Raw genomic sequence first — 270,415 nt, 5'->3', positions numbered from 1 at the left:
AATTGTGTGTATACACATGCGTTGTGCAGTTAAGAGCAATTAGTTTATAAATTTGATTTCATGGATACAAATTGTCCTCAGAAAACTGCCCGTTTAAAATATTGTTTCAGTAAGCAAACAATGTCATCACACATACATGAACTTCGTAACTTGCTTGCTGAATAAATATCGGCGACATCACAATAAGCGAGGGTGATTTTTAGTTTTTGACTCGGGATTTCAATTTTTGCTCGTACATTTACGCGTCGAATAAAGTGTCTTCTTACACATCGGTCGAGCACGACTGGAACACGTAATGTGACAGCATGGCAGAAAGAACATCCTCCTTGAAGTCCGATTATGCTGAAGCAGACGGGGATATGAGATATGTGTTTATTGATATTAAGCACTGCTTCGCCTGAGCTGACTGCGAACTCCAATCCTCGCGACCAAAACCACGGTCGCTTTTCCACGCATGCCTAATCTTCTCCACGTGCACATCACTGCGACGTCAAGTAAAAGGGGAGGCTGGGGTGGGGGGTGGCGCTGCGGTTAGCGCACTGCGCTATAAACGCAGCCACCTGAGTTTGATTCCAGGCCAAGGATTAAAGTGGCGAATGATCTGCTGCGAAGCGCTCCAAGCCCTCTCCCTCAACACCTCCGATTAGCACGGTTGGCTACGTCCTGTGCGAAATAAGTTCAACATACATACAACCCCAGAATGTCTCCTTAACCATCTAGAACTGACCAGCGTAGTGAAGTATGGTCAAGCAATCCTCTCCACGATTATTGACTCGGCTAGGAGGGGGGGGGGGTCTTTATTTATGTATGTTTATGTTCTTTAATCCAGCAGTAGCTTGACAAAAGGGCTGTGAATTAGAACCATGCTTACGTCAGGTGAACACAATTTATGGGAATTGACGCAAATACAACATAGCATTGACGTTGACAATGCTGCACAACCTGTGCAGTGTGATCGGTGGTTTGTGCAGGCGGCGTTAAGAATCGCAGAGACCCGCAGTTGTTGGGATACTGTGTTAATCACAGGGACTACAATCGTATTCAATTTTCAATCGTATTCAATTTGCAAAACAGGTGGGTTTTTTTTAACGTAACGTTATTGGATTAGAATAACTTACGTCTCTTTACCTATCGGTGATAGAATATTTTCAGAATTCTGTTTACATATGAAGGAAACTAAGAATCAAACTAAATCGTACGTGCAAATATCATAAAATTGCACTGCATATTATGCATTAGCCTACCCGATGCTCTATGTAAGCGACATTGAATGCTAATTTTTGATACCTTCATATGAAATTAAATTTTTACTTAAAACTTTCGTGACTGCAGGAATTAATATTCTTTGGTTCTTTCGGTAAAGTCACGTGGATGGAAAATAAAAAAATAAAAATAAAAAATAATCAGGCACCCGATGCCGACCGCTTGTGTTGCGATCGAATCGTCGTGAGTTTTTTTAGGTTGTATTCTTTCATTATTTGTATTTTATTATTATGAAATTGAATGTCACAATATGTTATAAAAATGGAATTCGGCAAGCTGGATGCGTATTGCTAACACAAAGAAAGAAAACGAGACGAGAATAGGGTGATTGCAATTGGAAATTGGGTTTAATATCTGTCAGGACTTGCAATTGGTAACTTGTGCAATTTGTACTCATATGTGCTTGAAGCATTGTGGTTCCTTTCTATGTTTTCACGTGCAAATTCAATACAGACGTCGTATAACGCTTATTGCGTGGAAAGGTTTCATAAAAGATGTCTCAAACGTTATAAATTTACCCAATAACAAATGTATTTAAAAAAAAAATTAAGTCCAAGCGTATATTAAACAAACAAAATCCCAATTCGTCTGCGTAGTGCCAATCATTTACACAGGAAATTATCACCGAGTCTCCAGCCTCATCTGCAGGAGGATCGTTCGATGCAGAAGTACGTCCCAGCTACACACGAAACGTCGCCCATTACGTATATTTATATGCCTTTCACGGCAGTGTTATTGGCCAAAGTGCCATGTTTTATTACGTGTGCTTGTGCACCACTGCCAACGCAGTATCGCAATTGTTTTTATTTCAACATATAAATGCTAACAATAGGGCAGTCACAACACTTGCCTGGGCGTTGCGGAGTGGAAGTGGGGGGGGGAGTATTAACTCGCGCAGGTGTTCAACTCAGCTTCAGCTCGGAGCTGTTACCTGCTCCTCGTAGCATGCGGGGGGGGGGGGGGCGTAACGAACGCGTAACTCACAACCATTCTCTGCAGAGCCACTGTTGTTACATCACTAGCAGCAGCCTTGGTCAATCCACTGCTCGATGAAGGCTTCCCCAAGCGGCAGCGATCTCTCACGACCCTGAGATGGAATAATCGGTCCAGCACCCGTTAAATGAGCTGATGTATTCGCTCCAACGCCTCCGAGGTGAACTTTTCTCTCTGCCGCATGTCCATACCTTGGCCGTTGCTCCGTCATTATTTTCGATAATCGGCCATCAGCATCATCACCAAGCCCACTTACTTTTCTTAACAGTTTGAATCATGCCGTGAACCTGTTCTCTAATACACCGTACACATGTTCCTCTTTTCTATCTGTCAGTCAATTCCAAGTATGAATTTATCCCAGACGTCTTTTTACCTTTAAATGTTTTGTTCCATTTTTTAGTTTTGTCGAAAAAAAAATATAGCCTGCACCTAAAAAATAAGCTGTCTTGTCTGAAATGTTCTCCTGCGCTCGCTTACCCGGAGACAATAGAGGGTTTGTGTCGGGAAAACCCAACAAAGCCAAGCTACACAAGCATGCAGTGCGCGTGGCTTGCTCGTCACTGCATGGGGCTGAACGCTGAACCGTTTAAACAGCTGTAAGGAAGCGAATATGCTCTATGCACGCTCTGGAACGCTCCACTGTAACTGTATAAGGCCCCAGGGAAAATGCTATGGGGAATAAGAAAATAATATATATTTTTTAAAAAAGTATTATTATTGCGGTAATATGCAACGATAAGGTGGGTGGCTTGGCTGTGTGAGAGTTCGGAAATGTATGGAATTATTTGAGGAAATTACACCCACCGGCGCGTGGCTGTTATACGATGCCTTGGTTTGGCTCTAGGAGCCACACAAATGATAATAGATAGAGGCGTGGAGCGTAAAATACGAGGCATCTGGGATCTCTGATGGCAATCGTAGCGGAATTTACGGCAGCTCTTACAGACGTCGATGTGTAAAAATATTAATGCAAATGTCGACGTTATTTAAACACACCGAGGGTGGAGCGGTAGCTCGTGCACTCACTGCACTCTGAAGCCGGAGACCCGAGTTCGATTACCAGCCATGGAAAACATCGGTTCCGTGTAATACCTGAACTGGTCCTTGGCCTTCTCTCCCTTCACTACCCATCGATGACCAGAGTGGTGAAGTATGGTCCAACAGTTCCCATCGTGGATTGACAAATGACTGTATAGTATATTATTTTCTGTTATAAAACACATCGTAAGGGTACTTTTTAACAGATTAAATTCACAAAGGCTGCTCCGAAGCATATGTCATTCAGTAGGAGCTTATAGTAAACTTTCGTTCATATTGTATCATCTTTACGAAAGATGTAGGCAGGCAGACAGACGGAGAAAGCGAACACATTAACGCGTTCGAGGTAAGTTTGAAATCGTTAAATAGCGGTTGCACGTCACCCTAACACTCACCATCTCCTATGCTGAGTTGGGTCAATATTGGTTCTACTGTGGGTTGACTTTGGTCAAATTGTAATGTGATTACTTTACACATTAAATTTTTCTAGATTTGAAGTTTTCGTGACTGCAAGGATCCATACTCTTTGGTTCTTTCGGTAAAGTCACGTAGGTGAAAAAATAAAAATTAAAAATAAGAATAAAACTAGAAATAATCAAATTAAATTACGACGTTTCGGAAGCAACACAAAATAGAAATAATCAAATTAAATCACGACGTTTCGGAAGCAACACAAGCTTCTGTCATCAGGTAGGACAACCGCCTTTTATTTTTCTTCTTTTTTCTCACCTACGTGACTTTACCGAAAGAACCAAAGAGTACATTTGATTTTGTATTGATTCCATATGACCCTCACTCATTCTGCTACTCTTTGTGTGGTTCGGGCAGTCACAGTTCAAGTGCTCAAAGCACCACTGGAAGGAATAATCGACTGATTTATCTTCTAAGCGGGTGGATTTGGGAGTCAGGTGCCAAATGATTAGAAGGTAGAAATTTTGAAGCTACGGTGATTACATTCATGCTTGCACCTCTGAATAGCACGGTTGACTATGTATCGTGCGAAAGAAGTTCAACATACATACATGCAATGCCAAACAAATAATTCCAATTATTGTGTAATAACAATTATTGCATAAAATGACGTCACGCACCTAGGGGGTGGGGGGGGGGGTCAGACCTTTGTGACGATGTGTGACGAAGGGGGGGGGGTTGAGAAATGTGACGTCACATCTAAATGCGCAACTTTAAATAAATATAGACAACACGTTCTACTTAATTAAATATACTTTTTAATAAATGTTTTCTCCTACAACATCAGAGTGCAGCGCCACATTAAATACGCACTACAATGACAATAGTTTAAAGCGATTTGAAGCATGTTTTATTTTGGGGGGGAGTGGGGGGGCAGAGCTTTGTGGCGTCATATTTGACGGGGGATCTGACTTTTTGTGACGCCGTGTGACGAGGGGGGGGGGGGGGGTCAAAAATCGTCCAAAATCGCGTGACGTCATTTATGAACGGCCCATAATGCCAATTATGTATTTATTTAAACGCCTACACTGGGTCTCGTGACTCGTTTGGAAGAAGGGTTTTTACATTGTGAATGGCAGCCCAAATTATGAGTGAGCGTTTTTGCACGTAAGGGGATTGCGGGATAACCCTGAGAAAATCTTACTCACACGAGGGGGGGGGGGGGGGGTGACACTCGGCCACTGCCATATTCAGGTCACACCTCGTAGCGCTACACCTGCAACGCCTGGCAAGCCCTGATGGTCACCCATCCACTTCCTAACCAGACTCAAGCCATCCTAGCATCTGACATCCGAGGAGAGCCGTGCTCTTTTTTTTATTGTCGTTGTAAGGCAGGCGTTTGTGACAAGAATTCATGGAAATTAATAACTCAACGCTGTTATTTTGTCTTTGGGTACTGGAACACGTAACAATGCACACCGTTTACATTCCCCAGTTGCTATAGAGCGTGAGTTATAATCACACAAACACACACACACGAACACACACGAACACACACACACTCTCACACACACGAACACACACACACGAACACACACAAACACACACAAACACTCTCACATACAAACACACACACAAACACACACGAACACACACACACTCTCACACACAAACACACACCAACACACTCTCACACACACACACTCACACAAACACACACACACTCTCTCACACACACACTCTCACACACACACACTCTCACACACACACAAATACACACACTCTCTCACACACACACACTCTGACATGCACGGACAAGAGCTATGCGCAATATGCCTCTTGCATTTCGTCCGACCCGTTGCCTTAATCCGGATCATTTAAGCAACGCAGAACGTCTGTTAGCAATTAATCCTTTCAATACAGTGCAATGGTGGGTTTCAATGCACCGTGCGGCGAAAAGAGAAAAAAAAACACCCCCACGTCTTGGACTCACGTCGCGTCCAATGTCAACAAATTGCGCACCGTTACAGAGCCACTCGCTCAAAGGAAACACCTGCAGCTGGGATGCATAGCGCATGTGAAAATCCAACCGATTATATTATAGCCTACAGCGCACACATACCGTGTGTGTGTGGTGTGGGGGGGGTATACAGAGAGAAGGGGGTGGATTTTTTTTGTAAACACAAAAATGTTGTGGATTCCGATCCAACGTAAGGTAATTGCGAGCCACAAAGCCAAGTTGGGTTTATATGAATGCTGGGCCCCAATGGATCAATGGCAATACTGTTTAAAAGGTTTAAATAAGGCAGTTTGGTGAATTGGTGTGTTCGTGCACGTTTTGCAAGCATGTGCATGGGTTGACAAAGTGGGCGACGGAATGTCACGAACTTTACCCATCCGAGACAAGCGGAGGTCAAAACAATAATTATCTAGACCCCCCCCCACCACACACAAAACTAAGTCACTATGTAAATGAGTCTTCTTGTTTTGGAAGCATTTAACCCTACGATGCAGCCCTGGGTTCAACAAACCCAGCATGATGTCTTTGTCATACATGTTCCCGGTTCTCGCCTGATCTTACACGAGACATTTGACGTCAAATTAACATAAAGGGTCATCTTTTGTGCACAAGTATTCATACCGAGCTGCATGCCACGGGTCTCCCAATAAGGCGTAGATTATCATCGGACTGCATCAAGGGGTTCTGAATAACGAACGCTGTTGCTTCCAAGGTTATATTACAATATAGTCATGTGGGTCGTTGTGGAGCGAGGAGATAACAAAATAATTTAACGGACAATATGCCATCTTCCCATATTTATCCCTCCACGTAAAATCATTCAAGTAGTTTGTACTAATCCCATCAGCCACACAACCTTCTGGTAAGATGGTGTTGTCCTTCCTTCGGACCTCCGATTAGCACGGTTGGCTATGTACGGTGCGAAAGAAGCTCAACATGTGTACATCATCTCAGTGGCATTGGTTCAACACAAGCAAAACTGTGGGCCGGTTTTGGCATGCGATGTCTCATCAGCAGAGCCGGGCTTTCTGGAACTAATGCTGGTGAGATGCCAGGCGTGTATAGGCAAGGACTCGTATGTTAGATATGGGGCATAGTTCGACAAAACATCATGCAATACACAACGCAAAATAATCACTTGCGTCATTGTGGACAGAATACATCGTAACATAAATAAGAAGACGACACGCCTCCTTCACATATCCGTCATTTTATTGATTTACGGACGCCCATATAATCATGGCAATTACTGTTTGCATGTGAGTCTGCATTATATTTTAAAATAATTTGGGAACGTGAATATTTGTTGAGTGTGTTCTCTTGGGATGTGGCACTGCATTGGATAGTCACTGGTGGTGCTCTTTTGATTGACAGAACAATATATTTTCACAGAAAACGTATATATTTTTTTTTATCAAAGCCATTGCTTTGATATACATATATGACAAGAGAACAATATTATAGCCTGAGAATAAAAGGTAAAGCATTTCAGATTATGCCTTTCAAATATTAATAATCACAGGTACAGTGCGCGTTTCGAATTGTAATGGAAATTAATATATGTTGAAATGTGTTGCAACAACGTGCTTAATACTATATTTAAGTGTCTTAATTGTACATCACGTGCACAATACATTTTAAAGCAGTACAGCAAAGAACACATCACAACACGAGTAACATTTCTCCCAGGACAAGAACAATAACTTCCAGTGAAAACAAATGTGCCACTCTCCTTTAATGCTATACGATCAAAAGCCAACCATTCATGTGTTATGATCATCTGAGGCACATCAAGGTATAAAATACAGAATGGGGGGGGGGGGACTAGTGAAAGTGATATCGCAGTTCTGCTTGAAATTAGGCGGTCAAAAGGCTGCAAAAAAAAGTAGAATAAATCATCATGTGTCAGTTCACTCAGGCATTTTCCGAGCCGTTTCTGCAAAAGAAGCAAAGAAATCACAATGGGATTCTACACCATCTAAACACATTGCAACACAGCGCAATGTGTTGCAATCCCACGGCGGTAATTTTGACACTCACGCGCTCACACACGTGCAATCGTTGAACAAAGGACACCATTGGATTGAATCGTGTTGTTTAGTCAAGGAGATGTCTGCAGCAGGTGTGGCTCTTGCCAGGTGCACGTGAGTCATACGAAGACAGAGGAATTGGTTATCGTCTCAAAGGAATGCATTCTGCTTTCTAAGCATGATTCACCAAGTTAAAGAATTCTTCTGTCATGGGAATTGTGGTGATGAATGTCCCAAATGGCGAGAGGGATTTTTTTTGACATGGATGGAGCTTGTTTTTTTAAGTTGTTGTTGCCTACAGTGAGAAGATCTAAAAACGTGTTCCTTGAATTGCTTCCACTTAATGCAATCAAATCAATCAAATTTGATTTCTATAAATATGCCTTTCTAGTATTCTCCATGAAAACTTTAATTTAAAAAAGTAACCACTCCAACCTGTTCTCGACCTCCTATTCGAGTAAACTAAATCATGATATTCAGCATAAAAGCGTGCCAAACTATGTTTGTCATACTCCATGGTTTCTTTAGTAAAGTCACGTAGATAGCAAATTAATGGATCACGACGTTTGATTACAACACAAGCAACCGTCATCAGGTGAAACAAACACGGCAGGAGAACTGTCAATCAGCGTCTATTACCTGCTATAATATGCGGATCAGAAACAGACATTGTCAAAGAAAATGTATTAACAACTGCAAAGTTCGCAATAAAGCATTCAGAGATGCATGCTTAGAATTCCAAACGACGATGAGGCTCTGTTCATTGTTATATTGCAGAATGATGAGAGGTTGTGGTGGCTTGGGAAGGCCTTCATGAAGCAGTGGTGCGACCTTGGCTGATGATGGTGATGATGTTCCTAGCTGCATATGCTCGTAAATGTTTCAGGTTACAAACACATGAGACTGGGATAGTCTCATTTGCAAGAGTGACCCGGGGCATTAATCTGACAGTGGGGCGATAATTGCTATGTAATGTCCCAAATGAGGAATTTGCAGTGTAAATTCCCGAATGTGGAAAATGTTGACCCTGCGAATGACGTCACGAGATCTCTAACGTCCACAGCAGACGGCGTGTAGTCTTATTAAGGCAATCACACTCGCAGTGATAACCAGGGCAGACGCTGGATTCGAACCGTAAACCTCTGCAACGATCGGCAGGTACTTGTTGCCTCTACCACCAGGCCAAGCCAGCAAGGCAGCTGCTATAAGCTACGTACAACCTTTTATTCCATTTGAACAAGTATTATTCAGCAGTGTGTTTAGTGCTGCTCCTACAGGATGGTCCAGATGTCTTGTGACTCCCAATTAATTCCACATAACTCAATATTTTCAGGTAAGGTTTATTGAAAATAAAAATGAATATGCAATGGAAAAACATTTTAGGAGTCAATTCATTTGGGGTCAGAAGAAATCTTGACCATCCCGTACAACATATTGTGATGTAGTTAACATTGCAATACAAAGCTGTCCACCTTTACCGTGTTACTGCAGTGTAATTATAGTCTTGTTTTCTTAAGGATGTTGTAACTCAATACTGCATAACAGTCCATGTCAACACGTTGACAGATGTGCTTCATGTTTGAGCTATGTATGGACTGCAATGCTTGAAAATCCTGCAGTTGCCGAGATATGAAGCAACTTTCACCTTTTGAATAATTTCACAAAAGTTTAGGAGCGACAAGTGTTCATTTAATGTTGAGTCCTTACATTTACTGTCGTCATTTAATTGTGAATATTTATTTTTTCAATAACCACTGTAAAATAATTATTATGAGAATGATTAACATAAAATAAGAATACACAATACCACGTATATACAGTCGTGCATGAAAGTGTTTTGTAAAAGTATACAAAGTAACAAATAAAAAAAAGTCTAGTATACGATTTAATATTACGATAATGGTAGAAAGTTAAACTCAAATTATTTTTGATTCTACTACTTTATTGTTCTATGTTTCATTAGCTATGGGGTTTTTTTTATAGTTTCAACAGTGATATTGTCAAATTTTAAAAAATATGTTTAACACTTGACTAGGCATCCAGGAGATTCAAACTGCAAGCATGGTTAGAACATATAGACCATTTATTCACATATAATTATTTGAGGTTGTGTGTTTAACAAAAGTAACCCTACATCCAGCGTAGAACCCTTCAAACTACAAACCTCTCAACAGTTTAAAGATAAATTGTATGTATGCATAGTCCAATAAACGGCACTCAAAAGGGTCACATTATGTCATTTTTGAAGCTCAGTATCTAAATTGAACATGTTTTTCTTAACCATTGTTTTAGTTTTATACAAATAAAAAGATTTCCTCTTTTGCAGTCATCATGTTGGTGCCTCTTCACAACACAAAGTAGACATCAAGAGTAGGATTTTGTTGGAAGTGCCAATGATTTGCAATTCCTCAATTTTAACAGAACATCTGCTCGCTCTGCAAATATGTCAACTCGTGACTCTGCTGGGAGGAGCTGAGTTGAGGAGCGAAGGCCCTGCTATTTTTATGCCTGTTTTGTGTAACGTCTTGCAGATGAAATCGGACTGGACTCGGGCCAAGGAAAACATTAGTACATGCATTGTTCACACAAGTGCTCTGCAATTGTGCCGTGCCCTTTCTATGAAAACAGCTATGTTTACAGGAACGCAAACACTTTGATGTGGTTTTTTTTGTCCACAGTACATGGAACATTGCAGCAGTCAAATGTCACGTGCGTTTACAACACTGCGGCCAACTGGCATTGTCAATAGCCCTAGCAGAGATTGGATTCTGTGCCTCTCAAAGCAAAATCAAATATTTTCCAAGTATTTGTGTCCGTGTAAACACAGACAGTTTCTGAGAATCCCATCCAGGGTAACGCCAAGGGTGGTAGGATTTAGGAATTTGAGCGGGAAATATTGCCATGAGGTGCACATTTAAAATTATAAATGAAAGCGCCATACTTGGCATACCAGAAGCTAAATAAATGGAAACCATTATTTTGTATGACCATCTGCCGCAGTTGTACACATATTGCTCACATACACGCGCACAAGAGCGACGACGAAACAATTGTAGCAACAGTAGCTAGAATAAATGTAAAACGCATGTAGAATATATTTTAAGACAATCTTCAGTAATTATAACATAGCATTTCCATTTTAAAGTACGTACATTATTTTAAAATGAAATAATATACTGTAGCACGGGAGGTCAGAGGTGGTTATCACACTGTGCTATTAACCCGGCTACCACCTGACTTCGATTACTGGCCTCGACCAACGTGAGTGGTGAGTGATATCTGATCATGGGCGGTTCATGAGTGCCCCCTGCACCTACCCACCCTGACCGGTGTGGTGAAGTATGGTCTACGTACCGTGCGAAAGAAGGTCAACATACAAACATGTTGCGGTGAACACAGTATGGGTGGGTTCACAAAGGGCTGTACATTATGTATTCTTTAATATAATCTAATACTGTATACATATTGTGTGTACATATACATGCAAACACACAACTAGCTATGTCAAACAACAACAACCCAGCTTATATATAAGCTCCAAGTTTGGCAGTGTCTCATTCTTCACCTGAAGACGGCTGCTTTCGTTGTAGCCGAAACGTCGTGAGAATTATTTTATTATTTTTTATTATTTTATTACTTCCCTTCTACGTGACTTTACCGAAAGAACCAAGAAGATGAATCCCTGCAGTCACGAAAGCTTTAAATCGAAACAATAATAGTATTTTCATGGGACTTTTTTTGCCAGTTTCAAAGTATGAAAAATAAGAATAGGCTTTACCCTTTCTGGCAATAAAACAGTTGTTAAGATTTTCAAACACAAAAAATAAACTTTTTGCAAGGAATCAAGTCTGCATTAACCACACATACTTGTCGTGAACATGCAAACATATAATGCTCTGATAATTGTATTGCCAGAAAGCATAAAATCTATTCTTATTTTTCATAATATTCATATACATACTGTGAGAAAATAAGTATGCATACAATATAAATGACAAGAGTATATATGAGCCAAGGAGTAGACAGGATACGGTGTGAAAAAATCACTTAAAGCATCAAACTTCCCGAGCCGCAGATCCTTAATGCCTCCCAGCCAACCCGGTGAGCGTAGCAGATTTCTGGTGCAAAAATGATAAATATATTTTACATTTTCCTCCTTCCCATGTTGGGGAGCCCTGTGGTATATCAAGCATTTTTCAGTTTCCCCCAGAGTAAATTAAAGAAACACATTCCCATAAATGCAGCCGGGCAGTTGTTTTCAAAGAAATTTTTAGGCAAATTACATAATTCAATTTGTCACTTGAATTGTCACATTTATAGCGTTTGACAGACAGTTTTCTCTAACACACACAAAGACAAGTGCTGTTAGCGAGCACCTATGAAGGCAGGAATGGGCACACGAGGGGGTGGGTCGCCAGCACCACTCCTGGCAATCTTCGTCACCCCAGTGGTGATGCTTACACATCGCATTTGAGGCTGAATCGACCTATACATGACAAATACCAAGACTCCCCGTATAGCCTTACTTAACAGAATGTTGGGGCAAGTGATGTTAAGCAGCACCTATTGGTTCCGCCACGATACACGAGGGGGTGGCCAGCACCACTCCGAGCCGCCTTTGTCTCCCCAGTGGCGATGTTTACACACCGCACCAGGTACTCATTTGAGGCTGAGTCGGCCTCGGAGAGGCTCAGTTCAAATAATCGCCACTGTTATTGGTCGTGAGCAGGAATCGAGCTCGGGTCGCCGGGTTTGTAGCGCAGCGCGCTAACCACTGCGCTACCGCTCGCCTGGTTCATTCAGGCACACAAAGATCCCCCGTATAGCCTTAACAGACTGTAGGGGCAAGTGCTGTTAGCGAGCACCTATGAAGGCCGGAACGGTACACGAGGCGGTGGGTGGCCAGCACCACGCCCGACCGCCTTTGTCTCCCTAGCGGCGATGTTTACACACCGAACCAGGTACTCATTTGAGGCTGAGTCAACCTAGGGGAGGGCCCGGGACCGGTTCAGATAATCGTCACTGGTGTTTGCCGTGAACGGGAATCGAACCCGGGTCGCCAGGTTCGTAGTGCAGCGCGCTAACCGCTACACTACCGCTCCCCACTAGACATACACACTCGCGTACACGTGTGCTCGATGCACATACACAAACATTAAACATGTGCTCTCATGGCCGTGTATAATATTTAAAATTAGGCTGCCTACGCTTTAACAAACCGCGGCCGTCATGACTCTCACCTGGAGCACAGAGACGCCCCGAGCAAAATGCGTAGAATCACGGGACTCTAGTCAGTGCTGCCAAAACACAAACCAGGTTTTTGTTGCCCTCACCATGAGATCAGGGCGATAATGCACGGCTAATAAAATTCACGTTGTTCCCAAAAAAAAGGGCCTCCCAATGGGACCGGTGTACTGAAGTTGCATTCCAGCTGAAAAAGACTTTCCAGTATTGCCCTGTAATAAGAGTTGTGCATGCATCCTTTGTGTTTGCGAAATTAAACTCGGGAGGCACAATGCTGGGTTATGTTTTACTTGGCAAAATGGTTCGAAAGATGTGGTCAGTGTAAAACTATCTTATTTTTAGCTAAAAAATTTTTGCTTATTCTGAACAAACTACACAATGGGAGGTATAGTGTATTTGGTTTAATACCAGTAGAATATTTATGCGATATGCATTGAGATTTAAATAAATAACAGCATATGTTTTTCGTGAGTTACTGTGTATTTTTGCTTATTTGGTAGACGGTGCGAGCCAAGTAAGGCCGTTAAAAAATGGAACGGTCTGGGGAAAACACAAGAGACAAAACAAGAAATAAATCAATGTAATTATTTATCACCATTTGCGGGGGTAAAGGAAAGAGACGTGATAAAGATGTTTTGTTCGTCTATTTGCAAGATGTGTAATTTGTCAATGTTATTGTTTATGCGTAGTAGACATTAGCTCAGCAACACACTCTAAGGAATAGAAAAATCTGTTCTCTTGTGTCTCCCTTGATGTAATCTAGGCTAGTCACGAGTATATAGAGGATAACATTTACCAGTAACAGCGTTTGCTGTTATAATTTGTGCATTTTTGGAAACGTACATGACTCATGTAATTTGGAAGTATAAGACGAACAATAATGCACAATTAAACTTTGTTGATGTAAACATTAAAAAACATCAATCACTGAGTAATTTTAATGAATCGAGTAACTTCTAAATATTTTTTAAAATAACTAAGGTGGCTAAAGAAAAAAAAACCCATTTAAGCCGAGATGTATTTTTCCGACAGTGTGCTACAGCGAAGGAAATGATGTCACCACATGCATATGTAAGCCATCCGTAGAGATGAAGCTGAGGCCAAAACAAACGGCGTTTGAAAAGGGTGAACGCAGCGTCTGTCCGTGCCTCTTAGTTACACCACTACAGAGTGTGGGCGGTGCAACCTTTTAAAAGCAAACATGCCAGTTTAGTGTCTCGTTATAGGACAAGAGAGGCGAGTCACACAATTAGCCTGTAGCTATAATTACAAACGTACCATCACTAAGGCAATGCCTTCATCAGTATTCTTGTTTTCCTCGTGGACCAATTGATTGCATAATTGGCTCCTTATATTTAAATAATTTTAGCTTTTGTATTGCAATAAGTAACTGCTGCCTACGCTGCACTGCATTTATAGTGGGCACCAGCAAACACAAGTTACTTCAAACGCTACAGTTTCAAATTCCTCTCTGGGTAAATGAAGTAGGAGAAGGCAGCCTGGCTGGATTAAGAAAGAGAATAATCGAGTGGGTCATGTCAAGGATATGTGCATAATACCCTGGCTCATGTAAATGCACCGTTCAGACTTTCCAGTGTTTTTGAAGGTAAGCTAACTGTGTTTATTGTATCTTAGCTCTCCACATATATGTTCCTCCAACCAAACCCCTTCTCCCAACACTCCCCGCAGCTCTAAAGGCTCTCCCTCAACGCTCACTGGCAAAATATTTATATAGCAACCCTCCCAATTACACAACTCCTTATATTCCTGAGTCTCTGTCCTTGTATTCCATCAATACTGGAAGAAACCCTGAGAACTCTGAGGTACGAAACACAATTTTACACGCTGCATGTGTTTAATTGTGCACAAACATCATTGCAACTGTTTTGGAATTGTGGCACCATCAATCGCCTTTTCTCTAAATAAGAATATAGCATTGGTGCCAATGAAAATCAAGTCGATATTGCATATTTCAGAATCAGAATCTTTATTTATAAGGAGGAATCCAACCAGCTATGAAGCTCTTCTTCACCAGATGCCCAGTATTTCATCTGGTGCAAGTGTCCGAACGTGTATTAAGTGACGTGAATTAAAATAAAATACATGATTGTCAATTGAAAAATAAATGGTGTCTGAAAAGCCAGCCCTGCATCCAGTGTGCCTTGCCTATAATATTGTTAAGCAGTTTGCGGGGGGGGGGGCACTGGGGGGCGGTGCCCCTCTGGACACCTTTAATAATTTATTTTCAGTAAATTACAATTAAAAACAAATTATGTGCAGCCGCGATTCCTCATGCGAGGGACAAAGCGAACCCCTGCTCACCCACGCCCAAAATGTAGATGTCAAACTCCGCCTGTGCTGGCAGGAGGCTCTCTGTCTCGAGGTAAATGTGTAGTCCACGATTACTCTGCTCACTTGTTCGCAGTAGTGACACTCTGCATGAGGACACTAAGACAATGCTGAGGCACCCCAGAGGCAGTGCCGTATTATCCTAGTAGCACAAGTAGCAACATATGCTACGGGCCCCGCACTTTCAAGGGCCCCGCGCTAAATGCTTTCAAGCTATAAATTCCGGTTCAGTGATTCTGCACTTGCTCTATTACTATAGTACTATACTGCCTTCAACTTTCATGAACGACTGAGTGTTTAAGGTTAGCGATGTGTCGTATTATCTGGCTGTATAACAGATGAAAAAATACAATAACTTTACGATACAAGTAAAAATTTTGCGTTTTAATATTTGTGTGTTTTTTTTAATTTAAGGCCCATTTATAACGTATGCTACAGACCCCGCAATAGCTTGATCCGGCACTGCTAAGAGGCTCACCAAAGGGGCCCTGGATTCATAAAAAAGTATATATATATAGCAGTGAACCAAATATCAGCAACAATTCAAATTTTATTAAACATAACACGCTAAGCAACAGAACAAAACATACTATTAATCTCTCGTTACCATTTTTGTTGTACTCTAGCTCTCTTCTCTAATCTCATAGCATCTCCGTCTTTTTGCTAAGTCTCTCGAATCTCACGACATGTCGAACTCATGTTTATCTCCTCTGTCACCTCGTGACTCACATCTCTCGTCTTGCCACGTCTGTATCCCTTTCAATTTTTTTTTAATTGAAAGGAGGAAGGGGGGGGGGCTATGATGGTGTCTGCCAAGGGCCCCCAGTGGGTCCACACCACCACCACAGCTCGTCACGCTTTCTTTATTTATACTGGAAGAATCCGATGAGCTATAAAGCTCCTCTTCACAGGCGTTCAATACAATACAAAACACGATAGGAGTGCAAAGTATAGGAAAGGTAAGCAAATCATGAAAACTATATAAAAAGACACTTTTTTTAAACTAAACTTTGTATTTTAGCAGATAAAGTCCACCGAGCTATTAGCTTATTTTCCAAATCGACCTGGCCGCAAATGATTAGCTCGACGAAGTCGCTTCTCACGTGGAAATTTTTTGCAGCCAAATAAACTAAAATAATCAAACATCGAGGCAGGCAGCCGCACATTATCGTTTTACGAGCAGCAATGAAGACCGAAGAGACGTCGCCACCGTTCAGATGACCGACAGTCAACAGGTTATGGAAACAAAACAGTCCGAGAGTTCCATGAACTGAATGTGAGCACCAGGTTTTGCCAAAACTCCATTACTCACAATCAGCACACGGCACAACTGTCCACATTTGCCAGTTGCATTCCATTCCACTACAAATTGAGTCGCTACTTTCTACACGTGCCTGACGACTGCCCAACTCACCCCACGCAATGTCGAGAATGCTGATTCATATCGATGGACATCTTGCGTGTGTGCGGACATGTGTATCCCACGTGACAAAGAGATAGTTAATAAAAGTACTTAGTTTTATTAAAAAGTACTTACTTTTATTAATTTTATTTTTTACCTACGTGACTTTACCGAAAAAAACCTAAGAATATGAATCATTGCAGTCACGAAAGCTTCAAATCTAAAGTGAGAGCTCTTCATTTGAATCGGCGCTCTCTACGGCAATTGGAGCTATTGTTTAACACGCAATAGGTGCATGCAGTGTATAATGACTGAAGGAAGCGACATTAATTTCGTTATTACTATTCTCTGCAACGTTGCTTAGCTATGATTTTGTGCTACGTATCAAATTATACATTTGCATACAGCTTAGGCTAATTAGTTTTTACAGAAAGGGTCCTCCCACATAAACATCACGCAGTTCTCCAGCATTGCTAAATAACAAGCCTGACACTGCTGATCAGCCACCGAATGTCACATCCAGTCCAGAGTGTGTTTGTGCTGAACCAATACTTCTGATCAGACGACCTCCTAGAAGGCTGTGCGATTGATAAGTTGTGCAAAACAGAAGTCGTGTATTTTTTGTATATGTAGAGAGACAAATATGGAACATTTAGCGTTATTTTGAGAGTCGTATCTGAAGATTGATAAACGTGGAAATGTGGATGCTCTTGAGAAGTAACGAGGCTTTTGGAAAGCCCTGCGTCGGTCTGATTTCAATCCCATTCTCTGTGGTGTCACAGTGTCTCCACGCTCACATGAATGGTGCTCATTTGTTTGATTGACTTTGGAGGGTCGACGGGTTTGAGTCGACCCCCGGCCACAGCACCTCCCCGTGAATACATCACTAAATACGAGTGCAGCGATGTCAGCCATTCCATAACTGATACAAAAAAAGTCACAAGCATGAGTAAGAATGGACTTGCTATATTTAATTATAATTTCAACCCATGCAAACCCATAATTTTAATGTAGTGCATGTGTACGTAATTATTCCTTCATTTAAAACTACCCAAGATAATCCACTAAATCGCAACTATGTTGCAAATACAGTGCAATGCTCAAACATATTCTAATGTGGATACTAAAATGTTATTTTGCATGTTAAATATATTACTATCATATATAGCACACAAACCGCTATATACATTTACATACAGTCGATTTTCAGACAATGACAAGACTTTGTTTATTATAAGTATACGTTTTGAATTGAACAATCTAAACCATATGGATGTGGAGAGAGCGTTTTTGTCTTTTTGAACAATGCAGCATTCTCTGTGCCAGCAAGACAGTCCATAAAAAAATATTAAAAATAAATTCCAAATCGTACCCCAAGGCAAGGGATCCCAAGCATTCCCGAACTTTCTAACAAACCTAAGCAGCTATGCACTCGCATAATACATTTATTGTGTCAGAGTGGAAAATATCGATAGACATACGTGTCATAATACAGGTGTCTGTCTGGATAATTTCCAGGCACACATAAAAAACAATTCTTTATAAAAATGTGGAAAAACTTAATTTGCTAATTTTAGCTGACAAATACTTAATATCACAATTATACAGGTTTGCTGACATGTCTTTCTTAAACAAAAAAAAGTGCTCAGCTGCTGTTTCCAGCACCGCCTCAAATAAATACTTAACTAATGTCACATTAGAGTTGCTGGTTAATATTTCGTTGAGGTAACTATTATTAAATACAATGTGCTATAACCATGCCAATGTGAAACACAATCATGCATCTACATTCCATAAAAAATACACGCAAAATCCCAGTGCTAGGAAATAGCTATAACGCAATACTGCAATCATTTTCTTTTCAAACCTTTGCACGGTTTTGTAAAATGATTTACAGCTGTGTTTTTCCAACATGTGTGGCAGCTTTCCAAACTGTTATTGCATTTCTACCGAAAGTCCTTCCTCGTGGCAATAAACAGGATAGGTGTCAACCAACATTATTTTACTTTTTGTGTTAAAGGTAAAAAAATCGCGCAAGGCGTCTAGAAAACAAATCGTCTTGATAAAAGTAACGGCACTGATATGACACCTAACTCCGAAGGTGTCATTGTCGCATACTCGTTAGAGTATCGCTTGGACGTTAAACCTAGCAGACACTTTTAGAAAGAAAAAAAAACATTTTAACAATCAATACATCAATTAAACAAACACGATTTGCGACACTCGTTGACAGTGGTGCATAAGCCTCTCCGAGGATCGCGACCTGATTGTGGTGGAGAGCTTTGCGTGTTCCAATGATCCCAATAGCAAATCCGTCGGGAGCCTCGTGCTCCTTGGTGGGGTCACCAGCCATGGCGGCAAGGTCAAAGAGGAGGTTCCAGACTAAAAGCGACCCAAGAAGTCGTCAATGACAGGACAGGCATAGACTGTGGGTCTCAACGGCTGTGAAGACGGACGAAGGCTGTAGCGGGAAAAGTGTCTCAGGTCATCGCCGCTCGCCATGCCACTGAACCCAGCCACGATCCCGTCAAGATCGTGTAGATCTCACCGACGCACTGGGGTCCCCACGTATATCAACTCCACGTGCAGGTTTTTGTCAGGTTCTGCCGACGACGGTGTATCACCACCAAATAACAAAAGATGCACACATTTGTCAATTACAATGCTCTGAAAGAAAAATATATGTTTGACATTTTGGGCAATGGTCAGTATTCATATATCAATAGAGTTCCATTATTCCAGAGCCCAATATGATGTAATATCCCTTTCGCAAATGAAGCAAGGATAATTACTCATGAAAAATAATGAAATTTAATGGTAAAAAAAAAAATTGTTGCAGGTGATTTTAATGTGTTTTAAAGTATATAAAACTAGCATATAAATGGCATGAAAATTATGCCACATGTAATTAATGTTTATGTAATAGCGAATTATGTTACTTAGGTGAGGTTCTCAAATTTTGCGGAAAGAATGATTCATTCTCCGACACCCTGCAATTCAATAAAAGTGTTACAATTCAGGGCCATTATCCAATAATATAAATAAACAATAGTTCAACGAATTGGGGTGGAGGGGTAGCACCTGAAGTGTTTCCAAGGGTTACAACACATACGAATTGAAAAACATCAGTTCTTATAGGCCTAACTCGATGCACATACCGTGAGCCGAAAAATCGATGTTAATCGATGAATTGATGCATCATCATTCCACTTGTACTCTCAAGTTCAAGTTCATTTATTAGGTATAGCCCTGTGAGCCATTCGGCTCTTGAATCGGGTGCAACCGCAACAAACAAAAAACAAAAACGTGAACAAAAAAACATCTTAAAGTGAATATGTGACTGAGTGCAAACAAAACATCCAAGAAAAGACAGCATCAGCATTTCCCCCGCACCTCCGATGAGCACGGTTGACGACGTACGGTGCAAAAGAAGTTCAACATACATACAAGTACACCTAGCACCTACTCGAGACTAATTAATTGCAATAGTGATGGCAGTGTTGTTAAAAATCCATATGATACAATTAAAGGTGCGGTCCTGCAATCGCTTGCTCATGTTACTGCTGAAGGAAAGGGCCGCCACAAAAAAGGAGCCCTCGAAAGCACATCGAGTGAATGATTTTGGCTTACTCCATGCTGCGGTCAGGCATCTTAGAAGAGGAGGGGTTACCCACACTTTACCCCACCACACAGGCGTCAGGCGACCTACATATCGGCAAGCCGCGGTGCACCCATTTGAACTGCTGGGTGGACAGACGCGGGGAGGGGGCGTTAATAAACGTGCATCATCGTGTCGACTGCCACTCATGCGGAATGAAATTAACGGGGCGACCTGTGGATTGCAAGTGCGGCGTGCTAGAGAGCGAATTTTGGACGAATTTTGAACCCTCCCCCACCCTTGTCACACGGCGTCACAAAAAGTCAGACCCCCCCTCAAATATGACGTCACAAAGCTCTGCCCACCCCCCCTTCCCCAAATAAAACATGCTTCAAATCGCTTTAAACTATTGTCATTGTAGTGCGTATTTAATGTGGCGCTGCACTCTGATGTTGTAGGAGAAAATATTTATTAAAAAGTCTATTTAATTAAGTGGAACGTGTTGTCTATATTTATTTAAAGTTGCGCATTTTGATGTGACGTCACATTTCTCACCCCCCCCCACTCGTCACACATCGTCACAAATGTCTGAACCCCCCCCCCCCTTGGTGCGTGACGTCATTTATGGACGGCCCCTAACCAAAACACCCGAGCAGCATCACTAATCCATATGGCTTAGTGCTAATGCACAGCTGCAACACGTTTAAACCCTGCGCCTAGATGCACAATGCAGCTCCATTAATGTCATAGCACATCGTGTGAAGAATGTTGTCAGCATTCGTTAAGAACGTGGTTGTGGAGTGGCGATCCACATGTGTGGAACCTGTTACGCACGTGACCACAAAATGGGGTGTGTAAGTGGCCTTCAAATTTGTTCAATGAAAACACGGTCAACTTATTTGAATACGTCAATTGCACACTGCAGTAATAATTACGAGTACATTCGATGTCTCGATGAATACTAATCGACACAAGTTTGTTTTATTTGATGTTGTTTAAATGTGCGAGACCTTACAAGATATACATTCTGTGGTCGTGACTGGAGGTTGTTGCGCAGCCTAATTGTGTTTTTTTTAGATTTAGCAACAACGTGTTGCACTCAATGAACCTAACTGCATAATCATAATTCATTTTCTATCTACTGCTGAATGAATGTCTCACCAGGTAATCGTCATCCCTCAAACGTCTTGTGATGCAACAATCCATCTAGCTCCTGCACACAGCCGATCTCATCACTTCAACTCTACAGTGGTCATCTCCATCATCAACATTGACAACTGGCTATCCAGCTTTCTAGCATTGTGTCATTGCTCTGTCCAGTTACTCTTTTTCTAAGTCAACATGATGTCTAATCTTCTTGGTTCTTTCAGTAAAGTCACGTAGAATGGAAATAATAAAATAATAAAAATAAAACATAATAAAATAATATAATATAATAAAATAATATAATAATATAATATAATACTTTATTATATTATTATTTCCATTCTACGTGACTTTACCGAAAGAACCAAGAAGATGAATCCCTGCAGTCACGAAAGCTTTAAATCAAAATGATGTCTAACTTGAAATTGTTCTCGGATCCATGTCTTCATTCGTTTGTCTCTCAATTTTTACTCCAACCATGCACCTTTACATGTATCATTGCATACCTTGCAGCTTTTCTATTTTATTTGTAAGTCTCCGTTTGTCGCGTCCATGTCATCGTAGACAATATGCATTTATTGAAAACGTACTTCTTTAGGCACATTGATATGTTTCTTTCATAATCAAGTTCAGTTTTACAAAAGCACTCCAAGCTTCTTTCGCTTACATATAAAAGTGCTATGAAGGGCCATTGCCCAACACGTCTATTACAAATATGTAATTTTAACGCTGTGTTATTGACGAACGTGTTGAGTGTTTTATAATTTGTACTTGTGCACCACTGCCAATGCAGCAGAAGCGTCATCAAACAATTAGTTTATTTAATTACTTAGAGCCAGGTCCACCTTCTACAATTGAAGCCGATATACAGACGTTTATCTTGAGCCAGACTTCATATGCCCTGAACTTATTTTACTTTTCTGTGTCATTAAATGAATTTTCACTGCTGTCGCTTTGCACGTTTAACGCTTGGCGATTCAATGCAGTAAATGACCAATTTCGAAAGGTATTTTTTTTGTGCAGTCATCAGTGACTGATCTGTAATCGCCAACCGTGTGGTACCTGAGAAGCCCTTTAGTGCCACAGGGAATTACCAGACATTTGAGACTGGGATCTTAAAGGTGCTTGGCTCAGTACTCTAACAAGATAATTAACTCAGAACCACACTGCGAAATCGAGTTAGTCTACGGCACCAGAGTCAACCATTTATTATCCACTATGTCATACGGCACATACATAAGTGTGCAACTTCATGCGGTCCAAAATGGTAATCACATTAAAAATTTATATTTTAAAATAGGAATTAATGTATATGTTTGAAAAAAAAAAGTGAAATGCTCAATGAGAGCATAATACATACCATATGACTGCAACAGTATACAGCAAATATCAGCGGGTAATTGATAAGATTTGACATCTCAGCTGAGCAATCAAAACTGTTTTGCATCAGTCTTTATTTCCCATGGAAAGAAAATGATATTTCATCCTGTAATGATTACAATAAGATATTCCCTTAGCAGATTTGGAATGTATCCAGAAACACAGACTCTGGAACAAGAAACATTTATCTCTTTCCTGCTGAGTTAATTTTCATGAAAATATAAATCTATATAGAGTATGACACAGAAAAAAATGATGCAATGTAGCAGCACATGCGGGTTTAATGCTGGGATTGTATATTTTGTAAAAAATGAGCAAAAAACAAACTCAAAATATAAGATTTTGCACAGAGGAGGGTTTTTAATGACAAGCAAGTCCTAAAGTAAACATGAGAATTACTCTAAAATATGTTCACGTACAATTGTACAACCATTGTATCGACCTACTATTGTATGAGGATCATCCCAAACCATTTAGGTCGAGGAGGTTAATCGACCACACTTCACCATGCTGGTCAGTGCTGGGTGGTGAGGTCGGGGTGTATAGACGATGGAGTCGAGTATAGTACAACAATGCGCTTCGCTGCACTGCACTCTGCTGGCAACTTAGCCCATGTGACCATAATTAACATTTCAACAATACGACGACTTCATAATAGAGGTTTGTTGGGTTAGATCGCGTAAATATATAAATGTGTCGTAAAAACCCGCCACCACCAGACACAGCCAACTAGTAAGGGTTGTCACGTAAACAGAACATGCCAATTCGTCACTAGTACAGCACTAGTGTGTAGTGTATAGTGTAGTGTGTAGTGTATAGTAGTGTAGTGTATAGTAGTGTATAGTGTAGTATACTAGTACAGAACACCGGTGTGTTGGAGAGCCAAGCCATAACATTTACAATCTGAGTACGACGTTTCGCCAGTAATTACAACTAGCTTCATCAGGCGACAGCCATATTTGTGGAGAAGTCTAACTGTTTCGTTCTTTACATAGAGGCGTAGATGTGGTGACCACGCTTCTGCGCTCTTGCGCAAAGTTGGAGGGGGGGGATTACTGAGTCAACGTACATTATTCTTATGCATTATGCAAGCCCTTTGATCTTGTTTTTCCTGTCTATTGTGTGTATTAAAATAGCCGTACCAACGGTAATCCCTATTGAAGTACACTGCCCTTTATAGGCACGAACTCTGCCCAATATTCAATTGCACGTGGAGGAATATGACCGTGATTTGTGGGAGGGCAATCTAATACACCGTATCAAGCTCTTCATTGTTTCCATGATCACATTTTATTCTTAGATTTGTGAAACATTCCAATGTACGTTAAAAAAAAACAGTTCTGATTACATACATTGACACTGACATTATACTGTAACTAGAATAAACAAAATGTGAATTGGTCAACGTTACTTGTCTGAGTCTGTAGGACGCATTGACATCTCGCCGTCTCAACTCGCCTCTACTCTGCCATCTGCTGTAGGTTTTGTGCAATTTAATTTTAAATCTTGACTTGAAGCTTTCGTGACTGCAGGAATTCATATTCTTGGGTCTTTCGGTAAAGTCACGTAGATAGGTTCAAAGAAAATAAAATGTGTTATTTTTTAAATTTTATTTGAACCTATCTACGTGACTTTACCGAAAGACCCAAGGATACAGAAAAAAATGTGTTCCTTCAACGTTTTCTCAACTTGTCATTGACATCTAACCCAGGATTTGCTGCCACCTTCTGATAATTTCAGGAGTCTGCTTATTTCTATCTAACGTTTGAAACATTTCATTAAAAAAAAATCCCCCCCCAATGTATATTCGGGTTGTTTTAACACATTACAAATACATTTGTGTATGTAGTAAAGCCCTGATGTAAAACAAGAATTGGGACTTCACTTTAAATAACACGTTTTTTTGTTGAATATGAGCAAAATTCAGAGATGAGCATCAACAACTTAAGATGTGTCTAACAATAGTCAAAAATATTAAGAAATTCTCGAACACTGAACCCACCAAAGCTCTTTTTAAGATGTTTTTCAGAACATAAACAGTCTGTACAGGATGACACACTGGCCTAGATTTCTGCATCAGTTGGAATAACGAGGTGGCCATTAAAGATAATGTGCACATCCTCATTGTCGCTGAAAATGGCGTTTTCCCGGTCCTTTTTGTACAGACGCACCCACACTTCATCCTTGGCGTGCAGCTCCAGCATGATGCTCTGGCTCTGCATGATGCTGCGGTCTGCCGACTGCGCGTAAAGGATGGCCTTCTCATCCTCGTTCTTCATGAGGTGCAGGTAGGTCTCCTTGAGGTTCCACGTGTGCACGTTGAGGTTGAAAGTGTAGATGCCGGGCACCGAGCAACGGAAGCGACCGCGGAACATGTCAAAGTCCCCCTTGCTGCTCTTGCTAGCTTTGTTGACGAACACGAGGTCGAAGATCAGATTCTGCCCTCCGTCATCGCTGTGCATTGCTTTGCGTCGCCCAACGGAGAATGCGGAGAAGGGGTTCTTGGCCGACTGGCCTGACGATCCCTTCAAGCCCTCGTCTCCCTTTCCACCAGCTGGACCTATCGGTCCTGCCTTGCCCTCCTTGCCGGCCATTCCTTGCCTGCCTCGCTCGCCCACTTCTCCTTTATCCCCTGCACGCAAAGTTGAATGATGCCAAGGAAGTGTTTTTTTTTACATTGGCACAGGAGTCAACATGTAAATGCAGTCGACAAACTTGGTATCACAGAATACACATTGCAAGGGAATGCTTTACCAGATGGCACGACTGGAGTTTCAATTATTATTATTATTGTTATACTTGGACAATTGGAGAATAAATGATTTTGATCTCTGCTTCTATCTCGGTTTATAGAATTGCTCATTGTGCTCAGTTTGTTGTCCTTCCCCCGCACCTCCGATTAGCACAGTTGGCTACGTATGGTTTGAAAAACGTTGAACATGTATACATATACCGTATACTCCTTTCCGTTAATCTTTTGCCTTTGTTAAAGGTTTGTTTACAAATGTAATAGTTTTTATGCCATTTAAAATTTATTTTCAATGCTGTGCACCTGATTTTTACTATAACCCAATTTTCCAATAAAAAAGATAATTGTAATCTGAATGGGCTCTTATCTGGGTAAAATAAAGAATGAAAAAAGACAAATTATTGTGTCATCTTCACAAAAATTACTGTCATTGTAGTTACACATTTTCTTACATTTGTGTTTATTAGACTCCATTGTACAGAAACTATAGAGTACTACGTAACATTAAGAATGATCACTCTACATATACACCTATGATCACCAAATCTTCAAAATATAAGTTTTGGAACTCGATGGTTGTCAGCAGAAGGCAGTGCAGCAAAATGTAATTGTTGTATTCTACTTTGATGCCCCCACATCTATGCTGCCTGCCTTCACCAACTCACACTGAAACATGTGATAAGGTTTGCTCAAATAACCTTCATGACCTGCACAACATAGGGAGGGCCCTCGTCCAATAGTGGAAAAATGGATGCACATGCACATATAGGCCTGCAATGCACAACCCCATTGCAGCCACTACACTCTCGCTTACCCTCTTTGTCGTCCAGGCCAGGAGTTCTCAACTGGGAGGTCTGTGGCTCTCATTATGGAACCAACAAAGGTCAATGGTTCATATGGGTCAGCGCTTGTGGACCCGTGAAAGGCAAAGTGGCTGGCATTAGGTGGTCCGTGACATTTTCAGACCACCTCCACAAGCTCTGCGGTCATGAAAAGGTTGAGCAGCCCTGATCTGAACTCTTACGTGCCCTAGAGAAGACCTTTCTCGTTGCAACGAATCGTTTATTTCAGCGTGGAAACATACATCGTTATGGTATTACACTATTGAATAATGGTAAGAACAGCTGCACTCACTTTGTCAAGTGAAACCTAAAACTCACAATAAATAATGCTGCTATTCGTAGGGCTATATTTTACAACACTCTGCACGTGCTCGTGACCTGCACTACTATATATTTTACACAAGGTTTAGTTTCCCACTCGATATTTTCAGGAACGCTGCTATAGGCTGGCTAGGAGCAGGGACGTCTATCTATAATAATCCGATATGATTGTATCATTATTGTACCCTATATTCCTAAGTATTGTCCTTAAGCACATCTGCTAACCCTGAGCACGTAATTTGCCCACCATTCCCCATGGCCACCGCAGTATCGTGAGAACAAAATAAGGCGAGATGGATGTGGTGAGCATTTGAAACTGTTCCAGCTGAAGCACCGCTGCTGCATAAGATGAGAGCCTAAAGGAGTAATGCCAGCAAGAAACGTTTACGTAAAATAGACCAAAACAGTAACAATTAAACACACACGGAGCAAGACAATGCCAGCAAGAATTAAAAGAGTGATTCATAATTTATTGGAAAATCAAATTGAACAGCGGTGTAATGATTCGATGAACCGTGGCAAATCTGAGTTGTGATTTTATATCAGAATTATTTGTTGAACATCGTGGTCAGGGCTCGGCAACATGTGGCTCCGTAGTCGCATGCGGCTCTTTAAGAGCCTGCTTCGTGACGTCATTTGTGAAGGACTCTTGAAATATAGTTGTTTATTCTTACCGAATATAAAAAAAAAAGTAGCTCTTCTTGTTATTTAGGTTGCTGAGCCCTGATCATGGTGAATGGTCTCCGCCTCTAGTGGCTCCAGGGTAATGTAAACTGATTGCATATAATATACAGGAAATTAATAGAAAATAATAACGCCTTCACATGTAATTCAATGCATGCACCATGAGCATAGCAATTACTATGCATAGGTGATTCAATGCTTTGTTCGGCCTCTTACTATATATGTACAGATCTTATGTCCATCCAATCCTGGATGAGGGTCTCCCCATGCTGTGCGGGTTGTGGTGGATTTACAATATTTCACCACACTGGTAAGAGCAGGTTGGTGAATTTGGAGATCAACAACTTTTCACCCTCGCCAATCTACATAAAAGATATAAATGTTCCCACTTTGAAGCGCACAACCTTTGCTTAATTACCACAATGTAATGTGCAGCCCTCGGGGAAAATAATGAGAAAAAGTAAGATGCAAAGACAGGCCCCACCTTGGAGCAGATCGCGGCTCTGTGGGCTGATAATCGGAGTGGGCGAGTGCCAGGGGATGCCATGGGCGTCGCGATGCTCTCCGGGACAGCATTGCGTGCAGCTCTCCCCGTCTGCCCCGGCGCTCTCCTCGGCTGCTCCCTCCTCCGATTCGTCTGGAGCCAGCCCAAACGAACGAGCGGGCAGTAACACGACGAGGGCAAGGACAAGTGCAGCCTCGTGGATCAGCATGTCCTACTGGGAACGCAGGAGGCAACGGACAACAACCGAAAGAGCCCCAACTGTGAGCAATCGACGTCCCATTTTAATGAGACACGTAACCAGGATGCATGGCGACCGGCTGCAAGGGATGCATGATAGAGGGAACACTCCAAACATGCTCGGGGAAGAAGACCATGATCTGACTGGATGCCAAACATGGTTGACTACGTATGGTGGAAAAGAAGTTCAACATACATGCATATAATAATGAATGAAAGCTGTATCAGATGAAAAACGAAGCAACGGACAGAGAGAAGTGGCGAAACCACGACAAGGAGCTATCGGTGAAGGTAACGGTCATACGCCAATAGGCAAAAAGATCAAAGGTCTAGAATAAAACTGATCATGATCAGGGATGAAGGATTCCCCAAGCCCTCACCATCTCTTACTGTCTTGCAATTCAACACTCCATCTAACTCTTTCACACAAGCTCACACCAACTCTGCGGTCAACATTTTCTCAAATGTGCTCCCTCATTTGGCTGCCACTTTGTCATAAGTATAGACCAGGGGTCGGCAACCTACGGCTCCGGAGCCGCATGCGGCTCTTTACGGGCTGCTTCTTGACGATATGTACGTATGTACATAGATGCATTGCGGCTCTTGAAATACTGAATTTTGTACCGAATTGGAAAGAAATGGCTCTTCTTGTTATTTTGGTTGCCGACCCCTGGTATAGACCAATGGTCATCATTCAATTTCGCGATGTGTTCTGCCCAAGCCCACTTACTTATCTTGACAATCAGTATGATGTCCCTGACTTGAATATGTTATATAATCTCTATGTAATTCCAAGCGTGTGCCTCTACATGTTACTAAACACCGATATAAAAATCGGTTAACGTCATTGTAATGTATTCAGATTGCAAAATCCCAAACAAATAATAGGATCTGTTTATGGGCAGAAACCACACGTATCCGTGAAGTGCATCTGAGGGAAATATGTTACAATTTACTTATTTAATATTTTACATTTGGTCACTATATATTACACATTGACATTGCACCCAGTCATGTTGACAAAAATGGACAATAAACAGTGTTTGACGTAGTGATGGGACTCATCTGCATTTGAGTGGCACATTCCCCACGCTAGTTTGGTATCATCACTAACCGCGCACTGGCTGATGTTTATGAAGTATGGTCACACATTTTTTTCCTCCCAAATGGATGTGCAGCCTGAACAAAGGCACTCAACTCAGTCACTTGCAAGTGTTGTTTAAAAAAGCTTAACATCGACAAGGTGCAGGTGCAGGAGCAGGGTGCAGTTAAGAATCACTGGTTTTCTTGCATTCGCCATAAGGATTTGCAACTTAAAGATCCAGATCCAAGTTAGAAAGGCACGCGATGGCTTCGGTGAGGCTGAGTGAATTGTTGGTGCTTCTGCCTCCATTTTCGAAGTTGGCAATGGTTTGCAATGTGCCCTATGGTTTAGTCACTGTCTCAACTCTCTTACTCCGAGTTTCATTTGTTCGTTTGATTGTTCCACTCGTGAAGGTGGTGACCTGATCTGGCGTGGGTGGTGCGAACTCGAGTTAGCGCATTTCGATGTTTTTCGGCGAAGGTCGGCACCAGGTGGAACGCGGTTCTTGATTTGAACCTTATGGCGGGACCCCGGGGTCCCGAATAAATGGAAGTCAAAATCGTTATTAATTTTATTTATGGTGACTCCGTCCCACCGCGCACATAAATGCCGCGACCCACCTGGCGCAGATAATTCTGTTGTGATGTCGTCCAAGCGCAGCAACGAGGACGAATGCGCAGAAGAGCTGAACACGCGAATGCACTCCATGCTCAGGTATGGGCAGGATCATAAGTCTTATCCAAAGCTGCTCAAACTGCCTACACGACTTAGGTCCTTTATTTGTCATAACGGTATGCATAATACAGTGAAACTGCTCTCTTATCTTCATTATTATTTGTGACCTACCAATGTCTGCAGCCAGGATCAATCAATGACAATCCTATTACCTGCAGATATTTAACAGATGAGATGCGTTGCACCGTTAATTCCTCCTGTTTGATAATACTTCTCTTGTCCGTATGCATCTGTGCAGATAGGTTTTTTTTGTGGTTAGGCCATAGTCCCCCACATACCACTCGTATCAATGCGGATAAGAGGAGCGGCGACCCACTCCTTTGTAGAGTAACATTAGTATAAACGCTTGTTACAATATGAACAGCGCATTGAAAACGCGGACTATTTTATGTACCGTTTACAAAGTGTGTTCACAAATCCACACTTGAGAAACACGATGATTGACAGAGGGGTGTAAAAAAATTTCGATAGTGTATTTAAATACAAGTACTGCAGGTAAGTAGTTTTCAGTTTTAAAGGCGTAGTTTAACAAGACAACACGTTCCACAATCCTTCAAACCCATTGGTGAAAAAGAGCAAAGTTTTTGTTTACATTATAATATCATGTTTATGCGAGAGCTTGGGGGCTTATATGACCCAGGGGTCCTGCCATAAGGTTCATTTGACAATTGCTCTCTATATACACAACAGGCAGGGCCCCTATCTGAAGAATCAAACTGGAGACACAATTGAGCACACCTGAGGGGCATGTAGAACATAGTTAACCTGTCGTAATTACATTTTAGTTAAAATTAAAAGATGACTAAATTACTTTTTTAACAAAAGTTCATTCGAAGGTATTGCTCCAATTGGAAACAGATGTGTCCTGTCGTGACAATTCCGATTTGCTTTGGAACACACAGCACGTTGTAACTTGCACATTGTACGAAAGACGTTGCAGATGTAAACTGAAGTTGGCAGGAGTTCATACTAAGACTTAACCATTCTGTACGGGTGGTCTTAGCAATTATCAATGGCTAAGTATCTTATTTTCTTGTTTAGTTAAACATTCGCGAGGACTGTTATCAGATGCATTTTGTAAACTCATTCTCGTAATCCCATCATTATCCAGCTTGTCGTGTGTATAGTTCCTGTACAAGCTCATGTACAACCTGTGGTCATCCACTGCTAGATGAATTCCTCCCCAAATGTCGTGTCACATGTGGAAGTTGTTTGACCATACTTCAGCACACCGGTCAGTGTGGGTTGGTGAAAGCAGGGAGAGTAAATGTGGGATCATAGAAATCTAGTAGAGCAAGGGACTTTGCTGCACTGTTTCTGCTGACCACCACGTAGTCCCATGATCCTTGTGAAAACTATGTTCTGATTGGCTTGTGAATCAGAGAGACCGTGTGAAACACAGCCATTCGTTGGTAGACAGATTGCACAATCAGTCGGTCGAGGATGGCACTTTTAGAATAGGTGAAAGGGTTGTGTATTATTCATGCAAATAATGATGTCTTTAATATAATCTACGCTTTGATGTAAATTGCACATTTCACTACGCCGATAACACAATCACCCAGAGTGCTCTCGATCTCATCAGATTACGGAAGCTAAGCAGTTTGGAGCCTGGAAAGTGCTTGGAAGGGTGTCCACCAGGCACTAAAGATGTGTAAATAGGTATTGTGGGCAGTAGAGAGCAGTACAGCAACATTCATTATTCAGCACCCTTACCACCCAGCTCACTAACCCAAAGTAACCAGCGGTGTTCAGCTTGGTTAAAATATCCCTCATTCAGCAGTGGAGTGACAAAAACGGCATGAATGTGTTACGTGCAGCTTTGTTCGTGGCAGCTATGAATGTAAGCATTTTGGAGACCGGTACAAAATTGTGTAAAATGGGCCACGGGTTCGCATTTTTTAAGTATTATGAAAACATTTTACTGTGCTTATATATAACGTTTAACGCAGCCGCAGTGCAATACAGTATGCTCAGCATTATGAATGGCATTTCCTTACCCCTCCCTGTGTCGCAAGCCTAACCGCTGGCTGCTAGCAGACAGTCCAGTGTTTTTTTTCGTTGGTTCTCTCAGAAAATCCTCCTGAAATATGCTTGATGTATGGGCATTGCAACGGTGGCGAAGTGGCTAGCACAAGGCCGTAATTATAATATATATTGGGGGACACACATCCCCCCATTATTCAAATATGCTAAAAATGTCCCCCCCAATATATTGCTATAAAAATAATTCATATGCTATGTAAATAAAACAACAATTTGCTAAACCTTGGCCACAATATCTGGACTTGTCTTCATATACATCAATGCATAGATTTATGTTTATATGATTGTGGTTATACTTTATTAATCCCTAATCTCTGCCATTACATACAATGAAACAAGAAATGGTAAAAAAATAAAAACAGAGCAATGTAATACAATACACTATTAGACATTATTGTAAAAAAAAAAATGAAAAGTCCATCCCATGTGTTAGTGAATTTTAAAATATTTTAGGCAGGAAATGAGTTTTAAAATTTAGATATTTTTCTGGGTTGGGACCCCCAGACACCCTGGAAGATTTGGTCCCCCCTAATGTTGACTCCATGGCTACGGCCTTGGGTTAGCACATTGCACGATGAACCCGGCGACTTGATTTTCACTGCCGGCCTCGGCCAGCCCAATATCATCACACAAACTGCGGTCCTCCTAACCATCGAACAAAGAGGGTCACCGCCATCGTGCACTTTCAGGTGCGCTTCTGCGGCCGTCTGGAACGCTCTTCCTTCCAATATTAGGAAGCCACTGGGAGCTATATGCACTTTTAGATTTAGTTTGGAAAAAAATTATTTCTTTAGAACTGCTCTTTGTGTGTTTGTTCGTTGTCCTTCCCCCGCACCTCCAATGTGCACGGTTGGCTTACGGTACGGTTGCAAAAAAAAGTTCAACACACGGTGTATAGCTATCAGAGGCGATCGATTTGTAAAACGGTGCTGGCTCCCACTTCACCAACGCGCACTGACCAGCGTGAAGAAGTTCTACGGGGCGGTCAAATCGGGTTATGAACCTAATTCGCTCCTGAGATATATACGTAAGTCGAGGACGTCTCGTATGGGAAGTCCTCGACTTACGGTAACCCCCACCCCCCCACCACCACCACCAAGAGTGAGCGGCATCGAGGAGGCCTTCATCCATCCAGCTGCGTGTTCACAAATGGGATGCACATTGATAATGGATGTGGACGAGGGCTGTTCATTTGCCATACATCGAAGTCCCACCACCGCGGTGCCGATGGAATGTTACAAAAAAGAAAGTGACATTGCAAGCAAATGTTTGGATATTGTAGCGACACAAATGTGTGTACTTACGGAAAATATAATATTACCAATAATAGTTATGTTTTCGCCGTTGGGTGGGTCTAATGATGCATGAGGCGTGAAATTAACTTATAAAGCAGTTTCTGTCTCCACTCGAGGTTGATGTGAGCACCTTCATGGTAAACAAAACCTGCAAATCTGTGGCGTCCACGAACCGTAGTGCCTAATAATGTTATCAAACAATAATAATAAAAAAAAACTTCGCATATAGGTTTAACATTTCACTGGCTGGGAAGCGATTCGAGTGAACAAGTCTCTTTTGCAAACGATGACCTGAATCAATCAGAGTTCACAATACAGTGCCATTACAGACTTATTAAACGCAATCTATTGAACAAAAGTTAGCTTAATTAGAGACGAACTTTAATGAACGTCATAGCTAAATAAAACGAAACACGTATATGCAAGAAGGATAAAGACACGTTCATATATATAACAAAAACACGAGAGAGTGTTTCTTGGCAGATGCCTAAACTTTACAAACTCTTGAAAAATAGCGAGAAACAGATGTATCCATTGCATAAGCCACTGTACAGCCTTGTGCCGGCTCCGCTTCTTTTCACAGTCCCCTTGTCACCTCTTCCGTCTGTTGAGACGCCAACAGACACGGAGCCTTGAGCAACTCACCTTTAATTCCGACGCTGTGCCCCAGTTTCTGAACAGATTCCTGTGTCCGGCAGGCGGAGAGAGGCCCTCTTTGGTGTCTATTGCTCTGCTCCCCAGAAGGAAGAGAGGGAGAGAAAAAAAAAGATTGGGGAGGAGAGAGAAAGAGAGAGAAAAAAAAGCCTCAGAGCTGCCCCTGAGCTTTTTTTGTGTGCTGGCAGCTTCCAAGAAAAGACACACACGCACGTGCGCACACACAAGTGGGAGGGCCGAGAGTTCTCTCAAAGCAGTGGTGGTGTGTGTGCCACAATGTCTCAGTCACAGCAAGTAGGTTCGCAGGCAACCAGCCCGCCGAAAGCCATCGAGACAACACGTGCATTATTTAAAGCGGAGACTTGCGCTGGAAAAGTACTTGAGCAAAGGAAGGAAAAATGCTCGCGCCGTATTAATGACCTGCATATTTCTCCTGCTCATTCATTCGACTAGGCAAATGTTCCACAAATATTCCACATTTTTCATTTACTAGAGGGCGAAGCTGAACAAACTTTTCTCTGAGAATTAAAATGAATAAATGGCCTATTGGTCGATTGGCCATCCACACAAACTAACTGGGAGCAAAGAGTATGGATTACTGCAGTCACGAAAACTTCAAATCAAGATTTAACTGGGAGGAATTGTTTAAAGCAAGCAAACGTTGGGTTTTACCTTCTGGGCCTCATCAGCAGTGTTGAGGGCCAATCGTGACTTCAGCGCGTTGATATTTCATCAAGTCCTTGTGTGCGTGTGGACGGTGTTGGGAGCGAGTCGTGTCGCAGTTAACGAAAAAGATCACGCAGTGGAACGAAGAAAAACAACACCGGAGTACGACGAAAACTTGTATTTAATAATTTTATTGATGACCACCCCTGTTGTTTCCTCGATAATGGTCACGGTCTGGAAAGACTGAGGCACGGTGGGCACGGGTTACACAAATATTGCCAGTTTACCAGATGTTATCGGTGTGATAATGTGATACAAATATCATTGCTAAGCCGAATGGTTACATTTGTTTGATCAACAGTTGCTCAATAAATATATGCTATTGCGATAATGTGATACATTGTCTCTCTGTGCAGTAAACACAGCGCCTTAATCTCCTGGAAGCCAGGGCATTTTAACCATCTCCAAAAAAGGTCTCCTTTGTATTTTTTTACTTATATGGTAATGTTGCGTAACAGCAGCCAGCAGATTGAGACGGTGATTTTTCAGCTCTGGTCACTCAGTTCGTAGGAATATTTTTTGTTCCAAAATAAGCATATTTTCTCCCTGTCGATATGAAACAGAGCACTCATTTGGGAATGTATTCACTGTTGATATTATTGCCTACACACACAGATTGTGCCGACACTATTATTTACAAGTGTGGCATTTCCTCTTTATTTTGTTTAGAAATAAAGACAATAAAATACGGAGTGAATCTGTCACAACACGAAACATCTGCTTCATATTTGATGCGGTTTTTGTCTGCAGAAAAGTTTTGTCTCAGCAGATGTTTGAATTTATCAAACTGCCTCGGCATAATTTTCTGTGACACGTAGACTATTTTTGTATACAGTGATGCAAGGCACATGCTAAGCATGGCTCGTCTGCTCTCTTTCCCTTGCAGGTTCGTGGCGCTGCAGTCTGTGGTACATCTCATTCCTGCATCGCTGATAATGCGCAACAGGATCACAATCCATGTGGAAGCAGTTCGTGCTTTCATGTGGAAGAGTTCGTGTTTTGTCATGTGTATCCATTACATCTATATTAACGGAAAAACGACTTTATATTATTAATCCACAATGTATTATAACAACATGGTCTATACCTCGACTAGACTATGCCCAATTGCCATGTGTAACAGTGCTGTGAAATTATTGCAGTTATTCAATTGTAGACAGTGTCGTGTAGTGTCTACTGAACTGTGATCGCATCCCCAGTAACCTCGATTCGATCCCTGGCAATTCTTATCTGAGCCTGCCATTAGGTCTCCTCTAAGCCAATTGAGTCAAACGTAATAAGGAGTATCTTGGGGTGCAAGCCAAAATAAAAAAAACTCATCATATTCATCATTAACCCTGTCTGACAACAGAAAAATAGTAAGTTGATATTTTCGGCAATGGAACTTCTGCATAATGGAGAGATTGGTTAATTATTGGTCTAGATTGTACTGAACACTGTGGAACCCTTAGAAAACTGGGATATGTTACGTTAATAAATAAACATATTCAACTAATAAAGATGTCCATCTACAGCCCTTTGTCATTCGACTTCTAGATGAGGGCATCTTAATGCTGTGCTGGTCTTGGGAGTTATTTGAGCACACTTTACTTTCATAATCAACGATTTTTGGGTTTAGATCGCGTTATTTATAAATGTGTCGTAACCCTCCACCACCCGACACGGCCAATCAGTAAAAAAAAAAGTGTCACGTTGACAAAAGACAAATAGTTCACTGCTTTAGCCCACCGGTGTGTTGAAGCGTGAAACCACAACATTTACAATTTGAGTACGACGTTTCGCTGGTAATTGCATCCAGCATCATCGGGCAATTCGCCAGAATGGTGAGGCTCTGCTGTGTCTCCCGTTCTTATATAGAGCAGCAGCAGGGTGACGTCATCATTAACTCATTAACTCATCAGGTGCAAAGATTTGAGGGGGGGGTTATTGTAATTATATACTTGATTAGTAATAAGGCTATTGTTACGATGCGAGTTGTAGATTAGTAATCCAACTCGCATCGTAACAATAGCCTTATTACTAATCAAGTATATAATTACAATAACCCCCCCCTCAAATCTTTGCACCTGATGAGTTAATGAGTTAATGATGACGTCACCCTGCTGCTGCTCTATATAAGAACGGGAGACACAGCAGAGCCTCACCATTCTGGCGAATTGCCCGATGATGCTGGATGCAATTACCAGCGAAACGTCGTACTCAAATTGTAAATGTTGTGGTTTCACGCTTCAACACACCGGTGGGCTAAAGCAGTGAACTATTTGTCTTTTGTCAACGTGACACTTTTTTTTTTACTGATTGGCCGTGTCGGGTGGTGGAGGGTTACGACACATTTATAAATAACGCGATCTAAACCCAAAAATCGTTGATTATGAACAATATTGGTCGCGAAAGCCTACGTGTTAAACACTTTACTTTGTTCACAAATCAAACCCAGACATATTTCTTCATCAGCCGAGATCAACACTGTGCAGTTCTACGCTCATGAAGTTCAACACAATTCCACCATATCGAAGTGTAATGAGAGAGTGCCACCTGGGGGGGGGGGGGGTTACAGGGGACATCTACATGGCCACCGCTGGGTAACCGGTATCCAATCTGGAGTAGGGATTCAATCTCGGCCAAAGGTAATGGGCGGAGCTACGGGGAATATTCGGGAACCATCCAGAGGGTTCCACGAGGGGGCGTGGCCGTAGGCGGAGCTTAGCTCTGCCGGGGGGTATATAAGTGGAGGCAGGAGAGGACTCGCTGTCGGTGTGGGATGCCTCGGGTCCGGACTGCATCGCCTCCCTACCTCTCCTCCCTACCTCTCCTCCCTACCTCTCCTCCCTACCTCGCCAACGACCACTTGGCGAACCTCCTCTGGCTGGCGGTGTGCCCGGAGGAGAGAGGGAGACATACCGCAGCAGCGGTCGAGGGAGCGAGAGAACTACCCAGAGAGAGAGAGAGAGCGCGGAGCTGTGCAGACATTCTGTTGAATTACAGACACCAGTCCAGAGTCGTCGTGGAAGTCGTCTATTACATAAGTACAAATAAAATCCTGCCACCTGACCACAGATTCCAATGGCCGGACTCCCCGGGTCTAACCTGGCCAGGTGGCAACCCTATTCTCACCAAGCTGGCTAGTGGGTGTTGATGATGATGGAGAACATAGACGTAGGAGCATAGTAGAGTACAATCGATGTTCTGCTCTGCCCTATACTACTCGTAACATAGCCCTGCTGCAGGCTACAAGACCTGTCTTATGCAAGGTGGTCACTCAACCAAGCACTATCCAGGCTCAACTCTGATTAGCTGATGAGATTATGCACATTCGGGGTGATCTAGTCATGGCGTGCAGGTTTTAATAGGTACAGTACTCACAGTAGATACAGTTACAGTATAAAATAGATTAAGAGCACAGAGTAAATAGTGTCTGGATATGAATATACAAAAATAACGTTAAATAGTTATATTGTTATTCGAGATACTGACATAAATTTGATATGAATACATGTAATAGATGTATACTTTTAGTTTATTTATATTCGCGAATTATTATATTTCTACATGTCCCTTCACTATAATCGATCTAATTTGGCAGCATCAACAATACGATGTTTAAGTTCTTCAAGGTCCCTTGGTTTGCTAGTATAAGACTTCCCAGAGATAAAAAAAAAAATATATAATGGTTTTAAGTCTAGTAACTGACGGACTTGTCATTATATCAGAAAATGGGGTTTCTCCTGAAACAAAAATAAATCACCAGTCGTTAATCACAACAAAATAAACTTCTAAGTCTAATGCAAAAATTTATTTGAAATTTATGTCAGTATCTCGAAAATTTATTTTTTAAAATATTCACTTCATGGTATATTCATTTTCGGACACCCGATATAATCGTGCATGGAAAGAATGAGACGCGCAACAAAGATTGCACTGTCCCCTTTAATCTAAGACAACTCGTTGAGTTAAAACGATCTCGTAGTTTTATTGTCAAGACGACGTGGAATTCCTTGAAGATGGTGAACCAATCGATGGGAGACATATTCTTAGGTTTTTTCGGTAAAGTCACGTAGGTAAAAAATGTAAATTTAAATTAATAAAAGTTAAATAAAAATCACGACGTTTCGGAGGCAACACAAGCTTCCGTCTTCAGGTGGAACCGTCACAGCACGCTTGCTGTATCAAGTAAATGAGAAATTCCAAGAGATACTACCCCGTATATATACTGGTTGAGGGGGGGGGATGAGCCAGGACAGGCCCCATTTTTATTATTATGGTAAGGTGCGGCTTGAGACTACGGCTAGTCTACATAACAAAGAACTGAGCCTTTGTTATGTAGACTGGCTGAGAAGGGGGTGCCAGAGTTGTTAAAGTGCAACTGCTGCTAATGAGACCGAGCCTCTGCCATGTAGATGGTAAAAGCACAAAAGCAGGTCAGACGATGGGAGACACCCGATTCACCGTCACCCACTTATGACCCTGCCAGCAGTCTGCACAATGGCAAGAGGAAATAAAGTTGGTACACATTCAATATAGATGTAGACTATTAGATGGTGTGATTAATATTTTCCGACATGTAGACCACCAAGAGATAGTTTTATATAAAGTACCGTACGCACGATACGTGGAAATAGTTATTGTGGATCATTTGGAACTGTTGCTATTACGACCTGTGACAACAATACGGAATTCGTAGGCAAAGTAAACTGCCCGGTAATAATGTAAGCCATATGTAGCCCAAATACACAGCTATATATGTGAAACAAGCTAACTATAGTTGGGGCTTCGTAAGTTGGAATAACATAGACTGAATTTTGTAATAAATAAAATTTTGGTGGGTGGTCTTAACAAGAGCAATCGACTTCAAAATATGTATACGAATAACCAATACATGGGACGAGTATGTTTATTCATGAATATATTTTAAAGGATATATATTTTTAAACATGACAACTTTTATCATTAAATGAAAACCCCAAACTAAATTATATGAACGTAAATTAAAATGGCATCTGCATCTTCCTGTGTGCTTGGCATGACAAACACCTGGACATGAGAATCGTAGGGTGGTATGAAAGCAAATTATTTACATCAAAATACATCCTCGAGTGGCTTTGACGCTGATAGAAGCAAACATTCAATAAGTACATGGACAGTCCCTTATTTTTGAGGCAGGTAAAACAACTTGCGTTACGTATCGGGACAACTCTCACAATGTATCAGCTTCGCTTCAAACACCCATCACGTTGGGGCTGGACAATAAAAGCCCACAAAACAGAAGCTGAGCAATAGCTGAACAGCCATATGAAGATGCTCTCCAGCAACGTTGGTGTCAGAGGTCAGTAGCACTGGTGGGACCTGAGGGCGAGAGATTTCCATGCAAAGTTTTGCTGAACATTCAACGGTGGCTTAGGCCCTACAGTGCACCGCGTGTGGGGCCCAGGGATCTAAATCTGCTCACAGGACTACAACACGCACTTCGCCAGCCTTGGACGTCCTTACTTAACTCACAATAAAATTCAGCTCTACATTTTTCACCCTCTGTTTTGGAATGTCTATGGGCTGCTGTTTCGAAACAATATTTGGTTGTTATTTGATTTTCTGAAACACAAAGAATACAGATTTTGGGATTGCTTTAATATTGTCAATAATGCCTTGCGAGCTCAGCAGATTCTCGTCTGGTTTAAAAACATAAATCTTTCTGTACAGACACTCAGGCATACATCTCGGTTCTGGAGTGATAATGGACTGCTGGTCTGCACGCCACAGACTCAATCCAAACAAGTCTGGTATTGAAATCAGCAGGGTGGCAAAGTTTGAGAGACCCTGTGTTAACAGCAACAACATAGCCACGGTGTTAAGTTGAGTGTGATGGATGAAGTGAAGATTATGTAATGTGTGCAGATGTACCGCATGAACTTAGAAAAAGTCATGGAGCAGGGTCACATCTGGATTGAATTAAAATATTTTCAGGACATTCGAGTTGTGCAGTGTAAAACAGCTGTCGGTACACACAAGCATGTCCCCTTTTCTCCATGTACCCTGCCCATCTGGGTAAGCCCAAATTTTCATCAACTTTATGGAACATGTCACCTTAAAATGGAGTGCAGTCATTCGATTAGCATTCGTAAATATTTATTTTATTCACTTGTATGCTTTCTGTAGAATGCCAGTGGCCTGAATTCAAATTGATCCATTACATTATTGCTCTTGAAAATGTAGTGTTCTGGCTATCATAAAAAAGCTATCTTGCTGAAACTGTAACACAGAATCTTAATCTTTATTTCAGCTGGAGGAATCCGATGAACTCTGACGCCCTTTTACGCAGATGATCAGTAGGGACGGGTCAGCAAGTTACAATAACAAACAATACAAAAAAAACTAAAGTTGTGAAAAACAGAGAAAAGGCAAGCAGGTCACTAAAAAAAAGAAACTATACAAGTACAAATTTCACATTCATACAAGATTGTTCCAAAACGTTGGTGCTGCAACGGCAAAGGCTTTTTCACCTATTCCAATTATTGTTCTCGAGATATTTTAAAGGCAATCAGATGGACGTCTTAGGTTTCTTCGGATTGACAATGGGATTAATGAATTAGCTCAGTATTGTGCAGATTTCCCAATAAGGATTTTATGGATGAGCAGAGACCAATACACGGTACTTTTACAAAAAAATATTTATAAAATATGCATCTGCATTCAGTCAATTACGTCACGTAAGTTATATTAATGTAAACAATTGATACGTATATTTTCAAATAATAACTTTCTGAACGCCCACTCAGTCTGGAGCCCCTTATGAGCAGCTACATTTGGAGGCTTGCCCCCCTCTTTTCTCTCCACCTGAAGAAGACCGCTTGTGTTGCGATCGAAACGTCGTGGGTTTTTTGCTTTTAATTTAGATTTTTGTTTTCTATCTACGTGACTTTACCGAAAGAACCAATAATATGAATTCCTGCAGTCACGAAAGTTTTAAGTCTACACATACTTTGTTTAATTTAGGTCAAATAGTATTTAAGTATAACTATTATTAATGATTTACAAGCCTTTGTCAATCCACTGCTGGATGAAAACCTCTCCACACTTTTGGTAACTTATGTTGCCGAGTTGATTTGGGCAGTAACCATAACCACTTCGCCTCAGCTCACCAAATGTGAACCACTATAAGATGAAGACTTGCGATAAACACTACTGTACCTATCTCACAACTTTGTGTGTGACATTATTAACCACAAGGTATACTTTATTTAAATGGGGAAAAAAACGAACACGTTAGCTTCCATTTTGGTCAATACAAAACTTTATGGCAACACGTATCCATAAGACAGGGACAAAGGTTCATTCTAGATTTGACGTTTTCCTGACTGCAAGGATCCATACTCTTTGGTTCTTTCAGTAAAGTCACGTAGGTAAAGAAAAGAAAATACATTAAATCACGACGTTTCGGACACAACACAAGCGTCCGTTATCAGGTGGGACAACCACAGCAAAAAGCAGTTGCTGAAATGTTACCATCAACTCTTTTGCCTATTTCAGCAACTGCTTTTTGCTGTGGTTGTCCCACCTGATGACGGACGCTTGTGTTGTGTCCGAAACGTCGTGATTTAATTTATTTTATTTTCTTTACCTACATAACTTACTTCATTTAAAAAACCAAAGAGTAGGGACAAAGGTTGTTGTGACGACGCCACGTGGCATTATTGAAGCGGCGAGTTATTAATTGTTGCTCTTTTATAAACAAACTCAACGTGGAGTCATCACGCAATTCCATTTTTATTATTACACGCTTAAGTGTATGTTGTTGTCGTTGTTGCATCCTCAAATCTTGTAACTAAATTTTAACCCACTTTCCAACGTGGTATCGACTGCAAACTTGGTATATTTGTGATTATATCATGAAAAATGTATATTTTTCAACATTCTTTTGTATATGTTATGTTTCGGCTTGGGTCTAATTGTCCACGCTCAACTGACGTTGGCTGTAATAGGCCACGGCCCCTTTCGTTAGGGCAAACTTCGGGGCCACATCCTGGAGTCGTGGAGTTCTGCCATTGCTAGCACATTTCATAAAAGCGTGTTTAAAAAAAAAATGTTTTCAATATCACTCATTTTTTTAAAAACACGGCCACATAAACCATTGGGGGTGTTAATAGAACGATCGTTGGCGTGAGCTTCAGTCGAAAGTGCGCTCCGCATTTCACGCCGCCGATCTCAAGCCAGCCAGCAGGTGGCAGTGTGACTTTTGCATCCCGTCAGCCGCAGTCACCTTTAACTCAGCTCAGCCGTGAGTCCCAGTCCTCTAACAATCCGTGCCCCACAGGGGCACAAGAGTCTCTCTCTCTCATGGGGCGCATGCTTCGGCACGGATAACGTGCAGGCGTGGGCATGTGATATCTCTTGTGTATTGTGGCCTTTGTCACTTTATAGTTGGCTTTTTTGGGGTGGACGCCGTACCCAATACGGTTGGAAACCACGGCTGTAACTTTTTGTACGGTTAATTTACAATTAATTTCAGTAGTTCACGTGAGCATCATCAGCTGCACTGCCTCTCCTCTTTCACGATGCAAAAACTATCCATGGATCTCCTTCACATTAACCCATCATCTCAATGCTCCATCTCTGTGGTGGGCGTATTCTCGATTATTATATTACGTTTCTTTCTTCAGAACTCACACAAACCCGTGGTGATATGGCGACAGGATGTAATGGGTCCTGTCATCTGCAATGTTGCTCATTTTTGCTCCAAAATATCGAGAAGAATTTGCTGAATTTTAGGTGTTTGTCTTTATCACAATTCCATGAATGTGCGAAACAGCAGATTGTAGAAGTAGGTGGCACGTAACTAATCACTCCAATAATGTGCGGGGGAAAAAAACAGATGATTAAGGTTTTGCAAAAATGTAAATCAAAAGTTTTGAACATATTTCACTGTGTATTTTTTTTACTTAGTATCCAAAGCAGATTAACTCTTCCAATCAGCACACCACGTTACCAGTCTGTAAGGGATTCATATTCTTGGTTCTTTCGGTAAAGTCATGTAGAAGGGAAATAAAAAAATAAAATTCTCATCACAGCAAGAAAATTTGCTTGTGTTGTAATTGAAACGTCGTGAGAATGTTTCATTTTTATTATTTTATTATTTCCCTTCTACGTGACTTTACCGAAAGAACCAAGAATATGAATCCCTGCAGTCACGAATGCTTTAGATCGAAAAGTCTGTAAGGGGTTAACCAAAAACGTTGCTGAACCTCTGCATGTTTGTCTCTTTGCAGCTCCATCTCCCTGTCTCCAAGTGAGACACGTGTTTAAAATGCTCTATATACAACCCAATGTCTCGAGGCAATGCGATAATACAGTGTATTATAATCCACACATTAGTTTTGATTTGCCCTAAAAAATGCTCAAGTCCACTCCAGTGGATGAAAAAGTTTCCAAAAACTTCGGGGGCACCGAAGATTTTAGGATTTTTGGAGGATGGATTAATGGAGTTTTACTGTAAACTAATTGAAGCAAAACTCTCAGTGTGGGAGTTGAGTACGATTGCTGTTCTGCTTTATTTCATTTCATCTATTTAGTTGATCGATTAATACAAAATATCATGCACTCTAAAGCAACCAAACCGTGTATTTCAAGTAGAGCCATCCAAGACTATCAATAATTAAGTGGCAGCCCTATGAATTGAACTGCATATACGTGTAGACTGAATCACTACCAACGATACTCCCCTGACGTGAACACCACGTGACGCGGATAATCAAGAATTAAAAACCAGCCCTCTGATTTATCCTCAGTGGGCCTGCAAAGAGGATTGGTTACAGTCAGATAAATTGAAGGGATTGGAGAAGTACAACATGGACAGAGCGGGCAACGGAGAATCATTGACGTTGTGGTCGGTTGCAATCAGTTAGGAAAAGTGGAAGGTGATTGGCTGGAGGGAAACGCAGGTCAAGGAACCTTCGGGAAAGGGGCTTGAGTGTAATATAAAAGGTAAGTGAGAGAGTTCGCGACGCTTGGAGAAAATAAAATATTTGGAGAGTGCGTCTCGTGCTGGAAGAAATAAAGACTCCTATTAATGATTGAAGACTACTGTGTTGGGTGTCACTTCACATGATTAGTAGCAAATTCAAAAATCTAGATTGTTTAACAGGAGTGAATATAAGTGGCCTCCTTACAGGCTGTAGAGGTCACCTAAACTCGTTGCATACCACATCACAAACAGCCATAATCTATTCAATTGTATGAAGACCTCCAAAGATGCCAAAATCAATCTACGTGCAAACTTGAGCCAATCTCGTCACTCCATCTCATGAATCACGTCCACCAGCGTGGGTGGCCAAGGTATTTTCACGTCATTACAAGGCCAGTGTCACGCCAACAACAGGTCTCTGCTGCAAACCTTTTTACCATCAACACAATCGACGGGGAATCTATGAGCAAGCCACTCAATCGACACATTCCATCTCAATGGCTCAACAATGAGCTATATACCAACAAAAGCACGTATCTCGACTCGAGACATTATTCAACGAGATGGTCCTCTAAGTTGTGCAATGTCACTTGAAAGTGAACTCTGATATTGACCTCCACATACGCTACATTGTGCATTGTGTTTCCGTTGAGGTTGCTCGGTCAGCTTTATTATTTTCTCGACAAGTGCGGTACTGAAGTATAGAATTGCAGTGCCGATTGATATTCGGGATTTATCAGTGAAATATTTTATTTGGAGGGATCTCTATCGTTTCTGGCATTGTGGCTAAGGTCCTTGTGTCATGGAACTCGATTTGGAGTGTTTCCTTCACCTAAATTTGAGAGTTATAAAGACCAACAACCTACACTCCAGCAGTAACATGTTTCAAAATGAAGTGTGTACAGCGTTTTATCAATCTTCTACTGGGCGAAGGTCTCCCCCTCAACGTGTCATGCTTGTCAGTGGCCTCAGTTCAGCTATCACTCACCACTGATGCTCTCCGGGGCACGCTGGGTTCTTTGCGCTGTAGGCAAACCACTGTGCCACTGCTCCACTTTGAACTTAATTTCACTTTCAGTTTGTATACATGCTGCAGAAGTATAAAGTAAATATTATCGTTGAAACTTTATAATTGCTATGAAGCAGTTTCTTGTTCGCCAATGGCGGTGCCAAATGCAGCTTTTAGCTGTAAAGTGAAACTACAAGATCCAATTCCAAGATTCTAATGTAAACGCAAAAGACGGTATGAAGATACAATTCGTGGTGCTCAATGTGGGCTAAATGCACATTCCTTTCAACAAAGGATGACAGAAAAACGTCTTTCATCATCATTCACCCCAAATGCTTTTAACATTCAGCAAAGTTACAAGGTGATGGTGTATAGTGGTTGTTGAGTAAAGATCCATTCCAGAATTGTGTTGTCAATTGATATAGGCAGTATGTGCGAGGTCCAAGACTATTATTAGTTTTCCATTGAGCAAGTGCATTTACAGTGCTATTTGAAAGCAACGTTTTTCCTGTTCATACTCGAGTGCAATACCTCAGCGGGAAGTAGTTTTAAAAAAATCTGTTTTCAAAAATCGACATGAAACATTCAAGGAAAATGCATTTATTGTAAAAAGAAAAGAAAAAATTCTAAACAATAGCAACATCCCCTCACTTTTGCATTCCCGTGTGTATTATAATAAATACAACATTATGGCGCCGACAAGTAATGATTGCTCCGTATTAAAAATATATATATCAATACCGCACACGTGTTCATTCTCAACGCTGCATGTGCAATTTGAAACACGTTTCATTTTCATCTTGTGAAGAGCGACGACGAGGAAATCACGAGAGCATCTTCAGAACCCGACGTACACGTTTCTTCTTTTTCTCATCAACAGGAATACCTGCGACAAGCACCAAAATCAGCAACATCATCATCATCATCAAAACATCAAGCGCACATTCACAGCGGAACAAAGAGCAGCTCTGACACAGATTTTCAATCACCCGTGAAGGTGCCGCGTATGTTTCACATTTCTTGTTGAAGTGGGGGAAATATGCCAAGAGAACATCCCTGAAGCCCAAGAGAAAACTCCCAAATGCGCAGCTCGTGCTGCATGCCCTCCCTGGAAAACGACTCAACTCCACTTCAATCCCAAAAAACGAGGATTTTTTTTGAGAATGGAAAATAACTCAATATTCTACTATATTAGGCTATAACCTGGGCATTCTTACCACCACCGACTTCTTAGAAATATAAATTCTAAGCAACATTAAATATCTTTTCGTTGCAACCCAAAACACATTCAAATGGTAACACTCTATAGTAGTGACCGTGACTTTTATAGAGGCGTTTTCGGTGATGAGAACTTTTCGAAAGGGAGTGTACGCACACACCAACCACATTGTATATCTTCTTCAGGGTCCCTGTTGGGAAAATGCACAGCCGCACGTTTTAATCATTGTGTTTACTTGCCTTTCTCCTCCTCTGCCTTCTCCGCTTCCTCCTCCTCCACATCCTCCTTCTCACTTTTCCTCATGATGGACTCTGCCTTCTCAATAGTTGTGTCCTTGGCTTGGCCCTTCAGGCCGGCCAAATACTTCAGCAGGATTTTGAAATAGCTGTCCGGCACCTGTGTCACAATAGCATCAACACGTGACCGTGGCTTGTCAGGAAATGTATTAACGCTTTCGGCCTTAGTTGAAAAATGCTGCAGGGCAGCAACAAATGCCAGAGGGAGAAAATCTGCTTTGATTAATTTTCGGGTGCTGACTTGTAATGTAGGAAAAAGAGAGCTACCTGGCACCTGCACAAATATAACATTTTACTTGTTCAAAGTGTTTGGCCAGAAGGTACAAAAGCACGCAGCCACATCCATTAAGTTGAGACTATGCATCTTGTGCGTATGCACACGTGCATACATTTGATCATACTGCACTTTGTTTGAAGGTTTCCCCCCTCCATTTTGTGCAAGTTGTTTTGAAGGCATCAGTTACAGTGCAGCGACCTGTTCCCTCAACAGAATACCCCCAAACACTGACTTGCACTGCACATTCATTTGGCTATGGTCAGAAACAGAATAAAACATTAATGAGTTTCTCTCAGTGTCTATTCAAAGAGTTTCCATTGCCTGGTGTTTGTAATGATGGTGCTAAATAGCCGTGGGTGAGACTAGATGGTTTTCTTTCTGGCTCTGATGTTAATTATATCCTCAAGGGTTGGGTACAGCTGAATCAAGTTACAAATACCAAATTAGGATTGAGTGTGTTGTGCGATAATTAGTGGCTTGGTTGAGCTCATCACAATCGTTGCAAATGCGAACGCTCGTTACCCAAGGTGACACACCAGTGATCTGGAAAGCTCGGATTTAAAGATGAGGGTTCAGTGGCTTGACATGAGACATTCCAGTAGTACAATAATCATCATCTCTCGTGGTTCTGAAAAGTAACCATCCACCAAACGTCTGTTCACTAGCTGATTTCATCACTCCATCTCCTTGGTGAATGGCCTCTCAGACGCGTTCCATTCCATGGCTGTCACTGTTACCATTCATCCTCTCCAGTGATGTGTCCTGCCCAAGAATTTCTTAAACATTATCTTTAACTTGCATATGTTCTCTAATACATGTGTTGCTTTTTTTCCTATAACTGTAATTCCACGTATGCATCTCTCCATGTTTCTTCAAGTACTTTTAGATTTTCTTTTCATTATTTGTTTGTCAACGATAATGTTTCTAAACGATGTAATGGCAGGTAAAAAACCACCATCACAGTCTAATTAAAATATGCAATTATTTGGCAAGCAAGTGGAGAGAAATTGGTTAAAACTGAGTGTTAATATAGGTGCTGTCGTGTGCCTCTCATTCCACATAACCAGCCAATTTAATTACTGGATTTATTATGCTCGTATACCCAAGAAAGCCTAACTTAATCTTTTTCTGTAGCCATGATAAGTTTTATAATAGAGGGTGATGTTGCTATGCATATTCCAATCCCGTAATTTGAAGGTAATATTTTAGCATTGGGATATTTGGCCAATAACAGTTAGTTATATTGCATGAGAGGTTTTTAGCTACAAGAGGCAACAGGAGAGTGGGGAGGAAACTCAAGAACAACAGGGGGAGAAACATACAAGCTCCACACACAAAGACACCTGAGCTAGGAATTGAATCCATGGCCTTCTTGCTGCGAGGCACAAGTGTCACCACTGCAACAAGCAGCAGAGGCAAGGCTCGCCGGAATGGGCTGGTTTGTGCTAATGGAGGTGTTTGTAACACTGAGCTGCGTGAAACGTAATCTCGGAAGACTGCCCTGGTCAGCCAAGTCAATGAGATGATGGATGAATCTTGTGACTTGAGGCGAAATAATCCATCAATAATGTATTAATAAAATTGTTCAAGACCAATGAGGCAAGTGATGTTTGAGAGAGCCTATTAAGGGTTGTACAGGACACGAGAGAGGTGTGACTGACCAGTACCATGCCTTTGTCTCCGAAGTGGTAATATTTATACACCAAGTACTAATTTAAGGCTCAGTCAGCCTAGGGGAGGTTGAGGAAACATTCCGGTACGACTTGCCACTGCTGATAACCAGCCTGCAGATAAAACTCATCACCGCATTCGTAGTGCAGTGGAAAAAAAAAAACTTACGTCATGACGCTGTCTTTCCGACAGACCTGTTCTTCACCTGAGGACAGCTGCTTGCGTTGTGGCCGAAACGTCGTGAGAATTGTATTATTTTATTATGTTTTATTTTTGTTATTTTATTATCTCCCTTCTACGTGACTTTACCGAAAGAACCAAGGTTACGTCATGACTCCCTCGTATACACACACATACAAACTTACAAGGAATAGCACATACATGGAATTAAGTTGTAATAAAATTAAAGCAAAATGGCTTGAGCTGAAAATTTACTTGAATAGAATCATTACAGACAAGTGTTTTTTTCGATATTTAAATCGATATTAATATGTACATACCTAGTGACATGGAAATTGTTAACTCATATCTTGTTTACGTTTGGCAAACAACCCTTTTCATTTCACCAAATTGAGGCTTTAAACGAACACCATTAGAAGCTTTAACGATTTATTTTGGTATTTAAAAATAAAACAATTAAACATTTTCAGGATGACATTCCAGAAATATCATTCAGACGTCGTGTAAGAGTACTAATGGTTTCACATTGAGCATCCACAAAAAAATCCTGCACATTTTTTACAACGTCCATACCTTTTCAGCGTCGTACATGTGTTGGAGAAGCCAAGTTTGCCGCAGCTTTTGAAACTTCCACTGATTTTTATCCGTGGCCCAACTGTAAAACAAAACGTACAAGAAAATCAACGTCGTATTAATTCTAGCAAAATGAGCTTACAATTTTGACAAACAATGGTAGACAACGTTTAAAATCATGAATATTAATGTACCGTATGTGAAGAAGATAGCATTACTGCTTCTCGCTGCAGGGTTTTGCAACAGACACTTGTGGGAGATTTAATCGCAGAGTGGCCACATAGGGTCGACATTCACGCAGAGGAAAATTTCCCAGCAGCCCCAGCCCCTCGTATTAAGTGACGGTGGCAGCAATTTGCCTCACCGAGTGCTCAATCTGAAAATGACTCAGCCAGGTTGAATTACATCCTTTCATATGATTTGGTAATTATAAATGAATTAGCAGAAAAAAATATTATTATTTTGAAAGTGGAGAATTCAAAGCGAAATTAAAATCTTGCTTAATATACAGCTTAATACTTCCATTTAAAATGAGAACTGCTGTACAATTATATTAAGTAACAGTGGAACCATTCGGTCCACTTTGTGATTTGATGAATTGTCATGATTTGGGGTCATGATTCTATTCAAGATTTGATTCATTGATTTTGTTTTATACCTTGTGGAGAATGTAAGTGCGCCTAAGTAACAGCTGTGGTCAAGTGAACCGATTCCATACAATACATACCAGTTAAATCTTGACTTCATATTTCTTTGGCTCTTACACCGCCCTATATCACCTTCGAGCACCCCTCGACATGCTGGGTTTTTAATCCCTTACATTAACATTAGCTACCCCGCCCATGCTGACCTTTATAAACAGTTTGCCTTTCGAAGCCAACCCCCTTTTCCTGATGACGACCGCTTGTGTTGCGATCGAAACGTCGTAGTTTTTTTTGTTATTTTCTTTGAACCTATCTACGTGACTTTACCGAAAGACCCAAAGAATATACATATAAGTTGACGACTTGTTTTCTTCCGTTAACTTGTTGTGCATGACTTGGTTTGCGTATATTTATCCTATGCCAACTTTGCAGGCTTCAGTGTTACTTTATTCAATGATTTCCTGGACTTAACTTTTCATCGGTTGTTATGATTGTTGCTATAAAACCTTAGGTTGTTTAACTTTTATACTTTCATGATTTTCTTAATTGTAGGTCTCCAGTCCATTTATCATGAAATATCTTTTCACGTTATAAATGACCAAGGTGAAGAAATCAATCTTTGTCCAGACTATTTTTCTGAATTGAAATTTTCAAATGTCATGAAATCTCAGATCTAGCTGTTCCATCTTTGCAAGGCCGTGCTTTGTGAGCGTGGATTTGTCATTGCAAGACAGTGAGGGAAGCCAATGATGTGGGGGAGACCTTCATCCAGCCGTGGATAGAACACTGCTGATGATACAAAACTTAAACAACAATATTCTTAAATGCAGCTTTTAAGAACTTTATTAAAACGTTATAATTATTGGACATTTGTATTGTCTAATTTAAAAAATGTGCATCATAAAAGCTCACATGTTATTTTGTGAGTGAGAAAGGCTCTACACAAAGCTGTATGTTGTCTTTAAAGACATGTTGCTTTCTTTACAGATCTAAAACTTTAAGAAGTGGAAAAGTAAACAAAGCCTACAGAAAGAACAAACTAAATGCCGTCTGCCCTGGATAACGCCCAGCTAAGGTCGCACTTGCAATGACACACAAAACACTGCACCGCAGCATTCCCTGAGCATCCCCTTGCCGGTAAGACTGGTTCCTGACGATGCTAATAATGACATAGATCATATTTCATGACCTTCTCAAAAATAGGTTGAAAACATCCTCGCCAATTTATGTTACCTCAACGTAGAAAAAAAACAATAATTTCTAAACAACGAAAACCATAGCAACTATAAGGTGTGTTCAGCTTGTGAAATCAGATGTAAGATAAAATATGCCAAGCTGGAGCACTGGGATAGTGAAAATAACAGCAGTCAATAGCAAATTCTATTTTGAATAGCACCAGACCCATCCCTTGCATGAAGACACAAATGTTGAAAGGATTTTAATAGTTTCCTCCGTTCAATTTCCACATTTTGTTCTTAATAACATGAAGGTATTTCCCGACATTAAATGCACACTGCAAACAAACTCAAAGCACTTGCTAATGAAAGAAAATTTGAGAAGCTGCACAACACATAGATTAAACTTGGATGCGCTCATCACCCGGCCACAGATATTAGTTTGGAATGTTTGCATGTGTCTGGGCAAACAAAGAATTCCACTGCATCATCAGAAAGCCTACACGACGCCAGCGGAATAAAATGGTGACCACATCACCCCACTGGAAAATCTCCAACCAGTTCCGAGCAGAGAGATCCAAAGCAATCCCACCTGCGGACCCTGTGATGTGAATGGTTCGTCATTGCGTTTTTCAGCATATTGCCTTTGCCTGCATGTTTACACAAAATTATAATGATAACATTTCTGTTATGTTGCAAAGGACATTTGATCATGGCACAGCAAGTTTGAAAAAGTGCATTGACTTCATTGTGAATGTGCATCCAAGAACAGATATGTACTGATGCAATTTGTAAAAAAAGAAAAGTTTGCTTCAGGCATTTAGACACTCGGGGTACACTCTACATTAACAAGTGCAAGCAAGATTGTTTTCTTAAACACGACATACGAAGTAACTTTAAGTAAATGCCTTTTTATGTGAACTTGCTGAGCACAGGCCCCAAAGCCCAAAACGTAAAAAAATTGGCAATCAGAATTGTAATAGATGAGAGTGAAAAGGTTTGTTGAACTGAACGAGGAGGTTATATAAGAGCTTGGAAAAACAAACGATGCGAATTCATCCGTACCGAGGGAAGGTTGCAGATAGAAGTGTTTTTATTTGCAGTATGTACGATGGACGGTTGAATCAAGTCATAGTAGTAGCGATAAAAGAGTGATAATAGGCATTCACGCCTGACTGGCCCGCTCCCAAATTTCACTTTCTACCACAAGCACATGAAAAGTTACGTGAACGACAAAACTATTGACCTACAAAACACTGAAGAACTTTACAATGGGACAAAAAATAAACAGACGGAGTTAATTTTGTTCGACCTGTGTGCTGGCCGCTGCCGCTCATCAAAGACTTGTTAAGATTCCACCAAGGAGTAGGGTACGCAGTGTTCCATATGGTAAACTCCGCACAGAGATTGCAATGTACAGCTGTACATCTTATACACACAATAACACAGGGAGAAAGGAATCTGTTTTTTTTATCTGCTGTGTTTTGTGGAGCGCACATGTGCAGTTTATTTAGTTATCCCATCTGCACACAACACGAACACAATCTCAACAATGCATGTGTTTTAGTGTATAAGCAGTGTAATATCTATAACGTTTAAAATGTGATTTGAAAAAGAAATGGTTTATAGGACAAAAAAATCCGAAACAACATTTCCACAAACTTGGCTTCCTTTGGGACATCCTGAAGTTTTGGCAAAAATGTTTTTGGCCGCAATGCTCATACAAAACAACACCCTTTATCCAGGAAAGCTTCACCTAGCCTCAAGAAACTTTTTTGGAGGTTTCTGCATCATGTGTGTTTGACCGGTTTCTTACATGATAATAAAATTATAACAATTTTGACTTTGATAGCATCCTTCATCCAGGGATCACAGAGCATTGTACACACTTATCACAAAAGAAGAGGAACATAATAACGTTACATTATACATAAAATATATTTTTAAATGTTGTTCTTTGTAAAAATTGGTTTCTGCTAAAAGACTGGCAGAATAAGGCTGCCCCTATGAAAACTGGGCCTCAGATTAAACATATACTGTAAATAACACCGACTTTTAAGATGGGCACCACCCCCATCTTAATCCATCACCTTTTTGTGAATTATTGCTTATTTCCTGCACCTCTGCTGTACATTTAGCCAAAATTTACAGTGACAAAAACCCATCCTTCATCACAGGTGAAGATTATGCGCAGTTTTAATACCTTGTAAGATATTCCAAGGAGAGCTCTGCTGCAGAGGGAGTGACCGCTTCTTCTCCACTCTCGACCGCAGTGGCAGTCACTCGCTTGGTTTTCTCCTTCTCGGCTTTCTTCAGCAACTTCTTCACTTTCCTCTCCAGCATCCTTTCTTCCTGTGCGGACATCTCACCCTCCTCCTCCTCCTGCCCATCGGTCTTCTTGCCTTTATCTTCCACAGCCTCAGCGCAATCCTGTGTCAAGCGCCGGGATTGAGAACAAATTGTGTTGTTATCTTCTCAGTTTTGCCGTGGTAGTTCAGCGGCGTGCTTTTTGGATTGTGCCGCGTATCTTTTGGCACGATGTCGAGCCGTTTCGCTCCACGGGCTGGGAGTCTCTTCGCGATCTGAAGAAACTCCCAGCACATCGAACAACGTGCGGAACAACCCGAAAAACACACGAAGGGAAATTAGTTTAATTTCATTCATGTTCATTGAAATAATGCTCCACTGTATGTATGCCAGCGTAAAGCAACCACAGGGAATAACATGGCAGGGTTTAACACTTTGAAGAAACTGCCAGGTGAAAATAAAATAATAGGCACTCACACACATACAAGGAACGAGCAAGGGGATACACATTTGTTTGCAAAGCGGGTTCTAGTGGTGTTAGTGTCTCGTTATGGTTTTGCTGCGATTCCGCAGTATCAGACGCTTACCAAGATGATATTATGAAAGAATTGAAATGCACACATGACCTGAGAGCACCCTGCCTCCTAACGCAATAAGGGTTTATATCACTGCATGTCCTACGCCACATGTCTAATCGTCCTTAGAGAGTTATGCAGCATTAAAAGCGTTCATCAAGGCAACACGATTGCTTGTTTTTTTCTATTGCCATTTAACCTTTTTAGGCATCATCAAACATGAAAGTGAACAGTGCTTATTACAATAAACGAGGCAAGGCAAAAACGTAATTTGAGACTTGGAATGTGCAAACCTCTTAATAAGAAACATCCAAGTCAACCACGATGAAATGCCCAAAGGACCGTTGCACAATATTACAAAACCTAGCCTCAGCAGAGTGCCTTATACATAAGCAAGTAAACATCCACCACTGATAAGATATTTATTCTTGCATGAAAGAGAGACTGACCAAAAGCAAAATTCACTTTGAAAGACTCTGCTCCAAAGAGAGCTTTAATGATAAAAACGCCAGGGCAGCTGACCAACTGAAGGATGTGAAACTCATCGGTTTTGTTGGGTTGTTCATGAAGATAGCAATTTTACAACAATGTCTATGTTTAAGTTGATGGTGATGATGTGCAATGATGATAATAAGTGGACTGTGTATTTATGTTTTTTTGGAGAATTTCTCATACTGTTTCACAAATGTTTACTAACTTTGATCTTCACCTCTTCCACCTCCGATTAGCACGATTTGCTACGCACGCTGCGAAAGCAGTTCAACATACGTAACTAACAATGCAGTGACTCGAGGCGTGAACATGTGATCAATGTATGTGGCCTGAGTAACCCGAGTTGCATTTTCTGGGATGGGTGGCAGGAGGGGCCAGGTGGGGGGGGACAGCAGGACCAGTGGTCTTAATTTGGGGGGCCGCAATATTAAATTATATTGCGGGCCACTGTGTAAATCTTGACATACTGTGCACTCGCAAAAGCACGAGTATCTGTGCAGAACTGAGCAGCACCCGAAGACGACACTGACGAATTGTGTAATGGAAGATTGTAATGCATACGATCAGATTTTAATGACTGGGCTAAAGCAGAAAGTGGATTTGCTAGAATTCGCTTCAAATCATGACATGCTCATATGTAAAACTAAGTAAAAAAAAAGACTGCAGATAATGGGCATGAAGGGCACTGGGTGGAAAACATACGAATATGATAGATGTGGTAATGATCGAGAGATGCTTGGAAAATATCAGTTCGACATTGCAGAACATTCCAAAGAGGAGATATGTCATCGGACCACAGCTTGGTACTATGCAATCTACGACTAAAACTAAAACGTATATCCAAAACGCAATATGAGAAGATGAGGAACACAGAGTCACTCGAGAACTATGAGATGAGGAAATATGAAGAGGAAATATCGAGTAGAATCAGGGGGCAAAAATAGAACACCTTAGCATAGACAGCAAGGCGTTGAAGAAGATAGTGGAACTAGCAGCAAAAGCAAAACTACCCTTAGGAGTAAAACCCAAAAGAAAATGGGAAAACCTTGGAAGTAGCACAGGAAAAAATAAAAATAACACTAAAGATAAGGGAAGCGGATGAGATGGCGCCTTAGTACAAAAAGCTATGCAATGCGGAAGGGTATTTGCAAGAAAGGATACGCAGGAATGGCTGGAAAAGCAATGTAGCAACATTGAATACTATGCTGGAGAATATAAGAACAGGGAGGGGGTGTACAAACTAGTCAAGAGCACCGATAGGAAGTGGAAACCAAGGCCAACAGCGATAAGAAGGCAAGGACGCGAAGATCTTTATAGACAAATAAAAGGCAAAAAAGAGATGGACTGAGCATTGCGTCGATTTGTAAAGGAACACGGATCAAGATAATAAAGGGCTGCTGGATGAACTAAAAAAGATAGCTGACAACGATGATGATGAAAATGATAACATCTTGTGCGAAGAAGTAGAAAAGGCAATAAAAAATCTGAAGAAAACAAAAGTCCAGGAGTGGATGACATAAGTGGACAAATGACAAAAGCTGGAGGGAAATCATTTATGAAAGAAATCCATGAGCCATGCAGGCAAGTATGGAGAGAAGGGAAAATACTGGAGGAGTGGACAAAATCCACACTTGTGATGATACCCAAGAAAAGAGATCTCACCGATTGTAAAAATTACACAACTATCGCACTCATGAGTCACATGGGGTAGGTATTAATGGTAGTACAGTACTATTAAATGAATTACAAGCGCAGACTCAGGATTATTTGGTGGATGAATAGGCAGGGTTTAGGAAAGATAGGAACACAGCACAATAAATGTTGATGGTAAGGCTTCTAGTAGAGAAAGCAAAGAGAAAGAAAGAATAGGCTGGTTTACAACTGTTTCATAGATCTCCAGAAAGCATGCGATTTGACTAAGATATAACGTGGGCAAAATTAAGATCATATGGAGTAGGGGAAAAGGCTGAGACAGATTATGCAGGGTATAGGTGAAAGGTGAAAGTCAGCAGTACAGTTTGGACAGGAAATAGAAGAATGGTTCCCAACAACAAGCGGTATGAGACACGATCACGAAACAACTTCGTCACATTTGAAAAAAGTGATGGATGCCATTCAGGACACGGCACAGGGATACCTGTGCAAGGAGAAATAATACATAACCTGAGATTTGCGGACGACATAGATCTGATGGAAGAAAGCTACGTAGTACTGCGAGTAAGTGTTCATACGCTGAATATGTCAGGAAGGGATGCAGGACTGAGGATTAACGAAGACAAAGACGATGGTGTTCGGAAGGGAGGACATTGAGAAAGAAGTAATAATACAAAGCAGCAACATTGTGAATATAAAGGAATTTGTCTACTTGCCAAGTCCACTGACATATGTAGGGTGGACAACGGGAACATTAAAAGTGTGTTGTTTGGAAAAAAAGAAGGGAACCAGAAAGAGAGGAAGACCTAACAGAGGATGGCTTGACGACGAAATAAGAGATTTGTGCCAGGAATATTGCACTATCTGAGCATATTGGCATAAGATAGAAGTGGAAACAAATGAACACGTAGGGGCTATCTGCTCATAGACCGTAATGATGATGAGGAATAAAAATAAAAGAGAAACGGGATTACATTTTTCACGAACAACACACCAGTGGAAACTAACGCGTAATTTCTACAAATACATCCACGGAGTAAATAGACTTTGATATCACCTAGTGGATATAAAAGAAGAGCACGACAGACTTTAATGCTCATAAACTGAACACGAAAATCAAGTGTGCGGTCGTGTAGATCATTTGCGGCTGATATTGGATCTCATCACCAGAAAGTGCTGGCATCAATGAGTTCCAGAAACTTTGGTATACGACGTACAGAACTCATGCAAATTAATTAGAAATGAAGCAATGATCCATAGGCACAAGCTGTTCCAGGGTGGAGACTGAATGACAACCACAGGACCAACACGAGCAATAAACATGTCTCAAGACTGTCTCATCCTGCCACCACTGGCAGTTGTGCTCTCTGCTGGCCCGCATTTCACCTTCGCACAACTCATTATTTTTATGCTCACGCCAATGGGCGAGGCTGGCCATAGAACGCAATCTCTTTCTGCCCGATTCCTTTTCCACATCAATGCTCGCGCATCCCCGGAAATTTTTCACTGCTCTGGAGAACATTGCATCATCACGCCATGGTCACATTCAAAGTGAAATGTGGCCGATGCATTCAAAAGGACATTGACGGATTCGGTAAATCTCTGCTATTTTTTCGCACAATATTTAAGTGAAACCCCACATCCAGTATGTAAGCAAGTAAATTCCCAACGAGATACAAAACATTTTCTGTAAAGATAACCAGAAACATCTCACAAATATGCATTAAATACGGTAGCGGTTTATTTAGCAAATTATTGACCGAACAATGTCAACGTTTACATTCGTGCATGACATCAGCAGATAACAGCCCACTCTTGCAAAAGGTTGCCAAGGTCTCGCTGTGCTTTGGTAATGTCCCACGTTACCGTTGCCTAAGGGAATGGAATTTACAACCATGTGCAAACTCGTAGAGTGGCGACAAACATGATTACATACAGCAATCCAGCCGCATACGTGAACGACATTTCTATACTTTACATAAAACACTTGCACAAAACAAGAACATTTAAAAAAACATTTTAACGAACAAACCATAACATAAGGATTCTTCACTCACTCCTGTGAGAATGATAAACCACCACCAGCTGATGTTTCTTCGCAGCAATTATACAAGACGACCAGTCTTGAAAAACCAAATCAAATAAAACAAATGACTGCTGCTTTGCGGGAAGCAAGTGGGCGAGTTCAAGGATGGGGAGCTTTACAAATACATTTGTTGACAGCGTAGCCTAATCACCAAGAGTCACTAGAAACACTGCAGACAAACGATCCCAGCCAATATCTACATTCCTACCGGGGGGGCCCAGATGATCACTGTTGACTTCCCCGCAAACTGGTGCTCGTTTTACCAAATCGGAAGGAATGATGGGGCAGAATTTACCGCTACCGAGATTTAAACTCAAAACCTCCCGGCTACGAGTCGACGCACTTGAGCACCGGTGCTGCTACCCGGCCGGTAATCATCCTGAAGAGAAGCTTAATTGTGCCTTATTTTTGCCCAACAATGTGTTTTAAATTCGTGTTGGCATCCGACAAAGCCAAGGAAGGATTGCAAAAATACTAAATAAACAAGGGTGGAAGTAAAGTCGCAAAAAAACTGTTGCACACTGACGCATGAACCGATTGGAATGATGGAAATGTCATTTACGAGAAGTCGCACAACACTTTGCAGTTTCTGGAAACTACTTGGGAGTGAACAATAAGCTTGTGCACAGTACACGACATCACCCCCCCCCCCCGACCAAGCATGCGCTGGCCGTGCCATGCCATTTTGTTCCAGTAAATTACTCCGTGTCCTTCAAAAAGGGCTAGTGCAGCTGTTCGGGCCGTGTTTGGAGATATACTGCAGTCAAGCCAGACAGATGGAAATAAAGATGAGACCCTCAGAGCGTAGGTCTAAACGGCATCCTTGTGCTATTTCACAATCTGTTTTCACATCAGCTCCGGTCCCATGGAGGGTTGCACACTTTATCTTAACTTTGATTTTAAAAGGAGGTGGGGAGGGGGGCATGCTCCTTTGAAGTTGTGATGGAAAAACAATGCACATTAAGCCGCACCATTCGGTTTGTTTTCACATTTAAATCATTTTTAAACCGTTTCTCTTTTCATACACGCGGAGTGCGGGGGGGGGTCACTATTTTACAGCCGGGTTAGGTTACTGCCCGTGTAGTGGTGCCTGCACAACAAGCGCCAAAGCCTGAAACCTTCACCCTGCCAAATCCCATACCCACCGCTGGCAGTCAATGTCTTCCGTCTCTCCTTACAGACTCGCTGCAAAAAATGTCCCTTCACTTTAACATTTTGAAAGTAGGTTTTTTTTGTCAATCTGTCAAGATGCTTCAGACTTGAACCTCTCAAAAGTAAACAATTCTCTAAAGAAAAATGTCTCACATTCTTGACATTGCTGGCACTCACTCCATTCATTATCTCTCCCACACAGCACGCCCACGTGGAGAAATGCAAAAAAAGCTAAACAAAGGCCACCTTTAATACATTTCCGAATAAATTCATGTAAATGCTTCACAGATGTAAGTACTCTTAATATGAGGTACACATTTGATGTTTAAAAGAACGATCCAGGGTAAACGAACTGGAGTAAGTTATTATTCAGAATTCAGAATTGTCAGTTAAATCGTTTCATTTTAAAGTCAAAGGTGTATAGTTGTATACACAAACCTATACAAGAGCTTTCTCAGCCCGATTCTCAGCGATGGGTACAATTATTCAGATAAATGAAGGCTGTGGAAAGGATGTTTCACTGTATATTTGTACAGTGAAACCTTCTGGGAATGGACTCGTCTCGTCGTTGCTGTCGTCTCGTCGCCATCACCGCTAAAGGTCTTGAAAGCCGACGTGTTAAACCGAATGTTGGTAGATCAGCGCAGTCACGTTAAAATCACGCCGGTTCAAAGGGCTCTCTTCAGAGCCACCTTGTGGCTGCGTAGACTGATCCGCAAGGAGCAAGGTCACGAATAGATGTCAAGCAGGAATATGCAGGCTCCACTAAAGACTTGGCATGACGTTCAGTTTCACGCATGTCTCTTAGTGAAAGTGTCCACAACCTTCATTCATAGTTGCGCCTCCATTCAGGTTTGTGCTTGGCTAAGTCTTCCAAGTAATCATTATGCATTTACTGAATTCCTTCAGCCGAGTGCCAGGTGGAATACTACGCCACAGGATTGCGAGAGATGGTGGCGGCTTGGAGAGTTCTTCATCCAGCAGCGGATTGACCATGGCTTGTGATGATGTAGACTGCAAATAATCCACATTTGGCCAGTGTATAAATACTTTAAGTTGGGCCGAAATGTGCATACCACAGTTTCAGATTGCAGCTGATAAGTGTGTGCTCTAGAGTGCAGTAATTTGGTAATTTTGAAAGTTTTGAACGGGCACCTTGTGTAAGGTAGACACAAGTATAACTTATTCACATATCGCCACCAAGGGGAATGCATGTAAAGGGACCATTTTACCGTCCGCTGGTGGAGAAAAGGAACATGTGAATATCTATTTGACATTTTTATTTTACCAGGTAAGGCACACTGAGCTATACACTGTAGCTCCTTTTCAGAAGTGACCTGGCCATAAATGATAGCCCAACGAAGTGGCTTAACATGTGGAAATGAATTGCCACCAAATACTCAAAGTACAGAGTTCGAAATGTGGACAGAAAAAGCAGAGAAAAATCCATACGACCATGGGGAGAACATAAAAACTCCAAATATACAGGCGGCAAGGTCGGGATCGAACCCACAACCTGCTGTATACCAGGCGAGGTAGATAACATCGCGCCACTGTGGCGCCCCTATTTAAACGGCTTGACCTGACCGACTGATGAGACCCTTAAGACGAGACTGGTCTAAATGTGTGCAAAAACAGGTGCTGTTGGATGGGTATTGGTCTGTATTTAAGGGCTGGTCTCTTGGAATTTTGCCTCACTTGATGCAGTAATTTTAGCTGTGACGGTCCCACCTGATGACGGAGACTTGTGTTGCCTCCGAAATTTCGTGACTTATTATTTTATTTAATTTCTATTATTACTTTTAGTCATTTTATTTTTTACCTACGTGACTTTACCGAAAAAACCTAAGAGTATGAATCCTTGCAGTCACGAAAGCTTCAAATCTAGAATTGGTCTGGAAAGCCAATAGACGAAAAATATTTTCGTCACTATGTGGGACAATAGTGCTAATATAATGCTTTTACACAAAGCAGTAGTAATGCATACGTTTGCACAGCACTGGCCAGTTCTCGTGCTTTGCACGAGGTAGGGCAATAACATGGGAAGAACTATAAAAGAGATATATTCGGACAATGTGCGTGTGAGTCGCAAGACCTGCGTTTACTCAATTATAATTTATCAACTATAATGATCAATTACTGGATGATGCAATGCAACCAAGCAAGGGGGAGTTGGCACAGCACACACCCTTCACTGGTATGGGTCCATTGAAAATCCAGCTTTACCAAAGCCTTAAAATGCCCCTCATTCATTACTGGAGGTATTTAAATAACCACAATCGGTCCAGGGCTGCCCAGCTTCTTCAAAACGATGGCGCTTAATCAAAGTGGCGAGATGCATTCCAAAGTTACATTTCCCCAGTTTGGAGTCCATTGGGAGCTCGTTACAAGACAGACCAATTGCAAAGCAGCAAATGCAAAATGACACAATATTGTGAGCTAATAGAACACATAAGACACTAAACCACACGACTGTCAGTGGATTTTCAAACGGTAACCTCAACGGGTGAATCATTTGTGATCATTTCCAAAGTGATTTTTGCAGGAGTTTCATTAAATAACTTTACTACACTGTGATACTATAGGGGAGTGGTGACAGTAATTGGCACACTTTGCTAGAAAACCGGCCACCCGAGTTCGATTCTTAGCCACGGCAAACACAATTGCAAGTGGTATCTGAACCCGTCTTGGGCCACCCCACCCCAATCTTAACCCTTCGCCAACCACACTGAGCAGCATGGTGAAGTTTGGTCAAACAACCACAATAACCACCACCACCACAATACGTGGAGGCTTTCATACAGCAATGGATTGACACAATGGGCTGAAACATTTACATTTGAACTGTGATATTAAAACTCACCCCAAGACCAAAGCTCACTGCATCACAGAAACCTCGTCACCAACAACAAATCAGGCCTGTTCTGTATTTCCACCTCGTTAATTGAATGTGTCTTTGGTTGCCTCTGTAAAGTTGCCGTTTCAATGAAATACCTACTATAATCACCCCCTCATTAATATTCATGAGCAGGTGACATCCTCCAAATGGACACCCCCCCCCCCATTATAATTACCTACTATAATGAGCCAAAAATGTCTGTGTGCAACGCTCGTGACGTCACTCCACATCGACCAGCCCCCCTCATTAATAATCATGAACAGGTCACATCCTATTCTTTGGGTCTTTCGATAAAGTCACGTAAATAGGTTAAAAGAAAATAACATAAAACTACGACGATTCGATCGCAACACAAGCGGTCGTCATCAGGTTACGTCCTCCAAATGGACACCCCCCCCCCCCCATTCATAATAATTATCAGCTGACGTCACTCCACATTGGGGGCTGAGGCGCCTCCTTCCCCCTCCTTGGCATCAATTTAATACCTCGCGACAAAGGCAGAACCCTCACGTCACGCGATCTCCGTAACGCTATTGAGACATCAAAGTAAAAAGGGCGTCATGATGAACAAGGGATTATAACCTTAAAATTAAAAGAAGTCTGTGTCACCGCGCCCTTACAAATTGCACACGCATTAATGTAATGAATATCACGTCGTGGTCTTATTTTCACTTGTAAGTTTCAGATTTACTGCAATACACCCGTCCTAGGACAGGCAAAAGGCTAGTTAATAATGCTTTCCCCTTAAATATATGAGCAGGCTTTTTTTTATACCATCAATGACAGAAAAGGCAGATCTTAATATGCCAGGGAAATGGCCTTTTTCCAGTAAAAAACATAGTTGGTGGACCTCATCTCAGGTGTGCTCCCTCCTTTGGCTGCGACTCCATTGTTAAGTCTCGACGACCGACCATCATCAACTAATTACGACACGACGTGACCCACAGCCAAAGGTGGGACGTGCACAATAAGATAACCACCACCACCGGAGGAATACGCAAAGAGACCAGTTCACGTAAAGGAGTGGGATGCAACGTGGCATGGAGAGACCGTGAGATTAAACAGTGGTGTAGGAAGGCCTTCTGTCCAGTACTGGATAGGCCCATGGCTGGTGACAATGATGTTGATGATGAAATTCACTCATACTAGAGTGAACGCACGATTCAAATGGGATGGAAAAAAACCCAAACACTTTTCATAGCTTTTCATGAAATGCAACGGACACACTCCATCAGCTGATTGACAAAAAAGAGAATAACAGGACAAGTACTAATGAGGGTCTTTCAAATTACAATGGGAATGCTGCGAGCAGGCTACAGATGCCAAGTGGTTGTTTTTTTTTTACAGGAGGGATACACGACACTATTGACAGCGGCGAGACAGTGCCCCATGGCTCTCTTGTCCATCGACATCGCATATTAACCGTTGGAAGCACAAACTGAAAGGACTCTTCATAATTGCTTTGTTCATGCCTAAGGCATGATTTATTTAAAATGACAGCAAAGAGGAGGGGGAACTCAAAGCGTAAAAAGCCAAGTAATTTCATCGTAGCAGAGAGTGTTTCATTTTACCGCGACATTTATTTCTTCATTTACTACAATGATCTGCATTTGACTCAAAAGTGGCATTTGCGTTCCAGACTTTTGTTTTTTGACAAATTATCTGCGATGCCACTGGACATTTCCAAAAGCACATTCATACACACACTCACACGGACAGAGAGTTTTGGTCGTGGGATAAAGCTTTTAATCACTGTTTTCTGGCAACTGACCATACATTCCAGATCGAGTTTGGCCTTTTTTTACACATCTGATCTCAACTGTGGCTAATTTAGGCACATGATAGTGGGTGTTTAACATTTTCAGGCACAGGACTTTTCCATTAACATGTGATGACATCAAGAGCTGGCACGACATTTTTACAAGGCCTGTCTCCCATCATCGTGGATGATTTTCATGCAGTTTGACAAATATCACTTCCAGATTGGCAAACACGCTAATGTGTACACTGCTTTCCAAGAAGACCATCTTACATTGTGTATAACGCAGTATATTCGCACTCCTCTCCTTGAAAATAATTACTGTTGACTTCAGGGGCATTTCCCACACCCCAGTTCAGGCTGACAAGAAAGAAAACAAGAGGCAGAATAATTACCAAACAAATCTCAGCAAACCGCTTCGAGAAGCAACTGGGATGGGATGTGCTCGCTGCACAAACCACTTTCCTTTTACAGCGCGATCCTCCTCCTCTTCTCTGAATGCGAGGCTTCACATGGGACATGACTGGCTATGTCATGCAGGGAGGGTATATTTATGATCCAGTTGAGTTGTCCAGAAATATTACAAATCTATTAGTGCCCACAGCACGTCGGGTGAGTGCTGTGGCATACGTTTGAAATGTGCTTGTACGATAAAGAGGCTCAATTTGTACCCACATGCCCCTCAGCTAGTTACATGGTTGGGTTTGTTTTCTTGGTGGCGGGGTTATTTTTGAGAAAGGAAATGTGCTTTGTTTGTGAAAGCCATGTACCGAAGAAAAAGTAGTTCTGTTCCACGCAACGCATGGGCAGGAATGCTAGATGTTATTCAAAGAGGCAGGAAATGAAGGGATTTAGTGTTTTTGTGTACAAATGCAAGAAGCTTGAAAAAATAAGGATTTTTACTTAAAGTAATCCTGGTTTTTATAGCTGGATAGCTACTGTGGTGGTAATTATTTCAGACAGTCTGCCTCAGCTGGAGTCCAGGCTAAGTGGGGGGTACAAAATTGGCATTTACCATTCTGGTAAACTTGACCCGTATGTCTGTACATGCACATGAACAGCCCTTTTTACAATCTCCTGCTGGATTAGGGCCTCCCCACACCATGCAAATCATAGGGGTTGTTTGACCATACTTCAGGTTGGTAAAGGTGGGAAGTATGACACAGGAACATATAAATACAACTCAACAATGGATTTTGCTGCAATGCCATTGGCTGTCCACCACATAGCATGTATCAAGGGGGAAACAATGATACCTGTAGCTAGCAGATGAGGAATGGCCTGGGCCGTCGCTGTCATTGTCAATAGGTGATATGCATGTCATGTGTTTGGTTATAAGCCACATCTAATTGTGGTCCGGATGGATGGTCCTCGTACACTGGAAGTGATGGAAATTTAAGTCAAGTATAGAAAAAAAGCAGGGATGATAAATGTTATGTACGTTGAACTTCTTTTGGACCGTACGTAACCAACCATGCTAATCGGAGGAGCGGGGGAAGGACAAACTAAACACAAAAATAAGTTATAAAAAGTGCATAGCTCCAGTGGCGTCCTAATATCGGATGGCCACAGAAGCACAACTGAAAGCGCGTGATGCATGATCTTTGTTCGATGGCTATCAAAACGCCGCTGTGGGCATGACCGGACTTTGCATGATTGTTTGTGCGCCTTGACCAGATCAGCAAGGTGTTGTGGTTGATTTGGGGCAATCGCTTTGTGTGTAATGAGTGTGACCTTATAATATATTCGATCACCAACTGGAAAGTTCTACGGTTTCTGAGATGAATTAAGGTGATCAAAATCTTTGCAAATAGACTTTCAGGTCCGAGGGCATTATAAGGAAAATGATAAAGTCAATAAAGAATTCTTTCTTGCATAAATAACCCTTTGCAGAACACATTAAGGCACCTCAATGAATGTGCTTTTTTAGTATACAAGACTGAGCGATGATATTAATCTAATTTAATAACATGCTCACTTTAAGTCTTTCATAAAATAAAACAAGGTACAGAGTAGAAACAGTGGGAGCAGTAACACAATGGTTAGCACACTGTGCTATGAACTTAGCGACCTTAGTTTAATTCCTGGCCACAGCTAACATCAGTAGCAAGTGATGTCTGACCAGAGTCCTGGACTGCCCACTAACTAGTGTCATGGGGAATGGTCAAACAAACCCTCATGCCGGTCACAGCATGGGGAGGCTTTCATCGGGCAGTGAATTGACAAAAAACTGGAGAAATATCACTTGTTTTTCTTTTTACAGGATAATTTGTATTATACTGGTAGGAACCACCTGGTTTCACCAGCCGACAGGGGATTATTGTGTCCGTCCGTCGTGCATCCAAAAATGAGAGGGGTCGGGCTGGGTGGAGAGGGGAGGGTGGGGAGGGGCTGGGTGGGGAGGGGAGGGTGGGGCTGGGTGGGGGGTGGAAGGGGTGGAAGGGGTGGGGAGGGGCTGGTCACCCCGTGGTGCTCTTATAAAACTCAACGTTTAACCTACTCACGCCGGCGTGTGCCCGCCCTCACAGTCGGCCATATTTGTGGAATACACCACGCCGCCGTTGACCCTGGCCATTGACCGAGCAACCCAACGTTCCTACCAGCTCCCTCCGCAGGAATGTGTTTACACAAATTAAACGCACAGGATATTTTACAAAATGTTATAATTCTCGGACATATAGGTAATGAAAAGCAGGCATTGTCTAGATACTGCTGGATGAAGGCCTCCCACACAGTTGGGAAACCATAAACGTATACAGTATAGATCGTATTTATGAACAGATGAAATGGGATAAGTCATATACTTTCTCAGCGGTATCGTGTCATATGAAAACTAGCCAGGCAAATGGATTAATACATAGGCATCAGAGTCTACTTGTAAAAATTTAATTCATACTAAATCTTCTCTGCTGAAATATTCAAGTGTTCATGTTTTTTTTTCTTTCAAATATCTTTAAAAATACTGCTTTTAAAATAAACATCCAGTTTCTATTCTAACCCCCCAATCACATTATAATTCACGTGGCAATGGTCTTTATATATATAGAAAATGTCAGGAGATTTTTTTTTCCGTAAATAAGTCTAAAACAACGCGTAAAACTTTCCAGGTGGAAAGTTTAAGATCTGTCCTGCATCGATCCAAATGATCAGTGACGAAAAGTTAAGATTCATGAGTGACAAACCAAGACACTTAATGGCAAATCATTATTTAGCCATTTTTTTCTATCACACAGTGTTAATACAGCCTGCGCACAGACACTTATAACATATTTTCCCATTATTATTCTACACACTCGGCTGCACGAGCAATTTACTGGCAAGGTGCTATGTGTCGTGCATGCCAAGATCCCCTGGAGTTGATTCAACCCGCATATATTTCTCACCAACACCTGAAGAAACACGTTTGTATGTATTGTAGTCTATTAATAATGGACATGGCATGAGGAGAGGGAGGGGGAAGTCAGCGTTTGCAAATCCAAGACATGTAACAAGTGAAGGTGGGAGCAAAATAAACACAATAAAATCTGCGTGTCCAATTCTCTCTCTCTGCCTTTGGCAGAAACATTGACCACACCCAAAGCAGACGTCACTTGGGAATTTATTCTGGTTTTTTTAAACTTGGCTCACACACGTGGGCTCTCCCTTCCCCCACCAGCAAATACATTCACGTCGCGAAACAACGTTGGCGGTGTCCCACATCGGAGGACACCGCCTCGCCATTCTTTTTTTTGCGATATGACAAAATTGGGAGATTTGTTTTGTTTTACAGGCGGCAGGAGGGTGCCAACAATGGCAGTGGCGCATGCTAGCGTGGTCTCCGCGGACTTTCACCCGAGCAAACTTTACAAGAGAAAATAAAACACGAAAAGAACCCCCTCCCCACCCCACACAAGCTCATGTTTTTAGCTCTCCATCAAAATGTCCCAAAGGCTCTCTCCTCTCTCTCCACCAACAACTTCCCAAACTCCCCATGCCTGCCACTACCCCCCTCCCCTCCTCCCTCCCTCCCACTGCACACGGCTGCAGCCCCCTCCATTCCAAGTGCCTGGAGATATCAGCAGCTATGTGGCCCTGGTACCCTGTCAAGCATTAACTGATGCACAGCCACTTTAAAGAGGCAACTGAGCAAAACAAGCCCTCTTCATCCCACCCGCCCGCCCTCTTCTCCTCCCTTCCCCACCATCTCTCAGGGGAGCTCAGCCAGCCAACTAATCTAATTGGTTCCATCAAGGTAGGGAACTTTTTTCTTTGCTTAAGGTTCCACTCCCCCCACCTTCCCTGCCACCCACCAACCCCCACTACCCTCTCCCCTCCCCTTCCACCAAAGACGAAGAACCCCCGTGTAGCCTGAACAGACTGTTGGGACAAGTGCTGTTAGTGCGCACCTATGAAGGCCGGCACGTGGCACACGAGGGGGTGGTGGCCAAAACCACGCCCGGCCGCCTTTGTCTCCCCAGCGGTGGTGTTTACACACCACACCAACTACTCATTTGAGGCCGAGTCGACCTAGCGGAGCCCCATAACCGGTTCAGATAATCGTCACCGGTGTTGACCGCGAGCGGGAATCGAACTCGGGTCGCCGGGGGTTCGCAGCGCCGCTAACCGCTCCCCCATTGTGTCCCCTTTCACCACCACCAGCAGCCCCCCAAAACACCCCCCCCCCCGCCAGCCTCAACCCGTGTCCTCTCCTCCTTAGCGTCGAACCGCCCCCCCCACCACCACCACCACTCCCGTCCTCAACTCAGCCTTCATTCAACGACTCCTCTCCGCAGAGGGCGAGGCGGAGCCAGGGCTAATGAGATGTAGGGGGGGGGCTGCTGCTCTGGAGGGAAGGGTGAGGTGGGTTTTAAAAGCGCGTGCGCTCCTGAGTGGCACAGCAGAGCTGTCACGCTGCTGCTGGAGGCACGCCACGTGAAAGTCCACGCAGCAGCAGCAGCAGTAGCTGCAGCTGCTGCCACTGGGAGGACCGCACGGACATCCCCTGGCCCCTCCGGCCGTCGTCTTCGTCGTCGTCGTCGTGACGAGCGGCAGCTTGGGCAGCCTTGACAAGGCTTGGTGTGGTGTGCTGCGAAAGAAGACGTCGTTCAACATGCGCAACTTGTTCGGTGTTTAACGCCACCTGTGTGGTTTGTTTTTGCGCGCAAAGGGGACCGAGCATCGAGGATTCGTGACTGGCGAGAGAGGCTTCGCGCAGCTGTTTCGAGAAGAAAAAGTGTTCTTGTTGTTGGAGTAAAGAGGGGGTGGTTGGTGGGGGGGGAAACAATGGATTAAAATAATTAATGACCGGCCCAAGCCCGTAATGAAACAAACAGAAGGATAGGGAATATCAATCTGCGGCAGGATGCTTTGGGGAAAAGCAAGTTCGAGGTAAGTTATGATCTTCTGCAATACTGTGATCTTGTCCGTGTTTGTATTGGTCGCACGCATGCATGGTGTACACATCAACAGCAGCTGTAAATGTTACACGAGACTATATTGTGTTTAACAACAATGTGCATAGCCCTTAGTTGGTCATCACGCGATCAAGTGAAATGTAAACTTGAAGGGATCGATGGAGTTGAACGATATATACTATTTGAAAATGCATCTCATTGGATTCAAGATACTCGTGAGCGCATTGGGGGTAAAACGGCATTAATGACCATGTTTCTTAACTCCAGGTCATTAGCAAGCAGTACACACACATACAAAATATATTCTTTCATGGACGTTTGTGTTTCATAATCAAGTTCAGCTTTCCAAAACCACTCTGACCTGCTCTCATCCGCTTATTCATGTATAATCAGTTTAACTTCGGCCTGCATTCGCAAGGTCTCCAAGGTGCATGCATTCTGCTGCGTTTTCGCGTTTCGTCCTGGATTGAAATTAACGCTCATCGACTTGTAACATGAGATTTCCAAAGTCTGAACGCTGGTTTTTTTAAAGGCATAAGTGATTTCATGAGCTTTTGGATAAACAGAACTCTGTCTCGACTAATGAAGGCCAGTGTCTAATCATAGTACACATTTATAGTGCGAATTAGAGTTTATTCTTCATATGGCTTCATGTTAAATCGAATACAAGAACCGTATTCTTTCACGAATCAAGCACACAATTGAAAGTTCTGACCTCTAAGCTACACGCATGAAGATACATCCATTACGATGATTTGCAATGCACGAAACACTGCAAATGAATGCGTGAACACCTCTGTGCAACGATTTCTTTAATATTAAGATGAAAACTCAATAACTTTATTCGTCATCATCAGCCACGGTCAACTTCACCATTGAGTGAAGTCCTCCCCAAGCCGTCACCAAGCTCCCACAACATAGCGATGTTAACAATCCAGACAGTACCTGCACAAGAGCCGATTTCATTGCTTCCTCTCGTCCACGTTTTTAAATCCTCTCTCTACGATGCGTTCCATTGCTTTGCTGCCTCTCTTGTCACTATTCTTGACCATCAGCCTTCATCCCCTTCTTCAAGCGACCTGTTGTGCCCAAGCCCACTTGCTGTTTGCTTTCAATAGTTTTCTGTCTTCTTAAAACATAATAAAATAATATTATTATATTATTTTATTATGTTTTATTTTTATTATTTTATTATTTCCATTCTACGTGACTTTACCGAAAGAACCAAGAAGATGAATCCCTACAGTCACGAAAGCTTCAAATCGAAGTTTTCTGTCTCTCAATGTTAATTCCAAGCACGCACGTGTCCATGCTGAATTGCGAATGTTTACGTTTGTTCCCTTTCTTTGTGAAGGACCATGTTTATGAACCAAACATCATAGTGGGAAGTACACAATTATTAACAAAAAATCACCAATGTGACAGCAAGCAGCGTGACATGTTAAAATTTCTTTCCATGCCCACATTCCTAATTTTGCCCTCCGAGCACAAAAGGTCAGCATGTATAGTTGATGTTTTGAAGTGAACATATACATGAGAATGTTTATGTTAAAACATCACCACACACAAAAACAAGGTCTGTTTGGAGGCACAGCAAATAAACAGAAACTCAATATCTCCTTTGCTTTAAGCACTGCAGCTGACACAATGCACAACTGAGAAAAAAACGAACCATGAGTGTTTTATCAACATGGCATTGTTGATGTATTTTCACGGTTAAGCAGGGATACTTTTTGTAGCAGAGTATAAAGTTTTAAAATGCGCTTTCCATAAAAGCACGTCACTCTTACATTGTAAATAAATTTATTTACAGCCAATTGTCATTACATTTCAAGGTTTTTTTTACCATATATCTGCCACGGTGGCGAGACGTTAACTACCTCGCCTAGTATGCAGGAGAATGTGGGTTCGATCCCGACCCTGACACCTGTATATATGGAGTTTGCATGTTCTCTCCGTGATCGCGTGAATTTTTCTCTGGGTCATCCGGTTTTTCTCTCCACATTTAGAATCATGCGTTTAGAATATTTGGCTGCTATACATTTCCAAATGATAAGCAACTTGGTTGGGCTATAATTTAAATGAGATAAGTAAAATACTTAAAGCTGGCCAGTGGGGGTTGCTGCGCGAGAGAAAACACGACTTGTCCAGATATCACTCGCCGCTGACGTTAGCCGTGGTCGGGAATGGAACTCAGGTGGCCGGGTTCATAACGCAGCACGATGACTACTGTGCCAGTTATTAAACTATGCCACTGCAATTGGAAGCAGTTACAACCGTTAAGGCTGATGGACTGCTTTTAACGTTCATAATGCTTTCAGAGAGATTTGTAAACAGAGCAATGGAATAAAAGTTAAACCCATAAAATAAATATTTTCTAAATTCTCTTCAGATTTCAGTCTAAATTTCTGTGAAGTCAACGGCCATGATTGAACAAATACTTAATTTTGCACAGCCAAGAGGCCATTACAACAATTAATGTAAACCCTAGCACAAAAAAAAACATTTACTGACACCGCAAGATGAGAGGCAGCATGATTGTGAGCGGTGATGCACAGGGTTTCTCTACATATCGTCTTCCGTGAACCCCAAAAACACCTTTGCCAGGTGCAGCACAACCCAGTTCAATGCATTGTGAAGGCAGGACAAGTCATGAGAACTGTCGAGAGATGAGAGACAACATGAACTCCGGATTGGAGGCCATGACTGGACAGGAACAACTAAGAAAAAGAATACATGGAAAAGCAGGGGAAGACCTTTGCCTAGGAGTGGGAAGTGAGAGGCTGACAACAAGAAGGTAAAAGTGCAATAGAATAGACGAAACGGATCAATCTCTGGCATGTTTGGCAGCTCACAATTATTTTGTTTCTGTAGCTCAAGGCAGTATTATTCTGTAAATATCTAAAAACATATATTTCTGTTGACTTCAGGGCACTTCCCATGCCAGATTACGGGAACGCAATGTTTTCTGTTTTTTTATGCATTCAAAAAGATACATTTGCATAACACTTCAACTTATAACCTGGCTTTTCTATAAGCAGTTGGCTGGCACCTCGTTGTGTAACTATTGATTTACGGCTCGTGTAACTGAACACTCAACGAAACGATTTACGCAGCGAACCAAAAACTCTCTGGTTACAAATAAAGTTGTAACGCTGAACGTAAATTCATCAATCGGTATACAAAAATATCAAGATACATGCATCTAATCGCACATGTAAAAATGTATGTTTAATTCATGTATGCAGTAAGGTGTTTTATGTGACCCCTCCAACCACTGGAAGCCAAGACATTTTCCATAATGTACAAAAAATGGATTTATGACCCTGAATAGAAACAAGCTATTGAATTGTGATGGCAGCAATTTGTTATCCAACCCCAAGTATCAAAGCAATGCATTACATGAGTGAATAACATAAAGTTATATTCTTTGGTTCTTTCGGTAAAGTCACGTAGATAAAAAAAAATAAACATAATAAAAATTAACAAAAACTCACGACGTTTTGATAGCAACACAAGCGGTCGTCATCAGGCGGAGAGAAAAGTCGTGAGTTTTAGTTTTTTTGTTAATGTTTATTATTATTTTTATTTTATTATTTTCTATCTACGTGACTTTACCGAAAGAACCAAAGAATATGAATTCCTGCAGTCATAAAAGTGAAGTCAAAATTTTACATTAAGTTCTTGAAGAAACGCGACATTTCACTAATCACATTGTTTTTATATTGAGAGACCGGAAGAAGAAAATGTGGATGGATTAGAGAACAAGTTAATGATATCAAATTCACCATTAAGGAAAGTGAACGTACTTGACTAGGAAATCACTACTTAAAGGGAAGATGACCAATGGTTGCAGGTCAGGCTAGAAAGAATATGATGGACGTTGGTCAAGACAAATGGCAGCATGGTTGCCTGAGAGCGTGTCCACCGTGGAGATGGAGTGATCAAATCAGCTCGTGTGAAAAAGATAGACGGATTGTTGCATCGCAAGACCTCGAGGGATGGTGATGGCTTTTGAAGGCCTGCATCCGGCAGTAGATATAAACATGGATGTTGATGAGGATCTTGGTGATGTCACCCTTTAATACTTTGACGGAAATATTAAGTAAATTAGTGTATTGCAAGCAGAGCCCGAAAATGTTGTTTTAATAAAGCGCACCCAGACGTGTGTCGCAAGCAAGGTCAACAATGAATGAACATCTGCAGCACGAGATTTTATCAGTGCACTTGACAGGAAGTGACCTCCTCTAACTGCAAAAAAAGCTGCAATCTGATGAAAGCCTGGCATCCAAAACCGTTTGAACCGGGCGGAGATCTCACTGCACGCCACTGTGCGTCACAGATAAAGCCTTCAGGGGAACAGCCAGAAATATGCAACCAGGCCATGAAAACAGTGCGTGCTACCGCAAAAACCGCACATCTAAACCGTACGGCCACCAGCGTCAGATGATGCCACCTTTACGTGGCTCGAGAGCGAACGATGTTTATTCATGGGTGTGTGCAACTAAACGGTGTACTGTATATCTATATCCACAGCACGGTACCCATCCCAATATCATCAGCAGCAGAAGCATCAGTAGGAACCATGGTCAGTCAATCAAGCCCGCTGCCAACGTGCAATATTTGAAATAGAAATCGTCAAAAAGTCTAAATATCGTCCTGCCCAAACCCAGGGATGCTAAATGTATCCTATCCGTCGGTGGCTCTGGGAAAATAATGTAAATTCCACATTCCTATGGCATGACAAAACCCCTTTTGACTAAATAGAAATTCCATCAGTGTACGTACACAAGTCAAATTTGGCTTGAGTGTTCTAAGTTTACAGCCATGTCGCAGATGGCTGTATTATGCAATTATTTAAAAATGGCTTTCTTCCCTCCTAAGCAACACTGGCAACAAACCAATGAGCCCTTTTGGTCTCACATGAAAGCCCCCGCTCTAGGACATCAGATCAAAGAGGCAAGAACTTCAGCATTGAGACTTTTCCTTTCAGACTCTTCAGAGAAGCCCCAATTACTCCAGCAGGGAAAACACAACGGTTTTTGCAAAAAGCTCGCCCAAGGCAATGCACCCGACCACTCTGATTGCATAAATACTCCCCCCCCCACCCTCCAACTCTCCCCAAACAACCTCCCTTATCCTCCCCGCAAAAACGCAGGCTCTCCCAAGTTTTAATTTCCTCAAATGTAAATGGCCGGCGCCACTTCCTGAGCGTTTAATTTTTCAAGAGAACTTGGGGGCCATGGCGGTGGTGGTGGCGGCGGCAGCAGTAGCGGAGGAGGAGGAAGCGTGCAGCTGTGTTACACATCAACGGGCAGCGGACTTGGCCCACATGTCCTTCCAGAATTTTCCATGCATTCAAATTTCCGTCACAGGCCCCTCTCCCGAGATCGCCGGTCCAGCCCGTGCCTCTTTTATTGAGCCACGGTTTCAAGGCCTTGGCACAAATGTTTTGCATTAGACGCGCGGTGCTCCGCAGGTCCAGATGGGCAAAAACACGGCCCCTTTCGTTCCCAACCCGTCAAACCGGCGGAGACCAGGGCATCATTGCGGTATGCTGAGAGACAGAGCGAAACACGTGTCCACAGTAATGAGTGGACAAGTACTCACGAGGGTAGGGGTCAAGAACAAATCAAAAAATTCAAGGGAAGTTACGGGACTTAAAATGCTTCCTCGCCAGTTGGTTCAAATGTGGGAATCAATTCTGCATACATCTCACCCCCTCGTCTGTAAACAAGGAGGCGAACGCACACAAGGAGGCGAACGCACACAAGCATGCGCTGAGAACACGTGACCACTCAGGATCCATATTAATGGTACAAATATAACCTGCTCTATTGTGTAGCTGCCGTTTACCCAATTTCCCAGGTGCCCCCCTTGTATGTATGTATGCATGCATGCTGAACTTCTTTCGCACAGTACGTAGCCAACCGTGCTCAAGATAAGGAGACAGATTCATATCCTGGGAGTATTTTGTTATCTACCACGAGAACTGGTGCCATAAAATGCAGGTTAGGAATGTATACAGATTTTATGCGAGATGCCATTTGGTATCCACCATGGGGGTCCACTATTGCTTTATCAGATCTATAAAGCATCACCAAGCAGGCAGTTGCTTTGACAGATTTCTCCCAAAGGAATAAAGTAATCATGCACTCTTATAAATACTCTTTTAAAAACATGATTCCTAATGCACACTGGTAGTGAGGATCAAAGTTTATTATGGCACCAATACAGTATTCACCTGTTAAAATGTGTAACTATTAATACGATGGATTTTAAATTAGGATAAACAATAGGGCAGCATTATTAGAAAGACTTTCACCATCATCCACGATCGATCCACTGCTAGATGAAGGCCTCCCCATTGTTACCATACCATTATGGTCTTGAATGTCAGAATCCATCTCCCTCCTGTACATGAGCTGACCACATCGCCTCCATCTCCTACAGTGGTCATCCTGTTGGGTGGCTTCTCACCCCTGGCTACCATTCTGTCACCAGTCTCGACCATCCGCCATCATCCCTTAAAGATATGTCCTGCCCAATACTGACTTTCCTTTGAAGTCACGATGTCCCCGATTTGCTTTCTCTGATCCATGTACAATCTGTTTGTGAGTGTAATTCCAGGCATGGATATCCATGTTCTTTTTTAACACTTTTGAGCTTTAGTTCCATTTTCACCAGCAGTGTCCGTGTCTCTGATCCATATATCATAGCGGGTAGTATGCAATGATTGAAAACGTTATTTTCCAGGTGCATTGGGGTGTTACTTTTCATTATCCAAGCAATGCAACCTTGACAGAGACCATGATAATGTTCATACATTCAACCACCAAAGGTGGAATACACAGTAATATGCAGCTCACAGTGAACATAAGCCCGTGAACACATCACCCAGAATGTGCCCCATCTCGCCACATCTCAGAAGCTAAGCAGGATGAGCTTTGTTATTGCTTGGATGTGTGAACACCATGCACAACAGGTGGTTCGTTATAAGCTGTGGTGATGTGTAGTGGGCAGCAGATAACAGTGCAGAAATATCTATTGGGATACTTCACACTTCTATGCTCGCACATCTATTCTCCCCTCTTTAACCAACCGGCAATGACCGGTGCGGTGAAGTACGGTCGAATAATCCCCAGAACCCTCATGGTATGAGGAGGCCCTCATTTCTGCTGTAGAGTGACAGAAAGGTCTGCACATGACCAAACTATCTACGTGACTTTACCGAAAGAACCAAGAATATGAATATGTTCTTATTCATGTTTTAAATGTAGTTTCTGTGAGCAAGAAAACAAAAAGGCAAAACAAACTTTTCCAAGTCGACTCTGCGGCAGCCGGGTCTCATTGAAAGGTCCACCGTTGCTTTCACGGCTGAAAGGGGGGGGGGGGGGCGAAAAGCTCTTTTCAGCTGCAACTGCCCGAATCGAACTTAACGAGCTCTCGTTGGCATTAGGCATGAAAAGATTTTGCAATAACATCTCCTTGCAGGTGATCCAATAAATTTAATCCACTGAAAGCTCTAAATGCAAAAAAAAACACAAGCTAAGGAGCACATGGCAATCTTCAGCACAAGTTTCGGTGGCTTTGTTTAACAGCTTTAGTGTAAACAGCTCTTTCTTCCAAAGCCTTCTTGGCCGCATCTTTGTGACGATCCCTCTGACCCCTCCGCGATCCACTTCTTTTATCCCAAGCAAGCAAACTATCCCATTGGGCAGCGACTTTTTATCGCGGTCTTCCTCGGTTCAGGAGCACTGTTTGGCGTGAGCGTTACTCTTCAACGGGGTCTCTCGTCACGCCTCGACAAAGCATTACGCACGGTGCCAAATCTATTCTTACACAAAAAAACGTGCTGCCTTCTTACCTCCACCAACCCCCGCTGTGCAGCACACTTTTATGAGCATGCAAAAAAAAATAAACGTTACGGGCGGATTTATAAACAGCCGTACACAATGCATAGCATGGATGTATGCTGTATTGTACACAGAAAATGTGCAAAGTGGCAAGTGCATTATGTAATATTGTTATAATAGTAATGCAGCTCTCATGATGCTCACACTTGTGCTTTTCAAATAACGTCAAGTCAACTTACGGCTGAGAGACCCAAGTGAAAACTCTCCATCCACTTTTGTGCTGCGAGTTGCTTCGGACAAGATTGGTATACAACTGGGAATCCGAGAAGACTTGAGACCATTACGGCTTTTGTACAGACGTTCTACTTGATGGCGCAGCTTTGCCGTGGCACAGCCAGCCAGCCAACCAATCAGGATAGAGCAAGATGCAGCATCTGCTGCCCCCTCCTTGTTTGGGATCGCCAGGGAAACGGCTATGTTGATGCCGTGTCAAAAAACTGTCAATCACTATTCCAGGACACATACGCGCGCAAGCAATTTCTGTGTCCGTAAGCTTTACCCTGTGAAGCTAAGCAGGTTTTTCGAGCCTGGTCCCTACTTTCAGGTGTTGCAGGTGTGGGGACGCAAGGTGCTCAGGAGGTTGAGTGCAACCCCCTTGTATACACAGCACGGTGCTGGGTTCTCATCTCTGGATTCTCCGCTTTCCTCTTACACGAAGCCAAACACTCATCCATGACAATGTGCCAAATATTACAGTATAGCGGTACCCCCTCCTGAAAAAAAAAGAAAGAGCATCGAGACTTGGAGGCTTTTATAGATAAATAACATGTTATTGTCACCGATATTATTACACTAATCGCTACGTGCGTACACGTTTCAATCTTCATTTGGAATCGGTGCCAGCGTTAGCAAAACAATGCTCTTGTCCTCCTGCTCACTGGGAGGTAGACACGGCCACTTAATGGGCCACACATGGTCGACCTCCACCCCTCCAATCCAAAACAGTATGTTTGCCCTCAACATCTGCTGCCTTAAAAAAAACAATTAATGCTGCAATCAGCCGTAATATTGTTTAAGTGCGGCACTGCAGCGGGTGGCTCTTTACATTTATCAACGCTGGCGCTTAAAACAACGTTGTGGTGATGGAGAAAGGGGGGAGGGAAGATCGAAAAATTTGCCCGATCGCCTTAACAAAATATGCTATTCATCTAAAACGACTGTTATCTTTTCACCTATGAAAATAACCCTTCTGAGTTTTTCTATCAATAAACCACGTACGTCAGCGAATCACATGACCTGCGACACGGCACGAGCATGCGATTATTTCTATAGGATAACTATTCTGCCAAAACACTGCACGCCGCACACAGTGTGCTGAGAGAGTTTGTGCCGTGATTTCTGTTTTGCGGCCTTTTAACCAACGAAAATAGCGCAGCGTTGAATCATGACAATTTGGCGTTTCCTGCAAAGAAATATACACGTCATGAAAAACTGCCAAATGAAATACATCGTTGACCATTTTTTTTGCTGCCCTTCATTTCCTTTTTTTGTAATTGTGCTTCCCCGGCTCCGTGCTCATTAGGCCGGGAGACCAAATCTCGGGAGACCGGCAGATTTAGTCAAGTGCAATTTGCCTGCACCGAACTCCTGCTCATTGCCATGCCTGGAAGCTATTTAGCAAGCGCCCGTTTATGCCCATTCGCCAATTCAAGAGGTAGTGACTACCAATGTCGTTATTCAGTTAGGGGGCAGACGTTTAAGGCAAACCCCGATATGGTTCGATCCTTGTGGCGAGAGAGCGTAATAGGTTTCTGCTTGGGCCACCGGCTTTGAAAGTGGAACACACCACCTACCTTGCTACCCAGCTTGGGCAACACAGCGTGCATCCGAAACCAAAACAGTGAGCGGTGCTCGGGAGGAGGAAACCTGACGACGGTTTCCGCATGCCCTCCCCCCGCTGCAAATAAAGGTGGTCCCTGTTTAACGTGCGGCACCGGCCGCCTGCACAATCACCGGTGTGGCTTTTAAATGGAACCCGACTCAGTTTCCCTTACCGGGTGCCAACACAAATACAGTGAGAGAGCTGGGCTGACAATGCATATGCAAAACTTGCTCAGAGAAAGAAGGCAGTCCATTGAAAACAAAGTAAACCACTCTACCGGGGAAACACGTGGCCCATCAAGGAAACATTTGGTTATGCATGGGACATTGGTGAGAAAGCACGACATCAGCTAGAAAGGTGTAATGTCATTCTTAAAAGGTCACGTTGCCTATTATAGGTTTGAGCTGTGTATAAAGGCTAGAGGCATAGGTAGCTACTCTGTCTCGTCTTGATTTATGGTTGAGGAATGTGGAAAACCAGTTAAATTTTCTAAAATAAAAATCAAATCAATAGTCTTACCAGCAGGTGCATCAGAACAATTATAAAGCCAAGTTATATTTCGTATAAAATTATTAATTATTATTAAGAGCGGAGGAAATAGCAGCTGCGAGCACAAAAGCCATGATTGAGGAACGTGGATCACGTATGGCGCACGACAAATGAGAGAGTTGCACAACAGGCTTGGTGCTGAAATCCAAGTGGCTTGCATAGGGAGGGAGGGAGGTTAGGTTCAAGGGATGCTTCATCATTACATAATACTAGCCATCATCAAAGCACTCAATATCAACATACGAGACCTAGGAACACCTTGTATAGGATAGATTAAAGTAAAAACATCTCGGCCCTGCGTCATGTTCCTGATAGCACTTGAAAAGCTTTATAACACTTTTTTGGCCAAAATGTGTCTCATACATACGACCATAAACGATAGCACAACTCTTAACATTACCATGCACAGGCATTCAAGCATTGTCACCAAGCAGTGTGCTCAGGCGAGACAAAAAGGGCACTGACATTTTACATTATTTTATTCAAACCAGTTAATCATGTTCATCCTGTTTTATTGCTGTTAGAATGTGGCAGCTGTTTTCAAATAAAGCAGTCAATTACCTAATGAATCAAAGGTCAGTTTTGATATGCAGGAGTGAGCTCACAAAAATCCTTAACATATTTGGCTCTCAGTTCCTCTCCAGCAAGAGAGCTCTTAAAACAAATCAAATCCCATACAGCCAGGCACTTCTCAGTGCCCTTATTAGTGGCATTTCCACTTTCCATATGCCACTGTTTGCAGCCACTCCTGGTCAATTCCGGTTATATTCAAAAGCTTGAATGAATTTTACACTGGAACGTGACACATTCCAGATTGCATTTCTTTTGGATCGGTGCTGTTCAAAGACAGAGTTGAAAAACCAGTCCTCCGGCCTCTCCTGTGGACCAATCACAAGTCACGTTTTATATACGTAATGTGGTACAACGTTTCAGTATCTGGAATGGACTCGGGTGAAAGGATGTGGATTAATCCCGAAGAGCATGTATTTGGGAAAAAAGTATGACAATTAAATCATATTTTAATTTCTTTGTACCTTAAAGGTTTAACAATTTGTCATACTGGCGATTCGATACATTTTCACGATACAGATCTGTGATTCATTTTAATAACTCGATTTTTTTTTACAATTTGCTGCATTTGTTGGCCTTTAGTGGCTGGAGGAGCCATGTGAACCTATTACAACATATGCGAATAAAAAATCGACTCATACACGCGTTTCTATGAGTGTATCTTGTGCTTAAGACTATCTCGCTCAATGAATCAGTGGATCGTAAACTCCCAAACGCTTGTAAGGACAAACAATGCACTTGAGTTCATTCAAAATGTACAAGCGCTGTAATTCGACCGGATTCAAACCCCGACGGAGCTGCAATCGTCGCGATCGACACTTTATAACAATATACATGCGAAATGATCATTCTCCTCGGTACAGTCCTGAACAACAACAAAAACTAAAGCAGCACGGATGCTGTCATTTGGATTGGCTCAAAATGGTCGGGTAACAATTGCCACTGACGTTTGCTGGTCGAGGCTTACAGTGGCAGGGCAGCTCTGGCAAACCAGCCCAACAGGTTTCCTCACCTCCAATTAAGGCTGCCCTCCCACGGCGGCTGACGGCTCCTGCCTAAAGCCGGCGCCAACCCTAGCCGGTGTTGTTAATCGTGAAAGCTGCTTCCAAGTCAATGGCCTGCAAAGAAGCAGGGTTACTTGCCCCCAGAGGTTCTCAAACACGTGGGGGGTGGGGGGGCATGGATACCGTGCAGGAGAAAACGTCGAATGGAGCTCGGGAAACGTAACGGATTACACAACACGACACGAATGCCTTGCTGACCGCTGTGTAGACTGGAGACATGGATATATGATCCCTCTGTATTGTGGCCTTGGTGACATTCGTTGTGTTTCTGGGGGCTGGAGTGGGTTCCAGTGGTTTTGACTGGGCGGCCAATCTCCCAAAAAAAGAACACAGTGTACTTAGCACATCATGGTTACAAAATGCTTCCCAAACACAGCAAAGAGTAACCACAATGATATACCCACCTGGCTACTCAATGGATTTTCAGGAATCAGGGAGGAGATTCGATTTTAGAACCAACATTATTATTCACCCTTGGTCTGTTTCCATTTGACGAACGGTCGTTAATATCTGCACATATAGGAAAACACTTTTATCAATCCACCGCTAAATGAAGGCCTGCCCATGCCGAGCAGGTCGTGGGTGGTATATGACCATACTTCACCACGCTGGTCAGTTTGGGTTGAAGGCAGGGAGAACAGATGGGGAAGCGTAGAAGTACAATCCAACACATTTTTTTCCTGCACTGCCCTCTGCTGCCCACAAAGTTACTCCTCAGCAGCCTATAAAGTCTGCTATGCATGACAGTTCCTGTACACGCATGCACATACCGTGTGTAAAGAATTGCTTTTAATAAAAAACGTTCTTTTTTTATGAATGACCGGGTCAAGAGATGTTATGTAAGCTGTTCATGCAATGCAACACTGTATGCAAAATCAACACTACAGAATATTATTGGAATTCAATGGCGAACAAAAGATTACATAAATGTTCAGCTATGTTCATAACATGTCAAAAACTGGCACTGGAATGACAACTGGCATTAAATTTGGGTCAGGAGTTCCAAAAATGTTAAAGTTGTCGGGCTGAAATACTGGAAATGTACAGAACTTCTATTACCTGCGGTCATGTTACCCATATCACTGTTCCTATTATCCACGGGGTTATCCACAATCTAACTCCGCTTATCCATTGGGGGGATGCAGATTATAGGAGCTACGGTGTAAGACAGACGGGAAATTACGTTATTTAATATATTTGCATCTCCGATGTGGAAAATGTGGCAACTGTTTTCACCAGCTAAGCAGTACTTGTGTTACAAGACAGTAGTTGTGTTTGCTGGAAGTAAACTATTCTCCAAACTGGCTTTGACATGTGTTCACGAGAGGTTTTGAAATGTGTTTGCAAAGCTTAAAATCTCACATCAGCTTAAGGCCCTGTGCAAACTACATTGCACAGAGGTTTTGTAATGCTTTCATACAGACTGTAAAGGTGCAGCCGTGCAATTTCCTGCTCACGCCACTGCTGGCAAGACAAGTATTAGCTAGGCAGGGCTCTAGAGAGACCCTCAAGAGGGAATTTGGCCAACCTTTCTTGGACGAGGTGGAAGAACCCACACTTTACCCTGCTACACACGCGTGACCTGCCCGTGCGACCACCTGTGTTGTACCCATGTATATTATACTGCTGGATGGATATTGGAGTTGGGGAATGGTGGAACAAGGGAAGTTAGGAAACTTGCCCACATTTCAACTGCCATAATTTGCTAACAGAGGTATTAAGCGACGTGTAGTATTGTATTGTCCATTATTTATTTGTTGGGCGAGATGTTAACTCTCTCTCCTGGTATGCACAAGGTCGTGGGTTCAATCCCGACCGTGACGCCTGTAATTTTGGAGCTTGCATGTTCTCTCTGTGGTCGCGTGGATTTTTCTCCGGGTCCTCCGGTTTTTCCCTCCACATTTATAAACATGCGTGAGAGTATTTGGCTGCTATAAATGTCCACATGACAAACCACTTCGTTGAGCTATCATTTGTGGTAAAATCGCTTCTGAAAAAAAGCTATATAGCCATAAAAAAAATTCACTGGCCTCATTGAAACAACAGAAAACGCTAATAATGAATCCCTTTGAGTTAAAAGTCAGTATTATACTGAATGGCAAACAGCAAAGAAAAGTGTTGGTATCATGAACAACAAAGAACATTCAGTTCCAAAATGGAATAACATTTCCTCCCTTGAATGCGGCACACTTATCAGGCAGTGAAACATCAATAACATGGAATGTTACCAACGTGTAAAGCTTCATCCACTAATTCCTTCTAAACCAAGGTCATGTTTGTCAGCAGATGGCCACGGACAAGTTTCAGAAACTTGAAATACGCGTTTACCACTATTCGTTTTGTTGGAGAGACTTTAAAGTGAACATTGTACAAGTTTCTAGCGACTTAAAAAAAAAGGTTTTGTTTACAAGTTTATTGCATCCACACCTTTATTTTAAACATTGTAGAGAATTTTAGCAAAAAAGCAATGTGGCAATCAATACTTTAGGTATTTATTAACCAACCCGGGTTTTGAGATTGGCAAAAATGTGCCTTTAAGAGCTGGCAAACTTTACTTTCCCCGTGGATGGATTCTGGGTGTTTTCACAATTGGAAAGTTTAGTCAACAGTCAAGTCTCCATGAGAAAAAAATAAAACGATAGTGCTAACTTTTGGGTCTAGCCTGAATAGTGTTCTTTTTAAATACGTATGTTTTCTCTGTGATCTATAGTGCAAATTATCTACAGTATTGTACTATATTGCTGGACCGGAATGGTGGCATGGTGGATAGCGCAATCACTGCACTGCGATAAGAACCCAGCGGCTTTCGGTTCGATTAAATTGTAAGGTGATGTCCGAGTTGGTCCTGGGCCCACCGCTTCGCCAAACCCACACGGATTAGTGTGGTGAAATTTGGTCAAACAACCCCCGGGACTGATAGATACCGCGTGGTGAGGCCTTCTGTATCGGGCTTATTAATGGCGGCAAATTGCAATTATAAATGCACTCTATTACAATGCATCAAACACAACGCATTAAATAGAATGCATAAATTCCGAGCTCTCGCGTAATTATAAATCGTGGACCATTACACGTTGGTAACATTCAGGGACTCTGCACTGTGGTTACTGGGTAAGAACACTTAACTCAATAGGAAAAGGAGCAATGTCAAATCTCGGTCAGGAGTCAACTCAGCCCATCTCATAAAATAAGTACCATTTTGTGAAAGTTAAACAGCAGTTTTCTAATGGAAAGAATAGCCCCTGCCATAGTAATGTAGAATTTCCAGCATCAACCGAGGACTGCTGAAAAAGATGAGCACCACCCCTACATTTGTTTCAGCATGAAGAACGCTTTGTCTCGACTTTTCTACGTAAACGTTTCAAAATATACACCTGTATGCATCTGTGCATATCACTACTGTAATTATTAAACATTTATAAACATGCTTTGAATGGAACCCAAGTGATCTTCAGAGGATTTAAAAGACAATGAAAAACTGTAGGTTGACTGAACCCCGACGTCCAGAGAATAAAGACCTATATATGGGAAGTCGTGGCGTTGACAGAATACATCAATGAATACAAAGCCCTTAGGTGCTCAACATGAAAACATTTCAACATTACACCACACTGACATTTATGATTCATTAACTAATGGATATGGTTCACATGACAGTGGACTTGTGCTAGCTTGGAGAAAGACCTTTTGCAAGTACACGCACACACGCACTGTCCAGTATGTATGCATGCATAGGTAATACAAAGGATTTCTGGAATACAAACTAACCAGAAGGACTTAAAATACAATTTCACTAATTCGCACAACTCTCTCTAAAATCTATTACCACTGCAATTTTACATTCCCATCCTGTCGATGCATTTAATCATAAACCAGGCATTGTTTTCATGTACTTTGATGGCTGGTAAAAAGGAATACGAACAAACATCTCTCGAATCGGATAGGACCGATGCCACGGTCCTTGTTGTCACACTCAACGCACATTGGAACATGGCTCCAGAGTCCAACGTGAATGTGTGTTCTGAACTTCAGTCGACACTATTTTTCTGATTTATTTTCGTAATTGTTTTACGAGCGCTACTCTTACCAGGGTGGTTACTACCATGTTTCAAGCACTGACAGCTCAGCATGAAGGGACAGTATGGAGCTTGGGAGCAGGCGCCTAATATTAAGAAGGTTGCACGACAAAGCCATAAGATAATTCTACTTTGGAGAAGTAGGTAAAGGCAGAGCCTTTGCAATCGGTCGCTAACACTCGTGTTGGTAGAATGACCTCCACTATCTAGTTACAGAGAGCCACTTGTGGGTATTGTGGACTACACTTCCACGCTGGCCAGAAATCTTTGAATAGATGGGAGTACCCATACTCCACCCACCAATTGACAAGCTATGGTATACCCATTTACAGATAGTCCCCGAATTACGATGGTCCGACTTACAATATTTCGATCTTACGATAGCGATACGACAAAATTGTAAAATATTTTAAATTTCGCGTGGCAGGCAAACGCAGCAGCGTACGAGAGAATTATCTTATGGCTTTTTCATCAGGTGATGACGATTGCTTGTGTTGCGATCGAAACGTCGTGATATTGTTATTATTTTTCTTATTTTTTCTATCTACGTGGCTTTACAAAAAGACCCAAAGAATATGAATTCCTCCAGTCACGAAACCTTTAATTCAAGATATAATATTAATCTATTCCAGAATAGAATCAATATTTCCCTGTGCATTGCTAATGCTGAAAATTAACACCTACACATCTCCAAGTTATAACCCACTTGGGAAGGGGTAATACCAGCATGATTAGGGGTCAAAGAATGCATCAATTGATCGATTCCTATTAATTCGGGAGTATTAAAGTTGCATGTGTAGGAAGCAATGTTTTGTTTGCATGCGATTTAAATATTCAAAACAATCTTTAGTCTTTGAATTTTAACAATGTTCAACCCATTATTATGTTGTAAGTGGCTTTTACAAGGCATTTAAACAAAACCACAATCAGGTGTTGCATGCCAGTTATATGGCTTTGTGGTCACTATTCACAGGTTTTAAATAATTTGACTCCACAGCAGCCAATGTCCCTTATTAAGCAGGAGATATTTTATAAGCCGACTACTGGTTTTGAATGCCTAAAAATAAACTCTGATAAGTTCCAGATTTTTGACCTCTTTTTTTTCACCTCTGTGCTGGAACAAAGAACCAGATTACACAAATAACGCCACTCCTGTGTGTTTCTTGAACAGGGCGAGAGTCTCAAACCAGCAACATGTGAGGGCCGCTTGGGCTCAGCGGTAATCCTGCACGCACGCTCCGAGCCACCCCTGACCTCGCGGCGTGGAATGTTAAGCCGAGCAGGCCGGTGCGAAGCGCCATGTGGAGCTGCTCCCGGGAGCCTGTCTTCCAGCCCCTCAACGCATGCTCAGGCTCTGAGTTCGGCCTGCAGCTGCAGCCCCAACAGTCCCACGCCACCCCGGAGGGCCTGTGCCAGGCCTACAACTACTCCCTTCCTGTGTTCACCATCACCTTTCTCGTGGCATTCCTTCCCCTGGGCCTCTTCTACAACCTCAGCCTGGTCTTCGTGAACCTCCACCACCGCGCCTCCATGGCAGCGCTCGACATTTACTTCGTGAGCCTGGCACTGGCCAACCTGCTGCAGCTGCTGGTCGCCGTTGGGCAGATGCTTGGCACGGAGCTGCTCTGGCACCGACAGGGCTTGGGCGAAGGCTCGGAGCTTCCGTCGGTCCAAACACAGCTGCCCACCTGCCTGACCCTCTTCGTGATCTTCAGCATAAGCGCGCTGGCCGGCGCCTACTCCCTGGCACTGCTCAGCCTGGACGCGAGCCTGGCGGCGGCGCTGCCCCGGAACCCCATGGTGAGCGCGCACAACGCGCGCCACCTCTGCAGCTTCGTGTGGGGTGGCGCACTCCTCGCCGTCTTTCCGGCCTTCCTGCTCTTCGCCTGCCGGGCTGAACCCACCGACTCGGAGGACGGTGGCGGCGGCAGTGCCTACGACAACGCCAACAACGGTGACCAGATGCTCGACTGCCAGCGGCTGCAGATTCGCCGGCTGGTGGACGCCGTTGACTTTTTCGCCGGCTTCCTCGTGCCGCTGCTTGGAGTGGCCGTGAGCTTCATGCTCGCGTGCCGCATCCACCGCCGGCCCCTGCGTCCCGAGCGGCCGCCTGGCCCGCACAACCGCTCGCTGGAGGAGGACGAGGAGGAGGCGGCCGAGGCAGCGACGTTCCGCCTCGTGCGTCTAACCGTGGTGGCTCACTTCTCACTCTGGACACTCTACTATGTGCTGCTGCTCTTCTACCTCATCACCGCGCACGACGACAAAGAGGTGGCGGAGTGGCTGTCGACGCGGCCCGGCCTGCACAGGACGCTCAGAGGACTGGCCCTGCTCATGGCCTACTCATCCAGCTGTGTCACCCCAATTATATATCGCTGCCTTCGAATTAATTTCAGCTCAAAATTAGACAATACGCTGAGCGCACTGCACTGCTGTCCGTGGAGGCGGTGGAGCGGACACGCGTTGGAGAGGAATAGAGCCGAAGTTCTTTAGCCCGGTCAACAGAATGGTGAGGGCTCCTGGCAGCAGATTTATTGATGTAATATTGTATGTTAATTTAAAATAGTAAGAGTAAATATTTTGCCAGAAGCCTGTTGTCATTTTACTTTACAAATACTTGGTTCATGGAAAAAAAATGCTACTTTTTAACAATTTCCATAAATGATTTTCAACAACTATACAAAATTACGTATACACAGACACATACATGCTGGTAATACAGTACATGTACTCTATAATGCATGTTGCATTTAGCATTTAAAGGTAAGGGGGGTTGAGAACGGATCTAATCGCAACTTCAGGAGTTTGTTGATTTTGCAACCCTCTGGGGTAAAACTGGGTAAATGTTCCTTACAAAGCCCTAATGGGGCTTTTTTCCCTCTGACAAGGTTCGGTCAGTAAATGCGTCCCACAACTTCTGCTGCTGAAAAATCATGATACTGACGAAAAGCGTTCTGATGTGAAAAATCTAACAAAAAACTGATAAAAGTATACGCATTCTATTTCATTACTTTATCCTTTGATTATACACGCTGGGGAAAAAATAAGGCATTGACGATGGCTAGTTATAGATATGAAAGTGTATTTGCTGCCTAAATGATATACTGGAGTGCGTATGGAATAAAGAATGTGTTTCTTGGAAGTGATACATTTAATCCTTAGGCTTAACAAATGAAAAAAACCCTAATCACCTCCATACCATGTAAGTATATATCATGTCCTGTGATTTTGTTTTCAGAAAATGAATGATTTTACATACGTATTTGTGAAGTTGAAAGCACTTGTATCGTCTATATACCTTTGTAACCTCAAAACATTCGTCACATTACACAATGTAACACAATTTTTGTTCCTGGGTAGTACGTGTTATTTTGTAATTGCTCATGCCTATAAAGTATAGAAAATGGCTTTTATTCCCAACAAACTTTGCTTTTGTGACCAGGACAGTGATATTTAGAAAATTACCTATTTTCTATGATAAAAAGGGCGAATTTGTGTCTTTTCGTTCACATAAAGTCAGAAAAAAACATGTTAATCAAAATGAACATGCATTTATACTAAAGTAATACAAAAATGACTACAAAAGATTTAGAAGGAAGTAGTTTTTCGAGATTTACTATTTCCTGTAAACAACTTTCACAAATCAGCCCCCAAATGAAGTCTCCCATCATGTTCTCGTTATACTGTCCTTGGTAGCGGCATTCAAAGTCCAGTATATCCTGGTGGAAGCACTCGCGCCTTGCTCCTCCGAGTACGCTCCCATGTTCTCCATGAATTTATCAAGATGAGCATCAAGGATATGGACTTTGAAGGACATCCTACAGCCCATTGTGCTTTAGTTCTTCACCAGTCTCAACCAGCTCCACATAGTTTTCGACCTTGTGAATGTCCAGGAAGCCACAAACCACTGGGATAAAGCTGTTCCAAGCCGCTTTCTCCTTACTAGTGAGCTTCTTGGGTAATTCATTGCACTCCAGGATCTTTTTTATCTGTGGTCCGACGAAGACACCGGCTTTGACCTTTGCCTCATACAGCTTAGGGAAGAAGTCTTGAAGGTACTTGAAGGCTGCAGACTTCTTATCTTACAGCTCTGAAAAATTGTTTCATAAGGTCCAATTTGATGTGCAGTGGTGGCATCAACACCTTCCGGGGGTCCACCAGTGGCTCCCAATTGACGTTGTTCCTCCCCACAAAGAACTCGGTCCGCTAATGCCAGTCCCGCCTGTGGTAGTGTACCTTGGTGTTCCTGCCGTTACAAATGCAAAGATAGCAGGGAAACTTGGTAAAAACGCCTTGGAGACCCATCAGGAATGCCACCATTTTGAAGTCTCCGATTACATCGCAGCCATACTCATCATACTTCAAGGCGTCCGGCAAGGTCATGATGCTATTGTAATCCTCTGAGGTGCACTGAGTGAGCCAGGGGAAGAGACAGGTACTTGTTACCATTATGGAGCAGCACGGCTTTGAGGCTCCTGGATGAGCTGTCAATGCAGAGGCGCCACTCATTCTGGTTACAGGCAATTCCGATTGCCTCAAACAGACTGGTTACATTGTGGCAGAAGCAGAGCCAATCTTGACGAGTGAAGAAGCTGAAAAAAGGTTGGTGACGCTTCCTCTGATCTGCGACTTGCACACTTTCATCCAACAAGTTCCACTGCTTGAGCCTAGATGTCAAAAGCTCGGCAATGGACTTGGTGAGACCAAGATCTCTGATCAAGTCGTTGAGGTCTTTTTGGTTGGGGTAGTATGGGTTTCTCTCCTCAACTCCACCTCTGAAATTGTCACCTGGATCTACGTCTTCCTCGCTCTCTGACTTGCTGCTCTCTTCAAAAGACGGCTGCTCTCTCTCCGGAGGAGTGGGTAAGGGGGAGCTCATGGCAGTGTAGCACTGGGGCGATGGATGAAGGAAGGTCCGGATACGTGATAGCAGGTAAATTCTTGCCAGTCCGACGTTTGGAAGGGTCCACCATGCAGAAGTAGCAGTTGCTTGAGTGGTCAGTGGGTTCCTGCCAAATTCTTGGGATAGCAAACTTCATGGTTCACTTTTCCCCTCTGTACCATCCTACAAAAATAAATTTATTTCACCCATGACTAATGTGTAAGAGATTCTCGCAGCATTTTTCATATATATATTTTCAATAACATTGAAAATTGTAAAACATTTAGAAATTCCAAACTTTTTCAATTTTAAATAAATAAAAAATGTATAACATAAAATTCCGAGCAACAATTGTCCATCTTAACTTCCAGAGTTTTTTTTGCATTGCTCGCATGTGAAATGAGGTGCCCAGGGTTTGTCTTGATCCCCGACAGGCATGCCGAAATATGCCTTTTAGGCCTCGCACATCTTAGCAGATGCTTCCACGGAGTGCTTTTTCGCTCTTTTCTTGATAAATTGGCCGCAGACATAGCAAAATGCGTCTGCCGGATGCTTGCAGCCTCTTGATGCCATCTCAGAAAAATGCAGATATGTATCCACTTGGGCAGCTAGAACTAAACTGAACTGGTGGGCTTATGGCCCCTGTATTTATACTACTATTTATATTACTGGAAAGTTATAGAATGTTCTAGAAGTTACTCCAAGTTCACTCAACACTGAATCTATCTGGAATGTTCTGGAAAATAGGTAAATTTCTAAATATCACTGTCCTGGTCACAAAAGCAAAGTTTGTGGGGAATAATAGCCATTTTATCTACATTTGAGGCATAAGCAATTACAAAATAACACTTACTACCCAGGTACAAAACTTTAAAAAATTGTTACAGTGTTATCATAATTACGAGGCATAGCATATATTGCACTGAAAGATTTGACTAACGTACAATTTACATTATTTGCCAATAATGTAGCTACTGAAATACAATAATAATGATTATACAATGTTTGTTTCGCATTTTATTTCATTAACGACGATTCAGCAAGCGATTCAAACCTATATTTGCGTCTGTCTTAGTCCGATCGATGTCATTGTGAAGGATGGTGCTGCCAATGTCTCCTCGTGCGTTATTGAAATACAACTTGCATGGCTGAGTGACATTTTTTGGAGTTTGTCGAGTTCTTCTATTATCTGCAAACAATAAGCGCCTTGTGTCTTTTTACAATAATCTACAGCAAGCATAGTGCCGCAATAATAAAGAAATAACATTCATCACAATGTAGAACTCCAAATATATTAACTGACAGATGAAAGGATTTTTCCTCATGTTGATCATGTGGGTTGTTTGACCAACCATATACTTCACCGTGCTGGTCAACATGGGTTGGTGAACGCAGAGCTCAGAAATCGTTCACCGCCACCTGTGTTGTTTGTAGCCCTCACATGTCGTTGCCGTTGGTACCAACCATAAACTGACACTCGTACTCCCATTCACAAATAAAAGCTGTTTTTTTTTATCTATCACCCATGCACCCGCAAACACCACAGTACAGTATTACCTTTCACAACTAGTGGCATCCAACCGTGACTAAAAGCAAGACTGCTGTGGGCATTTACTAACTGCCGTGAATCACATTGTGGCAGTGGAATAAAGGGGAAGTGTCAGTTCTTAAAACGCAGCTTCCCAGTGTGTACTTGTGGCCCGTGCCTGGGTAAGTCTCTCAATAGAACTCGAACAAAAGCAAGCCTGTAATTACAGCAACATAGTTCCCCCCCCCTCTCACCCATATTTTGGAAATTATTTATTAACGTGTCATTCCAATCGTGGTGGTGGCATCATGTCATGAGATCGACACATTTCAATTCGGATTGCTGCAACAAAGCAATTGCTACAACAAGCATTGAATCATTGTCAGACGTCTTCATAAGACAACAAACAGGAATACCTCCGGGCTCACATTAAAATCCACAAAAGGGACACACCTTTTAATTGCCTCAACGACTTTGTGTTTGTCACATGCCAATCCAGCTAAAAATGTTGCAACTCAACGATGGAATTGAGCCAAATACAAAAAAGTGCAGCAAGAACATCACCTGACTACACTTGGGAACCAAGTTTAATCACAGGTGTCTGGGCCTGGCTTCATACCCATGATCTCAGTGGTGCAGGCTCAGTGCTCTGACCCCAGAGTCACATGTGCAGCCACCAATGCACGGAAGAGCGCTTGCACAAAACAATGCCTCTTTATGCGGGTCCCCCCTTAGGCAGTAAGCACCGTTTGTTTGGTATGTGTCATCTGCGGTGACACGCATTAAGCAAAGGTGGGACATTGCGTGCAGTGAACAGAACAAAGTCTCTCGTGAAAATTGCCACTCAAATCCTGGCATGTGCCTGCACAGATACAGGTTTCCCTCGTGTTATGCAAGGGAAACAAACGGGCCCACAAAGCAACACGCACGACACAGCTCCCTGCCAAGTAGAGCATAGAGTACACACACTGTTGTACCACGTCTGACCGCATAGCCGCATGAGTGAATTAAAGCCGCATATATAGAATTTTGGGTAGAAATAGGTTAGCCGCACATACACGAAATCACGCAAACTGTACACGCATTGAGCGAGGTAACCCTGTATTTATTTCACAGCCCTTGTGTACAAAAAGCTGTCATCTGCTGGACGACGACCTCTCCATTCCGTATCGGTTACATGGGTTTTGACAGCACATCATCGCGCCCATCAGCTCGACTTGGCGAAGGGAGAAGGAGGGGTCCTCGACCGGTTCCGATATGACTCAGCACCAATGCTTAGCCACGGCTAGGAATTGAACTAAGGTTTTTTTTAACGCAGTGCAAATATTACTGCACCAACACTACCCCATAAATACCACTGTGATGCAGTAGAAAGCCTTTTATCCACAATGCCTTCTTCACAATATCTAAGATCCACAAAAATGACTATTATTCACAACCTATATTCCTATTTTTTCTGGAGGGAGCTCTTCCCCACTGGCCAGAGATTTTGAAAGAGGAAAACCCACATTTTACTCCACCACATGTGACCTGCCGATGGACAAACTATGGTCTACTCATTTATCTCTTTAGGTGGTAAAGGCGAGTAAGGGAAGAGGGATGGATGTAAGGAACTTGCCCATTGTATCAACTGCCATGTCTGGAGATCGACTAATGGATTGGAAGCCATGGTGCTAACTGTTACACCACAACAGCATCTGGAACATTTTAAATTACAGGCTGACAATGGGTAAACACAAGTGTAAAAATAAAAAAGATACTACTTACAGTTTCTTGAAATATGGTGTCTCTGAGGGTACCCTTCTCAATACCTGGGTTTACAACTGAAGCTGATTTACAGGGAAATTTGTTCAGTCCTTGCGAATACTACTTCCAAAAAATACGAGCAAGCCAAAATAATAATGTAAAGAATTTACCCAGAAGAGCCTCACTGGGGGTCAACTCTTTTCCAGAGGGGACTTGCATTTGAACGTTTAGCCATTATGAATAGTACCTGAAGAAATCCCACCACATATAAAAGGGAGTAACACCTAAAGCTTCTCAAGTTAATGCATTTTCACCACCATCTCCTAGGCACGTCATATGAACAAAGGGAGAAAAAACCCACATTAATTAAAGTTATGTATCATGCCTGTCGGCCTCATACTGTTAAAAATTATTAGATTGTGCTGCTTGAAGTTTGCGTAAAAAAGTAACCTGCTGTGTGATGGTGTGTGACAATGTGATTAGTTTTTCTGAAAAATATTTCACACAGACGAGTTTTTTTTATTTGCCATCTTCGTATGTGTCAACTCATGTATCCATAAGAGGTTTTTTGGGTTAGATCGCGTAAATATATAAAAGTGTCGTTAAAACACGCCACCACCCGACACAGCCAACTAGTAAGGGTTGTCACGTAAACAGAACATGGCAATTCGTCACTAGTACAGCACACCAGTGTTGGAGAGCCAAGCCACAAAACATTTAAAATCGGAGTACGACGTTTCGCCAGTAATTACAACTAGCTTCATCAGGCGACAGCCAGATTTGTGGCTGTGTCGGGTAGTGGCGGGTTTTAATGACACATTTATATATTTACACGATCTAACCCAAAAACCTCTGTTATGGATATTGGTCGCAAAAGCCTACTTGTTAAACCAACTCATGCATGTTAGACAGAGTAGCGTTCAAACTGTCAGCGTCAGGCCAACACCACTTCTCGATCATGATAGCGAGGTCAGTGAAAGCAAATTCACTTTACAAATATGGGGAGGCGCAAATCCGTAATGTTATATTTGTTAATGTTTCTCTCCCAATGGAAAACGGCACCTATGCTCCCGGCTTGCCGCTGGTTTTGATGCTGCATAGCCTTTAGTCAACACGATACGGCTTCCCTCAACACGATACGGCTTCACTCAACACGATACGGCTTCACTCAACACTATACGGCTTCACTCAACACCTGTGACGTCATGCAATCTCTTTGGCTGGTTGGGTATTCAGTACATGAGCGACACCTTCCTTTTTTAACATTTCTGTGAATGCGCTCCAGGTGGCTGTTGGACGGCCACACTTTATGTAATCGTATTCCAAAACTAGCAGCAGCTGGGTGGAAGAGATGGCTCAGCGGTTACTGCACTGCACAAAGAAACCAGCAACCGGAGTTTGATTTCTAGCCACGACTGCCATCAGTGGTGAGTGATATCTGAATCAGTCCATGGGCCCCACTGCACTGAGCAGCAGTAAATAATTGAAATATTTTGTTATTTACCAGCATCAGTGATACATTCTGGCTGGGGGTAGCTAGCCCTGTAATGAGGCCACACGAGACAATAAATGCGGACCCAACGTCATACCCAGTACATTTTTCTTATCTGCCCTAGAGGAATGAGAGCGAGTGCCCTTTTAGCTGCAGAGTCAAGTGTTTGTTCCACTCTGGAGCCCATAATGAGATCATCGAACTTTTTACTGAAGGGGGGCAAACCCAGGTCTCGAGTGGTTTTGCATCAGTACCCTGACATGACATGGGCGTTTGCTCTGCGAAAAACTCGGCCACACTCACAAATGCTTGATATATTTTTAGCACAGGACCTGCTGTGTATTTTGCCTTGGGCGCACGTTCAACGCAAAGACATGCCATTCACAGCCTTTTGTCAATCCACTGCTGGATGAAGGCCGCCCAATGACGTGTTGGTCACTCAGGTTGTTTGACCGTACTTCATAACCAAGTTGACCAGCGCAGGCTGGTGAAGGAGGTGCCCCAATGTAGGTCGACAAAGCATTCACTTCCTTCTAAAACAGCACTTTTGAGTAACACGTGTGTGTATGGAATGCAATTGTTTTACGTTGAAGAGCGTTAACGTAATATAGCACGACATTTCATCAACGGTCAATTGTTATGCACATAAAAGGAAGTATTAGTTACATTAAACATGATATGCACCTTTTTATGGGGGGGGACACAGGTGAGCATACTCAGATGTTAATTTGAAGTGGCACTGGGTTGCAGAATGACAAATATAAGCATATTTCTGGCATAGTAAGAGTACCGTGCGCGAGCTATTACGTTACCATTCCCCAACACGCGCAAACCAAACACTCATTTAACTCGGCTAGAGATCGACCCGCTCACGAGCTCATTTTGGGCTGAACAATCGGAAGGATGCGAGTTCAAATCCTGGTCAGGGGTTAACGCGGCACAATAAATCCTCAGGGGGTTTATAAATGAGAAGCGATTTGTAAGGAAGTGAATAGTGTTTGTCCTATGGATATACTTGCCACCGCTACAGGAATGTGGAATTACCATCACTGGCTCAGTGTTGTATGAAAGAAGATAAGCGCTACCACGTGCTCAACTGGTGGAGGAAATGACTTTGAGCAAAAATAACAAGACTTTATAAATGTACACAAAGCCCTTTGTATCAGGGCCTCCACACATCTTTCAAGTCATAGTGGTCATCTGACCATACTTCAGTGAAGAATTGAGGATGCGAAGATAAAGTTTGGTGTATAGAAGTACAGTACAACAATGTAATTTGTTGCATTGCCCCTCCGCTGCCCGCCATGTAGCTCCAGGTTGCGAATGGTGGGAACACCCATCCAAGCACTGCACAGGCTCAATACTCCTTAGCTTCTAAGATATGATGCGATGGGATGCATTCTGTGTGATTTGGTCACAGTCTTTTAAACGTAACCCGGCACAAATACAGAATGCATCAGTGGAATGGCAAATGCACCACAGAATGCATCATTGTGAAACTAAAGCCAAACGGCATTCACTGAATGCAAGAAGAACTAAAACATGTTGAGCAAAATTTGATATACTATATTTTGTGTACGAAAAAAAGAACTAGCTGCATGTTGAGCGCTGGGTGTTATTAATCTGAAAAATGACATGACACGTTGTATTGTGATAGTAATCAACTATAAGCAACTGAAAGCGCAGCTAAAGGAATACTAATAAATAACTTAACCATTCTCAAATTACCACTAAATGACACACAATTTGTTAAACATTATGGTTTGTGGCTGAACAAAGAGAGCACTGCATGTTGCTCTACTTTATACCATGCAAAAAACATGCTTATTAGCTTTGTTTGAATAAAGCAATTAATCATTTTCTACCCTAAATCACCAAAGGCATGAGCATCTACCACAGAGTCTAGGCGACTTCATCATGAACAACATGAAACTAAAAATGTTGTACAATTATCCAAAACCACACAGCACTCTCTAATGTCCGAGAAGGCTCTTGGAACTCAACCACAAATGTTCTTGTTTTCCACGTTTTGACAGAGTTTTGTATCCTTATCGTTGTATTATGCGTACGTTAGACCAAGTACAAGAAGTGATTGAAATGTTCATGGCCTGACATGGAGACAGTGCCAAAATAAAAGTTAATGTGGCAGAACATACTATAAACTACTTCTACGAACTGGCAATGTTTCATAGTAGTATTAGAAGACAATTATTTTAAGGATGTTTATTAAAATAAAATGTCTGAAAGATCCATATATCTTAAATATCCAGAGAAATCTGGACAAATTTCAGGGAAAAGCTAAAGAAATAGAGGAAACCCATGCTCGCAATGAAAACTAATTTATTTTAGAACCACTTTTTGTGTTTAGGTTGTTGTCCTTCCCCTGCACCTCCGATTAGTACGGTTGGCTATGTACGATGCGCGAAAGAAGTTCAACATACATACATCCATACGTGCCACCGAGTGCCTTAAAAATGCCTCTGTAACTAAGTAAAAACAAAGTGTCAACGTGATGTGTGCTGTGAACGAGTGGCTTCATCGGTGAGACAGTGTTTCCAGCTGAGAATTAAAGTCTTGGCGGGTTGACGGACGAAGTGCATTGTAGAAAAATAACACACGTTTCTAATTTAAGGAATATATTAAGGTAATGTATATGTTCGGACGCACTGTGAATTTAATGTTCCATCAGGGAAAAGGCTGGCTGTCGATGACAGCACCATATTTTTGCTTCCACAACATTCAATTGAAAAATGACCAGAACACTAAAGCCTTGCTTCTAGTACCCCCTAGTGGATGAATGCATCTCATTAAAGAAAGCAGCGTGCCAACAGCAGCATGTGAGCAAGCAGGATTATTTACGAGAAAGAAACACACAAAACGAAGCACATTACAGCAGTACACAGTACTGCACATGAAGAAGCGAAAACAGTAAAGCGCAACGTGTCCGTCTTAATTACATTTAATAATTATTATGCCAAATCATAAGCCAGGTGATATTAAATGGGCGAGGGCCCTGACATTGGGAAGTTTGGTCATTCCTATTAACGAGCAGTTGCCTTTCGGGGCCATCCATTTAGTAGGACTTTTTACACCCTCCCCCCACCCCGAATCCTATAGAACGGCCGATATTTATTAATTTGCGTACCTTGGCCACTTATTTTGCCGAGCTGCGTGATAGCTGCCAGTCAGGGGCACGGTGGCATACAAGTGACATCTCTCCCACAGTCCCACTTCTCCCGGCAGGACTTGTTGTCTGACAGCTGAAGAAACTCAACTGTGGCTCATTTGAAGGCCAATGTAGACAAATTATCGAGGCTTCACCAACCCCCCCCCCCCCGGGTCCTATGCGTACGTACATTGTCAGTAGAGCCCCCCATATGCAAGCGTACGCATTTGGGTTAACCCCCCCTCCATGCGCACCAACTAAATGGATGGCCCCTTATGTGGGAAGAAATTCGAGTACACGGAGAACATCCACTAAATCTACGAGGGGGCGACACTCACACTGCCATCTCCTGGACACACATCGTATCTTCAGGCCCACAACATCTGACTATCCCTGGTGGTCACCCATCGTGATTGGGCCAGGCAATGTAGCAATATCTTCATAATTTCTCCCCCATTAATGTCACTATTCCTCTTGACATGCTCTGAGCTCCAGCAACAAGGCCTTATGTCAAATCCCCAAGTCAACCTTTGCTTTGTTTAAGGTCACTGCTTCTCCTCTGTTGCTCCTATCATCTCAAACGTTCTCCCACAAGCCATTTGTGCTGTCAACTCTTTCCATTAACTTTCATACACTGTCCATACCTATGGAGTCAGCACAAATCTGAGCATCACAACTCGCATAAGACAAGCCAAGGTGTAAATACACGGAGAAACAAGTTTGCTGAAAAATGTAATGTTTTTTGGAGAGACTAAATTGGAAAACACCACAAAACATGCTTACCTTCAACAATTATTGAAGGCAAACAGAGAACAAAATGACTAAATAAATAAGCTTGTAAGTACAAGCTAGAGTGATTTTGAACAACTGAATTTCACTTTAAAGAGAAACAAACATTTATCTAATGTTTTTCAGCGAGTACATATTACCTGCTTTGACATTAATTGGAAATTTAGGACATTCAAAACGAAAATGGTACAGAAACTGAACATATGCAACAAAGCATGGAGAGATGTTTGCGATGAATTACACTAACAGGCAGGAGTGCATGATGAGTCACCACAAATAAGGCACATCGTATAGACTTTAACAAGTAAACATTCTGGACACAAGAATGAACATGGATGATGGCCGATGGGTGTCTGGTAATGGAGTAGTAACCAAAGGAGGGAATGGGAAATATAACTGCTAAGATGGAGCAATCAGATTAGCTCATGTCATTAACCAGATCGATTTTAAGGCAATACGAGATGGAGAGGCCTTCATCTAGCAGTGGATAGATCATTGCTGCTGGAGAAATATCACAAATGAAATTGATGTTAAATATTCGGAATGCATAGAGATTTCAATTGGATACACTCATCCAAAGAATCTTGACCATTTAGACACTCAAAACCATGAAAAGGTTATAAACTTCTCAGGTTCATTTAGCCACAGATCAATAAACTGGATCAATTTCAGCATTGATCTCATAGCAGCAGAATTAACCCTCCTGTTTACATGGCACACTCAAACACTTACACAAGGTCACGACTAAGCCAGTTCTGCCCAAGACCAGTGGTATCTGTTAAAGTATAATACAAACATTGAAATTATTATTTATAATTCTTCATTAACCACTAACTCAGGGCTTGCGTTCTTAGTCAATTTCTTCCAGCTCACTAGTAGTCTGGAGGTTGCACAGGACGAGGATAGTCATAGCCACAGCAAGCAGTAAATGGATGTGGGGTGTGCCGTGGGCAGAAACATTCTGGATTGCCAACTCGGACACACCCAGCTGAAACTAAGTCCTGCTCATTATTTTACTGCATCACTATTATGTTCACAACAAAGGCAGTCGTGAATACAATAGTGTACGTCAGAGTGACTTGGAAGTGAAGATCGTCTTCCTTTAATTCCTATTATATGGGGTCACATTTCTTTTTCAGTGTCTTCCCCTTTCATGGCCTTCTTTGTTAAACTTACCCCAGTTACTTCTCTGAAACACTTCAATTTACTTTTATTCCATCTCCCACCGGTTATTTTCCCTTCCTCTTTTTCAAAAACTTTCTTCACAACATCACCTGAGCCCATTCTCAGTGCATAGTCATCCCATCTCAGTCTGGATTTATCTTGCACTTAAAAGACCCCTGTAACTAAATAGCATGTGTTCTATTTCAAGAGACGTACGCAAAACACAAGTCATTCTATTCCACATTTGCCTGGCGTACATGTGATTCAATATATGCCTGGCTTGCACGTGAATGACTGGCTGGCTTAAAAAACTCCGTCATGAAGGGGTTACAACATGTGAAATGTATTACACCAGTCAGCTATTGTATGCTGGTTAATTTGTGGATATGAATGTACTGTTACAATGTAAAAAATGGTTTCTCGATTGCAACCCCGTGACTGGAGCATGTTGACAAGCCATCATTTATGGAGCTTGTTGAGGTTCACTGAACACATCCGATGCTATTGAAAAACGACATTACGTGCTTAGCCAGGCAATGCAAAGGGGCAGTGAATGACCCGAATATTTGTTCAAGAACATGCTGTGGGCACGATGTTACCTTTAACGCAGCAGTTCTAAACTGCTAGTCGCAGCCCCCCTGCAAGCCTTCCCAGGGGGCACAGGCTGCAGTATCGGGTACGTTCCAGTGACAAAACATACAAACACACAACATGAAGAAAAACCGTTACTAACATCGCGTTAACTAGAGGTGTGGACGTGTGACCACTCTAATGTGGCCTTAGAAACCTCGGTTGCATTTGATGCGTGGGGGGAGCACAGGAACCAGTGATTTTGATTGGAGGGACTGACATACAAAAACAAATATAAAGTGAGCTAAGATCAAACATTGGCTCTGTTGTACTTGAATGTACTCTTGGTGAATTAAAGCCAAGTCAACAGAAAATGTTCAATAAGAAATGGAGGTTAAGACACATCGTTTAGCAGGCCAAGACCATGGAAAGCTGTGTTAATGTCTACATGGAATAAAATTACGTAATTTTAATAGATTCAAATAGCTATTTTGGTATAATTTCTTCACTGTACCTCAACTCATTTTAATGTCTTCTTGGTTCTTTCGGTAAAGTCACGTAGAAGGGAAGTAATAAAATAATAAAAATAAAACATAATAAAATCATTCTCACGACGTTTCGGCCACAACGCAAGCAGCCGTCCTCAGGTGAAGACCAGGTCTGTCGGGGAGACAGCGTCTAAATAAAACAGGTCTGTCTCCCCCAACAGACCTGGTCTTCACCTGAGGACGGCTGCTTGCGTTGTGGCCGAAACGTCGTGAGAATTAATTTTTTTATTTTTATTATTTTATTACTTCCCTTCTACGTGACTTTACCGAAAGAACCAAGAAGATAAATCCCTGCAGTCACGAAAGCTTTAAATCGAAATCATTTTAACGTGTTTATGTATTTAATAGTTTCCCCACTTTTACTCCAATTGTGCTGGAGGCCTTATACCATTAAACCTCTTGCACGACACTAACCGTGTGTGCTGAAGAGAGGACAGTGGAAGAAGATGACAATGTAAAACTGCCTCCAAAATTTAAACAGGTGACCTCTGTTATGTACACCGTCGGGAACGCACTTTTCTACAAGTTCTGCTACAGAGAAATGCCTGTTGCAAGGCAGTAAATGTGATATTTTTCAATCTCAGAGCTGTAATTTTACCAAATTTAATATAAAAAACACAATTTATCTCAATATTGTTTTTATGTGTTGTAGTTGTTGTGAACAGGCTGAGAACATCAACTCGCTACACTTGAGAACCTGATTAAATAATCACAAGTGGCTGGCTGGATTCAAATCCACGATCTCAGTGGTGCCAACTCAATGCTCAAACCCTTGCAACACTGCTTGTTTTTTTATGCTAGAGTAGGGCTTAAATCTGGAAATAATCACCAAAGTGTGTTGCCTTTTCTAGACTCCAGGGCATCACTGGATAACCAGTGTATAAGGTTTAAAATCCACTTTCCTGTAAGCATTAGTCATAAAATGTACAATGTGTTTGCCGGTTAAATAAAAATACATGTATTGTATGTACGCACGAGTCACTATACACCAAATGTAAATTGTATACTGACACCTAAACAGCAAATCAAGATATTTATTTGGCTAAAACAATCCACCCACTAACATGCCACTTCCAATTGCAGCTAACATCAGCTAAATTCTGCAAAGCAGCTTATTTCTTGGCATGACAGATTTCCAGTGCTATTCCTGCATATTTTTATTGAATAAAATACTATACTGTATGTGTACAATATTTTCTTACTACAATACACATGGGTAATGACAGGGTGACACCTGCCGGCCTGTAGGGGTAATTACGGTTATGGCTGCATTACATAATGCCTTATTATAAGGGGGGCGTATCTGAGTAAAGGTGAAGGGCGGAGTCAGTCGAGAAGCTCCGGGAACCAGCCCAAAGCTTCTAGAAAGAGGGCGTGGCCAGAGGTGGAGCTTGGCAGGGCCGGGCAGATATAAGGGGGACCCCGAACGAAGGGTTCGGGGCTGTTCTGCGGGTCCTGGCTACATCGCTGCTCGTCGTCATCTCTTCGTCTTCGACCACGTGGCTGTTCTTCTGCAAGACTATCTCCGTCGCCGCCGCTATGCTAGTCGAACAGCTAGCATAGTGTATGACGGAGATGGGCTGCGTGTTAGGATCGCCTATGCGTAGCTGCGTTACGAAGTGTATCGCCCAGTGTGCTCTTAATAAATAAGAAGCCTTCTACTGGACGTGTCTCGGAAGTCGCGCACTACACATGTATAGATGTATACTTTAAAAATTCGAGCTCGGTATTATGTACTGGACAGCATTAAACACACGTTAAATCATGGAGTTCAGTGATAAAATGTGAACACTTTCTATGAAAGTGTTCACATTTTAGTTGTGCCATGAGGATAAAATATGCATTTATAAGGTGCTTAAAATGCTACGATATTTCAAATGCTCATATTTAACACCAAACCATGAAAAAATAAAACATCACCGGGAATAAAAGGGGGTAATCTATTTAAGCAATATCCATATCAATGTGTAGAATTTTCATTGACATTAAAATTCTCCAGTACTTAATTTAGTTTTTTGCTATCAGTACAAAATAATAACTAAATGGAAATCTCTCATTTATATCCGTGAAATATAGAATTACATTATTATAAGAGTGATTGGGCATTCCTTAAATGGATCATGATGATTATGTTTTCATCCGAGTTGGATTCCCCACTTGATGTACAATGAATTTTAGTGATAAAAACAAAAATGTGGGCGTGACAATAATCTTTTTAATACGAGAGACTGAACGTGATCTTTCTTTGTCGAGGTGGGTGGTGGTGGATGTGCAAAACACAGCGGGATTAAATCGAACACACGGACTCGCAATCAGCTACAAGGTCTCGTCTGGTCACGTTCACTAGGTTTGACTTGGCTGCCATTTCCAAGTGGAAGCCAATTGATCTCTTTACGGAGTGTCCAGGCAGTGCAACTGCAAAGGGGGTCCATAAGTTTGCGGGACCCAGGTGCCTCACTACAAATGGGACATTGAACAAGGCCCCCATTTCATTCGTTGCACAATGACCCGTTTAAAATAACGGTAGAATACTGGTTTCACAGGCTGGCTGAATTCCCAACATCAGAATTTTGGGCAAGTAGAACTACGGTAGATCACTAAATACGTGAATATAAAATGTTGTAGATGGCTGGGAAGATGTGATTCTACTAATCATCAATAACAATATTTATGTCGTGAACCTTTTACTCGTAAATATTTCTGAAAATTTAGTAACTCAGAAAATTATAGAAACTCGACTGGAGTTGTCCATGTACTCGAGTTCTGGGAGAAATCAGGTCAACTCGAGTCAACTGAAGTTGAATGTTCCCGATTAACTTGATATTAGCGGAGCAAGAGCTGGAAGTTAAATCAATAGAATGAAATCGAACGCTTCAGACAGGACACTGACTTTTGAAAGCAGGATCCATAAGCAAGTGATTCATTTAAACAGATATAGCTATAACTTCATTTTTCCCAGATGAGTCCTCTGAGAATAAAAATCAGATTACTAATTTATCACCATCAATAACATGTTGAATCTTTATTTGAAGCTTTTGTGACTGCAGGAATCCATACGCTTTGGTTCTTTCGGTAAAGTCACGTCGGTAGAAATAAAAAAACATGTTGAAACCAAAAATATACGTTATAGTACTTTCCCACAATTAATTGTTAAGGTCTTATTTTTTCGTTGTATATATCCCAAACAGCATCCACCTGCGTCATCACATGATATTCACTATCCGTTAGTTCAGGAAAATGAATGTCAGTGTCACTAACAAAACATTTTAATATTCAATGTACAAAACTAATTACACTATTGGACTGAGCAAATAATATGGGACAATTAGAGTAAGGAGAGGGGCTGGGTGGATGAGATATTAATATGGGGGGGTGTAAGGACGTGCGCTGTGTGGTAAGGTAAAGCAAGCAACGTGTGGGGTGCGGGAAGGGAAAACTGGGGGAGAGGCTGCGGCTCTATCCAGTCAAATCAGGATACTGCCTACACCAAGAAGAGATATTAAGGGCCATTGGCCGAAACGTCCACAATGAGGATTTACTCTTTTGGGCAGTGCTACTGATGAATGTCTTTATAGGTGTTTGTGCACCACGATTAACGAAACCGATCTAAGCGTACGTTTTGTTGTATCTCTGCATCACTGCTGCCTATCAGTCCGGTCACATTTGCTGAAATGTGTTTTGATGGAGATTTTTGACAAGAGGGGCACAATGCACTGCCTCAGGAACTGCTGAAGGGGTTTTGCATAATATGTATCCTCAAAGTCAGAGTGCTTTAGACACGCTTTGTGCGTTGTTGGAAGCCATTGCCAACGCTGCATCCCGAATATTTGCATAAAGGATCCCATTTCATGGTAGAACGGAGGAATAAGCATGGCTTAAAAGAACACAATGTCGTGTATAATGAAGTACGTACAACAAACACCAGAAACACGTGCATTTTAAAAACCACAAAGCTGCAATATTGATGCACAATCGCTTACAGGAGCAGCGACATTCCTGTACAGTAACTGCAGTTGCATTTGCCAAGCGCACGTGTGAACGCGTTACCGCCACCCTCCTCCACGTGCAACGCATGCGAGTCTGGCGGAGGGGCGTGTCCACGGTACCTCGGCGGGAAGCTCCTTCCCCCTCGTCTTCCTCCTCGCTCGCTTCTCGTCGGCTTTCCGTTCGGCGTCGGGGTCAAGCGTCCTCTTCTTCTTCTTCCTCGTCACCTCGCCGACGTCCGTCGCTTTCTCGCGCTTCCCCTTGGCCATGGTGGCCGCGCGGCTCGAGTGATGCGGGAGGTGGTGGTGGGGGGAGTAGTTTTAGGTTTGCGAGTCTTTACGCGGCGCCTGTTGCTGTTGGTTGCACAGCGAGAGGCGGATAGGCGAAGCTGCTCGCTTTACGGCTGCGCTTGCGGCTCGCTCTGGCAATGGAAAAGCAGCCACGTGCGGGCAAACCACGTGTGGCACGCGACCCGGAAGTAGCGAGCTGGGTGTCCCCGCGCACGCGCACTGGCGACTGCGTGTAGAGGGGGGGGGGGGCGACGTCACGTGGTTTGCGTGGCACGGAGGGTGGAATCCGAGGAGCGGTGAAGCTCTTTGTCGCGAGTGCACACTCAGTGTCTACATCTAGATTTGAAGCTTTCGTGACTGCAAGGATTCATACTGTTAGGTTTTTCGGTAAAGTCACGTAGGTAAAATAAAATAATAGAAATAATAATAGAAATAAAATAATAAATCGCGACGTTTCGGAGGCAACACAAGTCTCCGAAACGTCGTGATTTATTCTTTTATTTCTATTATTATTTCTATGATTTTTATTTATTTTTATTATTTATTTTTACCTACGTGACTTTACCGAAAAAACCTAAGAGTAGTGTCTACATCCTTTGCAGCCAGAGAGTGGCGTTCAGGAAACAACTACAGTACTACTGTACAGTATATGAACATTATACACAAAAACGCACGTACCATCACTGAGGATTATGTTTAACAGAACTGACTGCCAAGCCTCAGAAAATTTAAACCAGTTTAGTTTGGCTGCTTAAATCAGTCTACCTGCTTGGATTGAAATTCGCATGCTTAAATCATAGTCTGCCTGCTGAAATCAAAGTTTCCCCGGTTGTCACAATTAGCCTGCGTAAATCAAAGTCTGGCTGATTTAATTTACCTACTGAAATCAAAGTTTGCCTCCTATAGTCAAAGTTTTGCATGATGAAATCAAATCTGAATGTTTGAACTGGAGTTTTGCTGCTTACATAATTTTAGTGGAATACATTGATGAACTAAAATGTTACAATTTTATACGTATAGCACACTCTTTGGTTTCTACCTACGTGACTTTACCGAAAGAACCAGAGTATGGATTCCTGCAGTCACGAAAGCTTCAAATCACGTTTATTATTCTCTTGTAGTTTTCAAATTTAGCGTGCATACTAGTTAGCATTGACTTTTATGTTAAAATCAATATTTCTAATTTCCTGCCTTGTATTTTGTACACAAGATGGCTGGGAAATGAACCTACACAAGTTACGTTATGGTGCAGGCATTGAATTTCACATTTATCCTGTGACATCACAGCCGATTCCACATACAACCCGGCTTTAAGCGCGGTTCAGTTTGAGAAGGGAGTCCAAATGCCCAATTCTGCAACTCCATGGCATCGATTCGACAAGGCTGGACTTTCATGGGAACATATTGTTGGGCCTGGCACATAGTCACATGGATTCCACTGGACATGGAAATACATGTTAAACATGGAAATACTTTTTTTTCTAACGTAGATCAATATGCAGAAACTAATGTGTTTTTAAATTAAATTGTAAAAACAGATCACTTCGTAAAGTATCATTCACGTCACAACAGTGTGTGACCGTGAGAACCTGGTCTAATCTAAATATAGGACCAGTCAGATTAAAAACACATCTGGCCATATTAGTTCTCATGCATTGGAATGTTGTATAGCTTTCCAGAGGCCCTCAACACCCCCTTAAGGGTTCTGTAAACAAATAATTCAATTTTGCAACAAAAAATCCGAGCATGTAAACCCAACATCATGCAAAAAAAATTTCAATTTGGGTTTGCAGATAATTTAGATTTATATTACTCTTCAATCAGAATGGAGTAAGTTCATCCCCAATTGGTGAGCGAAGCAGGCCATCGTTCTTTTTGTTGTTGATAAAATGAGTGGCATTTTGTGGAAAATCTTACGAAGACTAGCCACTGTCATATGTAGGTGGAATTTCCATCTATGGCTTAGGATCACCAACAGATGTTGACCACAAAAGCTAATTAGAGTATGGAGAGAATTTGACCTAAATACTCCCAGGATCATAAGTTGACAAAATTACTTTACTGCAGTGAATCCGATGTTACAATTCTAATAACAATAGTTGACCGACCACAACATTACATAGTTTAACTGGACTGAATTGCAATGCAAAGTAATAGTGTTTCAAATCAGATTGTTAGTATTCATTTAACTCTCATGCTAGTCAGAATTCTCTCAAGCATTTGAATACAGCTTAACACACCTTAACAAGTTTTATTTAGAGAAATGCGTAAATCCTATTCTTATCTTGGTTTGAAGCTTTTGTGACTGCAGGAATCCATACTCTTTGATTCTTTCGGTAAAGTCACGTAGGTAGAAATAATATAAAATATTTAAAAAAATATTATGTTTCATACTTTCAAACTGTAAAAAAAGGTCCCCATATATCATCAACGCCCGAGATTTTACACTCCGCCCTCGACCCCGCCCACCCATGGGCGGCCCCGCCCACCACGATCATCTCCGCTCCCTCTCACCATCAGCCCCGCCCCCCGATATTTAGCTCCGCCCCTCACCCCCCACAACGTCGCCTCAACGTCACGTGGTGCCTCCACGACGACGCGCGATTGGCTGCACTCCGTACCCCACGTGGTGGTGGTGGTGCTTGTTGCGGCGGCGGCGGCAATGGCAGTGGTGGCAGTGGCGGCGCATGCGAGGTGCGAAATGTAAACACGGCGCCTCGGCGGACAAAAGACAGCAGCAGCAGCGGTGGTTGGTGGCCCCTCGGTGAAGACGACGACGACTGCGGCGGCGGGCAGGCGGCAGCGGAAACAGCGAACGCGGCAGAATCTCGGCGACGTCCCCCGCGGTAAGCGAACTGCGCCGTCGCCGCGGATTTGGATGTGTTACGTGAAGTGGGGGGTGGAGGTGGGTTGTGTGAGGGGTTGTGATGGGGGGTGGTTGTGATGGGGGGTTATGATGAGGGGTTGTTATGGGGGGGGGGGGTTGTGAGGTGATTATGAGGGGGGGTTGGGGGGGCCGTGAGGGCCTAGGGCGTCTAGGCCTCGCGGTGACGTCATCGTCGATTCCCCGGGCGGGCGGTGCATGGAGTGTCCAGTGAGAGGTCGCGCTCTCTATATAAACACTCACACACGGGGTTGTTTTATCGCATAGAGGCAAAACAAGCGAGTGATTATAAACCCAACATGAACTCAACACGTAAGAGTGGCCTGAGCAACAAGAAAAATGCAACGATTTATCGAAAGAATCGATCCCCGGGTTGATGCGCTCGACTTGTAGATTCTAACCACGAGCGATCTTCGCTTTTTAATCGACGGTGCAGTGTATGGCAGGGGTGGGGGAGAGGTCAAACGCCACGCCACTGAAGCAGGTTACGCGGATCGTAAGGAGATGTTCGTATAATGTTCGTGGGCGCTAAGGTTTGTGTGGAGACGTGCGGAATCGGGGCGTTGGTGTCGATACCTGTGCCGACACGGGAGAGACGCGGAGCGCGGCGTTACGCAAGTTTGAGGTTTACATCGATTCTTTAGTTTTTTGTAAGTTGTACAATACTGTGTTTCATAGGTTGGGAACGATTCACCATTCCAAGAGTTGATATTCACTGTTCAGTGTTAAGTTATATTTAGAAATCTATTTTTAATTATGTTTTGTCAGGAATCGTTGTGAACAATAAACTACATCATTCTCATACGTCAGATTTGGATACATTACCTTGCCTTTAGTGTAGAACATATTTAATCGACGAATCGTGTCGCGCCCAACGCAGAAGCCCAAACTTCGCCGCAGCACTTTGACTAAAGTCACCCACAGTGCTCACGGTTGTGTGGATTCTTCTCCACGCAAACCAACGTGGGTGGACGACGTAAGGAAGGCATCGTACTCGTGATCCCGAGTCGTGAATCCAACCAAGAGTTGCGTGCATGGGGGAGTGGGGCGGTGAGTCGTCACATTCTCCCGCATCGCTGTTAATTTCACCGAAGCGGCCCTTGGAGGTGTGGCGACCCCGGCCCGTGGACATTGGCCCCGGCTTGGGCTGTGAAGAGGCAGTGGGGGGGGGAGGAACACGTGGGGCCCGAACGACCGAACACCTCGTGGGACGGGTGGCAGCGACACAGGCCGCGTGTATTCGAAAGTGCACTGTTACGTGCAGTGCGAGGCGGAGTGAAGAGAGAGCAGTTGCAGTAAGTAAATGGTGTCCCGGTGAGCAGAGAGAGAGTGGGTTGAGGTGTGAAGGGGGTAGTGAGAGCAGTTGTGGAGGGGAGAGGTAGGAAGCGGAGTAAAATGGTGTAGGAGCAACGAGATATAAGGTGGATATTAATTTAATATGATAATAGGTTTTTACCCTTTTTTCTGGCAACATAACAGGTGTTAAGATCTTAAAACACCAACCTGAAACTTTTTACAAGGAATCATGTCTGCATTAACCACAATGCTTGTGGTCAGAATGCAAACAAAAAATATACTCTGATAATATATTCATTGACCTTGAAACTGATTGGTCCACACCAGAGACAGCTTTCTTTTGAGCCTCGTCTCAAACGGTGTTATTAATTTAATAGCTAACGTAAGTTGAAAATCCAGCTTATGGCTTCAGAGACATTGAATACCACGTGCCCCCTGGAGAAGGCTCGCAGTAGACACGAGGTCACGATGTGTTCCACTTTTGCCTCACATTTGCCTTTTGGGCGATTCGCTTATTTTACACGCGTGGAAAAGGTGTTTGCACCTGCCGTGGCTATGTTCGGATATTGCTGTGTTCGGACAAAGCTATGTTCTCGGATACGTTTTCTCATTGCTCAAGATGTGGAGTTTGGAGAGTGGCAATGAGGAGGGGAGGATAGAAGACATGATGATTGAATGTAGAGAACCAGGGCAAATTAAAATAGAGAGAATCGGGGGAAAGATGAGTTGTGTGTGGGAGTGAGGAGAGAGGGAGTGACGAGATGAGTTTGGGGAGAAACGATAAGAGTGGGAAAAGGGGTTGAGAAGAGAGGGCATAAAAAGTAATGACAGGGGGATTGAATAACGAGTATAAATATATTCACGTTGTGTGGGAGCGATGGGAGTGAGGGCAGAGGGAATAAGTTTAACAGTTACAGTCATGTGTTAATGCGATGTTGGAGGCAGTGGGAGTCGGTTGAGATCTATGAGGAGAGTGAGTGTTGAGGGGAATAAGTAAAGGGGGTAAGGGGAGGATAAATTAGGAGAGTAATAAGAGGAGAGGGGTAAGGAGAGGAGGGGAATGAGGGCTGTGTGTGTTCTGCCCCCATGAATGCTTTTCCGCAGCCGTGGCAACTCTGTACACGCGGCACACCCGCCCTAAAAAGACGTGTTTGAGCAAAACACCCACCCAGGTGCCGGTTGTAACTTAATGCCTGCCGGTTGTGTACACTACTCTGTGCTTGTCTAACTATTCAAAAGTTTTATGTTGACTTTGCTTACATTGTGATGCGACTTAAGTGTTTAACAATTTCCTTGTTGGTGCTCTGTGTTTTTTTTTGCAGTAAGCCACCTCGCCGAGTGACCATTTAAAAAGCAAATAAAAATGTCACTGTACAGCTTTCTTCTGGAGCCCATAACTTGTCACGCGTGGAACAGCGACCGCACACGTAAGCACAAGCTTAATATTCTGGCCTCAAATTCGCTTGGGAGAGTTAGCAACTTTTGCATTCTGAAAGTTCTCATCACTTTTAAGCTAAGTAGAAGGCTGCCCGAGGTCAACACGAGTAGCTATTGTGTTGTTTTTTCACTTCAGGATTTATGTTGAAGGTCATGCAAAGGAAAACATAAACTATCCCGATGCCAAATACTATACATAGACTCTGGCGTTGTGACATTTGCATCCAGCTCGGCACGGGAATGACAACTGTTTTCTTTCATGCTTAGCAATGAATGTGACATTGAGGAAGCACACGTCTGCTATGCCATAAACCAACCAAAGTGTTTTTTTACTTTTGTATAATACTGTCAAGTGGGTGTATATGAATCATTATTCTACATTATATTTAATATAAAAGTTACAACACGTTTGATTACTTACATTTATAATCACAATCAAACCGTTTTTTATATATAGCTTTAATATCAATCTGACAATTACTCGCTTTGAGATTTAAACTCTCCACTTAATTGATTGCTTAAAATAATTAGAAAAGCACATACATTGCTATTCATATGATGACAGTGTGTCTTAATTGTATTGCAATGATTATCTTAAATGTCGTGTGTTTTGAAGATAATGATACCAATTCTGTGATTTACCCTGTAGAGATCGCCATCAGCCCAAATAATCACGAGGTTCACATTTATCAGAGGAATGGGAGCCAGTGGAGTAAAGTGCATGAATTGAAGGAGCATAATGGTCACATCACTGGTAAGTATATTGCTTGACCTGTCAGCCTTAATTTTTTCTCTTCCTGCCCCCTGTATCTTGTAATATGCTGCACTGTGTCCTTGTGAACCAAACCACCTCTACTTCAAGGTGTTGTCCAGATACTTTGTTGTCTCGCTTTCTCGATCTCTTTCCCTAGATCTCACTAGTGATGCACAGCATTTTCCGAAAGATGTTGCCTTATCACTAACTTCTATAAGATCAATACTCTACATTGCTCTTTGTAATAATTTGTCATTCTTTCAACCGAGCTTCTTTTGACCATTCTTAGTTGACCTACATCTCTTGTTCGATTCCTACACTAATTAGGTTTCATAGCGCACAGTTTTTCAACAGTAACCTTTTAAAATTCTGTCCTTATTTGGTTGAGGGTAAAAATATGATGAATGGAGATTTACTTGTATTGTGGTTCATAATTTGTTTAATACATTTAATTTAAATAAGAGGCCTTCTTCAGAGGATGCCTACAATAGATAGTTTTCTCTTGCACTTTTAGAAATTTAAACTATTTAGTTGAGACTTTGTGCTGGGAATATGTTACTATATTAATTTTCAATAAAAGAAACGAAACAAAATGTACTTTGACTATGTAAAAAGTGAGTCAGACATGTAAGGTAAGTTATTTGCATACTTAGTCATCAAAATGATTCATTCAAACATGATTTAATCGAACAAATTCCAAAACATGTTTTGTCTTATCCCGATGTTGTGCGTATGTGTGCTAGTATGCATGTTCTATTATGTGGTGGGAAAGTACATTTTCAGTACCCTTGACTGTTCTTAATACCATAGCAGTCCAAGTAAAACACATTTATATTTGGAGTTGCATGGCATCTTAGCATGTCTGGGGAGACTATAAGCAGTATATTCTTTTTAATCTCAGAAAATAAACAAACCTTGGTTTAGAAAATTGTCATGTTCTTTTAGCAATAATAATTCACAGCTCTCTCAATCCACTGTTGGATCAAGGCCTTGCCGCACCATGTCAGTCATGGGGGTCATTCTGTTGTAAAATGTTGTTTAATTTATCGTTTAAAAGGCATTGACTGGGCATCACGGAGCAATCGCATTGTAACTTGTGGTTCCGACCGCAATGCGTACGTGTGGACGCTCAAAGAGGGCATTTGGAAACCAACACTGGTCATCCTCCGTATTAACCGAGCAGCCACTTGCGTGAAGTGGTCACCACGGGAAAACAAATTTGCTGTTGGCAGTGGCGCGAGACTCATCTCTGTGTGTTACTTCGAGCAGGAGAATGACTGGTGAGGAATTGGTGCATCTTCAGTTGCATTTGCTTCAGGTTTTTCCATAAGGCAAAGTGTTGTACTTTTAAGAACACTTATCACACACTAGTGTCCAGGTCTTCAGGTTGTTTTTTGTGTAGTTTATGACGTTAATGGTACCTTTGTTTACAGCCCATTGTCAATCCACATATGGTGAGGGTCTCTCTATACCGTGTCAGTCAGGTGGTTGTTTGACCATACTTCACTAAACTTGACAGTGCTGGATGGTAAAGTGGGAGGGAGAAGGCCCAGGACTGCTTCAGCCATCACATGCCGTTTGATGTTAGCCATGGCCAGATATTGAACTTCTGTTTCTTTTGTCCATCGCACAGTGCACTAACCATTGGTCAAACAAGTTTGAATTCCAGCAGTGGGTAACATCAGTGGCAAGTCATGTGAACCGGGTTTTTCTTGTTCCCTTCAAATTGTAATAACTTTTGCGGTGTAATATGGTCAAACAAACCGTTGACATACGGTATGAGGAGGCCTTCATACAGCAGGTGGTTTGGCAAAATGCAGAACATTTACTATAATAGTTTATGATATATGGAATGTGTTGGCTCTAGAAAACATGTAAATCAGGACCTTAATCATTGCGATTTCACTTTTAAATACAATGTATTATATTAAATGACATATAAATACTGTAATATCAGTGTTCTTTACATCCAGACAGTATCTACTGAGTGGCCCAAACGTGGACAAAAGGTTTATACATTTTAATAAATCACGGTTTTTTCATTTATTTTAACAAATGTTTAAACTTATTGCGTGCATGAATTCTCTTTTGAATTAATTTAGGACTTTTAAATGATTTACAGCTGCCCTAAGCATACACCAATACTCATTCACCTTCAGTACTCGTTCATCTTCAGTTAATGTTCTTTATATTTTTAAATATCGGAAAAAGTAGAAAAATATATATTGATAGACGACATATTAACTCCAAGAATAAACAAGAAAAATGTTTTAATGCCAGTGTTAAAATAAATGAAATAACCTTGTGTCCTGACTTTTGGGCCACCCTGTATATCCAAATTACACATTGAATGTAAAATGTACAAACGTTACTATTTCTGCTTTTCAGTTAGTATTTATTTAGAAGTTTTTCGTTGCCATGTCTTGCACACAGTAGTCAACAACATACAGCAATTGAGCACAAGATCCCTATTACTTTAATATGACACTACATTGTCTTCTCCCCAGGAGACATCAGTACATGCTACATGCCTAATTCAATGTTGTATATTTTTAAGGTGGGTGAGCAAACACATAAAGAAGCCGATTCGATCGACAGTGCTGAGCCTTGACTGGCATCCCAATAATGTTTTGCTAGTGGCAGGCTCTTGTGACTTCAAATGCCGGTGAGTACTGAGTGGCATTTTCAGAAAGTGATAATTTTAATGTGATCCTGTCCTCAGTTGCTCATTAATCCCTTTCATGTTGAATGTGCTAATGTAATTTAAAAAAGGTGTTTCTGCTTTTTGATGCCTGGATATCGCTTCAACAGGGGCGACATGCTCGAACATTTTGTCAAAAGGATATGGTGCTACGTATTGGGCAGTAGAGGGCAGTGCAGCAAGAGACATTATTTTATTGTCTGCTTCCATGTCTATGATCCTCTACTTCACAAACCGTTACTGACCAGCATGGGGAAGTATGGTCAAATAACCCTTATGGCATGCATGGCATAGGGAGACCATCATCCATCAGTGCACTGACAAAAGGGCTGGACATGTTAAAGGTGGAACTAAACGCATTTCATTTTGGCTACACAAACAGCTGGAAATGTGTTTTCATTGTGAATTCTGATATAGTTAAATGTTCAATGGGTTTATTCCCCTGACTGAAATAGGTTTATTTCATTTCACAGCAAAATAAATGTGTGTACCTACTAAAATTAAATATAGATGTTTAGAAATATTATTACTGGGCCATCTTGTCCATTAATGTAATTAGTTTGTCAAAAAACAAAAACATATTTTGTGTGAACAAAGCTACATTTAAATTTAGATTTAAAGCTTTCGTGACTGCAGGGATTCATATTCTTGGTTTTTTCGGTAAAGTCACGTAGAAGGGAAATAATAAAATAATAAAAATATTAATAAAAACATTATCACGACGTTTCAACTGCAACACAAGCAATCATCAGGTGTGAAATCCACAGCATGATGATTATTGCTTGTGTTGCAGGCGAAACGTCGTGAGAATTGTTTATTGTTTTATATTTTTATTATTTCTCTTCTACGTAACTTTACTGAAAGAACCAAGAATATAAAGCTACATTTCTCCGATATCGTGTTGTATCATTCATCACCAATAGCTTTGCTGTATAATGCCCTGTAGACTGGCCGTTGCCACTCAATATAATTATGCTGGACTAAACCGCTTACTGCACACAATTATTTCAAGTTACTTGTAGCCTGGCCCTTTTAAATTTAAGCATGCAACCCCCAGTGAATATATACCGGTAGACGTTATAACAGTGAAAAGTATGCCTTTCAGACCACAGGGTTATTGATCTCAGATTGCAGCTATCGCTTTATAGTGCATATATCACTACTTCTGCTTATAATTTAACCCTTGCAGCAATTGTGTTGCCTATAAAAGAGCAAAATGTATCCAGTGTAATATTCTCAATGGAGGGAGCACTTGACCAATGGATTGCACCCTGCATGACAAACCTGGTTACCCCAGTTAAATTCTTGGCCAAGACTAAGACAAATGATATAGAATGAACCAGTCTTGCCTGCCAGTCTTCACAGTCACACTCACCGGCATAGTAAATTATAGTTAAACAACCACATAGTGGATTGACAAAGGGCTGCAAATTATTATAATATATTAATGTTTTTTTCAGCAGCTTCACATCGACACTTTAAAGTTTGGATTTAAAACATATCTAGTCTTAGAGATACATTTTAGGCATTGGCATCAGATGTAATGCCATTCCGATTAAATATTAAACATTTTAATAACTCCATTGTTTGCCCATGATACACTATACATTAAAACAGAATTACTGTAACTACAAACGAATACAAGACAATTTAGTGGTACATGCAATGCATAAACAAAGATAATGTTACATCTGCTATAAATGTGTCCATAATTGTTATAATTTTATGATAATGATCTATGTATAACCTTTCGTCATAAACTCTTAAAGCAGCATAATTAAATAAATACAGTGTGCATTGCTGTGTGCAGAGTCTACTCTTCATACATCAAGGAGGTTGAGGAGAAGCCTTCGCCTACACCTTGGGGGATCAAGATGCCTTTTGGGTCCATGATGGCGGAGTTTGGGGGAGGTGGAGGCTGGGTTCATGGCGTGTGCTTCTCAGGCTCTGGAAACAAAGTGGCCTGGGTTAGCCATGACAGCACCATCTCAATAGCCGACGCCACACGAAACATGGAGTAAGCATGTACACCCTTCTTCCTGCTCAGCAGCTGGACATCAAGTCCTTATGAAATGTGCCAAGGGTTTAACGTCGCCTAATCTTTGCAAAACGGTACACGAGATAATATTTTGCAGCTTGCAGAACAAATGTTCTTGGTAATCTTCCCCCCCAAAAAGTTATCCTTTATCCAGAAAAGCTTCACTTAATCTGAAGATTATCTTTCAGGAGGGTTTTCCAATGAGATGCTTGGTCAATTCAGTTTGAGTTATTGCCAGCTGAGAGGAAACTGAAGTACCCAGAGAAAACCCAAGCATATGAGGGGGTTTTACACTCAAAGCTGCACACAGTCAATCCATTGCTGTGTTGCGATCTCCCGTCCCCTTCACAATCCATACCTACAACACTTGGCATTCCCAAGGAATCAAACTGTACCAACGAAGCACAATCCTCGTTTAACTGCAGAGATTCCAACACATTGTGCATTGTCAAGTCCTCAACTTTAAGAAATTATTCAATTTATATCTGTGAAAATACATCCGTTACCATTTTGTAGAGGTGTTTTAAAGAAATGTTTCTAGATGTGGCGGTGGTGGCTGTATTAACAATCCACTTTTTTAGAGTATGCGGTTTATCAAGTTCACTATTGTAAGTGAAAAATCACTGAAATGTGGTGAATTTTCTTTTCATAAATGTTAAAATTCCCTTCTGTATACGTAAATTAATTAGTTCCTTTTCATTTATACAAGCTTAGTGGCAACAAATATAAGTTACAAATGTTCTTGTCTTTTAACACTTATTTAATTGTTCATCAAAGTACTGCCATTGTTGCTGATCGGATTGGCACATCGCTCAAAGTTGCCATGTGGATTCTTGCCATGTAGACCTTCTAGTGTTCTTGATATACAGCAGCGGGGCTGTTCACTTCAGTGGCCATAGTTGGAATGACAATTTTTATTAGAGCTATAACTTATTTTGCTGACGCTTTATCAGCGTGTACAGCCAAGGCATGTGGACATATTTTAAAATAATGTTTTAAAGCAAATTCTGCATGTAGATTTATAGTTAATGGGTCTGTGTTCTATGAAATAAATTACATATATAAATTAAATGCACACCTGTCTTTTGCCAGCTTATTTATACGTTCTAAAAAATACCGCATTAAAGTGCTATTAAAAAAGACCCATTGGCGTCGTGAGGACATATTTCCACCTTTATAATTTCAACTGGACGCATTCTGCTTTTCAACAAAGATGGTTGCCGGCATTCATTTTCAAACTACCACAACTGCTTTGTACTTGTTCAGACTGTCAAATGTGCTGCTGGATGAGGGCCTTCCCCACACTGGGTGTTGGGGGTGGTATGACCATACGTGATCATGCTAGTCAGTGCAGTTTGGTGAAGTCGGGGTTACAAGGATTTGTTCAGAATTCACTTGCCTCTTATGTTAGCCAGAAAATGAACTTACTTAGCCTGAATTGGATTATTGTATAATTGAATTCTTAATACAGTAGTACTTGTGCAAAATATATTCAATGACACATTTCTGTGAAGGATTCACCAAAGTGGACACTGGATTTCTGTTTAGGCATAGTAGACATCCAGTGGCATAACTGTTCCCAATATAAACAGTCACACTTCCTCCCTTGTCAATAAACATCATAACATTTTGAAATGTATGTTTTTGCAATGATGTATTTTTTCATAACATGTTATATCCATTTGTTTCTAATGTAATCATGAATACTGTCAATGCATAGATGCCCATTGACCTAAGAATGGGAGCCTTATAAAAGTAATTAATATATGCTGCAGTCTTGTTGCCTTGTTTATTATTTGAACATTGTTATAAACAGTCATGATGGCATTCATGGAAAATGTATTATCAGAAGAAACTATAAATGCACATGCCATGTTCGACAAAAATGTAGCTGCACGAGTGAATCGATTATATACTTTCTGAGTGTTTAAACTGATACTTAATTATGTTTGAACTGGTTATTAGAATAACCTCGAGAGGTAAAACTGACACTAAAAGCAATGTTATTTCTTTAGGTGTAATTCGATTGGACGATTTTGCTCACTGAAAATAAATGGGTACAAATTTGGGGATTTGGAATACTTTTCTAATATCCGATTTATTCTATTTGCCAATTTCTAATAGCAAGTGTAGCAATGACAGCCATTTTTTGTGTTTGTATTTATATATAATATGAATTTCAATTCCAAGTTATTTAGCTCCGAATATGCCTGTGCTTGTTTCCACATGTATGCCGAGTGTTTGTTTAAATGTGTAATGTTTTTGTTAAAATCTTCCTAAACCTGCAGGTCTTCCCATCTGAAAACAGAATTTCTTCCACTGTTGAGCATCATTTTTGTCACAGAAAACAGCATTGTATCTGCGGTAGGTTTTTAAAATCCTTTACACCTTTGAATTTACCATAGGATTTATAATACATTTTTCTATGTAGCTTTGGACTTATCATTACTATATGCATATGTTTCTGATTACTGATTTGTTCTAGATTAAATTTGCTTTTCTGGAACAATTTCTAGGATTGTTCTGAAAAAGTATGCACTTTCGATCCCATAATGCAATATTACGGTTTATAACATCTCTGCTATGTGTGGGATCCCGTTCCACGGTTAACTTGGCTTAAAAAGAGATTGAAATTGAATGGTTCATTACAATTGTCCATTTGTGCCTATTACCAAAAATACTAGCATACACTTTAAACTGTAGCCAGCTGGTTAGTAGTAAGCACCACTACTAAAGCTCACTAGGTAAAGTATGTGACATGGGCAGTAATGTTTGATATTGGGAAACAACGGGCATCTGTCCCATTGCAGGGTCACGACTGCTGCCCTCTGCTGTTTGTGCATGACGACTGGGGAGTGCTGTCCTTCTCAAGCAAGCTGGACATCCCCAAGCAGAGTCTGCAACGCAATCTCTCAGCCATGGAGCGCTTCCGCAACATGGACAAGAGGGCGTCGGCGGAGCATCAGGACACCACGCTCCACACACTACACCAAAACAGCATCACGTGAGGCTCCGCCCCTCCCTTGCCACACCATTGTGGGAGCGTACACATGCTGAGATTCCCACCCTTCGGCATGCAGAGTTGGTGCCTCATGGGGGGCAGTATATCAAGTAGGTTGCTGGCCTACTTGTGGAGTTTTGAGTGTCATACCCTCGTGTTTTGGTTTTCTCCAGTCTTGCTCATTATGACGTGTAGTAGTCACTTCAGAGCCACTAATAGTAGGAAGCACACATGTTTATTCTACACTTCCACAGTAGAGGGGATAACTACACACGGGTCAGGAGGGCTGGCACACTGCCTGAATCACAATGCCGAGACGGGGATGAAGACTTGCGTAGATGATGGGTTCTATTCCAAACGACAGCCCCAACCCAGCATCGTGACCTCCCTTTTATCCTCCCCAGCGTGGCCTGGCTCCACCCTCGGCCACGCCTCCTTCTGGAACCTACCAGAAGGGTCTGGGATTCTCCCCACGTGTCCTCTCTGCCACCTTTACCCTACATCCCTTACCCCGGCCTATCACGTGCCCTGCTGGCAGACCAGCTGCGGTGTCCTCAAATCCCCTCTGCCAGCAACCCGCGCTATGCGCTCCAGTGGCACACTTCACCTGCCCTGCTGGTAGACCGGGCTACTACACCCACAATCCCGCTCTCTACCAGTAACCAGCGCTATGCGCTCCAGTGGCACACTTCACCTGCCCTGCTGGTAGACCGGGCTACTACACCCACAATCCCGCTCTCTACCAGTAACCAGCGCGCTACGCGCCCTAGTGACCCATTCTATGTCACTACACATGTAAAAAATACGGTAAGGTCTCGACATTTGCGAGGGTTAGGTTTTTTTTAATCTGTGCGAAAGTTCAATTCGCGAATTTATATCCTATGTTTATCTATTATAAAAACCTGGTGTTCCGTTTGTCCGTCAACTAAATTATGAAAGCCTTTCAGAAGGCCTGAATCAAAAAGTTATAGAAAGTGGACCCCTCCACCAGATGTGGGGGTAAAATGTTCACCCAACAGGTATCCAAAAATTGTCAACCCCTCACAAATAAAATTTTACCACAGGAGCTAGAATAAGGTGGCCACAGGCCCGCTGAAATTCTAGTATTAGAAAAAGGGGATGAGGTTCCTGTGTTAGTCTGAACACATGGGAGAAAATTAATGTTTCACAGCATTCATCCTGTAATGCACGCATAAATGACATCCATGGACTTGGTTCAATTGTACAATAATACAAATTGATAAATAATACAAAACACATCAATATATTGTCCTATACATTTGGAAGGTTTATTTACCTTGGATGGGAGTGCGATGCTGATACTACTGTATTAAATTCTCCAAAATACAACTGTCAGCAGTAGCAGAATGCGCGTGCCAACAGGGACACTCAATTGATTTTTATAATGTTGAAGTTCTATGCAAAACCAGCTACTACTGGCCAAAACTAATTAGAGAATCTATCGAAATTGAAAGAAAAAAAAATAACTTTAACCGTTCCGATAGCTACCGCCTTAGTGCTGGGTGGAAGCGAATCCTCAAATAATACATTATTTAAATACATGCCAACAAAGGGCAGCGTACTTCAATCGGGATTACCGTTGGTACGGCTATTTTAATAAACACAATAGACAGGAAGGAGAAGGTCAAAGGGCTCGCATAACGCATAATGTACGTTGCCTCAGTAATTTACCCCCCACGTGGCGCAATAGCGCAGAAGCATGGTCACCACATCTACGCCTCTATATAAGGAACAAAACAGTAAGACTTCTCCACAAATCTGGCTGTCGCCTGATGAAGCTAGTTGTAATTACTGGCGACACGTCGTACTTGGATTGTAAATGTTGTGGCTTTGCTCTCCAACACACCGGTGTGCTGTACTAGTGACGAATTGGTATGTTCTGTTTACGTGACAACCCTTACTAGTTGGCTGTGTCGGGTGGTGGCGGGTTTTAACGACACATTTATATCTTTATCCGATCTAACCCAAAAAAAACCCTCTAATTTCGTCCTGTCATTTTTATTTTATCCTTCCCTCCATTGGTCTACATTCCATTATTAATTTGCCCATCTATCTTCTTATGTTATTGCGAGATTTCCTGCCCAACTAAATGTAATTTATTTTCGCTTAGTAAATTATATGTTAACCTAGTTGTAACTTTTAAATCTTAACTGCTGTCTTTTTTATTTCACAGGCCACTTTAAACCCATATTCTTATTTCAGTGCTTAAACTTCCATATTTTATGTACAAGCAGACCTCGTCCAACATGGGAGTTATGTTCCTGGAAATGCCATGTTGGGCAAAATAGGATTCAACAAATAATAGACCCTTTTATGGGAAAGACAGGGTTGCATTCCTGGGTCTGAAATGATCACTCCCTTTTTGTTAAACTAATTCTACATGATTCCCACCTTTGTTATTTTACTAAAAGATGCCGAGTCGCTTCCCATGTCTTGTGTGTGTGCACTCTTTGTTTTACAATACCACCTCAACACAAAACCCCCATCTCCATTACTCTTACCGTGGCACTCGCACTCAACGCTCACCCCGACACTAAATTCCCAGACCGACACTCATCCCTAACACTGTCACTTGAACATTAGTGATTCGCCATCTAGGCATCCAATGATTGGATGGCTAGATTCATGCGGCAATGTGAACATTTGCCTTGTGCTGTTGTGCGTGTTGAGTGTTAAATTATTACACAAAAAACATACACATACAAAAAATACGTGGTAAATAAATTGCGCAATGGATGCAACACTCTCAAGACACCACTTTCCGACAACGAGATGAGAATATTAGCGTCAACCCACGTGTAGCCAAAACATCGCCCCCGTGTTCCGGAAAACAGACCTCATTACGTAAACCGTGAATATCCGAAACACGCGTTTGATAAAGCCACATTGGGCAAGGTTTTCCTGTACATTTGTGTTTTAAACAATTCTGACGGGAGTCATTGCATCATAAATGTATATGAACACTGTACATGCATATTTTAAATGAACTACACGATATTATAATCAAGGCATTGGGTATACCTGTCTTTTAGTTTTACTCATGCCAGATTCATCAGTTATTTATCAGTTGTCATGTATGCTTGCATCACACCTTAAAAACTCTTTGCATTTGAATTCCTCATATATCACATTGATAGTACTGATAGTGCACGTTGGAATCGTCTGTTATATGCCAATGGTGTTGTGTAGAGAGGATTTATAAGAGTTGTATCATACAGAGACCCTTTATCAATGGACATTTTACCATGACCGTCAAGCCTGGAAAAGGATCCCATCCTCGTTATTTTAAGGATAACGCATTTTCGTCTGTGCAGATTTTAAAGCAAAAATTCCTGGAAAAATACACCTCCAAGCACTGCACTTCAATATATTATCTTTACGTGCTAGAATTCAGCATTTGTTTTCACAAATCAATGCCGGTGTGCAGTTTGCATTCAGCAGCTACTTGTGCTGACGCGTTGTCTATTTCAAATGTGTTGTAGCTATTCACGTTGCTCTTAATTAGTAAGCCAATTAGTTTATAAATAGTCATCCTCTCCAACAAAATTGTGCCTCACTTTTGATATCTTTTCTGGCATTACAGTCTATTATAACATTTTTTGCATACAAAATGACATTATTATCCAATGTATACTGAAGTTGCTCGTGTGTACAATTGTCAATGTTTCTGTTTTGCAGACAGCTGTCTTTATACGAGGGAGACAAAAGTATCTGTACAAAGTTCTGCACCACTGGCATGGATGGAGCCTTAGCAATATGGGATTTAAAGGTACATTATTAAGCTGGTACTCGATGAGTATTTCTTCAACTAGTTAACCTGCTACAAGATGACTATAGTGAACAACACTCCAGAACTTTAAAAGACTATAGTGTAAGCAGGAGTTGTGGTGAACATGTAGGGGGGGGATGGAAGGCGTTTTTATTATTCCATAAATGTTCCTGTTCCAGCACAAGTAATTTAACTTAAAGTTTTTTTTCGTATGTACCGTCATGCACAGCTCATAGTTTGTTATACCGTAGAATAAATAAGATTGCATGCACTCCGCTCAATATGCAGATTTTTGTTGCGTTATTCATTAGGTTGTAAATGGTACATGCTGCTCACACGGTTACTTAAGGTGAAGGAAAAATACATATAGGTGTTATTTGGCAAATGTAATCAGTTTGAAATTATGTTTTTTTAATTGCGTTTTTATCTCTCTTTTTTTTAGTCACTGGAAGCAAGTATTCAAGGCCTCCACATCTACTGATTTCTCCTACTGTTTTGGGGTTTTATTTTTTAACCATCTTTGCAACAAGTTCCAATATATTGCTTGTGTTTTTACTTCAGCACAGAAAAACTGAAGATGAACACTAAATAAAAAGTAATAAATACATAATTTGCAAAACTAAAGAAGCTACGTGAACATTGAAAGGATTCTGCATACTTAATGGACTGGGACTCACTGTGCTGCGACTAGCTGAAACACTAGACCTAAAGAACGGACATCACGCCATTTTTGCCTTGCATCCTCTCCAGCCATGGCACATGAAGCAAGCACTTGTGTCCACCCTGTCCTTTGACCCTTCACCGCCCTATATTGAGGTGTATTACTGCAATTGGAATACCCATGTATGTATTACAAAACAATAAAATATGAAACTCAGTACCTGTTTATATTTTTTTCAACATTTCAACCCACTGTTCCTTGGTAAAAGTGCAAGGTGGTATTTCATTTTATTAGCTGGTTTTTTAACTTGCCTAGGCTCGTGTTCTAAAGGTGGTGCAGTACCCCTTTAATTGTTTCCAGTGAAAATCTGCCTAAATAGAACACAATTAAATGCTAATCGTCGTCCTAGAGTGTTGTGATAAGTAGAGTGCATACGTCTCTAATGGCGACAAGATTAGCAAAACAGTAATTTTCTGTCAATGACAGCAGGCGTTTCCAAGTAGTGGGTTGTTTGTACCTTCGGGATAACAAAATCGAAAACTATTTGTATGCATACATTGGAAATCAACTTTTTGGAAAACATGCCACATTTGAGCTTATTTGTTGAAATATACATTTTAATAAAATATACTTTTAAAAATGCTTTGAAAGAGTATGAGCCATATAAGAAGAACGCATATAACATGACACAAAACTGCAGTTTAACCTGCGAAAAAACATGGCTTAATGTTTCAATCGAAGCAGATTTAACTTGCTAGGTATGAACAATCTCCAAGTACTCATCTGATGAGAATAGTTTTGGCCAAAAAAGGATGCACGTCAGTACTGTCACTTGCATTGGCTGTATTAATACTGTATACACATCCGTTTATACAGTGACATGCGATTGTTATTTTTCCAACTTGCTTTTATGTGCAAAAAGACAATGTAATATCTGCTTTTCTTGGATTCGGAACATTTTGGCAAGCATTGGCTGGTGGTATCGCAAGCACCCATGCATTTTGGTGCCATTCAGACCATTCGGCGTAAATGAAGCGTGAATGATAGCGGTACCTCACATGCAGCTCTCATGACCGCCTGATTGGGGTTGCCAGTGGAGGCTGCCGAGGGGATGAGCGCAGGGTCCCTTTTCTTCATTATGGTCTTCTCTCGCTGCCTCCCTCCGCCTCCACAGCTGCACGGTCATGCAGTGCAGCACCGCATCTCCACCTGCTCTGCCCACATGATTCATTATCATTGTAAAATATCTAAACAGTTATGTTGCAAGCCCTGTAATTGCTCATGCCTCTACTGGTGAAATGGCCTCCACTCGAGTGAGCGCAGGAGATCCTCACAGGATATTTTGTCTTCATTCACACTGATTTTACGATAAAAAGTTGTTTTATTTTACCAGGTAAGACCCACTGAGATATATATCTCTTTTTCAGAAGCGACATGGCCACAAATGATAGCTCATTGAAGTGGCTTATGTGGAAATTTATAGCAGCCAAATACTCTAATTGCATGTTTCTAAATGTGGAGGGAAAACCGGAGGGCCCGGAGAAAAATCCACGTGACCACGCGAAGAGAAATGCAAACTCAAATCTCCAGGCGTCGGTATCGAACCTAGGACCTGTCTCCCACGCAAGGTAGTTCACATCTCGCCACCGTGGTACCCCGACGTCTTTTGGAAGAGGTGAGAGTGCCCACACGGAATGTGAAATCTGGTCGTGAAAAAATATGTATGCTATTTTTATTCTATTAGATCTGGATATGTAAACGCAAAGTTGGTGATGCTGTTAATTGTTAAAATAATTTGTAGCACTTGGGCAATTAAAGCAACAGTCGAGGTGCTGACAATGAATGGTATTTATCTCGGGGGCCGTCCATAAATGACGTCACGCACCTAGGGGGGAGGGTCAGACATTTGTGACGAGGGGGGGGGGGTTTGAGAAATGTGACGTCACATCAAAATGCGCAACTTTAAATAAATATAGAATTGTTATAACAACACTCCTACAACATCAGTGCAGCGCCACATTAAATACGCACTACAATGACAATAGTTTAAAGCGATTTGAAGCATGTTTTATTTGCAAAATGGAAATATGGTTGGGGGGGGGCAGAGCTTTGTGACGTCATAATTGAGGGGAGGTCTGACTTTTTGTGACGAGGGGGGGGGGTCAAAAATCGTCAAAAATCGCGTGACGTCATTTATGGACTGCCCCTAAAGCAATGACATAAATATGCAAATAAGTTTTAAGCAAAGGGCTTGTGCAAACTTACATTCTCATTCTAACCCAGTAACGAGACATACATATTTGTATGTCTCGTTACCTGCAAAGTACAGCATACAATAGCTGAACATTGTATGTGAAATTATACACAAACGGATTATGCACATGAGACAATGGTGCCTATGTTAAAACGTGTACAACCCGTTTCGAAAAACATCACTAAAATTAGTATTTTCAGGTATGGATTAATGTTGAAATATTAGATGAATGCCAAATCCATGAAGCATGAAAGAGAACATGCTGGTAAAATGTCAAATCAGAGTGATGTGCTGCTAAACTGAGCATTGAGGTGGTGCTCCTCTGTTCATAGTCAGCGGTGGAGATTCCACGTTCCTGTGGCAGGGGTGAGTAAAAATGATGGGTATTTTTCAAGAATCACGCTGATTTTTTTTATATCCAAAATAGTGCAAACCGTGCTGTTGAATTGCCATTAGCACTCCCACAAGAAAACATTTCATGTGATATGCTTTCCACAACTTCACACTTGCAAGCCTTGGCTGCCTCAGAATTTCCAAGATACCATGCTTCAATTATATTAAAACAAATCATGCCTCATTACATTTACCAACTGCTGAGCTGAAAAATAAATAAACACTCATGCGTGAAAGGTGCCATTTAATCATTGTAAATGTGCTCACTGACTATTATATTCAGAAACGGAGTGAAATTGCTCTCAAAAAAGCAATTCCGGCAAAGATGTGTTTCACTCAACACTTCTGTTAACTGGTAGTTGTCTTCACACTTGGCAGTCCACTTTGAAGGCCTCTATCCATTCCATGGTAAAGTACAACATAACGTATATCATGGTGGTGAGATGTTAACTACCTCGCCTGGTATACAGGTGGTCGTCGGTTCAATCCCGACCCTGACGCATGTTAATTTGGAGTTTGCATGTTTTCCCCGTGGTCGCGTGAATTTTTATCCGGGTCCTCCAGTTTTTCCATCCACATTTAGAAACATGTGTTTAGAGTATTTGACTGCTATATAGTTCCGCATAATAAGCCACTTCGTTGAGCTATCATATGTGGCCAGGTCGCTTCTGAATTTTTTTTATATAGCTCAATGGGCCTTACCTGGTAAAATAAATAAATATATATATAATTTACCAACAATTTGTATATAAACCGCATGACTATATACAGTGCATCAATTCATCTGCTTTACGCTTTTGCTGTCTTATTTTGCTAGGTAACCAGTTGGGTGTCATGCTTCGCTTGCTTTATCAGCTCGGAAAAAGCCTCATTAATGAGCTCCATTAGCTGGTTTCCAAATAAAACGGAGATTAAAGAAACGTCCCACGCCATACTTATATGGTTTGTATATATGTCGTATTCCCAGGAATGTTTTGAAGACGAAGGCAAGGGCATTCAAAGCGAATTGACAATGTCGCTCCTGTGCAGAAAATCTGTCAGACAGCTCATAGCTGCTTGACAAATGAGGATCATAGGTTCGGTTATGTTGCTATATTTGAAATGAAACCCACATGCACTTGTGCCCCCCCCCCTTCTACCCCCAAAACCCGAACTGTATTTTCAGAAGATGTAACTAGTTGCATTTGTGTAGAATCCAGAAAACTCTGAAACATCACATTATTGTGGTGCATATCATTTTGTTAGTTGAACTCCAATGTATATTCTTATAGTAGATACATTTTTGTTTACTTAATACTGAAAGTAAATCACGATTAAACCAAACTAGTTTCTGAGATATAGTCTTTATATCAAATAAACAATACATCACCCTGTAGTCTTCATAAATTACTGGTCAAATACTGTGAACTATATTAACATTGATATATACATTAAAAAAAATTAAGCTCCAATACATTATGGTTTGTTGATTTGTCAACAACAAACCATAATGTTTTATCAACAAATTAGATATAACTACAAACTGTAGTTGGAAGAAGTTCCTTCAAAAAGTGCCTCATAAGCTCTGCATCCAAAGTTAATTTTCAACAGGTGGCCCTAAATTCAACAATGGTCACGAGAATTCTCGTTTCCATTTCGAGGTCCAGATGTCTGGCCATGAAATAAGAAAAGTTTTGCCTCCTCGCCTGTCCACTAATCTATCATTGATGACCCGGAGGAAGAGGGGGAGGCTGGGCTGAGCCCCTCCTCCTTCTGAGCACCCTTTCCCCAATAATCTCGTCGTCATAATCATGGACTTCTACCCGAAATAATCAAGGTATGGAAAGTTAGTGTACTGTTTATTTATTTATGTTGTTATGTACTGTATTTTATGAGTTTTTAGTGAAGTCTGGCCGCAGCTGTGGTTCCCCTAACCCCCTATTTCCCAAAGGCCCTGTACTTTACCAATCGCGAATTTGCCGACCATGGCTTTTTCCAGGAACCTTACCCCCGCGGTTGGTGAGGGATTGCTGTCCGGATGTAGTGACATAGAATGGGTCACTAGGGCGCGTAGCGCTGGTTACTGGTAGAGAGCGGGATTGTGCGTGTAGTAGCCCGGTCTACCAGCAGGGCAGGTGAAGTGTGCCACTGGAGCGCGAAGTGCCGGTTGCTGGCAGAGAGGGGGGATTTGAGGACACAGCAGCCGGTCTGCCAGCAGGGCATGTGATAGGCTGGGGTAAGGGTTGTAGGGTAAAGGTGGCAGAGGGGACACGTTTGACAAAGCCCAGACCCTTCTGGTAGGTTCCAGAAGGAGGCGTGGCCGAGGGCGGAGCCAGGCCACGCTAGGGAGGATAAAAGGGAGGTCACGACGCTGGGTCGGGGCTGTCGTTTGGAATGGAACCCGTCGTCTACGCAAGTCTTCTTCCCCGTCTTCACCTCCTCGGCGTCGTGGGTCAGGCAGAGTGCCGGCTGTCCTGACCCGTGTGTAGTTACCCCCTGTACTGTGGAAGTGTAGATTAAACGTGTGTGCCTCCTACTATTAGTGTCTCTGAAGTGACTACTACACAGATAATAAACCGGGTGTACATGAGTGCCGCGGTTGGCGATGGATTGCTGTGTCCATAAAATACATGACAGCCCTTCTTTTCAACACGCTGCTGAATGAAGCCCTCTCTATGCCATGTCGGTCATGCGGATTCTTAGACCATACTAAGCATGCTGGTGAAGATGAGTTCATGAATGTGGGGGGGGGGCAGGCCCAGTGTGGGGGGGGGAGGACCAGTGTGGGGGGGGGGGCAGGACCAGTGTAGGGGGGGGCAGGACCAGTGTGTGTGGGGGGGGCAGGCCCAGTGTGGGGGGGGGGGCAGGACCAGTGTGGGGGGGGGGCAGGACCAGTGTGGGGGGGCAGGACCAGTGTGGGGGGGGGGCAGGCCCAGTGTAGGGGGGGGGCAGGACCAGTGTGTGTGGGGGGGGCAGGCCCAGTGTGGGGGGGGGGGGGCAGGACCAGTGGGGGGGGGCAGGACCAGTGTGGGGGGGGGGGTTCGGCCCAATTTGGGGGGGGGGCAGGACCAGTGTGGGGGGGGCAGGCCCAGTGTGGGGGGGGGAGGACCAGTGTGGGGGGGGAGGACCAGTGTGTGTGGGGGGGGGGTAGGACCAGTGTGGGGGGGGCAGGACCAGTGTGGGGGGGGGCAGGCCCAGTGTGGGGGGGGAGGACCAGTGTGGGGGGGGGCAGGACCAGTGGGGGGGGGGGCAGGACCAGTGTGGGGGGGGGCAGGCCCAGTGTGGGGGGGGGACCAGTGTGGGGGGGCAGGACCAGTGGGGGGGGGGGCAGGACCAGTGTGGGGGGGGCAGGACCAGTGGGGGGGGGCAGGACCAGTGTGGGGGGGCAGGACCAGTGGGGGGGGGGCAGAACCAGTGGGGGGGGCAGGACCAGTGTGGGGGGGGGGGAGGACCAGTGGGGGGGGGCAGGACCAGTGGGGGGGGGGGCAGGACCAGTGTGGGGGGGGGGGTTAGGCCCAATGTGGGGGGGGGCAGGACCAGTGTGGGGGGGCAGGCCCAGTGTGGGGGGGGGAGGACCAGTGTGGGGGGGGAGGACCAGTGTGTGTGGGGGGGGGCAGGACCAGTGTGGGGGGGGCAGGACCAGTGTGGGGGGGGCAGGACCAGTGTGGGGGGGGGAGGACCAGTGGGGGGGGGGGCAGGACCAGTGTGGGGGGGGGCAGGACCAGTGTGGGGGGGCAGGACCAGTGGGGGGGGGGGCAGGACCAGTGTGGGGGGGGCAGGACCAGTGGGGGGGGGGCAGGACCAGTGTGGGGGGGCAGGACCAGTGGAGGGGGGGCAGAACCAGTGGGGGGGGCAGGACCAGTGTGGGGGGGGGGGAGGACCAGTGGGGGGGGGCAGGACCAGTGGGGGGGGGGCAGGACCAGTGTGGGGGGGGGGGTTAGGCCCAATGTGGGGGGGGGGCAGGACCAGTGTGGGGGGGCAGGCCCAGTGTGGGGGGGGGAGGACCAGTGTGGGGGGGGAGGACCAGTGTGTGTGGGGGGGGGCAGGACCAGTGTGGGGGGGGCAGGACCAGTGTGGGGGGGGCAGGACCAGTGTGGGGGGGGGAGGACCAGTGGGGGGGGGGGGCAGGACCAGTGTGGGGGGGGGCAGGACCAGTGGGGGGGGCAGGACCAGTGTGGGGGGGGCAGGACCAGTGTGGGGGGGGGGAGGACCAGTGGGGGGGGGGGGGGGCAGGACCAGTGTGCTCTCCCTCACCACTGACGCTGACGTTAGCTTAAGCAGGGTTATCGAACTCGGGCCACCAGGTTAAAAGTGCAGCACGAAAACCACTGCACCACCCAACCCAAATGAGCACATGTTCATTCACTGTGCACGTGCATTAACCCTGGTGCATATACAAGTGGATATGCATGTTTATGCAAATACAGTTCCACACGTTATCGTTTCTATTATGGTGATGGTAGTAAATCACATTTAAGCTCTGTGGACCTGTAAAAGCACAGATCCCCTCTGTATGCGCACGTAAGATCGGCAGGCTATTAAAGCATGCCCTCGGCTAACACTAGGCACCTCGTCGCTAATTACGAAAGCAACTGGCCGATCCCCCCACACACAATTGCAATTTAAGCAAGCATTTTGCCAAAAAGGTCATGTGTGCTACATAAATTAGCCGTGGCATTCAAACAGCACCCATTAGTGAAGGGGGGGAAAACGGGTCATTAGATTAAACAAACGTGAGAAAACATGCACGCGTGTGTCACACGGAATGCGTGACGCATGCCGACAAAATAGCGGGTAGTCGTGCATGGAGGAATGTTTTCGATTCACTGCTTTGTATGGACACAGGATGCGGATAGATCGGAGTTCAAGGCAGACGTCGCTCTGCTCGTGTTCGCTTCGAGGTCACTACAAAGAGGAGCGCGTACACTTCTACGACTACGGCAAGCTATTACGCGTGGCTCACGTCCACCTATGTCTCGCTCGGGCCACAGTGATCGCGTTGTTGCACAGCTTTGCCTCGGAACGCAAATTCAAGCCGGTTCGGAGCGGTGCAATGAACAGCCGAGCGCGCCACGTGTTCAGTTTCATGCGTCTCCGCTGAATAAAAACAACATATATTTTACCGCTGCTTTAAAACGTTATCTTTGTGTTGTGGCATATAGTAAGTTTGGCTGGTAAAATAAAGCTTTTTATTGATTTGTCTTCTCAGAACATTAAAGAGGCCCCAGTCTTTCATTTGCATCATAATAATAATACACCGCTCAAGACATGCAGTCTTAACACGTTCTCCCTTCTGTCGGTATTGTGAGATGTTCTTCCCATCATATCGCCAGTTGTTTGTTCCTCGGAGGTGGAAATCCTATGAACAATGTGAGAATGTGTAAAACACTGAAGCACATAGTCAACTACCTGATCATATTCTTGGGTTTTTTCGGTAAAGTCACGTAGGTAAAAAATTAAAATTAATAAAAGTAAAATAAAAATAAAATAAAAATCACGACGTTTCGGAGGCAACACAAGCTTCCGTATTCAGGTGGAACCGTCACAGCACGCTTGCTGTATCAAGTAAATGAGGTCATCTCCACACATTTATCTGGTCATCTCCACACATTTATCAACAACCCTACCTTACAAAGGAAAAAAAAATATATAGCACTACCAGAAAAGGGCAAAAATATATATAATAGAAAATGTATAGAAGTACCACTGAAAGGTGGCACCAAAACAATTAATCAACGAACGCTTGTTTGTGTTGCGAGTTATATGTATTAGTGGGGAGAAGTAAACATGCTGCGACCCGAGTTCGATTCCCGCTCACGGCCAACACTAGTGACGATTATCTGAACCGATCCTGGGCCTCCCCTAGGTCGACTCAGCCTCAATTAAAGTATCTGGTGCGGTGGTGTGTAAACATCGCCCCTGGGAGGAGACAAAGGCGGTCGGGCGTGTACCGTACCAACCTTCATAGATACTCGCTAACGGCACTTGCCCCAACAATCTTGTTAAGCCTACACGGGGGGGGGGGGGTGGTCTTTGTCTTAGTATTTCTTTGTGTTATTTGTGAAAGAAGATCACCGGACGGCGAGGCGCGTCTTGGCCTCCGGCCGTGGCACAGGTGGAGAGCAGGAAGAGGCTCCCAGCGAGGGCCTCGAGGGCACAAGAGAGCCACGCCAGGTGGAAGGACCAGCCGAATGCGATGGTGATGCCGTGCAGCACCTCGGGGCTGATGAGCTGCGCTGTGTGAGCGACGAGCTGCGAGTATGCGCAGTAAACGCTCACTCCCACCAGCGTGACGGAGGCTGCGGGTGACACACAGCGTGGCGACTAGTGCCGGACGAAGCTTGTGCGGGGGGCCCGTAGCGTACGTTATAAAGGGGCCCTAAATTAAACACCCAAAAAAATCATGTAAATATTAAAACACATTTTTAACTTGCATAGTGAAGTAATTGTAATTTTTTTCTTATTGCTGTACGGCCAGATAACACGGCAAATCGATAACATTAAACACCCAGTCGTTCATAAAAGTTGAAGGCGGTATAGTACTATAGTAATAGAGCAAGTGCAGAATCACTGAACCGGAATTGATAGCTTGAACGCGTTTATCACGGGGCCCTTGTACGTGCGGGGTCCGTAGCATATGTAGCTACTTTTTCTACTAGGATAATCGGCACTGGTCGCAACAATCTATCCAACCATCAAATGTCCACCGTGATCGATTAACCGCCCGCGCGCACATCTGAGTGCAGCATCCGTACAATGTGCCGTTATTCCATGAAAGGGTTAATGGTGTGTTTAGCAGTTTGGTTCGAGACGAGCTTAGAAAGTGCAACATTAAACGGGGGTGATCTTGTGGAGCTCGCTGTCGTCTGCCTTTGTAATGTAAAGACGCGGTTGAAATAATTACGTTGAATGTGATAGGATTAGGGAGGGGGGGGCTCATTAACAATCATCTTCTGCATACAAGCTCTGGCTTTAGTAGAATATAGAATGACATTCATCGTGTCTTAGGAAACGTGCAACTTGACACGTGGTTGCTTTTATATGCAATACAAATTGCATTGACATTCGTTGGGATTAATGCTGTAGCCCAGGGGCTCTGATTGTGAGCCCCCCCCCCCCCCCCAAATACACACACACACCTATACATTGTACCTTATACAACACAATACTGTAGCGCTTGATTAAAGCCATAGCATCAACTCTGTGCGTTATTATCAATTGCGTGCTGAAAATGTTAAAAGTGTGTTGACACTGTTCTGCAGATGTAAAATGTGTATATATCACAATTTGAACACCAAACTTGAAATGACCGTGGTGAATAACAATGGAGTGCTTGTCTTGGAACACATGGGTGGATGTAATACGGTAGAGGAAGGAATTAAATCCATATGTAGTGACATCGTGCGATGTCACTGTGTAGTGCCGGCCCTAGAGGGGCCTGGTGAGCACTGATGGATAGCGCGAGATGGCACCACGCTTGGGGTGCAGTACCAACCCTACAGAACAGGGTGTGGGAGTGCCGGCCGTAGGAATGAGGTTACTAGAGGCCATGGCACTCTGGTTGACCCGAGAGGACACGTGACCAGTTAAGTCTACAAAGGGGCCCCAAGTGGGGGCTAGGGGTGGTCACGTGTCGGGGTCGAGATCCTGCTCGAGGATTCTGGAAGGTGGTCGTGGCCAAGGGCGGAGCCAGACACACCGCAGAGGATATAAGCCGGGTCCCGAGAGGGACCGGCGTTGTTGTTAAATCTGAAGAAACCTTCGTCTACGTTCTACGTTCTCCGAGTCTCCAACACGTGGACCTGGACCCGAGCTGTGGTCCCTGTCCGTCATAGCTCGTTACGTTGTAATTAGTGTAGTAAGCCTGGTGGTCCACCACCAGGCTTACTACACTAGTCACGTGGTATCTAGTGTAGCTAGCCTGGTGGTCACCACCTGGCTAACTACACCAGTCACGTGGTAACTAGTGTAGCTAGCCTGGTGGTCACCACCTGGCTAACTACACCAGTCACGTGGTATCTAGTGTAGCTAGCCTGGTGGTCACCACCTGGCTAACTACACTAGTCACGTGGTAACTAGTGTAGCTAGCCTGGTGGTCACCACCTGGTTAACTACACCAGTCACGTGGTAACTAGTGTAGCTAGCCTGGTGGTCACCACCATAGGTTGTTATTCTGTTAAGGGGAGTTACCTCGTGTGTTGGAGCTAAATAAATGTGTTGCCTCCAAGTATACGTCTGCGACTCAGTTGAACTCACTACACATATACAACGAGGTGCCCCAAAGCTATGACGGCACCAGGCTCACAATAAACTTAATCCAGCCCTGGCGTGGAACACATACAGGGGAGCATAGATGTATTTTGCTGCATGACGCTCTGCCAGCCTTCACGTGGTTCCACGGGCCTCGTGACGACTACAACCTGTGTGTGCAAGGTGATGGACCCATCCTGCTGCAGGGCTTCTGAGATATCTGGCAGAAGGAACTGTACTATAGTGTTTGTTCAATGTGTGGGTGGCACAATGCGGTGGACGGAATGAACTCCCGAAGGTGTGTTCCGTCATGGCGTTTACCTCCGAAGATAAAGTAAATCCCAGCAAAGCAGATCATGTAGTAGTGATTGAGGAGGGCGCTGATGAGAACGAAAATCCCTCCAAACACCATGAGGACCAGGCTGACTGGCAGCACAATCACCACCACCTTCTCCAGCACTGCGCAGTTCAAACATGGCCACAGCAATGAACAACAACCGCGATTGGCTGTAAACCATCTAATTATACCATTACAACCGTGTATTAATTCGATCAATTAAGTTCATTCTTGTACATTTCAGCAAAATTTTTTTCGTGTTAATGAGTATCTTTTCATGAACACGATTAATTTCGTAAAACTGTTGTTCACAAGGGGGAATGCATGTTGGCGTCTCAGATGCTATTATAGATTAGTTGCAACAACACAAAGTGTGTTAAATCTCGGACATAATTCTAAATTCAGTGAACCCGCAAGGATGATGATGATGATGATTATATGGTTAAAGAAATAGCGTCCTTTTAAAACAGATAAAGCCCTTCTTCTTGGTTCTTTCGGTAAAGTATTATATAAATAATATATTATTTTATTTTATTATGTTTTCTTTTTATTATTTTATTACTTCCCTTCTACGTGACTTTACCGAAAGAACCAAGAAGATTAATCCCTGCAATCACGAAAGCTTTAAATCGAAAGATAAAGCCCTCTTCACTCTCGTGAGTTTACTAATCTAATTCACTCATGCGTCTTGAATACCTATGCATAGGAGCGTGCTGTTTTAATGTTTAATATTGTTGAAAATGTATTCATTGTTATAATCAAATTATATTTTAAAACCATGCTCACAACAGATTGCTAATATCAATGGATAATTATGTTTGAGTTAATGAATTTGAATAACATTTCAGGCAAAACTATGTAATTATTTTTATGTGGATATACTAAATGGAATTTTTAATCAGCTATATAGATGATTCGATTATCAATATTAAAAATGAAAATTACTTACGTAGATCATTCTCAAATAGGGTTTGTAACCTATGTTATGTGTAATTTTAAAGGCGATTCCTGTCATATTGTGTCACAAATTGAAAGCATATCAGCATTCTTCAACCTAAACTTGACCAATATATTTCACATGATTTGACAAAAAATATTAAACAATAGAAATACATTCTAGCAATTCTCAATTCATCAATGGACAAATGCCTCCCCATGCCATATCGGTTATGTTTTTTTTACCATACTTCACTTTGCAGGTCAGTGCCAGTTGGTGAAGGGGCCGGGGAGGGGAGAGAGCAGGACTGACTCCCATATCACTTGCCACTGATTTTAGCCATAGCCAGGAATCAAACTCGGGTCACCTGATTCATAGCGCAGAGCAGGACTGGTTCCCATATCACTTGCCACTGATTTTAGCCATAGCCAGGAATCAAACTCGGGTCACCTGATTCATAGCGCAGCACGTTGACCACTCTACTTCCGCCCTATCTGACAAAAAATATATAAATTCTACAACTAATAAACCTCAAGAGAAATATGGCTTCAGAGGAGCATTCAGAACATTGTGTTATAGGAGGTTAACTATTTATTATGTGTGCAGGCTACGATCAGTGTCCCACGTGCCTCTATCCACCCAGCAGTATTAATGTATATTCCCACCTCTTCCAAAACGTCTGATCAGCATAGAAGAATAGGACAAAATATATTCTCGAGCTCCCTCGAGCGAAGGCACTTCTGCCAGCAGTGGCATGAGCAAATAATGTTCTCTTGAGCCAACAGACATATTTTGATAAGGAACAAGCCATAAGAAAGTATATACATGATTACACACACAACTGTACATCTGAATCCTTCTGACACTAACCTGAACATTTTTTTACGAACAATTATTTTTCATGTGGTATGGGGTGATAATGATGTATCCATGGGGGTGATAATGATGTACTGCCATTATTATCGGCAACGAGCACACATTATGTTAATTGCATTGTAGATCAATGGATTTCATCATCGCTGCCTGTCAGATGGATAACATTGGCTAGTAGCGGCATGTAGGACTAGTAAATAAAGATGCATGATGATGACAACAATTATAATGGTGATGAAGGGCAATACTGCACTTCAGCGTCAATGCACATCATGCATGGCCATTCTAGACTCCATTAGGATCCTGTCTTGGGGTTATATATATTCGTTTTATAGTCTTATCTATTCATTACGTACGAGTGATATTGCTCAAAATAGTTGTAGAAAGTTTCCTCCACCAAGGAAATGCGGCTACTACTTCTTAAAATCACGGTTGCCGAGCACAGGCCCAAAAGTCCATAGCGACAAGTGGCCAACAAACAGACGACATTAAAGTATAACACATTCGTCCTCAATTTGACCTGCCCCTACTGAACATCTGTGAAAAAAAGCTATATAGCTCATCGGATTCCTCCAGTATAAATACAAATTCTGATAGCGATTCTGGGTGGAGGAAATAAGGAGTGAAGTTCTTGGGAAGATAATCCACGGTGGAAGCTCTGGAAGAGGCGACTGACCGCCGGTGAGTGACTGCAGTGAATCAGTGATTGCTGGATCATACGTTAGGCTGTTGGACTCCTAAACCTACCTTTCGTGTTCTTAAATACTGCCAAGCTTGAGGGAAGCTGTCATAATTGTCCGCCTTATACATCATGGTAGCCCCTGCTGGGATATTAGGGCCTTACTCCACAGCATGAATTAAAAAAAAACATGCAACATATGACCCAATACTTCTGGATGTGAAAATGCAGATAAACTGTAACACTCATCATTGAACATCTGTCATTTGTGTCACTATCGCACACATGCACCTTGTGCTTCACTTGTATGTTTCTGCCTAAGCCTCCCCCGTGAGTGTATGGCCTCTGCCTGGTCAATGAGGGCTTTGCAAAAAAAAAACACACACAAATTTGGTTCAGCGCACAAAATAATTTTCCTAAATTACAGCTCCGAGAGGGAGTCAGAAGTGCTGCCTTGTACTCTGTGTGGACCAGAAGTCATTTGAAGAGTAACTGGAGGTGGGCCATTCCGCATTACAAAGGGTTGTGCTGCTCTACGAGTAATGTCAATGGGTACTTCGTCTCATTACATGATGCCAGTCACATAATTGGGATAGAATTGGCGGAAAATAATATATACACGTAAAAAAATAGAGCATGTCATGTCAGCAAGCCTTCACCGTGTTTTTGTCTCTATGTCTTATTGTTTTATAAAAATCAAATAAGAGATGCCATCTTTTGAATCAGGTCACGATAACCCTTATTCCATGAGGCATTAGGGCTGTAACTGAATAAGACTTAAAAAGTTTTCTACACACGCAAAAACACAGATCGAGAATTTGGTAAATTAGTCACTTTCTAACCTTATCAAAACGAATACTTGTAGGTCTTAAATTAATATATGTGCTTGTTTTAAGAAGTGAATCACTTTTATTTTTAGTTATGAATTTTGTTGTGTACGCTACATTTACATGAATCTATTTGTATCCCAGCTCTTCATTGCAAAATGTGTATTTATCTTGTCCTAGCGATTGCAAAATAAATGAAATATTTGAAATACATAAAATAACCTTGCCTGCAATTGAGATTATTTTCAAGAAAAGCAATAAGCATTAGTAATAGAATATTGGCTCAATCCGCTGTAAACAGAAAATCATCAAGATATGACTGCAACTCAATTAGAAGGATTATCTTGCATCATGCAACGATGTCTTGCATTTTTTATTTTGCAAAGACTATTGGACAGTCACGTACTTTGGTCTCACGGGCACTTTCATTGTTATTCAGCTCAGATAATTGTGGGTGCTCGAGTGTATGAGAGCATATATCTCAACAAATGAGATCAATGCAATTTCACATTTTTATGAAAGTTCCACAGCAGCATACACTTAAAACAGACACACTTCCTGTGTAGGATTCAGTTCGAAAACATTCTGACGTTCATCTGCAAAAGAAATATGCAAATACACAAAATAAACATAAATAAATGTATAAATGTCGGCTGATAATGTTGTTCATGTTACGTGTCACATACATAGTTTGTATGATGTATAGACGTGCAGCAAGTGATGTGAATGGGCTGAGGCGAAGGCGAATGTAAATAGTATTGGTCTGAGAAGAATGACAGGGCTTGAGCACAACGTATGCGCACACCCAACAAAGCAAGTGAAATTGCGACATTTACAGTGATTGTTGACAAGACATTTGGAATGCAACCCAAAGCGACCATCATCGCCTATGAGTCACAAATGCTTTTTCTAAATGGAAACCTTTTGAGATCGTAAATGCCATTGGCTACCCATACAAAAACATGTATTTGTTTAAGTGGTACTATATATTTATCATTTCCATAAGAGGGAGCTTTCCCATGTGTGTTCTTCAAACAAATTCATAAAGCTGGAATTCTATCTAAGAAAATGCAAAACCAAGTTTGATTTGAAGGTGTTTTTGTGCAGTCATCGGGAACCAGGCTGAGACTAAGCTCGTGACACATGACCTCTGGCCTCTGGGAAACCTGAACAGCACCTTTATTTTTCTGCTGAAAACAGTGTCATGGCCATATTTGTAAGTGGATTGAAGTCGCAAAAGAAATAATATACTCAATAAAAAAAAATTCCATAGGTGTTTCTCAAGGGCAATAAATGAATGGAAGGACTGCACCTTTTATACACGTTCGAACATTTCTCAGCAAATTGTGAAAATGTGATATTTTGTGTCCTCATCGTGCACCGTGTTTCAGTGTAACTAAAGGGTAACAATAATATAATGAGCACTTAATAGAAGCTAATTACAGCAAAATACAATGACGAAAAATGTCCTTTAGTGAAATAATACATGAACTGAACTTTGGGTCTTGAATTTGTTTGGACAGAATAATAATATTTTTGTGCAACATTTTGTCATTAATTCCGTGCTGCATTACATTTGTGATAAAGCGACACCACTATGTAATTGTTAAATGGCAGGACATATTAAAAATAACAAGAAAAATAATTTCACACACAGTCGCTCTGTAGACAAGAACATGGCCAATGTTCGCTCAGCATTGTAAATGCACTTTGCATTGTCTGTGTTAGTTTTCTCTTTTTTGTTTGAGAAATTGTTTTCATATTATTATTATTATACAACGTATTCATTTGATTAGCTGTAATTAGCTCCATCATAACTGTAGTTACTTATTTAACTCAACATGACTGATACCATTAATATATCAATTTACAGATGACTCTTTTACATCATATTTATAGATGTGACCATTATAATATACAAATAACAAAGTGCATGGTGGGTGCTCCTTGACATAGAGACCATCACGCTATAATGATTCGCTTAAGTCACAAGGCATGCTACTTCCTTTTGTATGGAACAGCGCTTCTGCACAATCAATTGGAAATCCCAGCACGGTCATAATGACTGCATAATGACCGTATAATTTAAGACTTCCCTTCATTCTAGGAAGGGCCAATGCGCCATGAATTCAATCCTAAAAGTAGCGATGACCATTGACTTTTTTACTAGGATTTCTATTTAGACTGAGACTACATGTACCTCATGAATAATCTGACAGCTGTGGGGTGAAATAACGCCAATCCACTCTCTGTGCACAATACGTGCCAGATGAGGCCTCATTTAAAGATCAATTAGAAACATCCTGTCGTAGTTTGATTCGGAGAAGGGTTTTAAATGTAATTCATAGATGCAAAATGTATCATCTTTTTGTACAATATGTACACTTTTTGTACAAGCCATCTAGCCAGCATGGAAGCGTATTCCAAAATACTGAGCAGTTATATCTATGGGACCTTTTTTGCCAGTATCAAAATGATGAACATCTTAAGACCTGTCTTATTGCCAGCAAAGGTCAATCCTGTTCTTAGTTATTCCAGAATACTGTTACCCTATTGAGTGGCTCTTTAGAGCTCCCTCTTATGGACCCTTCCACCAATAGTGGCACGGATCACCAATTGTTGGGTTAGTTACTCAAATGGATGCTACAATGCATCAATTCACAGACTATTCATTATTGATATTTTTTTCATAATCTATGGAATTGCGGTATTAATTTTTTAATCCCTGAAATTCTACTACGTGATAATGCTTAACATCATACTGCAAAATGTTGATATTCCTCCACACGTGATAATCATCATTGGAGTACAAGAATATAAATTATTCAATGAATGCAAACAAATGCTACCGTGACATTTAGGCTCACGTGACAAGAAAAACTATTTGTAGAAACGAGACGGAAAATACAATGCATAAATATGATTATACAAATGACACACAAAGAGTGAATTGTTGACAAAAAAATACGTGGTGCTGAATCGTGACAATTCATTGTATTTCGAGAGCAGGTCTCTACTGCCCGTGGGGGATGTGAGTGATGAACACTGAGGACCCTATTATTATCACCCGCGATGTTATCAACGAATGTAATCTACCTATCCCTGAGAAGAAGAAGAAAATAATAATAATAATAACAAAAATAATAATAGAAAATCACAAATGACAGAAGGAATTTGCTTATGAACTCTTTATCCAAGAAAAAAATATATACGACAATAGGAGGCGTGGATAATACGCTCACAGATAAGAGGAATCCTTATTTTCTTGTAACTTAATGTATCTATAGACCGCTTACGTAGCACATGCACTGCATCCAGCATAATTGTAGACTATTACTACTGCTGGGTATTTTTGCTGTTGAGGTTAAACATTTTTACAAACACTTCTGAATATGTGGACAGTCTATTCCTTTGCCCTTATGGCTCACTATCCGATGTCTCGTAGTTTCTTTCCAATGAAATTGCAGCGTTGTTCCTGTGGGTATTATTTCGGATAATCGCTGTCACAATTGAAGAAAAACGCAACTACAACGTTGCGTTAAATGTCTGTTTAATGCACTACAGATGCCAAAGTGATATTCAAGTCCACGCATGGGGTACGGATGGAGCATGTGGGCCCGAAGCTGGAGTGGATTATTTTGGCACCATTCGTGCTATCATGGCTGTACACTAATCCAGAGGTCGCCGGTTCGATTTGAACTCCCGAGACAGCAATTGAAGCAATGGGTAGGTTTCCTAAATCCCTACCTGTTCAGCGAGCGACAAATGAATACATCACAGTTAGCCGATTAGCGGGTTGATCGCGGTGGGGTAAAATCTGGTTACTCAAACCTTTACCGAGACGTCTTAACATCATGGCAGAATTAACATCGACAGCCTCTAGAGCGGCTCTATGTCTACTTTTAAGTGGAGGCCCTTCCACCAACAGGGCCGTGATCAAGCAAATGCAGGGCTGCACCTTTACCTTTTACCTCTGGTGACCATCGTATACGAGGGGTAAATAATAATTTGAGCTTCACCGACTGCTCAATTAGGCGTGGGGTTTTATTTCTTAGACAGGTGAAATTGTCGTTCTCAGCTGAGTGGCCACGTGTATCAGTGCACTCACGCACGCACCGTACCACGGTTGGCTACGTACGGTGCGAAGGAAGTTCTACACACATACCTACAAACGAATTTTTCTAAATGTAGAGGGGGAAACCCGGAGGACCCGGAGAAAAATCCACGCGACCTTGGGGAGAACACGCATACTTCAAATATACAGGCATCATCAGCGTCGGGATAGAACCTACGACCTCTTGCATACCAGGCTAGGTAGATAACATCTTGCCACCGCGACTCATAGCTGCAGCATCCTCTATTCACTCAGGTATACGGGCCAGGTATTTAATGTGCACGTACAACAAACAGGTTTTAATAAGTCAAAGTGATTTCCTGCTCAAATGAGAAGCAAGGCGGTACTCATCCCCAGCTTACTGCCATGAGTCAGTGTTGGAAATTCCACATCGCGTTGGCAGAAACGAGTGGAGAATAGAGGACAATCACTGTCTCCGTCTCTATAACGGTGTCCGATATTTTATCGACCCTGGAGTTGGGTATGATGATCGGAGGAAATAAATGAAAGACCAGGACATAAAAGAGCTTTTTACAAATAAAAACATACACTGTACATGAAATACAGCGACTGTTTTACAATGCATGAAGATTGTGAGTGAATTATCTTCAATCTCAATTGGTATTACTGTGTCTTAGATTGCTGTATTGGGGCCAATACGCAAACAGAGTGCCTTAAGCATTAATATTGACAACATGAATACACACACAGAACTGTACCTGGGATCTGCCGCTGGAAGTCCGAGTACAATTCCACCTCCTTGCTAAATGGATTGACGAGCGACTGGCAACCCCTGTGGACTGAGAGAGAAGGGTGACATTTCGATCGCTTGCAAATGGCCTCTTCTTCATTCGCCACATTGCCACGCGAGCAAGTGAGTGAGCGGGCACGCCGCAATCCTCGCGAGCCCGAGAGGGAGGCACACGCGCCCCGTGGCAAGTTCGTCCCCATGTCGAGCATTAGTCAGGTCACACTTGTGGCCCAAGCACTTCTCATTTGCTGTTTCTGAGCTGGTAATCGTAATTGACATTGTCGGGGTTCACATGAAGTACAACTTAGCCCACTGTTATCACGACTGTGTGGAAGAGAATGAGCTTGGGATTTGTGCCCAACAAAGGTCTATCTGTTGGCAAAGAGTCGAATGAATGTTGCTCAAATATCATGTGTACCTCTACAATTTTTTTACGAGCGATAACCACTGCGCTCTGGAGAGCTACAGACGTGGATATAATTGCGTGTTATTTCTCGATCTTAGGTTTTTTCGGTAAAGTCACCATGTAGGTAAAAACATTATAAAGTAAAATAAAATAAAAAATAAAAATCACGACGTTTCGGAGGCAACACAAGCTTCCGTCTTCAGGTGGTACCGTCACAGCCACGACAGCTGTATCAAGTAAATGAGAGATTGCAGGATACAGCTGTCGTGGCTGTGACGGTACCACCTGAAGACGGAAGCTTGTGTTGCCTCCGAAACGTCGTAATTTTTATTTTTTATTTTATTTTACTTTTTAATGTTTTTACCTACGTGACTTTACCGAAAAGAACCTAAGAATATGAATCATTGCAGTCACGAAAGCTTCAAATCTAGAATTAATTTCTCGATCTTATGTGTATTGGCTCTTTTTTTTAATGGAAGTGCAGTCCATTGACTGAAAAGAAAAAACCCAATATGGATTAGATCTCTAGCATATCACACGCATCGCATGCCCTTCAAGGATTACCCAAGGTGCACGCACGCGGCTTGTTGTGGATTTATATTTACGAGAATTATAAGTCCCCGGGACGTGCGTGCAAATACAATGCAGAGGATTATCTGGCATCGAACATTCAAAAGCCTCCAACCACAACCCTTTCTATTTGGAATAAAGCCCTCTCTGCCGTGTCGTATACATATTTGAACGGGTCAGTGATTAAACACACGTTCAACTACTTGCATCACCTTTGTATTTACATCTTCGTAACCGCAACAGACACATGCTGATATATCAGGTTACTTAATAATGACAGTAATATTTAGAATATTATACTTTGCAAGGTATGTATGTCATATCTGTTACTAGAAATTGCTAGCAGGAGTTTGGCGGTCTCTGTAGCGTTGACATGCCACAAAGAAGCTCATTACTCGGTTTACTGATCATGGGGATTGTACATGTGTGAGTGTTACAACCACATGGAAGTTTAGACTGACTCTGCCCCAATAAGCATTTATTATTCAGATTGTTCAAGTTATAAGCATAGACTCCACTATATTTGCGTCACACTTCCATGTTCTAGCCCTTCCGGAGCATTGCTAGAAGTATACATCAGTCACTCAGTCACAATTGTCTATGTAGATTGGATTTAATCTTGATTTGAAGCTTGGATTTGTCTTTTATTAGCTTAGTGGCAATGCCAGATTTATGTCACGAGCCTAATCAGGTCAATACATACAAAAGCACCGAATAAAAACATAACAATTCCCATTGTAATACATGTGTTTTGGACCATTTCAATGTTGTATTCAAATTTAATAAAACCATGATTCCCTAATATATGTTGTAGGTCCTAATTATTTTAATGTATTCAATACATACAATCATACATCATAAAGTAGAACAGTTCCCCCAAAAATTCCACACATTGGCATGGAAGTACAGAACATTATATGCATAATCACTCACTTTCCACTGTCAGTGTGCCATTTGAAATTGTGCAACACAATGAACCACCATGACTATACAATTTAGTTTAATACAGCTTCAAGAGGTAACTCAACCTTGATAGGAAACTCAAGCAGACAAACAGAGCCGTGGAAAAATTACAATAACAAGATTAATTCTGAATGAGAACAAATTGCAAGTGAAAATGCAGTACTGCACGAAATTCAGTACAATGTAGTATATTCAAAACATTCATGCAATGGAACATATGATAATACACATGTGGGTGTATATACCATGAACGTGTTTGGACGCTATGATCAAATGAAAGTATTTAGACAGCTTGGAAAATTAGCAAGAGGCAAGCGGAGGATTGTGGTTGCAGGGCATACTGTGAAACACAATTATCTTATCGCTCCATCACGTCGTTACCACCACGCGCTTCTGACAGCTGCAGCCAAATCTGAAATGGAGTACAACTTTAATTTGATCTATTCCCCCATATTATCCCTCGTGAGTTCAGCATCCTGTGAAGCGAATATCAAAGGGCTACCACCTTTGAGATACTATCAAGTGGCATCAGCTCCGCAGTAAACGGCAGTGCTTTTCCACCTACTCTGACACCAGGAGTCATGTTCATTACCTGAAAGTTAAACCAATAATTTTAATTCTCAGAGCTGACATTTAGCGAGCCTAGGCGCAGAACCACATTGTATGCCTGGTATCACTGTTTCATTGAAAACCAGCCAGTCTCATGAAATGTTTACACAAAGACAAATGCACATGCACACAAACCGTGACTCAACTGAAAGGAGTATTAATGGATTTACAACTAATTTGCAAGATTTAACACACTCAATATGGGTCATTGAACCACATTTACAATAGGTTACCCATACTCGACATTCCAAATTGGTCAAAATGTAACAGAGTGGACAGCACTGCGTGACTCACTGCAATTAAATCGTTCACACTAAACAACACGGATGTCGTTGTGATGAAAGGCCATTATCATAATCAGACATAATCTATCCAATGCTGGATGAAGGCATCGCCGTCTCCATCTCTCACACTCCTAGCTGCTGCACACAAGCTGACTCCATTGCACTATCTCCCCAGGAGACATCCTTTGACGTTGATCCATCCGTTGGCTGCTGCTCCACGGCCATCGTCTCTCGTAGCGACACGTCCTGCCCAAGCCCAACGACTTTTATCAACAGCCCCATGTGTTCGTCTTCCTGTCTCTCGGTGTCATTCCAAGCATGCACCTCTCCATGCTCTTTTGCACACCCCTTCGCTCATGTTTAACTTGATTTGTCAATGTCTCTGTTTCGGATCCACACGCCATCGCTAATAATACACCCTGTATGTTGTCGGCCATTATTAATATTTTAAAAAATATATTCCATTCCGTTCTCATCCACCTCTTTATTTCACGTATTATGATTCCGGTCTGCCTTTATTGACTATCATCGGTATAGTGAACTTGTTTTGTTCATGTTTGTATAAATTAGAGGGCACGACACAAAAACAATGAAAGAAATAGGAGCACGAATGATAATAACACTGATTGGGAAAAATTATGTTCTCTCCACACAAAATAGTTTCAGATGCATCAAGTGGATAAATGGTAATCTGTTTATGATTGCTTTGAAGTGGAACTTGCTTTTATCATTTAATGGCTGTTCGAAAGCCAACACTTTCTCGACTCATCAGGACTAATGCTGCTAGCACAATACTTATTCTGTACGACATCACATATATTCTATACACAGTGATGACATTTTGTTCGTGAAACATTTGCCTCTAGGTACGATATTGTACTCGAATACAGAATGTAATTAATGTGATTCATGTCAAGACACCTCATATGAGACCCATCGCATTTTCTGACTGACATTCCGCTAAGATACCGGCGTAACCACGAACCACATCAAAAGGCCACTTCCCACATCTCATTCGCAAATGAAAAATTAAGAACAAGCCAAAGTCTGTCTGTGGGCATGCAACCCAAACGATGGGACGCGAGTAAACCACTGTAGTTTGCGCTGCTTCACGGATGACGTGGGAAACTACATGCACTCTCTCTCTCCTAAAGCCCTCTCGTGACTAGCAGACCTCGACACTGGCATTGAGCTCCTGGACATATTACCAGCGCAAGAATATAATGGAATGTCAAGACGTTAATTGCATGATGAGTTTGTAGCTGTTGGTGCTTTTGTACCAAATAATTGAATGTCAAAGCTAGTTGGCTGATACACATATTCTTCTCATTGTGCAAAGCATACCAGAAAACGCACCTGACCATTAAAACAAACTCAATGGCAGTTAAAATTTCGATTTAAAGCTTTCGTGACTGCAGGTATTCATCTTCTTGGTTCTTTCGGTAAAGTCACGTAGAAGGGAAATAATAATATAATAAAAATAAAACATAATAAAATAATTCTCACGACGTTTCGGCCACAACGCAAGCAGCCGTCCTCAGGTGAAGACCAGGTCTGTCACACCACCACGCTGTGGTGGTGTTTCATTCAGACGCTGTCTGCCCGACAGACCTGGTCTTCACCTGAGGATGGCTGCTTGCGTTGTGGCCGAAACGTCGTGAGAATTATTTTATTATGTTTTATTTTTATTATTTTATTATTTCCCTTCTACGTGACTTTACCAAAAGAACCAAGAAGATCAATGGCAGTTTTTTGTTATATATTTGTAGAGCAGAAAGTGTTAAACACAGTATAAAAATAAGATACAAAAGCTAAACACACAAGTACCACCAGAAGTTTAATGGTAAATGTAAACTAATGAAAGCTTAACAATGAACGAAACAACAGCACGGAAATGTAGATACAATATGAAAAAAACATCTGATTGCAATTAACCTTTCATGATGAAACGTGCCATTTCACGTGAATAATACACCTATATACTGTACTGGGTTGTAATTCCTACAGTTCTAAAGTGATGTATTTTTCCTTTAAAATCTAGTTGTACTTTATACTCTGGATACACATTTGACGTAGTGAGTTACAATATTACAGGCAGTTGCTTATAACGGGTGACACACATTTACGGGAGTATAAATTACAAGTAAAAAAAATTGTATTTTGCAACACAACTAATACCGATCTTCTTATGCTCATCCTAACCATCGCAGTAGGGAGAACAAATTATGGCATGCGGTAATGGATGGCAGTTAGCCTTTAAAATTACTCTTTCGCCTTGTGTTGTAGAATTGATGTAACATTGATGGCAGCCATTACCGACCATTCTTGCCCCTGGTGGTTCGAAGCCATGAATGTTGCTCCCAAAGAGAACAGCTTAATGATTTTCTATTCGTTCCTTTGTCACACTCTCGCTTTATGTGAGCACCGTATACCTCCTACTGGTGTCGATTTGGAGAGGAGAGAAACAGGTGGAAATAATCTGTCAGGCAAGGATAAGTCTACGCCTGACATTGTTCAGTGCATAATATAATATTAAAACACACACCAGGACAGAATGCCCCATTTCTACACTTTGGTGCACAAATGTTCTTGCTGTGCACATGTTTTATTCAGTGTGATTTATGGTCATTCCTGAAGGCTGAATCTGTATTGTGTATACCAGATTGTATTGTATACTCAGTTTAAAACACACCACACCTCCGATTAACACGGTGCGCTACGTACATTTAACACATAGGCTTTCGCGACCAATATTATTCATAATAAAGGTTTTTTGGTTAGATCTCGTTATTTATAAATGTGTCGTAACCCTCCACCACCCGACACGGCCAATCAGTAAAAAAGTGTCACGTTGACAAAAGACAAATAGTTCACAACTTTAGCCCACCGGTGTGTTGAAGAGTGAATCCACAACATTTACAATTTTTGAGTACGACGTTTCGCTGGTAATTACATCCAGCATCTTCGGGCAATTCGCCAGAATGGTCGCTACGTACGGTCCGAAAGCAGTTCAACATGCATACACACAACACATCTCTTTAGTGTTACATGTATCCTAACTAGCCTATCTCGCTAGTTATAAAAGGTACATTCCAGAAATGTCTTACGTCCGTGTGAATTCTGGATTGGTCCTTCGAGTGCGGTGTTTCTCAAACGTCTTTGGCCCGCGGACCGCTCAACCGATGCATCCCTGGTGACGGAATTCATTAACTTCCCACTAAACACCACTAATACATATTTATTCATACTAGGCGCCTTGAGAGATTGCTGGGAGACGCCTTACAAATAAATGTAAATTATTATATTGCCGGAACATTTTCAAAAAAACTTTTTTTACGCAGGTATAATGTTTTTTTTAAGGGGGGGGGGTTTAGATATTGGGGTTCGTGTAGTTTAATCAGGGTAAGAATAGGTTGTTTTCCTTTATGGCAATAAAAACAGTTGTTAAGATGTCCAAACACCAAATCGATTATCAATTTGCAAGGCATAAAGTCTACATAAGCCGCTTGCACTTGTGGTAAAACATGCCAACAAACATACTCTGATAATATATGCATTGCCTTTGTAACTGATTGGCCTACGCCAGAGACAACATTCTTTGATGAGACTTAATTCCTTCAGCGTTTGAACATCTTTAACACCTGTTGTATTGCCAGAAAGGACAAAACCCATTGCTATTTTTGATACTGGCAAAAAAAGGTCCCATAGATTTAATGAGAGTAGTTTACCTAACTTAACTTTTAAAAAAATATCACAAGTAAAAATATGAATTAACAAAAGGTTATTATTGTCCGGATCAACCCGCATTTGCATCACAGCCCCACAGACCACCTGGAGGACCGTCCCGGACCACTCACTGGTGGTCCAGGAAACCACACTTTGAGAACCGCTGCTCTAGAGCAGGGGTCCCCAACCCCCGGGCCGCGAACCGATACCGGTCCGTGGCCTGTTAGGAACCGGGTTGGTAAGCCCACAAGCTCTAACCCCTAGTAGCCAAAATGAGTAAAAAACAAACGTCGCTGGAGAGCTTCTTTGAAAAGGTGGGAAAGACCCAATGATGAACCCCCCCCCCCCCGGTCCGTGAAAAAATTGTCTTCCACGAAACCGGTCCCTGGTGCCAAAAAGGTTGGGGACCGCTGCTCTAGAAGGTGTCATTGGCCTGCTATTCACACTGGCTTAGACATCTTGGGAGAATTGGGAGTCACCTACATTTTACCCCCCAAATGCGAACCTGCCAAACGACTGTGTTGAACCAATTTTAAACTGCTGGGGGGACAAAGGCGGGTGGGCAATTAAGGAGCTCAGCCACTGTTGCACCTTATGTGCTGGAAGATTGGATTGAATTGCCCCCCTCGGGATTGCAAGTACATGCTGCTTGCCATTTCACCGTGGCAGGATCACCATCTAACAAGTTACGTTTCCAAATATTATTTTTTCAAAAGCATTCAAACTACAATCTTGTTTTTTTCTTCAGATTTAATCAACCCAAATTTGTGAGCCCTGGCCATATAATAATTTGAAGCATAATGGTCCTTGAAATGTTATATTATACAACACAGCCTTAGGACATTTTAGATGTTCCACAAAGATATGAAGAGTAGATGTCTGTAGTTGCAATTAAAGCGCTGCACTGTTCTTTTACCACTGCCTGCAAGCTGCAATCACATCTTTATTTATTTCAGACCTGGAGTAAATTTCATGGAAGCATAATGTTTCTATTATTCCATTACGCAGCTTGGGAAAATCAGGAATTGCACTGTGCATTGTGTGATGCAAAAACTGAACTGTGCAGATAGTAACATCATAGGTGGCTTCAGGATCAAAGTATGAATTCAACAAATGAATTTCCGCTCTTAAACCCTGTTTTAAAATGACGTTTCATGCAAAAACACAAACCGCAAGGTACAAAAAAACATATGCAGTGTCTACATCTTAAAGGGAAAGAAATATATATATAGCCTGTGACCAAATCAATCGTAATTGCACCTAATCTCATTGGATTCTCGGAAGCATTGCGGGATTGGAGCTTGAATCGTGTAAGCATGAGCGAGGTAAAACATCCACGCACACAAGAGGTTGTGGCAAGCTGTTGAGGGGCTACGTGGTCAGTGCAGCAAAACCCATGGTGATGTATGGTCACGTAATCATCCTGGCGTGTGAAGGCGCTAATCCAGAGTGGATCGACTGACAAAGGGTTGTGTACAAGATGGCCTTGACCTATGAAGGCAGTGTCGCCTTTGTCTCCCTCATGTTTGATGTTTTCACAGCGCAATAGACACTCATTTTAGCCGGGGTCGACTTAGAGGATGCCCAGAACCGGTTCTGATCATCGTCCCTGGTGTTGATCGTGAACGGGAATCGAACTCGGGACGCAAGGTTGGTAGCACCGCGCGCTAACCGCTGCATCATCCCTGCCTGCCCCCTGTGCACATGTACATACGTACACGTTTTATTCTGAGTGTTGGAGCTGTTCGCTTACGAACAATCCAAATTAAAACCTTTTAAAATATATATCTGAATAGAGACGGTATAAATGCGAATATATAAAATTTGGCCCCAGCCTGAGAAATAGTATTACTAATAGAAGAGTAAAATACATAATTGCATAATTTGCCCAGAGTAAGCCGTTGTGTGCTGTGTCAATGTGCACATTAGCTTTCATTTAAAGGTAATTGTGAAGGCTAATTGAGGCATACAATTGTCCCTTGGTGTGAACAATACAGGTTTGCATGTGAGATGGAACGGTATTTAGCTCGTTTGATATAGTGATATTTAATTTAAAGCTTCAGGGTTAAACTATGCAATTTGTTCCCCATACCGAAATTAAAATAAATATCGTGACGAAAATGCACCTAATGTTCTGCTTTGAAAGTTGTACTGTATCCACCACAGTTCACTGGAGTCAATGAAATGCAAATATTGACACCGCGAGAAGTTTGTAAGTCATGCAATATGGTTACATTCAGCCATTAATTGTGTGCCTATTATTGCCTTGCAGCTATTTTTTTGCCAAGAGGAAACATTTCTAACGTAACTTAAAGCTTTCGTGACTGCAGGAATTCATATTATTTGAGTCTTACGGTAAATATAGTAGAACATTTATTTTAGTAAGCATACGACCTCTGGCAAGCGTACAATGCACCTGAAATATTTTATTATATTTGTAATTGTAAACACATTTCTGTATGTGTTAGACTGAATTTAAATTAACATTTTATTTCCCAGACTACTCTCTCTCAGAAAAAGAACATTGTTGACGAGTGTGTTTGGTTTAAGAAATACATTATTGGTTGTGCGTATACACCGCTGCTAACACAGCATCACCAAATATGTTGCCTCACAAATCCATGCAAGTTAAATTCATTCTGTTGAAATGGTAATGAGGCCCAACAAGGAGCATAAACCATCACGAAAACTCCGGTCACCCTCGCTGGATAACCATCGAACAAAGACGGTCACTGCATCGTGCGCTTTCAGATGCGCTTCTGCGGCCGTCTGGAACGCTCTTCCGATGTTAGGAAGTCACTGGACAGATGCACTTTTAAATGTACTGTAGATTGAAAACTCGCTGCTTTAGAACTGCTTTTTGTGTTTAGTTCATTGCCCTTACCCCCGCACCTCCAATTAGCACGGTTGGCTACGTACGGTGCGAAAGAAGTTCAAAATACGTACATCAATGCACTGCCTGGGGGGAGGGTGGGGTTCGCCCTGCTCGTCTTCACAAAAGCAAACCTTCCCATAATGCATTGGGTCAACAACATTGTATATTTCTACTTCTACAGGTAGGAACAACAGTTCCACACTGCCCACCAGGGATTATTTGTCTGTCTGTCGTGCATAGCCACACCCTCGATTTGATTTCAGAGCGCTTCGGGCGGGCTCAGCACCACGTGACGCGCCGCCCCACGCAGCTTGCGCCGCGTGACACGGATCGCACGAATGCGCTGTCCAACCAAGTTCCTACCTGCCCACTCCGAAGGAACGTGTTTAATACGAATGGGTTTATTTAGTAATCCTTTTGATGACTGGTGTGGTTATCTGGTACGCAATAGCTACTATTAGTTCACTTCATATGCCTATTTAAAACATGTGAATAAGATATCATTTTTGAAATGTAATTCATAAGGCCCAATGGTGTTAAGTGTAATCTCCAACCCTTATGAATGCAATTTCTCTAGCCACTCTGTGTGCTATAGAAGGGCCATTTCCTGAAACGTCACAGGTCATATACAGGTTGGCTCAAAAGTCAGGACACATCGCTTTATTACATACATTTTAACACCAGCATTAAACATTGTAATTATGTATTCTTGAAGTTCAAAGTTTATCTATTTTAATAAAAAATAATTTATTCCTGTCAGGTCTCCTCAAATCCGTCGTTTGCAAAACTCGACCAAGAACCCCGAATGAATTGAGACAAAACATAATTGCTGAATGTTCAAAGGTTACACGTGTAATCTTAGAAAAAATGTTCTAAAATAATTTCAAAAGAGACTTCATGCATGAATTAGTGTTTACGGAAGTCAGTTTGAACATATGTTACAATAAATTAAGTAACCAGAATGTGATTTGTTAAAATAAAGAAAATAACACTCTATGTGTCCTGCCTTTTGGGCCACCCGTATATGTTTCTTGTAAGGCAGTGTTGTTGAGCACATAAAGTGTTTGTGTTGCTAGTTCTTGTGCATCACGGCCAAAGCAGTATCATCAAATATTTTGAAACATTTTTTGATAATGGCCAATACACCCCCAAAAAGCTAAGACAAAAATCATATAATTTTTTTGTCTACATTTTTCTCCGTTTAACAAACTAAACACAAATGGTGATTATTCAAATTATGACACATTTAAAAACAAAGTAGCTAACAAACCAACTATTTTCATTTTACCAGGTAAGGCCCACTTCACTATATAGCTCTTTTTCAGAAATGATAGCCCAATGAAGTGGCTTATAGCGTAAAAATGTATCGAAAACAAGTAATCTTAATGCATGTTATTTATTAATTTTAACGTCTTTCGCACTATACATAGTCAACCGTGCTAAACGCACGTTGATTCTGTAGAGGGAAAACCGGAGGACCCAGAGAAAAATCCACGAGACCATGGGAAGAACGTGAAAACTCCAAATATGCAGGCGTCAGAGTTGGGATCGAACCCAAGACCTCCCAAGTACGAGGCAAGGCAGTAAACGTCTCGTCACGGCGGCACCCCACACGAGCAGCCAGCTTGGTGCTGTGTCGGTTTAATACAATTATAGAACAGCAATGTAGTATTGTTTAGCATATGTTAAATAGGCTTAATCTGTACATCGCATATGGCCATGGTAAATACTGATAGCATTAGCAAATACTGGGAACGGGTCACTGTGCATCTATCGATAACCGCCTTTCGCTAGCAAGGCAACTTACAAAGTGTGGCTGCATCCCTGCCGTCCTTACAACGTTTTTTTTAAAGAATCGGCTCCTGTGCGGTAAGGCAGACCGTGAAATGCAAGCCAAGATAAATCGAACCGCAATGCCCCGTCTTAACAAATGCCTCGCGTGTCTTTGTGAATCTAAATTTTTATTACGCACTCCCCTTCAGTGGTGGTCGGGCTTCATTTCTCATGGCATAATTTTCCATGTCCACTGGTAGTAGACTGGGAGGTGGCACGTGAAGAGTAGCCACAGCCGGAGCGAGAGGTACGTATACTGGACATGATGTGCTGGGTCCTAGTCACCGACCCTAACAGACCCAGCTGAAATTAAGTCTTGGGTGTGAGTAAAATATGATGTGCTCATGCGTATTAATTTTTGTTACTGAAAATTTTATATATATATTTCAGCATGCGGAAATATATTTCAGCATGCAGAAATATATTCTCCGGACATGAATACATGCATTAAATTGAGGGGGGTTAGGCCCCCAGTGGATACTACTCGAATTGATGGAGCGTATATTATTGCCGTTGGGACACCACTGTTTGATTTCCTGATTGGTAATCCCAAGCACAGGAGCGAGGGCTTACAGCAGATTTTCTCGAGGCTGCAATCAGCATAGCCCGGCGACGCGGTAAGCAAACTCAATCAAAATGTGAACATTTATCTCCACCTTTGCTAATGAGAAAGGGTTGCAAATCCCCTTTGCTAACTTGCACCACGCAATATGTACAGCCCAATGTCGATCCACTCACTGCTGGAGGAAGTATTCCCCATGCCATGTAAGTCGCATTGGGGTTTTTCACCATACTTTACCTGCACGCTGGTCAGAAGGGTGGGTTCCGTACATAGATGCTGTCTATGTTTATATGTGTCAAGAAAATGGGACCCTGTGCCTGTCACGGTGAGGGATTGAGGAATCAAGTGACTGGTTCAGTTTAACACCCGTTTGAAGGAGCGACATCAAAACAATAACATTTCGGCTGCAATATTTGAACCTATCTACGTGACTTTACCGAAATACCGAAGAATATAATATTCATTAACTTCAAGGATGTACGCCATCAAATGCATTACACTCGAAGAGAAAATGTCATGAACGTAACAGAAGGTAGATTTGTCTTGTTTCTACACGGGAGATTCGCTGCTCATTGTTCTATATCCACATCTATGTGTAGTGCCTACCTCTCGACGCAGGAGCTATTAACAGAACACAATAGCAATACAATCAACGACCCAACTCGCACACCACCATTAATACAATGCAGAACGTACCCTTGAGACACACTGAATTATACTGGTGGGAACCCACTGGTTCCACCAGCCCACAAGGGATTATTGTGTCCGTCCGTCCGTCGTGCAGGGAGGGGCTGGGTGGGGAGGGGAGGGTGGGGAGGGGCTGGGTGGAGAGGGTGGGGTTGGGTGGGGGGTGGGAGGGGTGGGGCTGGGTGGGGAGGGGCTGGTCACCCCGTGGTGCCCTTATAAAACTCAACGTTTAACCTACTCACGCCGGCTTGTGCCCGCCCTCACAGTCGGGCAATACACCACGCCGCCGTTGACCCTGCATGCCATTGACCGAGCAACCCAACGTTCCTACCAGCTCCCTCCGCAGGAATGTGTTAACCACTTTTTACCAACAACATTGGCGTCTGGATACCGTATGGTATGAATACTTTCCCCTTATTGTCCCGTCGCGATGACCTCACGGCGTCGTCTCGTGCAGGATCAGAGTGTCACCGGTGGCGGTTTGATGAAGTCCCTCGAGATTGCCCCGGGTAGGACTCAGACGATGGAGCTCCGCCTTGTTCTGTCCCACTCCTTGCCTTTGTCCCGGTGCGTACTCAGTCTGTGCTAGTCCTGGCCCTGTGACTTAAGTCTTGGTCACTGGAATGATTTTAGGCTGCGTGCTCGTCGACTCAGCCCACGCACTTGCAGCGGAGTGACCTGATGTGGCCCTGCCACTTGTGACGGAGTGACTTGATTTGGCCTCATCAGCAACTTCTTCTTCTTTTTGGAGTGACTGACTCCTTGAATGTGAGTACAGCAAACCCTTCCCTCTTGCGGGTTTAGCTATCAAGGATTTTGCTGTATCGCGCTCGATTTATTTAGGTACAATTTGCCAATCGCGCGCACGCCCTAGTGGCTCGACCATTCGCGGTTAACCATGAGATTCCTGTCCTGTAGTGTAGCGGGCAGCGCTACGCTGCGCAACGAACCTGGCGACCCGAGTTCAATTTCTGCTCGTGGCCAACGCCAGTGACAATTATTTTAATCGGTTCTGGGCCTCCCCTATGTCGACTCAGCCTCAAATGTGTGTAAATATCACTACTGGGGAGACAAAGGCGGCCGGGCGTGATGTTGGCCACCCACAAATAAAATTGAATACAGAACTGAAAAGTTCCCAAAGAAGCATGGAGAGGTGCATGCTTGGAATTACACTCAGGGACAGAAAAAAATTAGCACGTGGATCAGGGAAAAAAACTCAAATTAGACATCACATTAACAATTAAGACAGGATGATGGCTGATGGGTGAGACTGGCAAAAGAATGGCAACCAATGGAGATAATGAATCCACAAGAGGATGACCTCCGTGGAGATGGAGCGATGAGGTTAGTTTACGTACGAGAGTTATACAGATGGTAGCAGCTCTGGGCAGTGAGGGATGGCGATGTTATTGGAGGCCTTCATCCAGCAGTAGATAGACAATGGCTGATGATGATGAATAATAATTTTGAGTGGACCGAAGATCTTAAGGAAACGCACACACGTCTTTGAATTGTGGCAGATGAGGGGATTATTTTATAATGGCATTGAAATAATTATGAAATAATGGCATTGAAATAATGGCACTATCGTATGTTATGTTCAATCTACCCCAGGTGTGACCCAATGAGTTCAGGTGAAACAGTTTATGTTCAACTGTCAATTACAGAAATTAATCACACCTGGTGATAAAAGAATGCTGCAGATAACACTGTCTCCATAAATCTAACATGCAGCATATCATATGAATAAAAACGTTGAGTGTCACAGGACAGGGTCGAGCTCAATTCCCGGTCATGGCTAACATGAGTGGTGAGTGATACGTGTATGTATGTTGAACTTCTTTCAAACCGTACGTAGGCAACCGTGCTAATAGGAGGTGCGGGAGAAGCACAACAAACTAAACAAAAGGAAGTTCTAAAGAAATTAGTTTTCAATCTAGATTTTAAAATGCATAGCTCCAGTAGCTTCCTAATATCGGGAGGAAGAGCATTCCAGACGGCCGCAGAAGCGCATCTGAAAGCGCGCGATGCAGCGACCATCTTTGTTCGATGGGCAGCCAAAGAGACACTGCTGCGAGGATTCATCTGTCCTTGTCTCCTCTCTCGCCCCCTTCACCAAATCTGCAGTGACCAGGATGGTGGATAGGAGTCAAAACCAACCTCAACGAGGGTCGGATTGTGAGGAGGCCTCCACCCAGCAGGGGAATGACAAAGGGGATGTTACTGTACATTACATTACAGTTCATACCACATGCATAGGAAAAAAAACCGAATCCATCCTTATCACATAATATGCAAAAATGAGTGCAATACCTCAACATATATCTAAATCTTCAACCCGCTCTTGAATTCGCAGCTCAATACAGAAGTCATTTCATGGTGCAAATGGGTTACTCTGACTGCATATGTGAGCGGTATTGTAAGGCTGGCTAACCCTCTCTGACACCGACTGTGCTGCGTTGATAACTGAAACGTTTATTCCATTCCATTATAAATACACACGTTCATGCATGCATGTATGTTGAACTTCTTTTGCACTGTACGTAAGGAACCGTACTAATCGGAGGTGCCGGGTGAAGGACAATAAACTCAACACAAAAAGTAGTGCAAATTCACGAGGCACACAGAGCAAGGGGTGAAATGCCCTCACGGTGAGAGGCAGCGGTTCCCAACCTGTGATTCGCAGACCACCTGGTGGTTTGCAAAGGCCGTGGGATGTAATTCGCGAAACTGTTTCCGCTACGATGTTTTCACAAAACGGCGTGCGTTTTACTGCAAGTTTGTCCACTCGGCATGACAGTGATCCGCGAATCCAGAAAATGTTGAGGGGCGGGGGGGGGAACGATCGTGCTAGGTTCAGTGACTTGTTGCATAATCATCTAAAGTGGTCCGTACTGATTTAAGTGGCAACATAACAGAAAAAAATAATTCAGATATTGTACGCAACTTGATGGGAGTCCTTGCCGGGGTTGGGGTGGTGGGGAATTCAGCTCGTGCGTTCACAATAAAGCAAGAACAATTAAGAGACTGTCTTTGCAGTGGTCAACAATCATACGTCACTTAAAAAAACTCACCAGAGCTGTATGACAACAAAAATTATGCATGTTCGGCAGACTTTTTGGGCACGTGGTGAGTTATTTTGGGCACGTGGTGAGTTCTTTTGGGCACGGAGTGAGTTTTTTGGGCACGTGGTGAGTTATTTTGGGCATGTGGTGAGTTCTTTTGGGCACGTGGTGAGTTCTTTTGGGCACGTGGTGAGCCTTTTGGGCATGTTGCGAGTTTTTTGGGCATGTGGTGAGTTATTTTGGGCATGTGGTGAGGTTTTTGTGCATGTTGTGAGTTTTTTGGGCACGTGCTGAGTTTTTTGGGTACGTGGTGAGTTATTTGGGCACGTGGTGAGTTTTCTGGGCATGTGGTGAGTTTTGTGGGCATGTTGTGAGTATTTTGGCCATGTGGTGAGTTTTTTTGGCATGTTGTGAGTATTTTGGCCATGTGGTGAGTTTTTTTCTCTCTTGGTGAGCACGTGTTCTGGGTCGTACTGGCTCGTTACTATATCTCTGCATAACTTTGAGCACGGCTCACAAAGCGCCCCGTCATTAGGCTCGTTAAGGGAGCCATCACACGCGTGTCGATAATGAAGACGGAGAGAGTGGTCAGTAGGTCTACGGTTGTTATCCGTATAATTTCCACGTGGATTGTGCATTAAATAAGATGCCTGAATTTAAGAACATCCTGCAATAGCAACGACTGTTCCTCCTTTTCACGGTATCTCTTTATACTGTATACATATGTAATCGTTCCACAGAGGCGCACACACTCGTATGGAGGCAACACTATTTATTTAACACAACTGCAATACAACTGTAACACACACACTATATTTAAGGTGGTGACCACCGTCCTAATCTCGCTAACACTCGAACACTCGGGTACTACTCAACGTGGCCAAGCCGGGAGGGCTTCTGCTTGGCCACGACGACTAGAGGCTTCTGTCTTCAGTCTTCATGAGGGGTCTTCATCCCGGACACGAACAGCCCCGCTCTGTGTGCGGAGCCTGCTTATATGCACCTTGGCGTGGCCGGCCACACCCAGGCCACGCCCACCTTCTCGAACCCTCGCGAAGGCTCTGCTCCCCGACCACGTGACCCCCAAGGTCCCCTGGCACCCACCTTGATCCAGTCACGTGTCCGGTCGGGTTCACTCAGAGTGCCACGGCCTGACACGACCCCCGTGGCACTCGTCAACAGCCTCCACACTGCCAGACCCGGCAGTGACGTCATTCGTACCGACCCGACATAGCAGTGACGTGATGCGAACAGACCCAACACGGTAGTGACGTCATATGTCACTACACATATATACAGGGTGACCCATTAATTTATGCAAATTATATGATGATGATGCTTTGACAATGGTGCACAAGCCCAGATGACAAACAACAACAACAACCGCCATTCGCCACTAAGTGGCGGTGACGTCACCACGACGCTTGTGCCAGGCCATGTGCACCTTGAGGCCACGTGAAGTGTCGAACGCCCGCTGGCAGGAGGTCACGGGGCAGACCCAGGTGCCACGGGTCGACTGACTGAGATGACCGAGATGACTGGCTGATGCACCACCTGTGCCCCCTACTGTGCCAACTTGCTGTGCTTTAGCCACCCGGCGCTCCGCTCGTTGTTGTGAGCGTCGCTCCTCCGCCCTCCGTTGTTGCTGGAGGGCGACTGCCTCCAACTGCCCAGTAGCATCCTTCACGAGCCTCCTCCACAGAGGCCGATCTTGACACTGCTGGTAACCAGTCATCGGCAAGTCCACTCAGCTCCACGTCCTCCTGTAACACATCACTCCATCTCTTCTCTAGCCCGTGCCGCGCCCATTTAGCCCCCTAGATCCGGCCGAACAAAAGCTGTTTCGGCATGCGGTGGCTGGGCATGCGGGCTACATGACCCAGCCAACGCAGCCTTGCCTGCCGGAGGAGCTCACCGATGGGACTTTGCCCAGATCTTTCAAGGATTTGTGAGCTCCTCACACAATCCAGCCTGGTTAAACCCAGGATGGATCGTAGGCAGGCCAGCCGAAATGTTTCCAACCGGCGAAGATGCTCCATTCGGGGGGTCCACGTTTCGCAAGTGTAGAGAAGGGAGGGAATGACTGTGGCCGAGAAGACTTGAAACTTCGTGCGGAGCGACAGACCAGGTAGGTTCCACACAGCGTTACGCAACCGATGAAAAGATATTGCCGCTCGACTGATTCGGAGTGAGACCTCTGCTGTTAAACTGGAGCCGGTCATAAGCACACTGCCCAGGTATGGGAAACTCTCCACTCTCTCCACTACTGCCCCATCACCAATTGGGAGTTGTGAGGGTGGAGTGTCCGATGGTACAAAATACTCAGGCAGGTCCTTAGTTTTGGTGGGGCTGATGGTAAGGCCCCACCTCTTAGTGGCACGCTCCAGTCTCAGCAGCAGCGTCTCCAACTCCTCCTCTGAATGAGCAGCTATTACCAAATCATCGGCATACATAATGTGGTTGACCAATAGGGAGCCATCCCTTGATCGCACCCAGGCATCGATCAGCCTCCCATTATATCTGTACCAAATGGAGATTCCCCCGGTACAGCTATTGAAGGCTTCACGAACTACGTGGTAAAAATAGATGTTAAATAATGTGGGAGCCAGAAGACATCCCTGTCGCACCCCAAGGTGTACAGAGAAAGGCTCTGACTCCCGGCCACATAGTTTAACCCGGGCCCGCTCACCATCATGAGGTCCTTAATGATCATGAGCAGAGGGTCAGGGACTCCGAAAGCACGAAGAACAACCCAGAGCCCAGGCCTACTGATGGTATCATAGGCTTTGACCAGGTCAATAAAGCAGATATGTAGGTCTTGTTGAAATTCCCTACACCTCTGCTGTAGCAGACGGACAGAAAATATGGCTTCTGTGCAGGACCGCCCTTTCCTGAAACCGCATTGGGGCTCCGCAAGCCTTTCCTCAGCGTGCCTAGCAAGGCGATGTTGAATAATCCTTGCCAGGACCTTTCCCGGCACACTGAGGAGTGAGACGCCCCTGTAGTTGTTATAGTCTGTGCGGTCCCCCTTCTTAAAGAGGGGGACCACCAGGGCATCCTTCCAATCCTGTGGAACCCGTCAAGCGGTTCAGACTGTTGTTATGTCATATAGGGCAGTCTGTGCATAAACGCCACCCTCCCTCAGCATTTCGCTTGGGAGATCATCTCTGCCCGGTGCCTTTCCTGGTCTCAAGACTCCGGATCGCCTTCAGTACTTCCTCAACAGATGGCACCTCAACTAGCCACTCACAGGGGGTGACCTCTTCCAATATTTTAGGCACCTCAGCCTCAGCAGGGTTATCCCCACTTTGTGCCATGATGTTTTCCTAGCTGAGGGATTTCCCCTCCCTCAGGACCTCACAGAAATGATCAGCAAATCTACAAACCTGTTCCTGGGGGTCGGAGATTGGATCACCGTTTTCCCCCCTAATGATGGTAATAGGTGTGGCGCTGCAGGTTACTTTTTTGATGGAGTTAAATAGTGATTTGTGCTCGCGGGCCATTGAGGCAGACTCCATCTCCTCAGCAACTCGCGACCACCACCCATCCTTGCAGCGCCTTACGGCTCTCCGAACCTCCTAGCGAAGGCTGCGGTAAGCCTCCTCATTCTCTGACGTGGGATGCTGTAGTCGATGAGAGTGAGCCTGTCGCTTTTTCTCAACTATCCTGAACACCTCCTCTGTCAGCCAGGGTATCTGGGGAGGTCTGGACCGCGTACCCAAAGCAACCATTGCAGCTGCATGAGTCACAGTCCTAAACCTCGCCCATTTACTCTCGACATCAGGAGGAGTGGGGGACGATGCCAACCCCGCTGCAAGCAATGATGAAATTCTCGCTTGCAACTTTCATCAGCTGAGACCAGGCCACTTTAGGTTGGAATGGGGTACTGGGTGTACACCCACCACCGGAGTGGAAGAATGGCAGGCGCAACTTACAGATGACTAGTCGATGGTTAGAGGGCAGATCAGCTCCACGGTAGGTCCTGGTGTCAAGGACATGGGCTCGCATCCGCTGGTCTGTCACTATGTAGTCCAGCAGATGTTCTTGCTTGGACCCGGCATGCATCCATGATGTTGTGTGGATGCGCCGATGCCGGAAGAGCGTGTTGGTAATTACAAGCCCATGGGCTGCACAAAAATCTAGCAGCCTCCTACCGTTGTTATTGAGCTGATCTGGCCCATGCCTTCCAATCACTCCAGACCAGGTGCCAGCATCATGACCAACTCGGGCATTGAAGTCACCCAACAAGATGACTCTGTCCCGAGTGGCCACTTTAGCCAGCACCTGTGACAGGAGGTCATAGAAAGCTTCTGACTCATCGGCTTTGCCTGCATCCTTCCACGGATGTTCGTCTTCGGTGGGGGCATAAGTAACCACGACCACCACTCCTCGCCTCTGATTGATGGGAAGGTGAGCCCAAAGTAGCCTGGGGCTTACAGCTTCCCACACCTCACCGCCACGCTTCCACGCCCCCTTCATTCTTTTGTTCAGAAGAAGAGCCACACCCTGTTGTTTGGCAGTCTCCTGCCCCGAGTGGAGGACTGTCCACCCCTCATGGTGGCAGGAGCCAGAACCGGTCCACTGGACCTCCTGAATGCCACAGAGATCCAGGCGGTACCGGTCCAGCTCCTGGCAAAGGAGTGGCAGCCTCTCCTCCGCAGTGAGCGTTCGAACATTCCACGTGGCCATCCGTAGTGGCTTTTCGTTGTTTCTAGAGAAGCCCTGTGGGTGAAGATTCATTCTCCTGGCTCTGCAAATTGGGGTTTGGCCAGGAGACGTCATAGACGCCTGTCCCCCCGGGGCCTCCGGCACAAGCTTATTAGCTACATATTTATGTTTAAGTCGTAGTTTCGTGGTAATGAATTGAAGGTGGAGGGGTTACCAGTCCCTCGCACCCATCCAGAGCTTCCGTTTAGCCACTGTGGTGGTCACAGACGCCATGAGGGGAGAGGCCAATGGGCATTGGCCCTCCTCCCACAGCACTGTCCACGACAGAGTTGCCCGTACGGCACCGCGAGGAGATAGGGGGTTGTTTTGCCAGATGACAAACAGCCCCTCACTCACACTCGTCAACATCACTGCCTAAAAATGAAATGAAATGTCATCAGTGACGCTTTGGCAATGGGCCTCCTTCATTGTTGATGTGCTTTGAAGTGGGGCCATTGCCAGAAATGACGCCGATTTTCAAAATATGTATTTATTTCAAAGAAGTGTTTTTGACGTGTGTGAGCAGGGTGTTTTTTTCCATTTATGGATACACATTATAAGGTGATACTGCATTGGCAGTGGTACAAAACACAATGCAGAAACTCAACACGCTCATCAAGAACACTGGTTTAAAAGGTAAACGTCACCATTATCATTTATAGATACCACATTTATTTATATGTATTATGACCCATTTCCTTCCCAACGGGTGACTGGATATTGTGAAAACGATGGCTTAAAATATCACGTAGCAGTATGTTAAAATATTGAATTAGTGTCGTATTGAGATTGGCGGGAGATGTTTATCAGCTTTCAAATAAAATTCTGATCTCCCTTTATAATTTCTCAATACGGAGCTATTTTAACGGGGTACCTATACATTTCGCAACCTGTAATTTCAGAAAAAAGGTGTAATTTCAGAAGAATAAAGGTATTTCTACTCGTATATATATATTTTACAGAATATGTACTCATTGGAACCTAGGTTATAGCGCAAGGAAAATATTTGGTTGACATTAGACCTTTGAGGAATGAATTCCAATTTTTCATGTGCATACGATATGATATGAGAGTGGAATTTACCAACTTCAAAATGAAAACAAACCCCGTACGCTTCATAGAAGGCAAATTAATTGTCAAATTATATTCAACCCCACTTATTTATCTTCTAGGTACACATCTAAGCAACTGTATCTGACAAGCCTAAAGCTCTATTAGGCCAATGTTGGAATGTTGCTAGAACCATTGACTCAACGTAGGTCCAACGTTGCGTGTTCACTGGATAATTTTCAGCACTTATTGAGCTATCATACATGAAGCTTCAGACTCGCACTGGACAGCCCAGTGCACACAGCCTGTGTGTATAGCTCAACTGCTTGATACAATTAAGTTGTATTAAATAGCCGACTGCCCATTGTTTCAACTACAGCGCCAGGAGATTGGTATAGATTCATGCACACACGCGGGTTAGGATTATCCTGCAGTAAAGTGGGCAATTCATTGCCCAGGTGTTGAAATAATGCTCGTGGAGTGAAGGTTATTTGCGGAAAGATGTTACTGAAATGCATTATTTATAGATATGTATGCAAGCGTGTAGACGCTGATGGGAAAACAAATTGTCGGGCTAAATTAATCTGACATTCGTGTATTCACCCGGCTGCTTAATTGCAATGCGAATGCAGTCTTCTATTAGCGATCTTGTGAGCGAGCGTGTGGATAATGGACATCGTAATATTACTCTCACGTTGCAGCCACTTTTTTAGGGAAAATACACATTATTCATTTAAATTACTATCATGCTCATATGTCGACCATACGTGCGCGTTATGAACTAACACTCACGTAATGGGCAATATACGGGTGATCCGTGTAGAGACATCCCACTAGCGAAGCTTGTTTGATATGCTGTGCCAGTCCATTACACATGCACGTGGCAGAAAACGTGAGTGAAGAATGGGTATTTCAAATGAATATTAGCGAGAATTTATAGAGATGGAAAATGTTTACTTGGAAAACCGATACATGTCTCCCACCAATATTAATGAACAAACATAATCTTACCCTCTCTCAGTCTCGCCTGGCGCCTAAGTGGCAATGGCTTTCACAGTACTTAACCACTTGTTGAGAACAGAGAGGTTCCCCGTTTAGGGATGAGTGGATATCTAAAAATGGATCACCCGATCTTCGTCAATCTTGATAGTCGTCATTAGTCTGTTTCTTGAGAAGACGTGCAATGAAAGTTTGTTTTTAAACGTGCTTTTAGCGCATTTGCAGACGAAATGTGTCGTTCGAATGACACAACGGCCCTATTGATGGATGCTTGTTTTAAAAAAACCGCTCATTCGCCACGCGTAGCGGTTACCTCTCAAGAGTCCCTCACTGCTTGCAACTCCTCGCGAACGCCATCATCAGGTGCGGGCAACGTGTGCAGCATCTTCAATTGGATACGGAATTGAAAATTACGTAGGTAAGTTGACCGCGGTTCTGTTTCTCGCCGCATAGACGTGCATTGTTTGTCGTAGACTATCGGCCTCGTGCCCTTCGAGTCTCGTGTTAACGAGCGATGGGGTATTTGTTTAAAAACGAAAAGTCTGTAACGCTTTCATCGATCTCTAGCATGGGTCTCATCAGCAGATCGTGGCTGGCGAAATAAATCCTGCTGGCTCATCGGATAGGAATGGTAACATAACTCCCTCTAAAATCACCGGCTCTATCGGCGCACGCAAAATAATGCAGTACTTTTTAAAATGTGTGTGTTTGGGTTGGGGGGTCCTTGAACTCACTGGAGTTTGAGAGACACGGAGGACTTCGCGTAACTGGACCACTCTGCTCGTGACATCGCGTCCCACGCACGCAGCTTCACTCACACGTGAAGATCACTCACACGTGCAGCCCCAATGACAAAGACCCCCCCCCCATGGTGGCTTCACAGATTGAAGGAGCAAGTGCTGTTAGCGAGCACCTATGAAGTCCGGCACGGCGCAACACCACGCACGGCCGCCTTTGTCTCCCTGGTGGTGATGTTTACCAAACCGCACCAGATACTCACTTGAGACTGAGTCGACCTAGAGGAGGCTCAGAACCGGTTCAGATAATCGTCACTGGTGTTGGCCGTGAGCGGGAATCGAACTTGGGTAACCGGGTTTACGTGCAGTGTGCTCGCCCGCTGCACTTCGCTCCCCATACCTTCAGCTCCACGCATGCGTGCAGCATCACCCACTGGCGCAGCATCAAGCACATGCAGCACCAATCCAAAGTGCAGCAACGATCGCATGCAGCACCACTCACGCGTGCAGCATCAATCACACGTGCAGGTCACTCAAATGGGCAGCATCACTCACCACGTGCATCGCCACTCACCACGTGCAGCGCCACTCACCACGTGTGGCATCACTCACCATGTGCATCATCACTCACCACGTATGGCATCACTCACCATGTGAAGCATCACTCACCACGTGCATCATCACTCACCACGTGCATCATCACTCACCACGTGCATCATCACTCACCACGTGCATCATCACTCACCCCGTGCGGCATCACTCACCACGTGCGGCATCACTCACCATGTGAAGCATCACTCACCACGTGCATCATCACTCACCACGTGCATCATCACTCACCACGTGCATCATCACTCACCACGTGCATCATCACTCACCACGTGCGGCATCACTCACCTACGTGCGGCATCACTCACCACGTGCGGCATCACTCACCACGTGCATCATCACTCACCACGTGCATCATCACTCACCACGTGCGGCATCACTCACCACGTGCGGCATCACTCACCCCGTGCGGCATCACTCACCACGTGCGGCATCACTCACCACGTGCGGCATCACTCACCACGTGCATCATCACTCACCACGTGCGGCATCACTCACCCCGTGCGGCATCACTCACCACGTGCGGCATCACTCACCACGTGCGGCATCACTCACCTACGTGCGGCGTTAGTCGCGTAACATCGCTCGCAATCTGCAGCATCACTCACCCGTGCAGGTCCTCCACAGCCCCATGTGCGTGAGTCCGAGTTCTTCTCGCTTATCGATTTCCAGCTGCTCCCCGAGGCCGGACGTGTCCATGATGTACCAGTAGTCCGTGCCCACGGACAGGGCGAGCAGCACGAAGCTGGCAATGCCGCACAGGGCGGCGAACTCCACCAGGAGCGTGGCGTTCTTACACGGCCTCATCCCCACCGAGAGGGCAGGTTGCTTCTCGAATGCGCAGCAGCTCAACCTCGTGCAGGAGGGCAACAGCAGCTGCTGCTGCTGATGTTGATGCAGCTGCTAATGCCCCCTCCACACACACACGCGCTGGGGTGGAGACTTAGCGAGGAGTGGGAGGGGAGAGGGAGGGAGGTGACGGAGAGAACCAAGGGACAGAAATAAATGTCTCGAAATGTAAAACAAAAAAAAGAGATCAAATTAATGGGTGCATGTCTAACTGGTGACATTGGTGAACTGACGCGGTTCCGTGAGTGAGGTCACAACAGGTCTCCTGATTACCGTGACTGTAGTTTTACGGATTCAATGTAGAATAGATAGAGCTCGTTAATAACGGGGAAAGAGATTAGGGACGTTGCGATCAGGTGGATATCATCGTGAACCAAAGATGAGAAATGAGGGAGTGATGGGAGCTAGGGGAGAGTGGAATAGAGAGAGAGATTGGAGGTGGTGGGACCTGGGGGGAGAGTGGAATAGAGAGAGAGAGATTGGAGGTGGTGGGAACACGGGGGGAGAGAGTGAAAGAGAACAACAACAATAACAACAACAATAACAACAACAAAAAACACTCCTCAAATACCGAACAGGAAAATAATTTCCGTGCAACATTCAAGCATGCGCACGTAGCTCATGGGGCACGCAGCGCCGGGTGAAGCGGAGTGAATTCCGGACGCGATGGCGAAATGGGTCCGGAGAGGCGCTTGGAATCGTCTCTGCGTCCCGCGGAGGAGCGCTCCGTCACCCAACGCTGCTCACATCCCTCTGCAGACAAAGGCAAAGATCCCCCGTGAAGCCTCACCAGACCGTAGGAGCAAGTTGCTGTGAGCGAGCGCCCACGAAAAAGGCCGGCACAGCGCACGTGGGGGCGGGTGGCCGGCATTGCACCCTGCCGCCTTTGTCTCCCCGGTGGCGATTTTTTTTTTACACACCGCACAGGGTGCTCATTTGAGGCTGAGTCGACCTAGGGATGAGGCCCAGGACCGGTTCAGATACTCGTGCGGGAGTAGAACCCCGGGTCGCGAGGATTCGTCGAGCGGGGACGCTGAACCGCCGCTCCCCCCCTCCAGGTTCCTCGCCGTTCCCGATCCCGCGCACACCCAGCACCACCCAGCCCAGCACCACCCAGCACCACCGAGCCCAGCACCACCCAGCCCAGCACCACCCAGCACAGCACCACCCAGCCCAGCACCACCCAGGCCAGCACCACCCAGCCCAGCACCACCCAGCACAGCACCACCTAGCACAGCACCACCCAGCCCATGCACCACCCAACACAGCACCTCCCCCCAGCACCACCCAGCCCAGCACCACCCAGCCCAGCACCACCCAGCACAGCACCACTCAGCACCACCCAGCCCAGCACCACCCAGCCCAGCACCACCCAGCACAGCACCACCCAGCCCAGCACCACTCAGCACAGCACCACCCAGCACCACCCAGCCCAGCACCACCCAACACAGCACCACCCAGCACCACCCAGCCCAGCACCACCCAGCACAGCACCACCCAGCCCAGCACCACCCAGTACCACCCAGCCCTACACCACCCAGCCCAGCACCACCCAGCACAGCACCACTCAGCACCACCCAGCCCAGCACCACCCAGCACAGCACCACCCAGCCCAGCACCCCCAGCACCACCCAGCCCAGCACCACCCAGCACAGCACCACTCAGCACCACCCAGCCCAGCACCACCCAGCCCAGCACCACCCAGCACAGCACCACACAGCCTAGAACCACCCAGCACCACCCAGCCCAACACCCCCCAGCACAGCACCACTCAGCACCACCCAGCCCAGCACCACCCAGCCCAGCACCACCCAGCCCAGCACCACCCAACACAGCACCGCCCAGCCCAGCACCACCCAGCCCAGCACCACCCAGCCCAGCACCACCTAGCCCAGCTGACATTCCTCCCTGCGTTGCCTTGAGATGCACGGAGAGAGGGGGCGCTGAGCACAAGTTTGTCATCATACTGCATGGCAAGCGCTTCCATGCAGAGCGAGTGTGCGTGTGCAATATCGTTCGGCTAATGTGGTGTTTGTTCATCTTTGCTGCAGCCTTTTGTCTCCTTTGGTTCTCGATTTTTTTGTTTAAAAGTATGATGTTGATAAATGCAAAGGGTTTGACGAATCAAAGTAGTTGTACCGACGTGCCCGTGCTGAATTTGTGTTTCGAGGATTTATCTTCAAAATGAAATCTGGAATGCCTTACACCCCCCCCCCCCCAACAGAAAGGGCATCTCGCACCCCCAAGCGGTTCGTTCACCCCGGGCAATGGTTCTTAAGAACCACTGGGTTCTTAACCTGAGGAGTGATTGTGCAGTGGTTTTCCCACCATGAACTCGGCGACCTGACTTCGATTCCTGTCTACCACTAACAGCGTTATTATAACACTTAAAATTGTTGTAACACTCATAATTATTGTACCACTTATAATAAGGCCACGATGGCGACATGTGAACTGCCTCGCCTGGTGTGAAGGAGACCGTGGGGTCGATCCAGATCCTGACGCCTCTTGTATATTTTGAGTTTTGCGTGTCTGCGTGTTCTTGCCGTGGTCGAGTGGATTTTTCTCCGGGTCCATCGGTTTTTTTCCGCTCCACATTTATATATATTTTTTAAATGCGTTTAGAACGGTTGGCTACGTACGGTGCGAAAGAAGTTAAACATACATATATTACTGGTCCTGCACCCCACCACCATCGCTCCCCACTAACTCACACTGACCAGCGTGGTGAAGTATGGTTAAATAGCCTCCACGACCGGCACAGCGTGGTGAGTTCTTCATTTGTCATTGGATTGAAAAAAAAGCCGTACATGTATTTTTCTAATTAAACTGGATATATATACTGCGATTTGACTACCTGGGTAAAAAAAATCCCCAGCTGTAAAGATACACATTTACATTTTTATTTGAAGCTTTCGTGACTGCATGAATCCATACTCTTTGGTTATTTCGGTAAAGTCACGTAGGTAGAAAAATAAAATAAATCACGACGTTAAGGGCGCAACACAAGCGTCCACTTTCCCACCTGATGACGGACGCTTGATTTATTTTATTTTATACCTACGTGACTTAACCGAAAGAACCAGAGTATATATATTTACATTTACTCAGCGCTAAAGTACCGAAACACCTGAGAAAACTTGACAAATAGTGCGAAGACACGAGTCGGCAAGGGCCAGCAAAGGAAACGAGTAAAGACCCCGAGACATGACACAACCAAGGGCGCAGGGCCGTTACACATCAGTGGAGAGCAGCGCGTCAACGCGTCTTGACACCCCCAGGAGCGCGACCTGGCCTTGAATGAATCACCGAATTCTCGTGACGCATGTGTCAACGTCAACGCAGGGAAGACAAAGGCAACCGGGTGTGGCTCTGACAATTATAACACCACCCACACCTTTGTGCGCCGTTCCCTTTCTTAATAGGTGCACGCTAATAACACGGTGGTATTGTGTCAACTACCTCGCCAGGTGTGCAGGAGGCCGTGAGTTCGTTCCCGACCCCAACCCTGACGCCTGCATTTTTGGAGTTTGCGTGTCTCTCTCCCCGTGGTCGCGTGGATGTTTCTCCGGGTCATGCGGAGTTTTCCCTCGACTGCTTAGAAACATCCGTTTGGAGTATTTTGCTGATATAAAATTCTACATGGTCAGTCACTTCGTTGAGCTATCAATTGTGGCCAGGTCTCTTCTGAAACAAAGGTATGTAGCTTAGTGGGCCTTACCTGGTCAAGTAAACATAGTTCAATTTTATTGTTTAATCTCTACAGCGATATGGAGATCTTTGTCGTTTTGTGTATGCGTCGTTGATACCTACAGCTCCTGATCGTGTGTTGTGCTGGCCCTTAATAGGTTCGTGCCAACATAGCCGAACGTCACTTGCCCCTATACTTTATGAGGTTAAATGGAGGCTGTTCTTCCGCCTGATGACAATTGCTTGCATTGCGATAGAAACGTCGAGATCTATTATTTTTTCTACCTACGTGACTTTACCGATATAAATTTCGATTTAAAGCTTTCGTGACTGCAGGGATTCATCTTCTTGGTTCTTTCGGTAAAGTCACGTAGAATGGAAATAATAAAATGATAATATAATAAAACATAATAAAATAATTCTCACGACGTTTCGGCCACAACGCAAGCAGCTGTCCTCAGGTGGAGAACAGGTCTGTCGAGAAGACAGAGTTTGAATGACACACCGAAATAACCAGAGTATGGATTCCTGCAGTCACGAAAGCTTCAAATCAAGATTGGAGGATGCTGTCCTTGATTAATAGGCACAATGGTACAGCAGGCCACGCATTAAAAAAATAGTCATGCAGAGGAGAAACAAAATGATTGACAAGTTAATAATAATGGCTTCAGCATTGGCCAGTGTAAGCATGTCGTGATTATGTTTCACTTAAACTCACAAAAGGCTAACGGCAGAAACTCATTACACCGGTAGTATGCAAGCTATAGGATTTCGCTTCACGTTGTGCTAATATTCTGATTCCGTGTTTGCCTAAGGTTTATTATGCTAACCTGACAATCCTACCAGTGTTCAAAATTACTTGTCCTGTTAATGGTTCAACGTTTCTGCTTCTCTAAATCTATTTTTTTTTTATTTAAATGAAAATAAATTGTTTTCTGCAAGGAGAGTATTTGATTGCATTGGAGTAAGATTCTTCTATGTATGTTTCCAAGGCAACTTGTCATGCCCATTGCCTGGTGGTACACCCTCAAAGGCATTAAGTGATACAATTACAATACCGTTGCAGGGTAAGTAATACATTTTTTAAGTGCAGCTAAGATATTTTGTAAAAATACATTTGATGAACTCTTCAGGAATAAAATGTAAATTTGTTCTGCGTCATTAACATATTAAATTAATAATTTTGCAAAGACATGGCTGTAGTTGTCTATGAGGACTTAAACCCACTATGGTCTTGGCACATACAGACATCAAATTGGTTATTTATATTTTATTTCTATATATATAAAATATAGTTCCCAGAAAAAAATCCATGTCAGATGCAACATTTATAATTCAATATATTTTATTCCATAGATGTGTGCAAATAAATGTGCAAAGAAAACATCAGCGTTAAATCACACAATTACACTCTCATAATATTCACACAATAAGAAAAACGATGCATTAGATTACTGAAATACAAAAAAATTACATTGTCCACAGATGTTCCCTCATAATTATATATGAATTACATCAAAATCAGTCGATAATGTGGAGCCCAATACAATTATATGTGATACTAAATGACTTTAAGAAAATCCGAGATCTGCACTGTGAGTTTGAGTGTGACACAGCAATGTGGCCTGGGATTAAAATGAACAATGGATTTACATGTCGTGTTATAAAGTGTCTAATGTACTATATTGTTGTTGTTTATGAAAATATGATTGATGATTTTTTTGTTGTTGCATATAGGTGCTTTAAAGACACTTATAAATGAAATATAAATATTTAAGGAAATATCTAAACATGTATTACTCTGTAGTGTTTGGAGTCCATGGGTTTAAGATAAGCTGTTTAGAGAGACAACATGGTAGCATGTATTTTGTTAATAACACTTGATTGTGATTTTATAATCAAATTGATGTTTATTCAGTTGAATCCTTTCTGTGGAACTGCGTAAGGAATTATAATTTTCGTTCAAATTATACACCTATGCTCTGGTGATTAGAGACAAATTCATGCATCTAACTGAAGACATTTTAGATATAGTTAGAGTCTATTGGTCAGCACATTCGACTTTTATTTGAACACGTAGGCTTTCGCGACCAATATCATCCATAATAGGGTTTTTTTGGGTTAGATCGTGTAAATATATAAATGTGTCGTTAAAACCCGCCACCACCCGCCACAGCCAACTAGTAAGAGTTGTCACGGAAACAGAACATGCCAATTCGTCGCTAGCACAGCACACCGGTGTGTTGGAGAGCCCAGCCACGTGAAGCTAGTTGTAATTACCGGCGAAACGTCGTACTCAGATTGTAAATGTTGTGGCTGGGCTCTCCAACACACCGGTGTGCTGTACTAGTGACGAATTGGCATGTTATGTTTACGTGACAACCCTTACTAGTTGGTTATGTCGGGTGGTGGCGGGTTTTAACGACACATTTATATATTTACGCGATCTAACCCCCAAAAGAAACCCTCTATTGTGAGCAATTTTATTGAATCCTCTCCCTCGCCGGCCTCTGTCCACCCGGCAGTACAGAAGGGTCCCCAATGTTGCCGATCGGCAGATTGCATGTGGTGGGCTAAAGTGTTTGTATTGTCACCTCTTCCAAAATGTCTAGCCAGTGCAGAAGAGTAGGCCCAAAAATAGCCTTTAGAGCGCACGGAAGACCTTCTGGCAGGAGTTGTCGTGAGCAAGAAATTGTAGGGTTTGCATATTTACCTGTCAACAAAAGTCAAAGGGTTTCTTGTTGAATGAGCATTGAGGTGGTGTTCATCTCTTGTTTATGACAATCCTGAGCCAGTGGTTTAAATTTCACAATGTTATGGTAGGTGACATTCTATATCACGGACTACAACTGCATCAATACGTGGTAAAGTGAGTCCCACGTCGTAGGGTGTTTTTACCTGAAGACAGTTCCAAAATGTGTACATTAAGCCATAATGAAAGCACGCTTAAAACGCTGTTTTGTTTTGTTTAAATCACACACAAAATAAAATCCCTTGTAACCTATTACACATTTTTTCTTCACGAGAAGGAGGAGCATGGCGATTTAATGTGAATCATGAAATGTTCACCGATCTCTATGTCACGGCTATTTTAAAGAGGGCCCACAGAGAACAAAATAATGAGCCCAATATAAAACTATGTATTGGACTCTTTCCACCTCCTGGGCACCTTGAACACACTTTTGAGCTCATACAGCAGCTCAATAAATCTGACCTCAACACAATTCATGCTATTTCCCACATGTGTCATATATACTACTCCGGAATTATTATACAGTGTATTAATAAAATACTATGTCGGAAGGCAATAAAAGACCAGATTTATATGGTCTGTTTTTGTGGCAGTCATTTCAAGACTATAAATACTAGGCCTGGTTTCCCAGTGTTATCAAGGCACCACGTTCTAAAAATCTGTTTCCAACTACAAGTCAAAAAGTTCTCACTGCTTTTTCTGCTCTGAAAAAGGGCTATTACTCAAAATGCTATTCCTATAGTTTTTTTGTTATAACTGAGGCAGTGCTAACAGTCAAAGTTATGAGGGTTTTTATGCTTGAGTATGGGTATGCGTCGTCCTTTTTTAGTTATGTGTACACGGTCGAAGCAGCTTTGCATCTTCATCATCATTAGCCATTGTCAATCCGCTGCTGGATGAAAGCCTCTCCAAACCACCACCACCACCACCACCTCTAATGGTCCAGCGATGTAACAATCCATCTAGCGTCTGATTTCATCTCTTCGCATATGTCCTCCCAAATGCGTTCCGTTTCTTAGCTGGCACTCCCGTTTCCTTCGCTACAACTTTAGAAAACCTCAATTCACTTTCTTTTTCACGTTTTGTTTTTATATAGGAGTATGCTCGAGTAGGAAAACATCTCACGAATGCATTATTTTAAGCAAGTGACTGGATCTACAAGCAATTACAACAGAAGTGATTGCAACGGAGGTTTGCAAAGTATTGTAAATACTTGTGTGTCACTGCATCCACCAATAGAATTAAAACTGCATTATTATTTTAATGGCCTCGCTAATCAGGAAATGTAAATATTTGTAACATGCTTTTTGATGTTTTTTTCTTCTCCTAAAAATATGCTAAATGTGCTATCGGCGCCGTGCCATGAAATGAAGAATCCATTCGGAAATCTCACTAACCTATGCACCCTCTTGTCAGAGGCCTGTCTGCTGAGGCATTTTTGTTTTGTTTTTGGCGACATGGGCCAAGCAGGAGCAGGTTTTTTCCCTTGTTACAGAGGTGTGAGGTTCGAGCCCCATGCCCGTCCTGGTTAATACCGAGGGATGCACTGACCACGAATGCACACTGTCACAGTGGATGCTAAAGGTCCCTGTGATGTTATTGGGAAAAAATCGGTCAGCCATGTGTGCCGATGTCGCAATGCAAATTTGACAAAAGTAACTGACATTCACACAATTGGGAGGCCCACAGCAACACCGCCCCGACTGTGAAACTACTATTTTCGTGCACACAAATTACATGATGTGCAAGAACTGTACACGCATAATGTGCATGTATTGCACACTCGAAATGAAGGACGTGGGCAGGTGCTCCAAATCGAGGGCAAACACATTTATTGTGTGTGGTTAATCTGTAAAATGCAACAGCACGTGTGTCACACACAGCAATCCTCAACCGAGTCGCCATTAGCCACGTGACCGGTGTACAAGTCCGCTTATTCAATAACCCTGCCAGCCACCCACAGGCCCAACTCAGTTATGGCATGCTGGTGTACACACGTGCATTGATGTACTGCACAGCACATAAGGACCTTCATAAAACCACACTTTACTCCATTGCTGCACGAGGGAATAATTAAAATAGTGGTCCATTACTAATGTGCCACACAAGGATTATGTACGTTGATTACCATATCAATAACCCAACCGGTAATGGATATCAATTGTAATGTATATGCATTCATTAACCCACCCCCCCTCCTCTGGCCTTCGCACATGAAGGGCTTACAAATGACGACATTACTGTACATATATCCCGCTATTTAAGAACGAAACAGGAGGATTTCTCCACAAATTTGGCTGTCGCCTGATGATGCTAGTTGTAATTACTTGGCGAAACGTCGTACTCAAAATGTAAATGTTGTGGATTTACTCTCCAACACACCGGTGTGCTGTACTATTAACGAATTCACATGCTCTGTTTACGTGACAAACCTTACTAATTGGCTTTGTCGGATGGTGGGTTTAACGACAAATTTATATTTATGTGATCTAACCCAAAAACAACATCTTTTATGTGAAACTACTGCAGAACGTTTTTTTTTCGTCAAAGAAACCCGCCTTCGTTAGTTATATCATTTTGCTAAAAAGGATGGCACGAATACCAAAAGCACTTGTAATTTGTATTTGATATTCACAGGACTTCTGTAGATTCATTCAAGTGGCCTTTTATACTTTAGCCAGTAAGGTGGAACTTTCCCCATAGGCCATACTATCAGATTGTTACAGTCAAACAGAATTTTTTTTATTCTCAGATATTTAATTTAGCCAGATCATGTATGAAACCCAATTTAACACCGTGAACTAGCTACACTTCAAAAAGCAAGTTTGATAAATGAGGGATGGCTGGATTCAACCCCAGGATGTCAGCAGAACCAGCTCAGCACTCTGACCTTTGAGCTACTTGGCCATTTGCCAAAAGATGTTGTCTGTACAAAAATATAAATACCAAAAATGTAATCCACATTTCATACTTAAATATGTACCAAAAATAAATATCTGAGTTTGAAGTTTGTCGTGGAGTATACAGTCACACGCAACACGTTCAGACGCCATTGTTGCATGCCTGGAAATACACTGGTCCATGGCCCAAGACTGATGGCAGTGGCATCCAGAGCCGGGGATACGCCTGAGAGGCCAACCATTGTAGAGATAGAGCGGTGAGATCAGCTCGTTACAGGAACTATACGGATTGTTGCATCGCGAGACTGTGATGGATGCATTTTCCTCGGGGGAGGCCTTTTGAGCAGCTCACAATGGATATGATGATGATGATGTCATATTATTTGTATTACTCCAAAAAAATACAGCATAACCGATAAAAAATAACTATCACTATGATTGTGATTATTCTCGCGATCATCATGACATGAACGAACAATGGACATCACCAACGTCACCGTTCTGTATCTCATTCTTGCAAAAATAAATAACGGTTGACCATAACAGCGCATTTCTTTTTAAAGCGCGGGCCAGCCCCAACAGCTTATTTTCAGGACATTGGCTGCTACCCCCGACACTGTTAGAAAAATGGCAGTGCGCATGGCTGTGGTCATTGATCCCAGGGCCATTGTGATTCACGTTCGGCCCTGATGGCGGTGCCTTATCAGGACCATTTCTGGGGTCCGGAAAGAGGCCTGGGGTCAGTAATTTTGACAGCGTGTTGCACGCTGTGTGACATATGCCTCATGCTCTGTTACTCCCCCAACACTTGCTGGTGCATTGTCGTAGCTTGCGGTTTGTTTGTACAAACCACAGCCTGCAAAAAGGGGATGTATAGAGTACACGCATTACATGTACAAAAAAATAACTGGTAGATGAGGAGCTCGCCGTGGATTCTGTGGGTCGTGACCATACGTCACCACTCTTGGTCAACGTGGACTGTTGGTGAAGGCAGGGGACATATATGTGGGAGTACAGGAGTACAGTACAACACTTAATTTTGCTGCACTGTCCTTTGTTGTCCACCACTTAGCACCAGATCCCAAAATGATATACACTGTATGTATTTACTTGTTCATCCACGAGAACCACATCGAGTGATATGGAATTGCTGTATTATGCACAGGTACACCTTTGTTTCTAGTGGTAGTGCCTTATGCCAATAATCCCTCCTCTAAGCCAGCCTCAGCAGCATTCCAAAAATATCATGAGAAATGAAGTCCTGTGCAGAGATATTTCCATGGCAACGGCACGACAGCATGATACAGAGAACCTGATTATCACAACACATAACATTTCATCTTTCACACTGCAGTTTCTATATGTTCTTATGCAACAAGTTGCTGCGATATAAAAAATACAAATTTTCAATGTTTTGGCAAATTTCTTAACCATAGAATCGTCGCACATATGTAATTCTATGGCTGTCAAGAAAATTAGCATTTTTTGTAATATTAGGGGAAAGGCTGAACAATGGCAATATTATATACGTGACTAAGCAAAATTGAAAAATAGGAAATACAGTTCTTATGTTTTCCCCTTTTTGAAGGTGTTGATGTGACGTGCACTGGCTACACTGTGCATTTCTGAGATGAATGGCTATGGGCAGCTTATTGTATTTAAATTTTGACATTTCATTGCATTCTTATATGCAGTAGCATTGCCATCACTAATGATATCGGTAAGATAATGCATTCATGAAGACATGAAACTTTTGTCAACTCTAAGGTTTTCATTACACATTCATTGATATTATTAAAATGCACATTTTAATATCTTCCAATGCGAATGTTGTTTTGCCTATATATTGCAATGATTACAATGCACCTTTACCGATACAAGACATTCTGAGATGAAGCTTGGTAGTTCTTAAGCAAATCTACTGAAGTCTTCCAGTAAGCACCTGGAGCTTATATCATAAAAATGAAACGGGGATGCAGGCCTCCGATGTATAGGCACGGTTGCGTGGTGTTTGTATGTTTAGTTATACCCACGGCTGCCTTGACAAATAAATTACTTTGTCTCGACGGGATTTGAACTTGTTTCATATAAAACAAATACATGCATATATAACCCGTTGCGTAAAGTAAAGGTGCAGCGCTGAAAATGACTTGCATCGTGGCACTGATGGCAGAAGGGCCTCCCCTAGAAGCAGCTCTATAGAACCCTTGAGATGGTGAAACATGACGTCGGGAAATACTGACGTGGCTCCACGGTGTCTATTTCAAGTAAATATTGCCTCTTTACCATTATTATCATCACCAATTGATGTAATATTTAACAGCAAAACGCACAACACGCAATGTGACTTGCACAGCTTACGAACGATTTTAATCAACGCTGCCCATTGGACCCCTGTGGATATCAAGGGAACACTGCATAAATAATATATAGAATAGCAAGGGCCTCTTTCCAAATACTAACTTGTGTGTGATATTGTGTGTGATAAATTGGGTGGCATTGATTACACAGGGCTATATTCATCACCCAAACTTGTATTTAGCTTTTAAAAAATGAATCGCATGATGGTGCTATTGTGAAGTCACAATCATTGCAATTATTATGATATTTTACGATTAGGTCCACTGATGTGGTAAAGTTGTGCAGCACAGATTCACTAGTGTGCCACAATTAAATCAACCAGCTGTTGCATTTCGTGCTGTATTCTCTAATTCGTACAAGTTGTCAAAGATACTGCACTGATACTATCTTATGGTATTTTTATAATTTAACATACAAAGCAGTTTCTTGCAATATATGTCCTTTTACATTCAAGTTAAGTGCAGTATGCAGTCGCATGCCAGGAAGTTTCTATCAAGTGGGACGCATAATTTGCCAGCCCTTTGCCTTTCATGAGCAACTGTGAATTTAAAATTTTAATTGAAACTTCAAGTGGCATGGAATGCTGTTCGCGACCTCGTTCAATGCATGGAATTCATGGTCGAGTATACATATGCAGTTAAGACAATTCACACTACGAACCTGTGGTAAAAATCAATCATCACTAGCTGAGATGATCTTAGCTCGTCTTCTATGGCATTCAAATCATTGCCTCTGCGCATTGTCGAACTGCCACACGTGGCTTTGTAACTAGTTATTTAAATATACATTGAATATACATTTCTAACCGCTTCAGCAACCACCACCTCCCTTGTCAACCTCTCATTAATCCTCGGATGATCGGAGGTCAATCCTGCTCTCCTGCTGATCACACAATTTATTGGACATTATTTATCTTCCATCTACGTTAATCTCTCCCACGGTTTAGGCTCACAATAAAAGCCTACTTCTCTGTCGCACACATTGTAATTGACTGTTTAAACTATTTACACTCAGTGTGCTTAATATTTAATCCAGATTTTTGGAATAATTTTTGAGGTATGGATATATGTGTCAACAAACTGCTTATAAAAAATAATAACATAGAAATTACAGCCCTTCGGCAGTCTCCTGCTAGACGAAGGCCTCTTAATGCCGTCTTGATCATGGGGGTCATTAGTCCCACTTCACCATGCTGGCCAATGTAGGTTGGTGAAGGGGGGGCCATGAATGGTTCAGCGATCACTCATCACTGATGTTAGCTGTGGCCGGAATTCAAACTCAGGTGATTGGATTCATAGTATAGTGTGTTAATCACTACACCTACCATTCCACCCCCAAACACTACATTCAGTATATTATGATTAATTTACCCGCCTCTGACCATATAATACCTCATCTTGACTCTCTGCAGCAGCTGTAAATGCAGTTGTTTTTGTTGACATTTTCGAAAAGCAAAGTAAAAAGTGTAAATGTCTCATCATTATGAGAGTATATTTGGTTGTTGCTTTTCTCCACTGGCCTGTTGTTGAAATTACCTGCACTGAGCAGCAAGGTGAAGTATGGTCAAAATCTAAAATAAGGCGTGGGGTGACCCTCATCCAGCAGTGTCCATGGTGGGGATCACTCTATCCGTCGGGCGATCATTGATGGAGAGCAAATTAAACAAAAACATTGGCAATGCGACGTTCTTCACATGGCAAATTATGTCCAAACCAACAAAATATTTCAGATTATGAACACGATGTTGAGACCACATTCTTATGCAACTCCCCAGTTGCCAACAGCTTACATGTGAGCCTTTAAAAGAAAACGATGGCTCATTCTGTTGGGTTGGAAGAGTAAAATTATCATTACTCGAGTTCATCACAAATGCCACATTTAAGGACGAGCTCTTTATAAAAGGTCACGCAATTTGTAAAGCTATGCAACAATTAAAATTACATTTTTTTGGGTTATTTTATGTGATGCTGCATTCAGTGCACCATGAAAGGCAGAATACCCATTTCCTTTTGGCAGGTGCATCACTTACTGGTTGTAACCTGCTCTCAAGGGTTGTTTAACAGATGGGTTCATGCTTTTGTCAAGATGTTGTAAAGTTATATATCACTGGAAGGCATTTATCTTTGAACGGCTTGAGGAAACGAAAAGACTATGTAATTTGCTTGTGCTACGACACAGCACCTTACAAACAAGAAGTGTAGCCACTTCCTGCATGAGCGGGGAATTAGGGCAGCACCTAAACGTGACTGCGTTAAAGTGCTATTCATCACTCACCTCCGATCATTGGCCAACACACGCTTTCGCCGAAGGTAGAAATGGAATCCATCTGACGACCTCAGATGCCATGTATTGGCTTTCCTAACTCAACATACAACATACAGCTATGAACTCATCCGCTGGTTTTCAAATGCCATACGAAAGAGAAAAAGGCTCAACGGCGCTACGTTCTGGGATGGTGGCATAATAGCAAGAGACAAATGAGCATTGTCATCATATGAAGAGTACAGCCAAAGGATCACATCATCTTCACCCATGATCAATTAATTGCTAGATGGAGGCCTCCCCAAGCCATTAAGGTCCTGAAATACAACAATCCATCTTGCTCCTGCACACAAGCTGGTTTCATTGCTCCATCTACACGGGTGGACATCCTCTCGGGGCTGTTTCCTCTTTTGACTGCTCATCTGTCATTAGACTGGACCACCTACCATCATCCCTTTTAGTGACTTGTCCTGCCCACCCCACTTGCTCTTTTGAACCGTCAGCGTGATGTTTCGAGCGTACATACGTTTAATAATCCAGGTGTACCCCTGTTGGATGAGCATTGGGTGGTGCTCATCTCTGTTGGTGGTTGTCATCCTGGAAGCATTTGATTATTTAAACACTTGTAATCCTTAGTCAAAGGAGAGAGAGAGAGAGAGTGATACACGTTAATAGTGTACCCTGGATTTTGTTCGTACAGTATATACTCATTTACATATTATAAACAAACACAATGGAAATTAAAGATGGCTCGCCCATATAAGCATGTAAGTATTTATTTGCAATTGACTTATCCTAACTGTATGTGGGGGTAGAGTGGTGGCACGGTGGTTACCACACTGCAATACGAAACCAAAAACACGAGTTTTATTACTGGTCATGGTTAACGTCGGTCGAGATATCTCAACCAGTTCTGGGCACCGGCACCCGACCTGCCCTTCACTAACTTTAAATGACCGGCGCAGTGAAGTATTGTCAAACAAATCTCATGCCCAATATCGCATGGAGATGGATCAACCTTCATCAGGTAGTGGTGAGTGGGCTAACAAAAGAATACGTGTGATGTGTAACTGTGTATGCTGTGGAGTGCAGCAATTGCATGAATAGGAAACCTTTAGGACCAGCGAGTGCCAATGGAGACGAGGCTCTTTTGCAACAATGTTTTGCGCTCAGCATTTTCTCCCGATTTTCAGATTATTCTGAAGGTTCAAAAAATCTTGCCTAGATATGAATTTCAGAAAATGCAAAAAAAACACAATTGTTTTGGATTCATCTACAAATATAGAGTGATGTCACTAATATGCCTGAGCTTCCATGATTTTTCCCACCAAAATAATATTTTTATAGCTCTTTTTCAGAAGTGACCTGGCCACAAATCATAGCTCAACTAAGTGGCTTATCATGTGGACATTTATAGCAGCTAAATACTCTAAACGCATGTTTTTAAATGTTGAGGGAAAACCCGGAGAAAAATCCACGTCACCACGGGAAACTCAAAGTATATACAGACAGCAAGGTCGGGATTGAACCCACGACCGCCTTCATACCACGCAAGGTATTTAACATCTCGCCACCATGCCTTCGTAAAATGAGTGTTGTGATGTTCTCTCAGGCATCACAGCAACTTGCGAGTGAATAATTTTCTGCTCAGTCTGTGTCCAATGGCTCTGGGAGGGCGATTTGTATTTTTCTTTCATGCCTGCAATCTGAGTCTTACAATAGCCATAGCCATAATTTAATAATGCCTCTCTAGTCTCAATTATTTTCTCTTCGCCACAGTTCACATACTGTTTTGGATTATCATTGTGGGCGCAAGCTCCAGGAGCTGGCCCGTGAATGCAACTGTAAATAAGTAAATTGCTTCTGCTTTCAACATTATCACAATGAAACACATAGCAGCCCCCATCTCTCCACTGAAAGCATTCCACATGTGGAATTAGATATATTACGTGCGTGGCATTTGAGGGGATATGCTGTATGGAAGAATGTTAAACATTTATTGTCAGAATAACTCAAGAACACTGCACTATCAATGCAGTTGTAAAATGAAATGCATAACATTGCTGTTAATTGAAGTCTTTGTTAAAGTACTATAGCACACATCACTTACACAAGTGAAACAATATTGTAGTATGCTTGTTTCCCCATTTAAGCTTCACCGAGTCTCATGAGAACTTTTCAGGAGGGTTCTGTCAAGCGGTGATGATTGTTTTGTGTAATCCCAATTGAGTAACCACTGGCACACAATGGCCTACTCTTGCGAAAGACGCCATGGGATCATTTACGTCCACTGTGAAGCAGACAATGCATTTTTGTATGGTTAATGCACACGCAGGAATAACCCGGGTAGCCACTTGATTCGAACCATGAAACCTCTGCAACAAGCGACGAATTCGCTACCACTGCGCCACGTCTCCACCATCATAGAATAGTTAGGCAAACCAGACTTTGAGATATTAATGTTTTTTATATGGAATGCATTCAATGCATTCTAACATCGCGGTGGCGAGATGTTATTTGTCTCACCTGGTATGCAAGAGGTCGTGGGTTCAATCCCGACCTTGACGCCTGTATATTTGTAGTGTGCACGTTCTCCCCGTGGTGGCTTGGATTTTTCTCCGGGTCCTCCGGTTTTTCCCTACACGTTTAGAAAAATGCGCTTTAGAGCATTTGGCTGCTATAAATTTCCATATGATAAGCCACTTCGTTGAGCCATCATTTGTGATAGCCAGGTCGTTTCTGAAAAAGAGCTATATGGCTCAGTGGGCCTTACCTGGTAAAATAAAAAAACGGTATTTTTTTTTTCATATTTGTTGTGCTATTCATACCATGTTGATGTACGACTTTGCCATTCGAAACTTGACTATGTACAGTTGTTTTTGTTTTGTTCATGTGTTGTGTTGTTGTTGCTACAACCAGCCTTCTATGGCGTACCCAAGTCTCCTTCTAAACTGTGCAAATATTGACCAATTGGTTTTACCTTTGTCAAAATAAAAACCTAAATGTAACAAAAAGATCCATTTAAAATCACAGATTTGTCTCTTTAGCACAAACGCATCTGACTTTAGCAAACTGCACTCAATGATGGACGTTAGTGAATGATTGTTTAATTGTCTCTTTTTTAAGTGTTTCAGGCTGTAGAAAGCCTCACTTCCCTTCATTCTTCACCTCACCAATAGAAAGGGGATTATGCTATTGACTTGTTTTTATTATTACACGCTTTTTATTAACTCACTCTGTCTGTTGTGGTATCCTCAAATCTTGTAACTCAATTTTTACCCACTTCCCAATGTGGTATCGACTGCAAACTTGGTATACTTATGTCATTTTGATGACAATACAATATTTTATAAAAAAAATACATATTTTTAAACATAATTTGTATATGTTATGTTTCGTCTTGGGTCTAATTGTCCACGCTCAACTGACATTGGCTGTAAATGACCACGGCTCCCCTTACGTTATGGAACGCTTCAGGGCCACTTCCTGGAGTTCTTCCATTACTAGTACGGTACATTTCATTAAAGCATGTTTATAAAAAAGTTTTTTTTAATATTACTTAATAGCACTGTGTTGTTGCACAATGAATGAATGAAATTCAGATGGGCCATCCCAGTATTAAAGCTGGCTCAATCTTTTAACGGTGAATAATATAAAATACATCTAGTGAGGCTAGGAATTTTTCATCTCCGGTAGTGGAAGATTAGCATCGAAGGTATTCCGTATTTAAGTAAACCTCTAAATGTTTTATAAGAATATGTAGTACCTTTGTAAAAAAAATTGTAATATTAAATAACATACATATCATTGTGTGTTTCAGAATATGAACAGAGTACTTATTATGTATGTACACTGCAGTTTGTGCAATAAGATTGTATGTTCGTGTGTGTGGGCCTTCATAGCTTCTAGTTAACAGCACTTGTCACAAAAATATGTTGAGGCTATAAGGGGGACCTTTGTGTTGTGCGTGATTGTCCTTACCCTAGAGCAGGGGTCTGCAACCTTTAAGACATAAAGAGCCACTTGGACCCGTTTCCGAAGGAAAAAATAAACTGGGAGCCGCAAAACCATTGCAACATTTAAAACAAATATAACACTGCATATATTGTTTCTTACCTTATTGCTATATACAAGATCGTGCAGTCAGCTGTCAATCTGAATAAAAAAAGGACTTTTTCACTTAACAATGTAAAATATATTTTTGCAAATTAATAGCTAAATTACCTGGTTAATGGGATTTTTGCTCCTGAACCTCAGTGCACAGTGTCTGCACATCAGGGCTGTAAGACGTCACCTTCATTTTCACACAGGCTTGCAAGCTGTCATCTGTGAGGCGTGATCGATGTTTGTTTTTAATATAGTTCATGTTGGAGAAGACCTGCTCACATACATATGTGGAGCCGAAGATCGACAGGACTCCAAATGCATACTTTTTCATGTTTATATAAGTGTTGGGGATGGCATTCCATGTTTCGAATACAAGTTTGTCCTGTTTGGGAAGGTTTTCAATATCACTCCATTTATGATTCTGAGCCAGAATGGCCTTCTGACGGGCAACATCCTCAAGAGTAGCGGTCAAGCATTTGAACTTGGACACCCATATATCTTTGTCGGCTATATCGGCCAGTTCCATCTCAAGATCAGGTTGACTTACACCTGCAAATGCAGTCATATTCAATAGGGATGGATCGATCGCCAGGGGAGTGACAGGGAAGGATAATGTCGTTTTTTCCTCTCTGAACTCACAGAATCGTTTCCCAAACGAACTTTGCATTGTGGTGATTGCAGACTTGAAATATTCCAAATTTATCGTATCATGACTTTGTTTGAACTCTCTCAAAGAGGGAAAGTGAGACAGTGTACCTCTCTGTAAATCTTTGACAAACACTGTCAACTTGTGCTCGAATGCCAAAACCTCCTCCAGCATGTGCAGGGCTGTGCCTCCTTTCCCCTGAAGGGTTGTATTTGAAGTATTGGAAAATGACGGCAGGAAACTCCTTGACGGGAACACACTTCTTTTATTAAATCTTGACTTGTAACGATACAACGCGTGGCCTCTCTTCTTCACAATGCGGTCACCATACAACGGTACAACTCGTGACCTCTTCTTCTTCACCCTACGCTTCTCTTGACTCTCTTAGATTCTGTGCTGCTGGCTCTCTGTGCCTCGTGTAGACTCCGCGCCTCGGCTACACTCTTCTCTCGTCTCGTGTAGACTCTGCGCCTCTGCTACACTCTCCACTCGCCTCGTGTAGACTTTGCATCTCTCTCTGGCTACACCGTATGCATACTCGGCTCGTGTAGACCTTTCTCTCTCTCTGGCTACACCGTATGCATACTCGGCTCGTGTAGACCTTTCTCTCTCTCTGGCTACACACTATACATCACTCAGCTCGTGTAGACCGTTCTCTCTCTCTGGCTACACACTATACATCCCTCAGCTCGTGTAGACCGTTCTCTCTCTCTGGCTACACACTTATACCTTACTCTCCTCTACTCTCCCTTACTCTCCTCTCCTCTCCATTACTCTCCTCTCCGGGCTCTATCTCTGCACCTTCGTCTTCATTCTTAGATGGTTCCACTTCTGCCCTCTACTCCTCTGTGCATCATCTTATATATCTCTTCCTCCCGGGAGACGGAGCGGATGCGGACCTCAACGTCGGCACCGCTCCTCAGTTACCCAATCACCACGCGCTATCTCTACGATCCGTTTCCGCCCAGCGCGTGTTTCCACTCCTCGACCAATCACACCGCGCTGCCACCCGATCACTCCCTCTCAGCGCGTCACCGGCACACAGCCAATCAGCAGCACTACCCCCACCCGCGCACTGACGCCTGCTCCTCCCCGTCAGCGCGCGTCACCACACACACACGTACATACGCGCTGGCACATGACGTACACACCCAGCGCGTATCACCACTACATCACCCCCTCCCACATAGCTCGCAGCCGGCCCGGCTGCTAACAACAACCAACCGCGACGATAAAACGACAACCAACAAAAAAAAACCCGTAACCCCCCGAGTGTGCCCCGTAACATAACAACAACAACAACAAGAATAACTATGTACAGATTGACAATGAACACGAAAAGTCAACAATAACACGATACGAGCAAATTCCAAAAAACGAACGCGCCCCACGTCCCTGCGACTACACGCAGTGACGAGGCGCACCAACAGCCCCGACTCCTCACGAGGCGGGTCGCGCAAAGTAGCACGACTTGGCGCGAGTCCGTCTGGCTGGTCCGTCGTATGGGGCGGGACACTGACGACCGTCCGACGGTTCCGGCTGCTCCAGACGGCGCGGAACGGGCCTGAAAGGGCCGGCCCCGCCGCGGAGATCCGGCCGCCGGTGGTCGGCAGCTGTCAGATCCGAGACACCTGGGAGCAGATCAGGCGAAAATACGCGTGGATCAGGCAGAGACATTTCCCCCTGTGGGTCGCCGGTCACGTCACACGCTCGGCCATGACGACACAAGGGGAGGCCATATGGAGGCGAGAACGGTTTCAGTCGGGAGGGGTGAACGTACCAACGGCGCTTTCCCCACTTTATCTGAACGCACTGGGGTCGTGCAACGCGCACGACCTCCACGGGTCCCCTCCACGGTCTCAACAATTTAGGCGACGTAGCCAAGGGTGCCTGAGGGCAATGCAGCCAGGCCCTGTCACCTGGTTTCCAATCGTGCCCGGACACCTTCCGTGCCCGCAACCGTTCATTAGCAATTTGGCGAGCCCGGGAATTAAGCCGTGCGGCCTCCCTCGCCTCTGTCAGCTTGTGAATATTAAACTTAATATGTTCTGCCAATTTAGAATTAGTTCGTGGAGCGGACAGGCCAAGTTGCGTTTCCATTGGCGGGTCAGCTTCCCGACCGTACATCAAATAGAATGGGGAAAACCCCGTAGCTGCATGGGGGGCCATTCTATACGCGGCAAGGACTCCCGGGACCTGCAGGTCCCAATCTACATGTGCCTCGCACACCTGCTGGCACAGCATGGAAGTCAAAGTTTTGTGGAGTCTCTCCACCATCCCGTCTGTCTGCGGGTGGTACGGGGAGGTACGCACCTTCTTGGTACCCAACAGATCGCACACCTCTTGCAACAATTTACTCGAAATTTTTTTACCTTGGTCGGTCAGCAGGCGTTCGGGAGCCCCCTTGTCCAGGACATAGCCCTGGACGAAGGCGTCCGTCACAGCCGCTGCCGACTGGTTAGCGAGAGGCCACGCCATAGGCCATCGGGTAAAGTATTCGACCCCCACTAACAAATATTTATTCCCTCTCGGCGTGACTGGGAAGGGCCCCAAAATATCGAGTGCAACGAGCTCATTAGTACGCGAGACCTGAATAGATTGCAGCGGTGGATTAGCTGCCACGGGCGGTGGTTTACGCCTGGCGCACTCAACGCACCCCTTCAGAATATTTACCACATCACTTCCCATTCCCGGCCAGTAATAGTCACGCTGAAGCAGGGCAAGCGTCTTGTTAACTCCCAAGTGCAAGAGGCGTTCGTGTGCCGCCAAGACAACCCTCCCCCTTACAGCGGAAGGCACCACGAGTGCGTTCCGCCGGGACAACCTGTCCCATCTCAATAACATGCCCTGCTCAAGTACATAGGAGCCGGTACGCTCCTGGTCCCCCTCGGGACCCCCAACCTTGCGGCGCAATGCTAGCAGCGAGCTGTCCGCCATCTGGAGACGGCCCCATTCGCTGAGCGACAACGAGAGCAGCGAGTCCCGACCCTGAAAGGCAGTGGAATCATCCACGATCGGTGCGCCCGCTGTCGCAGCCAGTGCCCCCATCTCCCCCGCAAGCGTCGGTTTACAGCGCGCCGATCCCGACAAACACGCGCATTCATCACAAGGCAACAACCGCGACAAGCAATCGGCATTTGTGTGTCGCAACCCCTTACGGTACGTAGTCGTAAACTGATAGTCCTGGAGGACTTCCAACCAACGCGACAACTGGCCCGAGGGTTGGGCGACCCTCAATGAATACTGTAGCGCCGCGTGATCCGTTCGGACCGTAAAGTGACGACCATAGAGATATGGCCTAAACTGCTGCACAAAAAAGACAATGGCAAGCAGCTCGCGACGGGTGACGCAGTAGCGCTGCTCCGCCGGAGACAACACCCTACTACCGTAGGCGACAACTCTTTCGACACCCCCAACGACTTGGGATAGCACCCCCCCAATGCCCGTGTTGCTAGCATCCGTGTCCAGCAAAAAGGGACTCGCAAAATCGGGATAACACAAGGGTGGGGCACCCACCAAGGCGTCCCGGAGGGAGCGAAACGCGGCCTTCTCCTCCGGTCCCCATTTGAACTTCACTCCCTTCGCCGTTAGAGCGTGCAAGGGTTTTGCAATAGTGGCGAAGTGCTCAACGAACCGCCGATAATAAGAAGCAAACCCGATGAAACTACGCACGTCGGAAACGGACGTAGGTGTCGGCCACGAACCGACACAATCCGTCTTCGCGGGATCGGTGGAGATCCCCGAAGAATCAACAATGTGACCCAAGTATCTAACCGACTTCCGAAGGAGGTGACATTTGGCCGGTTTAAATTTCAGCTTAGCCGATCGCATTCGCAAGAACACCCCTCTCAATCGCTGGAGGTGTTCTTCAAACGTTTTACTGAAAACAATGACATCGTCCATATAAATCAAGCATGTATCCCACTGCAAGCCCGACAAAACCAACTCCATAAGTCGCTGAAACGTCGCTGGAGAGGAGTGAAGTCCCATGGGTAACCGGTTAAACTGGAACAGCCCCCCTGGAGTCCGAAATGCTGTCTTAGGTTTCGACTCTTCGTCGAGCGGCAACTGCCAAAACCCCGATAACAAATCAAGAGTCGAAAAATATCGCGCACCAGACAATGCATCGAGGGACTCATCCATCCTGGGGAGCGGATACGCGTCAGCCACAGAGATCTTATTCAGGCGACGGAAATCAACGCAGAATCGCAGGGACCCGTCCTGCTTCTTAACCAGCACAATAGGCGCTCCCCACGGGCTAGAGGAGGGCGAAATAATATCGGCTTCTAGCATTTCGTTAACAGCCGACTGAACATGTTCCTTCTCCACGGGACTCAGTCGGAAGGGATTTAGCTTGACCGGCGCCGCATCGCCCGTTTCAATGTGGTGGTGCAACAAATCCGTGCACCCAATGTCATACTCATGTTTACTGAACACATCAGAGAATTCTATGAGCAACTCGCGCAGCGCACCCAACTGCGCCGCCGACAAATCGTCCGAGGCGGCGCATAGCGAATGGACCCACTCAAGGTCTTCCCTTGGCTCAACGTTCCGCGCGGGGCTCGAGCCCACCTGCGCAACCAACCCATCATCCACAGGGACCCGCGCCGCGTGAGCCAGCACGGTGCCCTGTGGAATGACAGCTGGCCGCGACCCCGCGTTCAAAACCATCACAAACGGATCCCTGTCAGCCCGCACCAAAGTGTGAGCCACCGATAAATCAAGACCCCCGACAGCCTTGTTAGAAGGACCCAAAAGCATACTTTGTTCCGAAGCCTCCCTCACCCATGGTTTCCGCAACCGGAGGGGAATCAACATCTGTGAACCCGGGGGCACATGCACGGTCTGTGTCGCCACCGCTTGTATCGTAGCGCACGCCGTCCGAATGTCAGTAGGGCTCGTCAAAAATGCAATCCGGCGACCCGATGGCAGTTCAATGCATCGTTGATCGATAAGAATTTTAATGGGCATTTTAGCCAAAAAATCAGTGCCCAAAAGACACGGAACCGCCAAAGAAGACGAAACGAAAACGGGTCCCGACAATTTGATATTTCCAATGCAAATGGACGCCCTAATCTGACCGATAATGCCCAACGATCCCCCATTAGCGGCGTAAAATGGCACATCCACTGGAAGCAGCGGACGACATTGGACTGGGAGAATATCATAAATGAGGTCCGATATAATAGTTGCCGATGCCCCCGTGTCCACTAACACCCTAATCTCGACCCCATCAATAGATCCCGTAACAACGGACGAACCCGCCGAAGCAGCCACAATTCTATGCCCCAATTCCGCCCATTCAATGTCTCCCTGGTCCCGGCCGAACCCCCCTCGCCGAACCGAATCCCCGAACCTTAACCGGCCCTCCTCCGCCGCAACGCGGCGTCCCATGTGTGCCGAATAAACAGGCCGAGCGTGTGAGGTGCCGCGACTTGCCGGGGATTGTAGAGATGACTTGGGATCTCGGTCGTCGTCCAGCCGAGCACCCATGGCGCGCTGACGCGGAGCGCGGCACCCGGACGCCACGTGGCCCCGGAGGCCGCAGTTATAGCACGTGACGAGGGTCGGAGTAGATCTTGGTTGCTCCGACTTTCGGCCCGATCGCAGAGGCGACCGAGCCCCCGGCCTCCAGTCCCCTGGTCGTCCCGTGGCGAACGCCTCCTCTCGTGGGCTGACGACTTGGGGTTCGGTGACCACCGAACCCGGAGCTGCGACGACAGCAGCGTTGCAACCAACTCCTTGTTTCCGTTGTAGGGCCTCGTACGCTTGAATACTCGTGGCGACTCTCAAAGAAGAAATATCAATCTCGTCAGCTGTGTTGATAGGGACCCCCAGGTCCTGCGCCAACTTAAGCAGCTGCTCCAAAACCCTCGCGTCTTGGCCCTCCTCGTCCATCCGAGGGAACGCAGCATCAGCAAGAGCCAGCAACGCCGTGCGATAGGCCAGCGCGGTCTCCGTGGCCGCTTTCCGTCTTGCGTAGAAATGATGGCGGCACGCCGAGGGAGGTCCGTAGACCCTGGCCAACAAACCCAGCGCATCCTTCAGCGTGGAGCGGTCCGACTTCCGTGCAGACCTGAAGGCCGCGAGCGCATCGTCGTCCAGCAGGGCAGGCAACGCCCGCAGCGCCGTAGCATCGGACCACGCTGACATCTCTTGATGCGCCAAAAACCTTCGCTGAAATTTGCCCCAGTCTCCGCCTTCCGCCTTGAAGGCTGACAACGTGGGCAGACGCTGCTGAAAAATGAAGTCATCCGCCTCGTGGTTCCTCTCCGCCTCTCCGTCGGTGTGTAAGATGGCGGCTCCAGCGGCAGACGTAAAATGGCGGACCCCCTCGCGCGCTGATGACGTCGATGCGCGCGCTTGGGAACCCACCACCACGTGGCGCTCGCCGTTCCCGCCAAAAGTAGGCCCAGGCGCAATGGCGGGAATCCCCCATTCGTTTTGGCGGGAATCTGCGGGGCGACCTTGTAAAATGTCCCCCACCGTCCCCGCTCCTCCCGACGAGCTGATCTCCGCCAAGATGGACGCGGCGGCGAGCAGCAGCTCCGCCAGTCGGGAGTGCGCCTCACGAAGCACGGCCTCGGTCCCCGGTCGCTCGGCCGGCGCCGTCGACGGATCCTGTAGCGTGGGCAAGTCCTCCTCCTCACCCCCCGCCACCAGCGGCCCCGAGTCGTCCAGGTTTTCCTCGCGGTCAATCCCGTGGGTCCTACGGGTCTTCCTTGTCTCCATGCTTGGAAGCCCGTTTCACTTCTGACGCCAGATGAAGTATTGGAAAATGACGGCAGGAAACTCCTTGACGGGAACACACTTCTTTTATTAAATCTTGACTTGTAACGATACAACGCGTGGCCTCTCTTCTTCACAATGCGGTCACCATACAACGGTACAACTCGTGACCTCTTCTTCTTCACCCTACGCTTCTCTTGACTCTCTTAGATTCTGTGCTGCTGGCTCTCTGTGCCTCGTGTAGACTCCGCGCCTCGGCTACACTCTTCTCTCGTCTCGTGTAGACTCTGCGCCTCTGCTACACTCTCCACTCGCCTCGTGTAGACTTTGCATCTCTCTCTGGCTACACCGTATGCATACTCGGCTCGTGTAGACCTTTCTCTCTCTCTGGCTACACCGTATGCATACTCGGCTCGTGTAGACCTTTCTCTCTCTCTGGCTACACACTATACATCACTCAGCTCGTGTAGACCGTTCTCTCTCTCTGGCTACACACTATACATCCCTCAGCTCGTGTAGACCGTTCTCTCTCTCTGGCTACACACTTATACCTTACTCTCCTCTACTCTCCCTTACTCTCCTCTCCTCTCCATTACTCTCCTCTCCGGGCTCTATCTCTGCACCTTCGTCTTCATTCTTAGATGGTTCCACTTCTGCCCTCTACTCCTCTGTGCATCACCTTATATATCTCTTCCTCCCGGGAGACGGAGCGGATGCGGACCTCAACGTCGGCACCGCTCCTCAGTTACCCAATCACCACGCGCTATCTCTACGATCCGTTTCCGCCCAGCGCGTGTTTCCACTCCTCGACCAATCACACCGCGCTGCCACCCGATCACTCCCTCTCAGCGCGTCACCGGCACACAGCCAATCAGCAGCACTACCCCCACCCGCGCACTGACGCCTGCTCCTCCCCGTCAGCGCGCGTCACCACACACACACGTACATACGCGCTGGCACATGACGTACACACCCAGCGCGTATCACCACTACATATTTAGCGTGTTTAGATGTGCTGTCATGTCTACCATAAAATGTAATTTTTCCAGCCACTCTGGCTGTTCCAGCTCAGCAAAGGTGAGCTCTTTGCTGCCCAGGAAGGTTTTTACTTCTTCCAAACATGTGACAAAGCAACGGCAACGTTATTGCCTGTCACCGGGCGGGCAGTGTGGAGCGGAGCGGCAACGCCACAGCAGGTGTCACAGTGCGCCTCCTCCCCTCGCTAGCATCCGCCCCGGAGCCGCGGTCAAGGTTCAAAAGAGCCGCATGCGGCTCCGGAGCCGCAGGTTGCCGACCCCTGCCCTAGAGCAATGGTTTAAACAGCACATTCTTAACACACTTAATAATTAATGACAATACAAAATCGGCATACATTCTCAGTGACTGTTTGGAATATATGCAATGCGTTTACATACTACAGTCGATGCACATAAACACAGTGAGCAAGGAATGCGTATGTGTCGAAATGTATACTGACTGTATACTTGCATATACAGTTCTAGATTAATATTCTGAAACATACGGTAATATTAATTTACTTGTTTATATTTCTGCTCCGTGAGAGGTGTAATTCCATTTAGTGTTCACGATTGCTGGAGGCTGTGCACAGCTGGGTAACGGGCTTTATGTTCAGAGACCTCAATCTCACTCTTCGCTGCACTGAATGTATCCACCAAGCCCTTTATTCGGCTGCCCAGATGAATAACTGACATTGGCCAGTGCAACATGTTAACTGAGCTGGGACTATCTGAGAGTCTGCAGGAACAACCCATTTATAAAACCAAAATTGATTACAATTTTTGCAATTGTGCCAGAGAGCAAACACGATGTTATATGAAGTAAAAACAAATCAGAAGGAAACACAACGTGAACAATCAGCGTGCTGCATTCATCGCAATGAACGCACATTCGTTTTTTCTTTGCACAAAATATAAATTACACCCACCGGTGGGATTTAAACACATCAGGGGGCAATGTTAGGATCTTTATTCTCTGGTTCTTTCGGTAAAGTCACGTAGGTAGAAAAATAAAGATCACCACGTTTCGAGCGCAACACAAGCAATCGTCATCAGGTGGGACAACCACAGCAAGAAAAAAAACTGCTGAAGTAGGCGAGAGATCTGCCGTGGCACGAGGTTATATAGGTCTCGGCAGTAGGGGGTGGAGAGAGAAGGGGGGGGGAGGAGGCGGGGCAGAAAGTGGACCCCGCAGCAACATCCGGGTCACTGGAGTAAAGTGGGCCACCGCATCTGCACTGGAGCGGTCGGCCCTTTTTAAAGTAGAGTTTAAAAATGACTGAAATGCTCACACAGAAGCTGGGATGTCTCTGAAACAACGTCGTCGTAGCAAAGAGCCCGACTGTGAAACTGGAGGATTCACTGTATATGCTGATCTTGCAAAGCCAGACACATTTTCCAGATCAGACAAGTGATTAAACAACACCAAAATAAATTTGTAAAAACATAAATTCAATTATTCAATTGCTTTGCGGTTAATGTTTACTTCTTTGGAAACCCCGAATTCCTGTATACGTCTTGCTAGACGGCCAAGTTCAAATAATTCTCACAAAAAATACTTGTATACCATGTAAAGTTTCTCCCACTGCTGATTGCTTTACAGGCATTGTTCAGCTCATCCTCATCATCTATCGGCTATGTTCAGCTGCTGCCAGATGAAACATGCTTTACAGCTCTTTCTTCACACCATGGCCTGATGTAATTGCAACATTTCATCTTCGATTCACTGTCTAAATGAGTTTCATCTCTCAGCTGCGAATCACTCGCTGCCATTTGTTATTGTCGCCCCTTACTGAGAGACATCATCGCCCACGTCCAATTATTTCATAATGGTGACTGTATTAATGGGTCCAACTGTGACTGCCATTATCTTTCCATTACATATTTAAAATTTGACACGTTAAACACTTCCCTCGAGAACATACAGAACATATACAGTAATACGCAGAGCTTCGTTTAATCCAAGTCTGTCCAGATCAGCGACCTGGATAATATTTCTACACCTGGCACATCAAATACAGTTTAGCTATCGCGATGTTGACTGTTGCTGCCACTCATGTAACCTCCTGCAGTCAACCAGCAACTAAGAAAAAAAAATACGTGATAAATTCAGCCCTGAAATTAGGTGCAATATATTATTCGTGAAGTACCCATTATTTGTGTAACCACAGGACACAGTTGATACAAACTGTGCTTACATGCCCACAAAATAGTGACAGCTGCTTAAACTTTATTTTATTCCTAGAATGAATACGAACACAACTTCAAATTGAGCTCTCATTTCATTCGTTTAGGTAATTGTACAAATACACAAAGAGTAGGACAGTATATTCTTGCAGCCTGTTCATGAGAAGCATTTCTTTTTACAAATATAAATGAAGGTTGTATGCGTCCTTCATGCTACATTAAAATCTGATTTTCTCGGTCACAATAGACTATGCAATGCATATACAATGTAATGTATGCCATATTATTGATTTATGAACAGCCATGATCAATCCACTCCTCAATTAAGCCCTCCCCAAGCCGTTGCCAATTCAAACAATCTTGCTTGGCAACAATCCACCATCTCCTCAGTGGCCTGTCTCTTGGACCTGCTCCGTTCCTTGACTGTCTCTTCTAACATTATCCTTCAATGTCTGCCATCGTTCCTTCGACTAACATGTCCTGTCCAAGCCAAATTTTCTTAACAATTTGAATTATGCCTTTAAACCTGTGTATGTTCCCACATCCACATTCTCCTCTTTCTGTCTCTCAATTATGGGTTCACACGCTCAAATATAGACTGCGTTTCACATGTTATAAACAAGTGACACCTAAAATGTAAACATTACAGTTGTAATTGTCGATGAGAGTATTATGCTATCTGTTATACTATAGTTCAGTAGACTATTTTAGTCAATAAATCAATATTTGAATACAGTATGTAATACAATACAGGATAGCACACAGAGACACACAGTGAGTCTAGGTTGTGTGTCTCGATCTATGTGTCTGTGTTGTCTCTCTGCTAGTGTGCCTGTGTGTCTCCGTGTCTGTGTTTTAGTGCTACCTGATGACGATTGCTTGTGTTGCAATCGAAGCTTCGTATTCCATTATTTAATATATTTTCTTTCTACGCGACTTTACCAAAATAACCAAAGAGTAATACGTTACCACTCTTAAAATATATGTCCTTACTACAATGCCCTGTTGTGTGTCCATCCTGCCTAAGACCAAATCACCAAATCACAAACATGGCTAAACTTTTGGTTTAGCCATGTTTGTTTGCTGTAGTACAGTTAGCCTGATAACTTTAATCTAAATTGTCTTATGGTTATTATTGTTTGACTTGCATCCCACTGGGATTTTTGCACACAGCGTTGAAATACGGTGTTTTTTTCTGGAAGACTTTTGCTGTTTTTTTTCCTGGATTTTTCTGTTGCGTGTAGTCACTTTAAGATGTTTCTTGTTTGTGTTTGTTGCGGTTGCACCCGAGTCAAGAGCCGCATGGCTCACAGGGTTATACCTAATAAATGAAACTGAAACCTGGACTGCACCCGGACCTGTTCGATTTTGATAACCTAGAGCATGCTTGGAAGGGCGACCACCATGCATAAATCTAGTTTATCGTAGAGCGACAGTGCTACACATTTGGAAGCAGAGGGCAGTGCAGCAATAGGAAATGTGTACATCGATCCTCCATGTCAATGCTGTCCACTGAACAGTGTGGTGAAGTGTGGGGAGGCCTTCGTGCATCAGTAGAGTCATATAAGGCCTATATATGTCCATCCTACCCATCCCATTGCAATACTGTACAGTATTATAACTTTTTTAAATTATTTTTTGTCACAGTAATATTTTGTTGAAAGTGCAGTCGGTGGAACCTATCAGTGGTATCTGTCACAAGCAATTTGTCCATTTGATACAGAGGTGGCCCAGTAGTATTATCGACTGGATTTGTACCCAATGGCCTGTGCTTTTTCCTTTTGCTGATTCAGACTGGGCCTCTGTGTTCATTTTGTTTTAACGGATTTACAGGATAATGGTAATGAGCGATCACCACATTAAATGCTCGAAAGGACACTTGAAAATCCCAGTCAATGTATTTTTATTACTGCCTAGGTTTTCATCAATGATTAGTTTAGCTCTCCAGCTTGTATTTGGGTTATACCTCGTGTTATTCCGCATGATGTTTTTATCCACGTGCTGGAACCTTCTTCAGGAACACAATATTCAGGAACTTTTGAAGCACCCAGCACGTCATTCATCCATCACGGTCTCGCAATGCAACAATTCCTTTAGTTCCTGCAACGAGCTGATCTCACTCTTCTATCTCCATATCTACAATGGTTGTCCTCTGAGGCACATTCCCACCTTTGGATGCCACTCTGTCATCAGATTTGACAGTGGACCCATCAACCCTTCTAGTCTTGTGTCCTGCCCAAGGCCACTTTTCTTAACAGTCAATATGATGTCTCGAAATTGCATTTGTTCTCAGATCTATGTGTTCCTCTTTCTGTGACTTAATGTAATTCCAAGCATGCAAAACCGGCGGCTGAACGTGTTGCACGTGACTCTGTATACTCCACTACAACGTGTAAACTAAAATACATGTTGAGTTTTTAAGTCTTAAAATTTTAGTACGGTATATATTTCAGTTATAAAAACAACATCTTTTGACAGATGGCAAAGTGGCTCAGCGGTCAGCGTTCCGAGGTAGCATTGCAGACATTCTAAGTTCGAATTAGATATCTGCCCATGATTAAACTGGATGTACAAGTATCATCTAAATTAGTGTTTCAAAAAAAGACTGAGTTTTCATTTATTTTACGAACAAAGGTATTATCTTGACTGACATGTAACAAATATTTATCTGTAGCAGTGGGTGAGAAAGTGTACGGATAGAAAAAAGTAACTTGAAGTAGCTGTACTGTAGTTTTATGATATCTGCTTCCACGGTGCGTTCTCTACCATGGGTATGCACTGCTTTGTGAGAATCCTGAATGCAAACTTCCATCTCGTGACATGACCCCACCAAGCACAATTGGAATACGTTGGGAAGGTGCCTTGAAATAAGTAAGAAAAAGAAAAAAATTTGAAATAGTAGAGACAGCTGTAAATTGTTAAGATGTAAGTCATGCTTCTATTCTGTTACTCTGTAGTTTTCATTGTCGGAAAAGATTACTTTTGAAAATAATTTAGATAAATTACAGGCAACCAACTGTTTTCTATATGTCAATACTTAAACAGACAATGGTTACGTGAAAATTAATTTAGACATGAAACTATATTCATTCCTTGTCCTTTTTATGTACATTTACAAAAGTGATGTTTTAATCATTTAAATATACACGCAGTACGTTTTCACTTACTTTAGAGACAATTCTTCTTGTGTCAATTGTGCCTATATTTTCATCTCCTGGTGAAAGAAAGGATACTACTGTCCTAATTATATCATCGTACTATCTATCAGTCATGGTTACTCCGCCGCTTGATGAAGACTTCCATAAGGCTGCTGCCATTTCTCACGTTCCTGCGATGTAATGTCTTTCATAAATAAATGTTCAAAATTATGAGTTTTTAAACTGTGGCAATGATTTTTTGTACACTAAAATGTCTACGCAATTTATCAATATTATACTCATCTTTGAAAATGAATGTAGGTTCGTGAAGGCCAACATTTATGGCGCCATGAGGAATCTTATACAACTTTCTCTATTCCTTGAACACAAACGTATAAGTTTAAACGCAATCACAACACGACCTTGCAATGTTCACTCAATGAACATTAACATGACCCTCAAGGCCAACCTATCACCTCACTCTACGATTACCTTACAGGCTGTGTGTTGAGCAAAGATGGAAGGTGTTAGGCTGCAGTGTATTATTCATTGCACGGTGGTTTTTTCATTTAACAATTTTAGAAAAGCATTTTCTTAGAAAATCAGATTGACCTGAAGTCACCTTTGTGTCTTTCCATTTTGCAAGCATTTTAAGTGATAAAATGTAACTATATGTGAACCACAGTGCAGTCTTAGGGTTAATAGGCTCTGCTCAGAAGTATTGTTTGGGTCCATTGTTTTGGTGTTTGATGCTGATATTAGACGTTATGTAAGCATACAGTGCTTTCTCTCAGTGACACCTAGCATGGCTCAAAATACGTTGTAACACAAAACACAGTGTCTTACATTATTGCTGCAAAGTGTGCAAATGATGACAAGCATATGTGAACGCAAAATAATGTTTTTGCACTCCAAGAATTCCCTTGCAAATAATACAGTCCAATGTCACAAATCCAACCATCACATGTCTGTCCTGGCCAATTGTGGAGGGAAACACTGAAGGACCCGGAGAAAATTCCACACGACCACGGGGAATACACGCAAACTCCAAATATACAGGCGTCAGGGTCTGCAACAAATTTTACCCTTGGAAGATCTCAAAACGCATACAAGACCAAGCGGGCTTCAGACCCGACCGAACCTGTGCAGGCCAACTACTAAACCTCACACAGGACATCGACGATGGCTACCAACGGAACTTGATCACCGGCGCAGCATATGACACTATCTGCTGCATATGACACTGTTCAACACCGCATCTTGATCCACAAAAACTGTACCTCATGACTGGCGAACTAGACCTTATCCAGACAATGCATAGCCAACTATGGAAAAGAAGCTTCTACGTGGAAATAAATGGGCAGAAAAGTAGATGGCTTACCACAAGGCAGTGTGCTCACCCTACTTGTATTCAATATCTACACTAAGTAGCTTTCTCTAAAACCTTCGGCTGCATGACCACCCAGATTTTATGGCCTTCCAAAAATCCATAAAGAAGGTACTCCACTTCGTCCTATTGTATCCACCATCAACTCACCTACCTACACACTGGCCCGATTTTTGTCTGAGACCCTGCTTCCATTCATGGGCAAGACCACCTCAGCAGTACTTAACTCAGCTCACTTGGTTTTTCTAATCAAAGACATTTCACTGTCTCTAGATGATTTGCTTGTCAGCTTCGATGTAGTCTCTCTGTTCACCAAGGTACCTGTACCTGACACCATAGCAATCATTGAAGACTTGGTCCAACAGGGACTCCATCCTGATGTACCAACTTTGGTGAGGCACTGCCTTACCAACACTTACTTCATCTGGAATGGTACATTCTACAAACAAAATGAAGGTTCCACTATGGGTTCTCCCTTATCACCAGTGGTAGCGAATGCTTTCATGGAGAAATTTGAAACATATGCCATCCTGGCATCCACCCTACGTCCTTCCCTTTGGAAGAGATACGTAGATGACACTTTCGTCATCTGGCCACATGGCCAGCCAGCACTGAACCAATTTTTCAACCACATCAATTCCATACACCCATCCATCAAATTCACCATGAAAGTGGAAAATTATGGCAAGCTACCATTCCTGGATGTTTTGATCGAGAAGAGGCCTGATGGCTTGTTGGGACATTCCATCTACAGGAAAGCCACCCACACGGATTCCTATCTAAAGTCTGATTCTCACCACCATCCGGCCCAGAAGAACTCTGTACCTTCAAAGATTTGTCCATGAAGCCATCCAGATATATAAACACAGAGACAATTTCAACCTTCATATCCGCCTGCCCGCCGTACCTTTCTTCATTATTGACAACTTGCAGCTCAGCACACGGCAGATGCCTGCGCAGCGCGACTCACGACCTCCTTTTGTTACCAAGATCCAGGATGGTCATGTCTATGCGCCGCTTCTCGGTGGCAGCCCCAACAGTTTGTAACGATATCCCTCTGCACATTCGCAGCATCACCTCAATCTCCTCCTTCAAGAGAGACTTAAAAACTCACCTCTACAATCATGCTTTCGAGCGACTCTGAGCTTGGCTCCGCGCCTCTGAGTTGCGGCCACTACGTCTGCAAATTGAACTATTATTATAAGCTGAGCAATCATTGGAAGGACGTCATTAACCAAGCAAAGTCGTAACTTGCTGTGGTGCTTCCATTCTTCCCTGCCGTTTAGTTGTCATCTCCGACTCTCTGAGTTGCTTTGCCCTGTTGGGTACCTCTGCATTAACGGGCTGGGGTCCCACTAACATGGTCCCTTAGCCTCGATGTATTGATGGTTCTGGCTGTGTGATGGGCTGTGTCTCTCACTGGCGCGACCACCGTTGCGGTGATCGCGCCAGTGAGAAACGTCGTAGTTTTTTGTTTATTTGTATTAATGTGAACCTATCTATATGACTTTACCGAAAGACCCAAAGCATATGAATTCCTGCAGTCACGAAAGAAGAAGAAGATGTTGTGGGATGTATCCCGGTCCTGACACTTGTATACTTGGAGTTTAGATCATTTGGCTGCAACTATATATTCACTGATATGATAATAAGCGACTTCGATGAGCTTCATGTGTGGCCAGGTCACCTATGAAAAGGAGCTAATACCTCAGTGGACTGGAGTGGAAGATGGCAGCTTTCATGCGGCCCACTTTGTTCAGTGAGAAATCACAACAAATGCCATGAACGTGGCGACCGAACATCAATCATCGATCTCCCGGGCTTCAGAGCAACAACACAAGCCACACCACTGGCCGCTTCAGGGCCAAACAACATGCCAGATAGGCCCTGAGACAAGGGTCCTCCAACTGAACACTCTCTCGCAAACATAATGAACACACATAACATTGATGTCCTGTATTAAAGAACTTAGCTTTGTGTCCGATCTGGACACTGCCCGCCCAAAGCAGAAGATCCCTGGGTTAGATATTCTACGAAACTCATGGTCCACCCTAAACAACGTCCGAACACACCATGGCAGATAAAAATGGAAAATTAAAAACCCTCCAGTGTGCGACTGTGGTCATCAAGAACATACCATACAATATGTAAGGACGCAATGCCCGATCCTCAAATACGAAGGAGACATCACAGTGATACATGCACTCTACCTCTCCTGATGCGGTTATCTGGCTTAAGCACCGGAATGTGAAATTGTAGTCGTTGCACTCAATTTACATCAGCCATACGAAAGAAGAAGTGTTTTTAACCTGGTAAATGCAATCGCAGTAATAATAGCATTATCATAGCATTCAGGATTTCATTGACAACATGGATTGGACATTGTGTGTTGGTATGCCAAAAGGTCACCAGCTTGAATTGAAAATGTTCCTCGAATGTGCCAAGACCTAGAATTAAATTCGAACTGGAGAAATTCGTCTGGAATAATGTCAATGCATTCAGAAAAATTAACAGACTGCTGGTGCCACTGCATTTTGGTGAGAATAAATCTGTGGAAAACTTTGAAACAAATCGTTCTGCTGACATATCTTGTCAAATTTCGGACGTACATTTCATACACTTTAAAGGCATATAGTCATGAAGTGGCGTGTTACTTGGGTGTCGTATGGGACTGCAGTGCAGGTCTAAATAATCTGTCCACCTTTCTTGATACGGGATAAAATGCTCAAAATATGACAAAAGAAATGGGCAGATAATATTTATATAGTATTTATTTATATTCTCTACAATGACACAAACGATTATTCTGAGTTATAAAGTACAATGGTGTCTTTTTCTTAGCTTGGATCGTGGTGCAGTCTTGTGTCGACACATTGACTTAATAATCAATTTATTCTAAAATGACAAATAATCCCTTCGAAGGGACATTATCCCATGTATGAGATTACAGTATTTAGATTATTTGGCTGCTATAAATTCCCATATGATAAGCAACCTCGTTGAGCTATCATTTGTGGGCAGGTCGCTTCTGAAGAAGGTAATACGCTCAGTGGGCTTTACGTGGTAAAAATATATATTTTATCGATTTGCTTACCTTTCCTATACTTTGCACTCATATCGTGTTTCAGTATTGTTTGTTGTAACTTTCTCACCCGCCCCTACTGGATATTTGTGAAAAAGAGTCTTATTGATCATCGGATTCCTCCAGTATAAATCAAAACTCTGATTCTGTATTCGTTTAAATTTTGACTTAAAACTTTCGTGACTCATCTTCTTGGTTCTTTCGGTAAAGTCACGTAGAAGGGAAATAATAAAATAATAAAAATAAAACATAATAAAATACAATTCTCACGACGTTTCGGCCACAACGCAAAAAGCCGTCCTCAGGTGACTGCAGGAAATTATATTCGTGACTGCAGGAATTAATATTCTTGGTTCTTTAGGTAAAGTCACATAGATAGAAACAAAATATTTAAATTTGAATGTATTTTAAATTTGATCGAATTTTTATTTCTTTATAAAAAAAATTGTAATTCTGTCTACGTGACAAATAAATTAAGTAACATTTTTGGTATTAATGTTTTTTCTATTTACTTGATTTTACCGAAAACCAAGAATCTGTATTCCTTTATTTGGCCCCCCGATTCACACCCACCCCTCGCGCATCACGTGATAGGGAGCCGTTCCCCCCACCCCGCCGCGCATCACGTGACATTGAGCCTTTCGCCCCACCCCGCCGAGCATCACGTGACATGGAGCCGTTCCCCCCACCCTTCCCTGCCGCACATAAACCGCCCCCCCCCCATACAAAACAGTGACCCCCGCCCCAGGCTACGGCGAGCCCCACGGGGTCAAACAAAACAGCCGAACGACGTCTGCCGATAGGGGAAGCGCGCAACCGCGATTTTTTATTCGTCACCGAATTCACAACAGCAGCAGCAATAGCAGCGCGGTCTCTGTCCACCCACCCCTCCCTTCGCAGTCGCTCTACATTACAGCGATAATAGCCCGGGGCCGCCGCTTGCTTGCTAGTTAGCTAGCTGAGCGAAGGGAGGGAGAGCGGAGAGAGGAGAATAACGAGGGAGGAGCAGAAGGGAGAAGAGGAGGAGTGAGATGGAGGCGACCGAGGCGGGCGCGGCCGTGCCGGCGGGCGCGGCGTACGGAGCCGGGCGGGCAGGAGGAGCCTTCGACCCCGTGGCCTTCATGAAGCAGCCGCACTCCATCCTGCGGGTGGTCAGCTGGGTGAGAGCTTCGTCGTCATCCAGCAGTGGAGACCCATGGCTGATTTTACGATACTCGCCCCGCGCGCGGGCGGTGATCTCGGCTACACGCTGCGTAATGCTTTAAGTGAACCCACGACTGGGCGATGGCCTCACACTCGTTATATCTTTACAGTATATGTATGTAACATAATACACTAAACGGACTAATTTATTAAAATTTTTCCAATACGGGGGTGACCTGGGTAAGACCCCTGCTTGAATTGTAAATGGTGATGCCTGCTCTATGTCCTGTGAAGGGCCATTGCCCGAAACGTCGGATATTATGTTTAAGTGTTTTAAGGCAGTGTTATCGACGAGTGGGTTGCGTTTCAATATAAATGGTGATGTCTTAGAGATGTATTACATTACCAATGTACGTGTTTATACCGCATAGACTCGGAATCTTATTTAATCCTGGGCGTGGTCAACTGGAGGATAAGAACCTGCATCACTAATGCCCATAATGATCAACCATCAAGATGAGTGAGCATAGTGGACACTGCATTGATTGCTACCTTGTGTAGATTATACGCGTATGCTAAAGGCTGTTGCGGGGAGGAGCGGTAGGTTCAGAAAAATAATTGTATTGGACCCCAACGCCCCTATGTTTGTGCTGCCCACCTTCACCAACCCGCACCACTGACCAATGTGATGAAGTATGGTCAAATAACCCCACGATTCGCACGGTGTGGGTAGGCCTTCATCCAGCAGGTGATTGACAATGAGATTTACCTGTAGACATGTTGAGCCATCTGTATGGTTGGGCATGACTTGTCCCTTTTCTAAAAGTATATACATTCAATCAGAGCCGTTTGGGGCAACATACCCCGCCATTACACCTACATCTGTACATTACACTGTAACAAATTTTTTTCCTGGGTAGTAAGTTTTATTTCCTAATTGCTTATGCCTCAAAAGTACAGAAAAGGCCTATTATTCCCCACAAACTTTGCTTTTGTGACCAGGACAGTGATATTTTGAAATTTAGCTATTTTCCAGAACATTCCAGATAGATTCAGTACTGAGTAAACTTGGAGTAACTTCTAGAACATTCTATAACTTTCCAGTAATATAAATACTATTATAAATACGGGGGCATTAAGCCCAAGAGTTCGTTATTTGTTTCTTTCGGTTAAGTCACGTCTAAAGATAAAATAATAATAAATTAAATTAAATAATAGAATACGACGTTTCGATTGCAACACAAGCAATCATCATCAGGTATAATGAGATAGCGACATAAAATCTAACCAGAAAACTATAGACAGACATATTAGCAGACAGATATCACCAAGATACATAGCGAGAGCAACACAGGTAACAGAGAGGGGTGATCTATGTTGCTCTCGCTATGTATCTTGGTGATATCTGTCTGCTAATATGTCTGTCTATAGTTTTCTGGTTAGATTTTATGTCGCTATCTCATTATACCTGATGATGATTGCTTGTGTTGCAATCGAAACGTCGTATTCTATTATTTAATTTAATTTATTATTATTTTATCTTTAGACGTGACTTAACCGAAAGAAACAAATAATAATTCCTGCAGTCACGAAAGTTCTAAAATTAAGATCCCACGAGTTCAGTTTAGTTCCAGTTGCCCAAATAGATACATATCTGCATTTTTCTAAGATGGCATGAAGAGGCTGCAAGAATCCGGAAGACGCATTTTGCTATGTTTGCGACTAATTTATCAAGACAAGAGCGAAAAAGTTATCTGGAAGCATCTGCTAAGATGTGCGAGGCCTACAAGGCATATTTTGGCATGCCTGTCGGGGATTAAGATAAACCTTGGGCACCTCATTTCACCTGTGAGCAATGCCAAACAACTCTGGAAGGTAAGATGGACAATTGTTGCTCGGAATTATATGTTATAACATTTGTAAAAAAATATATAATTGTTAAAGTCATGGGTGAAATAAATTTATTTTTGTAGGATGGTACAGAGGGGAAGAATTTGGCAGGGACCCACTGACCACTCAAGCAACTGCTACTTCTGCATGGTGGACCCTTCCAAACGTCGGACTGGCAAGAATCTACCTGCTATCACGGACCTTCCTTCATCCATTGCCCCGGTGCCACACTGCCATGAGCTCCCTGTACCCACTCCTCTGGAGAGAGATCAGCCGTCTTTAGAAGAGAGCAGCAAGTCAGAAAGCTAGGAAGACGTAGATCCAGATGACAATTTCAGAGGTGGAGCTGAGGAGAGAAACCCATACTACCCCAACCAAAAAGACCTCAGCGACTTGATCAGAGATCTTGGTCTCACCAAGTCATCGGAGACTTCAAAATGGTGGCATTCCTGATGGGTCTCCAAGGCGGTTTTACCAAGTTTTCATGCTATCTTTGTCTTTGGGACAGCAGGAACACCAAGGTGTACTACCACAGGTGGGACTGGCTACAGCAGACCGAGTTCTCTGTGGGGAGGAACAACATCAAGTGGGAGCCACTGGTGGACCCCCGGAAGGTGCTGATGCCATCACTGCACGTAAAATTGGGCCTTATGAAAAAAATTGTCAGAGCTGTAGATAAGGAGTCTGCAAACTTCAAGTATCTTCAAGACTTCCCTAAGCTGTCTTGAGGCAAAGGTCAAAGCCGGTGTCTTCGTCGGACCACAGATGAAGAAGATCCTGGAGTGCATTGAATTCCCCAAATAGCTCACTAGTAAAGAGAACGTGGCCTGGAACAGCTTTGTCGCAGTGGTTCGTGGCTTCCTGCGCAATCATAAAGTCGAAAACTACGTGGAGCTGGTTGAGACTGGTGAAGAACTACAGCACAATGGGCTGGAGGATGTCCCTCAAAGTTGATATCCTTGATGCTCATGTTGATAAATTCAAGGAGAACATGGGAGCGTACTCGGAGGAGCAAGACGCAACCAAGGACAGTATAACGAGAACATGATGGGAGACTACATTAAGGGGTTGATTCGTGAAGTGATTTACAGTATAATCATAAATCTCGAAAAACTACTCTCTTCCAAATATTTTGTTGTAGTTTTTTTTATTACTTTAGTATAAATACATGTTAATTTTGATTCATATGTTGTTTTTTCTGACTTTGTGATCGAAACGACACAAATTCGCCCGTTTTCTCATTAAAATAGGTAAACTTCAAAATATCACTGTCCTGGTCACTAAAGCAAAGTTTGTGGGGAATAATAGTCATTTTCTATACTTTTTAGGCATACGCAATTACAAAATAACATTTACTACCCAGGAACAAAAATTGTGTCACATAGTGTTATATATAGTAAGCCCCGTATTAATGCAAATATGTATCGCATATGGCACTCTTTGTTGGGGGTGATGAGCTGGGACCATACACCACTCATGCACATGTCTGTACAATACAGATGGGATTTATACAGTGTTCAAATGCAACAGACATTCAGAATGCTGTGGAAAAATAGTGAACATTTATTTCACGTAGAGTAAAGCAATTCAATTGCAGACGAAATAAGGAAGCCTGGATTGGAACATGGGCAGGCGAGTCGACAGCACGGATGACGGAGTAGTTCCAGAAAACGTTGAGCAGAGGAGTGGAGGGGAGTAACATCCAAATGAGTGAGGGTTGTTTTGAAACTTTCATAGAATGCTTTGGTTGCTGGAATGGAGAGGGCTCGAAGGGATTCGAGTGAAATAGGACGGGAGATGTTGGCAGGCCCAGGTTCATGGAGGTTCTTGAAGATGGTGAGGGTGATCTTGAATTTTATGTGAGACTGGTTTGGCAGCCAGTGGAAGAATTCGAGTATTGTGGTGATGTCACAGTTGCGGTAGAGTCTTGCATCATCTGGAGTTTGCTGAGGGGTGTGGATGAGAAGGCATGATTTATGGTCCTATGAGGAAGGTTGACTTGCAGATTTGAGATTTGTGGAAGTGGAATGAGTGCTCGGATTCAATGACATGTTAATGGTGTAGGAGATGCATGCTCACACTGTACTCTGCTGGGTGTGAACGTTTAAGTCATGCCCAACGTTTTGAAAATATTTATTTGGAGGAAGTTAGAACCAATCCAAAATAAGACAGTATCAAGGCAGTATTTCGGAGTGTTCTTTAAGGTTGGTTTCCTGGAATCGATAGCAATGTGTAGCCGGGTGACAACACCATAGAAGTGATGGTTAGAATTAAAACTGGGGATGACTATTTGCCAAGCAGGAGGACATATAGCAAGAAAATCAAGCGGCCAAGGATGGAGCCTATAACCTCAATACATTTGGGGTTTTTGAGCGGAAGTTTTTCGTTGTGTAAGGGATACCAAGAGGCAAACTATATTTGGAAATAAATCACCGTGTCTAACGGCTCGTGAGTACAAATGGCTCGTGAGTTGACTCATTGGTGATCTATCACAGGGGGGAGCTGATGTCGGTATTTGAAGGTGGAGAAAATTAAAATCGGATTGGTGATCAGAGGAAACTAATTGGAAATGAGGGGTCGGTTGGGAGATGGTAATGAGAAACACTAGCCTTTTGCCCATCCAAGGACTGGTGTATTTCAGTAAGTCTGAATCTTGCAAGCGAAAAGCAGACCGCGACGTGATATTGCATCAATTTGTATGCAATTTGTAAGGCCGCGGTGACACAGACTTATTTCATTTAAAGGTTATAATCCCTTGTTCATCATGACGTCCTTTTTACTTTGATGTCTCGATCGCGTGATGTGAGGGTTCTGCCTTTGTAGTGAGGGTTGTAAGTTGACGCCGAGGAGGGGGGAGGAGGCGCCTTGCCCCCCCATGTGGAGTGACGTCTCCCGCTAATTGTATTATTGAGGGGGGGTGCCCATTTGGAGGATGTCACCTGTTCCTGATTATTAATGAGGGGGGCTGGTCGATGTGGAGTGACGTCACACGCGGGACAGACATTCTTGGCTCATCTATATATATAAAATCGCAAATCTGTCTGTCTGTCGGTGTGTGTGTCTGTGTGTCGCCAGACCATACGCAGTTTCATTGGACGGCGGTTGCCCCTGGCAACGGGTAGCGACACATTCGCTGCCGGGTGGACGCAATTTTTAATTCCCGTTAAAAATATGCGCACGCATTTGTGGTATAAACTCGATATACCCAGCGTTGCCCGGGGGGAAAATACATTTAAAATCTTATGAAAACTTTCAAACATTACATACCAATGAAAAAACAACTGTGTAATTACTTTTAAACCCGACGCGCCAAGAATCGATTCTCTGAATCGCGCAAAAGAATCGAAGGTTGTAGATTCCTTTAGATTCGGACGATTCCCGTTTACTATAAGTTGGTTAAAGTCGATATAAACTGCTACGAACGGGAAATATCCGGCGTTGACCGGGGCAAAAATCTAATTAAAAACTCCTGAAAAAATAAAAAAATAAAATAACAATGAAAATGAAACTCTATCATTCAAAATGTAAACCCCCAACATGCCAGGAATCGATTCTTTGAATCGCACAAAGGACTAATCGAAGGTTGTAAATTACTTTAGGATCCCGCTTCCTGTTTAATATAAGTTGCTTATAGAGTTGAGATAAACTGCTACGAATGGGAAATATCCGGCGTTGACTGGGGCAAAAATATAATGGTGAGGGCGGTTGTGAGTGGTGATTAGTGAGTGGTGAGGGGAGGTTGAGTGGTGAGGGTGAGTGTTGAGGGTGAGTGGTGAGTGGTGTTTGGAGAGGGTGTGATTGGTGAGGATGAGTGGTGAGGGAGAGTGGTGAGGGTGAATGGTGAGGGTGAGTGGTGAGTGGTGAGGGTGAGTGTTGAGGGTGAGTGGTGATTGGTGAGGGTGTGATTGGTGAGGGAGAGTGGTGAGGGTGAGTGGTGAGGGTGAGTGTTGAGGGTGAGTGGTGATTGGTGAGGGTGTGATTGGTGAGGGAGAGTGGTGAGGGTGTGATTGGTGAGGATGAGTGGTGAGGGAGAGTGGTGAGGGTGTGATTGGTGAGGATGAGTGGTGAGGGTGAGTGTTGAGGGTGCGTGGTGAGGGAGAGTGGTGAGGGAGAGTGGTGAGGGTGAATAGTGAGGGTGAGTGGTGAGGGTGTGTATATATGTAAGGTTATTAAGAAATATATTTTTCACCCGGGCAACGCCGGGTACTTATGCTAGTAATAGTGTATAGTACGTTATGTATTATATAGCTTTAGGTCAAACTACCACTTATTTGTAACAAAAAAGGTCCTTTAAACATCTGCAATTCACCAGTATCGGTTTAAGCAAGCCTGATGGTACTGATGAAATAAAACTGGCCAAAAAACACATACAGAGTACAGTAGTTATTTTCATTGAGCACTGAGCTGGTTGAGTGTAAAGGCTACCAATCTCAGTTTTTACAGGGAAGTAAAATACAAATCTTTTGGAGTACAGTGATTCGTTTTTATATACTAAAAGTAAAATAAATGTTTTATCATACCAGGTAAAGCCCTTCGGTTCCATTCCTGACAATAGCTAACATCAGTGGAGAGTGATATCTGAACCAATCCACCAATCTGTACTCACCAGCATGGTGAAGTATGATAAAGAAACATCCCCCATAACCGACATGGCCTGGGGAGACCTTCACCCAGTCATGATTTGACAAATACCTATAAAATTTTACATACTTCCCTTGTAGAAATTATTGTTTTTGTTGTAATCCAGGAGAGCCTCACTGAGTCTTAAGACATGTTATTAAGTGGTAGTATATAGTATGTAAAGTACATCTGCAGGCATCATTACTGCCGATGATTGGACTTTTAAGTTGTGCAGACAACTGAAATTAAGCCTTTTTCTTGATACCAATGAACTGTTGAATTTGAGATGCATCCCTTATTTTAAACCAATTGCAGTAACATTAACGTGCATATATATTGCATTTATTTGGGAGTGACATAGGATATTTGGTAGTCCTAAGTAATGTCAGGTTGACCTGAAACACGGAAATCCTCTGGGATTAAGTGTAATCGAAGAACCTGCAGCAATAACTTGGTGTCAGCAAGCATTGATGCTCACTTGCAGACACTCGTCCCTTTAGGGTGTGATTACATGCATGTGCATGCGTCAAGTCCATTACTCGGTGTATTTTTATATAAATCATATCTTTTATTGCTTAAGTTATCGGCTGGGCAGATTGAAGGATTTTGTTTAATTCGGAGGAGAGGGTGATTGAATGTATAAATTTACAATCAGATTAGCCAGTGAAATACCGTTCTGTTCTCAAGTATAAAAGGCATGGTATCGATTTAATGCAATAATATTACACACATTAACAGCTACCAGAACATGCATGGCTTAATCTGATAAGTGGCATTTACAAAGCATATCCTGGGGAAAATGTACGTAAGCGGTATACTATGTACTGCTACAGTGTTTCATTGATTCCACTGAAATACTGTTCTCTAGTTAAATGCAAACTATTTAATGTTTCAATCAGTAATTGTGCTGTTATCTAGTTTGTTACACACTGCTCATTAAAATTCACACCATTGAGTTGTGTTGATGTGTTTGCGACAAGATGAATACATACAGTAATGACAGTGGGTATATTTGTTCCACATCCTCTAAATTTGTGGAAGCAGAAGATAAAACTGCTACTCCAATAAAGCGGGTTACTGTACATTGGAAGTATAAACAAACACATTGTCATGTTCACAATATGTGATCACGTAAATTATGCCGATCACGTAAATTATGCCAATCCCAGAATTGTGGACAACATTCTAACTCTTAACACTTCCTGGAATTCTTTTTCCGAAACGCTATTTTTTTTCTCTGAACCTGGTTTCTTTGGCTCGTTAAAATGGATGGTAATAAACATAATTTTCCAAATTGAAGAAAATCCTGACCACCAATAAACCTATACGTAATTATATCTATACCAGTTTTCCCTGCATCGTAGGGATGTGTATTGGATCTGTTAATGTATGTCATTGGTCTGTTTATATCTTGTACAGTAACAGTGTAAAATACTTCCACATAAGACTGCAGAAAATGTATGTAATAACACCACAGCGACGTCAATCTAACATCACATTTAAATGTTATGTTAGATTTTCCCAATCCTGTTATTATAGAAGAAATTAGTTCGTTCTGAGCCTTTGGTACGATGTCTTTGGTGTCTAGGACAATATGTAACATTTGATTTTCACTCTTTGCTCCATGAGGTCGTGCATGTCACGAACATTTATTTCGAATCCAAATGTCTAACATGTGGGACTATTAATAATGACATGGCATATATGAAGCATATTCCAACGTTAAATTTAACTGCATTGGAAGGCAAATTGAAAATGAATTTTTTTTAACATGAACCGTATCACAGTTCTTATTTGCTTGTGCATAATGGACTTTTATCTAGATTTCTTCATATATGTGTTGGCATGTCCTACCTTGGCTTAACACTGCTTTAGAACCTGGAGATAATTAAAAATCGAATCCTATTGAAACATAGGGACGCTATTAATGTAGTATGTGGTCATTATTGTGTTATACGGTATGTGTGGTTATATAGAGACGAAAGAACATGGAATAAATACACATTTTACAGGTAATTAAATTTCTTTTTGCAGACCAAAATGGCAATGCGTATAGAATGTGTGAATGGTTTTCAGTAAAGAGTCGGGTTGAGTCAAGGTCGTTAGCTCATCTGTTTATCTTTTTTGTTACAATTCTTGATTTATATTTTCAGTTTCAAGTAGAATAGGAAAGAATGTCTGCGTTCGTATGCAGATGGTGTTGTTATTGTAAGTTCAACTCAAGCAGTAAATTAAACTACTCTTGTGATGTCAAACATTTCGGATTTCAGGAAGCATGACACAGCAAAGTGAAGGCCCGAAGCACACACAATCAAAAGGCATTGTCACATTAAAGTGATACCCCAAAGTGGTGGAGGCAGTGCCTGTACCTTCGATGATTCGTTGGTGAATAATGTAAAATGCGTAAGATATTTGAATGTGGAACAAACATATTAACAAGATATGACTGTATAAGCTAACAATTGAGACTTCATGCTTCCCACTATATTTTAAAAGGCCATATAGATTAGGATTGTATGTTTAACAGCCATGGTTCTTACTCCAAGTTATTGTATGATTTAGTTAGAAAATAATGAGTACTGTATAGCAATTCTGGCAGTATTGACATAAATTACATATCAGATCTCGTGAGCAGTGACTTGCCTTATAGCATCCTAGCTGTACAAGTTTATGAAGGGACGTTGACACTTATTTTCACTGGTGTCATTCTACTTTTAATTAAATGAAAGACATTCAGCCAACAACAGCTGTATACTTTAATCTGTTTAAAATAACACCGTATGTTACAAGAGTACAATTACATGTTGAAAGATCTCATGTTTATACTGTATTCACACTTGTTTAAATAGTATATTGCATATTCTACACTACTTGTTGGCTAAATTGCAAAAAAAATATATAATCAACTAATGGTAGTACTTTAACCAGTCCTGTTGATAGCATTATATAGGTAAGATATTGTGATTGTAATTTTATTATGACTATAATGAAATATATTTGCGTAAATTAAATCATGCGTTAGAAATACATGTAATAATGACCAGTGGAATATCCATTTTTACCAAACTGTATTTATGTGTTCACATATTTATGTATAATATAAATTAATGGCAAGATGCTATATATAGTTAGTAACTATATATTCAGTAAACACTGCATGACCACACTTTTATAATTGTTTTAAGAATATCACTATTTTTCGATTTAAAGCTTTCGTGACTGCAGGGATTCATCTTCTTGGTTCTTTCGGTAAAGTCACGTAGAAGGGAAATAATAAAATAATAAAAATAAAACATAATAAAATAATTCTCACGAAACGTCGAAGAAGAATATCACTATATTGTGAAACCTACTGGGGGGTGGGGTGCAGAGCACGGCTCACTGTGAGCTTGTGCATTTCCCCATCTGGGCTCGACATCACTGTTTATTCCTTCAGGGTTAATACAAAATAAGTACCTCTATTTGGTAAGTCAACACTGGTTATCATATGGAAGGACTCGCCCCCATTTTAGACAATGTTTAATTTCATATACTGGCTCACAGCTACAAACACTGACATACCCCCCCCCCACCACACACACGTTTGAGCTGGGTGAAACCACCTGTGACTTTTTTACTTTGAATCCCGCGTTCATTTCGTTCTGCAGTTCTTCTCTATCGTGGTGTTTGGCTGCATTGTCAATGAGGGCTACACAAACAACCAAGGCTCCAAGCTGCACTGCATCTTCAACGGCAACGGGGATGCGTGCCGCTACGGCATCACGATCGGCGTGGTGGCGTTCTTCGCCTGCGTGGCCTTCCTGGCGCTCGATGCCTACTTCCCGCAGATCAGCAGCGTCAAGGACCGCAAGCGCGCAGTATTGGCCGACCTCGCTTTCTCCGGTCAGTGTCTTCTGAGCTAGACGACCGTTTAACACTTCTCCAGTGGTATCCATTTCCTTAAGGTTATTAAGGTGTCATTGAATAAAGCAATCGTTGGATTGAACGTGCATAGTGTATATGATTGTTAAAACGCTAAAACAAATGCACAAGGATGTTTTGTTTGATGGAAAGGCTATTGAAACTCTCCATGGAAATGTTTTATTGAATACTCTTGTCAAGTTGAGCCACTGAAATATTAATTGTACAGTGGTTTCCAAGCAATTCTCAGGGATGTGGGTCGTGGTGCACATGTATTTTCACTAAGTGTACAAAATTAAAGGCCAGTATGAGCAATACAAAAACACTTGGTGAAACACTTTAATGCACAGCTCAGTACCATGGATGCAGTATTACTACAGTTTAACTATGCTCATACAGAATAGGGAAGTAAACATTTCCATTGTCAAAATAGACGTGGATAAGGGTACATTTAGAAGAAGAAAAACACATGACGCTTATGTTGGTGTCATGTCCTTAAGTACGCGCTTGTTTCCATTCTCTTATGTTGTGTTCAGCTTTCTGGGCCTTCATGTGGTTTGTGGGCTTCTGCCTCCTGACAAACCAGTGGCGAGAAACACCTGACAGCAAGGTGCCCAATGGAATTGGAGCAGACAGTGCTCGCGCTACCATCGCCTTCTGCTTCTTCTCCATCATCTCTTGGGTGAGGAGCTTGCATTTAACTGTCGGTGAAATGCTCGGAATTTTTTGGCGCAGACTTGCACACACATGCAAATAAATGTTTGAGTAATTAAAAAATTGTAGCACCAAATAAAGCAACACTTCTATGACATGTGGCATATCTAACTCTCCTTGAAGGAGAACCAGTCTACATGGGTGTTCATTGTTAATTGTAACATGATTCTACACTATGGGAACCTCATTTGCCAGTAAAAATATAATTGTTTTTTTACCCTTCTATCTGGCAACAAAACTGACACCTTTTTACAAGGAGTCATGTTTGCATAGACCGCAATACCTGCAGTCATAATACAAACAAAAGACATAACTCTGATAATGTGCACTGTCCTTGAAGTTGATTGGTCCACACCCGAGACACCTTTCCTTGTCTTTGAGTTGTGCGCCTTTTGGCGTCATCTGGTCCAACCCATGTGAGACTAGGCTCAAAGGAAAGCTGTCTCGGGTGTGGACCAATCAACTTCAAGGACAGTGCACATTATCAGAGTTATGTATTTTGTTTGTATTATGACTGCAGGTATTGCGGTCTATGCAAACATGACTCCTTGTAAAAAGGTGTCAGTTTTGTTGCCAGATAGAAGGGTAAAAAACCACTTATGTAACATGATTGGTTACGTCTATACCAGCAACATGTTCTAACTTTCTTGACGTGTAATTTGAAATGCAGGCAGTAAGAATGGTAAATGTTATGCTTGCTTATTTTATAGTAAGAACTGCTACATTTCTTACAATAATTGGCTATAATTTACTTATATTGTTTCATTTTACTTGTGCATGCAATGTTATTTCACTGCCAGGAATAAATACGCCCTGAACACTCCATATATTAGGACTGGTTTATCTCTCAAGTTATCAGTTTGAAAACCACGATTCTAAAAAGCTGTTTAAAAACATAAATATAACAAATCCATTGAGTGGTACCACTCTACCAAATCAATTGTAATTCCAAAATAAGTGTATATGTGCTGTTAATGGTGTGGCCAACTGCTTCGACTGGAGAAGAGATCAGGCAGGTCAAATTGATTGCTGTCATACCTATGGTGTATTTCACAGTTCCCTTTGATAATCTCAAAATAGCTCACGAGCCTGCTTAAGGGATGCCACAGCCAAGGCTTTGCAGTAGAGTGCATGATTTGTAGCAGCTACTTCAAATGACTGAAAAGCCCATTTTGTCTACAACAACGAATTCAAACCTTGTATGATGAAGTTGGTTAAACAAGGAGTGTCACATCTGAGAAACCGAGGTTATAATTGCTGCTTCAAATATCCAGTTTCCATCAATACAGGCAGTCCTCGACTTTTGAAGGGGTTATGTTGCTGAGACCTGTTCATAAGTCGATTTGTTCATATCTCAGAACTTGGTGTAAAAAATGTATTATGGTTCAACAAAACAGGGAAGCATTGTTAAACATAAATAAGAATAAATATTGTACATTTGCAAGTAATAAATACCGTATAGAAAATAAAACATAAACGAAAGTAAAATAAAATAAAAATCAGTTTTATTTTATTAAAAATATGTTTTATTTTCACTGACCTTGAATCCTGATGCTGGCTTTCTTGTTGGAAGGGGCATTATGAGTCCCAGAAAGATGCTGGCATTTATTACATCTCGCAGAGGATCGTTCCACCAAACAATAGTTGCACGGTTTGGTTCATAAGTATGACCGAACGTTTGCAAGTCGGATGGTTCAAAATAAACAACTTTATAGCGGTTCGTTCGTAAGTGCGGATGTTCATAAGTCGAATGTTCGTATCTCGGGCACTTGCAATTTATATAATCTTAAGCAGGTAATTTATGCTTTTAACATCATCAGTTTTATTTTGAAGGACATTCCAGACAAAACTACATTTTGAAAAGGGCTACAATGCTTCCTTGTATATGAATCGGTCATTAATAGTGACGCATTTTTTTAGCGGACACTATTAAACGGAATCTCAAGGGCTCTATAATAAATGAGTGTTGAAGTCATTTGTTACCATATAATTAACGTTACATAACCCTTTGGAATGTAGAGACTGTATGTAAATAATTTCATCACCAATACTTGGACTGAGAGCAGTGGCATGACAAGTCTGCTTTAATGTAATGTTTAGCTTTATATAGCTTCGTTAATGTAAATTGCATCTCGTAATCGCTGAGGAACCACAGACAAGTGGGAAAGCAGCCAGGCTTTGAGCAGGCACGAACAATTCCCACATACCTGTGGTGCTCTATATTAATGAGTGTTTATATGTGTGGGTGGAAACCATAGCACCTGGAGAAAACCCATGCATCCATGGGGGCAACACTATCCTATACAGAAGGGACAGATGGAGGCGAGTCCACATTTTGTCTTTCCAATTTTCCTGACAAGCCAGCACTTGGACTCCCGGGGGAGAAGGGAGTTATGCAATATTTGTGCGATTTGCCAAGAGCTTTATTTTTTCCTTATGAAGTGCCATATAGCTAATGATGTTTATACCAAAAAATATATATTGTTATACTATGTTTTGGAATCGATGACCTTTTTGTGTATTTCAGGCATGATTTTCGATGAATTTTGCTGTTTTAATGATCACCCACATTTGCACAATAGCCTTGTAAAATGGCCTAATGGTTGAAAATGTGTTGAGGACGTGAATCATTTTCAGTGTTGACAATATGGCAAAGTAGAAAACAAACAACACCACTTATTCCAATCAATAACCGACAGTAGTACCCTAACAAACACTCGATTAGTGCATCCATTTACTCTTGCGTGCTACCAGACACAATTGTAACAAAATCTTGCGATGCAGTCCTTTTTTTGTTCAACTGCACTAATCGTTATGTTACACAATATACTTTGCAAATGTTAACTCTGTCTTGCGTTCCACTCTTGCGCTCCATTTATGGTTTTCAACTTTTTTGTCCCGTGTTTTTGTACCACACTCCAGGCTTACCAATCATTGTTTGCACTGGGCAGGTTTAAGCACATTGGTTACTCTGAGGAGACTCAGGCCAGGCTTCTGTCAGGGCTCGTTTAGAATGCATTTATAACCATTTATATGCTTATATATTTAGAATCTGCTTGCTATTCTTCGTGGTCATCCTCTGTTTTAGAATTCACATGTGTGGTTTTCAACCTGATACCTTTGGATAGACTTTAATTTTGATCCTTTTCAAGGAAAGGTTTTGCAAGTTATCTTTTAATGACTTGTGAGGGAGATGCACTCATGTTCTCCAATACGTAAAAATAAACATGAAATGTAATACATTTATTTCGATTTGAAACAGGTTGAGAACCACTGGCCGAAACACCTTTCAGTCAAGTACCATCATTTAATTTGTCAGACTGATTTTTTTCTGAAATGTTTTAACTTTAACTTAACACTAAACTTGCCATGCATGTTTTTTTTTAGGAAACTAAAGATCATTAGAGCCATAAGGACACTTTAAAAATACTTCTTAATGTTTTTCTTCCTATTTTACGAAATGTACACAATCTGTTAATTACGAGAGACAAAGTACGGAACAGAGTCCCTTTGTGTGGCCAAGCGGCAGCGTGCTTGCCACTTGTTGCAGAGGCTCGCATACCTGTCAACCCCTTGTCAGTGCCTACCTTATTACAGACAAATTCAGACCTTATTGGTCACCCCATGCCCCTTTTAAATCTCAAAGTTCATCCTACAAAGTCCCATTACAAGGGAGAAACACAAACAAATAGACAAAAAAAATGTTTTTGCCCGTATTGAAACGGCCGTACGCCGAATGGAAGTGAAAACTAAATTTCCCTGTACAAGAATACAGGTAAACCGTGTGGGTTGATGGGTTGACAGATATGGGCTTGCAGTTCCACTTCAGCAGCTGCCCTGATACATACCCTAGGTGTATTAACCAAAAAAATACCAGGCTGTCTGCATCTCAGTGGATGTTAATGATTCCATAATTGTTATTCGAAAAAGAGTAGACCCAGTGTGTGCCGGTGTCACAGGCCAAACTTTTGTCAAATTTGAAATTACTCGCAATTTACTTAATTGGGTAAAGCCACCTGGCAACATCGCCCCTAATGTGAAACGCATGCGAACTAATTGTCTGCAAAAAATAGCACCTTTGAGATAGCCTTGTGATGATGATGATTATCCAATGAATGTTTTGTAATGTAAGCTTTGCTACAATATCTGTGACTACTACACCTATGTCATAGATTGTAGTAATTAGAGCCAATTGAAATACCCGGAAACACCAACTGTTTAAATACTTAATTTACTATGAGATGCGATAATAATATATATTTTTTGTATAACCTCAGAGGTGCTATATGAAACAATTAACTTTTCCAGAAATTAATGCAAACTGATATTTACTAGAGACACGAATTTGGAGTTCCTTATTGTGCATTGAAATGTTTTTGAAAGCTTTGCTTAACATGTCACCAGAACTATGTGAGAGTGTCAGGATCAGCATGTGTGAGAACTAACCGTTTCCTTGCTTCACAATCATCTAGGTAACTTGTATCCTGTGTTTTTTTAACCCTGCCTAACCCCGGCCCTCGACATCCCCTGGCGCACCCAAAATGTTCTCCCAATCGCCTGTCAATGGTGACCGTGCACCTTTTGGTGGCAACGTGCCTTGGGGTGGGTGGGGGGGGGTGTGGCGTTTCCACGTGGATCTCTGGCGCGCAACAGAGTGGGATCGCCTTCCTGGCATTGCGGAGGTTCCGTCTGGGTGCCGACGCGGCGTTCTCTTCACCGTTCGGGGACGGTGGGGCCGGCGTCGCTGACGGCGACAACATCATGCCGGTGCCGACGCCGCCCTACGCCACCGGCAGTGGGGTGGAGGGCGAGGAGGCTTACAGCAAGCCTCCCTTCTCCCAAGCAGTGCCTACCGCAAACACATTCGCTACGCCTGCATACTGAGTGTTGGAAAATAATATTATTGGGATTTGGCTTGGGTTGCAATTGATTGGTCGTAGTATTAAGACTCCGTCTGTGAAAGTATAAAAATGAGGTTGCATTGGCCAATGCTGCAAATGCGGTTACTTCTGTGAGCTGCAATTACCCTTTAAGTTATCTAAAAGTGAGCTTATATTAGCTTAGAACATTTTTATGAAAGCCACAAATGTGTTTGCTACACTAATTGGCCAAGTGTATGATAGAGCAGAAATGTAGCTATTGAGGTTAATCATAAAAATGCGTTATCATGATGATTATTCTGTTCTGTACTGTCCACGTGCATGGAAATTCACTGAGTGCATACAGAAGTTGCACAGACATTTTACAGTGTATGCATTGCAAATGAATGTGCACAATACCAAATCCTCTAATTGCTATCTTCTTTATCATTTTTTTCCTACATCCGTTTCAAATTCGGATATACAATTGATAATGATAAAGTTCCACTCCTGCCTCATTTTTACCACGGTTCTGGTTGATTGCATCCATTGCCACTCGGTTGTCCTGAGCGAGGTGTTTCTGTTTTGTGTGCATAGACAGTTGCGAGTTTGTTTCTATTTTGTGCGTGTCAGCACTTCATCGCGTTTGATTTGTGGAGGTATTGGCTACTCCATAATGCCAAATGTCATTGACAGCCTCTGCATGCTTTATCAAATATTGGATTGTTACATCAGAAGGCTTCTTCTGCCGAGTATTATCTGTAACTCATACCCGATCTCTGCTTCATCTTACTTTGATTATTTAGCAACCATTAAGTGCTTAAGTTACAGTTAACGATGCAATAATCCAAGATTTTAAATTAAGTTTAATGTGCAAATTATATAACTGGACATGTTTGCATTTGGTTATTTTATAGCCTGTTTAAAATATTGTAAAGTTTTTGGGAAGATTTTAAGGAAGTTGTATGAGGGTTAAATGTACCTTCACCTAAATGTAATCAAGCAAACCTAATTACAAAAAACTACTTTAAAATGAATTATTTGCAGCAATTTTTGTAAAATAAAATTATCACTGACTTTTCCCATTAAAATAAATTCATTTTATTGTTCCCAAGTAGTTTCTAACCTTTAAAAATCCCTATTTGAGCATTGTTAAGATTGATTATTTATGAGTGGCTGCCTGCTATCACTAACAAGATACTTGGCATTTTTGGTGGAATATACAGTTGGAATTGATGACATTGAGGGCTTTTGTTAAAAGGGATGATATTTTTAAATGCCATTGCTTAATGCATGGTTGAGCATTCAATGCTAGGTTAACTAATATATATGTATCGTATGTTGAACTTCTTTCACACTGTACATAGCCAACTGTACTAATGGGGGGTGCGGGAAATATGAGTGGTTCAATTTTCACAAGATATACTCGTGTGTTGAAAAAATGAAAGCACCGTATATTTTGCTTATAATTTTACAAATATCGAATTTCTCTTATTTTTTCAAAAGATAGAATAAGCATCCAATTTTAAGTATGGTGCTGTTACTTTGGCCTAACAATAAAGTAATACCTATTTTTCATGTGAATGAAATATTTAAACTTGTGTGTTACAACACATGGGGTTGCTGCTGCTTATTTATATTATTAAGATGCATTACAAATATTGGTTTAAAAAAAGCATTTTTAACAGGCAATAAAAAACCTAGAAATGTAAAGCATGATTAATTTTTAGGTTTTGGTGTTGCTGAAGCTCTGCACGCCTAAATATTCACTTTACTTTTCGTCAAAACAAAACGTGTACTCAACCTTTCACCGCTAACAATATCGCAGTCGTTATGGAAGAGCACTTAAATACTAAAGTACCGTACACATCTTGAAATATTCATTTCTGTAAGCCAAAAATGTACAGTACAATTTGAAATGTACATCTAATTGTACCGTACATGACAAAGCCAAGCGATTACGTGTGTAAAAATGTGCTTTGTGTGAAAATGATCAAGCATGCAACACTGATTTTTTTTCTTCTTATTTGCTTACTATTTTCTGAATGTATAAAAAAACCTTTTTTCATGCACACGTGTGGATCCACTTGATATAAGTGGTAAGTCGTGAGACAAGGCTTTTATTTGTGCAATGTAGTACACTAGCATCACTCGTAGCAATAGCGTTCCATGGGTTATATGTGCAGTGTTATTCAAAAGGTATAATCATTGTCATGACCCTCAGAATCTGTCGAAGGGAAAAAATATTTGCACATTTTGCAGTTCATTCATTTAAGTGCCGATTATTACGTGTAAATTAGGCCTACATTGTAGAACGTTCCTGTACACAGGTACTACAAGGAGAGTTTTCTCAAACTGCCATTCCTGAACGTGGCATATAACCTTTGAAGAGTAAATTATGCAAATCGATTGATTGCTGGTTTGCCAGGGTGCTGAACGGTGTGGGTTTTGTGGGCAACGTTTGTGTGTGTCTTAAGAATCATTCTCGTGAGTAAGTGTGTGAGGAGCCATCAAGACACGTTTGAGAATCGGTTACTACAGTTTGTTTTGTATACATACTGTGACGCCATATGGTGCTTCGGAAGAAATCTGGAGTTAATTGATGTTATTGGTCAGAATATCCCATTGGCAAATTGTGTTCTCTGTTTTCTTCTAAAGAGCAGACATTGCACAAAAATTGGAAAAATACATATGGAGTTGAAAAAAAATCGTGTCATAGTAAACTAAATGCAAAACTGTTGCAAAATAAGTCGTCGGCCAATATATACGCTCGGTGATTGTAAGTGCATGTCGCTGACTCCATATAAATTACTGCCTCAAGCTATAATTACATTGTCGCATTTGTTAACAAATATTCAATAAATTCATGACTTGCTTGAGTAATTTTAAAACTTAAAACGTTTTGACCATGACTTGATATTCCAGTGTCAAGTCGGCCAAAATCCTCGTGTATCCTGTAAATATATTCAGACTGGAGGCCTAGATCTGAACATCTGTTAATTATTGATGAGATTTTAAAGTATATAATGTATACTCCCAATATGGAATGAGGCATGCAATGGCAATACTCCCGAGTTTTTATTTGGGCCTTGATGAATGACTATTACAAATGGAAAACGGACTGATGAATAGAAATTAGTTCCGCGTCCACAAATATAGTGTAATTCGACACGTGTCACTGGACATGTTTTATTTATAAGGAATTGCAATGAAGTAATTATATACCGTATTATGAAGCTGGAAATGCAAGAGAAAACTAAAATGAATAAAACATCGAAGCACTCGTATTGAAGCGTGGGAAAATAAAACAAAAATGAAACTGAGGCTGCGTATAGTGATGTAATCATTTTAACCTGTGCATTACACGAACATGTGCTTGTTTATTTCTTGAATTGTACAATTGTTCTTTGAAAACCAGACCTTTAAATACCCTTAAATATAACGAGCTGGCTTAATTACAATTAATAGGTGGTTATCAAGCATATGAGCCATCGTCATTGTCAAAATCGATGATGTAACAAAATTCAGCCAGTATATAGACAGACTATCGGTGGAGTTTCTACTCAATCGCTTATTCCCTTGGTATGTTAAAGCCACTCTTAATGTGGAAAATATACTTTCATTGTTCTTTGTCAGCAACTTTTTTTTTTACCAAACTTAACTCGGGTCTGCTCCACGATTTTTTTCTTTAAATAAACAGGTCGTGTAAACAGAAAACAGTCATCTTAATGATGGGTTTGAAAGCTGAGTGACATCTGATTCTCTCATTGATTAAAGTTGAACCTTGAGATAAAATGAATAGTGTAAAATGTAAAAAAGTCATTTTTATTTGGCTTTTTCTACTTTTTTTTGCAAGCACCGCACAGTATGTTTTTAAATTATTTTTCTGATGAAATACACATTTGTTCCTGTTTTGCCCCGGATACTTTATGAACAATAATGTTTAAATGAAGCTTGTATATATTGTTAAAATGCCTTTTTGAAATGAATTTAAAATAATATATAGAACTGAACCGGTACATATTTTCTGTTCAAATATTTTCTCCCAATTTAATTAAATGTATGTTGGGCATTTAATAACCCTATTATTTGTCCTAACTGATTTAATTGATCGTTTAATGTGATTTATTTTAATGACATTTAAAGGAAGAACTCGTGTGATGGGTTTTTTTCTTCCTCGGCAACATGTTGCACATTCGTATATGGCATTTGTGTTTTATGCATAGAAAGTACTTTTAAATTGGAACATATTCAGTAGTTTGGATATTGCTCAATTCCTGTTGTGCCGTAAAATGTTGTGCCTTTTGTATGCACTGCTACTGTTAATGTCTACTGCTTCTTGTTATAAACAAAATATGCGTGCAACAACATCACGTATTATATGACGCACTATTTGCTGTTCATCATAAGCCATCTTAATTTACTTGGCACTGCGGAAATAGTTGTAAATTATGGTGACAATGTTGATGGTGTACTATTAGTGTCACTATACTTCACAGTAATAATTTTTGGGTTACAATATATAATGATACACTGGTGCATGTGAATTCCATAAATTTCTGTTTATTGTTGACATGTTTTAATTGTCAATTTGCGAGCTACGGTATGCTGTAGAAATGTAGTGTGTGCTTGTGAGTACGTGTCTTACATCTGTTTAGCTAAATAAAGTATATGAATCAGTGTTTGTCATTGTCCTTTGTTTTTGTCACCTCTATTCGTTAACCACTGATTTATTAGTTTTTTTATTAATTAATGAAAAAATGCAATATATCTTTAAGATGTCTTGATTGGCGAAACCAACTACTGTTTTGTATTTTACGCAAGTGCGAACATGCAGGATTTCTTTTTCTCACGTCCAACTGATTGTGCATGAAAAATGTGTGACAGCTCGGGGATGATTTGGAATCCGATAGCGGTCTGGCAGCTACTTTCCATTGCTCACCTTATTTCTGCCTAATGCACTCATTTGACCGTTACCGTATTGGTGGTTGCTGAACCCAAAAAAATATATTCAAACACCCTCAGATGACCCGTTTTTTGTGTCCAGTTGAATAATACACGGTCCTTGTTACCAGCCTTGAACGTGTCATTCTGGGTGACAACGCAGAAATAGGGAAGGTTGTGATATATGACCCCTATCGTCTTAACGTCAGCACTACAATTCTGCTTATGACAGAAATGTGCTTTGTGTATATGCACAAACTTTATTTCTGAACATTGATGAGCTTCAATAGGAAAATTCCCATGACCACAGTAATTACAGTTTGCGAAGACAACGCAAACAGTGACTTGCTGCTATAAAAGATTATGCGTGCAGTTGCTGCTTCGTTGAACTTGAAAAATGAAAAACAGGCTACAGTTAAACGAAATAACAAGGTTTTATTCAAATATTTTACATGAGGTGAGTTGGTTGAAAAAGTCCTCAATGAAACAATCTACATTAAATATTAACCAAATAATGTAAAAACAATCTGATTGCTTTTTTCAAGCCTATTGCAATTTCGACGTGCATTTTCCAAGGTATTTGATACGTGACTTAATACAATCCACCACAGGACAGTATATTCATGAGTCTTTAGCACCGTATACGGTATCTTGTCTACAAACGTACATTATAAATTATAACACGATGTAACAATTTTTTGTTCCTGGGTAGTAAGTGTTATTTCGTAATTGCTTATGCCTAAAAAGTATAGAAAATGGCTTTTATTCCCCTTATATTTTGCTTTTGTGACCAGGACAGTGATATTTTGAAATTTACCTATTTTCATTGAGAAAACGGGCGAATTTGTGTCTTTTCATTCACATAAAGTCAGAAAAAAACTACATGAATCAAAATGAACATGTATTTATACTAAAGTCATTCAAAAATGACTTCAAAATATGTAATAATGCGTAGTTTTTTTTATTTACGATTATACTGTAAATCACTTTCACGAATCAGCCCCCAAATGTAGTCTCCCGTCATGTTCTCGTTATACTGTCCTTGGTAGCGGCGTTCAAAGTCCAGCATATCCTGGTTCTCCGAGTACGCTCCCATGTTCTAATTGAATTTATCAAGATGAGCATCAAGAATATGGACTTTGAGGGACATCCTACAGCCCATTGTGCCATAGTTCTTCACCAAAGCCTCAACCAGCTCCACATAGTGTTCGACCTTGTGATTGCCCAGGAAGCCACGAACCACTGCGACAAAGCTGTTCCAAGCCGCTTTCTCCTTACTAGTGAGCTTCTTGGATAATTCATTGCACTCCAGGATCTTCTTTATCTGTGGTCCGACAAAGACACCGGCTTTGACCTTTGCCTCAAGACAGATTAGGGAAGAAGTCTTGAAGGTACTTGAAGGCTGCCGACTCCTTATCTACAGCTCTGACAAATTGTTTCATAAGGCACAATTTGATGTGCAGTGGTGGCATCAGCACCTTCCGGGGTCCACCAGTGGCTCCCACTTGACGTTGTTCCTCCCCACAGAGAACTCGGTCTGCTGTAGCCAATCTCCCCTGTGGTAGTGCGCCTTGGTGTCCCTGCCGTCCCAAAGGCAAAGACAGCAGGGAAACTTGGTAAAACCGCCTTGGAGACCCATCAGCTATGCCACCATTTTAAAGTCTCCGATGACCTCCCATCCATACTCATCATACTTCAAGGCGTTCAGCAAGGTCTTGATACTGCTCAAGACCTTGCTCTTTGAGGTGCACCGAGTGAGCCAGAGGAAGAGACCAAAACTTGTTACCATTATGGAGCAGCACGGGTTGGAAGCTCTTGGATGAGCTATCAATGAAGAGGTGTCACTCATTCTGGTTACAGGCGATTCCGATTGCCTCGAACAGACTGGTCACATTGTGGCAGAAGCAGAGCCAATCTTGACAGGTGAAGAAGCTGAATAAAGGTTGGTGACGCTTCCTCTGATCTGCGACTTGCACACTTTTATCAAACAAGTTCCACTGCTTGAGCCTAGACGTCAAAAGCTCGGCATTGCACTTGGTGAGACCAAGATCTCTGATCAAGTCGTTGATGTATTTTTGGTTGGGGTAGTATGGGTTTCTCTCCTCAGCTCCACCTCTGAAATTGTCATCTGGATCTACGTCTTCCTCGCTTTCTGACTTGCTGCTGTCTTCTAAAGACGGCTGCTCTCCGGAGGAGTGGGTACGGGGAGCTCATGGCATTGTGGCACGGGGGCGATTGATAAAGGAAGGTGATAGCAGGTGCATTCTTGCCAGTCCAACGTTTGAAAGGGTCCACCATGCAGAAGTAGCAGTTGCTTGAATGGTCAGTGGGTTTCCGCCAAATTCTTGGGATAGTGAACTTCATGGCTCTCTTTTCCCCTCTGTACCATCCTACAAAATACATTTATTTCACCCATGACTGATGTGTAAGAGATTCTCGCAACATTTTTCATACATGATATATTTTTTCAATAATATTGAAAATTGTAAAAAAAAAAACATTTTACAATTTTAAACATTTTAACAAATTTATAACATAAAATTCCAAGCAACAATTGTCCATCTTACCTTCCAGAGTTGTTTGCATTGCTCGCAGGTGAAATGAGGTGCCCAGGATTTGTCTTGATCTCCGACAGGCATGCCGAAATATACCTTGTAGGCCTCACACATCTTAGCAGATGCTTCCACAGAGTACTTTTTCGCTCTCGTTTTGATAAATTGGCCGCAGACATAGCAAAATGCGTCTGCCGGATGCTTGCAGCCTCTTGATGCCATCTCAGAAAAATGCAGATATGTATCCACTTAGGCAGCTAGAACTAAACTGAACTGGTGGGCTTAAGGCCCCTGTATTTATACTACTATTTATATTACTGGAAAGTTATAGAATGTTCTAGAAGTTACTCCAAGTTTACTCAGCACTGAATCTATCTGGAATGTTCTGGAAAATAGATAATTTTCAAAATATCACTGTCCTGGTCACAAAACAAAGTTTGTGGGGAATAATATCCATTTTCTATACTTTTGAGGCATAAGCAATTAAGAAATAACACTTACTACCCAGGAACAAAAAAAAGTGTTATTACAGTGTAATTAATGTGCACTGGAATGTTTGGCTTATTTACGAATTCCCAAAGCTTTAGCACATAAAATAGTTAGATTTTTTTTAAGATTCACCGAACACTAAGTCTCACATAATGTATTTACTTAATGCACTAGCGAGTGTTGGATTTTAGAATGATTATTGTTCAAATGTTTGGTGTAAATCTGAATATACTGGAGAAATCCGATGAGCTATAAAGCTCATTTTCACAGATGACCAGTAGAATTGTCCAAGGGCTACAACATGTTTCACCACCGCACTGGCTGGTGTTTATTTCCATTTCTGGCCCTGGGTTAATGGATGTTAATGTTCTGTTCTGGGTTCCACTGTATTTTGACAGTACACGATGTATGCAGCATGCTTACTCTCCAAGTGACACTACTAACTTTACCAACTCCAGAGGAGCGATGGACTGGGCAGGCCATTTTTGGCCTCTGCTCTAATGTCCTTTTTGAATGGAAGCCTGCTGCTTTACCAATTGAACTATCCACACTATATACACAGTTGCAGTGTCCTATGAAATTGCGTTGTATCTTTTTTTATGCAACAGTAAAATCAAACATTTGGTCATCACAGAGGTTTTTTGGGTTATATTGCGTAAATATAAATATGTCGTTAAACCCGCCACCACCCGACAGCCAACTAGTAAGGTTTGTCACGAACAAAACATGCCAGTTACTAGTTCAGCACACCGGTGAGTTGAAGAGTCAACCCACAAAATGTACAATTCCAGTCCAACATTTTACCGGTAATTACAACCAGCCATATCAGGCGACAGCCATAATTATTGTCTTAAATATGAAAGTAAATGTGATGTCACTTCTGAGCCAATCAGGTGCGAAGATCAGAGGGGCGGGGTTAATGTAGTCATATCAATTATAATGGATATCTATTATTTATTGGTTGGGTTATTCACAGTTTTTGCGCCCCAAATATCGCATACCTAGTATTGGCTGCACACAATTAATCACCATCGCTATTGACCTGTATGGTAAAATACTCCCAAACACAACTGTCGGCAGTTGCAGAACAGGTGTGCCAACAAGGGCACTCAATTGATTTTGATAATATTGACGTTTTGTGCAACACCAATGACTGGTCAAGACTAATTCTAGAATCGATTGAAATTGAGAGAAATTTAAAATAATTGTAACTGTTCTGATAGCTACAGGCTTAGTGCTGCTTGGAAGCATATTATCAAGTAATACACTGTCTAATTGCATGCCTCTCCAGGTCACAATACGTTGATGGTGAATAACTGTGGACAGGTATAGTATTTGCGATTTTTGGGCCCCAAAAACGGCAGAATGCAAATACATAATGTACATTCATTGTATATAATGTACATAATTTACATTAATATATATTAATGGACATTATGTATGTTGATTTACTGTGAATAACCCAACCAATCATATATAGAAATTGTTATTTATATGACTACATTAATCACGCCGTTCTGGTCTTCACACATAATTGGCTCAAAAGTGACGACATTACATTTACAGGATTTTCCACAATTCTGGCTATCACCTGATGAGGCTGGTTGCAATTACCGTAGAAACGTCGTACTCCAATTTTAAATGTTGTGGGTGTACTCTCCAACTCACCGGTGTGCTGAACGAGTACTAATTGGCATGTTTTGTTTACGTGACAAAGCATCCTACTTATTGGCTGTGTCCGGTGGTGGTGGGTTTAACGACACATTTATATTTACACGATCTAACCCACAAAACCTATTATGGATAGTATTGGTCGCGAAAGCCTACGTGTAAAACATTTGTTGACTGGTTTTGACTCCTTTCTAGTTCAATATTAAGACCTTGCTCTACTCTGTGAACGACTGATTCTTTGTGGTTCTTCATGGAGAATCTTTATTATCACCTTGCCTGTAAAAATGCTGACGAACAACCTAGAATAATTAATTGGGCTTAAATAGTATTTATCCATTGTTAAGTGCAATGCTTATATAGATGTAAAAGCCAAATGTGCAGCCTCTGTCAACCCCCTTCTGGATGAAGGCCTCCTCACACTATGTCAGCAGATTGGTGAAAGGGCTTGGGGAGGGGACAAGGACCGGTTCATGAATCACTCGCCAATGATGTTAGCCTTTGCCCAGAATCAAATTCAGGTTGCTGGATTAATAGTGCAGTGTGCTGTTACCACTGCATCACTGAAAATGTGTACTTACTGTATGTTGAACTTCTTTCGCACCGTATGCAACCAACCGTGCTAATCGGATGTACGAATAATATGTTCACTTAATATGACACTGTAAGTCTTGCAATCGTGCATAGTAAATACAACTTGTGAAATCTAATGTGGTTGCTCTTTGCAGAGAATAGAGTAATTGATCAGTGGGGGCTTTCACTCTTAATCCTGTTATCTCCTCACCCCAGGTCTCGTACATTTCCATGTTTAACAGCTTGGTTCCTCTCGGATCATTAGGCAATTCCTCACTACGTTATTTATATAAGGTCATGCTCCCAGCTACGTTGTGTTTCCCTCCGTTTTATAAAAAGGAATGAATACTCATGAAAATGTATTATCACTCTCCACAAAAACATACCTGTTAAAATTGCCTCCGGTTCCCAGCGATAACTAAGTTTGTGGCCTGAAGTACAACACATGGCTGATGAAACCCAGTGCAATATAACCAATTAGGTTTGACAATATTGCACACGTGACCTTATTATCGTTTGAGGAAAAGTATTTACATATTTTCTTTGTGATGTTGCCATAATTGAATTTAGTTTCACGTTTACAGACGAACAGTATTTTACAAGATCAGTTTATCTACGACCTATACAACCACATGACCTGTTTCTATAGGTTTTTTTTATTTTAGCAAAAAATGAAAATAATGATTGGTACAGTCCTATGGTACAGTCCAGAGTGCTGTCATGATGTAAAGGTTATGAGACTGGACTTGCAATACAGAGGTCGCGAGTTCAATCTCCTGGCATGGCATTTGAAAATATGGGCAAGTTTCTTAAATGCCCCCAAGCCTACTCTTGTTGTCCCAGCAGTATAAATGGGTACAGCACAGTCAAGTGGCAGGTCACATGTGGTAGGGTAAAGTGTGGGTACACCCAACACTTATTCCAAGAAGTCTGTCCGGCGTGGAAGAGTAGGCCAAATGCCCTCTACTACAGAGGCTTTTTAAAGATCTCCCTTGTGGAGGCCCATCTTGCCAGAATTGGCAAGATGGGCATCAACAGCTACATATTTTCCTTTTACAGTTCTGCGTTGGTATTTGCAATCTTGGTAATATTAAAACATGGATAATATAAGGGCTGCTTAACCCCAGCTCAACTCGAGTACACCATCTTCTGCTGAAAAAAAGTCTGCTTATGATGACTAACCATGCCATATGTTGTGCCTTTTATATTATTTTTCAACATTTGACATCCAGTAAGCAAGGTCAGATTTATGACAAAATGTCCCCCCATTTATCATGTGTGCAGCGCTGGTAGCATATCACACAACAGTTGGAATCAAAGGTCGTATTCAGTGACGTTAACTGCCGTTAGTGCAGTTTGTACTATTAAAGTCAGTGGACTGGAAACGCCATTCCTTCACTATAAAGAAAAGGCTTCCAGCCACTCTCTCTCTATTCTATACATGTATGAGTCAGATGATATGCTTTTTAATTAGTTTAGGAAAAAATATCTGGACTTGTGGAAATAAAATAATGATGATGATCAATGATTTAAGTGCAGGAAAGCATGTTATATATGAAGATGGACCAGTGGTTTTTCGCACTGTGCTATTAACCAACCTGTGTTGGATTCTATGCCGTGGCCAAAATCAATGGCAAGTGATGTCCAATATGTTCCTGGACATCAACCTCACCGACTCACACTGACCAGTTTGGTGAAATATATTCCAACAACCTCCATGACCAAGTATGTCATGGGAAGGACTTCATCCAACAGTGATTGGCAAAGAGCTGTAATTTGTTTAAATGTTATGTAAAACAATAGAGTACTTTATTTGTAAATCTGGTGTGGCAAGTGTGACATAATACAGTGTTGAATCTCATTGCGCTACTATGCAGAGCATGTTCAAAACTATTATTTTGACTTCTGAGGAATGTGACATTTCAACTCACGTAAATACTGAAATAATATATTTTACAAAAATATAAACTGTATATACAACGCAGAGAATACTGTCTGTCCACTACTGGTATGGGTACATTTGTAGTAAATCGCTTTTCAGTTCTATTCTAAACACTATAATTCACATGCATTCTGTAATAACAAAACCAGATTCAATACTGCATAAGTAATCATGTAAATGTGTGTACAACGTACTCTGTGCACAGTAAATCAATATTGTGCCACATTATCTGTATTGTACCACTATGTCAGTGTTTAAACGAATTATTTGGTGAGGATGTGTTGGCACTGATGCACAAGCAAAACTAACAACTAAAATCGCACTCATTAACAACGCTATCGGGTGTGTAGTATTTACATTCTCTTGGGTGTATTATATTTTGTCCTCTCCCATGCTCGCTAAACGTATTTAAAAAAGGTTATGTACGACTGTGTTTATATATATATAAAATATAGTCACTGTCAAATTAATTCAACTCTATTCTTTGGGTCTTTCGTAAAGCCACGCAGATAGAGAAATACTAAAAAAAAAAACATCTCGACGTTTCGATCGCAACACAAGCAATTCAACTCTCTTCCATATTCATGCCCACCAACTATGTTATTACTCACGTGAATCTGAATTTGGGCGTTACATTGTTTTGTTTACCCAAAAACTGACTCGTGGTTTGTAAATTTAAGGGACTATTGGATGCCATGAATTGGTGAAGGTAAGTGATGAATGTGCCATCTGCTGGACATAAGTAGATTTGCACGGTACACACAAAAAACTGGAATTTTTTCACAATTTCAGTACACATTAATGTATCCCTTTATATTTTTTCAGACAGCGTCTCTTTGCAACATATGTTCCATTATAACCATACAGATCTCATTCTTTGGTTCTTTCGGTAAAGTCACGTATAAAGATAAAATGAAAAAGTTATTAAATTATTTAATTTATTCTTTTATCTTTATACGTGACTTTACCGAAAGAACCAAATAATAATTTCTGCAGTCACGAAAGCTCCAAAATTAAGATCTTACAGATCTCATTTGGCATGGGACAAGGACAGTCATAAAGTAGTTTCATTGCATGCTCCGACTTACAGCTCTTGGCTGGAAATAGTTTATCTAACGTGAAATGTAAACCCTCGATCAAAATGATAGAAAATCACTGATTGCTTACTTTTAATCGAAACAGCCTTCCTTGATGCTGGTCATCACAACAATCATCAGCTATGTCCTATGCACTGCTGGATGAAAGTCTTCACGAGCTATTGCCATCTCTCAAGTCACACGCCGCAACAATCCATCTTGCCTAGGTAAACAAAAACTAATTTCAAGAGCGGTAATGCATGTGAATACGAGACGGTCCTTAATAAAAAAAAAAGCGTCACGAAACAGTCCTTAAAGAGCCGCATGCGGCTCTGGAGCCGGAGGTTGACGACCCCTGCCCATCATAAACTGCACTTCCACAGTGAAGTGGACTTCCATGGTCAGGGGTCGGCAGCCAAAATAAGAAGAAGAGATTTTTTTTTCGAATTTCCAGAGCCACACTGCAGTCCTGAAAGAGCTCCCTGCCCATGCGTTCATCCGTTTCTCCATCTCCACTGTGGGCATCGTTTTAGGAATGTTTCCTTCCTTTGGCTGTCGCTGGCCATCATTCCATAATAAAGGCGGCTGTACAGGCGGGTTCACAATCATTATAGCATGTGATAGAAGCAAGTCACAAAGTCCAAGTTCGCGAAATAAGTTTTAGGGACACAATGCGATAACATTTGGGTAGATATACTGAGGACAGTAACTCCGATTAGGGGCCGTCCATAAATGACGTCACGCGATTTTGTACGATTTTTGACCCCCCCCCCTTCGTCACACGGCGTCACAAAGTCAGACTCCCCTAACGTCACAAAGCTCTGCGCCCCTCCTACCCAAAAAAATAAAACATGCTTCAAATCGCTTCAAACTATTGTCATTGTAGTGCATATCTAATGTGGCGCTTGCACTCTGATGTAGGAGAAATCATTTATTAAAAAGTCTATTTAATTAAGTAGAACGTGTTGTCTATATTTATTTAAAGCTGCGCATTTTGATGTGACGTCACATTTTTCACTCCCCCCCCCTCGTCACACATCGTCACAAATGTCTGACCCCCACCCCCCAGGTGCATGACGTCATTTATGGACGGCCCCTAACCTTGTTTTATTTCAACATTATCCCATGCCATGTGTAAATACAGAGCGCTGTAGGAGACAACAGTTGAAACCTTGAGCATAGACACACGTTTTTCTTAAAGTGTAGACTATGAAATATTAATTTTTATATTTAAGTTTCATAAGGCACAGCAGACCCAACAAAGGGCTTCAGAGAAACAAAAAGCATGGTCGAATTAAGAAACACGTCTTTGCTGAAATACGCTAAACTAGTTGGCTTGTGGCCGCATCTGCAGCATTGAAGCGATGCTATCTACCATATGTACAGGATTTTATTCTATGCTCTCATTACTTTAAATCACCAGGGAAGTTGACCCTCTGGAAGCCACACTCATTCCGAATCAGGCCCTCTGCGCCTTTCTTTTTTATGCCCCGCCCCTTAATCGGTTATGCCCCGCCCCTTCCTCTTTATGCCCCGCCCATTCCTCTTCAGCCCCGCCCCTTGTTTGGTCGTGGTGGGGGCTGGTGCAGGGGGGGGGGGGTGCAGAAATCGCGGTGGGCTGGGACAGGAGGGGCTTCAGAACGACCAAAATCCCTCTCCGAGCAATTCATGCAGATAAATAATGTGTCATGGCTAATGCATACAGGTTTCATTGACAGTCTGATGAGCGATTATCAGTGCCTGTGATTACCTGACACGCCAATTCTGTATGTGGATTTTCTTTTTAATTGTTCGTGCTCATATTCTTTGGGTCTTTCGGTAAAGTCACGTAGATAGGATCAAAGGGAATATTTTTGTTATTTTCTTTGAACGTGACTTTACTGAAAGACCCAAAGAATATGAATTCCTGCAGTCACGGAAGCTTTAAGTCAAGATTTGTTCGTGCTCATCAAAGTAGTGTAACACTGCCAGCAGAACGTCCGAAAAAAAATCCAGTTTCATTCCCTTCACCTTTAATGGATATCAGAAACATCATTGAACAAACGGCGTGCTTAACATGATTGGGTTTACTGATTGACTAAAAACTAACATTCCAACTTCATATTGATCACATCTGAAAGAAACTCAAACAAATATAGAGTTTTTATTCAGAAACACTGTTTTTCAATTCGACTATTGTGACGATTCTGATGCTGCTAACAAACCAGCTACTAATGAAACGCTAAACATACTAAACCCGCATTATCACTCTGCTCTTTCATTTGCACTGGACGTAACCATGCAGAACCCACGATTGTGACCTCTATTTAAAATCATAAGAATTCTACATTGGGTCCCGTTCATCCATACAATGCTTATTGACACATCTACGCTATATTTAGCTAATTCATTAACGCCATTATAAACCCAAGAAGCCTAAGACGTCCATCTAATTGCCTTGTATAACTATCTCTAGAACAGGAATTGGAATAGATGACAAAGATTTAGCAGTTGCATCACCAACGTTTTGGAACAACTTTGTTTTCTCCCTTAACGTCGTAAATCTTCCTTGTAAAAATATCCCGAAGTATAAGATTAGTGCCAGATACAGCCGCATTTATAAATATGATTTGTAACTCTGAACCGTACCCATGTATATGTAGTTATTACATTTAATGTGCGTTGCTATCAAGAGACTGTGTTGACTTGGTGTGGTCTGGGACTGTTTTTGTTGTTGTTTTGCTGCCTTGCCCAAGCTTACATTTTGTGTTGACAAATCGGCAGGTCATCGCATTCCTCCAGTCTAAACACAGATTCTGATTCTGGATGGGCGCCCACCATGCTCAACAGGTTTGCTATAGGATGCGTGGCTGCGTGATGTTACAGCAGAGAGCAGTGCAGCAAACCCCCATTGTTGAACCGTACTTCTATGCTCCCACGTCTATGCTGCCCACCTTCACCAACCTGCACTGACCAGCGTGATGAACGCCAGGTGAAGCCCTAATCAGAAAAACCTTGTGGCGAGCTGTTAATTCCCTCGCCTGGTATGCAGGAGGTCATGATATCGATCCTGACCTCTGATCCCTGACGTCTGTATATTTGGAGTTTGTTTATTCTCCCCGTGGTCGCGTGGATTTTTCTCCGGTTTTTCCCTCCACATTTAGAAATCAACATGCATTCAGAGTATTTGGCTCCCATAAATGTCCACATGCTTAGCAGTCACTTTGTGACAAGACCTTGTAATTTGAAAACAAATTTCTTGAAAACGTATTTTTGGGTTTAGTTGTGTTGTCCCCCTCCCCCACACCTCCAATTAGCATGGTGGGCTACGTACGGTGTGAAAGAAGTCTAACATTACTCTGAGATTTTTTCGGTAAAGTCACGTAGGTAAAAAATAATTAGAAAAATAATAATAGGAATTTTTTGTTATTATTATTTTTTTTTTATACCTACGTGACTTTACCGAAAAAACCTAAGAGTATGAATCCTTGCAGTCACAAAAGCTTCAAATCTAGAAGTCCAACATGCATACATAATCCAGCAATGGATAGAGGGTGGCACGTGTTGTGCGAATGCGTCCTATAGCTCGCGTGCCGGGCACGAGTTAGAGCGAGCGCGCCGCTGGTGTAGTGGTATCATGGAAGATTCCCATTCTTTCGACCCGGGTTCGATTCCCGGGCGGCGCACGATTATTTTTTTTTACTCAGGAAATAATTGTTGTGTATTTGTTGTCTCTCTTCTGCCCATTGATAGACGGATAAATACTATAAATCACCAGAAAAATTTCATTCGACTAAATATGTTGCTGCATTGGTGAATATTCTCGGGTTTAATACGGGGTTTAGAGTTATACCCAGTACCCGTTTCGGCCATTTGGCGGCGTAAGATTTTTTTTTAAAGACGCGGAAAATGAAGGTTAAAGTTTACCGAGTATTTATATGCTGCAATTGTACTCGACATTAAATCTGCTGTCAGCACTTTGCAATGGGCGTTAGTAAAGCGAACTCTGCAGCCACGAATAAAATTTTGACTTTAAACGCAACTTGCCGGATTTCAACATTACCACATTATTTCAGCGGCATTCCCGAACGCGCTCGGTACACGACGACAGTTATTTAATATTCACAGTGGAATAACTCAAAAATGTTGTCGGGACAGCTGAATGTTATTATATTTGTTTTCGAATTTGTAAACAACAACAAAAAAATAATTGTGCGCCGCCCGGGAATCGAACCCGGGTCGAAAGAATGGGAATCTTCCATGATACCACTACACCAGCGGCGCGTTCGACTCGCGTGCAGCACATTACCTACTTAACCCCTCGCTCCACGTTCGGAGCACGCGTGGTGTTACATGAGGATCGCGAATTTCTGCTTTGTGACTCGAAGGTTTTTGTAGAGAGAGAGGGGTGGTGGAGTATACAATGAAATAAATAATACAACATAAATTTAAAGCTCAGAACGTATTATGGCAGTTCGAGCCACAAGACGTTGCCATTGGACATACACCGACAAGGAGAGAAATGAAATGGTGGCGATGTTTTTTTGCAACCCCCTCAATAATAATCGCGAAACAAGCAAAGTGCTGCAGCCACTGTACCGTACAGTGCCATACCACCACATTACTTTCCAGAAGTCCGAGCTGACCCCTACAAGTCCCGCCCACAAGCCAACACCCCCAACGAAACTCCTGACCACGCCCCCTGCCCCCCTCTGCATCTGCACGAATGGTCTCGCCCACGCGTATTATTGGTAGGCTTCACACCGGCGGGATGTACCAAGTGCGGCGAAGGCGGAGGGGGGGGCGTTGAAATGTGGTCCTCCCGAAAGTCAACACCCCCAACCAAACTCCTGACCACGCCCCCTTCCCCACCCTCTCTATCTGCAAGAATGGTCTCGCCCACGTATTATTGGTCGGCTTCACACCGGCGGGATGTACCAAGTGCGGCGAAGGCGGGGGGGGCGCTGTAATGTGGTTCTCCACGTGCCCTATATAAGCGAGTACCGTGGGGGGACTCGAGGACGAGTGCGTGTTGTGAGTTAGGACTTTACGGCAACGACAAGGACACCGCGGCGATGTACACCATCACGAGGGGGCCCAGCAAGATGGTCACGCACAGGCTACGAGGTGAGGCCACAGGCACAGTGTGGAGGAGGCGGGTTGACCTTGTCCACCGGGGCCGATTACAATGGGGGACAGAGGGCCATGCGGAGCGGTGGGTGGTAACTCCGTGTTCGTCAGGGGTCACCTCTTCCACGTGCTCTGCGAACAACACGTGGCTTAACAACGAACGGCATTGTTCATTAATAGTTTAAGGTGGTCTACGGCGCTTTGTTGGCTGGCTGCAGCGTCTTTATCTTGCAATGCCATGTGGCACTTTGGTGTCTGGCGGGATCGTTAAGGGCTCAAATCCCTTGGGCACAACTGGGTAAAAGCTGCAACACCGAATGGGGTTGTGCAAGCGAGCACCGTGCCGACACGTCAATGGGGTTGGCTGTTTTCGCAATTATCTCGGTTGCGTGGAGTTATCCACACAACCGGTACACGTGTCGCTAGTTATTGTCGGCTTAAGTTGTTGATTTGTGTGAGCCCTTTTATGTGAAGTTTCGTGTAAGCTTGGTTTTGGTGAATCGAATTGGAGGAGTGTTGGGTTTATTTTGTTGTTGTTGCTGCTTGCTGGGGTTTGTGGTGGTGTGGCTTGCGTCAAACTCTCGCTTGTTTAATGTCCCGTCACAGGTCCGGCGCAGCAGGCCGACAATAAGAACGGAGTTGACCATCAGGCCGGGAGCCTCAACTCCGAGCAGCGGTCACCGCCGATGGCCTGGTAAGGATCGGGCCTTGGGTTTGATCCCAAGTGCCCGCTGGGGGTCTGGCCCGAGGGGGTCAGACTCTCTGTTTCTGGGTGTTTTTCTGTTGGGTTGAAGTTGCAGCCGTAAGCATGACGAGTCTGGGTCTGGGTCTGGTCTGGTCTGGTCTGGTCCGGTCCGGGTCGGGTCGGGTCTGGTCCAGTCCGGGTTGAATGTTCCTGTCCGGTGTTCGATCTGGCCCGGTTTAACTCTGCTCCCAGTCCGGGCCCGGTTCCAGAGTCCGTGTGTTTAGGGTGACCTGGTCCTGGTTTCACGACTCAGAGGCAAGACTGATTGCCCTGTGGTCTTGAGTCCGGGTTTCGCAGTCGCCCAGTCTGGGTGTCGGCAACGTGTTATGGTTCTTGTCCACAAAGTCTGGCACCGATTCGAATTTCAAGTCGTGCCTGATTTTAGTCCTCATCTGGGACCAGGTCTCCCAAGTCTTGGTGGTCCAGTTCCCGAGTGTGAGGCTGTCCGGGTTCAGATTTTAGTTGATTCGTCCCACCGAGGTCTTAATTCTGGTTCTCGTTCGGGTAGTGCGTCATTCTACCCGCGTCCTTGTCCTGTTATCCATAGTCCCTGTATGTATTCAGACCCGGGTGCCTGGGACTAGTCCGGGCCCCGGTCCGGGCCCCGAACAAGTCTTAGTCCAAGTCGTGATCTTGGTTCATGGTTCTGTGGCCCGGCGGTGTGGCATGTATCCCTGTGATCCCTGGGTCCCATTCCCTGGTGATCCTAACCCCGGTCCACGCTGCACGTGTGCGGTGACCTTGCCCGAAGGTCAGGGTCTCCTTGCCAGAGCCGGGATGAAACTGGGCTCCCGTTATTTAACCTTTACCACACACTGCTGCCCACTGCTGCCGAGTACCAACCACGACACGTGCTGTTCTCTGTTGACTCGCCAAACATGAGAGCGGCTTTAACTGTGAGTGTGTGCGCGCGTTTTTTATTCGTATTCAAACGTTATGCTTAAACAGCGCTTTCACTTCGGTTGATGCATTTTTTTAAAGGGCATGCAAGCACACACTCCATTGAAAGCAGCATGGAGGGTCAGTCTCAACTAGAACTGGATTATAAAAGTTGATACGTAAATGTTTGAACGTGATTTAATCTTTCGATTTAAAGCTTTCGTGACTGCAGGGATTCATCTTCTTGGTTCTTTCGGTAAAGTCACGTAGAAGGGAAGTAATAAAATAATAAAAATAAAACATAATAAAATGAAATAATTCTCACGACGTTTCGGCTACAATGCTGCTTATTACTTCCCTTCTACGTGACTTTACCGAAAGAACCAAGAAGGTGATTTAATCTCTTCCCGTGGTTTGTGTATTCATATGTATTTCTCTGTAAATAAAATACCGTGATTTACAGTGATTCCATATAGTGCTTTGCAAATGTATGTGTGACCACGCAGTGATACTGCTAGCTGTTCTGTCGGATGGGCACTGTGTGTGTGTCACACTCGTAACTGATGCTGGTAGGGTTTGTTTCGGGCATCTTGCATTTTTTTTTAAATCGGCAAGTTGTGAAGTGTGTGTGTGTGAGCACTGTACTGCCTTTATCTCTGTTCAAGGACACGTGCCAATAATGTGTGCTGACCTCTTCTGCTGTGTCATTGTCTCTATCTACAGTATTGAATAAACCATAAATTAAGGAACTGTTAAAAGCATCTTTGCTTTACATATACAGTACTGCACAGTTGTTTCTTACCTAAACCACATTAGCATGTACTTTTTAAAAAGTAGATTTGTTTCATTTAATGTTACTAATAACGGTGATGAGTGCAAATTCTTTACCCAACAAGAAGCCTCGACGAATGGCAAGGCTTTTTCTGGAGGGCCCTGCGTTTTGATGTTTGGCCAATTAAATTAATGAAACTTGAGAGCCCAGAGAAAACCCATCGCACTTAAACCCTGCTGTCATTTAGCCACCTCGGAGCCCCACTCCTACGACACCTGGCAAGCCTTAATCACTCATTAATCATGTAGTCATTGAGATGGTAAATGTAGATGTACTGTACTGTACTCTAGTTAATTACGAAACTGTAAAATTGAGCTTGTTAACACACCATATCGTAGTTAATGGTCTCATGTGCAATATTGTTAAAACGTCACAGTACTGTTAGGGTGTTATAAAACAGCTGAGAACGTTAGATGCACCCCAAACGTGTGACTGGTGTCAATAAAGTTATACAACTCTGGTCACACGCACCTAATGGACTTTTAAAACGCCCCTCCAACTTTTAATTTAATTTACAGGTAAAACTACAAACCTGTTTCCACATTGAACTCGTGATGCATCGCTGTGCCACCCTCGATGCATGGTCCTTCAGCCATAATGGCCTTTATATCAGACTTTGTTTAAATTGAAAATACAACAGAGTGCGTTTTTTGCATAGGGACGCTTTTGTTCGGATGAACATTAATTGCTACTGTGTGTACGGTGGCGTAGCGATACGCACATTGCACTATGAACTGTGGGCACCCGGGTTAAATTCCTGGAACATGTCCTGGGCAACTCCCATCCATCTGTCCATGCACCAACTGGCACCAACCTGCATGGGGGGAGTATAGGCAAAGAGCCCCCCACATAACCAACATTCGTTTGGAGAGAGGACTTGTCCAGCAGTAGATGAACGAATGAGTTGATCATCTGCATTACTGCCACTTGGCTGTTTACCGACCCCCCCCCCCTGCAAGCCACAGGGGAAATTAGATGAATTGTGACAGACGCCTAGTGTACTCTGTCAGCATGTTAATACGTGTGTTTCATCAGCTTGCAGAGCAACAGACGCAGCAGCTCTTGTGTAAGGCACCTTGTGGTTAACAAGCAGCCGTGCCTTAAATATGTTTGGGAAACCAGTTCTTCTCGCAGACATCGAATCAGTTTTAGCTCACGTCGTCGATGATTCAGCAGTTTTTCCATGTTCATTTAATGCAGTCTTGCCCCCTTTTGACATTTCTGAAATTTTTGTTTTTGCATTATTGAGAGTGGCTGTGAAATTAATTGAGCCAAGTTTGCTTGTTTGTACTTTAATTTCTCATTAATGCAGGTAATCTACTTTATTGGCTAACGCATACCATTGTTACACTGTCACAATGACACATTGCTTAGACTTGCATAAAGCTGCAGAGTAGGTATATTTTTAAATCACTTTGCAACTGAAAATATACTGTACTGTATTTATATACTGCATGTTTTGGTAAAGTAGCCTGTATATTTGGAGTTTGCATGTTCTCTTTGTGGTCGCATGGATTTTCTCAGACCTCCATTTTTTTCCCCCCTCATTTAGAAACATGCCTTATTAGAGTATCTGCTATCAATTTCCACATGATGAGCCACTTCGTTGAGCTATCATTTGTGGCCAGGTCGCCTCTGAAAAAGAGAAGCGACCTGTCCAGTAAACATTTTTTAAGTAAAAATGAGTTTTGGTCGATATTTTGGTTAGATCATGCAGAAATATACAGCAATGGTTCACCCACCAACTATAACCCCGTGCTGCTTTGAATTGTACACTTCAGGGTTGATATTTTATGCAAGGCCAGATTCTATTTCTTTCTAAATTGTGGTGAATGTACTCTGCCACTAATGCTGCAATGTCACATGACAAATTGCATACAACTTGTATAAATAGATAAAATAAAAAGTGTATTTACACATGTGTAATAACAGGGTGACACCTGCTGGCTGGAAAGGAAATCACGGGTATGGACGCGGTTAAGTACCAACCAATCAGAGAAGGAGGTGTATCTGGGGCAAAGGTGGGGTTAGCCGAGATACTCCGGAAACCTGCTCGAAGGTTCCACGAGAGGGCGTGGCCAGAGGCGGGGCCTAGCCACGCCTAGGGGGGATATAAGGGGGAGCAGACCCAGGGCTTGTGGCTCGTGTGTGGGGTCCTGGGTCCTGGCTGCGCCGCTGCTCGCCGACATCTCTCTCCGTCGTCCGACCACGTGGAATATCTCCTGTGAGGTTTCCATCGCCGTCATCGTAACGCCGCCAGTCAGCGGCGTAGCCGAGGTGAGGGCGATGGGACCACGCCAAGTGATTGGCTGTGTGTGTAGCCAGTAGAGGTGTTAATACCTAGAGTTATACTCCGTGTGAGGAAGAACAAGTGTTGGCCTGTGTTGTGCCCAGTGTGAGTAATAAAGTACCCTTTACACAACGTGTCATGGAAGTCGCTCCTTACACATGCATCATGATCACCATGAGCATGATTCATGTGTAGTGACTGACTTGGAGACGTAACTTCTTGGAGGCAATTCTTTAATTAAACACCGAGCTCACTTTGTACACTTTATACACACCCTACACCGTTACACACTTTCTGTCTTTCGCTTATACGCAACTCTATTTATTAACAGCCTTCACAGTTCAGAAGAGGTAACTACAGCTCCCAGTCAGGACAGCTGGCAGACTGCCTGACTGACGACGCCGAGAAGGTGAAGACGTAAATGGTGACGATCTTTAGCAGCAACGACGACTGGATCCCACTCCAAACGACAGCCCCGAGCTCCTGCTCGGGGTCCTCTTTTATCCTGTTAGCGTGGCCTTGCTCCACCCCGGCCACGCCCCCCTTCTGGAACCTACTAGCGGGCTCTCGACGTGTCCCTTCCGTAACCTTTACCCTAGATCCCTCCTCGGGTTTATCACTTGGCCTGCTGTCAGTCAGGGCTGCTGCAAGCTGCAGATCACCTTCCCTGCCAGCAGCCAGTGCTATGCTGCTTGGTGACCAATTCTATGGCACTACACATGCATCATCGATATTAATTGACAATTCTGCACATTGTGTTTTATAGTATAAAGTACTGTCTTATTTAAAGGTGCACAGTGTTTATTTATAGTTTGCACAGACAGTTATATTACACAAGGTCACTGCTTCATAGACATTGTAAACAGCCCAGTATTAAACAGTTACAATAATAGTCCACTTTAAACGTAATGTATATGCGTATGTAGTAACATTTTAATACGCTTCTAAATGACATCTCTGTCAATGGAGTAGCATGCCATGTTTTATTGAAATTGACAGTTCGTCAAGGTTTTATCTCTTTAAAAACGCATGACTCTTACAAGTTGACATTTCCCTCGGAAACGTGATTTATCCATGGGAAATTCCCATGTTAAAATCTCCATGACTATGATAAACACATTATATTGGGATTCTCTGTTGACTTTAGCTTCTAACATTCGACAATGCTTTACTTGGGATCGCTGATTCCAGCTAGCCAGAATGCCCATTCTGACCAATTACAAACGGCCAGAATTGCAATTGAAATGCATTTCCGATGCATAGTGTGTTCAATTTGGCCCACTTCTGATATGGTATTCAGGCAAAAATGGAGGGTCTATTGAGCCTGAATGGCCTCGTGGCGGTTGGCCCAAACATGGTACTTCCTATGCCCATTCCTGACCAGGGCTGAATGGAGCAGCTTATGGTTATACATACCCCCTGGCCTATTTATGCTGCCCAGGGCACATATGCGCCTTCCTCTTCCCTGAACACAACGCCGGATTTGGGATTAAATTGGGCCAATTCCACGCACCAGGCATCAGCCATATGTTTCAATGGCGATTACACTTTGCTGGCCAGGGCTTATCAGCCCTCTGTTTTACCTGAATGCTCTGCTCCACACCGCTCTGCTCCCAGTACTGTATTCCATGATCCCATTAGGAATCGTATCTACTAGTAAGAATGGAATTGGGGTTTTATGGCTGGGAATCGTGACATTTGCCCAGCTATTGTGACCTATAGCATACATTTGACTGACTATTATCGTTTTGTGCATCATACCCGGAGTAAGTTATTTTTAAATATTCGGGATAATAAAACAACCAAGTTCAAACATACCAGCTGTCCTCACTGACATTTTATTCATCAGCAGCAGCTGCTGTCCACAGGAGGAGGATTTGTTGGCCATGTCTAAGGCTCAGAGCCAACCGTCAAAGCATTTTGACATGAGATCCTCAAGTTAATGTACATCATAACCAATGTGGCGGAGTACTGTGTTACAAAACAATTGCATGGGACTGAAATCCCTTCCAAAGGTGGCAACCCTAACCACATTGGCAGTCCGAATTAAAAAAAAAGTCCTCGATTGTATGTCCGCGGAAATGGTATTAAATTACACAAGGATGACGAATAGCAGTGGTGTCTGCAGTTGCTGAAGCAAGGTTCAGGGGCAAATGATCGAGCTCGCATTCGTTTGTCTATCATTTCCTAATCTGTATTTGGCTGCAAGCAGCTGCTTTCGGGAGACAGGTGTTGTGCATTCTGTTTGACTTTAGCATGCCCTCCCCCTCCGCCCCCATTTAGATATAATTAAGCTCGCAGTCGAAAGTGGTGTAATTATTCAGACTTGGAATATGAAGTTGCGTACACATGGTGGCATGCGCTGCAGCAGCAGCTGGTAAGTCCCATGCCATGCTGCCAGAGCTCATGGGACTTGTTCTGTCATAACCAGAGCTTTGAGTTCACTTATTACCTAAAACATGGTTCTCCATTGAAGAAATGGTTTGCAGCCAAACACAAGGAGGCTAATTTAAATGTGCAGGGTTTAGTAATGATTCACCGCATCCCCGATCCAAATGAGTTTTCCTCAAGCCATCATGTGGTTCGGTGAGTCCAGTCTAATTACTTGAGCTTAAGAATCTATTTTAATCTGAATCATATGCATTCTTAAGCCCCTGTGACATTTGTAGTGTATCGATCATTGCCACTTGACCTTGGGAAGTGGCAAACCCCCAGAGTACCGGTTTCATTTCTCCTCATGCCCTTTTTAACAAAAGATATTTATCGAAATATTGATTTAATATTACATATACATTCAGTTGCTACACCTTTTCTCAAGAGTGGTGCCACAAATTTGACACATTGCGTTCATCCTTTCTAGACACCGTAAAAACTTGGTTTCCTGAAATATACCGACACTACGATATATTGTACGATAAAATATCCGTGGTAATCAAATGCTTTAATATTTTTCTAAATATTGTTATATCGTGATTTATTGTTGCTTGCATACTTTTTATTAAATGTAGTTTTTTTTTTAGAGATGATTGATAGATTAGGTTTCTTTTCTTAAATGTGCTTTTGCAAAAACAGTTCCGGTTGAAGTTTTAAGTACATTCAGTATCTGCAATCGAGAACGTGGAACGGATTTGGAAATACAATACTGTACTAGAGGTGGTGATTCAAATGTGATTTTTGTTAAACTGACATATTTTACTCTTTTTACAACCCGAGTTTGGCTGGATTACAAGTCTAATCTCGACTTAACATGTGACTGGCATTCTCTTTAAGGGACCCACACACATGCCAGATCCGTATAGGTCACGGGTTGTTTGACCACACTTACCCATGCTGGTCGGTGTGAGGCGGTGAAATGGGGTGTCTTCGGCACCCTGCCTCGGAAAGAATCCAATATTACTCGCCACTGATGTTATCCGTGCCCAGGAATCAAACTCAGGTTGTCAGGTTCATTGTGCAGTGTGCTTACCACTGTGCACCTCCTTGCAATCAAGGTGTTTGCTCATTGACTTAATATTGTAATATTTGTTGCATGTTATTGCTGGCCTGAGTAACGTCATTGATGGCTTCATTTGAGAGTAATTACGTCACCTTGGGTAGCGATTTGTTTCCTGCTTGGGTCAGGCGGTGTGTGGTCATGTAAAATTGTAGATTCGTGATTGGTCACAGACTACCTAATTGAAAATGTCCTGTATAAAGGTCTGTGTATTTTAAATGCAAATCATAAAACACTGCAAATCCATTTTATTGTCACTCCACACTGTTAAATGATGGCTTTCCCACACTGTGCAGCTCAAGGGGGTTGTTTCACCATACATAACCATGTTGGTCCAGTACGAGCTGGTGAAGGTGGAGAGCATAGACGCAGGACCAGAAGTACATTACAACAATACATTTAGCTGATTTTCCCACTGCTGCCTACTACAATATGGTCCCACAAGCCCTACATGGCAACCTGTTTGTGCATGGTGGTGAACCCATCAAAGCACTTCAGGTTCTCAGCGCTGCTTGGCTTCCAAGATATGACGATCGGACATTCCGGGCGACTTGTCCATAGCTGAAGCTCCTTATTCCTACTGAAACTTGAAAGGTTTACCACAATAATTGTGCATCCTAGGGCAGCCTTTTAAGAGGTCCTGCAATTTCAGCTGACAATTCAACTGTAATTGCAATTACAATTGACCCCCAGGTCTGACTTGAAAAAAACTGTCACAAGGCAGTAATTACTTTTTTTTCTATTGACGCAGGAATTACTTTACATGGCGTATATTGCCTGTGGTTAAAGTAAACTAGGCACATTAATATAGTTTCCTAAAACAATACTTTCAAATGTCCTCCTTTTTATGGAATTTCTGTAATTTAACAGCAGTGCACGATGCATTGACGTATGAGCTCAATAATACATAGAGCAGGTGTGGGTGTAATAATGTATAATGGGATGTCTTCTCTGGGTAGGTAGGTCCCTAAGGTCACATTTATCAGTAGATCACAAGTGAGATAATGGCTGGGCTGGATTTGTTTGGACTGTTTTTGTTTCTGGGGCTGGCTGAACACAAAACGCACTTGTAAATTTAAACTGTAGTTTCGAGCATTTGTATTAGCATACGAAAGAATGTACGTCACAGCAAACTTGGACAAATACAAACCCATATCGAACCTATATATACGGAAGTAAAACTTTGCAACTTGCCGATTTAATTAATCATGGGGTTCGGTGTTTTAATGTTCCGCAAGTTTTGTTTTGTGCAAAGTGTGGATGAGCATTGATTTACCTACCAACTCGTATCGGGGTGTGTACAGCACTTGAAATAAATAAATATCCCCAGTATGATCTTTCACTATACGCAATCCTAAACGTTAATGTTGATTATGCTTCTTTAACAATGCATATATCGTTGCGCATTATTAAATGTTGCAATAGCATTTTCTCCTGGTCACTGAACCTAAAATGTGGTTTGAAAAACCAGTCTTCAGGAATTCGGTTTCAAACCTTTAAACTTAAAACCCTCTGCCTTGTGCTCTCCGTCCCTTGTAGTGACCTTGAGAAATTAATGTTGTGAACAACGACCTCTTCAGTTTGTCTCCTTTACAATGTGAAGGTTATACATTTCTCATTTGTAACACGACATTCAACAGTGTCTTTACATTTAAAGACAAGTTCTACATCAGGTTTATTGTACATATTGTAATTATGTACCACTTGTATTGTATTTTGTTTAACAAAGCCAGTGTGAGAGAAGGCAACATCTGGAGATGGTTGTTATAGTGAGTGTAATGATACTTGTGTGTGTGTGGTTGTTATCGTTATTTTCCAAAGTAGTGGTCGCCTGTAGAAAACGTACTCGCATCCCAAGACATGTGATGCTTCGCAGCACTAATTTTGCTTTCCCATAAACCGTGACGTTTCACAAGTAGAAATAACTTCCTGACTGCGTAATCATTTTTTTAATCAAAACATGCCAACTAAAACCTTGTTTCTCCCAGCCAGCTGAAGTGAGTTTTAGAATGTACAGCTCATTCCATTTAATGTCTTTAGATCGGCTGACTGCAGCATTACTTAACATTGGCCACGTGCCTTCTAGAATAATGCACAGACATACAATACATGTAATTGGCGTGCCCGGTCTTTGCTGGCTGCTGCAGAAAACAAAAGTTGTGAAATGCTGTCTCATTTGGATATTTTACACTCTCATACTAAAGCATATATGAATTCGCCCTGTCCATAATGGGGTGGGGGGAGGCACGATAGCTCTTGGTAAACATGACTCATTATGAATTATGAAGTTGTAACTAATATGGAGTTGCCCTTTGAGACAACTAGAAAACGTGATCAAATTAAATCTTGACTTAAAGCTTTCGTGACTGCAGGAATTACCATCTAGAACTTGAGAGACACAAAGCAACGGTAAAAAAGGGACAATTTATAAAGATGCAAACATTAATTTCCCCTACCAGCTACCAGTGAGGATTCGGACTGCTGATTGTTTCCAAGGATAAACGGAAGTTGGAAAGCATTACATAATCTGTGCTTGTGCATTTTTTTACTGAATTTTGGCTCGTGGCTTTATTATTTGGGAAAGTTGGCAAGACACTTTAAATACATGAATGTCCTCTATCCAGGAAACGCTGACTGAGTCACAAAAATGTCCTTTTATGAGGGTCCTGCCTGGTATTTTTCGTATTTACGTGGGTGAGAGGAAACCTAGTGAAAACAAACACTACAAAGGGATATCGTTAAAATTCGTGCTGCCACTTAATGGCCACCTCGCAACCAGGAAGATTTTGTATCTTGTATGCTTGACGGCCTCCGCACTATTATCCCAATCGCCCGCTTTGAAGCAATTAAAATTTAGAGGCGTGTGCTGCGATGCGCCGCTAAGTTCTGTTTCCTGTCTTGTGCTGTTGCCATGTCAGCTGTGTGACCCCCAAATTGGTGTTCAACCCCGTCAATGGCAAGCGGAGCAACGGGCTGCACCTTCCCACACCGGCACCGGCGCACAAGGAGCTCGGCACGTCCTCGCACGCCGAAAACGTCAGCTTCGTCTACAGCAGTGAGTGCCACAGCACGTTGGGGGGGCCGCTCCACTGTTAAGAACACATTGCTTGCCATGTGTGTGAATATCCACGTTTGAACATACTTGGACGTGCAGATATATGGTATACTTTATGTAATGTACACGTACAGCGCATTTGTATCAATCTCCTGCTCGATGAATGTCTCGCCTACCTTGTTCGCCAGTCGTCGGCACAATAAGGGATGATGAGTTATGGATGACGAAGACTATGGATGGTGGTAATGATCTTTTGTTGTCGTGGTCACAACTGCAGTCACCGCCGCTTGGTTGATCACTGTCGTTGTCAGTCTGCAACCGAGAGACTACTTGCAGGAACGGGCATTGGAGTCGCAAGCTAGAGAAGTTGGTGAGGAAGTGTTTGTATTCTGTTCAATACCCATGTGGGATAGTGCTGCAAGTAAACTTAACACCGTAAATGCTAGTCATGGCACAATGGCGATGCATATGGTGATAGATGAAGAATTACTAAATGATGGTTGGTGAAATAGATGATGGTGCATGGTGATTGATGACGTTGAGGAATTTTATCATCTTTGTAGCAGATGCTGTCACAAACACCCAAGTATAGTACTGTGCAGTACTCCATGTTGATCATTCCGTTACCCATGTTTACCACGGGTAGCAGTCATTGAACTCTACTACGTGCGAAATTCATACCATTCTATATTATCTGTGATTATCAGAGAAAAGTTGTGGATAAGAGGAGTCCACGAACCCCGTTCCTTGCGATAAACTCATCCCATTATTCGTGATTGTCATAGTACTGGACCACACGCAATATTCTTACTATTAGCTATGAATATTGAAGATAATAGTCATGGATAAAAAAATATATTTCCACACATTGGAAACTAAACCACTTATTGGAAAATGTGCTTATCCACAAAAGCGGCCCCACTCCTGAAGATCCTATAACTCTGGCCAAGCAATTTATGTTATGTGGTGTTTTGCATTATTTCCGACGTTCCGCTCCACGTACCAGGAGCTTCAGGAATCCGGTATGTGGAGCGAAAAAGTTGTACTTTGTACCAAACAATACGAGCTATATATAGCACAGCTGTGCAAACCCTATGCAGGAGGAGAATTCGTGGCTCCAGATTTCTTGAATATTCAAGACCGGTGGTTGTTGAAAGAGTGACGTTGCAAGAAACCTGCTCCTGAAACTTTTCGTGGCCGATTACATTTGTCAGTGGCTTTTTCGCAACACCAGCTCTTGCCACTACAGTGAGAACACATGGATGCTGCTCTAAGTAACCTAATCCAGGGGGGGTGTGCTCAGAAGGTTGTACAAATGGAACAAAATAACTGGCTGTGCACTGGTGGATGGTGCAGGTTGGCAAGTATTCCAGTTGGCAGTGTGCCAGTTTGCCAGTGCGCGCGCGTGTCAAGCAACGTTGTTTGTCATCCATGCAGAGGAACTGGACTTGGTGCTGTTTGCTGATGGTTAGGAAGATGAGGCATGCGTGTGCATTCATCGAGCAAGCTTTTTACAGATAGCTTTTCAAAGTATGTTTAATTTAATTGGTTGATTGAATGATACACTTTATATTAGCAGGTGAGAACCATTGAGATTTCAAGTCTCTTTCAAATCTGACCTGGGTGTTGTGTTTATCTACAGTATTTGATTTCCTGACCCAGAAATGTAGACTGCTAATCACCAAGGACTCTCATGTGCTTCTAAATATAGAATGTGATTATTTGTTGGTGTAATAAGAAAACATGAGAGCCAAGGAACTGAATGTGTCTGAGAGAGATGTAGCAATGAAATTGGCTTGTGTGTCGGTACTGGGTGAATTATCACAGGATCGTGAATGCATGGCGGTGGTTTGGGCAGGCCCTTCCTCCAGTGGTGAATTGACCATGGCTGATGATGATGAAGATTGGCAATATAATAGTTAATGCTTTGCCAAAATTCAGCATGTAATACATTTGGTATTTATTATTAATCCTAATTTTGAATCCCTTATGTGAAACATGCATTTTGACAATGAGAGTCAAACAATCATGTGCCCTCACCCATACTTTCCAGTAGATTGCCAATTCTAGAATTTACCATTCAAATGTGAGGATTACATGAAAGTGGTGCCCTTAATCATACAAAACATAATGTTCCAACACAATTGTTATAATGGTAATGTTAAAAAGGAGAGAATGAACGTCGGTGGCCTTTCACCTAGTTTAATACAAAACACTATGATGGAAAATGTGTATTGCATTATTTAAGTAGAGCCATTCAACATGTGCCATGCCTCTGACTACACTTTGCCATCATTGAATATTTTATTCATCTTTCATTTTGTGGTGTGGCTCTGCAAAGCTTTGTATCATTTTTTTTGCTCGTGGCCATTTATAATGTTTTTCATACTTGATCATCTTGAGTTAATCATAATTCCATTAAATCACCCAGAATGCACTCGATCTTGGCAGAGTTGAGCCTGGATTGTCTTAGGTTGCTTTTGGGCTGGTGCTACGTTGTGGTCAGCAGAGGGTAGTGCAGCAGCATACATTGTTGTACTGTACTTCTATGCAGCCATGTATTCGCCTGCCTTCAACAACCCGCATGGTCCAGTGTGGCGTCGTATGGTCAGATAACCGCACCCCTCCCCAATCCAGCAGTGGATTGATACAAGGCTTGTCTGTACACGTGGTAACTTAACACAAAAAGTTGGTTGTGGTGTTTATAGTCTAGACTAAATACAATGCCACTCAAAAAAGTAAAAAGTATACCATGCTTTTATGCTCTACTCTATTCCAGTGCACACGTTATCGGACCATTATTGTTTTCCAAAAGAATCCCCAGAAGCAAAGTAAAAACATTTTGACGTGACGTTCCATATTGTTTACAGTGCGAAAAGATGAATGTTGCCTGTATTGGCAAACATGTGTTGTTGGACTTGTACAACGCTTCGTTGAGATGTTCTTACAAATGAGCATTGCCTGTGCATTTGCTCGGGATACACGGCCAAGGTGGGAGGGTGGTTTGAGGGGGAGGCGACGCATGAACCCGGCTCAATGCTGTGGGTTGATGGTGACGTCATCGCCGTGCACTTGCGTGCCCGTGCATCAGCCAGCAAGCCAGCAAAACTTGTTTCTAATACAGTATTAGTATGATGGGCCAGTTTTGACCTTTTTGTTTCACCTTCCATTATAAACATTAACTCCTCTTGTAAACCCATTTAAATAAATGTTTAACATATATTATGAATGTTTGTGTATGCCTGGAAGACAGGATATGCACATGCTATGGTACTGCAGCAGTAGTCCAGGGAGCTGTTCCCTCAAACATAAACTAATCTTTATATTTATTACTCGCATTGTATTATCTTCTGGCCAATTTTCAAATACTGCTGTCAATTTAGAGTGCATATTCGAATGAAAACATCTGTCTCTGCCAATGGGGTTGTGCAAGATGTACAACTCTAGCAATGGTTTTGTAATTGGACACGAATATAGAAAAAAAGGTTGTTTATTGCATTTTTTGTTAATTACCAGTAACCGAACGGGGGGGAAAAACTTGGAAAAAACTGTTGTAGTTTTGTCATACAGATTCCTTATGAACAACAAACATAGCTTGTTTTACCTTTTTAACTGAGAATCGAAGGGAGCTGCTGGGATGTAAATGGCGAGCACGCTGGCCTTGAAGTTCAGTGGCCGCTCGTTCAGTTTGGTTCGATTCCGTCTCCCGGTGGCAGCAGTTGAAACCATGGGGTACATTTCTTAAATCTGTGCATTCATTACTACATTATCACTGGGAATGGTTACCAGTTTCTGACTCGTGGTACCAGTAATTTTTTTTTAAAAATAGTTACCGTTTTAATTTGAATTTACCAACGTGTAGTGAACTCTGTTTCCATAAATTCATAAGCATAACCGCCCAGCTAATATAGAAAATAAGCCTTCTCTCTGCAGCAATTTGCCTGTTTGTGTTGATGATACTGGTTCACTATTGTTATTTCTTTCATTGTTTCATATGGAAGTAATTACCCCGGAGTTGTCATTTGGAAATACTGTTTTACATTTAAGATGGATTTTTAAAATATACTTTATACAGATTATTTATGCGGCTATTATAAAAAAAAATTACGTTGCACATTTCCATACTTTTTTTACTAAATAGTTATACTGATAGCATACTTTCCAGTGCTACATGAGTGTGTGTTTGACAGGTGAGTTATTTAATATGATTTAATAGCAGCTGTCTTGGCTAGAGGCAGTTGATATCAATTAATGCTGGGATGTGGTTGTCAAGCCCTTGAAAACTTCAAAAGCAGATAGAGATTATATTAATATAAGTAATGTTGGAAATGTAATTTCAATTAACCAAATGAATCGGCTTTCATTCCCCAAGGGCCACCTATGTGTGGAGACATTCACTAGACATTGCAAATCGAAAGAACGATGCATCCTGTGCGCGAAACTTTTTTTTTGCTATGGCAGGGAAATCCTGGAAACTTGCCTTTTTATTAATTCAGTCATTCGAGTTGTAGTGAAATAAATTGTTCACAATTTTGCCGTTTGGGCATCTCCATGTCCATTCCTTTTTGAAACAAGCATTTATCATGTTCATGTCTTGGCTGTCTGCAAACTCTTAACAGATGCTCACGTCACTTATTCCTCACACCAAATACCAAACTCGCTAACCATCGTGTCTGTACACATTTGACCTATTTTTGAGTAAAAGTCACCCATTATTATACTGCAATGGGAAACTTTAATTGGTAACTCATTACATTTCGGTTTACTACTTAATCGTGGCTTGCTATGGCCTTGATCCAGCAGTGCATTCGAAATGGCTGATGATAATGAGCAATTTTGGTCATCACTTCACTTGTATTTTTGCAAATGCGTGGAACTCCTTAAATCAAGTGGTTGATGTACAGTGCATCGTAATTTGCCTGCTGGCTGCTTAGGCCACTCGGGCCAGTGTGGTTAATGAGGGGTTAGCCTGGGTTAGTCGGATGGGGAAAGAGGGATTATCAGGAATAGATATGAAACCAGAGAAGGGCAACTTTAGTGTCACTTGAAGTACGCTACCACGACACAAATCAACGTGTGTGCCGTGGTGGTGGCAACATGGCTTGATTTCTAGATCGTCACTTGCTACAACATTGTTTGGGAATATTTCGCAATATCAGAATCTCGATGCCAGGGGCAGAGAGGTGGTGCAGGGGTTGGCGTACTGCTCTGAACCCAGCAACCAGAGCTTAAATCCCGGCCATGGCTTACATAAAGGAAGAGTGATAATTATCTGCTCTCCTTCACCCTTGGGCGCTAACGTGATGAATTGGTCACATGACCCGAATGACCAACAGTCTGGAGTCGCCTATCAGTAAATTTACAAATGTCTCTTAATTGTTTTACACAATAGCTTTATATACATATAGTTTAGTTGTGCACTGTATAAAACAATAATATATCGTGTCTAATACAGGTTGTTTATTATGAATAAAACATCGTACGTCTCCACATGCATAAAGTGTTATTTACACCCTAACTGGAGAAATGTAAAATGCTATAATTGTTAATTCACCCGGTCTCCTGCTCTGGGCGACTTTGTCTTTGTGATGCCCAGGTTTCGCTGCCGTGGCTCCGGCCTGCATCGGTATTGTTTTGCAAGGTTGGCAGTATCTGGATGACCTATAACTGACTGTTCGGGGCCATAGGCCAACGATTAGTTATTTTTCGTAGAAGCTCCAGATGGACCTGCTTTGCCACCTTGAGTTGCAGAGGTCATGGGTGCACAACGTGCCCTCTGGCCTTTTTTTATTTGCTCTTTGGTTTTTTCGGTAAAGTCGCGTAGAAAGAAAATAAATAATAGAATACGACGTTTCGATTGCATTACATTTATAAGTTTACTAGGTTTGTTTTCTCAAACTTCCAATTTCTCTCCCCCTGCCACTCTCTAAATTTTACTAGATTTGTCAACTTCCAATTTCTCTCCCCCTGCCGCTCTTATTGACATGCTAATTTATGATCTGCCCCCCCCCCTCTATATAATGCCTCGTCACAGAGGCGTTGTTTTTCTGTGTGTGTCTCTCCCCCGTGTGTCTCTCTCTCTTTGTGTATGTATCTCTATCCGTGTCTGTGTTTGTCTCTCTGTATATGTGTCTCCGAGCTTGCATTCATTCACACCTGATGACGGTTGCTTGTGTTGCAATCGAAACGTCATATTCTATTTAATTTATTTTCTTTCTACGTGACTTTACCGAAATATCCAAATAGTAATTCCTGCAGTCACGAAAGCTTCAAATACATTTTTTTATTTGCTTAACAACATGTGCAAAACTGGCCACACAGACTTTTTACACACAAGTCATTTTGTATCCTACATTATACATTCAGCATTGGTGTGTAATACAGTTTGAAGTAACATTCATCCTCAAGTTGAGCACGACATTTATTTCCTAATGGAAATGTTTAATTGGTTTGTAATCCTCTCCATCTGACAGCTTTCCCAAGCTATACTAACGGTTTTGTAAATCACAATTTGCTTTCCATGTATATTATAAACGGTCAACGGCCCTAGTTATTTTTTGTTCAATCGCCCACACTGCACACTTCAGGTTCATACAGCAGATGGCAGAATTGTGGCGGCAATGGTTTGGCTCCGATTTCTGACCCCTTGCATCATCCGAGTCGACAGACGTGCAAGGGATAACCTAAAGGTCACCCATTGTCAGAACCAGAATCTTTATTTAGACTGGAGGAATCCAATGAGCTATGAAGCTCTTTCACAGATGTGCAGTAGCACCGTGTCAGAAATTTACAAGAACAATACGAAACTAATAGGACTGCAAAGTATAGGAAAGGTGTAAACAAGTCACTAAAAATGAATAATAACAAATAAAGCATACAAGTACAAATTGCAAGAGCACATCAATTCTTGCCGATATTTCAACAATAAATGGAAGCTTGAGCAAGGCAGCAAAACAACTGGTAAGGATCAAAGTTATCAATCGCATTCGTAAATGTGGCTGTATCCAGCACTAATTTTCTGTTTCAGGATATTTTTTTGACGGAAGATGTACGATGTTAAGGGAGAAAACAAGGTGACAATACTTTGGTGCTGCAAAGGCAATTCTCGTTCTTGGGATAGTTAAAAGGCAATAGGATGGATGTCTGAGGTTTCTTGGGTTTGACAGTGGGGTTAATGAATTGGCTAAGTAGAGCGCATATTTGTCAATCAGGATTTTATGGATGAACAGGGCCCAATGTAGATTTTGCCTTGCATCAAGCGATGTGAGATTGGATTTTAAGTAAAGGTCACAATGGTGGGGTCCTGTATGGTACATCCAGTGCAAATCAAAGAGCAGAGTGATAAAGGGGGTTTAGTCTGTTTCGTATTTCATTAGTAGCTGATCTGTAAGCAGCAGCAGCAGTCGTTAAGTAATAGAATGGTAACCTATTCTTGGTATTTCAACTTTTGCACACAAAGGGTTGCTACTCCCAACCTATCCCATACATGGAAGTGGTGCTGAAGAATAACCCAAATTATCGCTCTTTCTGGAGGTGATCTCTAAAGCTGCCTGTCGTGGAGACACTTCCACCAGCAGTTGCATGAGCCGATACTTGCGGAGCTGCACCTTTACCCCTTTTTTACACTCGTGACCAAAAGGTCATTGGTGGGTTTCTGCAGAGTGAGAAAACGGCAGTCATTGTATCTCCAAACAGGGAGAACCAGAATGAAGTGCCAAAACTGGCCATAAAATTTCAACAAACAATTTGGCCAAGCACCCAAATAGCTGTTCAATCCCCGAGTATTGGCGTGTGTGTATGTGTGTTTTACTGTGGGTTATGTGGTTTGTAGCAGTATTTGTACGGTGAAAACGCCTTTCACCTAATGTGTTATGGAATCCCATATGATGTCATTGTGGTTGGGTTTGACATAATGGGTCGTGCTTGGCTGCTGCAAGGGATCAGCTGTACTTTCTGCTATATAACAGTCACCCCCATATATTAATATATATCTCGATTACAGTGAACCTATATATTACAGCATTTTATAAGATATACCAAGGTACAATATGTCGTGTGAAAATATACCTAACTGTGCTTTGACAACTGTCTTCGTAGGTGCATAAAATTGACAGTTTTCCCTCTGGTTTTGTCTACTGTTTAGCATGGCAAAATGTGAAACAGGATATGAACAACAGGCAGCTGAATGGGAACTCTGCAGGACCTGTGGAGTATGTGCTGGACACATCGGACGACAATCAGAAAAGTAAGTGGTTGAGTGACTAAAAATCCTTGGCAAAATCTGCCTCCAATAACCATAATGATAAACCTTCATGATCAAATGTTTCTAATTGTCAGTCGATAGAATGTTTATGCGTTGTCTAGCATTTACAGACGTAAGTTGATCTTGTCATTAAAGTAGATGGTTCAATCAATTTTTCAGTGCATGCAGTTGTGTTGCATTCAGCTATGCATAGCTTGTCAAAAAAAATGTCCATGCCTTTGTATGATGTAACGTGTACAGAGTTGGTTTAAGGTTAACTTGCATGGTTAGTTCTAGAATCTTAGTACCCTTATATGTCAAGGTAATGTCCTGCTATACATACAGATTTGTTCCATCCGTGTAACACGTTTATGCCAGAAGCAAAGAATAATTAATTCTTCAGGGCACATATGCAGCCATTTCGAGATATCTGCTGTCAGATCTACATCGTCACTTGTTATCGACTAACATCCATATTTAAACTCGGCACCACTTAACAAACACTTCTGCATGAGACTCGTTACACCAAACTGTATCGCTAACCTGCGCATTTTAGCCGCCTTTACATTTTCCATCACCAGTTCATTATCCAGTGCTATTCCACAATGCGTGACGTTCATAATAAATGCAGTAAAACAATTGAGCAGTGTCGCGGTGATTGTCATGGGATCGGTACCAACAAGGTGAATTGTTTGCTGCTTGATCCTGCACAGTCATCGTGTTGTTGTCTCCGAGGCACCGTCCCAATGAACCTTGGACTTGATTTGAGAATGTTGACCTCGACACAACCCGCCCCTCCATATAACAATAATTGTGCAAGCATTTGAGTGATGGTCAAAAGACAAGTATTTTCACGGGAGTGGGATCACCAGAATACAATTTACATTTACTAGGCATCTAAATGGAACATGTCTGGGGACACTTTTCTAAAAAAAAGTTTTGTTTCCTGCCCTACCCTAACCATCTCATCATCATATGTATTTAGGGAGTACTTGTTATCAATCTTGATTTGAAGCTTTCGTGAATGCAGGAATCCATACTCTTTGCTTCTTTCGGTAAAGTCACGTAGGTATAAAATATATCACGACGTTTCGATCGCAACACAAGTGACCAGATACAGCAGTTGTCCAGCTTGTCCTGCTGTATCTGTTCCACCTGATGACGGTCGCTTGTGTTGCGATCGAAACGTCGTGATTTATTTTATTTTATACCTACGTGACTTTACCGAAAGAACCAAAGAGTATGGAGTACTTGTACTAAGATATCTCCAAGTGTTATCATGTCCTAGAATTACTTTAAGGTCACTTAATTTTAGACTTACTGGTTATCTGAAACTGTTGTATTGTTTACTTGAGGTATGTTTTTCTTCTAGGAGAATTTGTTCCAGTGGACCTTGAGGACTGGTGGGCTAAAAGGTTCCTGGCTACGATTGAGGATACTCTGTGAATCGAAAGACAAGAAAATAACCAAAATTTGCCTGTTAAACACAACTGAAAAATAGTTGTAAATAAAAAAAATGAATGTGACCACAGTGGGGTGTAGCCATTCTACATATTTTGGCAGGGTGTGAAAACAATTCTGTGGAGGTGGTATCACGATTTACAAACATTTTCTATGTTGTCAGTCAGATGTGATGCCTTGATATTCTCACTTGTCATGCTCCAGTTCCTCGGTGGTGCTTACATATAAAACAAAGATCTAAACGTTACTTGCAATCACACATTTTTATGAACCCCTATCAGAAGTTAACAGCCATAATCGTGGGAACAGGAGGCAACTAATTATCAGTAACTTGATACGTCATTTCAGGAGATCACGTTTTGGGCCAGATAAAAAAAATCCAGAGAAGTGTGGCTTTGTGAATCACGTAGTATTTGATCATGTGCCTGTCCTGTCAAGCCAATAAAACATGTACACCCAGTGTTATATGAACACTGCAAATGATTCGCCGAAGAGAACGTCTTGTTTTCAAGTGATATTCAGCTCACGTGGGCTGTTTCTGTAATTTACTTCCTGTGAGCTGTGAAACACGAACACTTAAGGGCCTCTATTAATTGGATGGAATTCACTTGCAAGCCTCCACTCATGTGCCTAAGCAAAGGCCTGAAACCTGGTCTCGTGGAATTGCTTCATCCTGGAAGGTGCATCTGCTGTCCTACAGTGTACCATTACTCGTGTTTCTCATTATTGCGCACTAATCCATTATTCTGCACCGGATTCATATCCGGGTTAAAATGAAGTGCATTTCGGTGCATCTGATGAATTGTGTGTCTTTGTGAGCAATCTCCAAGTATAATGTCTGTATTTATTGCCTTTTATTTGCCGCTGGTAAATGCAGTGAGTTTAAATGGATGTTTCACTTTATACACAACTTATATAAGAGTGTCATCATCCTGAAAGGCTGCTGCTGTTGCGTGTTTCATTGTTGACAATGCTGTGTAACTGACGATGAGATTCCATATTGGAGGTTGCCTGAAGGATTTTCCCCAAAAAGGTCACTGCACTAAAAGGGGTCTAATAAAGCAACGTCGTCTATACATTTTACGTGGCTTGTGTGTAAAACACCTCTTTTATAATATAAACTAAAGATTTAAAATCGTATTTTTGTCAAAGCTTGCCTTGCAATAATGGCGATAAACAACTGGCCCTGCATGTTGCAGCAAGAGAGAGCTGTGTGGTAATGTTTTTGCCCCTCGACCTGGACAATGGGATATTGTAAATTGTGTCGTATCTGCTGCACAGCTCAAAGCTCTTGGAGGTACAATGATGATGAAACGTCATTTCCTCCCCCCGCCCCCCCAAAGTGTTACTTCACGATGTGTTGTTTACTGCGAGTCGTCTTACTTGAAAAGTGACGTCACGAAACGCAAAATAACAGTTTCTGCTATGCAAACATTGGGAGTGTGTTCGAAATGGCTGCTAATATAGCCGATATAATTTGCATACGTTTAATATCGGCGTGCCACAATTATATTTCAACAGTTGACTTTCCATACTCTTTGGTTCTTTCGGTAAAGTCGCGTAGAAAAAATAAATATCCTACCGGAGGACAATTGCTTGTGTGGTGATCTAAACGTGATCTATTATTATTTTTCTACCCACGTGACTTTACCGAAAGAACCAAAGAGTATGGATTCCTGCAGTCACGAAAGCTTCAAATCAAGATTAGTCGGCTTTCCAACTTGCAGCTGGCCACCCAAAGATGTGGGATTGCTTTATCATATACACAATATATAAATAAATCATCTGTATTTTTAATGAGCATCCATATTTTAAGATAATTATCTTTAGCGTTTAGTCAAATGATTTCAAAATGTATTTATGGAAATGAATTTTAAAAATGAAATGTATTTATGGTTTATTAACTTAGCTGCCTTATGGTTTTAGTAGTGTATTTGACTACACAGCAGTTTGATAGGTTGTAAGTTCAAATGTTTTCACAAGCAATAGAAATGTGCACTTTCTTGCTAGGGTTATATACTGTGTATATACACGGGGTGGTCTAAAAGTTTTGAGAATTGCAAATACGATGGCAAAACCTCAGCCGAGGAAACCGAATAATTATCTGGGTGTTCCTATTGTGAAACGATCAGTCGATGTCCTCAGAAACGTTTTAATTTCCACTTCTCAAAGCCGAATTGATTGCCTTTGTGTAAATATGCACACACACATTCTACTGTATATACATAGATGTTGTATATGTACATATATCTCCCATGAAATGCGTGTTTTAAATGGAAGGCATATATGGCTTTTGTCTTGGTGTACTCGTGCTTATGATAACATACAAAACTATACCATGGGGCTGCCAAGAAAATGTAAGATCATAATAGTGGTCCCTCGATGTTAATTGGTTCCACGAAAACCATCGTTAATTGAAATGATCGTGAGTCGAATATAGGAAATGCATGTTAAAGACTTTTGGAAGATGACCACCCTAAAAGCATAGTTATTTATTAAAATTTAATTTTACATATTAAATGTTATAAGAACATTAAAGCATTAATATTCATAGAAACATGGATAAATTATTAATAAATAGAGCGTACAAATGTTCATAAATTGAGCATAAAATAATAATTCTTACCTTCAGATGTTGATGGCTCGAATCTTGGTCTCTTTGAAGAAACTGTCAACATTTGTCTGCTGTGCCGACTTCCTCGATCTTTTTGCTATGGATCTTACTTCACTTTTAAGTAACACAAATCCCAAAGTATTCAAGAGAGCTGTTTCCACAAGCAATGTTTATTAAACATTTAAAAGATAACCAGTTGTTCTCAAGACGCTCATGAAAGGGGCGGGTCGCTGATTGGCTGATGTCTGCTGAGTCCACTTATGAGAGCTCCGATTAGCCGAAGTTGACGGGTTCACGTGATATCGTAAACATTGTTAATCGAAAATGTATCGTTAATGGAAACAATGGGGCCCTATGGGAGGCGGATCGTTAATCGATGGCATCGTAAACCGAGGGACCACTATACAACTTTTGCTTAGTTCAGTGCTTATCCACTGTCCTCAATTCTTATTTTTCTATTGCAAGGGTGTAATATAGTCGTACCGAATGTGTTGATCTTTTGAAGCGTATCCTCGAACATAATGAAGTAAAATGTGTAATATCCATTTGCTCTAAATTGGACACACTTATATGAAGTGTTTTTTTCAGTTTCTCACTGGACCCCAGTTATATTACAGTGGCCAGAATTAAATGTGATTTTTTTAAATGACATTTATCCACGTTTATATTTGTTAAATAATTGTACAATTGTTTTTTATGGATAAAACTCATTTGGTTACTTTTCAGTTTTAAAACGGTCATCCAACATGTACAGTATATAAGGCACTGGCTGCAGTGTGATTCAGAGCCCGAGTTTCCATGCACATGCAATGATGCTCGATGCAAGCTGGATATTGAGCTTGTGATTTTTTTTTTTTACATCTGTTGGCTACACCGTGATTGCGATCCCAGCACATTTGTGTTAATTATCCACTGGCCTTTTCTTTTGAAAGACATGCCCGTGTAAAGTGTGAGTCCCTGGATCACCTCCACCTGCCCTGAAACAGCTGAAACAACATGTTTTGTGTGAATTATTTAATCTTAAAATATGAGATCATAAATTGTTCAAATATGGTATGGTGAGGTAAGAGGCTTTTTTTTGTCCTGGTGCCGACATCAATTATGTCATCAGTCGGGTCAGGTTGAGGTGCAGATTGTCTCCCTCTAGAGGCACCTGCGACTGGGTTATGCCGCTCGACAGACAACCACATGTGAGCACCTGGACAAAAAAGGCCTCTGATACGCCACCCTCCTGTACAATGTTGTTTATAATCCCAAAGTTGCAACTAAAGCGTATCCCAGGGTAAATCGCGGCCTGTTGCTCGTGAGAATTTTGGTAAAAGTTTCCTCCAGGGCTGCCAGATTGGGTGTTTTTTTTTTTTCAATATGTTGTGGAATTGTCCAAATTTCCCCAAAAACATTGCTATGGACTAACCTATGCTTTTACTGTATTGCAACATCGTGTGTGCATGTAAACAATTCTTGCATCAAATGTAAGGGTCCGTGGGTTCTTAATTACTTTTGATCACTGCTTAATCTTTATTATTGTATCCATGCCCAGACCTTTTTACTGATTCGGGCTTTGGTACAATTTAATTTAGTTATGCTGTGTGGCTTAAATGCATCGATAAATTCATTCCTATACATTTGAAATGTATCAGCAGATGAGTATGGGACTTCAACAAATGACCCATTACATGTTTTTTTATTATCGTTGTTAGGCAGGCTCTTTAGGAAGGGGTTATGTTGCATTTTCTAGTACAAATACATGGGTTTTTTTTTACAATAGATTTTTATAAGCTAATTTACATTTTGTCAAAGTAACGATCCTTGACATGGGATTCGTCATCGAAGCACATTAAGTGGTAGATTGTAAAAAAAAATTGGAAAATTTAAACGTGTTTTTTAATTTTTGTTCATACCCCCCCATAACTACTCCATTTGTTTCATATGTCTCTAGAGGACCACTAAATAGAGAACTTGCTTCATAAAATATTCGTCTATTGTTTTAAATGCAGTCCTCTGGACTTTTACCAACCGTATTAGATATAAATGATTTATTGTTCTCACTTTGGAAGTCAATAATGCTTATGGTTTGTATAGACTTTAGAGAGCTGTGAATTGATTTTTGTCACCAAGTAGTTCAATTAATTTGTCCGTGCATACAGCTGTTGCTTTCAGCTATGCATACCTTGTCCAAAAAAAAAAAGTGTCCACGCTTTTGTATAATGTGTAACGTGTACAGAGTTGGTTCAAGGTTTAACTTGCATGATTTATTCTAGAATCTAGTATCCTGCTTTTTCAAGGTAATGCCCTGCTATGCATACAGATTTGTTACATCCATGTTCAAGTTCATTGATTTGGGTATAGCCCTGTGAGCCATTCGGCTCTTGAATCGGGTGCAACCGCAATAAACAAAGACATGAACAAGAAAACACCTTTATTAACTCTAGATTTGAAGCTTTCGTGACTGCAAGGATTCATATTCTTAGGTTTTTTCGGTAAAGTCACGTAGGTAAAACATCAAAATTAATGAAAATAAAATAAAACAAATCACGACGTTTCGGAGGCAACACAAGTCTCCGTCATCAGGTGGGACCGTCAGCCGAATTAGCTGCATGAAGTGAGGCAATGATTCAAGATGTAATCCCTTATAAGCAAGTTGAAGGGGGGAGGAGAGGGGGGGGGCTCATCAGAATGTGGTAGCCAATGAATGGAAACGTATCGGGAGGGAGGGGGGCGGGGCTCAAAGACAGCACGAAGTGCTCAACACATGACGGCACGGAGTGCTCAACACATGATACACATGATAGACAAAAGAACGAAAATGCCCATGTTTATACCAATGCTGGCTGAACAGTGAAGAGAGTACTGTTAAAAATAACTGGGGATGTTAACACTCGGTAAAGTAAAGTAAAATAGTGCCTGTCAGATAAGATGGTCCAAAAAAGTGTAATTAAGTCTTTTTTGCGTGGTTGATAACATCTTTCCAATGATTACTAAGTTTGTACCCATCATCACGGTTGAAATTATGTCTGTGTTTGTATATTTGTATGGCTTCGTGTACAAACCTTTGATGGTATTAACACCTATATGCTAAAAGCAACCCCTAATTCATTGCTTAGGGCATCTATGCAGCCATTTAGAGGCATATGAGACATCTGCTGTCACATCTACATAAAAGTGTGCACTGTCGTAAGGTTAATTTGATAGGTTAGGATATATTGTGCTTTTCCCATACATGTAATCCCTATATGGTGCTGACTGCCACAGAAGCTGTATGAATTGGAACGTGCTGTTGTACAGTTCTTGGTTAAAGATGCCACTCGCCAGACTTGCCTCATTGGGCCATGCAATCCTGAAATAGCAAACTTGCATGTGTTTTTAACATCCCTTTAACCTCGCATTGGGTGATAGTCCTTTACGGTAAGCTGTATTTGTCCATATGGTGTGATTGGTAAAATGAGAATTAACGTTGTAGATAATTGTAAATGGGTTTTTTATGCAGTATTCCCTTTTGAATGATGATTGTTAGCTTTATGACGTTTGCCTTAATGACTGTAAAAAAATATATAAAAAAGATTAATTGTGATAGTTCTTTCGATCTCGTGAGAGGTGTATGAAAGAGTACAACTTTGTATGCAGGAAACTGGGAACAAATCAATCTATCCAGGGTGTCCTCCCGAAGTACATTGCACTTGGTGCACTCGCTACAGGAGGAAGAATGCTTCTTCCCCCCCCCCTTAGATATACAACTTTTGAATGACTTTTTTCAACCGTGGATTTTTACAGTGTTTTATGCAACCTTGTATATAGTGTACAATAAAGCTTGATGCTGAACACCTTTGAAGTAATGTTTGTTTTGTGCTCGGCGTAAAAGTGTATTGCATCCTACATGTTTGGCGTGAGTGCTACCATACCTACTATAATCACCCAGAAATGTCAACGCTCGTGACATCACCACATCGACCATCCCCCCCCTCATTAATATTCATGAGCAAGTGACGTCCTCCAAATGGACACCCCCCCCTCACTAATAATCATGAGCAAGTGGCGTCACTCCATTGAACAGCCCCCCTCATTAATATTCATGACCAGGTGACGTCCTCCAAATGGACACCCCCCCCATTCATAATTAGTGGGTGACGTCACTCCACATGGGGGGGCGAGGCGCCTCCTCCCCCCTCCTCGGCGTCAACTCACAACCCTCACTACAAAGGCAGAACCCTCACGTCACGTGATCTCCGTAACGCAGTTGAGACATCGAAGTAAAAAGGACGTCATGATGAACAAAGGATTATAACCTTAAAATGAAATAAGTCTGTCACCGCGCCCTTACAAATTGCACACGCATTATTGCAATGAATATCACGTCGCGGTTTGCTTTTCGCTTCAGATTTACTGCAATACACAAGGCCTTGGACGGGCAAAAGGCTAGATATTTATAACAATACTTCCAAGGGCAAACGCGTTTTGGATCGCCTGACATAACACCGTGTAATAAACATTTTTTATTTTCGTTCCTGGGTAGTAAGTGTTATTTCATAATTGCTTATGCCTCAAAGGTACAGAAAACGGCTATTATTCTCCACTAACTTTGCTTTTGTGACCAGGACAGTGGTATTTTTAAATGTACCTATTTTCAATGAGAAAATGTGTGCATTTGTGTCTTTCGTTCACATAAAGTCCTCCTGGTCACAAAAGCAAAGTTTGTAGGGAATAATAGGCATTTTCTATACTTTTTAGGCATAAGCAATTAAAAAATAACTCTTCGTACCCAGGAACAAAAATTGTGTTACAGAGTGTAACCCATGCGGATACGTAATTGTTTGTTAACAAATAACATTGCATGTCATTACCCTGACACTCCTGTTATCCGTAGCGATGTGTGGATGCTATCGGCAAATTTTATTATCCGTGAAAATTACTTGTTATCCACACTGATGGTTGTTGGGTAATGGGATGATGAATTGTCTATGCTTTTGGGTCACACTTAGTTGTGTAATACCACTGACAATAGGTTGAGTTTGGTGGCTCATCTGCAGATAACAGATTGCCAACACTTTTTTCTCACTACCAATTTGCATATCTTATCCATGTTTGAGCATAGATAATGAGATGATTCATCACAACCTTTGGATGACTTTCGATAAGGTGCATGAAAGTAACCCTCGGCCCTGTCAGGTTGGTGAAGGTGGGAAGCAGTCTTACCACTTATTTTCTGTGCTTCCCACAACGAATTCGATAGCCTATAACGCCTGAAAGTCAAAACTGCCGACGCGTTCGTAGTGAAGTCCGCTAACCTCTGCGCCGATTCTCCACGCAATTATACCCGCCAGCAAATACACTTTATGTAATTTGTTATATGATAACGTGAAAGCCTTATTTCATTTTGTGAAAATGTATCCCTTTCCATTGACATGAGAACTGTTTTTAATTAGATTTCGCACGGAATTTAATTAGATTTAACAGCAGCATTGAATTGGCAAAATCATTGCGCACACCCACCCTGAAAGGTGTGAAAGGTTGGGGGCAGTAAAATTGTAAAACATTACGCAATGGTTGTTGCTCTGCACGGATAAGATTCTGTTTTGTTTTGTCATTCTGACCTTGCCATTTTCTGGTAAAATTATTATTTTCCCATTGGAGTGAAACTGGAAAAATGCTGCTCAACCTTGTGCAAAAAAAAATCTACGTTTTATTTTTATTTTTGTATGGAGGTGGAACCAATGTGCAGGTGGTTAACGCATTGCGATATAAACCTGGCAACCTGAGTTTGATTCCTGGCCACGGCTAAACATAAGTAGTGAGTGATATTTCAACCAGTGCTGGGCCGAACCACCCCCCACCCCCTTACCAATACGAACCGACCAGCATGGTGAGGTATGGTCAAACAACCCAAATTATACATATGGTGTGGGAAAGCCAGTAGATTGACAGAGGGGCTGTAAATCATAATTACGTGTTGTACAATATAATGGATTCACCTTACCCTGCAGTCATTGGAGGAGGTTACATTCAACAAAGTAAAAACAAAAACTACCCTATTTCTTCTTGCACCAGAGATCCGACAGGAATCATGACAAGTCCTATTTTCCCTCCTAATATAACAAGTGTTAATCGGATGCGTCTGCCTTTTATAGCACATTCGAAAAGATCTGTGATGTCATTGTTCAGGTGATGGTGCCCATCATGTGACCCGTCACAGTGTAAAAGCAGGCTAATATTGTCTGCAAGCATCAGAACGTCAGAGCATGTGACTCAACATTGCATGCGGTTACAATCACTGGGCATCTGTCAGACCGAGTATGATGTAACAGAAGCGTAATCGAGGCCAGAAAGAGTTCGCAGAAGTCACCCAAATGTCAATTACACTACAGTGG

General features: G+C 42.7%; 7 protein-coding genes and 2 non-coding genes across 13 annotated transcripts; 5 read left to right on the top strand and 4 right to left on the bottom strand.

The window, feature by feature from the left end:
- Positions 1-23,240: 23,240 nt before the first annotated feature.
- Positions 23,241-34,305, bottom strand: LOC144932230 (complement C1q tumor necrosis factor-related protein 1-like). Its single transcript, XM_078856180.1, has 3 exons — positions 34,018-34,305; positions 27,955-28,189; positions 23,241-25,506 (listed from the first exon to the last, which is right to left on the bottom strand). The coding sequence occupies exons 2-3, from the start codon at positions 28,181-28,183 to the stop codon at positions 24,938-24,940; spliced, it is 798 nt and encodes a 265-aa protein (XP_078712306.1). The 5' UTR covers positions 28,184-28,189; positions 34,018-34,305; the 3' UTR covers positions 23,241-24,937.
- Positions 34,306-46,303: 11,998 nt separating this feature from the next.
- On the bottom strand, positions 46,304-106,425 carry CHLSN (cholesin). Its single transcript, XM_078856768.1, has 5 exons — positions 106,053-106,425; positions 53,952-54,178; positions 49,930-50,011; positions 47,172-47,328; positions 46,304-46,599 (listed from the first exon to the last, which is right to left on the bottom strand). The coding sequence occupies exons 1-5, from the start codon at positions 106,197-106,199 to the stop codon at positions 46,538-46,540; spliced, it is 675 nt and encodes a 224-aa protein (XP_078712894.1). The 5' UTR covers positions 106,200-106,425; the 3' UTR covers positions 46,304-46,537.
- Positions 69,486-92,101, top strand: LOC144932563 (G-protein coupled receptor 146-like). Its single transcript, XM_078856767.1, has 2 exons — positions 69,486-70,038; positions 87,233-92,101. The coding sequence occupies exon 2, from the start codon at positions 87,361-87,363 to the stop codon at positions 88,552-88,554; it is 1,194 nt and encodes a 397-aa protein (XP_078712893.1). The 5' UTR covers positions 69,486-70,038; positions 87,233-87,360; the 3' UTR covers positions 88,555-92,101.
- Positions 106,426-108,827: 2,402 nt separating the features above from the next.
- On the top strand, positions 108,828-124,984 carry LOC144932562 (actin-related protein 2/3 complex subunit 1A-like). 2 transcript variants are annotated; one of them, XM_078856765.1, is made up of 10 exons: positions 108,828-109,066; positions 111,723-111,827; positions 112,487-112,591; positions 113,649-113,871; positions 115,149-115,256; positions 117,103-117,309; positions 119,619-119,694; positions 120,141-120,334; positions 124,031-124,121; positions 124,564-124,979. In XM_078856765.1, exons 2-10 carry the CDS (start codon positions 111,764-111,766, stop codon positions 124,600-124,602), a joined length of 1,107 nt encoding a protein of 368 aa, XP_078712891.1. In that variant the 5' UTR covers positions 108,828-109,066; positions 111,723-111,763; the 3' UTR covers positions 124,603-124,979. The 2 variants fall into 2 exon arrangements, with proteins under 2 accessions (XP_078712891.1, XP_078712892.1); XM_078856766.1 differs by lacking the exon at positions 108,828-109,066 and having other exon boundaries at positions 111,758-111,827; positions 124,564-124,984.
- Positions 124,985-125,856: 872 nt separating this feature from the next.
- On the bottom strand, positions 125,857-168,706 carry LOC144932229 (transmembrane protein 235-like). Its single transcript, XM_078856179.1, has 5 exons — positions 168,467-168,706; positions 144,145-144,225; positions 135,980-136,117; positions 133,484-133,707; positions 125,857-125,991 (listed from the first exon to the last, which is right to left on the bottom strand). Exons 1-5 carry the CDS (start codon positions 168,663-168,665, stop codon positions 125,965-125,967), a joined length of 669 nt encoding a protein of 222 aa, XP_078712305.1. The 5' UTR covers positions 168,666-168,706; the 3' UTR covers positions 125,857-125,964.
- A 37,081-nt stretch (positions 168,707-205,787) lies between these two features.
- On the top strand, positions 205,788-226,757 carry LOC144932560 (synaptogyrin-1-like). Of its 4 annotated transcripts, XM_078856763.1 has the most exons (5): positions 205,788-206,123; positions 216,264-216,498; positions 217,053-217,198; positions 219,489-219,552; positions 221,884-222,118. In XM_078856763.1, exons 1-5 carry the CDS (start codon positions 205,995-205,997, stop codon positions 221,976-221,978), a joined length of 669 nt encoding a protein of 222 aa, XP_078712889.1. In that variant the 5' UTR covers positions 205,788-205,994; the 3' UTR covers positions 221,979-222,118. The 4 variants fall into 4 exon arrangements, with proteins under 4 accessions (XP_078712889.1, XP_078712887.1, XP_078712890.1 ...); XM_078856761.1 differs by lacking the exon at positions 219,489-219,552 and having other exon boundaries at positions 221,884-226,757; XM_078856764.1 differs by lacking the exons at positions 219,489-219,552; positions 221,884-222,118 and adding an exon at positions 220,153-220,697.
- A 12,170-nt stretch (positions 226,758-238,927) lies between these two features.
- Positions 238,928-238,998, top strand: TRNAG-CCC (transfer RNA glycine (anticodon CCC)). The gene has a single exon. It is a non-coding gene; the product is annotated as a tRNA-Gly (tRNA).
- Positions 238,999-239,525: 527 nt separating this feature from the next.
- Positions 239,526-239,596, bottom strand: TRNAG-CCC (transfer RNA glycine (anticodon CCC)). Its single transcript has one exon. It is a non-coding gene; the product is annotated as a tRNA-Gly (tRNA).
- A 714-nt stretch (positions 239,597-240,310) lies between these two features.
- LOC144932559 (MAPK regulated corepressor interacting protein 2-like) lies at positions 240,311-266,694 on the top strand. The gene is made up of 5 exons (XM_078856760.1): positions 240,311-240,439; positions 241,049-241,136; positions 251,600-251,736; positions 259,880-259,981; positions 261,351-266,694. The coding sequence occupies exons 1-5, from the start codon at positions 240,388-240,390 to the stop codon at positions 261,422-261,424; spliced, it is 453 nt and encodes a 150-aa protein (XP_078712886.1). The 5' UTR covers positions 240,311-240,387; the 3' UTR covers positions 261,425-266,694.
- Positions 266,695-270,415: the final 3,721 nt, after the last annotated feature.

The sequence above is a fragment of the Lampetra fluviatilis genome, chromosome 5, assembly GCF_964198595.1.
Source record: "Lampetra fluviatilis chromosome 5, kcLamFluv1.1, whole genome shotgun sequence".
Lineage (NCBI taxonomy): Eukaryota > Metazoa > Chordata > Hyperoartia > Petromyzontiformes > Petromyzontidae > Lampetra > Lampetra fluviatilis.
Note: the sequence above shows the minus strand (reverse complement) of the source record. Positions and strands in the feature narration are given on the sequence as shown.

What these genes read in the sequence shown, in the direction of transcription:
- LOC144932230 (XM_078856180.1), bottom strand. Translation starts at nt 28,183, where the DNA reads ATGCTGATCCACGAGGCTGCACTTGTCCTTGCCCTCGTCGTGTTACTG. An exon ending in GAGCCGCGATCTGCTCCAAG is followed by an intron (nt 25,507 to 27,954) that starts GTGGGGCCTGTC and finishes CTTTGCGTGCAG; the next exon opens with GGGATAAAGGAGAAGTGGGC.
- LOC144932563 (XM_078856767.1), top strand. Translation starts at nt 87,361, where the DNA reads ATGTGGAGCTGCTCCCGGGAGCCTGTCTTCCAGCCCCTCAACGCATGC.
- CHLSN (XM_078856768.1), bottom strand. Translation starts at nt 106,199, where the DNA reads ATGGCCAAGGGGAAGCGCGAGAAAGCGACGGACGTCGGCGAGGTGACG. An exon ending in GGAAGGAGCTTCCCGCCGAG is followed by an intron (nt 54,179 to 106,052) that starts GTACCGTGGACA and finishes CGCTTGACACAG; the next exon opens with GATTGCGCTGAGGCTGTGGA. An exon ending in GAAGGCAGAGGAGGAGAAAG is followed by an intron (nt 46,600 to 47,171) that starts GCAAGTAAACAC and finishes TGCTTGTCGCAG; the next exon opens with GTATTCCTGTTGATGAGAAA.
- LOC144932562 (XM_078856766.1), top strand. Translation starts at nt 111,764, where the DNA reads ATGTCACTGTACAGCTTTCTTCTGGAGCCCATAACTTGTCACGCGTGG. An exon ending in CTACACCAAAACAGCATCAC is followed by an intron (nt 120,335 to 124,030) that starts GTGAGGCTCCGC and finishes TCTGTTTTGCAG; the next exon opens with ACAGCTGTCTTTATACGAGG. An exon ending in TAGCAATATGGGATTTAAAG is followed by an intron (nt 124,122 to 124,563) that starts GTACATTATTAA and finishes TCTTTTTTTTAG; the next exon opens with TCACTGGAAGCAAGTATTCA.
- LOC144932229 (XM_078856179.1), bottom strand. Translation starts at nt 168,665, where the DNA reads ATGAGGCCGTGTAAGAACGCCACGCTCCTGGTGGAGTTCGCCGCCCTG. An exon ending in GATTTACTTTATCTTCGGAG is followed by an intron (nt 133,708 to 135,979) that starts GTAAACGCCATG and finishes TGTCACCCGCAG; the next exon opens with CCTCCGTCACGCTGGTGGGA. An exon ending in AAGACGCGCCTCGCCGTCCG is followed by an intron (nt 125,992 to 133,483) that starts GTGATCTTCTTT and finishes TGGGCAGAGCAG; the next exon opens with GTGGAGATGCGGTGCTGCAC.
- LOC144932560 (XM_078856761.1), top strand. Translation starts at nt 205,995, where the DNA reads ATGGAGGCGACCGAGGCGGGCGCGGCCGTGCCGGCGGGCGCGGCGTAC. An exon ending in TCCTGCGGGTGGTCAGCTGG is followed by an intron (nt 206,124 to 216,263) that starts GTGAGAGCTTCG and finishes TTCGTTCTGCAG; the next exon opens with TTCTTCTCTATCGTGGTGTT. An exon ending in GGCCGACCTCGCTTTCTCCG is followed by an intron (nt 216,499 to 217,052) that starts GTCAGTGTCTTC and finishes TGTTGTGTTCAG; the next exon opens with CTTTCTGGGCCTTCATGTGG.
- LOC144932559 (XM_078856760.1), top strand. Translation starts at nt 240,388, where the DNA reads ATGTACACCATCACGAGGGGGCCCAGCAAGATGGTCACGCACAGGCTA. An exon ending in CGGTCACCGCCGATGGCCTG is followed by an intron (nt 241,137 to 251,599) that starts GTAAGGATCGGG and finishes TTGCCATGTCAG; the next exon opens with CTGTGTGACCCCCAAATTGG. An exon ending in ATCGGACGACAATCAGAAAA is followed by an intron (nt 259,982 to 261,350) that starts GTAAGTGGTTGA and finishes TTTTTCTTCTAG; the next exon opens with GAGAATTTGTTCCAGTGGAC.